General features: G+C 45.9%; 1 protein-coding gene and 1 non-coding gene across 3 annotated transcripts; both read left to right on the top strand.

The window, feature by feature from the left end:
- The first annotated feature begins 5,057 nt into the window (after window positions 1–5,057).
- On the top strand, window positions 5,058–161,837 carry GABRB3 (gamma-aminobutyric acid type A receptor subunit beta3). Of its 2 annotated transcripts, XR_008528126.1 has the most exons (10): window positions 5,058–5,166; window positions 5,295–5,386; window positions 5,603–5,670; window positions 125,828–126,048; window positions 136,737–136,819; window positions 139,943–140,080; window positions 147,876–148,028; window positions 154,601–154,845; window positions 159,694–160,746; window positions 161,142–161,837. XR_008528126.1 is itself a non-coding variant. In XM_054561983.1 (9 exons), exons 1-9 carry the CDS (start codon window positions 5,087–5,089, stop codon window positions 160,033–160,035), a joined length of 1,422 nt encoding a protein of 473 aa, XP_054417958.1. In that variant the 5' UTR covers window positions 5,058–5,086; the 3' UTR covers window positions 160,036–161,837. The 2 variants fall into 2 exon arrangements, 1 of the variants encoding a protein (XP_054417958.1); XM_054561983.1 differs by having other exon boundaries at window positions 159,694–161,837.
- A 58,279-nt stretch (window positions 161,838–220,116) lies between these two features.
- On the top strand, window positions 220,117–220,247 carry LOC129061309 (small nucleolar RNA SNORA33). The gene has a single exon (XR_008528140.1). It is a non-coding gene; the product is annotated as a small nucleolar RNA SNORA33 (small nucleolar RNA).
- Window positions 220,248–288,358: the final 68,111 nt, after the last annotated feature.

A 288,358-nucleotide genomic window follows, 5' to 3' on the forward strand; every position in this document is an offset into this window, starting at 1 on the left:
TGAAACATATGAACTGGCAGACTCCTGAATCTGAGCAAATTCCAAATAGGATAAATAAATCCATGGAAGTATACATAAAGAAATCCATGTAAAGATACATCATAATCAAATTTCAAACGTATCAAAACCATGTGGGGTTTTTTTTTTTTTCATATTTTTTAACCTGTGGTTTTAATTGATACTTTTTGTTGAGTTGCAGGCCTACTTTGAGGTTCAGCAATTACAACTGTATCAATTTCTTATTTTTATGTCCTTAAATATTTAAAAGATTCTTAATAGTACCTATGCCTCTCATTGCATCCCAATTATCTTAGTGGGAATTTGACGTCTTTTCCAACGTCCTGTTACACAAGCAGGCTAGGAAGACGATTCGTATGGAGAAATTAATGGTGCTTTTGAAAAGGATGATTTTTTTCTCTTTTCTTTTATTTATTTTGCTCTTCCATTACAGTTTTCATTCAATATTATTCTGTATTAGTTTCAGGTGTATAACATAGTGCTTAGAAAATCATATACTTTACACAGTGTTTCCCCTGCTATTTCTAGTACCCCCCTGACACCATATATAGTTATGATATTATTGACTATATTCCCTGTGCCGTACTTTACATTCCCATGACTATTTTGTAGCTACCAATCCATACTTCTCAATCTCTTTACCAATCCAGCCAACCTCCAAACCCCCTCCCTTCTGGTAACCGTCACTCTGCTCTGTGTCTATGAGTCTGTTTCAGTTGTATTTGTTCATTTCTGTCCTTTAGATTCTACATATAAGTGAAATCGTATGGTATTTGTCTTTCTCTGTCTGATTTTTTTCACTTAGCGTAATACCCTCTAGGTCCATCCACGCTGTCCCCAATGTAGGATTGCCTTCTTCTGGTGGCTGAGTAATATATCATTGTATATACGCACCACTTCTTCTTTATCCAATGCTCTATCAATGAGCACTTGGGTTGCTTCCATATCTTGGCTGTTGTAAATAATGCTGCCCCCTATGTGCATTAAAATTAGTGGATTGGATTTCTTCGGATATATTGCCAGCAGTGGGATTGCTGGTTCATAAGGCAGTTCCATTTTTAATTTTTGGGGGAAGCTCCACACTGTTTGCCACAGTGGCTACGCCAGCCTGTCCAACAACAGATGAATGGACAAATTGGGGGAGCGTTATACAACAGAACCTCACTCAGCACTAAAAAAGAAACAAGCAATCAATCTGCTGCAACAGGCATAGAATGTCAGAAACGTTATACTAAAGGAAAGAAGCCAGACATAAACGAAACTATAAAGCAGAATTCCACTTAGAGGCAATGTGAGAACAGGCGAGAAGTCTGTAATGACGGAACCGAGGTCCCTGCTTGTCTGCAACCGAGAATGGCAAGTAGGTGAAAGGGCTGACGGGGCACGTGACGAGCGATGAAATGTACACGGGTTTATACGTTTATCAAGACTCATCTAATTATACATTGAACATTTTACTTCATGTGTTACATGTCAACTTGGCTGTGATTCTTAAAGAGCTTTAAAACATAGTGTCAGAAGCTTTCATGCTGTGTAAAAAAATACGTTGATTCTCTATGAGTGCAACTGTGAACACAACACCGTTTGGCAGAAGGCATTGGTTTGGTCCAAATGGTCAGACATGGGCTGGTTAAAGCGATCACATGACATGCCTTGTCTACCTGGTTCCACCTACCAAAGGGTTCCTGACTATTATTCCAACCTGTTTTTTTAAAAAGACTTTATTTATTTTTAGAGATGAGGAAGGGAGGGAGAAAGAGAGGGAAACATCAATGTGTGGTTGCCTCTCGTGCGCCCCCTACTGGGGACGTGGCCTGCAACCCAGGCTTGTGCCCTGACTGGGAATCGAACCCATGACCCTTGGATTCACAGGCCAGCATTCAATCCACTGAGGCACACCAGCCAGGCCGATCAAACTAACCTGTTTAAAACCACTTTCCTATGAACAAAATGGCGTTCATCTCTGTTTTCTTCTGACATGAAAATTTACCCATTGTGGGACTCAGTGATTTTTTTTTTCCTTCAGTAGAAAATACACGTAGGTAAGAGCTGAGTTACTAATTTCCTGCTGATTCTGTTAATATAGTGGCATCATCTAGTCAAGGCATGGACTTAGTTTTGGCTTTCAGAATCCTGGCAAGAGAGTGGAAGGAGGGGGGTACTTGGGGTTCGGGGTTCATCAAAACCTCCAAGTTGGGGGTCCACGCAGGAGGGTGCTGAGGTGAGGTGAGGGGATACTGCACATCCAGCCTTTGTAGCTCACGTTGGGGCAAGCGAGGCAGCGACCACGATGGGCCTTCTGTCCCCTTATATCTTGCTTACACCTGTGTGCAAGCACCAGAGCGCTTCTCTTTGATTTTTGTCTTCCTGTTATAAGAAGATGGCATTTTTGGTGACACTTTGTATTGATTTGCCAGTCAGCTGATGACTTCACCTGGCTTTCCCAGAAAACATATCTCGAGGCAAAATTTAAATGCTACTGCATTACGAGGGTAGCGCCAGTGGAAACAGGAGTGTGGAGGAAGGCAAGAGAGGTTTGGAAGACGAGGACACCGGAGGTACAGCTGCATCTCAGGACATCGCTCAGGGGCAGTAACAGGAGAATCAAAACCAACCCCCACCTTCCATTCGTTAAACGCCCACGTCATAGGTGGCTAATCTCCCACAATTTCAGATTGCACGTATGTGGGTACCAAGCAGCTGCTGTAGCATCCCGGACCCCAGGGTCAACTGAGAGGCTTGAAGGTATGAGGGAGGGACAGGTAGCAGGGACACGTGGCGAGGGTGTGGGTTGCTCCCACGGAAAACCGATCAGCGCTTTCATGGAGCTGCGTGCTGAACCAGCCACCGGCATAACATCTAGAGCCACGACCTGGCCGGGTGTCTCAGTTGGGTAGAGCATCCTCCCATGCAGCCCAAAGCTGTGGGTTCGATCCCTGGTCAGGGCACATGCCTAGGCTGTGGGATTGCATGGGAGGAAACTGATGGATGTTTCTCTTTAACATCAATGTCTCCCCCTTCCCTCCCTCCCTCCAATAAAAAAGAAAGACATATTCTTGGGTGAGGATTTAAAAAAAAAATATATATATATATAAGGCCAAAAGCCTCAGGCTGGTTGAAGCCTAGATCTGAGGCGGTACACGGTTGGATAGTAATAGCATTTGCAATGTGGTTTTCCAAGTTCTATTCTCATCGTTCACTTCATACAGCTGTGACTCCCAGCAGAGTGGTTCCCTGAAAGAGGCACATACGAGTAGAAGAAATAGACAGAAACGTGAATTTTGGGGGGGAAAGTATGAGAACCCAGGTCTTGTTTTCCTGGTAATTCCACCGTGCACAACAGGGCACAGAATACAGAGTAGCTGTAAATAGACTTTTCCAGAAAACGATCAGAGAGCTATTTTTGTCTCTTAGCCTATCAACCTCTCAGTTCCTGCGGTCACATTTTCTGTTCCAAAAATCAAACTGATGATTCTAAAAGGCAGCGATATTTAAAATTAATGCCCCGAAACACGCCGGCTTGAGAATAAGGGGCTAGATTTAGACCTTTAGCCACACAAAGTCTGGACAATAGAAAAGAAGTCAATACAGGGAAGGAATTATCTATTATTAACCATTCATTAAGGACTGGAATGGACCAAGGAAGCCCATTGAGCACAAAGTGGACCCGATTTGTCGGTGGGGTTCGGTTGACCACACGCCCGGTTGTGTAACCATTTCCTTCACTAGGAAAAGTCTGAGGAACAAGGAAACTTTCCTGAGACTCAGTGACTAAAGAAAAATAGAACTCACGGCCACGGGGGAGGAGACACCCTTAGGTACACAGAGGTGGCTCCCAGGACGGAGTGGGCTGTGGTGGACATCGGCCTGTTTGTTGGCCAAGGAAGGGGACAGGAGTCTTCTAATGAGACCCAACGGACGGAGGCCGGTCCCCGAGAAAACGAGGTTCCGAGCCTTAAGGACCACGGACAGCTCCAGGCTGCCGCAGAGCGGACGCGTCCTGTTCCCGACGCTGGAAGGAGGCAGCCCCGGGTCTCCACGTCTGATCGGGACCCCAGCTAACCGATAACACAGTGCACATCCTCGGGACTTGCTTTGCCATTCATATAAATGTATATATGTGAGGCCGGGGGGGCGGCGGTGATCATAGGAAATGTTCGGTGTGATGGTGAGAGAAACCGATTTTTAAAATGGTGTTACAGTGCATAAATAATTAATCGGGCCGCCATGCTAGGGGCTGGATGATGGGTCAGGCGGGAAAGCCCGTGGGTGGGGGCAGGGGCGGGGATCCCCGCTTCGGCGCTGAATTCTCCGTGGCTGGGGGGGCGGGGAGCGCGGATGCCACCCAGGTTAGGTCGGAGGAGCAGCGCCATGTGCTCCGGGCTCCCGGTTCTCCTGCTGCCCATCTGGCTCTGCTGGACCCTGGGGACCTACGGCTCTGAGCCCCACAGGTGAGGCAGGGGCTTCCCCGGGGCCCCGCAGCCTCGTTCCGGACGCCGCAGCGCGCAGCGCCGCGGACAGAGGCACCCACTCTGCTGCACCTCTGGGCCGTCGCTGCGCCGCAGCTGGGCGGGGGTCGCCGTGCGCGGGTCGGGCCCGGGGAGGGGGTGGGGAAAGCGGATCGCGTTTCCCTCGCCGCGGCTGCCCGCGTCGCCTGGTCGCGGGGAGCCCGAGGAGCTGGCATCGCGGCCGACTCCGGGCCCTGCCGCGCGCCGCGCAGCCGCGGCTCCTCCGGCCGTTTCGGCTGGGCTCCAGGTCCCGCTCCGCAGCCCCTGGGGCAGGAGGGAGCGCCGAGGGCCCCGGCCACGCGCCGCGGCGACCGGAGCGCGGGGAGGGCCGGGCGCGCGGGGCAGCCGGCTCCGCCTCGGGCTCGCCCGGCCCCCTCCCCTCCCCCCGCTCCTGCGCCCGCGCTCCTCCCTCCCCGCGCCTCCCGCCTCCCTCCCCTCCCCCTCCGCCCTCCTCCGCTCGGGGCCAGCGCGGCGGCGGCGGCGGCAGCAGGAGCAGCCCCGGCTGCGGGTCGCGACGGCGGCGGGGCGCCCCCTCCCCCGTGCCGGGGCGCGGCGGAGGGATGTGGGGCTTTGCGGGAGGAAGGCTTTTCGGCTTCTTCTCGGCCCCGGTGCTGGTGGCGGTGGTGTGCTGCGCCCAGAGGTAGGGTGGCGGTGGGTTGCCGGGAAGCGGGCCGGGCGGCAGGCAGGGCGCGCGGGGGTGCGCGCGGGGCGCCGGCGCTCGAGCCGCCGCCTGACCTCTCTCTCCGCGCCCCTCTCCCCCTCCCCCAGCGTGAACGATCCCGGGAACATGTCCTTTGTGAAGGAGACGGTGGACAAGCTGTTGAAAGGCTATGACATTCGCCTGAGACCCGACTTCGGGGGTAAGTGGGGTGTGCGCGGTCGCTGCGGGAAGCGCGAACCCCGGCACTGGCGGCCTGGGTGGAGGAGGGAGGCGGGGTCCGCTTCCGCCGAGCTGCGGCGAGTGGGGTGGGGGGCCCTTCTCCTACGCCCCCCTCCTCGGAGAACCCCCGCATCCTCAGAGCCACCCGCACCCCGTGCCTGAGCCTGACTGACCACCGTGTCGTGCGCTTCCGCAGGTCCCCCGGTCTGCGTGGGTATGAACATTGACATCGCCAGCATAGACATGGTTTCCGAAGTCAACATGGTGAGTGCCCGCCCTCCCCAGGGCTGCCCACGAGCCCCTGCCCCGCTGTCTGGGCCCACGGCGTCCACGGTAGTGGGCCAGAGGCCTTCTCCGCCGGGCCGAGCTTCCCGGCCGCAGAGGGAGCGGCGCGCCGGGACGCCGGCCTCCTGCTCGCGCGGCTCCCTCCACCCGCCCGGCGCGCGGGGGGCGTCGTGGGCGTCGCGGCCCTGCGGAGGGCGCACCCTTCCTGCGGAAGGAAGGGGTCCTGGGCTGGCCTAGCGCTCGGCTGGCACCGCCGCCTGGGGTTGCCGGACCCACATGCGCGCTGTCACCCGTCCCCTGGCCGCCCGAGAGCGAGTGGCGAGTGCCGGCCGCATCCTTAGCAACAGGCGCTGGGGAACCGGGAGGCGGGCGAGCGGTGGGGGTGGGTCGGACTCTAGGTGAGAGGTCGCTCAGGTTCCTTTGTTGTCTTTTGGGAAGAGAGGCTGGGAGCTGGAGAGGACGAGGGTGGTGGTCTGTGCATTCCGGGGGGCCTCGGGTCCGTTTCCTGGGGCTCGGTGGCCTTGCGGACGCCGGGCATCTGGGCGCTAAGACCCGGAGCCCCGCTCCGCGGGGCGCAGCCGAGGTGCCGGCGGGCCGGCGGCTCTGAGAACCCACGGCCAAGGCCCGTGAACCTGCCTCTTGAGGGCTCTCAGTTGCGGATGAGGCTTGATGTTCTGAGCTGCGGAGAGCGGAGGGCCCCGTCCCAAGAGGAGAAGGGGGCGACAAGACTTGCGCTCAGCACAGCGGGGAACACGGTGAAAAGCGACCCCTTTCCCTTGGTTCATTGGACTGAAATACCCTGCGACTTGGAAACAGGTTTCATTTTCTGTTGAGTGGACACTGTAGAAATGGTTAAAAAAAAAAACAACAACCGAGCGTTTGGAAATCATACATGTTTGGACGAAATCATTTGGCAACTTTTCTTTCGAACGTATGTTGAGATGGTAGTGAGACCTGGTTTGAGACAGACGCGGCAGGCGTCGGGTTCGGTGGACCGCGGTCACGTGGGCGAAGGAACTTGTTTCCAATGCGAGGCCCCAGGTGCTCCCTGGGAGGTAGGCGATCCCGCTGCGCTGGAGAGGCATCTTGCATTTGAAACTGACGCTTCAGATCATTTTGAAGCAGGTCTTTTGTAGACAGCCTCTCGAGAAACAGTGCGATGAATCATAAAAATGCAGACATTTACAAATATGCTAAAACTAGTATTTAAATAATGTGTTTAGGAAGATAGATTTTAAAACATGTACGACTGTGGATTTTGTAGGAAGAAATCTGTAACCGCACCAAACGATTTTTTAATCAATTTTTCACTCTGAATCTAAGTATTTTTAATTTATAATGTGTGATTTTAAAAGACTGCCTTTCTTTCACTTAGGATATTTATATAAAAGGCATTATAATAATAAAAGTGTTAGAAAGAGACAGAAGGAATGTGAGTTTACATGCATTACATTAACATTAACATTATATATAGTTTAGTTTCTTGTAATTTTGTAAAGATAATTCTGTCCAAAAGGCATATTTTGTGATCTTAAAAAAAACAAGTTATAGATTTAAGATCTACTCTGTAATCTATGATTTTCTTAATGGGGGACTTCACTTTCTCTTAAAGAAGACAATTTTTTATGGAAACTAACTGAATATTTAGTGGGTTATTGTGTCAAAATTATTTTATTGAATGTCCAATGAGAGGAAATATACTGATGTGGTGCTTTAAGAACTCTATACAACATTGTGTTGTTTCAGACTATTGAACATTTCCTTTGACTTAATTTTTAAACTTAGTTACCTGCTGGTTCTGGCATCATGTATGGATACCCAGTAGCTTTGAAAGGTTCATCAATAGTTGTTTAATTCATGGATTATGATTTAGGTGGCTCAATTTTCTCTGGCCCTAATAGTAGACAAATTGAAGATACGAGCCATTAGGTTAAATAAGTTCTCATTTAGGTGCATGTTCCAAAGCCAATAATTATGCATAACACATATACGAGTGTACTACTCTATACACTTTTTTTTTTTTTGCATTCCCATGATGGTAATTTCTGTGGCTCTCGAAACATAAATGTATTGTAAACCAAAAAATGGAGACTGTTAGGGTTGGAGGTCAAAGGTCATTGGTCAGATGTGACTGTCATTTGACATACCTCCCACAATTGGATTGGCTGACGCCACAAGCTAGGAAAACTGGATTTTCCTTAACATATTTGCTCCTGATCATAGCTATGCTCTTTGACGTATTATGATAATTTTTATTATACTTTATAGGGAAAGACCAGAGAATATGTGAGCAAATGATTAGAGTCATCACTTCATCATCTTGAATAAAAACAATAAATTCTATTTATGAGCTCTCTTAATCACCTTTCTAGTCCCACAAAAAAAAAAAGAGCAAATGTTCTTAGGTTACGAAACTCAAGGAATGGTCTGGCTTTGAGGGCGTTGCAGCTATTAGAGGAGATATGTCAGGAAAAGTAGGATGTGGTGAGTCTCCTTAGAAGAGCAAAAGAAAGGACCTCCTGGAAGAGAGAAGGGGGGGGAGGGGCACAGGAAGGGATATTGACTGAGGTTACTCCTGACAGGAAAACCTTCGTGGAAGAAATTATACTTCAGCGGGGTGCATGGGAGGCGCAGGTGGAGGTGGCTGGTTTAGGATAGAGAAGAAAACAGCACAGATGTGGCTGAATGGGTAGGAAATAGTGAAGGGGGTTCAAAAGATGAAATTGAAGGATAGGACCAACCCCTGTTTCCCTAGAACCTTCTCTGCTACGCCAAGGATTGCAGATGCTAATTTTTAAGAACTAAGGAACCTGTACTTTTTTTTTTAACGTGACTGACAGGGTTAGAGATGTGGTGTAAGATGAGTATTTTGGCCAAAATGTGAGTTTAGGTAGAAGAGTAAGGATGCGGTGGGGAGGGGTTAGAAGAGATACATCTACGAAGAAATGAAGGATGAGGGATCGTGGAAGATCCTTCCTTGAAATTTGCTTTTCAGCTTTTCCTTCTATATATTTTCAAAAACCTATGTTTAGTGAAATAAATACGTATTCACTAATGTTTGAAATAAGCATGTCTATCTCAAGGTGGGACACGTATGTGCTGTTCAGGAGCTTTGTGACTCTAAGCAGGAATAATGGATATTGCTAATAGGAATATTGTCACTTTTTAAGCAATTGTAAAGCACAATATTTTAAAAAATATTCAATTTTTTTTAGAGAGAGGGGCAGGGAGGGAGCAAGAGAGGGAAAGAAACATCGATGAGCTGTCTGTGTGTGCCTCAACCAGGGACTGAATCTGCAACCCAGACATGTGCCCTGACCAGGAATCGAACCAGCAACCTTTCTCTTTGCGGGACAACACCCAACCCTTTGAACGTGTAAAGCACAGTCTTTATTTGCTGGTAGTACCTACAGGTAATGCTTCCAAAGAATGCCTCCAATTGCAAATGAACAAACAAATAAATACACTATGCATCTACATGTAGGTATCATCACACATTTTGGTGTTTTGTAGAAGTGATCTAAGAATGGATTTCAGTATTTCAATTTTAATATTTGCATTGTGCTTTGTTTCATGAATAATGGAGCTAGTCTGCATTTTTGTTTTTTCTAATCTTTCAAATTTTGTCATGATCCCCCCCTCTTTTTTTAACTAATTGATCTGGCAACAGTCAAAGACCTTTTTTTTTTTTTTAACAGAATTTCCCATGTTTTTCTGAGCCCTTGTTTTCAGATTTCAGATAATCTCTTCAAATTATGCATGGTGAAGTAATTATTGAGATCATGGAGATTTGTCCTACACATTTAAGTGAGATTTTATATGTGAAAAAATACTTTATGGAGAATATTTTATATGCACGTGTGATGATTCTGCTCTTAGTGTTGGTTCTGGTTTGAAATGCGGTGACTAGACTATATGGAGAGATGGGTAAATGGAGCAAGACTATTGAAAAGTAGAGGAAACGTAAAGAAATATTAAAAATATAAAGCAATGAAACTTTAATGTAAAAATGCTATCTTTACTGAGAAAGCATAAAGTAGTTCTACAGCTCTTTAAAATACATAACAAATAAACTGTATTTTAAGTAGTCTTAGGAGTTGTTTTTATTTGAATTATTAAAATAAGCCATTGATTTGTTAATTCAGAGCAGAAACTACACATACTTCATTTTTACTAAATTGTCTAAGGTATTGAGGGTAGAAAACTAGATTCAAACTCTGCTAATAGTAATATGAATTTCTATGAGTTGACTTCCAGCTTGTAATCACTTTATACTTAACTAGTCCATTCAAATTTATTCAACCTTAATGAAGATGCAACTACAGGATTTCTTTTTCTGATTTCATACATATACATCATAATTTTTTTCCTTTTCTTTTTTTACTTACGAGCTCCTTTTAGGCAACCTAAGGATATATTGCATATCTTTAGTTATTATGAAAGATCTATTCATCCATTATTCTGGCTCATGTATTCCTTTATTATTGGTTGCATTTTCTTCTTATAAAAGCCACTTCTTTTTTATGTCTATGCGTAAAATCAGCACGGTGCGCAAGGACGTAGTTGGAGCACATCTCAAATCCACAGCTTTGTAGCTGCATCGCTGCAAAAGTGTGTACAGTCTTCATGTACAAACCAGGCACACGCGCGCGCGCACACACACTCACACACACAAATGCTAGTACAATGGCTTCATCTTTTCAGAAGAGGGGAAAGGCGAAGGGCGATCCTGGCTAGAGGCAGCTGAGATCAGAGTTCTGGAGAAGTCAGCTTGTAGGCATTTTGGGATCAAACTTATGTTAATTAATTTCCTCCCCTCTCTCCGCCAGGGTTCCAAGGCCAGAGGTTGCTGGCCAATAGTGTCCAGCGCCTGGCGGGGTTCTCAGGGGGCGGAGCTGAACCTGGAGTCCGGGGAGTGACCCGAGAAATCCCCAGTGAGAAATCCCCAGTGGCCGTCGGGAGTGTCGGGTTCTGTTTATTTCCAAGACTATGGGAACGTCTCGCCTTAGACACATCACTTACACACAGAATGGATTCCAAAGTGACATCTACAGAAGAAACCGCTGCACAGACACCTCCCGCCCCTCCCCCCGCCCCGCCACAAACACACAGTCACACAAACGCGCGCCGGGAAGCTCTCCTCCAAGGGTTTCTTCCAGAGAGGCAGGGCCCCGCTCAGAGTTTGCATGTGAATCCCTGTTCTCACTTGAAAGGCTGGGGGATGACTCAGCAGAAAGCCAAGTGTGTTTCTCTGGCCCAGTTAGGGGCAGAAGACTCCTTAGGCGGGTAAGGCCCCTGATTGTCGTTGCATTTCGCAAGGGACCCTGGTTAGTGAGCACATTATTTTCAGGCGCAGTACGATGCATGCGTGCGTCAGTACTGGGGTGATGGTCAGGAAGCCTGTAATGAACCTCAAGAGATGGATGAGAACAACGTCCCCCATAATATGCACTGGACGAAGGGAGGTTCGTATTTAATGCTAGAAAGAGTCGTCTGCAGAGCACAAAGAGCGCGCTTGCTGTATTTCCCCTCCTGGCGTTGTGAAGCTCTTGTTGCTTCAAGATGGGTGTCACCTCTTGGTCCCGTCCTGGGCTCAGGGATCATCAGGTGTGTTGCCCGCAGAAATAAGTATTTGCTTTGAATTGATGGTGCCAATCTGCTAATACGACACATACCAACCTTCCCGATTTTTCCAAGTAAAGCGCTGTGAGTTCACCATTTCACACAATCCGATGTCTGTGTTTAGCTGCATTTCCTTCCACTGGTAGCTGAACCTTTCTGTCTGGTATTGGTTTTGTATTGAGTCTCCATCATTGCATTTCGAAGTCTACTGACCGTTTGGAATCTCTTATGCTATTTTGTGATGTGCATTGAGATGTTTGTAGCTCAGGAGCGTGATAGCCAAGGGCTTGATGCCGTTTTGCAGTTGACGAAGTGCGGCTGGTGTTTTACCATATTTGGTCACCAAACCTGCTGGCTAGCCTGGTGACTTCAGTGAGGCCCCTGTTGTCATCGTCTGTCTTTTTTTAGATGGGAAGGCCTCGGGATCAGCTCTGATGTACTGCGTGCAAGGCTGGACTTGGTCCTGTTTTTGTCCTTTCCTTCCTGCCTCTTTATGCTACAGAACAGCCACAACAAAAAATGTTCTCGTGGGGCGAGTGTGGGGGGGGCTCACAGGATTTTACCTTCTCATGTGACCCACAAGGCTGTCTCCAGGAGACCCGCTTATTTTACTTTCTTGAAACCTTAGTCTTCTCTTTTATATGCCTCACAGCGTTGAAGACGCTCAGAGTGAGCTCATTGGTTTGAAGTCTTTCTCCTTCATTTCTCTCCCCCGTAGGCTGTGAGCTCCAAGTGACTGAGGGCAGCCCTGGGACTTGGTAGGCGCCTGCTAGACATGCGTTAAGAGAAAATCTGCAAATGAAAGAGGAATGAATGGAAAAACGTAGGTTGTACACGAATAAATAGCTGTGTAGCTTTCCTGTGTAATTTTCAAAAAATTTTTAAAATATATTTACTGATTTTAGAGAGAGGAAGGGAGAGAGACATCGATGTGAGAGAGGAACATCGATCCAGTTGCCTCCCATACATGCCCCAACCACAGGCTCAAACCTGCAACCCAGGCGTGTGCCCTGACCGGAGATCGAACCCGCGACCTTTTGGTGCAGCACACGAATCTCCAACCAACTGAGCTACACCCACCAGGGCTCTAGCGTGAAATTTTGATAATCCAGAATTTGGGCTCATGACCAAGAAGAACCTTTACAGGCTACATTTGATTATACAGCTTTTACTATAGGGGACTCGATTTGAGCAGAGTGTAAATGATCGTATACAACGCAGTACCGTGTGCTGTCGAGCACTGCCGAGCTGTGACCCCGTCTCTGTGACCGCAGAGCTTTCAGGCTGATCTAGAAGCAGAGTGAGGCTGTGGGTAGTGCTGGGAACACCAGTCCCCGGTGCCTGTGTACTTCCAGTTCGAGTTTTGTGTCTGCTCGGAAAGCATCGGTGGGTTGGGCTTTCCTAGGTGACAGAGAAGCGAGATCGTTGTCACACAAGGATTCACCCGGCTGTGCCTCTCCTTATCGGTGGCCTCTCAGCGGTGCGGGGAACTGCGGCGCTTGGTTTTCATTCCTTTCTTTGCCCGCTGGCTTCCCAGCACAGCTCACCTCTGGGCTGCGCATGCCAGCTACTAAGAAACCTCTGTAGCTGCACCATTTGGAAAACTAGCACTAAGATAGATCTCATCCTTTGACAGTTGGCTCCGTACCATCCATTTAAGACTGAGAGGCAGCCTCCGTCTCTGTGGCTAGGCATGGAGGACTCCCTCATGCCTCGGTTACCAGGCGACCGCATCCAGAAATAGGAGCCATTAGTAAGCATCGACCCCTGCATCCCTCTTTGCATTTGCCATCGAACTTCAGCATCACGCAGAAGCATTTGTGTAATTAACAAAAACCTTAGCGTGCATGGAGCTAACCTTTCAGATGCCTAGGAATGCAGTTAATATAGGAGCAGGTCATAGCTCTTTAAAGTCTCTACCTTGGGCTTCTGCCTTCGATCTGAAAGCAAACACGGATTCTGCTGGTGACATAATGTTTCACCCAAATTCTGCAATGAAAGGTTTCCTTGAATGTAAAATATTTGCAAGTCCACATGCTATTGACTCATACTACTAAATGCATTTGTTTCCTTTTGAATTAGCTGTGAAGGATGACGAAACCTACCGGTTCAAAGCTATATCGCTCTGTTTTTGACACATAGGTATAAAATATTTGTTTCTCAGTTGAGCATCACATGACTGTTCTTTTCAAATTGCGTCTTTTCAGGAAGACTTTGCAATTAGTAACTTTAATGAGCAGAAGGGAGACGTTTTGGGGGGTTTGTTCACCATTACGTGTTCTGTGCATGTGTGTATAGATGTGTGAGACTCGATGCAAACCAAAAATTGTTTTAAGAGAAACAACAGTGTGACTCATTTATGGCGATACGACTGATTGTTTTCCCAATCATGCTGATTCTAAATAGCCATCAGAGAGCATATATCAGGCTGAAGAACACTAGAGAGTTCCCTGAGCACTGTGGCTGGCATGTAGGATTTGCCTGGTAACTATTTGTTAAATGCATTTGTGTGGCAAATGACCCTGTGTCAAAGCTGTACCTTTGATTTGTTTTATTGAAGAGATTCCCTCTCTTGGAAGTTTGTCAAGCACATAAAGTTAACCATAGCTTTACACGTGAGGAGTCCTATAAACTTATTACAGGAAAAAAAAGTGCAAATTATGGAAAATAGTGCTATTCCTCTGGCGTAGACCAGCGATTTTCAAATGGTGCGCCGCGAGAGTTTTTAAAACATGCCGTACCTGACTATTCAGTTAGGGACACTGACCTCTTTTCCCTTAGATTGTCAGATAAAAACAATGACAACAGCCAGCACAACAATAACCATCCGGTGTGAACGAATCAAAATTATACCAATTTTTTTTGTCCGATCAGCAACACATATCATATTGTCTGGTGTGCCACAGAATTTTAGTAATTAGCTTAGCTGTGCCCTGGGATGAAAAAGGTTGAAAATCCCTGGTCTAGACGAGTGATTCCAAAGACACAACCTGAGAACCCTTGTGTGGTGTTGGAGTCATTGCGGCGGCGGGCTCATGGAGTGTCCCCCAAGCAAAATTTCTTGCCAGGGGTCTGTTCTGTGCTTTGCCTTCCTAACGCAGCGTGCACGCTAGAGAAAGAGGTGGGGGTAACTGAGAGCTAGAGGTTGAATGTGCTCTGTTTTGTTTTGCCGTGAACCACTACAGACGGCTCATTAGCGCGGATGCGTTCGCATGAGAGCGCATGGGCGCTGTTGAATGAGTTTACGTTGCTCAGCCTTTGTTCCGGCCCCAGACACCAAAGTCTCCTGTGAGAACGTCATTTCTTCTGGTCCGGGCTACCGTAACAGTTGCCTACGAGAGCGCTGCTCCCTACAAAGTACTCGTGTGTCGCATCGTCAAAGTGTTTCTGCTCAGATAACATTGGAAATGATGTTAAAGACAGAACCGAGGTCTCTTTGCTGTGGGAATTGTCAGGCTCTTTAATGTGCTAATGATTTTGCAAATCTTCATGAAAAGGGTGAAGAACTCAATATTTAAAATGTACGTTTCACTGCAGATTTTTCCTCTTCGTGGGGGCTGGGGGCCTTTATTGTTACTTCATTGTGAAGTTTTCTGCAGAACGCAGTTTAGGACACGTGGGGCAAAGCCACTGAACCACAGTGACCTCCATGTGGCTGGTCCCTGTCATGGTGGTGGTAACTGAGAAGGTAGCCACATCGCTGAAGTCTCCTTTGGTCCCATCAGAAAAGGCACGACTTTGACAAAATATCTCCCAGAGCATAGGAGCATGGGTAATATTTTCTGTTATAATTAGAGCAATTAAAAAACTCAGATATTTTCTTCTACAATCATAATGCTCTCCGTTACACAGAGGGCAGGTCTGCGTGACCCCTGGTTTTCTTGCCAGTACTGCAAGAATACATGATACCAAGGCGGAAATGAGTGTGTTGAAGAGGAGGGAACGCAAAGGCTTCTGGGCCAACAAGAAGAAATTCATTCTGAGAATGAAATATGGCTTCTCGAGATGGTTGTGCTTGACCTGTGTTTCCAGATGGTAGTCTTAGAAGCCTGGAGATTCCTTCTCGAGGTTGTATCTGGGGAGCAGGCAGCGCCCCGATACTACATCGTGGTAGTGGAAGGGTTGACTTCTGCCTTGAATACGTTATAATGTGTACACAGGTATTTATTGGAATCTGCAGTATTTAGTCTGTACAATGAGCTTATACAGATACTATATATAATATATAACTTAATACATACTAGAATTTATGTTGTTCATATTTAGATGTAGACTAGGATTCTCTTTGGGTGAAAGTTTTTAGTGATCAATATATTTAACAGCCCCCCTGAGTAAGTCACCTCTAAAATTCCCCTCCTGGCTGATTCTGCAGTTCTGTGAAGAATTTATACATGTTCATAACGAGACCAGAGGGCAGATGCATTTGCTGGGATGAGCCATAAAGCACAGTGATACCATAAGAATCAGTATCAGTATTGTTCAAGTGGCCACACTGAGTGGGGTAGGTGTCTGTTCTTGGCTCAGGGCTTGTCGCAGGCTGGGGAAATGGGCCAGTAAATAAAAGAGAATCCAGAAACTTAAATGAATTCAGGGTCATTGGTTTCGTTTGTTTGCTTCTTTGTATTTGGCATTTCAAAACGTAGGAAGCCGGTCTGAAAAAGAAGGTCTTGTTTAGGAAATATTCTCTCTCTCTTTACATCCCTTTCTCCCATGCCATGGCTTGTTGACCATTAGTTTGTGATTGAAAGGCTACTCTTGAAGCTCGAGATTTTTAAAGATTGATTTTAGAGAGGGGAAGGCGGAGAGAGAGACAGAGAGAGACGTCAATTTCTTGTTTCACTTAGTCATGCCTTCGTTGTTTGATTCCTGTAGGTCCCTGACCAGGAGTCGAACCTGCAACCTTGGTGTATCAGGACAACGCTCCAACCAACTAAGCTACCCCACCAGGGCATGAAGCTTAAGATTTTGTATAATTGTAAACTGTTTGGAATTTTCATTATCTGGGTAATTTCCCCCATAACCCCGGCTGTTTTGCCTTTAGAGATTGAAGAGGGTCTACGCTGGGAGGGGCTGTTAAATACATTGATCACTAAAAGCTTTCATCCAAAGAGAATCTTATTCTACATCTAATTATGAATAACATAAATTACAGTGTGTATTAAATTATATATTGCATATAGCATCTGTAAATTATATATTACATATAGCTCATTGTATGTAATAAATATTGCAGATTATAATAAATATCTGTGTATATATTATCATATATTCAAGGCAGAAGTCAAGGCAGGATTTTCCTGTGCAGTGAAAAGAACTGGTTGTCAGAACGCTCGGGTCCCAGGGAGGACTTTCCCACGGACTTGGGAAAGTCGTACAGACTCCGTGGTCCTCAATTTGATCGTCTTTTTAACTAGCGTGTCTAATTGGATTCTCTAAGTTGCCATTCACCTCATGTTTCTGTATTTTTTAGAAACATAGGGGACTTACTATTTGTCTTAGACACTGTCACCCTTGTCGTTTGCTACTTCCTGTGCTTTAAGGGGTGGTCCACGTGCTGCTAGTCGGCCAGCCTACAGCCTTATTCAAAGCGTGGCCACAGTGAAACCCAGGAACTATTCTTTCAGGCTACAAATAAATAAATAAATAAATAAATAAATAAATAAATAAATAAAAATTTGTCGTATGCTCTGAGCCTTGGCTATTTTGTACATAATTAACTGGGATTGAAAATGTGAATCTGTGCCCTGGCTGGGTGGCTCAGTTGGTTGGAGTGTTGTCCCGTAGACCGAAATTTTGTGGGTTCAATCCCTAGTCATCGGGGCACATACCTAGGTCGTGGGTTCGATCCCCGGTCACGGCATATATGGGAGGCAACCTATCAGTGTTTCTCACATCGATGTTTCTCTCTCTTTCCCTTCCTCTCTTTCTAAAAGCAATGAAAATATTATTTTCCTCAGATGAGGAGAAATAATAAGTAAATAAGAGAATCTGCGTCTGTAGTGATTAATTGTCAGGTCTCAAACATAGCGGTATTCACTTATTTTGGTCTGAATTGAGATTAATAATTTATGAGTGAAAACTTTAGGCGTCCAGCCTTTTGGAATCTCTGGGCCACACTGCAAGAAGGAGAGTTGTCCTGGGCTGCACATTAAATACATTGCGACACATAGTCACAAAAACAAAATCTCATACTGTTTTAAGTAAATTGACGATCTTGGGTTGGGCTGCATTCACAGCTGCCATGGGCGGCAGGTTGGCAGCAGGTTGGACACCCTGTTCTAGTGGGTTGTGAAAATGCTTCTCCTGTATCCAAAGCTTAACTTTGCCATTGTCGCCTAAGAAAGGCGACTCAGTCCAGAAACGCCAGATAAGCACTTTTGGGTACCAAATTGGCCATATTCCGATTTTGTAAAAATTTGACATGAATTTAATTCAGGCACTGCTTTTGAATCTGCTGTGGTGTTTTAGTAACGTAATTTTGTTTGCGTTCATGATCCATCCCAAAAAGGGAGAGGGCGTAGGTTTAGTCAAAATCATCTGTCCCGTCGTCATGAAACAGTTTGGGACAATAAATCAGCACTCAATGAAGGTAATTGTCAGCCGAGACCCGAGAGATAGAATTTGCCTATTGTGGCATCTTTTTTAAAAAAAATGAAGTTTTCCCATGTTCTACCTCTTTCTTGATTCCTAGTCTCATCTCAAACACATTTCTTACATATAAAATCTGTGGCCACAAACCTGTGAAGATATAAGGCTGAAGACTCAGCCTTTTTCTTTGCACTAGAGATTGCAAACTGAGATTTGTGAAATTATTTAATGTTATTCTGAAAAAGGGAACATGTGAAAAGAATTAATTAGGGAACTACATATTTAGTATTATATAGATCAAAATGGATATTGTGCCTCAAACTTGCATGTAGTTAATGACCAGAAAAAATAATATTAGTGATTTTCGAGTGTTTATTCCTATTTTTTCCACCATATGTGAAATTCTGCTAATATTGGACTGCAGTATCCGGTGAGGGGAATTTGCAGCACTCTTTCAAAAAGAGCAAATGAGTTTTTTAAAAGATTTTATGTATTTTTAAAGAGGGGAAGGGAGGGAGAAAAAGAGGGAGAGAAACATCAGTGTGTGGTTGCCTCTCGCGCGCCCCCTACTGGGGACCTGGCCTGCAACCCAGGCATGTGCCCTGACTGGGAATTGAACTGGTGACCCTTTGGTTCGCAATCCACTGAGCTATACCAGCCAGGGCAGAGTAAATAATTTCTTAATTTAGCATTTAAAAGAAATAATTTATCTACAGAGGTAGCCCCACATATACGTTCTTTAGAGGGTTTTTTCCCCCCTCTCTCTCCTGGAGGCAAAGGGAGTGTGGTAGCTTCTAGCAAAGTTGAGAAACGAACGAGGGAGACACCGTGTTCCAAGTGTAAGGGAATTGGCACAAGAAGGCGTGGCGCCAACCCCGGGATCAGCGGAGCAGCATGGAATCTCAGTAAATGAACGCTGGCCCATTTACTGAGATCGCGGAGCAAAGGTCAAATGAGGGGTTAGGTATCCTACCTGAGATCAGCTGCCTACCTGAATGACATCTATCTCCCCTTATGTGACAAGAAATGAGCGTTTTTCCTTCCTGTTTCTCTCTCCCTTTGCCTTCCTGGGATTTGGAATCCCAAATTTGAATACCTCAAATGTCAGCTTGGCTTAGTCATTTCTGTCTTTTCACTGTGACTCTCATGCTTCCCAGACAATCAGCGAAAATCCTCTTTCCTTCTCCGGACATCCTTCAGAGGAAAGCAGAATGAACTCTGTCAAACGACGGCAGGCAGGAAAGCAAGCGTCTATTAATCGATATCCAGTTCCCTGATATGCCGACTTCTGCCCCAGACAGAACTTGATTATGCAATAACGTGCAAACAGAAACACTGGAATCTGCTCATGCTGCAGTATTAATAGCAACTGTCACTTAACCAGAGGACAGACTCACAAGTCGCACGTCAGGGAACCATTTTCTTTATTCTTTGATAATATTTTATTTATTTATTTTTAGAAAGAGGGTAAGGGAGGGAGAAAGAAAGGGAGCAAAACATTACTATACAAGAGAAACATCCCATGCCCCCAACCTGGGACCTGGCCGGCAATGCAGGCATGTGCCCTGACCGGGAATCGAACCGGCGACCTTTTACCTTAAGAAAACACAGTAGAATTCCGTCCCACTGGTCGCAGAGCCTGTTGAGAGGGTAGAGGGGTGCAGGGCCTGATTCGAGGGCCTCAGTGGCAAACGCCATCTGTGAGGGGTCAGAGGGAAGTGCTGTGTCCATGTTACGCTCGTGCCAACAGGCTAGTCCAAAATAGGCCCTAGGCATAGGTATTTTAAATTCCAGGTGTATCGACCACTCGTGGATACAGAGAACGGACTGACGGCTTCCAGAGGGGGCTGGGGGCTGGGTGAGGAGGGTGAAGGATTAAGCAAAGGAAAAAAAGACTCATGGATACAGATAACAGTATGGTAATGACGAGAGGGTAGGGGGGTGGGGGAGGGAGGAGGGGATGGGGCGACACATTGTCATAGAAGGAGACTTGACTTGGGGTGGTGAACACACAATGCACTATACAGATGAGGCATCATAGAATGGTACAGCTGACAGGTACATACCTTTATTAACCAATGTCACCCCAACAAGTTTAATGAAAACCTTTAAAAATTAAATGACCTTAGTTTGCCCTGTATAACGCACACTTTTCTGCCCAGATTTTTGAGGGGAAAATAAGAGTGCGCATTATACTTGGGTAGCGCCTGAAATACCTCGTATCCATTCTTGTGTCTCGTAATTATTTGTTCCATAAAATTGCTTGTACCGTAATATGTTCAAAAATAAACGCTCAATTCCTTTATCATACAGGAAAACAAGTTAAATATAAATAATTAAAAAATTAAGGCAAAAGCTCTGTTTCCTGAAAGCATGGGCCAAAAAACGTGGGTGCGCATTATACACGGCCACATCGGGTAAATTCCATTTAAATATAAATATAAAAAAATAAAATTCCAGGCTTATCAAAGCACCTTGCATTTGTAGGTCACTGTGGGAATGAGTTGGAATGAGGCCAAACCAAGAGTTTTTCCTTTTTTAATTCTCAGAATAACTATCCCCTAATCATTACTTTTGTATTTTCTTTCACGACTTGATTCTTTCGTTCAAGTGCTCTGTGTTGACTAGCGTATTTGCGGCTGTCTCTCTCATTGGAAATACATTAGATTCAAGAGGTGGCTTAGTTAGTTTGTAACTGTTGTCAAAATGCTGGCAGTTTGGGCTTCTCCGCGGTTTTTTTTAGCTTAACACATCTGTTCATATTTTGTCTACCTCGCTCCGACGTGGGACTCTGGCACGCCTTCAGGACCACATAGAGCAGCAGCAGAAACTCGGGCCGAGAGGGTGCTTGGGGAAGACATAGGGCACCGGTCACAGTCATGGTGGGGACAAAGGAAGGGGAGGAGCTGGCCGACCGCTGGGAGATGAGCTTGGAAATTACTGAGGTCCCGAAAAAGCAGTTTGGGAGGAAAAGGGAAAAGGAAGAAGAAGGTGTGGGGAACGTGTCAGGGAGCTAAGATCAAAACGATTAACAGTAAAGGGCAAAAAATACCTATCTATCAACACTTGCATCTAAAAAACTAAACCAACAAGCAGAACGGAGACAGAATCACAGATACGGAAAGCGCTTTGATGGTTGCCAGATGGGAGGGATTAAAGTAGCAAAAAAAAAAAAAGAAAAAGAAAAGGTCAAATTGTTACCCCCAAACCAGAGGAGTTTTGATTCTTTAAACACTTGATTTACTTGGATATTTTGCCATGTTTAATTAAAAAGGAGATGTGTGCCATCCTGGCCTGGTAGCTCAGTTGGTTGGAGCGTCGTCCAGATACTCCAAGGTTGTGGGTTCGATTCCCAGTCAGAGCACATACAAGAATCAACCAATGAATGTATCAGTAAAGTGAAACAGCAAACCAGTTTCTCTCTCTCTCTTCCCACTCCCCCTTCTCTAAAATCAATTTACATAAAAGGAGATGTATACCAGTTGGTGCTATGCAAAGCTATTAAAGGAGGGGGTGAACGTGGACCCGCTAGGGGTGTTAGATCTCCTTCAGTGGAGCTACCAGTCCCCTGGTCTCCATGAGGGTTTACACCCTCCAGGAAGCTGTGCTGGGATCCCAGGCATGTGCAGAGCTGCAGAACTTGCTAGGTGCTTGGATGCATGTTCTCTTCAGGTGCAATGGAGGGCGGAGAGCAGGAAGGAAAATGGTAGCAAGATTCAGAAACAGAAAGCAAGATTCTCCCTTACCCAGCTGGGGGCGCTGTGAACGACCAACACACCCATAGATTTGTATGTGTGACACCAGTGCCTTTAGGTTAGCTTCCCTGTGAGGAATGTTCTGGGCGGCCGTATTGGAGTCCCTTTCGCATCCTGCTTGTGTTTAGTCTTAATGCCCAGCCTTCAAAAAGTGCCCCAAGCAGGCCCACCCACTGGGAGAATATGGTTTCCCATGACAGAAGGTCTCCCGGTGAATCACTATATTATTTAACCTTCACGGTCCTGACCACACAGGACATTCTCTCTCCCGGAGGCCTGTGTTCTCACTTCCTGTCCCTCCTGGTGGTTGTTGAACTCTGGTTTTGTTTCCCTCCAAAGATTAAGAACGTGGGCTCAGTCCCCTGTGCTGGCAGAATGGAGGGACTCTACACCCACATCTTTTTTTCTTTAAAAAAAAATCCTCACCCGAGGATATTTTTATTGATTTGAGAGAGGGGGAGAGACAGAGAGAAACATTGATTGGTTGCCTTCCATCCCACACCCCGACCGGGGATTGAACCCACAGCCTAGGTATGTGCCATGACCTGGGGTCGAACCCGCAACTTTCCTGTGCGCAGGACTGTGTTCCAACCAACTGAGCCACCCAGCCAGGGCAGCCTGCTCGTCCTTCTCAGAGGAAGATGTGTCTCCTGTCTGAAGCTAGTCTTGCTCTCTGCACTCTGTATTCCGGAGTTTCCTGTCCCCACATTTACGGACTCCGTTGGGGTCTTTCCTTTAGCCTTCAAAGGGAAAAATAAAGTATATAAGAGAGAGACCGTAAGCTCTTCCCTTGACTGCGCTGCCCCTGGCGGTTGAGCTTTCTTTTGCCACCGTGATCTTCTATTTCTGGGCAGTATTTCTGGGAGGAGTATCCACCCGCAGCCCGTGGGCTTACACACGCCGGAGGGTGTCGGGAGTGTGTGCGCGCGCGAGCGTAAACTCCTGTGTCAGCGATCGCTCTCCTGCTGCCATTGTTGGCTCAGTTGCCCGAACTGTGCTTCTCCGCATTGCCACGCAATCCTGCAGATAATTTCCATCTCTTTCCTCTTCCTCCAGCGTCTAGTCATTCATCAACCCTTGCCCGGAAGACTCACTCCTTTTCCCCGCGAGCCTGGTCTGGAGCAGTCAGATGCGGCGATCGCGGATCTATCCTAAACCTGGGACTCTCCTGTACTCAGGGTTGGGGCCCCTCGTGGCTCCAGAGGGCCTGCTGGGTGGATGGGCAGCCCAGTGGGGCGGTGGGGTGAAGGAGGACAGGCTCACAGTGACGGGGACGCTGAGGTTCGGAGCCAGCTCCAGGATCCGGGGAGGGGCCGTGGTCCCCGTGCGCAGCCGCGCAGTGGGCCCGAGAGGAGCCAACGGGCAGGAAGCTTGGAGCCTCTCAGCAGGTGTACGAGCCATCAGCCGTTGATTAGGACCAGAGGCAAGATTTAGGGCTGTTCCTGAGGCAATGCAGGCAGGAAAGATGGGATATCCCTGGGGACGGCGTTGAGCATGCACATTGGGTCTGGAAGGAGGGAACCCACCGGAATCTAAGGCTGGGTTAAGGCCAAAGCTTGGACCTTGACGTGGCCCACCTGCCGATGTTCACCCAGCGCCAGGTTCTTCTAATTCCGACACAATGTTAACACTGATTTTCCTGTTCCTTTCCTATCGTTTCTTCCTCCCTTGGCCACGCTATGTTTCCCTTGACGTCCACATGTTCCGAGCCGTCAGCGACACATCGGTGCCTTACAAATGAGTGTGGCTGGCGATTCCATGCGGAGGGAGAGGTGGGGCAGAGACGGAGAAGGACCTGTTCCCCAAGGAAGCCTCCGTCGTCCAGAATGCAGTGTGGCTCACAGAGCCGTTAAGGAAGGACATTTACGAAAGGGACAAACGGTGGCTGGAACAGGGTGACTGCGGAGTCGGCAGGAGGCTCTCCGCTCTCGCCCAGGGCGGCACCTTCACCCTGGCAAAGCTCAGGGGGAAGGGGAGTCAGAAAGAAGAGAGGGAGAGAGGGTGCTGGGAAAGTGAGTCTTGGTCTGCTAGTTAAGTAACACCATGTGGCGCAATTTTAAAAAATATTTCAGAGCATGGTTTTTTTTTTTTCCTTTAAATCCTCACACGAGGATATGTTTGTTGATTTTAAAGAGAGAAGAAGGAAGGGGGGTCAGAAAGAGAGAGAGAGAGAGAAGGAGAGAGAAAGAGAGAGAGAGAGAGGCATTGATACGAGAGAGCAGTATCGATCTGTTGCGTCTCACATGTGGCCCGACCAGGGATCGAACCCACAACCTTTTGGTTTACGCCTGGACGACACTCCAACCAACTGAGCCACCTGGCCAAGGGAAAGCGTACCTTTTCTTTTAATATAGAAAACTGCATTCCTTGGGAGGGCCAGAGGGCTTATCTCAGTTAAATGTCTGTATTTAACATGTACTTTCCCTCTATGCCAAGCGCCCATTAGAAGTCAGTTACATAGTGTATCAGACAATTAGGGATGGAAATAAGGCTTACTGAGTGTGCTGTGAGAACCTAGCTCTTATTCAAAAAAAAAAAAAATATATAGCAATCTGAAATTAACTAGAAAAGGAACAAGCGATGATATAAAACCTAGAGAGGAGGAGGAGAGTTAGTGTTGTGGCTGCATTTTATCTGCTGGATGCTGAGTCAGCGATAGCCCAGGATGCCCCAGGAAAGGAGGGGGCGAGTTCGGTAGAACACTGATTGCTTTCCAAGGTGCCTTGAGAAATCGGGACACGGTGCCAATGTGGGGCCAAACGTCCGGTTCCCCATCGGGAGGAGGAGGGCGAGAGCTGGTAGGCTTGTGATCCTTTGTCTGAGGACCTTCTGTGTCTACACAGCTCGCTCTGAAGGATCCGGGCTGTTGTTATTCTTGGGCGGAGTCCAGGAGTCGGGAGCCGTTCACTTGGGAACAACGCGGCCTTCCATCTGCGAGGGTTCTGGACACGTTCCGGGCTTTTTCTGATTTGCATTTCCACAATGAAATTGTTGCCACGGTTGCCAATTGATATTTCAAAGGTTATTATTATATTTTAAATATTTGATTAATGCGATTGTAAAATGTGTTTTGTTAAGGAAGGAAAGGATGGAATCTCATGAATTCTGTAGAACTTTATCATCAAAAAGTTTTTTCCTCCCAATTTTCTAAAGTGAAAAATGCATAGGCTCAGATTTTGGAGACCTCTTATGAAAATGTATTATATGAATTTCAACATCAGTAGCTTATGAATCTTGCATGGTCTAGAAAGAGTTTCAAAATCTGGAGATTTCACCATTTACTAGATGCTAACTGCATTTTATAATACATAATTTTAGAGGGAAAAAGAGCCAAGTGCTGCATTGTTATGTGAGGAACTTAAAAAGAATAGATTTTATCCTAATAAAGACTGAAAATAAATAAGCTTTGGAAAATTTTTATAATTCATGATATTTCTGAGTTCCAATAAGTTATTAGCAAAAAACCCCAAATTTTTAAAAAAATGTATTGATCTTGAGAGAGAGACAGAGAAACATTGATTTGTTGTTCCACTTACTGATGCATTCATTGGCTAATTCTTGTAAGTGCCCTGCCTGGGGATCGAACCTGAAACCTTGATGTATGGGGTGACACTCCAACCAACTGACCTACCCAGCCAGCACTAAGAACATACTTTTCTTAGTTATTCAATCTAAACATTACTTTGGACCTCTTTGCCTTGTTAGCCTACCTTACAGGTGTTCATAGATTGTCCTATCTCCATCAAAAAAATTCTATTTTCAACTTAATAGAGACTATTTACTCTGCTATAGCTCCTTGTGTTAACTTTTCTCTTTATAGCCAACAACAGCTCATTTAAATCTAATGTAAATCCCATATTTTAATTCATCTTGATATCCCTGTCTCAGTGTGTTCAGCCCGCCTCTTATTGTTAAATTGCTAAGTCCCGTGGCAGCTAGCACTTCACTGGGTACAAAGCAAAGCGGTGCTTAAAAGAACACTGGCACAAAAAATCCTGAACAAAATATTTGTAAATCAAATCCAGCAACGTATGAAAGACATTGTATGCCACGACCGAGTGTCATTTATTCTAGGTGTGAAGGCCGGTCCAGCAATTGAAAATCAATTGGTATCTACCATATCAATAGGCTAAAGAAGAAAAAAAGTCATATGATGTATCAATAGACAGGGAAGGGACACTTGAAAAATACAAAACTCATTCGGTAAAGATTCTCAGCAAAGTAAGAACAGAGAATTTCCTCAGCCTATAAATAGAATCTACAAGAAGCTCGCAGCTGTCCTCATGCTTACCTGTGATGACCGAATACTTCTCCCCCTAAAATCAGGGATGAGGCACAAATGGCCATTCTTTTTGTTTAAATTCTTGATTTATTGAGGAAAGACAGAGGATTGGGGGAGAGAGAGAGGGAGAGAAACATTGATTTTTTTTGTTCCACCCCTTCATGCATTCATTGGTTGATTCTTGTATGTGCCCTGACTGGGGATCGAACCCACAACCTTGGCGTATCAGGATGGCATTCCCACCAACTGAGCTACCCAGCCAGGGAAAAGGTGTCCACTCTGACCTCTCTCATTCTAGCCAATTCCGTAAAGCAAGGAAGATAAAGACAAGGCATACAGATGGGAAGGGAAGAAATATAAATGTCCCTATTACCAGCTGACACCGTATCTATATAGAAAATCTCAAGGAATCTATGTAAAAAAATCCTAAAACTAATCAGTGAATTCAGCCTGGTTGCAAGATACAAGATGAAGACAAAAATAAATCAATCACATCATCTATACTAACAGCAAGCATATGGAAACTGAGATTAAAATAAAAATGTAATAACATTCACAATCCCTCCAAGGAAAGGATATACTGAGGTATAAACTTAATAAAACAAGCAAAGACCCTGTATAGTGAAAGTGACAAAATGCTGAAGAAAGAAATAAAAGACCTAAGTACATGGAGAAATCTACTTTTCATGAACCCAAAGACTTGCTGTAGTAAGACATCAACTCAAATTCATGTATAGGGTTTACACAATTCCCGTTAAAGTCCCTGCAAACTTCTCGTAGACATACACAAGCTTATTCTAGACCCTATATGAAGAGGCACAAGTACAGGAGAGCTAAAGTGATCTTCAAAGAGAAAGAAAGAGCCCTGACCTGTGTGGCTCAGTGGGTTGAGCTGCTGTTCCGCAAAGCAAAAGTCACCAGTTCAATTCCCGGTCAGGGCACATGCCTGGCTTGCAGGCTCAATTCCTGGTCAGGCTCATTTGAGAGGCAACTGATCAATGTTGCTCTCTCCCATCGATGTTTCTCTCCTTCCCTTTCTCCCTCCCTTCCCCTCTCTCTAAAAATAAATAAAATCTTTTAAAAAATTTAAAAAGGAGAGAGTAGAGTGAGCAGTCTATACCATTTTTATGTTTATTATACAACTAAGGTTATCACGTCAAGAGGGTGCTGGTGGTGTGGTGGATGGATCAGCGGATTAGAATAAGGAATCGAGAAATAGAGCAGCACAAAGATGCCCAACTAATTTTCAGCAAAGGTTCAGAATAATTCAGTGGAGGAAAGAAAGCCTTTTCGGCAATGGTGATGTAGCAAATAAACTTTCACCTAAACCCCAGACCTATTATACGGAAACTTAACATAAAATGCAAGACTTCAGAAGAGAACATAGGAGAACATCCTTAGGACCTGGATTGAGGGGGAGAGTTCTTAAACCCGATGTCAATAGCCTGATTCATAACAAGAAAAATTGATCAGTTGGACCTAACCCAGATTAAACTATTTGCTCTGCAAACAACCCTGTGAAAAAGACAAAAAGATGAGCTGTGTACTCAGAGGAAACGACGCAAACCTTGCAATTGACGAAGGACTTGCGTGGAGAATATAGGGGCTTCTCAAAATCCAACAGTGACAAAGTGAACAGTCCCTTTAGAAAATGGGCAGAAGATGCCCACCTTTCACTGATGGCAAATCACACGAAAAGATGTTCAGTGTCTGCACACCCAGGGAATGGCTATGATAACAAAGAAAAAAATAGGGACCACATGTAATGCTGGCTACGATGTGTGGAGAAACTGGATTACTTAGCATTGCTTGCAGGACTAAAAAGTGATGCAGCCACTCTGGAAAATAGGTTGACAGTTTATTATAAAGTCAAAAATGCAAACCCAGGATGGATACTCAGTTGGTCAGAGCATTGTTCCAATGCACCAAGGTTGCGGGTTCGATCCCCAGTCAAGGCACATACGAGAAGCAACCAATGAATGCATCAATAAGTGGGACAACACATTAGTGTTTCTCTGTCTCCCTGTCTGTCTGTCTGTCCCTCTCTCTCTCAAATCAATCAATCAATAAAGTTTTCAATAGGCAGTTACCGTGCAACCCAGAAACTGCACTCGTTGGCATTTATCCTAAAGGAATGAAAACCTACAGTCACAGAAGAAATTACCCACACGGTAAACAAACCAACCGTCCTGCAGAGGGTGACCAGCTAAACCAGCTGCGGTCCGTCGCGCCGTGTACTACTATGCAACTCCACAAAGGCCCGGGCTGGTGATCTGTGCAGCTGCTTGGGTGGATCGTAGGCAATCAGGCACTCGAAAAAGCCGACTCTCAAAGGTGGCGCACTGTATGGTGTCATTGCCATAACAGCTTTGAAGCAGTGGCATTGTAGAGAAAGGAGGCAGGTTCGCGGGTGAGGGTGGGTTAGAGACGGGAGAGGGACGGAGGGGGCGGGCCCTAAAGGGATAGCAGAGGGAGGCTTGTGACGGGACCCTCTGTAGCCTGACGGAGGTCACGTGAGTCTGTGCAGGTGATAAAATGCCCTAGAGCTGTAACCACCGCGCCCCTCCACCCACCCAACACGCGCGCACAGATCTGTCCGGGATCCTGGAGAAGTCTGAACGGGGGGCGGGGAGAGGGGGGCGTCTGTGAATTGCGCCAGCGTGGGTTTCCTGCCTTGCACCGCTGTTCTGTTGGATGAACGTCGCCCCTGGGAGAAGCTGGCGAAGGGCAGGTACGCCGGACCTCCCTGGACATGCCTGAAAACAATTTCCTGTAACTCTTACAATCATTTCAAAAATAAAGGTGGAAGAATTCTGAAGATTTCTGCATCGACATGCAAATATAAGTGCATGTATAAATACAGGGTGAAGCAGACGTAAGCTTACAGTTGTGATAGGAGAAGCAGAGTTCATTTTTGTTTTATTAACGATTGGATTATTTTCCATACAAACGAGTGTGAACTTACGTTTGCCCCACCCTGAATGCGTAATAAGGGAATGTTTGAATGGTCTTTTTCTTCATTTTTATTGTTGACGCTATTACAGATGTCCCCATTTTTCCCTACTTTGCCCCCCACCCCTCTTCCCTCTGGCCACCCCCACACCAATGCGGGTGTTCATGGGTTACACATTTATATTCTTTGGCTAATCCTTCACCTTCTTTCATCCGGTCCTCCCCCACACACACGTGACAGCTGTCAGTCTGTCCCATGTGTCCGTGCCTCTGTTTCTATTTCGTTTGTCAGTTTATTTTGTTCATCAGATTCCAGTGGGAATGAGATCATCTGGTATTTGTCTTTCTCTGACTATGGAGTAAAAGACAGTCTCTTCAATAAATAACGTTGGGGAAATTGACCAGGTACGTAAAAAAAAAAAAAAAAAAAGAGAGAGAGAGAAGACCACCCTCTTACGCCATACAAATGAATTTTTTGATCCTATAATTTCAGATTTGAAAATACGAGTTTCACAGTCAGGAGTCTGATTCTAGTTATTCAGATTTAACAAAAGTTCTTGTTGTTGTTGAGTAATGTTGAAAATAATTTCCACCGTAGCTGATGATTGTATGTATTTCAGCACAGAAGCCTCGTTTAGATTTTAAAAACGCTATAACTGAAAAGAAATGAGTATTGCAAAAATAGTTAAATGTCCATACAGCCTCTCTAATCTCCTAAGTGAAATAAATATCTGAGAATTTCCATGCTTGATCTCGGTATTAAATGCAATTACCAAGTGGCAGGGCCCTGATTTAACTTGAGTGGAGAACCGAATGTAGATTGTGCTATTTTTACTGCCTCATTCAGAAAACCTCGCCCTGCGTAGGATTCCCACCCTTCAGTTGTGTTGAGCTTCTGTGGTTGTTTTGGTGGGAGACCCGGTCGCGAGCGCGAGGGAGCAGGGAGGGGGTGGGGCGGACTCCAACGCACAGACGCACAGAACATTATTTTTGGTGGCAGGCGCCCTTCTTTTTGCCCAGCTTACTGATCAGCAAATGCCACCTTCCTTCATAGAGGGCAAGGCTGAGAAAGGTGGTGCCACGAAACCTGAAATGCGCTAGAGTGCACGGAAGTCGCTGCTGATTGGTGGATTTGCCTTCCTGCCTCAGGGGCGGTCCGACCAATCACAACGCTGAGTCGGTCACTGGTAGCAACGGTAGAAGCGGAGCCGGTACTGGGGGATCAGGGAGCAAATGAGCAGGAGGATCACCGGGATGTCGGAGGACGGCCTTTTCCTGTTAAGGTCGTCATGTTGCATTTTGCTCAGTGAGGAAGCAGACAAAACCCGCTGTGAGGTTCAGTTTTCCCACAGTTGTGGATCTCCTCTCTTGGCTTTAGCATCGATTGTCCAAATCTGTGAGCCTGGTTATACACTGGCGTCATCCTGAATTCGAAAACATGTATCGTAAGGCATAGCCATTGTGGAAGGCCTACAATCAATCATAAAGGATAACACAATGGAACTTGGACAGCCGTCTGCCAAGGAAGGAAACCGAGAGGGATTAATTTCTCCGCACCACGTGGCTTGTAGGGAACCAGGTTCGGCCACAACCTGAAGTCTTTTCTCTATAGCACCGAACGCCTTTTGGGGTGCGGAGCCTTGGGCTGTGAGGGTGAGGGGGGAAGCGCGGCGAGGGGACCCAAAAGGAAGAGTGTTTTCCATTCAACGTGTACCATTTCCACGAGGAAAATGAAGCCCAACGCCAACGTAATGAGGACGTGGAAAGATGTACTATTTAATACTGCGTCGATGTTAATGATGCCCCGATTAAGATGTAGTTAAGATAGAATCCCGATCATAGTCCAAGTTTTGGGCAAAAAACTTGAGAAACTGATAAAGTTCCCATGGCAGAATATATGAGCGAGGCTACCAATTGTGGTTTGGGAGAAAGAAAGGAATGATGGGAACTCTTCTGGCCAGGAATTTAAAAAGCAGTGTGAAACGAGAGCAGGTCAGCCACAGCAAGGATGTTGGGGTAATCAGTGGCCGTGAAGGTCAAGTTTAGTAGCAGATACAATTTCTTCCATGGCAGCGATTTTCAGCGGGTGTGCTCCAAGAACTTTTAAAACATGCTGTGCCTGCCTATTTAGTCGGGGGCATTGACCTCTTTTCCCTTAAATTGTCAGATAAAAACAATGACAACAGCCAAACACCACAATAGCTGTCGCGCGTGAATGAATCAACATTACGCCTATTTTTTGGTCCCATCAGCAAAAGTTATAGGATATTTTTTTGGTGTGCCGCAGAAGTTTAGTAATTAGTTTCCTCGAGCCGTGAGATGAGAGAGGTTGAAAAAATCAGTAATCTATGGGATTCAGGCAGTTCACAAAACTGGTTTTTCAAACCAGGAGCGAAAGGGATCATCTAGTTATGGTTTTGGGTGAAAACATTAGATACTCTGCTTTCTACTCCATGCCACATATAAAATATTTAATTTTATTTGCAATTACTGTTGACATTCCACATTATTTTGCATTAGCTTCAGGCGGTTAGGCAGTCATATGCTTTACAAAGTGTCCCCCGATATTTCCAGTGCCCACCGGGCACCACATCTAAAATATCTTCCAAAGGAAGGAGAGCTTGCACATTTCCAAAAGAACTCGGGGGGAAATATAGGAAGAGATTTCCACAGCATCTTGAGCGTAACTTACAACCCCAGAGCAGAAAAATGTTTTAGGTGGTTGTTGTTTGTTTTTTCCTTGCACACACCATGGCACATAACTCTGTCAAAAAAACAGAGTTGAAACAACAAATTAGGCGGAGCATGGCCTGCCCGGGTGGCTCAGTGGGTTGGAGTATTGTCCCGTCATACACCAAAAGGTTGCAGGTTTGATCCCCAGCTGGAGCACGTGCGTGGGTTATGGCTTTGGTCCCTAGGCGGGCACGTACGGGAAGCAACCAATCAATCTCTCTCTTTCTCTTTCCCCACCCTCCCTCTTTCTCTACAATCAGTAAGTATATCCTCAAGTGAGGATTTTAAAAATTGGGTGAAGGAGGGATGAACCCACTGGCAAACAGTAAATAGCCACTGTAGTAAAAGACTCCTAATCCGGGAGCTCAGAGAGGTAGGCCTTGTGGAGGACCCCGCAGACAAGCTATAAGAGAAACACGTATGGCAGGGAGGTGACAGAGAGATGGGCAATACGAGTAGAACCTGTGGATGACACGTTTAACCAGCATTGATAACGCCCCAGCGCAGCGTTCGGAGACCCGGCTTCCAGCAAAGCACATGGGTGCAATAGATAAGGGCCATTTTGGCACCGTGTAGTGCCTTTTGAAAAATTGCCTGTTTCAACTAACAGTGATCCGTGCACCTTATTTGTTGAATAAGCCTTATTTTTCCCATTGATTTCAAATATCAATTTAATCATATATTACATTGTTTGGCAGATATATACATTTGTTTCTAGATTGTGTTTCACTGATCTACTTGATTATTTTGCTGCTGGTGTCATGCTGTTTTAATTGCCAAGACTTTATAATGGATTTAAGTTTTTTACTATTTTATAATGGATCTTGCCATTTAAATAAATAAATAAACAAATAAAATCTGCATTTAAAAAAAAAAAGAAAGAAGGAAGGAACTCCTACCTTTTGTGGCATCATGGATAGAACTGGAGAATATTATGCTAAGTGAAATAAGCCAGTTGGTGCAAATACCGTATGATCTCACCAATAAGTGGAATCTATTCAACAAAATAAACTAATGAACAAAATAAACCACAGGTATGGAAACATGGAGCAGACTGAAAGTGACCAGAGGGGATGGGGAAGGAGGACAATGGTGGAAAGAAGGAGAAGGGACTAGACAAAGAACATGTATGAATGACCTATGGACATGGACGACAGAGCGGGAATTGACTGTGGGAGCGGGGGGCGGGATGGAATGGGCGGAGGAGGGTCAAGGAGGAAAAATTGAGACAACTGTAATAGAATAAACATGATTTAAAAGTAAAATTTAAAAAAAGTGCCTACTCTGAATCCAGAAATTGCATCCTGACACGTTTCGTCTGGAAACATTTGCATAATTGTCACACAAAGATAATCACATCCTTGTTTTAGGACTGCAAGCAACTGGTAAGTTCCTACAGGCCCAGGTAGGGGAAGCTGGGGAAATAAATTGGGTCCCTTCAGACAATTGGACCGTGGAAGCCCCTCAAAGAATGAGACGTGTAGATCCGCATGAGGCGATGCATAAATACGTGCACAGCAGGGTGCCCAGGATGAACATGAACTTGAAAAACATGCATGTACCTTGGACAGGGCTGAGAACGCTACTCACCAATGACGCCTTGTGTTTTACTGAGCTCTTTAGGAGGCTGTCTGGAAATTGGAATCATCCGGTACCTCCATTTTATATACCTTTTTGGTTTTATGGCTAAGATGAATTATTTTTCCTAAGTGGCAATTAGAAGCCCTGGACAGCAGGCTGTGCTTGGTCTTACATCTCATTATTTCATAATGGCACTTGTGCCCAGTGCAATGGTTATGATATTTAGTCTCTTCTTTTTCTGGTACGAATACGTGGAAAACAAGTATTCACATTGTGTTCCAGGCAGTTCAGTCCGTTTCACCCAAGGCTTGTGTATTTTCCATGTTGACCTTCACCTTGGTACTTCGAGGAAAAAGGGAAATAGAAAAAGAGCCAGAAATGACAATCAGGTAGTGCTTGCTGGGTGCCAGGCGCTGTGAGGGAAGATCTGTTGTCATCAGGCCATCAGCTTACAGGGGAAACTGAGGCTGTCCGTGGGTTTGATATTGGCTCTTTGTCTCTCCCACAATCCCTCCCTCCAGACCCCTCCCAGAATGCACCTGTGTGTGTTGGGGAGCCTGGGAAGACATTCTAAAGCTTATCATTCAACCTGGGGGCTTTGAGAGTAGCACCAGGCTTTGTGGGAAAGGTAGACTATGATGTAACAATAAGAATTACTGTTTTCAGCCCTGGCTGGATAGTTCAATTGGTTGGAGTGTTGTTCCAGGCATCAAAGGGTTGAGGGTTCGATCCCCAGTCAGGGCACATGCCTGGATTGTGGGTTTGATCCCTGGTTGGGGCTCATACAGGAGGCAGCCGATGGATGTTTCTCTATCACATCGATGTTTCTCTCTCTCTCTCTCTCTCCAATCAGTAAACATTTCCTCCGGTGAGGATTAAAAAAATTAGACCTCATGTTGGCCCGCAGGCTCTTGCACACTGCGTGGGCTTGTGTTCACACTGCGTCCCTTATATATCCCATAAGGAACCAATGTGGTCAAAAGGCCCTGTGTAAACTCCAAAGCAGAGCCCAGGAGCCAACAAAGCCTCAAAAGGCTTTAATTCAGCTCGAGAATTCAACAGGGATATTTTCTGGCAAGAGTGTGTGTACAATGAAAAATCATTCTCTCGCTGGTGGGAAGAAGTCTTTTGAAAACTGCAGTTGAAATGAAAGGCTCGCTGTAGTAAGCAGGGATCGTTTGTAGGTGTCTGGGTTGTTTTTTCTTTTTGCTATTTATTTTAACTTTGTTCTTGTTTGGTGATTTCCTTCATCATTTGATTTGTAGGTCGCATATCTCCTGCAAAATAATTTGATTTTTCAAACAGGTAGAATTGTGAAGTCTGTGTCGATTGCAAACATAACTTCTGGGTGAAAAGTAGATTCATTGATTAGGTAAAAAGACTCAAAAGAGAGGGATTATTTAATTAATATTAATGTTGCTGAAAATACTTGAGACTTTGCGGTAATTGCTAAAAGGCTTGCAGCAATCACGCCACGTGTTGAATCCACCTTTTATCCCCAATTGCCTGATAAGTTACTGGCCAGCTTCTTCCATGACGGCTGTGCACGCATGAAGTCACTTATTGATGGCGACCATTCTGCAAGGGCGGTTTTATTTTATTACCAATGCTTTCTTATCAATGAGGAAACTGAGGTGCAGTGGGGTTGAATCATCTTTGCTGTATCGTAGACCAGCACAAAGTAAATGCAGGACTTATGCTCACGCATTCTGAGCTCTGGATTCCTTTTTGCTTTTTAATCTTCACTCAGGGGGTGTTTATGGACTTGAGAAAGAGAGAGAAAGAGAAACATCTACGCGAGAAAGAAACATCAATCGGATGCTTTCTGTACATGCCCCGACAGGGGATCGAACTCGCAACCTTTTTGGTGCGCAGGACAGCGCTCCAACCAACTGAGCCACGGGCGAAGGCTGAGCTCTGCATTCTTCTTCCTTTCTGTACGATACTACTTCTCCTTAGTCACTCATTAGGACCTGTACAAAACCAGGAACATTTTCAAAACGGCCTTAAAAATGTAAAGAATGGGCAGCGGCTGAGCGTCCTGTTAACTGCAGTGTGATAAAGGGTGTCTCAGGCCCGCCCCTCCCCTGTGCCCTTTGGTGGTATCTGTCCAGGTGCTCCGAGCTCCCAGCTCAGGGTCCTTCTCTCTGCAATGGACCAAGCTTTGTGTCACAGAGCTGCGGTTCGCTGTGTCTGTGGACCAGGCAACTGTAGTTTTTGTTTTCTTTCTTTTGTTTTTTAAGGTTTTATTTATTTACTTTTAGAGAGAGTGGAAGGGAGGGACAACGGGAGGGAGAGAAACATCGATGTGTGAGAGAGGCATCGATCAGTTGTCTCTCACGCACCCCCACCCTGGGGACCTGGCCCTCAATCCAGGCGTGTGCCCTGACCGGGAATCGAACCAGCAACCTTTTGGTTTGTGGGATGACGCGCAACCGACTGAGCCACACGGGTAAGGGAGTGGCCTGGGGACGGGGCAACTGTAGTTCTCATCCTGGAAGCTCACGGTTCTAGACAGCCCTCCTCCCTGAATCAGCGGGCGTTAGCGTTCAGGAAATGTGACCTAACCCACAGGAGAACAGTCTATTTTCTCAGCTCAGACTGTCAAAGCCGGCCTTTGCTAAGCTTCTCAGGAATCCAATAGATTGGAAAGCCAGGCTTTTTGTCCTAAATTCTCTTTGTGGATCTTGACGCTCCTTCTATAACTATAGAGCGAGTAATGCTTTTTGCTTGATATGGTCAGGCCACGTGGTTGACGTATATTCTACACTGTTTAGTGTGATGGGCCTTGTTCTAGGTTTACATGCGCATCAGGAGCGACAGCCTACGGAGAAAGACAGACAACACACACCTGAGGCAAGCCAGACAGGTAGGGGTTACGGGACCAGCCAAGAGCAGGGGAGGTCTGCAGACATGCTGCGAGGTACCATACCTGTTCTCCTGCAAAGCGTCCAGATCAGGAGCCAAGGAGAGACTGAGGGACGATCCAAGACGCGAGAGGCTAAGGAACCATGACGACTAAACGCAATATGCGGTCCTGGTTTGTTGAAATCCTGCTCCAAAAAGGGGCGGGACTGGAACTGTAGATGGGATTTGAATAAGGTCTGCAAATGAGCTCATAATACAGTGCCTTCATCGGTTTCCTCGTTTTGATCCACTGACTGTGGTCTGATTGGATGTTAACATTTGAGGAAGCTGGGCGTGCAGTTTATGGGACATTTCGGTGCCGGCTTGGTGATGTTTTTATAAGCCTGAAATTATTTCAAAATGAAGACTTACAAAGTAAATACATTCGAAACGATTTGCACATAAGCATCCTTACTGGTTGCCGGCTGGGAGATGAAAGCTTAGCTCGCTTCCGCTCTGGAGGCGTCAACGTACCTGGACGTCTTGTCTTGTGCTGACGGTAGACGCACTTACAACTTTTTGAGCAAAGTACAGCGCCTGTTGCATCTGTGCACAAGCCACGGGAATCCCCACTTACCTGTGTCTCCTCCAGGAAATAGACTCCTTTTCCTAAGAAGCAGTTCACCCCACAGTATCTGCTGAATGTCTGTACCAGGCACAGAGCAAGGCACTATAAGGGACAGGGACAAATAAGTACAGGTGTCAGAGTCTTGAAGGAGGTTACGCGCTTTTTGGCAGGTCACAGGGAACCTCAGTGCAGTGTGGTCCGCGCCGCATGCGCAGGGTAGCCCAGCGGCGAGAAGCCCCTGAAACTACTAGATTCATTTTTCCTTGGGGAGAAGAGAAAGAGTTGCAGAACAAGCGACCTTTCGGGAAGACGGCAGAATGATCCCCGCCTACGTCAAGGAAACCAAACTTGAAGGCAGGGGCGTGTGGGAGAGTCACCAGGGCGGGACACGTGGACGGTGGCCACAGAGGGGATGGGACACCAAGAGAAAAGAAAACAGGGCATTTCCGGATCGGGAGAGGCCCCGCTGAGGAATCCTGGCGGCTACCAAGTCTGGTTCTGACGTTCTTATTGCAAAGGAATGTAGGGAGCTCAGTGGTTCGATACCAGTGGTTTGATCAGTTTCTTTTCTCTTTGCAAACAATTAGGGGAACCTTGGGAATCGCGGGCGCTGGGTTGCCGAATGGGCACATGGGGTCGGGGGGAGACTGTAGGCAGTGGTAATATCGTTCCCAAGGTTCACAGGAGCAGTGACAATGGCTGGCCAGGTTGGTGGCCACACCTGCCACCTGCGGTTCCCACCGATGCGTGTTCAGCATGTGCGCGGGTGATTCTATCTGCACGTGTGTGATCATCATTTGCTTAAACTAAACTTGAGGAGCTCGCTCTTTGCAATATGATAGCTGATCAAATGCCACAGTGTGGGATTTCTTAGCCTGAGAACAGCTGCCCTAATTGGGGGGGTTCTAAGCTAAGACGGTCCATACGTATCAGGGTGTAGAATTAGAAAAAAAGGCTCTAGGAAAGCAGACTACAACACTCAGGTGACTTCATCATAGGAAAGGGTAGCCGATGTGTGTAAGCTGCTTCAAAGCACACTCTTCTGCACTGTGACCTTGTAAAGATGCTAATGATGGTGTTAGTTTGACAAGCTTCTTCTGCAAATTGAGGAGAATTTTCCTTTGAGGAGAATTTTCCTGTGAGTTTTCTAATTGTGTGGCTTCCTACGCCTCCCCCCTTTTTAATGTGTTTATCCTGGGCCTCAGTGGAAGAGGACCTTTGTTTTTTGACTCCTCACCCAAGAATATGTTTATTGATTTTCAGAGAGGACCAAAGAGAAAGAGAGAGAAACATCAATAGGTTGCCTTCCATACTCATCCCGACCGGGGATCGAACCGGCAACCTAGGTGTATGCCCTGACCGGGAATTGAACCCTCAACCTTTTGGTGCACAGGACGATGCTCCAACCACCTGAGCCGCTGGGCCACAGCCAGAAGCCCTTTTCAATGATATTTCAAAGCATCTCTCAATCAAGTCTTAGGACTGAGAGCTTTTGTATTATTATTAAAACAGAGTCACTCTCCTGGGAGACTAACGGTGGAATTGAACACTGTGTAGCTGACCAGTCCTCAGGGGACAGCAGGGGGCACATTCTGCCACAGGCTGGTCATCAGCGCCCTTTGTAGCTGGGGAATCACATTTGAGTAAACAGAGAGTTAGAGACCCCGAACCCCATCACTTTTTTTCCCCACGTAGCCATCGTATTCCTGAACAAGTCACTTACCCTTGGGCCTCAGTTTCCCTATCTGTAAAAAGCAAAAAGATTGCCAAGGTGATACGTCCAGACACTGCCCACCTTGAAATGCTGTTAGCTACGAGGGCTGAACGTTCACGTCAGGTTCAGTGTAAAAGTATGTCTTAAAATTTTCTCCTTCACCCTGGATTGCATATAAGAAGTAGAGACAGGGAGCCAGTTTGAAGTTGGCCAGCTCGTCAGGGGGTTATTTTCCACCTGAGAGCTTGTTTTCCAATACCCTAAGGACCCCAAAGGGACAACCAACCAGAAGGACTTGGCCTCCATGAAATCTCCTAGTCCTGAGTTCTCTCATTCTGTTTCTTGTAAACAAATAATCCCAAGAGCGACCCAGAGATTTCAATGAAGAGGCTTGTCTCTCTCTGCTTCGTTGGCTAGTTTTGCATCCTCCGCAACCGACTGTCTTAGAACTGAGCCCAGGAACCTCAAGTTGTTCTAATGAGCCACTTGTGTTGATGGTTTCTTTCTAGATGGAGCAAACTGAGCAAAAGAAAGGAAATTAGATGAGGTAGGATATGGAAGAGTCATTGCGGGGGGTTGGTATGGACTCATTAAAAAAAGATTGCATCCAGCCCTGCCTGGGTGGCTCAGTTGTTTGGAGCACCATCCTGTAGACCAAAAGGTCGCGGGTTCAATTCCTGGTCAGGGCACATGCCCAGGTTACAGGTTCAATACCCCATCAGGCTGTGTACTAGAAGGCAAACTTTCTTTCTCTCCTCCCTGCCCCCTGCTCTCTCTCTCAAAGCAGTAAAAAGGTGTCCTCTGGCGAGGATTAAAAAAAAAAAAAAAGAAAGAGAGAGACTGCATTCCAGTTTGAGAAATGCAAAAGTCTCTTCCTAGAATTATTGCCGCTGGAGCCCCGGGCTTGGGGCCGGTGACCTGAGACCAGCGTAAGTGCCAGCTGAGCCACTTCCTTGCGTTCACGTGCACCTGCAGCGTTCCTAGATCTCCCAAGTCCTCCAAGGACACCCAGGCCGCAGGTGAAATCTACCAGTTGGGCCATTTTTCAGTGTCTCAGTGACTCACGAGGAGCTCTGAGCAATCGGACTGAGGAGGCCCGGGCAGGGGACCCGGGGACATTTGGGGATGGGCTCTCTTGTCCAATCTAAGCTTCCCTGGCCCTGCCTTCGAAGTCCCAGCAGCACCCCGGGCTTCACGTGGGAAGCCCACGTGTTGTCACGTGGCCTCGGAGTGTCCGGTGGGTACCCCTCGGTGGATGGAAGGTAAAGCAAAACCTCACAGGATAAAGTGTTTGCTCACATTTGAAATGTTGGTGTGTCCTCCCTTGCCCCCGGCATCTGGCCTGAATTCCATGTTTAGTTTAGTTTATTGTTATTTTTTAACCCTCACCCAAGGATATACTTATTGATTATAGGGGTGGGGGGGGGAGACGAAGGAATTGGGGGAAGAGAGAGAAATAGAGAGAGAGAGAGAGAGAGATCAATTGGTTCTAGACATGTGCCCTGAGCAGGGATCAAACCCGCCACCTTCTTGGTGTGCGGGACAATGCTCCAACCGACTAAGCCACGTGGTCAGGGCTGGGTGCTTTAGTTTGACTCAGTGATGAAACTGAAGTTCTTCAAATGCTCTCTGATTTAAAAAAGCAGCTCATGGACTCTTTGGAATATCAGCACAACCAGATTCAGTGAATTTACCCTTTTCATGCCGCGGTTTTGGGCTTTATCTTAGTCCTCAGCTTTCCCCCCTCCCGACATCTATTTCAATTTCCAGTCTGAGGAATCTTTCGTCCTTTTGAAATAACTGGGCAGTTCTCCAGGACTATGGACTTAGCTGTCTGTCTGTGTGTAAAGAAGTTTTAAAATGCCATAGTGTAAAAATTCATGAACCACAATTCTCAGTATTACTAAGAAAACATAGTTGCGGTTTAAGGAAAATCTGATACCTTTCGAGGGAGGAGGTGGGAGGAGATTAGGCAGTTGCCAATTAAAAAAAAATTTTTCTGCCCTGGCCGGGTGGCCAAGCTGATTGAAACACCATCCCGTGAACCAAAAGGTTGCGGGTTCGATTCCCGATCAGGGCTTATGCCTAGGTTGCAGGTTTGATCCCAGGTCCGGGTACCTATGAGAGGCAACCAATTGACATGTCTCTCTCCCTCTCTCTCAAATCAATAAACATATCCCCAGGTGACAATTTTTTTAAAAACCTTTCTTTCTGGGCCCTTAGTACTTTGAAATGCATGACCATATTTGTCCCCCATCTCGTCCCCCGTCTCAGTACCCTCACATTCATCCACATTCATTGACACCCCAAATTCTCCCTTGCACATCATCAAAGTATTGATCTGATAGTCAAGACATACATCATAAGAGATGGCAGCTGATACTGATGACAAATAATATTAGATCCTGATGATCAATCAGGTTTGGGGATCGCCAGCTTTGGTTATGGTGTGAACTACTGGTTGGTTTTATTTTTCACTGGGTCCCTTGTCATTCCGACTGTGCTCATTCTCTTGAACTGGTTTGTTAAGTGAATAAATGGGACTCACCTTCCTGAGAATACCTTGGTCCAGACCGGAACCCTGACGGAGTTTGTGACAGAAACGCAGTCAGCCAGCACAACAAGACGCAGAATAGGAATCGTGTTCAATTCTGGAGGCGGTTTAATACAGCATTTGAATGCAAGTCAATATTCGTTATTGAACATCAGCAGTCATTCAAGGTGGAATATTTTTAACTTCGCTCTTATACAACCGAGATGGCCAAATTGAGCATACTGACCTCTGAATAGCATTTGAATATTAACAATGTAATAATAATCACAATTGCTTGAGTCACCGTGCCGTGGATTGTCCCATAATGCTTTTATGTGCAAGTAGAAGCGTGAAATTGAAACAGAGCACATGCAGTTTGGGGAAGTGGGGCACCGTGGGTTCCCGGAAGAGTCAACATCTTTTGTGTGGCTGGACATAGTCCCTGTGCTCAGGACCGGTAAGAGAAATTACTTTATAAGTAGTTATTAGTTCACAATTTTTAAAAAAAGATTTTATTTATTTCTTTTTAGAAAGGAGGGTAAAGAGGGAGAAAGTGAGGGAGAGAAACATCCATGTGTGGTTGCCTCTTGCGCGCCCCCACCTGGGGACCTGGCCCACAACCCAGGCCTGTGCCCTGACTGGGAATCGAACCTGTGACCCTTTGGTCTGCAGGCCAGCGCTCAGTCCACTGAGCTACACCAGCCAGGGCAATTATTTCACAATTTGCTTAACATAATTACCAACGCTAAGTTATGGCCTCCCTGCTTCGGACTTGGCACTGAAGGGCTTGTTGTCGTCATGCGGCGTCTTCCGGAGACTCTCATTGCACCGAGTCTTCTTGCCTCCAACTCCGGGGACGTCTCATATCCCACACACGGCTGCAGGGACAATTCTCTGTCACCCTCTGATCTGCCGTCCTGTCCCCGGCTTGGCTTCTGAGACCCTGCCACCCTCAGAGTTGGCCTTGGAGGCAGAAGAGGTGGCTCCACGCGACGGTCCCTCCCGCCCCTTCCCCAGACCTGGCTGATGCCCCGTCTGTGTGTTAACCGGCCCGCATCTCTGACGTGGAGTCCTGCCTTCACCTGTGACAGTCAGGACTGTGGGAGCTGGCGGGCCCCTCCGCAGGCGCCCGCCACAGCCTGGCTCCCGGCTGTCCCCAGCAAGCGCCCGGCCACCCCTCGCCCTCTCGCCTGCAGGCTCGCCGTGTCTATATTTAACCAGCACCCTGCGTTTCATGCCCAACTGCTGGGTGGCTTTGCCCATTTTCGCATGTTGCTTTTTCAGGGAATGTGTTTTATCTCCCCGCCGAGACATGCGATGGCTGAGCTCCCTGTTCTTGTCTAAAAACGTCATGTTCTGCGCGAGTGCAGGCTCGCATTTGGCAAATGTTTATCGAACTTCTCTCGTGAACCAGGGACGGTCCTGGCTGACTCCACACACACGTGTTGTTGTTAGGAACAACAAGGATCGTAGCAATGACAATGGGCAGCTGTGCTCAGCTGTCTGGGCGACAAGACAGGGGTGTCCAGCCCGCGGGCTGCATGCAGCCCAGGGTGGCTGTGAATGCAGCTCAACACCAAATCATACATTTACTTAAAACATTATGAGATTTTTTTTTTTTTAACATGTCACAATGTATTTAATGCGTGGCCCAAGATGACGCTGCTTCTTCCAGTGTGGCCCAGAGACGCCAAAAGGTTGGGCACTCCGCTTAGGACTATGCACAGGGACTGGGGCTCAGAGGGGTCCCATGTATCATCCAAGGTCCTACATCTGGATATTCTGCCCATCTCCTTGACCTGGTCCCACGAGTTTGAATGCAGGGACAGAACATTCTCGCTGCCGCCACTCTTCGCCTTGCTGGTGTGTGTTAAGGTGTCCGTCTGGGTCGGAGTGGTTCCTATCAGCATGTTCCCGCCCGCCCCTCACAGCAAGCTGGCCTCGGGGTGGCACTTTGGACCTTGACCTCGTGTGGACACTGGGACTTCGGTGCCACGGTTCTCTCCCTTTGGTCTCCTTGTTGAGGTTTTTTTATTTTTCTTTTTTGAGGTACCGCCTACCTGCGGTCAGAAGACACAGTGGACACATCAACTAGGTGGGCCCACTCTGTCTGTGTGTCACCATTTCTAAAAGAGCCAGCTGGGATGGGGCACGCTTCTCGGGGGTGACAGTCACAGAGAACAATCCATTTTCCTCTTTGTTCAGGTTAAAATTCTAGAAGAACATGAACGTCTCGGGGACACTAGTCCTAAAAGGCCTTTCTGGGACTTTCCAATATGGTCACGCGTTGTCTCGATTCCGAGGGTCATTGGTTCTCCCTCCCCCCGCGGAACCCCGATCAGTGGCTCCGCCCCCTTCCGACGCTGAAATCCTTCATAGTCAAGTTGCATAAGACCATCCACTTGCCCACAGTCTTCCTGCTCAAATTGCCTGAAGTCGCCAAACCTGCCTCAGACTAGCCCTTGTGTGGCATTTGACCCTTTCGCCCGTGGCCGTGAGCCCTGGTGACATCTGCAGTGGAGAAATGTGTCCTTGTCCAGGTGGCTGTGTCTGAAACATCCAAACCCCCCGTTCTCTGTAGCGAGTGCATCCTGGGGAATGGAACCCCATGCCCGCCCTTTCCATCCCTGAAGTCAAGCCCAGGTTCACCCTCGGTCTCTGTGTCCCGTCCCGTCCCCCCGCCTACCCAGCCTGTGCCTAGAATTAGTCATTGTCCCCCAGGACTCAGTATCCTAGATACTTAATTCTCCACCTGCTTTCCGTCCTAAATGCCGCTGTGTTAATTTAACATCAATCCATTGCTCACCTGGATTCCTGTAGCCATTTTCCAATTGGTTTCCTTGCTTCAGATCTTCCCATCATCCTCTCTGCTGACAATAGGATAGTCCTTTAATGCAAATCTTATACTTTCTCACGAACTCTCTGCTAGAATCCTACCAGTCCCTCTCCTCCAATAGGAGCCTCGTCCTGATGTTCAGGGCACACAGCTGCTCCATGGAACATCCCTGGCTTTTATGGATGCTTTTATCTATGATCCCATAGCGACTTGTACATTTCTGTTAAAATATGTAGCCTGTGTGCACCATCAAGCATCTCTACGCTTCTTTCTCCTTGGCAGTAGGAGGGCCCCTTGTGTAGAAACCACTTTTTCTTCTTCCTTGGAATTTTTATCTGGTAGCACATTGGGCGGGAGACCGCTTCTCCAATACGAGTTCTCATTCTCATCTGAACTTGACCCCAGGCTCACTAAGGGCAGAGGAGGTGGTGGGAGGCGATGAATCCCTTTTATTTTCATGTAGAGACCTGTAGATACAAGTTTAGTAAACACTGCCCTAAGGGATCTTTGAGGAAGAATGAATGAATGAATGAATGAATGAACACAAACCCTGTGGACGATCCCACCTCACTCATTCCTCCTACTTTCCGGTCCCTTTGTGCTTGACACTTAGCTCTCCTTTCTTAGTGCATTCCCTTGTGTTCTCTGCTTGTTTTCATCTGGATTTTTTTTTTAAAAAATATTTTATTTATTTATTTTTAGACAGAGAGGAGAGAAGAGGAAGAGACGGAGAGAAGCATCCATGTGTGGTTGCCTCTTGCTCGCCCCCTACTGGGGAACTGGCCTGTAACCCAGGCATGTGCCCTGACTGGGAATCGAACCGGTGACCCTTTGGTTCTCAGGCTGGCGCTCAATCCACTGAGCCACACCAGTCAGGGCTGGGGTTTTTTTGTTTTTGTTTTTTTTTTAAATTAGCACAGCTATCACCAGGAAAGGGAGTGAACCATCTTCCTCCTCCCTGGGTTAGTGCAGAGTACAGGTTAAATGAATGCTTAGGGAAGGAAGGGACATTCTAACAAACCATACCGTGCCGTAAAAAGAAGAGGAACTGGGGGAAAAAAGCCCTTGATGAATGTTACCTGGCTTCTGGAAAATAACAGCCGAAGATGGATCTCCATGGAACTTTGTCTAGGCTTTATAACACTTCTGTGTAAGGACCTCTTTTGTAGGAAGATCTAATGAATGAGATTTGTTATGTTGCAGTTGCTTCTTCCTACACGGGGGCGGGGGTGGCGCGCAGGGGCAAGCGGGGCTCATTTTTGGAGCTGAGAGCCCAAAGCCGGTGGCAGGTGGGCGGAGCCTGCGTGAGGGCCGAAGCACTTTTTGGTGAAAATCCACCAATGGCGAGTACGGTGACGTATTTTTTATTTTGTTTTGTTTTGCTGAATATCTTTTTTTGTGCTGGGGAAACCAAGTGCTTTTTCTCTCTCCCTCTTTTTTGAAGGTGTTCTTTTTCCTTTTCGTTGAATTTGTTGGGGCGATGCTAGTTAACGGTTATTCAGGTGCGCAATTCCACAACACGTTGTCTGTACACAATATTATGTGTTCACCACTCCGAGTCAAGTCTCCTTCGATCACCATTTATTCCCCCTCCCATCTACCCACTTCGCTCCGCAAACGCCACACTGTTGTCCTTGTCCAAGAGTTTTTCTCTTAAACTGCACAGATTTAAATTACGTCGCATGATGAGCTCTGACTTGTACGCACATGTGCAAACAGCACCACCATCAAGTGAACGCGTCCATCACTCTCCAATGTTACCCCGGTTTCCTTGGTAACCCCTTCCTCCCACGCCTCTATCCCGGAGTGTTCGGTCTGCACTGATCAAACTTTCTAGAATCTGGATGCATACGTTCACTTCCTGTGTGCTCTTGCTTATCTGGATCTTAGCACTCAGCACAGTGTTTGAGATTTATCCACGTTCGAGTGTGTCTCAATACTTCCTGTTGTTTTATCCGTGAATCATGTGCCATTATGTGGATATGCCAAGCTTGCCGGCCCAGTCACCTGTTGAGATCCACTTGGGCCCTTTCCAGGTGTGGCTGTTAAATAAAAAAGCCTCCGGTGACCTTCTGTGCACAAGTTTTTGTGTGGATGCATGCTTTTCTTTCTCCTGGGCAAATGTCTAGGAGCGGGTTGGCTGCTGGAATCTATGGCAGTTGTCTGTTTGAGCTCTTCTGCAATACCAAAATGTTGTCTGCGGTTGTAGTACCATTTTATGTTCCTATCAGCACTGTGTTCGAGTTCTTCCATATCCCTGGCGACATTTGATGGCAGTCATTTTAGCATTAGCCCGTCTAACAGATGCACTGTGGTTCTGAGTCCTTAATGACAAATGATGTTGAACATCTGTTGATTTGATACTTGTCAGACACATACCTTCTTGGCGAAGAATCTATGCAAGCCTTTGCTCATTCTCTTCTTGGGCTATTCATTTTGCTGTTGAGTTTTGGGACTTCCCTGTGTATTTTTGGATACAAGTTCTTTGTCAGATATATCCTTTGCAAATATTTTCTCCCAGTCTGTATTTTCTCCTGTTGTATCGTTTTAATGGTAGAACAATATCTTTCAAAAATTTTTCGAAAAGTTCTTTTCCTTTGGTGAAGTTCAGTCCATACTTTTTTTCTTTTATGGGATGTTGAATCTAAGACGTCTTTGCCTAATCTAAGGCCACAAAGTTTTCCCCTACGTTTACTTCTAGAACTCTATCATTTGAGGTTTCCTTCTAGGTCTATGATTTCACTGAATTTGTGTATACTGTACAAGGTATGGACTCAAGTTCTTTTTTTTTTTGCATTTGGAATTTTTTGCCTATGATATATATATTTCTAGCACCATTTATTGACAAGTTTCTTCTCCACTGAATTACTGATTTCTATCAAGATCAGTTGTTTATATATACATGTTTGAGTCTCTTTCTTAACGTTCTTCTATTTTGCTGCTCTGTTGGTCTGTCTTTATGCCCATATCATATTACCACAATTACTGTAGCTTTACAATAATTCTTCAAAGAAAGTTGTGTTAGTCCTATGAGTTTGTCCTTTTTAAAAAAAGTCTTGATTATCCTAGGTCATTTGCATTTCTGTGTGAATATTTGCAAATTTCTACAAAAATGCTGAGATTTTGATCGAAATTTCTTTGAATATACAGATCACTCGGGGAGAATTGACATCTTATCAATCCTGAGTTTTCCAACGCGCAGATTTGGTCTGTCTATCTGTCTACCATGTATGTTGGTCTTTTAAAATCTTTCAGCAATGTTTGGTAGTTTCCATTGTCTTTTACATCTTTTGTCAGATTCATCTGTTTCTTATTTTGGGACGCTAATATTTATGGAGATTTTTAAACTGCAATTTCCAATCGATTGGGGCTAGTATATAGAAATAAAAGTGGGTTTGTGTATTGCTCTTGTATTTTGCAGTCTTGTTCAACTCATTTCTTAGTTCTAGTAGATATTTTTTAGATCCTATTGGATCTTCTGCATAGACAACCATGTCATCTGAGAGTAAAGACAGTGTCTAAAGTCAGTGTTAGCTTGTCCTGCATCCCTGTTTTGTTTTGTTTTTTTATTTCTGGGGTATGTGTGTGTGTGGACACGCCTTTTTACAGTGACTGGAATCACTCATTCAGTGTTGAGTAGAAATGCTAAGAACAGTATCCATGTCTTGTTCCTGATTTTATTTCTACTTATTTATTTTTAAATATTTTATTTATTTCTTTTTAGACAGAGGGGAAGGGAGGGAGAAGGAGAGGGAGAGGAACATCAATGTGGGGTTGCCTCTCACATGCCCCCTACTGGGGACCTGTACCGCAAACCAGGCATGTGCCCTGACTGGGAATCGAACCAGCGACTATTTGGTTTGCAGGCCAGCACTCAGTTCACTGAGCCACACCAGCCAGGGCTTATTCCTGATTTTAGGAGGAAAGCAGTCTTTTTACCTTTAATGATGATACTCACAGGAGGTGTCCACAGATGCTCTTTATCCAATTGTAAAAGCTCTCTTCCATTCTGAGTTTGTGGAAATTTACCAACGATGAATGAACGTTGAATTTCGTAGAAAATGTTCCTCCTATATCTGTTGGGTTGATAATCTTGTTTTCTTTCATTAATGTGTTAAATTGCATTGGTTAATATTTTAATAAAAAAATAAACTTACCTTGGATGAATGGGATAAACCCAACTTGGTCAAGATGTATTAATCTTTTCATATGCACTTGGATTTGAAAAAATTTGTTACAGAATGTATTACAATGTTTGCATGAAGGTTCAACATGGATATTGATCTGTAGCTTTCTTTTCTTGTCATTTCTCTGTCAGATTTAGGTACCAGGGTAGTTTTTACCTCATAGATTAAACTGGGAAGTGTTCTGTACTTGTTGGTTTTCTTGAAGAGTTTGTATAGAATTGATATGAATCCTTATATGTTTGGTAGAACTCAAAATGGAAGCCACCTTTGTGGGAAGGTTTTTAACTAAAAATGTAATTTTCTTAATAGTTATAGGGTTATTCATGACATTTATTGTTTCTTCAGTGAGCCACAGTAGTCGGTGTCTTTGAAGAATTCGGTCATTTCCTCAAAGTTGTAGAATATATCGGCATAAAGCTATTTACATTTTCCTTTTAACATGTCTAGAGCCTAAAATGATGTTACTTTTCTTGTTCCTGATATTTATAACCTTTTTCCTCTTTTGTCTTATTAGTCTGCTAATGGCTTCTCACCCTTTAAGAACCAGCTTTTGATTTCATTGATTTTTCCACATTGCTTTTGTTTTCTACTTCACTGATTTCTACCTTCTCCTTACTTGGAATTTCATTTGATCTTTTCCTTCCTAGTTTTATAAGGTGGAAGGTCATTGATTTGAAAATCTCTTTTCTAAAAAAAAAAAAAAAAAAAGAGGGAAAAGAAGAATAATTGATAACACTGTGTTTAATTTTGGGGAGCTTCTGTCGCCTCATCCCCAAATTCTCTTTTCTCCTGCGTTGTTGAGTCTGTAGTGATTCCCACCTGTATTTTTTTCATTTCAGTTATTGTGATTTTCATTTCTAGAAGTTCAGTCTCTTTTCGAGGCTGCGTGTCTCCAGTTAACTTTCCAGCGTATACAACAGGGTTGTAATAAGTTACGTGTCTTTGCCTGCTAATCCTAACACTTGTGTAAGTTCTGGATCTTCCCCCTTTTGATGCAGTGACATATTTCCTCATTATGTTGTGTTGCCCTGCTCCTTCATGTCCCCGGTGGTTAACTGTTTAAATGCCAGACATTGTGAGTTTTAGCTTGAGGGATGCTCGATATTTTGTTCGCTTGTTTGTATTGACTAAATATTCTTGTGCTTAGTTCTGGGACCCAGTGAAGTTCCTTGGAAACAATTTTATCCTTTTGGGTCTTGGTTTTAATATTGATTAGGCGGGACTGGAGCACTGCTTGGTTTAGGTTTAATAATTAATTGCTGGATAATTTCCATTTTTTAATTTTTTTATTTATTGATTTGAGAGTGACAAAGGGTAGAAGAGATAGAAAGAAAAGAGAAAAACATTGATTCGTTATTTCACTTATTTATGCATTCATCGGTTGATTCTTACATGTGCTGTGAGTGGGGATTGAACCCACAACCTCGGTGTATCAGGATGATGCTCTAATCGACTGAACTACTTGGCCAAGGCCAGATTATCTCCATTTTTGTGACAAGACCTTATGAGAACTTCACCTCATGCCCAATAAATCTTTTTCTTGTGGGAATAGCCCTGGAAATTTCTTCTTTGACCCTGACAGATACTCCTTTGAATATATATATTTCTGAATCTCAATTGGCTTTTGAATATGGTTTTTCTTTTTCTACTCTTTTGCTCCATTAGCTAAATGTAAACTCAAAGACATTACACTATATAAAGAATGACATTTTTCCTTAGCCTTATTAAAATGTTGGGTTATTTAACGTAAATTTAGCAATTATTTTACCGCGATAGAGATTCAGCACAGCTCACTCCAAAATAAATGTTGTGATTTGGTTGTGGTTGTTGACTCAAATTTACCATATCAGCTTTCTTTTCCACACTCCTCAAAATGAACATTTTAACAGATGAAGTTTCTGACAACTGAGTGTAGGAAGAATAAATACGCATCTGCGGAACGCAGGCTAAGTGGGGGCCTTGGGCGATGTAGCAGAAAGGCAGTGATGAGCTTTAAAGAGGGAGAACAAGCCCCACAGGCACCTTGTCCTCCCAGAGGGCCTCTGCTCACCTTTCTTTTTCTTTTTTTTTTTTTAAAAAGACCTTATTTATTTATTTTTAGAGAGAGGGGAAAAGGGAGAGAGAGGGAGAGAAACATTAATGTGTGGTTGCCTCTTGCGCGCCCCCTACTGGGGACCTGGCCCACAACCCCAGGCATGTGCCCTGACTGGGAATCGAACCGGTGACCCTTTAGTTCTCAGGCTGATGCTCACACCAGCTGAGCCACACCAGCTGGGGCCAATTCACCTTTCTCTTCCCATCTCCCTGCATTCTACTCTGTTTCACCTCATCTCTCTTGAATATGTATTCGTTCATTTTTCTCCATTCTAGTTTTATCTTTTTAGGCAAGACTGTCTTATCCTTTTTCTTCTTGTGGGTCCCTTGTCACTGTGCTTTTATATTCAGAGAACAGTCCGCTATAAATATGTTATAACCAATTCCCAGAGTGTGGTCACATTGAATTCTCAGAGATTTCACTCGGGATTGCAAAACAAATGGAAGAATACAAAACAGAGAATAAGTACCGTATTGTGCCATGTATAATGTGCACTTTTTTGCCCACATTTTTGAGGGAAAAATTAGGATGCACATTATACGTGGGTAAAATGATTACACACCGCCGGGGCCGGGGGTGTTTAATAATCCCGTGTATAATGCGCACCAAAATGTGGTTTTTCTTTTTCTACTCTTTTGCTCCATTAGCTAAATGTAAACTCAAAGACATTACACTATATAAAGAATGACATTTTTCCTTAGCTTTATTAAAATGTTGGGTTATTTAACGTAAATTTAGCAATTATTTTACCGCGATAGAGATTCAGCACAGCTCACTCCAAAATAAATGTTGATTTGGTTGTGGTTGTTGACTCAAATTTACCATATCAGCTTTCTTTTCCACACTCCTCAAAATGAACATTTTAACAGATGAAGTTTCTGACAACTGAGTGTTTTCTTATTCTCTGTTTTGTATTCTTCCACTTGTTTTGCAATCCCGAGTGAAATCTCTGAGAATTTACTTTTGGTGCGCATTATACACGGGAAAACCCGGAACTTCTTTCTGCAAGAAACAAGCCAAAATATTTCCCACTCTTACCTTCGTGAAGCATATGGGTGGATACACTCGTCTTTTCTCCGTATTTCAGACTCCCCGAGGCAAGTAGGCTAATGACATTATTCACGCCAATCCATCTGCCACCTTGCCCTTCTGCGGTGCCATCCGCTGACATTTCTTTGGCAGCCTGCTTTTCAGCTGCCTTTTTTGCAGATTGTACGGGGGCTGCGTCATCTCCTGGGTGCAGCTGATGGGCGGAGCGCTCAGGTGAGGAGGGATGACTGGAAATGCCACATCCCGTCCACGTCTTTTGCTACACCTGTCATTCGATGGGAACGGGAAAGCATTTGATGGCCCCTCCCTTGACCAAGACCCCAAACCTGCCTGGAGAAACACTGAGGAGCTTATATTTAGGACTAATTCCCTTAAGCCAGGTTTCGCATGATTGATTTATCAAGTCAGTGACTTGAAAAGCGTGTGCATCCGGGAGCGAATCCAGCATCTTTGCGACCCAAGGGAACAGATTTGGATTTCCTCTACCGTCTTTGGAACTCTGGGGGCGGGCCAAGGGGACGCGGAGGGCCCCCCAGGTACCCGTGGGTGCAGGCTGGCACGTGCGCGCTCTGTTTTCTGTTTGGTCTGGTCCCACTGCCCTGCAGGAGTGAAGAAGTGCGTGGGAGAGCATGCTAGACAGCTGGGTTCAAGGGGAAGTGCAGAGGGCGACAGGCTGCTTCCTGCCCGGAAGGGAGACTTAACTTGGTCCTCTGGTCACCAAACACATCTTGCTGTATAGATTTACATACTCAGGCAGAAGTCCAGTGGTGGGTTTTGGGTTTTTTTTTAAAAAAAGATTCTATTTATTTATTTTAGACAGAGGGGAAGGGGAAGGGAGGAAGAAAGACAGGGCGAGAAGCATAAATGTGTGGTTGCCTCTCGCGCGCCCCCTGCTGGGGACCTGGCCTGCAACCCAGGCATGTGCTTTGACAGGGAATCAAACTGGGGACCCTTTGGTTCGCAGGCCAGCGCTCAATCCACTGAGCCACACCAGCCAGAGCGATTTTTTTAAAAGCATAAATAAGGAATGTTTATTTTTAAGAATTTCAAAGGAAAAATACGTTATTTTAATAATAATAATAAATGCTTACACTTTTAGAATAGACTATTATTTTTCCTATTTAAGGAGGATAATGTGTTTTTGCAGAAGGAGCACTTTCCCCAAATGGTGGTTAAAAACTAATTGAAATTTCAGAGTGCTACTTCCCATGCAGAGCCAAATGCAGGGTCCGGCACAAATAACGCCCCTTTTTATTACAAAATCACAAGCATGCCATTCTGTAACTTAACAATAGCACACTCAAGGACATTTTAGGTGAAATGTTTATATTAAAACTATAAGTTATTACACCCCTCTTATTGCCCTACCAAAGAAAGAAAGAAAAGTTCCCTTGTGGATTCAGTTAATTGCTGATCCAGGGTCACCGTGAGAGTATATACACGTGCGTTCCTTCCCAAGTTCATTGTGACTCAGTAAATGGGGTCATATCAGGCGTGATAGACAGAGCAGTGTACCAATGACTACATCACATACTTTATCAACATGATTGTGCCTTGGAAAGTAGTTTGGGGAGTGAGGGAGGGAGGAAAGTTTCGTATGGTAAGAGACCTCAAATGCTATAAAATTTCCACATCAGAGAGAACTGGTATTAGCTTAAACACTATTGCATTTTGTTTCTGTGCGTTGTTTTGTGGTTCCTCTCGTAGAATTTACTTCTTACTTTCTTATGTAAGCCTGCCATGAAAGCAAAGACTACTGAGAGCTTTCTTTTTAATCCTTACCCAAGGATATGTTTATTAATATGAGAGAGAAAGAGAGAGAGAGAGAGAAAGAAAGATCAATTGGTTGCTTCCCATACACACCCCACCCAGGGATCGAACCCACAACCCTTTGGTGCATTGGATGGTGTGCCAAACCTACTGAGCCACCCAGCCAGGGCAACTATTGAGAGTTTTTATCAGGACCATAAACAGACAAATTGCCTTTCAGTGCCTGAAGATGGGTCCCTTGGATTTGCTGTCTCTTTGTCAAACTTGTTTCCAGTTCCTGTTAGATTTCAGGAAGAATGTTGAGGAAGTTTCACTGCTGTACACTAAGCTATAACCCCCAATTTTATTCACACTGTTATTTTGAACAAGTCATCCATTAGCTCAATGAAGAATAACAAATAAGATTTTATTTTATCATCACTTATTCTTTCTCTAATTCTTTCATCCTTTCTTTATGTAGATCTGAGCTTCTGACCTATATCAACTTTCTCCTCTCTTTCACTTTTGAACACTAATTTCACTGGACAGAGAATTCTAGGTTAGTGATTTTCTTCTTTCAACAGTTTAGATATTTTGCTGTTCTTTAGTCTTGTTTTCATGGTATCTGAAGATAAGTCTGATATATTTCTTATCCATGTTTCTCTATCCCTAAGATGTTTTTCTCTTAAAAAAAAAATCATCTTCTCTTTGTCTTTGGTTTCCTGCAGTTTGAATGTGACGTGTCTAAGTGACATTTTTACTTTTGCTATTTATTCTGCTTGGTGCTGTCTGAGCTTCTTGTATCTGTGGTTTTGGTGCCTGTCATAAATTTTGGAAAATTCTCAGCCATTATGACTGTAAATATTTCTTATATTTTTTTTCTTTCTTCTGGCATTCCCACATTGTGCGTGTTATAATTATCTCACAGTTCTTGGATATTCTATTCTATTCTTTTTTTTTCATCCTTTTTTCTCTTGGCTTTTTTGAGGGGGTGTTTCTATTAACATTTCTGTGAGCTCATTATTTTCCCAGCTTTGTCCAGTCTACTGAGAAGCCCATCAAAGATATGCTTCTTCTCTGTTACTGTGTATGCAGTTTCTAGAATTTCCTCTTTATTCTCAGGGTTTCCCTCTCTCTGCCTACATTTAATCATCTGTTCTTTCATATTGTCCACTTTCCCCATTAGAGCACTCAGCGTATGAATCATAGTTATTTTAATTTTCTGTTTAATAACTTCAAACGCTCTGCTCTAGCTGAGTCTGGTTCTAAGGCTTGTTCTGTCTCTTCACGCGATGCCTTTTGCTTTTAGCATATCTCATAATTTTTTCTTGATAGCCAAGCGTGATGTATTGGGTAGAGAAACTAAGGTAAATTGCCCTGTAGTGTGTGCTTTTATTTATATCTGTTTAGGAATTAAGCAGTGTCTACTGTGTGATGGAGCTGTAGCTTTCTGAGGCTATAATTTTCTCTAATGTCCTTGTTCTGGTTGCGCTATTGCTTTTGGGTTTCCCTAGAGACTCCTTCTTAAGTAGAGTCTGAGCCTTTGAGTGAGTTGTAAGCCCTTGTTATTATACAAGAGTCCTTTTGGTGGTGAGGCATCAGGGACAAGAAGCATCCCAGAGTCCTATGCTCAAGTGCCAGTCTTGTAGTGAGCCTGTGCCCTTGAATGTGACCCTCACAAGTGCTTCTCAGCTGTTTTGCCCCCTTAAGTGAGACGGGAAAGCTGGAGGGTAGCCCGTGCCCTGGTTCCAGCAATGAGTTTATGACCCAGTGTCCAGCTTCCGGGCACTTTCTCCTCCCAGCGAGCTGTGATTCCTGTGTCTCTCTGTCTGCCTGTCTCTTCAGCTACCAAGGCAGCAGTTTGCTCTGTGACCTCAATTCTTGGATGGAGGTAAAAAGAGCTGTCGAATGTCAGCGCAATCAGCTTTTGTCTCATTATGAGAACAGGAGTGGTGACTTTCTAGCTATTTCATATCACAGTGGAAACCAGAAGATCCCAGCAGGGTTTAGGGTCTCCTCCTTTCGGGGGGCAAAGCACACACCCTAGGAACATGGCTCCTGTGGAGACCGCCCCTTCCCACACCAACAAGGGTCCCAGAACTGCCTGTATATTCAGCACAATCCAAATAGCAGAAATGCACTTCCATTTCCTCTTGTGCGTTTCCTGTTCTGATTTCAGTTTCGGGAGACAATGCCTGGAACGCTAGACCCGCTTGCGGTTCTAGGCTTGGCTCTTCAACTTCAGCTGAGTGAATTGAGCCAACGCAATATTTAACCTGAGCCTTCAGTTTCTTTCAATTAGAAAACAGCTACTGACGTTCTGAGAGGTTCTGCTGATTTTTGTGAGGGTCAAATAAAACATTGCACTGGCACTCTGTGAAATGAGACTCATGGACCAGAAGCTTCTCTGTGCTGGTTTATTGGGGCCAGACTGGACAAGCATGATGGCTTTGGCTTCTGCGCATTTGAAATGCATGTGCGTTTGGGGATAAGCGAGGCCTTCGTGGGTGGTCCTGGTCTTCTCGAATCTCCCATTTGTAGAGCCTATGCTCCCTCGATTTCTCCTGTGACCTAATCGTTCTTATAAAATTTAGGATCTAAATTTTAGGAGCAAAATCCTTTGCTCCATAGGGAAGGTTTTAACCAATAAAAAGAAGTGAACTTTTTCTCAAAATTGGAAATGATAGAACTGATTTTAATTGAATTTATTGGGGTGACATTAGTTGATAAAATTATATAGGTTTCTGGGGTACGATTCTATAACACACCATCTGCATACTGTATTGTGTGTGCAGATGATGTGTGTGTGTGTGTATTGGGTGTGAGGCCACCCCAAGTCAAGTCTCCTTCCATCACCATTTATCCCTCTTTACCCTCTTCTACCTCCCCCGCCCCCTTCCCTCTGGTCATCACCATATCAATGTCCGTAGCTATGAGGGGTTTTATCCACCCCCCCCCCCGCCTTAATCCCTGCACCTTTGTAACCCATTAGAAAAGTTAAGTAAAATGAGATCCCTTTCTTTGGTCAGGCGTAGCACCTGAGTGTACATGCATACACATGCTACCATTATCAAAGCTGTGCAACAATATGGGAAGAGATCTTCAAGTTTCTTTCTCTGCCCTCATTGAAAAAGCTGTCGTCGCCCTGGCTGGTGTGGTTCAGTGGATTGAGCATTGGCCTGCGAACCAAACGGTCACCGGTTCGATTCCCAGTCAAGGCACATGCCTGGGTTTTGGGTGAGGTTCCCAATAGGGGGCACTTGAGAGGCAACCACACATTGCTGTTTCCCTCTCTTTCTCCCTCCCTTCCTCTCTCTGTAAAAATAAATAAGATCTTTTGAAAATTTTTTTTAAAACTTAGCTAATGTCATTATTACACGTAAACCTGTGGACTAAAGTACATGGATGTCCTTCTCAACTCTGGCCCAGTAACTGTCAGCCATGTACAGCGCAGAACATAAGCCTGCAACTGCATCAAGGTCAAAGGCAGGAAATTAATAACCATGACTCTGTGCTGCCTTATTCCAAGCGAGCCAAAAGCATGGCAGCTGTTACACCTGAAAGGATTTTTGTTCTCACCATCACGTGACCCTTTGTGCCAGCCCATTGCCTCAGCAAGTGAACTGGACACCTGTGCATCTCTCTGGGACGAGCCCATGAGCTTCTTGGGATGCACAGTGACCTGGCCAAAGGCCCACATGAGCCATGGGGGACAGTCAGGGGTCCCCTTCCCCCTCCTCCCATCGCACCCTCCTTGGCCAAATGGCGATATCTTGTCCTACACTAAAAATGGAATTTAAAGAAATGGAAATAAATCAGACAGTCTATACTTCAATATACTTAATGAGTGTGCTTTATTTTATGACATGCTTATTAATTTTTTCATGAAAAAATGCTTGCTCAGACACTGAATACACTTACATTTTATTTCCTTGTGGCAGACTTGTCATAGGAACAGAGAACCCTTAGAACTTCACAGCCTCAGAGAATAGAAATTCCTGGTGGCACTAGTCAGCAAGAAAAGGTGTTTAATTACCCACTACAGCCTCCTCCCCACCCTCCATCCACTCAGCTTCTTCCTTCTCTTCAATGTTGACATGTATGTCGTTGGATACTCTTTGGCATAGATGACAATAACCCAGAAAGGGGATTGTCTCAGAGCACATTAATATTCTGCAGGAAATGAATTCATGTTTGGAAGGCAGAGGAGATACTTGGGATTTGAGGCCATTGATAGCGAGTCGGCCTGAGAGGAAGTTGTTCGAGCAGAGGTTGAAGGTTGGAACAGAATGATCTCTCGGATCATTCCCAACTCCGATCTTTGACAGTTATGGTCTCTTTAACCCAATTTGCCATGGGCTAATTTGCCATGAAGTGCAAGGGGGAATGAGTAAATTATGATTGTAGCCCCTTGGACAATGCGTAATCCTCCGCAGAGAAGTGAGATTAATCTTCATAATTCCTTTGTCCTAGAGTTCAGTCATTAATCCACCCATGATTAGATTAGATTCTTCCTCCTCTCCCCAAAGAACCAAGGGTTATTCACTTCTGATCGAGGTTCCCATTTAGTGAGGCTCCTGAAGGGCCAGGGGGTCGCCTTGCTAGGGATTCAGCTACAGGAATTCTAATCCTTTTCACTTTCTTTTTTTAAAAAAAAAAGATTTTATTTATTTATTTTTTAGATAGGTTGGAAAGGAGGGAGAAGAGAGGGAGAGAAACATTGATCCATTGCCTCTCACATGCCCCCAACTGGGGATGGAGCCCACAACCCAGGCATGTGCCCTGACTGGGAATCGAACCTGCGACCCTTTGCTTCGCAGGTAGGCGCTCAGTCCACTGAGCCACATCCGCGGGGCTAATCCCTTTCACTTTCTATTGTCCTGGCTGCTTTCTTCCTTCTCCCCTGTCTGCCCTCTTCACGTGTTCTTTCCTCCCCTATTAGGAATATATATAACTAAATCATGCCTTGCTATGCATTCCCATAAAAACTCATTAGAAAAAGTATTAGAAAAAGGAGAAAGTAAGGGAAAATGAATGAATGAAAGAGGAACGCAAAGGCTGCGTGAGAAAATAGAGAAGAGGGCAAAGCAGGAAGAGCAACGCGAGAGCCTCAGGGTCTCGGCACCTGCCGAGAAGGTGTTGTTATCTAGCGAGTGATAGAAATTCTAGAGAAAGAAGGACAGCGGGAATAGACTGGAACGAAGACGCAAAGATGCTTGAAGAGAAGGAAGGAGAGAGTAGGGGCTGGAAGGGGGCTGGAAGGTGCTGGAGTCTGAGACCGTCTTTAGAACCAACGCGATTGGCCGGAACTCTGGCGCTGTTGTGGCGTGATCGCGGGCTTGGTGGTTAGAGCTTCGAATAATCTCTCACATCGGAGATCAAAGTGCCCGTCCCTTTTCCATGCCCTGGGCTTGTCTCCCAGGCAAGTTTGCCACCCGCTTGACACTGTGTCCCTACCTTTGTGCTGACACCAGCAAGCCAGTGCCAAACCAGAGGCCGATTTGTACTTGGCTCAAGACCTTCCTGTTTCTTAAGAACCTGTCTCTTTCTTATTTGCCTGGAATGAGGACAATTTGCTTTACTTCCAATTCATCATCCCGAGGTCTTTGCACCTGCTTTTGTGCAAGAATTTTGCTTGACTCATTTTCCACCAGAATGTTGCAAGAACAAATATGAGTGGAAATCTCTGTGTACTTTTTTAGATAAAGAGGGTTCTAGGAGTATAATTCTTGCTTTAGAAGTTGCCTAAGGAAATGCGGCACAAATAAACCTGAAACTGAAGAAGCAGCTGAAGTTTTATTACAGGTTTGTGCGTTAAAGCCTTATCAAGCATTTAGCTAGATGCTAAGTTACTGAGACTTTGTTCGCGATATCTAGACACTTTAACTCACCTGACTATGTAAACTTTTTTACAGTTCTCTGAGTATTAAAATGCTCATCATCCGTGGCTCATTTTACAAGTCCTCACAATTTTTTGGCTTCTTGGAAGTGACTCCTCACTCCCTGAACAAACACAGTGCACGTGACCCACTGCAGATTTTAATGATATGGCTAATAATGTGGCCGATCAATGACAGACACTCCAAAGGACACCCCTGTCATACCTTGTGGCACTCACGATCTATTGATTCCTTTAGAAGAGCCGTCCACATCTCTGATGGCCTCATGGCTCTCCCCAAATATACACAACAGGAAAACAAACATCCGCAATAGAACCAGGGTTGGCATGGGGTCCCGGAGGCTCAGTCCACAATAGGTTGTCTGTTTATGACCTCACATCAGACAGATGTGCTTCCTGGTGTTCAGAGTGGGCGGGGCTGCGTTGCGTTCCTAGAGCTACTGATAGGGTGAGCACGGAGGGCGTTTCTGGCTGTCATTCATTCCACCCGCCCAGTTCCCTGCGTGGCTGATGTTTGCCCTGTGCCCAACACAAGAGTTTGTCTCAACCGAGATTTTCAAGGGAAAAAAGTGGACTGGATACGTTTGTCTTTTAATTTTTTTATTCTTAGATAAAACAAAAGGGAGGGAGAAAGAGAGGGAGAGAAACATCGATGTGAGAGAAAAACATCAATCTGTTGCCTCTCGCATGCGACCCTACCTGAGGACTGAACCCACAACACGGGCATGTGCCCTGACCGGGAATCGAACCCATGACCTGTATGTCGCTGTGTGGGAAGATGCCCAACCCCAGGAGCCACACGGATCAGGGCTGGCATACATTTCTCTTTGCCTTTAAACTCTGCCTTGTGTCTGTTTGAGTTACTGATCCTTAATTTTGAGTTTTTCACTCGAATTACCAGCCTTGTGGTCATTATGTAATGGAGAAAATTTCACTTCCAGTTTTAGTGTCTTTTATTTTTTGACTAAAACAGATATGTCATAACGTCAGTTTGTCTTCCTCAGTAGCAGATTGTGCGTTGGACACATAGGGGGTGTTCTGTGAAGATGGGAAGCTTCAGCGACTTGTAGCTGACTCAAAGTGAAAATAATATGTGTTTATTCCAGGTAATTATTTGCTTTGAAGCAGGGCTCCTTTCTAAATCCACATTCTCTAATGATGTGAAAAGATCATCGATCATGGAAATACTCATTAAAACTCTCAGTCAGCAGGCGTAATTAAACAGGACCCGACGTCCTACAGGGCAGCTGAAGCTGATCTGGATGAAAAACGCCAGACTCACTCTTGCCTGTTGGGCGTCTATCAAATAAATAAAAAAACAAACACATCAGGATGTGATGGTTGTAGATATTTTATGATATATAATTTTTGATTATTCTCAGAAATGACTGAGTAGGAGGAAAGGAGGGAAGCAGGCAACAAGCAGATTCCAAGGTGTGTCTTGTCTCACCCACTTGAGACAAGACACACTTTGTTTTTGTTTTGTTCCTTTTCAACCCCAAGAGAGTAGCTTCTATTAGCAGTTTGTTATTTGGATGAATGAATTGATTTAATAAAGCGCTGTGCCATTTGAAAGTCTTCACTGAATTCCACATGCCACGTACACATGCGTAATCTTGTTCTTTAAAGGGCGGCGTATATCCTTTTCTTGTGAAATGCTCTCCAAATAAACGATGAAAGTTCATCTGAAAGAGAAAGCTAGACCTGTGAGTGTATCATCTAGACCCATCTGAGAAGCAAGTGGTGAGTCAGCCCATGGCGAGATGAAGGAGAAAGAGGAATTCGATGACGTGGTGACCGGGAGGGGACAAGCTCCGCTCCCCACAGACGGGCTTCCTCTCCTGGCGCTCCGCTGGGTGAGGGATGTGCTGTAGGACCACCAGCTTTTGTGGTCCCGCCGCCCGCCTGGGGCGCAGCCGCGTGGAGAGTCGCCTGGGCCTCGAACAAGCGCCCCTTCCGCTGAGGTCGTCAGTTTCACCTCGGCACTTGCGCAGATGCAGCTACTATACCGATGAAAGCCCGTCCACTTCGTGGAGACAGTTGACACTCTAGGCAGAGCTGTTATCAAACCTGTTCTTTCTAAAGGAGACGTGCGCGTTTGTGATTCACAAGGAATGGCCGCCTGGGGTCCAGCGCATCCCTGCGTTTGTGAGCGCGCCAGTGATGCGGAGTGCGCGCACCCCACCGCTTCTCCTGGGGCGGGCTGACGTGTTCTCCCAGCTCTATGAGAATCCTAGGCTCCCTGGGATGCTTTCATGAACGCTTCAGCTACTATCAAATCAATTGTGAAAGCCAGCCTGTGACCATCTAAATGTTTGGGGCTGTCCTCTATTTTTTATTTAATCCTCACCAAAGGACATGCGTATTGATTTTAGAGAAAGGGGAAGGGAGGGAGAGAGCGAGGGAGAGAAACATCCATCATTTGCCTCTCTCAGGCGCTCCCACTGGGGACCGAACCCACAACCTAGGCACTTGTCCTGACCCGGAATCGAACCTGAGACTTTCTGGTTTAGGGGATGACGCTCCAGCTGAGCCACACCAGCCAGGGCCGGTCATCTCTTCTTGACGTCTAATCGAAACTGTGTGTTTTTTAAGGTCTTAGATCTATCAATACAACTCTTCTGCTGAGGGCGCTGAAATATTCTCAACAACAGGATGACAGTGAAGGACCCCGAAAACTACAATGACATCTCACCCTTGCTTGATATCAAAAACCCTCTCCTATATTTTATCTTGTTCTTTTTTAAAAAATAGCCAATGATCTCTCTCTTGGCGGCATTCGTATTTCAGGAACAGGAGAAACACCGTGCGTGCTGAGAAACGGTGGATGCAGTCCAATAGCCCCGCCCACAGTCATACGTCTGTGCGTCCCTCCCAGCAAGGACCTTGACAAGTTACAAGTCTATTCCTGCCACCTCCAGCTTCCTTTAATAATTTATTTTGGATAAGTAAGGCTACGTTATTGCGTAACATTGTTGAAACTATTCTCAAACCTGTTCATTTTTTCGAGTTACCTCTTGAGATGAGTTCACCTGTTCATTATGTAATACTGCCCATCCTTTTTTTTTAATAGATTATATTTTGGAAATTCATAGACAGGGCCACGCGTAGCCAAGTGCTTTCAGAAATATGGAGAACAAAAGGAAATTCACTTTTCCCTTACCAATTACGCTTTTGTGGACTGGGATCATAACTCGCTGTCTTCCACCAGTCTGGTTACGAGTTATTCATCATCTGCTCCTTCATCACCCACCTCATCTCACGGAGAACTAGTCCATTTCTCGGCCTCTCGATGTTAACTGTTCATTCGTCTGCCCCAGAAGCAGACGCTGAGATGAGCACGCACGTGAACGTGGTTCTATTTCAGAAGGGCCGTGAACGCTGGCAGAGACGTGAGGCAGAGTGACACAGGCCAGGGAGACAGCCAGACAGCCTCATTGTCATCCACTTCCCACTGAGTCACAGGAGTTTAATTTAAGTCCCTGGGAAATGGTGGGGGAAAGGTACAGAGCACACCCATCAGCATCAGCGCGCCCGAGGGAAGTGGGAGAGGCACAGTTTGCAGGTGAGGCACCCATGGGTGGCTGCGGCCAGGTAGATGGGGGAATAAATACATCCTTGCATAGGAAACACTTTGAATAAGCACAGCGTAGCCAAACCCTTCCTATCTGCTAGCTGTTGGGGTTATTCACTATGAAAGTAGAGGGCGGTTATTTCTAAGGGCAGTCTCTGTATATTGAATGCCAACTCTAGGCTAACCGTCCGTCCGATCCTAGGATGACATCGTGGGTCACACCTGGTCCCGGGTCTCACCAAGCCCACAGGTGGGTGCAGAGACAAGCACGTGAAGACGCCAGGGGGCGGAGGACTTGGACACAAACAGGAAGGAGTGTGACATTCTGTTGGAATGAGGGATGGGGGTCCCTTAGCCTCAAGGTGCAGAAGAAGGCTGAGCAAACTACAGGATAAGCGAGGACGTAGGGGAACGGTGCGAGTTGAAATGCCAACCAAGCTTTGTCACAGTCAGAGCCGTGGGTTGGAAGACAGAAGTAAAGGGCGTGCGACCTGTGCCGTCATCTGGGACCCTGTGCTCTGAAGGGGTCCTCACTTGCTCTTTTAATGCTCTTTTCTTACTGTCTTGACTTTTTTTAAAATCATTTTTAACCAGGGCATCTCCCATTTAAATTCTCACGAAGCCTTATGAGTTGTGCAGCTGGTCCTGCAAAAGAGTGTTACGTTCGGGACAGATTATGAAAGGTCTTACGAGCCCTGTTGTGATGGTAACTTTGGTGTCACCTTGATTGGGTAATGAGGTACCTGGATATTTGGTCCAACAGTGGTCTGGATGTGTCTGAGACAATGGCTTTGGTTAAGATTAACATGGAATCTGGCCCTGGGCGGGTAGCGCATTGGGTTAGCGCATCCTCCCATATACCAAAAGGCCCCAGGTTTGATCCTCGGTCAGGGCACATGCCCAGGTTGTGGGTTCGATCCCTGGTCAGGGCACATGCGAGAGGCAACCAGTCAATGTTTCTCTCTCACATCGATGCTTCTGCCTTTCTCTCTCAGAGCAATGAAAAAGTGTCCTCAGGTGAGGAGTAAAGGAAACGTTGAATCAGAGCAAAGCAGATTGTCCTTTCTCAAGTGGGTGGCGGCCCCCATTTAATCATTGGTGGTCCTGAATAGAGAAAAAGCTGATCCTTTATGGGTAAGATGGGATTCCCTTTGCTTGCAAGCTGGCCCTTCGAGGGTCTGGATCCCATCGACTGGGTTGCTAACTGTATAACTGCATGAGCCAAGGCTCTGCAATCAATTTCTGTCTCTCTCTCTCTCCCTCTGTCTCTATCTCTGTCTCCCTCCCTTTCCCTTGTCTCTTTCTCTCCTGTGGGTTCTGGAAAGAAACAGACTAATACACCTGCAAAAGTGTGTGTGGCTTTCCGTAGGAAATGTGGGCCTATTTCAGGTTTTTTTTAAATACAGGAAAATGTCATGTGCCCCAGATAAAAAACCCAGAGCCCAGGGAGGACAGATGAAACCATCTGTAGCTGGCATGCCACTGCGTCTGTAGGCTGGTGCCGTGGTCCAGAAGGGAACTGCGAGGGTGGGCGTTTAAGCCACGTGGCAAGAAAGGGAAGGAAAGCAGGAGGTCAGCCATTGCATGCAGAGACTTAGGGAAATGAGGTCGGCGGAGAAAGGGGGCACTTGTAGGCAGCTCTGCCAAGGAAAGGCAGGATCCCAAGGTCCTTGTGCTTTTGTCTGGAGAAGTCCCTGTTTTTGTTCTCGTCACCCGCACCGCCTCCAGCCGTCTTTTCCTGCGCCTCTCCCGCGGCGGGGCCCCACGTGGTGTCTTTGGTGCCATTTTCCATCCTAGTGGATGGATCGAGTCTTGCGTGTCTGTTCCCGACGGTGGAAGACATTGGAGTCATCAGAAGGCACCCAGAGATTGTTTCCGGCTCCCTTTCCTGGGCTGTAAAATGCAAGCATGGGGCTACTCACTCAGTCATAACCGCATTAACTTAAATGTGCATCCACCTAAGGGTCTGCTGCGCCAGTTTTCCCCTAAACCTCGCTCTCAAAGCTCTGCCGTGGCTCTCCCCACTCGCTGGGCGTTTGATGTCCATGATACGTCAGGAGCATCTGTAAATCTGGAGATGGGTGTGCGCCTCCTTTTTCTAGGTCCGTTATGGAAACGTCAGCCACAGTCTCCATTCTCTCTAAAAAGTTCTCCCCATGTGTGTCTCCATTCAGAGGCAGCATGGTCTAAGCCCTTCTTTTCTTTTCCATCAGCCAATTCACTCCTCCTGAGCGCGTCATTCTGTGCACTTTGCCAGTGGCTTCCATTTGCTTCCTCAGGGGCACTTGGTGGGCAAAGCTGAAAGATCTGTGTTCAACTATAAATACACAACGTGGGCTGGGCTTCCTCCTTCGTTCAGACCTCAGGAGGCGGGGATGGCGCCGTGTCTCCTCGCGTTGATTGGTCGGCTTAGGTTTGCACTCCTATGACAACCATTTTCCCGTAGAAAGGTCAACAGAGTGTCGTCTATCTCTTTCATTTTTTCGTTCTGCAAACACTGCGTTTACTGTATATTAGGCACTAGGATAGGGCCCAGCTCTCACCGAGGAACCGCTGGGCATGTCTCTCTTTTTCCACTCCACCCACCAACGAGAACTTTACTACCAGGAAACCCAGTGATCAGGGCACTCTGAAAGTCCAGAGGATCACTTCATCCCCCCCACCCCCGCCCCTTATTGATTCCAGAGAGAGGCGAAGGGAGGGAGAAAGAGAGGGAGAGAAACACCAGGGACCAAACCCACAGCCCAGGCACATGCCCTGACAGGGAATCGAACCAGCGACCTTTTGCTCGCAAACTTTTGCTTTGCAGGACGAAGCCCAACCCACAGAACTGCACCAGCCAGGATTTAATCTTGAATCCAAATGGACGCGCAGATGTATCTAGAATAGCAATTTTCAGCCTTTTTCATCTCATGGCTGAAGTGCTGCACCACACCAAAAACTAGAGCTTTTGCCAACCGGACTGAAAAAAAAAAAAAAAAAAGATTGGTATAATTTGGACGCATTCACACCGGACAGCTATTGTTGAGTTGGCTGCTGTTATTTTTTTATTTGACAGTCTAAGGGAAAAGAGGGTAGTGCCCCTGACTAAATAGGTTATTGCATGCTTTCAAAAATCTTGGGACGCGCCGGTTGAAAATCGCTGATCTAGAGGAAATTCTAGCTCACACACGCCATACGTACTTTTGTTGCAATTCCAGTTGGCATTTGGTATTATTTTGTACTCGTTGCAGGTATACAAAGCCTAGTGGTTAGCCCCGCATTTCAGAGGGCGTCATAGTGGGTCCTTAGAAACCTCTTTGTGCAAACTGGCCGCGTTGATGGCCAGTGGCCACGTGGACGCAGCGGTATTTCTTCCAGCGGCCGCGCTGCACTGGGAGGGGCCTCTGGAAGCGAAAGCAGAGGTCTGGACCCCGGGCACCTTTCCTGAATTTGTCCCTGCTGCCTGGAGGGGGGAGGGGACCATGCTCATAGGCTGACCAAGCCGTTCAGGTCACGGTGGCTGCCACCACCAGGGCTGGAGACGGGCCTCCCGAGTCCTCGCGGGCAAGGCGTCCGCCAGGGGGCTGCCAGGCACATCCGCAAGGCGGCGATTGTCCTGAACCGAAGGCGCTGCCCCCTTGCGGACAAACGCGTCAGCGCTTGTCTTCAGGCTTCTCCAGGCATCGGGGTCGCGTTCCCGGTTTGGTACAAATCCATCATTTTGTCACACACACTAAAAAACAGGGACGTGGGCTGCCCCGAGGTGCCCGTCATTAAGCGCAAAGCTGGGCCCCGGAACTCAGGGCCGCTTGCAGCTTCCGGCGCGCAGGGGCCGAGGAGCGAGTTTCCTGGAACCTGGGTCGATGCTGCTTTGTTTTGGGAGGTGGTGGGAGGCGACACGCAGCCCCAGGTCACGTGCTGGGTTAGGTCAGTCCTGATTTCCTCACGGGCCTGGCCCATGTTTCATCCGGCTTCATTGTAAGACCTGACCTGGCCCTGGCTGGGTGGCCCAGCTACTTGGAGAGTTGCCTGTACACCCAAAGGTTGTGGGTTCGATTCCCAGTCAGGGCAAATACCTAGGCTGCAGGTTCAATCCCCAGTCAAGGCGCGTACAAGAGGTAACCGATCAATGTTTTCCTCTCATAATGATGTTTCTCTCTCTCTTTTCCCGTCTTTCTAAAAGCAGTAAACATATCCTCAGGCAATGATTTAAAAAAAGAATAAAAGACTTGATCTGCTTTCTGCCAGCAAATAATGGGGAAGTATGGAAATCTGCCTCGGCATTTTTCTTCCAAATAACAGGAAAAAAGTCCGGCTTCCCAGCAGCAGCATGGAAATGCTCATCCCAGGGTTCCACACAAATCTTACTGAGAACGTTGTGTATATGACGTGAAAGCAGGCTTTTCTTTGCTACACAGGACTCATTACAGCAAATAAGAGACATAGAAGCCAGGGATGAGATACTAGCGTCATATGGTATCCAGAGAAACCAAAGGGTGAAATTTTGAGCCTAAGATTTACCAAGCCTCCTCAAGAAAAGCGCAGGACAGAAAGTGTCCAGGGAAAACCAGAACCAGGAAGCAAGTGATGTTGATGTCATTTCCGCAAATGCTGCGATGATTTTATAATAAACATTCTTCACTTCGCTGGGAATATGTTTCCCAATTTGAAAGGCCCGGGGCTGCCTGACACTTTGAGAACCAACATATCGTTCTGGTTTCTTTTGTTTCACCTGGAACGTTACCTGTGTCCTGACGTCTGAAAACAAACATGGATCGCAATCCATGCTTGGGGCAGGGTCGAGACAAAAGCGCTGACTTTGCACGTGCTTAGCAGGACGCAGAAGAAATAGAAATAACACTGCTGGTCAGGTGTCGTAACTTGGCTCTAAGAACACGCTCACATTGCCCATATGGGGAATCCGGGTATCAGTTGAGGTATTATTTATGTTCCTAATGATCTGATTTTGTGGGGACATAGGCATTGAGAAACATATTGATTTTTCTCCGAGAAGAAGGAAATGGAAGGTGTATATATCAACCTTTCATGTTAGTTTATTTAGGGTGCGTATATCTTAAAAGTTTAAATTCTGGGCCAGCTGGGGAATAGACCCAGGATCGTTAGATTAAGGAAAGGCTAATGTTAGAAATGGCAGTGGTTGGCTGGTTGGTTTATTTCGATAGTCTCCAAAAGATTTAAGGCAGTTACAAATATATGTAATGAACAAAGGTTGTCAAAAGGCACTTGAGCCCTGGCTGGTGTAGCGCAGTGGATTGAGCGCCAGACTGCGAGGCAAAGGGTCGCTGGTTCGATCCCCAGTCAGAGCCCATGCCTGGGTTGCAGACCAGGTCCCCAGTAGGGGGCGCGCGAGAGGCAACCACACATTCATGTTTCACCCCCTCTCTCTAAAAATAAATAAATAGGGTATTTAAAAAAAAAAGACACTTGAGTCCCTGGTCACCTGACTGAGTAGTTGGTTGGAGTATTGTCTCATACAGCATAAGGTTGCAGGTTTGATCCCCAGTCAGTGCGCATACAGGAGGCAACCGATCAATGTTTCTCTCTCACATGGATGTTTCTTGTTCTTCAAAATCAATAAACATATCCTTGGGTGAGGATTTAAAAATAGACTTGAAATCAGTTCTAAAGGTAAGACAAGTAATAGGAAGCCGCAGGGAAGGTTCATTTTTAAAAATGCAGACATTCGAGGTCGTTAAATTGTGAGAGGAAGACACACTTTGGCTCTGCGCTTTCTAGCATGCGGTGCAGAGAAGACCTGCTGTTATTCAATACGAGCGGGATTTCCAGGGACCTGGGCTGAGGACACGCCCCCACGGGGACCTCACCCTGCGTTACCCGCACGGCGCTGCCTCTCGGCTGCTAGAGCAGTGAACTGACCGTTGTGGCGCTGTTGATGGTGATGATCATTGTGACCACTTCCGGGCTGTTTCCCGTGTCCAACTCCAGGGAAAATTTGAGTCAGTAACTGACAAAGGTCAGCCGGCCGGAAGTGGCTTGTTCCCGACTCGGAGCACCGAGGCCTTGCTTCCAAGCGCGTGCTGTGAGCGGGGGAGGGGCGCATTGGAGATGTTTCTGTCTCAAGCAGGAAGCGTCCTCTGGGCCGGGAGACGCGTTGAGCAGTGAGGAGGGTAAGTGGACCAGGGCCGGTCACGTGACAGGGTTGCTGGCACGCGGGAAGGCGACCCTTGCCCGGGGGTCTGCATGGGGACAGCCCCGAGCGGATGGTTCGTCCCAGGGGAGGGCGCACTTCCATCGGGGTGTTAGGAAGGCAGTGTGAAGGACAAAGTGCCAAAAACCGTGTCTTGGGGCTTTCTCCAGAGACACAGAACCAAACGGATGTGTGTATATATCGAGAGATTTATTTCAAGGAATTGGCTCACAGGACTGTGGAGGTGGCAAGTTGAAATCTTAATGGTGGGCCCCCGGCTGGGCATCCAAGGCGGGAGTGTTATCCCAGGTCAAGTCCAAGGGCCGTCTGGAGGCAGGACGCCTTCTGCTTTGGGGGTCATCCACCTTTTCACTTATGACCACCTTCAACTGATTGGGTGTGGCCCACCCACACTCTGGAGATCAATCTGCTTTCCTAAAAGTCTATGATTGAACTGTTAACACATTCATTCATTCATTCACTCATTTATAAAGATTGTATTTACTTTTAGAGGGGAAAGGAGGGAGAAAGAGTGGGAGAGAAACATCAATATGTGGTTGCCTCTCACACGCCCCCTTCTGGGGACCTGGCCTGCATCCCCAGCATGTGTTCTGACTGGGAATCAAACCGGTGACTTTTTGGTTCGCAGGCTGGCACTCACTCCGCTGAGCCACGCCAGCCAGGGCTGTTCAACACATTTTAAAAAATACTTTCACAGTAACATCAAGACAGGTGTTTGACCAAACATTTGGGCATCATAGCCAAGCCCATTTGACATGAAATTAAGCATCATGCCACGTTATGAAAGGAATGGAGAGAACAGGCTAAGAAAGGTAACTGAACAATAAAAACGACCTGGACCCATGGACTCGTTTCTCCACATGTGTTTGAGGGGTGTTTTAGGGAGTGAGGAGTTTGATTTGTGCTCCGGGGCTCTGGAGTGAAGAACTGTGCCCAGCCGTGTAGGGAAGAACGAGCTGCCCTGGGCACTGGGCTGGGCTGGGCTGCTTCCCTCAGCTCCAGAAGCTTCTGGAAGCAACAAGATTGGCTCTGGGCTTTTGTGGAAGGAACTGTTTGTGGCTCTGTGTGGCCCTGGATCCAGTTCTACTGTTTGAGGACATTTAGCTTAAGATTTTGTCATCATCTAAAAATCAGCTCTGGCCAGCATGGCTCAGTTGGTCGGGTGTTGTCCTGCAAACCAAGAGGTCACAGGTTCGATTCCCACTCAGGGCACATGCCTGGGTTGTGGGTTCAGTCCCCAGTCAGGGTGCATGCAAGAGGCAACAGTTGATGTTTCTCTCCCTCATTCTCTCCCTCCCTCCCCCTCTCTCTAGAATCCATAAAAGAAATTCAGCGATGTCTTTCCCAAACAAACTTGAGCAATTGTACTAAATATGCCAATAAAATAAATCTGCCCAACCTGAATTTAAAAAGGTGAGGTGGGATGAGATGGGGCGACAAGCTTAGCCAGGACAGAGGGAAGTTCTGACATGCAGGTGTGAATTTGCAAGAGCAGGCGGGTACGATTCTCACTGTTTTATTCTGCACATTCAGAGAGGGTATTTTAGAAATGTGGCGTCAGCCGGTCCCTAGCCTAATGAGGTCAGAAAACAAGGTCCCAGTGGCCAGCACAGCCACTCTGCTCGGTGAGTGAGTGGCTTAGAAGTAGTTCCCAGAAGGTAGGAGAACATTCCTATGTAAGAGAGCTCATAGTTTTATCCTTTTGATTTAAAACGTGGGAGAAGACCAGTAATCCACACCCCTTGTTCTGTAAGATTAGGCCAGTGTTGGTTTCGCTGCCAAGGGTACAGAAGGTGCTGGCCTGGTAGGGGTGAATACTGGCAGCCTGAGGCCTCTGGATGTGCCTCCTGGTGTCCTGCGGACGCCTGTACCCAAAGTGGCATCGCGCTGGAGCGCCCGACTCACCTCTAGGTTTCCAACTCCATTCATCGGAACTCACACTAGCGTCTCATGGGTTTCCACTGACGGACCCTTTTTAATGACTGGGCTCCTGTGGTTTTGGATTTGCACTTGGCTCTTGGCGAGCCCGAGTTGTGTCCCTCAACGGCCACTGTGCTTCCAGCAGCCCCAAGGGCACGCCCGGGTGTTCCTTCAGGGCCTGCGTGAGTGGGTGATTTGAGGGTCATAGCCGCCTCAGGGTGAATATGGTTCATTGACATTTCCCTTAGCGTCTGTCAGTCTCTGTCTGTTTTACTCTCTGTGTCTGTGTCTCTGTATCTCTCTCTCTCTCTCTCTCTCTCTCTCTGTCTCCCTCTGATTCCGTGTGTCTGTCTCTGTCTCCCTGTCCCTGCCTCTCTCAAATAAAACAAGTGTCCAGAGACACAGAGAAGAGCAACTTGGCTGGTGCTGGATGCCACCAAGATCTCTCCACTCCACCATCAGGTTAGCAACACCCTGAGTGCTTAACGCTGGAAAAAAATAACATTCCCAGGAGCCCAAAGGAGGTACCAGACTGTGAACCAATTAATTTAAAAGAAGAAATTGTCAGCAGACTCTGAACAGAAGCCCACGTGGCCAGCTCCTCGCCTCCCCGTGAACAGCCTTCCAAAAAGGCAGCTCGTAATGAGAACATCGCTTCGGTTGGTGAAGCGAGGAACCCAAAGGGACTGAGTTGGGTCTCAGGAAACTGTCTGAAGGGAGTTTGAGGCATAGTCCTGTTCTAGAAAGACAATGCACAGGTCTGCCCTCACCTTTATTTTGGGCTCTCTAGTTTTTTTCTGTAGCTACACTGGCGCCACTATAATCAAATCGCTGCGTGGCTGGCGCAGCCCAGCCATGCACGAAGCGACCTTCTAGGGCTTACCTGGGACATGAATTGCTGTCCTAGCCACTTGCAGGTGGCAGTTCAGCCACACAGATGCTTTTCCTAGCTGCCCTTCTCTGTGCTGGTACCAGGGTAAGATTTGCGGGGGAGGGGGGCGCCCCTCTCCCTAATTGACACATTCTTCTGAGACCCTCATGGTAACCCTCACACACAGACAAGAAAGGAAGATAAACCATCAATTGTTAAAGCGCTTTGCACGAGGCAACTTCAAAGGAACTAAGCAAGGATTTAGAGCAAAGAGCCAGCTCAGAAAGATATCATCTTCCGTATTAATGTGCTGTGGCCATTTTGGTTCATTTCCCCAGAAGTTGTTTTCTTTTTCTTTCCTTCTTCAGGATCCCGGGAAACTTGGGGGTGTTTTGACCTCAAGGTTGAGCCTCGGAATAAGTGGTATCTGCGATGATTTGGGGAGCAAGTCTCTCTCCTTGAGCGGGGGCTGGGTCAGAAGGAGGCCCGAGCTCTTAGGTTTCTGTTCTGGGGTGTTTTCTCTAGTCCCCAAAACCCACTTTAGGAAAGGCTCTGACTGTCATTTATTAAGAAGTCAGCCTCGGCTGGTGTGGCTCAGTGGACTGAGTGCCAGGGGCAAACCCAAGGGTCACCGGTTCGATTCCCAGTCAGGGCACATGCCTGGGTTGCGGGCCAGGTCCCCAGTAGGGGGCGCGCGAGAGGCAACCACACATTGCTGTTTCTATCCCTCTCTTCCTCCCTCCCTAAAAATAAATAAAGTACTTTTTAAAAAAGGATACCAGTGAATGAGAAGACTTAAGAGTTAATTAGTTGTTATCAGGGACCATCACTTCATAAGGTATATAAATTCTAATCACTATGTTGTACAACTGAAACTAATGTAATATTGTTATGTTGACTCTAATTGAAAACATATATATAAAAGTAATGAAAAATTATAAAAATATACCTTAGTACCACTGGGGGAAAAGCCCAAAAACAAAAACATCAGTTGTCAATGAGTGAGCAGTATTTGTATTACCCTTTCTATTTGCATTTAAATAGTGTTTGACATCAGCTGATGGAACGGGGTTCTAATGGAGGAACTGGGGTATTTTCCAACTAGGAAGGGGATTGAGGGGCAAAGGGGCCTTTTTGTTCCTGAAGTCACAGAGCTGTTTCCTATCCAGCCCTTTGAAGGAAAGGATTGCACTTATAGGTGTTTTAGGTGAGGCTGGGAAAAACGTAGTCTAGTGGTCAGAGAGGTAGCTCAGGTTAATAAAATAAGGTCTATTCTTTGTGCGTGCAGGGCGGCCCTATAACCTACAGTGAAGGGGCCCATTCTTAACCAAAACAAACAAATAAAATGTATCTTTAACCCAAGTCACCGTGTAAATTAAGAACAACTTCTAAGAAAGAAAACTACCGAGAAGAAATACGTTGATATAGTGTATTTGGTATGTCTGTATGTGGAAATATACAGGAAAAATATTGATATACAGTATTTGGTATATACTGTATTGATATATTGTATTTGGTGCTGCATGTGGAAGTCTTGGTCATTTAGTTCATCTTGAAATTATTATGACTTGATTATTACTACTCATGCCCACGTCTGATAGCGGGGTAGGAAGATGCAATGTCGTCGATGGTGTTAATGAGCTTTATTTATTTGAAATTTGTCAGGAACGGTCAGCCATGGAGAATGAGGGAGGGCATGCCTAAGACATGGAAACCTAAGATACCAAGAGAGCATAGTCCTCCATGTCTAAGTTCTTCTATGTTTATTTTAATAGTAGCTTAAGGCCCATTTCTGGTGGTGAATTTGACGCTTGCGAAGGAATGGCATGCGCATGCGCGCGCACGTACGCGAGCTGAGAGAGCTTGTCTGTCCACATAGTTGTTTTTGTGCCACCAGGTTCTGATCGGGTGCAAGTCGCCTCTGCCACCTCCAAGCAGGTGGCTGTGCAGGGAGCCCGTCCTCCCTGAAGACGACAGACAGACGAAGGCCATGCGGCTGACCTCGGGCTTGCCAGAGTCAGACACGAGAGGGGAACAGTCAAACCAGGGGTGTCTTTGGGAATTGAGTTAGTGTCACTCACTGTCCGGTGCTGGCCACAAAGGCAGCTAAAGGGCCGTTCAAACAGACCAGTGGGGTGCAGCCGCCACTGGCCCACCCGATGCTTTGAAAGACGGGCTCAGTGTTTACCTGGGCCAAACCGCGAGGTCTAACGGTATCTCGGTGGGTGGTGTAATTAATTGTTTCGATCTTTTAAAGATGTTCTTCATACTCTCTTGGACCACTTGGGCCCCTCTTAACACACACAGGCACATGGGTGCACACAGGTACACACAGCTACACACAAGTACACAGGCCCACCCAGGCTCACATAGGCACACAGGCGGTTACACAGTCTCATACATGTGCACACAGGCTCACACAGATGCACACACAGGCTCGCAGGCTCACACGGGGTATACACAGATCCACACAGCAACTTCCAGACCACACAGTGACAACGGTATACACAGATCCACACAGGCACACGCATGTGCACACATGGGCTCACACAGGTGCACACATGGGCTCACAGACTCACACAGGTGCACACACAGGCTCACACACAAGCTCACACAGGAGCACACACGGGCTCACCCAGACACAGGCGGAGGGGGTGCAGAATCTTCTGGTCACGCAACTGTCTTCTGACTGCATTGGGGCACCTTGGAAGGGGGCACCGGGTTAGAGCGAAAATGAACAAAATGGTACAGCTTCTTTGGACCCCACGCTCCACTCTTGACTGGGGCCAGGCACCAAAGCACACCCCAAGCTTTGGTTTCATAAGCTGCAAAGGATCTTTCACATTTGTTGTTGTTCAGAAAATTGGAAAAGCGAAATCCGGTGCCGTGAAAAATCAACTTCATAACCTCAGCTGGACCCAGGGCCCCGAGCATAATTGAATATTCAGCGCCTCATTAGAAGACCCAGGGCCTCCTGAGAGTTCTAGAACCTCAGGAAGGCTCGCTCCCTTGTTAAGGTGGGATCCTGCTGACCTCCCCACCCCTGCAAGCAGGAGGCAGACGCCAGACTCCAGACGCCTGGAGTGCGCTCGGGGTTAACGCCTCAGAGCATCTGGGTTCCACTTAGTTTATCACGCCCTTGACCTAAGACACAACAGTGCCCGGTCCGGGGTGGGAGCGGAGGGGGGAGGCCTAGCCACCTCCCCTTTCTGCAGAGCGCCGTCACGCGGGTCCCACAAGGCTTTCCGCTTTGAAGCTGCTCATCTTCTGGTGAAATCCTTGCCTGTCATTTTGCAGCTTCTCGCCGGTTCTAACGCCACTATTTTAGCTCTTCACTTGCGCACACGGTCGTTCGTCGGTGCCAAGTTGCCTCCCGGAGTAGCCTGCCACGTCACTCTGTCCCTCTGCAGGACACGGGCCTCCTTCGTGACACTTAGTCTGTTTAGGAGGCCGTTTGTTCTGGATTTTAGCATCACAAAAGCAGAACCTCGTTCCCTTCCACTCTGCCCTGCCCCTCCCCCACGTCTAAAGCCCCGTCTCTGGAACCTCTGCGCCGAGGGGCGAAGGAACGGACACAGGAACGGAGCCGCTGCTGGAACTGCATTTGGGTTTTGCTGCCAGATAAGCTGTTCCATAGATTAACTGTTACGGAGACGCGTGTTGAAGAGAGGACACGCATAAAACGACCGTAAGGCGGGCGATAAAAATAGTACAAGAAATCGGCTCTGATGTGGCGTCTTCCCTGAAAGGGCCATTAGTTAGCTTGTCACTGTCTCCTGTCCCAGAGTTTGTAACACTGTGGCACTTCCCCGGAGTTACTCACGCCTGCGGGGCTGGCGCGGGACTGTGCGAGTCCCGCCTTCCCCTCCCACCAGGGACGCGCGGTGCTTCCGGGGGGTCAGGGTCCCGGGCGTCCTGCGCGGGGCTTGGCTCCGCCTTTTTTAAGACTGGAAGACTATTCCCTCCCCGGGCCTTTGAGACGATATGGCGGCCCCTGGGTTCCATTCGGGTGGCATCGGGGTTTGAGGCCACTGTTACATCCTGCTTCTCCCAGTCCCTTGGGGGATGCGGCAAAATTTTCAGTGAGCAGGCGACACTGTAAGTAACAGAGAAAAACAAGGTCTCAGCGTCCCCCCGTGTTGTCGCAAATGGCGGTAGTTCCATTGTCTATATGCACCACATCTTTTTTTAACTTACTGATTTTTAGAGGGGGAGGGAGACAGTGATTTGTCTTTCCATTTATTTATGGGTTCACGGGTCCATTTCTGTATGTGCCGCGACCAGGGATTGAACCCACAACCTTGGCGTATCCAGGCGAAGCTCTAACCAACTGAGCTACCTGGCCAAGGCCACGCACCCCATCTTCTTTATCCCAATATCTATCGAAGGGCACTTGGTTGTTTCCATTTGTTGGCCACTGTGAATGACGCTGCAATGAACACAGAGGTACATATAGTGAGGAAAGGGGTGAAGGACATTAAAGGCAAATGGGGTCAAATATAGGGCGACGGAAGATTTGACTGTGGGTGGTAGACACACAATGCACTATACAGATTATGTAGCATAGCATTGTACACTTGAACCCTGTGTAATCTTATTCACTAATGAAACCGCGACTAATTTAATTTTTAAACATTTTTAAAAAATAAAAAAGACCCCACTTCCTTAAGAGAAAATGGGAAAAGAATGAGTGGACCGAAGTGTGGACTTCGTCTATTCACTCTTTCCGTCACTGGGAAGAAGCTTGTCACCGATTTCCCTGCATCCACCCTATAAAGAAGAAAAAAAAGTTACAATTTTTTTTTTTTTTTTGGCCAATGTTACAGATGTTGGGTTTCAAAAGTCACTTGACTAGAAAAGCCCCGATTTTGTGTCTCCAAATGAGTGGGAATCGGTCTCCGGGAAGACACCGAAAGAAGACAGTTTGCAGCTCAGCTCTGACATACTCCGGTTTTTGCTCAAAATGCAAAATTCTGCCATTTTCGTGTAGTTGTAGACATGTAAACATGAGAAGCATTTATAATTTTTTTTTTTTGGAAGACAGCGTAAGGCACCATGAAACAATTACTCAGTGAATCCTAAGAGAACCTACTTTTTCTTTCATCTTCTTTTTTCCTCCAGCGTTGTTCGCTCTTTTTTAAAATCTCTCTTTATCATTCCTCTACCCGATGAGGTATTTTGCCACCGACGTTTGTGAATATCACATCCTCACCCCCGGGGCTCTTTCCCATTGTGAAAACTCTGCTTGTGTAAAATGAAGAGTTACACCAAGAAAAAAATCAAATCTTGCTGAACAGCCTGTAAAGTCCGATGCACCCAAAGGGCAGGCGGGAGGAGAAGCAAACTATGGAAAAGGAGAGAAAATAGTAGTTACAGCGGTACGCAGGGTAATTATTCCTTTTGCCTGCAGTGAAAACATGTGTTGATCGCCTCAAAGTGAATCAACAGATTTTCTGATGTGAGAATGAAAACTAACTTTTGCCCTATGGGAAAAGATCAGGTGCTTCCAGAAAGTGACTAGGAAAAAAATAAGAGTGTCTGGCTCACGATCGTCTCAGAATCATCTGAAACCACCCTGTCCCTGTGGTTTCGGGGAACGGAGGAAAGAATCAAACAGTTCCTTCCAAAACCCCATTTCCTCATTTTCATAGCAAAAGTCCGCTGAAAACATGTCAACCGTAAAATTGACGGAGCGCAATAAAGCCGTTCTGAGCGTCAAACCAACCCACAGCGATCAAATCAGAAATGTATGACTCCTGAATACAGTGCTTCCGTAAAGTCCCCCAGCAGTTGGGAAAGCACGTGACTCTATTTCAAACTCGGTTGGTGTCTTGAGGAATAAATTTAAAGCGCTCCAAAACCAGCACAAAAGGACGCAGCCGTCCTTGAGAGCTGCTGTGATCCTCGGTGTTGGGTCAGCGGCAGAGTAGCTGGACTGTGGTCCCTGATTCAGCATCACTCCACCTTCCCTCTTGATGTGACACTTTTTCTTAAGAGCCCCATTTGAAAATGAATTTGCATTTTGCTCTGGATTTGTGAGATGCTTGTGTAGCCTCACACATTCTATTTCAAACCACAGAGTGATGCATTTTTTTCCTAATTTATTTTTATTACAGAAAAATGTTAAGATTCTCAAGAACCTGAAAGGAAGGCGATCAATTTTTTGGCAGTTTGGTCCGGGGACATTTTTGGAACTAAAGGCCCTTATTTCTGTTCTTGATGGGCATGATGTTGGAGAATTTTTTTTTGTCTTTTTTTTTTTTGTATGTTGTGCCATTTTTTTACCCTTCAGTGTGTGGCTACAGCCTCATCACTCAGCAGGCAAATATCTCATAGAATAACTGCCTGATTCAGGAGCTTAGTGACAAATGAATGGTCTTTGGAGGAAAAAGTAAAGGTGTGAGAGAGAAAGGGAGACCATGTGGCCATGTGGCCACAAAAGGCCATGAGAACAGAATTCTTAAAGCGATACTGTGTAAACATATATTCATTTCATCACGTTTCTCAAAGCCCTGGCTGAGTGGCTCAGTTGGTTGGAGTGTCGCTCAGTAAACCAGAACTGCTGCAGGTTCGATCCCCGGTTGGGGTGCATATGGGAGGCAGCCCATGGACATTTTTCGCTCTCTCTACTTCTTCCTTCCTCTCTCTCTAAAATCAATAAGCATATTCTTGGATGAGAATAAAAAAAAATTAGGGAAACAATGATCATTGTTGACAGATTTTTCCAAATACCGTATTTTGCCATGTACGATGGGCACTTCTTTTTGCCTAAATTTTTGAGGAAAAATAAGAATGTGCGTTATACATGGGTATAATGATTACAAACCGTGGGTATAATAATCCCGTGTCTAATGTGCACAAAACCTGGGGTGCGCATTATACGCGGCGAAATGTGGCGGTCGCCCTGTTGCTTTCACACCAAAAGCATCCACGGTCTAACACACGGTGTGCACTGGGGACAGGGACAGCGCGCCTTCTTATCCTGCTAAGGACATTTTCAAAGGAAGTGGGTGATGCTCCCTCCCTGAGAAAGGGGGAGCTGAAGGCCCCCATCTGGAAGCGGATGTCCGCTTGGCCATGGCAGGATGGGTTCCGCGTTCCTCTTCCCAGTGTCTTCCTGTTACGGCGACCGCGGCTGCCTCAATCTCTTCCTGGACCCTCGGACGCACAAACGCTTCCCTCCTGCAGGCGAGGGTCCCGGAGGTGCCTCCCCGGCGAGGCTGACTCCAGTCCAACAGATGTGGGTGATCTTAGAGGCCACAAGGGGACACCGATTGCTTTCCTAGGTTACTGCTTCCTGGTCCTGCCTTTAACGGGGAATAAAGATTAATGGTACAAATAAGAACCGTCAAGCTCTGCGGGGCTGGCAGTTCATCTCGCTTCCTTCCACATTGGCCTGTTGCTTCGGAGCCGCCTCCTGCAGCCCAGCAAATGGCCCGTGACGAGCCGGCGTGGGTCCCCTGCCTCCCCCAACTCCGGGAGCCTGAGGACTCCAGCCCCGCATACATGGGTCGCCCAAGGTGCTCCTAGTGAGGGCAAATACATTACCTCTGACAAATGACTTTTCAGAAGGCGTCGCAGTAAAAATACTCGGTCCTGGCTTCCCAGCTGCCACGTAACAGAAATTAACTACTCAGTTGGTACCTTACAAATTGTTTGACCATAAGTAATACGGTACTTGGGTGAAGTGGAGAAGTCACGCTTTTATCTGAACTATTCATTTTCTGCCGGAATCTAAAAATAGCGTCACACTTGCATGGATTATTGAGGAGTTTTGCCGAGGCCATTTTTTTTCCAAGGCTATTGTCCTTATAAATAAGTGCGCTTTCTCCTAGACGGTGGCTTCAGGCTGAAAAGTCACTGTGCGTCTGCGCACGTGTGCACTCTTGGTAAAGAACAGTCTAAGGTCAGAGACTTTCAGCTTTGAATGATCTGAAATAGAGGAAGGTTGTATACAGGTAAACCTGCTTGTCTCGGGGGTTTACCCTGTGTGCATTGGTGTGTCACGTTAACATACAATACACACCTTTTATTGTATCATCCATCGAGATTAGTCATGTGCATGTTCTTTACAGTGTCCAGCTTTCTAATTTATCGTAATGCCAGCCAATGAAGGGGCTCATCAGCACTTTCAAAATAAAAGCCCCACCCCTGGGGGCAGTCAGATGAGTTTTTATTATGTCCTCTTTGGAGATTAGGAAACCCTGGCCCAGAAAGGCTAAAGGAGGAGCCGGAAGTCCCCAGCCCGTCCATCACGGCTGTTGACATGAGCGTCAGACCTGCCCTGTGACCTAACACCAGCCCCCCCAACACCTGTTTCCTGCTCTTGCTTTGTCCTGTGTGGGAAACAGAAGGTCACTTTCACTGGAATGTCAGTTAGTACTACTACTACCTGAACGATCCTTTCGGTGTTCAAATCCTAGTTCTTTAACTTTATGTAATTTGCCTTTTAGGAGCACTTTGACTTGCCTATACCTCCTTAATCATTTTGCATTGACTTCAAAAGAGCAAGCTCGGCTATATTTATATCAGATAAAGTGGACAAAAGAACAAAAGAAAGAGGAACATCACATAGCAATTAAAAGAGATGTAGCAATATGAAATGTGCAAGCTCCAAAAAACATGGCACACATGAAGCCACAGCTAATAGAGCTGCAAGGAGAAATAAACGTGCAATTATTTGGGGAAGCTTTACCACCACACTCCCAGCAATTTGTAGAACTGCTAGACAGAAAATCATGTAATGTTCCTAAAAGTAACAAAATCACCACGTTATCTCCAAATTGGAGAGCACACCATGGTTGCCAGGAGGTTGGTGATGCTATAAAGAGGCCGAGAGGGATGGTAAAGCAAATCTACGTACGTATAGAGTTTCTCAGAACCCCCTCCTGCCTCCACCCCTGCCCCCCTCCAATGATTACATGTAAAGCTGGTGAAATAAGCACCAGGTCAGTTTCCTGGTTTTGACATTGCACTTGAATGATGTTAAGATGATAACATTGGGGAGAAGTGGGAGTAGGGTGTATGGAGCCCCTTGTACTTTATCCCCGCAACTTCCTATGTGAATCTATGACTATTTCCAAAGAACTTTAATACAAATCAGTGAAGGCGAGCAGCCCCATAGGAGGCTGGGGGGGTGTGGGGGTCGCATCTTTACCTGTGTGATGCCTGTAGCATCATCACATAAATGCACCCCTCCTCTCGACCTGATTTGGATGGGGGTTGGAACGTGTCTGCCCCTAACGGGCCCCCATCCATGCTGTGGGCCGGAAGAGGGAGCCATTCCCTTTTCCTTTGGTGGATGTTTTCTTTAGCCGTGCAGAAGCTTTTTAGTTTGATATAGTCTCATTTGTTTATTCTTTCCTTTATAGCCCTCGCCCTAGGGGACGTATCGATGAAAATACTGCTGCATGGGATATCTGAAATGTTCCTGCCTATGTTTTCCTCTAGGACTTTTATGATGTTAATGACTTATATTTAAGCCTTTTCTCTATCTTGAGATTCTCCTGCTGTGTGGTGTAAGTTGGTGGGCGAGCTTCTTCTTTTTTTTTTTTTTTTTTTTGCACATTCTTGTCCAGATCTCCCAACACCGTTTATTGAAGAGGCTATTTTTACTCCATTTATTTACCCCGCCCCCTTTGTCAAATATTAACTGACCATATGGACACAGGTTTATTTCTGGGCTCTCTACTATGTTCCATGGGTCTCGGCGTCTGTTCTTAGGCCAGAACCAGAAAGGAGGGGAAGGGGCAAGCAAAGCACCATGAATGGAGGGCTCATGGGCACGGACAATAGGAACTGACTGACAATGGAAATTGGGGGTCAGGGGAGGGGAGAACAATGGGAAAAAAGGCAGGACAACTGCAATGGACTAACAATAAATTTTTCACCAACGAAAGTGGGGGCCCTGTGATGGCAAAAGGAAAGCCACCCCCGTGGGGACCAGGGCACCGTGGAGACACAGGGCACCGGCGATCTGAAGGCAGACGCTCCCCTGGGTCAGCAGACAGGCGCTGAGGCAACGTTGCTGCGCGTAGCTGTTAGGCCTAATTGTGAGGTTTTACTCAAAGCATCAGCGGCTAAAAATAGAGCCATTAATTTCCTGATGCAGGTGTCACATCTGAGGACATGCTCCTGGCTGTGCAAGGGGCGGCGTGACCCAGTGCGGAAGACGTGTGGCTGGACACGTCTGTGATGGAAGGGACAATGGCGGGACGTCGTACTAGGATAAAAGTCCCCCGTGTGCCCCGAGTTAGACAGTTAGCCATGTTCATGTGATGAGCTGGCTATCTTTTCGAGCTGTCTTTGCAAGCAAAGAATCTTAGAATATCAAAGTATTAGTGCTTTTCTGTGGTGATAGAAATGCCTGGTTTCTTTTTTGTGAAATACGGATGAAGATTTAAGGACATAAACGAATCCCTTGGGGAGATACACATCGGGCACATAGGCACACACACCTTTGAACGGGCTGCGTGAGTTCTAAAGCCACCACCCGATGGATCTGTTTTGACACCAGGTTCAAGCGAAACCCAATGGCGTTGGGACGCCATGTAGGCTATTGATTTAAAATATCCATCTTGTCGTAGCAGAAACGTGGCCTGGCGATACATATTAGTCAAATGGATCATCTGGGCTGAATTTACATTTACTCGATGTCTGTCACGGATTTTTCAAGGACGTAGTGGCAGTTAGCGCTACACGTTAGGTGTACCGATTATATTAAGAGCTTAACACAGAAGTAGCCAACACGTTCCCAGGCAGTTATGGGCAGAAGAAGGTGGAGGGTGCATTTTCAGGATGCACCGCGCAGGAGGGCCCCAGCTCCCTGTCCGCCCTGCCTGCTGAGTGGTGTCTTTTCCTTTGGTGTTCGCTCTCCCTGCACGCGTGTCCCTCCCCACGCCTGGCGCACGGAAGCTTTTCCTCTGTTCTTCTCTGCCTTCTTGGTGAGCAGAGACGTGCTGTCTCTCCTGGCATCACCCGTGGACCTTGCGATGTGCCTGACCCAGAATAAGTGCTCCGCACACGTTTGCTGAATAACCGGCGGGCAGGGCACTTGCAAGGGATGCTCGCGTAGACGTCTCCTGCATCCAGGCGCTCAGAATGTAAAGCAAGCCTTAATTTGGCTTGGACCTTTTAGGTACCATTTTATTGTGTGCTTTTCTTGAAAAGGATTTACAAGCAGCCCTGGCCAGTGTGGCTCATTGGTTGGAGCGTCATCCCATAACCAAAAAGGTCAGGGCACACACCTAGGCTGCAGGTTCGATCCTCAGTTGGGGCGCCTACAGAAGGCAACCCATCGATGTTTCTCTCTCTTCCTCCCTCTCTCTCTCTCTCATATCAATATTTCTCTCTCTCTCCCTTCCTCTCTCTAAAATCAATAAAAAACATATTCTCGTGTGAGGATTTAAAAAAGTCAAGTTTAAAGATGACCATTTTGCCATTATGATAGCTTCATTTTTCAAATAAAATGAACCGTAAGCAGTCTATGATTTGAAACAGGTCACAGAAGACCCATCGTGTAATCTACGGGGGCTCCTCCTAGACCACCTCCTCCCAAATCTCAGGCTTTGGAAAGTACAATCATTCCCTGTACCCCAATTTTAGAGCAAAACACAGTGGGCTCCGTATTCCTGTGGCTAAATGGGAAAGTGAACACACAGGCTACAGTAAAAGTAGGTTTGCAGTTGTGAGTATGCGAAACAGTTTATTCTCGTATTATTATTTATTAATCATCGTATTATTTTCCCACACAAACAACTGTAAACTACTTTTGCCCCACTCTGCATATTCCAGGAGCAGAAACGGAAATGCTTGTAGGAACCATTTGATTCATTTAGTTAGTCTCCCCTGCGACCTATTGTTCAAGTGTGTATCGTGTGACTTTCGCTGGTATTGGATTCTTGGGTGGAGTGTTCCATTTCATTTGGCAACACGGCAGTCCTGGGGCTTACTGAGATCAGAACGGCCAGTTTCCACCCAAATGCCGATTATCGTGCGGAGAGGAAGTCTTAGCAGCGTGGGTCACAGGTGCGTGAGAACCTGCACAGGTAGCATCATGCAAGGCAAAGAATATGATGAGACAGACATGTCCTAGGGTTGTAAGTTAATAGAGCTTTTTGAAACTAGGACATCTATGAACCAGACACAATACCTTCTGTCCCTCATGTTTGCTGTGAAAATTTAGTGAGATTCTCCCATATAAGTGATTAACACAGCATCTGGGACATACCATATTCCCATGAACATTCCCTTTTCTGGTTGTTAGCTCCTTATCTTCATTTTCTGGGATTTTATTGACACTTGAATACATGGGTACCCAGCTTGCTACCTACTTACTATCCATCCCTAGATTTGCCCATATAGGTCTTTTGTTTCTAAATTAGGGCAGGTGATTGACCACCAGTTTTCTCTGAAATCTGAAAATTTGTGATGGAAGAGAGGCCATTCATAAACTCAAAAAAAAGAGGAATGTTTGGCTCAGTAAGGCACTAAATATATGTCTCTTCAGACAAGGGAAAAGGTCAACCTCAAAGGAAGTTCGAGCTGCTTGTCTTAAGCCCACCCCGTCTGCCGCAAACTCATTCTTGGTTTGAGTTAAGGGAGAAGAATTAGATTCTTCAAGTGAAAGAGCCTGGGAATATACAAATGACTATAAATTCTCCAAAGAGGGGCTTGTGTTTCTCTTCTATCTAAATGCCAAAGAGAGAGAGGGTGTTTCTACTTTGAGACTAGAGCTCTTGAGGAACAACATTGTTGCTGATATTTGCTAGGACCCAGATCCCAAGGATTTCAAAACCCAAACAAGAACTTTCATAAAAATCCTGTGCTCTAGTATATTCAGAGTAAAATTAAGAAAGGTTAGCCATGTGTAGGGTACTTAAAGAAAAATCTTAAGATTTCAGCAAACAAAAACTGTGCCTCTGAGGTTTTCTGAGGGACGTGATTTTATGAGTCACTTAATTCTTCTTGATAGCATTTGCTACTTAAGTTTTGGAAAAATAAACTGAGTTTTTGCTTTTTGTACTAGAAGTCCCGACACAGTTCTTTTGAAGCTGGATGCAGTATGGGAGATGGACAGAGAGCTCCCTTGTTTGTTTGTTTTTTTAATTTATTTTCATTTTTAATGTATTGATTTTAGAAAGAGGAAAGGAGGGAAATATCAATTTGTAGTTTCGCTATTTATGCATTCATTAGTTGATTCGTGTATGTGCCCTGACCAAGGCTTGAACCTGCAACCTTGGCGTATCGGGATGATACTCTAACCAGCTGAGCTACCAGCCAGTTTTGCAGATGAAGAAGCTGGAGCACATGCAGGTGAGTCACTTCCTGCTGGCAGAGCAAAACAAGTGAGCTGAGGGCTGTCCCTCACCCCCACGACGTTGCCTCACAGAAGACACAAGCTTCCATAGACTGCTGTATTTGATGACTGTTAAAACATGCATATCAACACTCACAAGGAGACATAAGGAAGACACCACAAATGGAAAATGGACTTGCCAAAATACCACAGTCAGAAGTTCAATAACTGTAATAGACAGAGTGCTGTAATAAGAATAATCCCAAATCCGAAGAGAAACCTAGGCCAAGGGCACATTTCCCCTTCTCACAGAAGAGAAACGTAAGTGGTGCAACTTACGTATAATTGACAACCCCAAAAAAGTGCCAATGAAAACAGTAAGGTCCTGTCTTTTTGGTCTGTCTAAGTAACCAACTAAAAATGAGGGCGAGGCCAGGTTCTGCAGCAGGGATGCAGCAGGTGGCTCGGCACCGACACCTGGAGGGTTTCCCCACATCAGCTTAATGTGCATTGTCTGCCAGTGTGCATCCTACAAAACAGTCGACAGCCTGGAAATCGATCTTTGTGTCCATGAAGCTACTCATCACTGTATCACTTACAACACTAAAAAAAAGAGGGCAAGTTAACTAAATTGTAATACATCCATAGGATAAATTATGGATATAATAAAGACATCTCCCAAGAATTCTGAATGTGGAATGATGTTCCGAATGCAATAAAACACACAACACACAATTCAATATAATCATGGTGCCAATTATATTAAATTGACCCACATGTACTATATACAGACGTAAGGTTGTTCACCCAAATATTAAAAGTAGTTATCTCAAAATGGCATGGGTTCTATTTTCTTTATTTTTTCCCAAATATTCTACATTGAACAGGAATTCTTTTTATAAGTTAAGAGGAAGGAAAACATGTATTTTTAAATAATGTACCAAGTGAGATTAAAATTAAACATATTTATTAGACTATCTTGATTTGCCACAAATTAAAAATTTTTGGAGTCATGAAACCCCCTATGATCACAGGAAGAGGCTGTCGCATGCCTCATAATGTTATCATTGCCTGGTGTTCTCTGCATTCAGGGCTTGTTGTTTTAACGTTTAAGCAGTTTCTTAGTCCCAGTAAACATTACAGTCATAATCTGATTGAGTATTTTTCTTTAAAAAACTTGGATTTAAATTTGTTATTTTTCAATTACAGTTGATATACAATATTATATTTGTTTCAGGCATCCAACACAGTGATCAGACATTATGTAACTTACTAAGTGATCATCCCAATAAATCTCCTACCCATCTGACATCATCTATAGTCATTAGAATATTGTTGACTATATGTCTTACGAGTATTTTTCCAAGCTGCTTCCCAATTTTTCCACGAGCCTTGAACAGTGGAAGTTATCTAAATATTTAGATAGTACAGTTCATTCCTTCTCAGCATCTGCATTCTTCCTGTTTTTACAAAAAACAGCTAGTGACTAAAAGCTAGTGAAGCTCGTTGAGTGTACCAAGAGCCCTCCACGGGTAGTTTCATTTAGTTCTCTTGCTCTTCTGCTTCGAAGATGAGGGAAGAAAGGCATGAGGCTCATCCCTCAGGCTGTCTGCCTCCCTTTTATGCCCTAAACCCGCGATTTTCAACCACTGTGCGGCAAGAATTGTTAAAACATAAAAATATAAGATGTCTTTTGCTGTGCTGCAGAATTTGAGTAATTAGTCTATGTGTGCCATGAGCAAGGTTGAAAATTGCTACCGTACGCCATTCATTACAAATTTCTACATCATGGGCCCAAAGTAAATGGACGTAAATAAATATGTGGTCACTGTGGAAAGAGTAGATTCACCCTCCATTTAGGGTCCAACTCTCCAGTCAAGGAACTGGCAAAGCTGCAGGGCTTGATTTTTCAACCTGCAGATTGGAGACAATGATGAGTTTTCATCTAAGCGAATGGTCACCGGCCTGTTGACTGTTCCCAGAAAAGGCTTGTGACTTCTATTTATATTTTCATACACACCGTTATAATTTAATGATTCCATCAGATATACATTTATATTTTAACAGAATTATGGGGAATTCTGTTTTTTATGGCATCCCATATTTAAGATTCTGGTGACTTTCTTTTGAATGTATGTGTCACTTCCTTTGTCCCAGCAACGGCAGCAGACACCGTATACAGGAGTCATGTGCACTTGCCACTGTCTCCCTCCCTCAGTATTAACGAATGGGCTCTAATTGCTGATGTTCCTGCAAACCAAAGCTAATCTTAGATGGTAAAAAGAATAAAAGCATTTATTTGAGCAAAAAAGAGCAGCCGCCTGGGAGACACAGAGTCAGGTAGCCACCTAAATGGCGCTCCATAGAGACAAAGTGGTGGCCGTCTTTATAGAGAAAGCGCCCAGGCTCCCAATTCTATGCAAAGGAGGTTTCCAAATTAACACAGTTCTGATTGGTCTGAATTGGACAGTTCTGATTGGTTGATATTATGTATTCCTATTGGTTGTTATAGGGCAGTTCTGATTGGTTGGTTTAGATGCAGATGAGGCTAGAAGTGCGCCGTTCCGATTGGATAGGGCAAGTCCTGGCTCATTGGTCAAAACAACACCAGGCGCTCCTTTGTACGGTCAGCCCAGTCCACGCGAAAGCAGTGCAGGGGGCTGGTGGCCTCGTCTGTGGCTTTTCCCTGAAAAGCAGTGTGTGTGCGTGTGTGTGTGCGCGTGCGCGCGCGCGCATATGTGTGTGGCTGTCAGCAACGGCTGCTGGGCTCTGCTTGTGAATTTGGGCCCAGCGGACCGCAAGGAGTCCATTCCGGCAGATACATTTTACCCTGGCGTTCACATTTCGCATTTTTTCAGCAAAAATCACCAATAAGGGGGGTTTTTACACAAGATTTGCACAGTTGTGAATCTGTTTAAATGCTTGTCGCAAGTCAGTGCACCCTCTGATTTCTATCGACAAGTAGCTGAATGCAGAGGGGGGATCCTAACACTGATAAGAAAGGGATTATTTCCATTTGCTTCTGAAGACAGAGGGGATCCTCTGGCAATTCGCCCCTTCCCTCACATCACACAAAAGGATCAATAAAATTACATGAAGCACAAAGTCTTATTTGCTATATACACTTTAATTAAATGGCCTGATTAAAGAAAATATGTTCACATGATGCCCATGGGTGGAGGCGAAGCGGGGGCGTGGGGGTAGGCAGTTACCCATAGAACTTCTCCCGGTTTCCAACTCCTGAGTCCATATTTTTATTTTATTGTCTTTCATTTTTGTGGCTGCAGCTTCCTCAGCAAATGACCTAAGCATAGCCATCCACCTCCCCCGAGAACCGACTTACATGCGTAGATGGAGTTGATGGTCGTCGCGGGGAGAATGTACTTGACCCTTCTCCCTTGCAGGTTAATTGCCTGACCTGGCGCTCCTGTGAAATCCACTCCTTTGCGACGGGATCCACGCTGCTGAGTCATTTAAAATGCACGGTGTCTTAGCAGCGGGACAGCGAAGCGCACGGAGCAGGAAACGCTTGCTCAGGTCCCGGTGGGACTGGAGAAGTCTCTCTAGGGCCGGGAGCCTGGAGAGGGAAAGAGAAAGGCAGGGACTAAGGGAGGGGCCTCTGGTGGGCGGGGCCTTGGCCTTTGTGGGCGGGGCCTTGGCCGTGGACCTGTGAGCCTGATAAGCTGATTGGCCTAGGGGGTGGGGGGAATTTGGAGGGTGGGGAAGCAGAGGAAACGTTAATATCCTTTCCCAGGAGGCGGGCTTGCTTGGGGTCACGATCTACATTGAGGGAGAACCAGGTTAACAGGTGCCTCTCGGAAGGAATGCTGAGGCCCGCAAAAGACACTAAAAATGGCTCCAGAGAACAGCCTGTGTGAGGATCAAGTGACAGTTTTCACACTTGGAGCTGATTTATCAGATACACATTCGGCTTGTCGCGAGGCCTGCGCCACTCCGCTGGGATTTCGAGGCTCCTTTGCTGGGTATCGGGTTTTAAGCAGCTTTGCCAGACTTGGCTGACAGATTGCTGCGCGCTCAGCACGGTCCCAGAAGCAAGGCTTGCTCAGAATGCCGGTCCCCTGCGAGGCAGCTGGCAGTGTGGAAGGGGCCGGGGCTGGAGCCGGAACTGCGGCCCACACAGAAGGGCTCGCCTGGGCCTTGCTTCTCCAGCCTGCAAAATGAGTGTTGTGCAAGATACCAAGACTAAGTGTAGTCCTAATGCTGTGGATGCTGTTACTGGGGAACAAGGGAATCATTTCAAATATTCCAATTTTTGTTGCATGAAGAGTTGTTTGGAAAACACCAGTGTTCACTATGCACAACAAAGGAAAACGGTTCTCCTGCTGTTTGGTTTTTGGTTTTGTTTTCGTTTTCTTTTAGCTTCTGCAAAGTCTTTTAAGGATTTGGATGTTTTCGGTGCCAGTACTGGGGAAAGATCAGTCAGCATATTTTAGAGCAAGTTTGCTAAGTTATACTTGCCTGGAGGATGTTAGTTTTGTTGTTTTTATCCTCACCCGAGGACATTTTTTTTCTTCATTGCTTTTAGAGAGAGAGAAAGTGGGAGAGGGCGAGAGAGAGAGAGAGAAAGAGAGAGAGGTCAGTTGGTTACCTCCTATACAAGCCCCAAATTGAGATCAAATCCGCAGCCCAGGCATGTGCCCTGTCCGGGAATCGAACCTTAAACCTTTTGGTCTACAGGACAACACTCCAACCAACTGAGCCACCCAGCCAGGGTGATAATGTTAGTTCTTAAGTGGAATAATCATTATTTGATTTTTACCTGAATGTTCTAATCAGGCACACTGAAGAGGATTCCTTTTTGAGAACTCTGATTCTCAAAGGATTTCAATGACTCAGTAATTTTCCTGTAAATTGCTGAAGCAAAGAAATCTTTTTGTTCTGAAGGTCTTCATCCTGGATAAATATAAAATGCTTAGTATTAAATAGTTACTCTGTTCAATCAAACTTTGAGAAGGTATATTATCGTCTGCGGCCATACTACCCTGAATGCGCCCAATCTCGTCTGATCTCGGAAGCCAAGCAGGGTCACGCCTGGTCAGTAGCTGGATGGGAAAAGGTGTATTATTGCCTCCCATTTTGAAATAAATCAAATCATTATCCTTTGGTGATGTTGGTGGCAAAACGGCACCTGGCGTTAGACTGATGGAGTCAGATCAGACCTTGATTCAGCAACCCTCGTTCTTGAGTTCTGACTAAGAATTCAGATGGATGCCAAGTAGTCTGGATACATGAGCTCTTCAGGGGGGTAATCAGAGTGTTATCCAGATGTCTTATGTATATCCAGGCATTGAAGCAGGGCTGGAAAGTTCAAAAGTTTAGAACAAGAATAGAATCACTTCCTTATGTCTCAATCTACTTAGTGATTTAGCAGCTTGACTGTAGTCTTCACTGTCTTCCTCATATCTTTGGCTGGGGCTCTGTCAATTTGACTGAAAATGACAGATTAGCACACACACAAAAAGAACAAAAACTAAATAGAAATGCATTAACCCATGTGCCCAGCATACCCACAGAGCGATGAGTAACTCAAAGGGGTGGTTGGAACTCAGGCTTATATATCATCCTAACAAAAGAATAATAAACTTGCAAAGAAGTGACAAGGTAAGGGAAAGAGCTTCTACAGGTGCCAAGCTGGGGTAGATAAGGGTTAGTTAGTAAGGTTTGTTTGTGTAGATTCTTGGTATTGTCACATCTCTTGGGATAAGATGGTTAGGAATGTAGGAATGTAGGTATGTAGGGGTGCCGGGGGGGTGAGCACCTTCACAAGGAGATTTATGTTCTCCTTTCAGTTAAATAGCGGAAGGTCAGAGAGTTCTTCCTGGGTCTGTTTTCCCCTAGTTGCCTTCAGCTCAAAATAATTCTTATGCCAGAGTGGCACATTTGGGGACAGCCAACCCCAAACCCTTTCCCTAGCCAAGTATGTGGCAGCGTAAGGGCTGGGCTGCATGCAGATCCAGGGAGGGCCGTGAGATTGGGCCAAAGGGCATGAGTTCAGGTGGACAGAGCCCTGGGAGGTGTCCCTGAACAGAAGACTTTGTCCACCTGGCACGGACACAACCAAACATTAGACACCAAGAACTGCAGTGGAGAAAGACCGGCTATTTTATTACACATGGCGCCACCCAGGAGGATGGGAAACTAATACTCAAAAGTGCAAACTTTCCAGTCCAGGGCTCTGGTGAGTTTTTAAGGCGCTGGAGGAACAAGGATGCAGAAGTGATGGGGGCGGGGGGGGTGACGAATTTTAACTAGAGGATGTGAGAGCTTGGCCATTTATGGGAAAGCAGGTTAACACGGAATCTTTCTGGACAAGGGACCCTCTGCTTCTGAAAGGTTCTGGTGCTCAAGTTCTGGTTCTGTCCTGGTCCTTTGGATCCTTGGGGATGGGGGTGAGGCTTTGGTTCCAGGTGCAGCTGGAGGTCAAAGTTCTCTCCTCTGCACACATCTCAGCTGCAGGAGAGGTGGTTTTGGTCTGTTGTCTCTGAAAAGCGGCTCAGCATCTTGTCACGCAAGACAGAACCATGTGAAGCTGGTTCTATGGTTACAGTTACAGAAGACTGGAATTTTCACCCAGGCCATTGGCTCCCTCCCCAGGTCCCCTCAGAAATGTTGTTCGTGACGTGCCATGGGTGCCTTTGGTGATTCTGCCTTCCCCGTGGCCGCACTTGAGGATGAAATCCCTGCACCGAGTGCACAGGCCGCCACACCGACAGCTCTCAGCAGGCGCTGAGAACTCAGCTTCTACCGGATTTTGTGTCTTTGGGGATTGCCCTCCGTTCTGCCTTTTCTTCAGTTGCTTCCCAGCGGCTTTCCTTCCTCACATGGAAATTCCCCTGTGGCTCGTGCCCTGTACTTTCTGGCCTCAAGTCCAGGCCCATGAGGGTTGCCCATGGTCCCCAGCGCCCTGCTGGCCCCTGTCTGTTCCTCCAGGAATCCCGTCTCACTCAGCGAAGTCCAGGATCCCCACTGAGGCTTTGAAAGCTATATGCCTGATTGACCCTGGCCTTTTGCGCCTCGTACCCTCCTGCTCCTCCAGCGCCATTGACTCGTCTTAATTGATCTAAGGCAGCTGAGCACACTCCCAGCTCCGCCCCTTCACCTGGCCCCTCCCCCAGCACGGCCCCTTCTGGCACCAGCCCGAGCGCGGGCTCATCATCACAGCGTTCCGCCTGTGCTTAATTCTCTCCTTAGCAGAGTTTGCGTTTCCTGCATCAAGAATAGCACATTTTGGCCCTGGCCGGTGTAGCTCAGTCGGTTGGAGCGTCATCGCGTATACCCAAAGGTCACAGGTTCGATTCCCAGTCAGGGTACATACATAGGTTGTGGGTTCAATCCCCAGCCAGGGCACGTATGGGAGGCAACAGACTGATGTTTCTCTCCCCCCACCCCTCCACCCCCTGCTTTCCTCTGTCTCTAGAATCAATGAGTATAACCTTGGGCGAGGATTTAAAAAACAGCATCTTCATCATTATTCTCCACTCTATCTTCTTTGTTTTTTTTTAAAGTACTTGGCACATCTTGTTGTTTTTCCTCTGTCGTTAACTGGGTGCCACAGAAGAGGGCCTCCACGGATCTGGTCTGCCGAGCGCGTCCTACCCCAACGCCTGGCCGAAGGGAGAGCTCAGCCAGCTGGCAGTTAAATGCGCTACCGTTTCCTCCGCGTCGTGTGTCCCCACTCTGCTTACACCTTCTTCCTCGCTCATTTCTGTCTGGATCTCCTGGACGTGAGCAACTAGCCCCTTTTTGCCCTTTTTGCTGTCTTCTCCCTGACACTCCGCCTGCACACGAGGTTACTCAGGTGGCCTGCGGACACGCATTTGGTGCGGCGTTTTTTATGTCTTTTCAAGTTCACCACGGACCACCCTCCCGTCCTCGTGTCTGCGGCTGCCAAGCTCCCGAGCACCTTTCTATGACTATTCTACGGACGGAACCAACGCCCCGCAGTCCGATTCCTTCCACCCCGTTCCCGTGAGCAGCGCCCTCAGGAGCCTGCGAACGGCTTGCACGCGCCGCTGCCCCGGGATCCCCGCTCCGTGGCAGCATCGCGCCGCTGTGTCTCCATGGGAACGCTTTGGCAGGGCTGCTTCCTGTAGTCACTCACCAGGCAACGGGCCAAGCCCAGCCTGGAAGCCGGGAATCCAAGGGGCTTTTGATTGACAGTTATTGTCCCCCAGGAGCTCCTAGTCCAACTGAGGAGGCCCCAGGAGGGAGGGGCCGTCTGAGATCGGGCCCGGAGGAGGCTGTCAGAGGGGGCAGAAGCGACTGGCTGCCCCCAGAGATGAGGGGAGTTGAGGGGCTCAGCCTGTCTTAAGGGGGTGGATAGAGGGGGTGTGCTCAGGGGCCTCCGCGCATCATGTCAAAATACAGTTTTAACCCTGCCCAGTGTGGCTCAGTGGGTTGGAGCATCATCAGGTAAACCGGAAGTTCGCGAGTTTGATCCCCGGTCAAGGCACATGCCTGGGTTGTGGGTTCGATCCCCGGTTGGAGTGCATAGGATAGATGTTTCTTTGTCTCTCTCTCTCTGCCCCCACCCCCCACCCCTCTGCCTCCTTTCTTTTTCCCTCTCTCAGCATATTCTTGGGTGAGGATTTTTTTAAAATTTTTTTAAAGGAAAAAAATACATTTTCGAGACCCCTTCACACACAGGTCCTGGGCTCGTGGGTTTAGGTCTGGCCACAGGCGTGGTACTTTTTCATGGAAGAGGACACCTTGGACATGCCAGAGACATGCGACTGGCCAGTGACAGCGAACACCTGTCCCTGGGGTCCATGTCAACACTTCATTCACGAAAGAATATCCCGAGTCACTTTAGGAGGACCCGCGTGCAGTAGGCTGCTCCCCCACCGACGACTGAACTAAACTCACCCGATTGTGCTCAAAGCTAAGATGCTTTTACAGTGTTGAGTCAGAGAGTGCACCCTGCTTTTTCAGATGAGGAGCAGGGACGTATATGGAATATATCTAGAGATAAAGGCAGCCTGGAGGAGAAGCAGTTAAAGGCTTTCGTTCAGATGGGCTAGATCCTTTCCAAAGACTGGCTGTACTCTCCTGGGTATATAAACTCAACACAGAGTGGGAAGCAAAATCTTTACAGCCGCACCGAGTAAGCTGTCCTCCAGGGTGAAGGCCCTGTGCTCTGTGTGTGATCTGCTCTGTCTGTCCCTGACACCAGGTCAGGGCCAAAGGTCTCTCTGGGATGTCATGGTATTTAACTGCTGAGCTCCTATCATTGAATGTTTACTTTTTTATGTTTTATTGAATCAATGGGGGTGACATTGGTCAATAAAATTCTAAAGGCATCAGGTCTGTTCTCTACCCCAAGTCTTATATTGACATTTTTTTAAATTTATTGATGAGAGAGAGAGAGAGAGAGAGAGAGAGAGAGAGAGAGAAGCATCAACTTGTCATTCCTCCATTGATGCCTTTCATTTGTTGCTTGATTCTTGGATGTGCCCTGACCGGGGATTGAACCCACAACTTGGGCGTATTGGGACAACGCTCTAACCAATGTTTTGGTTACCTGGCCAGGGCCTAAAACATTTTTTAGAAAATTGCATAAAGTCATCAAATGTGAAGTTTTGAAAATAGGGCTTTCATTAGTCACTAAAAATTTAAATGAAAGAATGAAAGCATTCAGTTCTTTTCATCGTTCTTTTGTCCTATTGATACACACACACACACACACACACACACACACACAATCTGTTTTGTATGCCTTCTATCTTGCATCCCAATGTATAGATACACAGTATTTCATACACGCATTGTGATGCATCCGATGGGAGAAAGCAGTTTATCTGCCCTTCGCAGCTGCTTACGTTAATGTTGACTCTTGCGATTCTGGTCCAAACACAAATATGCATTTCTTCCCCATTTGCTATATAAACTATCAAATTCATGAAAGTGACATTTCACCCCCCAAGTAGGACCATCACCCTCTTCTAAATGTCACCAGGCGATGCTGGACTGGCGAGGGAACGAGGCAGGACACAGTGCTCCCGGTTCTCCCGTCGCTGCAGCTCCACATCAGCCACCTGTAACCATCTCAGGGCCGGAAGGAGCAGAGCCGACAGATTTGGCGGCGGCAGAAATGAGCCCTGACGAGCGGAGGGTGTCGGGCTTTATTTTGGGGGGAGGGATTTGAGTGTATTTGTGAGTAGAGGAAGGAAGCCAGCAGAGAGAAGTGAAAGCTACGCAAGGACACGGAAGAAGGTCAAGTGCAGGGTGCAGTGGTGTTCTCGCCTCTGCTTCCTCCTTTTCAGCTGCTCCCCTTCCCCACTTGAACTTCACTTTCATACTGACTGTGAAAGTGGATAGTTAGTGGACTACCCAGTATTTTCCATTTTCCTTCCCTATGTTTTGTTTGCTCTTCTTCCGTCTTTCTCTCCTGCCTGTCAAATATGCACCATCCTTCAGGCTTCATCCTAAATCCCACCTGTGGAAGATTCCAGACGCCTCTTCACGTGCGATCTCTTCTTAACGCCCTTCCTCCCTTAGCCCGTGACTCTCTCTCTCTCTCTCTCTCTCTGAGCACGGTCCCCTTTCTTTCTGTGTCGTCGTGTGTCCCCACACAAGGGCGGCTTGATGATGGGGCCACTAACTTGATGTTCCCTGCGGGATCCAGCTTTGGTTCTGTGCCCCACTCTGGAGCATTTGGAAACCCCGGTGCCCGCCTTGGTCCTGTCCTTTCCCAGCTTTTCAAAAGTCATTAAACTTTTTTTTTTCATCTTCATGACTTATTCGTAACTGGAAGCCTCAAACTTCTGACCCCCTTCACCCATTTCACCCACCTTACGCCTCTGGCGACCACCAATCTGTTCTCTGCATTTCTGAGCCCGTTTGTTTGTTTGTTTTGGTTTGGACGCCGCCTGTAAGTGAGATTATACAGTATTTGTCTTTCTCTGCCTGATTTATTTCACTTAACGCAATACCGTCAAGGTCCATTCTTGTTTTCTGTCTGAAAAACATCGCGCTGTATCCGTTCATCCATTGACGGGCACTTAGGTTGTTTCCGCGTCTTGGCTGTTGTGAACGATGCTGCAGCGAACACGGGGGAGGATGTGTCTTTTTGAATTAGCGTTTCCATTGTCTTCGGTTAAATATCCGCAGCCTGTTGGAGCTTGATTTCCACCCCCTCTGCGGAGCATTCAGAGCCTCCCATGCCTACATTGTTTTTGTCTTTTCCTGACCTCGCTAAACTCTTTAAAAAAAAAAAACAATGAATTGCTCCACCCTTCAAGGCGCCGATCCTAGTCTGTCTTAAATATTGCAGATGTTTACGACTGTTGCTTCACAAACGTGTGAAGGTCAGTAAATGGCAGCTCTCAATACAAGCTTAGTTAATGAACATCTTCCAGGATCATTTTACTCATCGGTGTGTGTCTGTTGTCCCCGAAAGGAGAGTAGTAAGCCACCTCACATGTCCTTTCAAGAATCCACTATAATGCTTGATTCGTAGACACCTAGCAAATCTTAGAGTCAGGGTCTTTGTGTAGTCTTAATGATACTGATATTGAAAAAGCAAATAGTGTGTTAGGTGATTTTCTATGAAACAGTGATCTTGTATTTAAGAGCAGCAGGGACATACATTTGAAGAGGTAGAGGTCTATATATTTCTGTTCAAATAGGAGATTTCAGAAGAAAGCTAAGAAAACAGCCCTGGCTGGGTGGCTCAGTGATTTGGAGAATTGTCCTGTGCACCACAAGGTTGTGGGCTCAATTGCAGGTCAGGGCACATACCTAAGTTGTGGGTTTAATCCCCATTAAGGGCACAAATGGGAGGCAACGGATTAATATTTCTCTCTCACATCAATGTTTATCTATCTATCTAAAATCGATAAAAACATATCCTTGGGTGAGGGAAAAGCTAAGAGAACAGCTGTCCTTTGTGACTTAACACAGCCTCACGGATTCACGGAGCTCCTGTGTGTTCCCCATTGCTAAGCAGAACAATAAGGATTCCATCTGGAACTTTTATTTATAAAGGGGACATGCTTTGGAACAACCAGTGCTTGGTTAAACAGACATGACCTTCTTTCCTGATTTTTTTTCCCAATTGGAAAGGCTTAGATAGGTTGCGTCTCTATATTGCAGCTGTTGGCTTTGTTCATTCAGCCTTGTGTTGTAAGTAGCAGAACGCTTGACTTTAAATTCAATATTTTTATACATCAGCAGACCCTTTAATTTCCTGTTTCCTCTTAGTAGCATCTGCCTATCTATTTAGACCAAAAAACAATGCCTCTTCCAAAACACAGCCTCGCAGAAAATTTTTAAATATGCACGGAGGCATTTTCATTTATAATGAGTAGATAAACAAGGTTATATGAAAAGTCTCTTAATATTGTACATACCTTGTGACTCCAGGACCTTATTCTCTTACCTATAGAAGAAGAGGGGCCTATTTGTTAGTATCACAAGAAACGAAATGACCTGCTGTAATTTCTCTGAATCAGAAAAATGTGTTAGTCTTTCGTAAGATGGTTACGGACACGTGGTTGTCACTGTGTCTATTTATGTGGCGTGGGCGTGGGATGTGGTAGACCAGACAGCCCTCTCGTGACTCCTCCCTCCCTCCTCATGATGCTTAGTTCTCCCCTTTCCTCCAAACAGGGTAATTTCCATACCTAAAGACATAGGGCTTTACTGTAACAAAGTGTCTTTTTGTCATTTATCTACAATACATGAGGGAGGGGGGATCCGAAGAACCCCAGAATTTATTTATAAAAAGCTGTGTATTTATTCTTACATGTTTAAACTTCGAAGTCCTCTCCATTGGATGCAATGCACCTACTGAAACTTTCTTCCACTGCTCAAAACAGGTTTTGAACTCATCAATTTTGATGCCTGTTAGTGCTTCCGCCTTTTTTTGTTTCCCTTCTTCCACAGGCAAAATGTTTCCCATTGAGGACTTTTTTCTTCCGGGGAAACAAAACAAAACAAAACAAAAAAAGTCATTTGGGGTGAGATCGGGTGAGTAGCGAGGGTGGGGCATGGGGGTCATGCTGTTTCGGGTCAAAAACTGCTCAACACTCAGTGCAGGGAGGGCAGGGGCGCTCATAAATCACCCATCATGCAATGGGCAAACATGTTGAAAGAGTCTTCAAAAAAAAAACTCTGAAGCCGAACGCAGCCTCTCACCACAACACCAGCTGGTCCGCTGTTACAGATGGGTTCCTAGAACACTCGCCCAGTGGGGGAAGCCTGTCCTACAAGGGCCTGCGCCCCAGAGGATGATTCTATTTTGTTTTGAGTTCCTCTTCCCATACTTGAGAGAGAAGACTGATGCACCGCGTGGTAACTTGGGGTGAGTAGGAATGATTAAAGAGGGAGTGCTCTGGTGGAAAATTTGGGAGTATTAGAAACCAGTCAGAGGACAGAGGAGAAATATGAGACGGTGCCCAGGTACTTGTATTTTGTGCATAGTGGTCACGTGACTCAGAGAGGACACTGATGTTGACCGCAGGCTGGGCAGGAGCCCGAAGGCCGCCCTCTCAGGACTGAGAAATAGGGCGACACACTTGCTCTAACCGAGCGAGGGCTCATGGGTAAACATGTGACTAACCTCCCCCACGGGCTGATGATGAGAATCAGATCAGACGGAAAACATACACGTGTGTGGAGGAAACACAGAATCTGCTAAAAACAGAGCATCATTTAGCATCCGTCTGGTTCTAGACAACGTGGAGTAACAAGCATAGGATTTATCATTCCACCCGGAAAAAACCCAATGTGTGTGTGTGTGTGTGTGTGCGCGCGCGCGCGCGCGCGCTCCTTCACCCCCCCCCCCCAATAAAATATATGAGACAATAGCTTTCAAGACTCTGGAATTCAGACAACAAAAGACTGTGATCACAGAGAGATGAGATCAAACGAGTGAGCCCAGCAGTTGCGCCACTCACTGACCCACTCACTGACCGGAGAGGGTTTCCAGAGTAGGGTGGGGGAGGGGAGCCCAGAGCGGGGCCGGAGTCGCCCCAAGCAGAGTCTGGGGAGAACAAAGCAACTTGAGTTCACAAGCCCGTGCCAGTGAGGGGAGAGCTGTAAGAGAGAACCCTGAGATCTTCAGGGGGCTCCCCTCAAACAGGCAACCAAGTATGCAGCTCAGTGGTGCATGCCTGTGAGGAGATGCCTGAGGCTGGGGGAGGAGACACCCAACGGGGGCCTCCCAGCTCACTCAGGGCTGGCACCTGCCTGTTCCCTCCAGGGAGACCGGAAACCTTACGACATTCGGCGCATCGGGAACACAGCCGTGTGCTTGACAAGAGTTTTACTTCAGTGACGGGGAACAATTACCCAGAGTCTGAACCAGCTCCGGTCCCACCTAACCTTCAAAGCAAGATCCGCAGGGATCAAACTGCTTTCAAGTCACTAAACAGCCTCCCAAAACAAAGCTCAGGAATGTTTACAGGGAAGCAAAAAAATTGCTTAGCGTTCAGCGAGGGAGGGCCCTGTTTTTGCCTGGCTCCCCCCCTCAGCAAGGCCCTGGGAGGTAGAAGGAAGAAGCTGGGTTGCTTAGGGACCATCGGTGAGACACTCGCTGTGTCTGCTTACCTAGGGGACCGACACTCTATACATAGGACACTTCAAATATAGTTACATAAACAGGTGGAAAGGGGAAGGGTGGAGAAAGAAACACCATGCAAACCTTAATAAGAGGGCAGGCTTGGCCGTGCTAATACCGTGTAGCGGAACAGTCCAACTTGGCGGTGTCTTTGGACCACACGGGAAGAAGAGTCGTCTTGGGCCACGCTTTACATAGACAAACACTAACGCAAACTGATGACCATACAAGGCTTTTGAGTAACTTCACAGTTTTGTTTTGGGCCGCATTCCTAGCCATCCTGGGCCGTGGGGTGAACACCCCCGACTTTAATCTAAAGTCTGCTTTAGCTATTGCTGCAATTTTGTGCATGACGATCTGCCTCAAGCGCAGCGGCTCAAAACCCCAATCATTTTTCCACTTCGCCTGTCCGCACGTTGGCTGGGGGTGGGCCAGTCTGCACAGCACTCAGGGGGGCTTGACTGAGGGGCCGTAGTATGTTCCGTCCCTGGGGCAAGGGCATCTGCTGCAGCCTATGAAGAGGGGAGGGCTCTCGAGCAAACCCAAGCACGCATGCGCGCAAGTCCCTGCTTATGCCACGCCCCAAAGTCACGCAGGCTGGAGCGGGCCCCGGCCAAGGCTGCCGTCCGCTGGCAGGTGAGCGCCCCTGGTTCAAGTCTTGGCAGAGTCACGTGACAAAGGGTAGGGCTGCAGCGAGGGGTGAGAAATCGGGAACGACAGCGCAATCTACGAAAGGGTACCGTTTTCCTTCACATTTGAGACAGGCTTTAATGAGGTTTGCCACTGGGGACATCCAAATAGGTACAGGTGTTTCAAGTTTCCCAGGGACAGGTGAGGAAGTGCCGGGTGCGCTAACCCTGAGCTGGTGCTGGAGGGGCGAGGAGAGCTGTCATTTGTAAGAGAGTTCCCGAGAGTTCTTTCGGATGATGCATTGAGTCCATTTGCATTGGCATCGATCTCGTTCCCAAACTGACTTCTTAAATATCACTTTGGGCAGTAAGGGAAAAGATATTGTGCGGAAGAGAGGAAATGGAGAAGAGAAAGTGGCGGCAAGGACAGAAGAAACGCACAGACACACACGCGTTGCGTGAAGATGTAAGGAAATGTTTAGCCATGCTAAATCGGCGGTGCAGATATTACTTTGGGATTCAGAGGTCAATAAAGCACCCCTCTGTTCCCCCGCGGAACCCATTGAGAAAGAGATAGAGTCACCTGAGTGGAAATTAACATATCAGGTTTGTTGCTGGCGAGGTCTGGAGTGGAGAGCGCGTCTTCGGGAAGCCGGCGTGCGCCGTGGTTTCCTCGCAGAGCCTCCTCTGTCACAGCAGCAGAAGGAAGCTGGCCGCACAGGAGCGAGGGCAGGGGCCACGCCCAGAGGGCCCATGCCAGCTCTGCTCCAATCTGCAGGGGAGTCACCCCAGGTCCCACAGAGAAGGGCGACAGCCTAGCCTCAGTCTCTCTGCCTGGGACGGACACGCTCCGCCTAGCATCGGGGCAACGAGTCTGGCGCAGAAACAAATGAAAAATTGGAGACTCAGCTTAAACCTGAATGGGCCTTAAGAGGAATAAGAAATGATCTGGGTTTGATCACCAATAGGGGTGATTTCAGGAAATCCTGTTATAGCGCTAGTATTTCTTCAAAATAAATGTGAATGTGAACATGCATATGACAAGAATCTATTACTTAGGCTTGAAATGTAAGTCAAGGCCTTCATATACTTTATGTTGACCCAGGAGAATGCATGGCCCCGCTCCCTGCTAGTCTTGAGCTGGGGATTCCAGCATCCCTGCCTCAGTTCCCCATTCTCTCCCCCCTCATCCTTCCCTCCGTCTTCAGGTGGGGCCCCCGCGGACCCCTCCACAGCTTTCAGAGCGCTTGCCCCTATTTAGGTCTTGAAGGCCCCTCATAGTCCACACCTTCTAACTGCCTGACTTGAAGCCAGTTCATTAACCCCAGCGTCTGCTTCCCTGCCTGAGAGTTGCCGTGACAACCACGCAGAGACTTGGAAAGGGGCTGAGGGGACAGGTATCTCCGAAGTGTGCCGTCTTGCTGTCGTGACTCCAGGTTCACCGTTAACCTCCCAAGTCTACCATTGTTTTCCAAGTTCACCCTCATATGCTGAACAAAGCCCCCGAAACCTGCCGACCGGCTCCACCGCCACTGTACGGTCGCGGCCTCTGTTGCAGCCTCCAAGTGGCACAGCATTTTGTTTTGGTTTCGTGCCCAATTATCTCTAAATGTAGAATTGGACTGTTTTATCTGGCTAATAAACTACCCCCCTTGTAGAAAACTTGGGAATTATAAAACGTTATTAAAAACCCATAATTCCGCCCCCCCAGAGAAAGCTACATACTCCAATATTTCCACATTTTCGTGGAGTCAAAACCACTCCGTCTCTCTCCTTTCCTTTCTGTCTGTCTATCCACTTACCCAACCGATTCATCCTGTCATTTACCTATCAGGTTGTCTATTTACCTAAAGTCCCTCCCCATTCTGTCTATTTATCTGCTATCTATCTATCATCGATCTTTCTATCATCTCTATCTTCCTATCTATCTATCTGTCTACCTATCTACCATCTGTCACCTCTATCTTTCTAGTTACCTATCTATTCCTATATCTATCATCTCTATCTTCCTATCTACCCACCTACCTGCCTATCTATCTGTCCATCCATCCATCCATCCATCCACTTATCCGTCCATCATCTAATGTCATATACACTCACAACTTGCATCTTCCTTCCTTCTACGGACTCAGCAGATTTTCCTTTATCCTCATCGGCTCACTCTCCCCAGAGCATCTATAGCAGAACCTGACTTGTCTCTTTAACTACCTCCATCCAGGCGCCTCATCCTACTAGGCAGCCACCGAGGAGATACCAAGAGAGCAGCCAGCAGCTCCGCTGCCTCCCTGCGCAGCAGGACCTAGGGCCCTGCTCTTTGCCCTCTGCTCTGCTCAGCGTCCGTCGCTGATCTCTGCTCCCCTCCTCCAGGGATCAGCTCCCTGCGTCGCCCTCTCCTGACGTCACCAGCCCCGTCCTTCTCTGGGTGCCCCGCCATCATCTGTGCTCTGAAAGCTCCCCTCTGCTCCCCACCCACTAGCCACGATCCTTCCCTTCCTTGCCAGAGAGGAGCCAGGGTCTCTCTCCCTCCTCAACCTGCCACGTGCCCTTGAACTTCTGCCTAATAGCCCTGCAGAGACTGTTTCCACTAAGGTCACCCATATCCTCTGGGCTTTCCACATCCATGGGGTCTTTCCAGACCCGTTGCCTAACAGCTCCTGACCATCTGCAAATTCCACTCCCTCGTTTCCCTGCTGCTTTCTTGCTGTGCTTCCTGAGTATTTTTTTTAAATTTTGTATTTATTGATTGCGAGAGAAAGAATCAATTTGTTGTTTCGTTTATTCATGCATTCATTGGTTGACTTTTGTATGTGCCCTGACCAGGGATCGAACCTGCAACTTTGGTGTATCAGGATGATGCGCCAACACACTGAACCACTCAGCCGGGGCCCTGCACTTCTCTTTACAAAAAATGAGTATCTTTTCTTATTTATTCTTGACAAGCAAATTTACACAAACATGATCCATACACAAAAACAGACTGAAATGGATTCCAGACCAAAAAAAAAAAAAAAAAAAAAAGAGCTAAAGATATAAAACATTTAGAGAAAACAAACAGGACTCAGTCTTTCTGAACTTGGGTTTAGTAAAGATATCTTAGACATACATAATAGTCCAAGGGGTTAAACTAAAACATTGATAATTTGGACTTTATAAAAATTTAAAACTTCAGCTCTTTGAAATACTGTTAAAACCATGAAAAATGATCTATGATCAGGTAGAAAATATTTGTAAAGCATAACTGACATAGGACTTATAGCTAAACTACCTAAAGAACTCTTATGACTTCATAAGAAAAACAGCTAAAAAAATTGGCAAAGATTCTGAACAGACCTTTCTGTAGAAGTTATATAAATGGCCAATAAGTAAAACTCTGTAACCCGTAGGGAAATGCAAATTAAACCACAATGAGATATCATTTTGTACCTACTAAAATAGCCATAATTAAAAAGAAAAAAAATAAAAGAGAAAGGCAATAGCAAGGGTTTGCAAGGATATAGAGAAAGTGGAACCCTCATACGTTGCTGGGGTGACGATAAACTCATGTAATTAATTTGAAAACATTTTGTCAGTTTCTTGTGTGAGTTACCATGTGACCCAGCAATTCCACTCCAAGAGAAATGACATTTGTCCACTAAACACGATGTTCATAACAGCACTATTCATAAAAATAGCCCAGAAGTGGAAATAACCCACGTGTTCCCTACCGGGTAAATGCATGAACAAATTAGCTTATCTATACAATAAACATTTGGCATTAGAAATAAATGAAGTCTTGATAAATGCTATAACATAGCTGTGCCTCCAATATATCACTAAGCGAAAGAAGCTAGGCACACAACACTACATTGTATGGTTCCATTTATATGAAATGTTCAGATTAGACAAATCTGTAGAGACAGAAAGAAGAATAGAGGTTGCTTAGGTGATAGAATGTGAATAGACAATCACTACCAATGGATGCATTTTGGGGGATGGTGGATGTGTTCTATAATCACGGTGAACTATTTAATTCTACCCTTAAAGCAAATTTTTGGCATGTAAATTATGTCTCACTGAAACCATTACAATAGATCTCATTATTTGGTAGGGTAATAGTGAAATGTAGAAACAAATTTTAAATATATTATTAATTATTCAGTCCTATGAAGTTGGTTGAACCTCTGTAAACAGGTAACACGTAATTATCTTTGGGTATACATACTCATTTGCACATGCGCACGTGCGTGTGCGCACACGCCCTGGGACCGAGTAACTTAGCAAAAGGCTGTGCACAGGAACAGGAAGAAGGATGGCTTTTGATTGGAGAAATCAGAGGTGTTTTTAATGCCCTCTTTGTAGCTCAGTTTCTAATTGTACTACAAATCCATGGATTAAAATTGTCTTAAGAGACTCCATCACATGCTGATGAGGCAAAATTGATTTCTTTGGCCTGTCTCCCACAGAGGACTCCCTCTCTGGAAAACGCTGCTATTTTATCACTCAAATCTCCCCCGAACACATTCACTTCTTCATTTTTTTTGGTGGCTGGGGGCAGCCATTTTGTTTCTTTAAAAATGTATTTAAAAGGGTCAAGGAATATTTACTTTTTCCCCCAGTATAGCATCGTGTAAGTTTAAGGTGCACAACGTGATGATTGGATACATGTATATGGGGAAATACGCACCACAAAAGGTAACGCCCTCTTTGTTGTTTTTATAGTGAGAACATTAAAGCTCTACTCTCGTAGCCACTTCCAAGTATACAATACAGCATTGGTCATTGTTATTAGTTATAGTCACCATGCTGTGCATTTGATCCCTTGAACTTACATGTCTTATAAATGGGAATCTACCCCGTGACCAACATCTCCCCGTTTCCCCCACCCCCAGGCCTGGCGACGCCCCCATCCTTGCTCTGTGTCTATGAGTTGGAAGTTTTCAGATTCCACATATAAGTGAGGACATACAGTATTTATCTTTCTCTGTCATGACTTCCTGCACCTAGCGTAATGCTCTCAAGATTCATCTGTGTTGTCACAAACAGAAGGCTTTCCTTCTTTTTGGGGGCTGAGTCATATGTCAATGTCTGTATGTATCATTTCTTGACCCATTTGTCTTTTGGTGGACTCTTAGGCTGTTTCTGCGTCTTAACTATTGTAAGGGACGCTTCAGTGACCACGGGGGTAGAGATATGTCTTTGAGATGGTGACCCCATCTTCTTTGGATATATCCCACATGATTGGAGCATATGAGTCTATGAGTATATGATTCTATGTTTATTTTTTGAGGACCCTCCATACCGGTTCCCATAGTGGCTGCACCAGTCTGCGTTCCCACCAACAGTGCACGAGGGTTCCCCTTCCTCCACATCCTCAGCAGCAGCAGCAGCAGCATTATTCACTTGATAATAGGCATTCTAACGACATTCGCAGCTTTCTGTCATTGCCACCACCACGGCTGTGCGTGGACGGGCTGTGTGTTAGCTGTTTGCCAGGCTGCGACTGCGGAGAACCACGGACCAGCGACTCACACGACAGAGATGTGCTGTCTCTTCATCCTGGGGGCTGGAAGTCCAAGGTCGGTGCCGGCAGGGCTGGTGCTTTCAGAGGCTGTGAGGGAGAGTCCGTGTCCTAGTTTCTGGGGGTTTCCGTCCATCTTTGTGTTCCCCGGTTTGCGGTAGCGTCACCTGACCTCTGCCCGCGCATGCGCAGCTGTTCTCCTGGGGACGGGGGACTCTTGTCCCGAGTTCCCCTTTTCATAAGCACACGAGGGTGTCGCACTTCCTTTTGAATTCCCTCCCCCGTGTATGGCAATGGCACAGGGTGCGCCATCGGTAATGTTTGTCAGATCAAAACGTGAAAAAGTAACCGAGGCCTGAGAGCGTCTGTGCGTTGGAGTCCAGTCTGAGGTCACCCACGGGGCTTCTCCTAGAAAGACCCTGTTGGTGAAACTGCGCAAAACACATACACAGACATGGCACACAACCTGTGACATACATATGCAACATACCAAACACATAACATAGCATACATGCAACAAACTACACACAACACAAAACACATGCACATAACACGGCACCGACATAAACACATAAAACACATTCAACACACCCGACATACAACAGAGTACACACAACATAAAAAACACCCAGCACACACAACACAACACAACACAACACACATAAAACACATTCAACACACCCAACATACAACAGTACACATGACACAAAACATACCCAACACCCAGCACACACAACATACACAATGCGCATAGCACAGAAAGCAAACCCAACACACGCAGCACACAAAACATGCATCAACACACAACGCAACACCCAAGCAGCAACACAACATAAAATACATGCGACAACACAATACACACAACACACGCAGCCAACGTTCAAGCCAGGAATGTGCACTGGGTCGCATTCATTGGTTGCATTCCAATCATCCACCGCATCCATGTTCAGAGGGAACTCCGAAGACAACGGCTTTGCCTTCAGTTCGTCTCCTCTAACGCAGAGCGGGTGCATGGGACGCGGTGAAGCAAGGAGACAGCAATGGCTCGGTAAACAGCCTCACGTGCCGGTGACGTGTTAGAGAGCCATGAAATCAGAGGAATGTTGCTGGCCTCCAAGGACAAGAGTCTTATTCGGGGGCGGACCTCCCCGAGTCCCCAGTTGGAGGAGACGGTCCCAGAATGCTCCTCAGCGGGCTTGTCGCCTGAGGGTTCTTTGCAGAAAGACAGGATCGCGTGGGAACGGCTGGTGAGGTGGTAAAAAGGGAGGAGGGTCCACCTTGGAGGGGAGCAAAGCGATTCGGAAGGAGTCAGACTGGTCGCCTTGGCGCAAAGTGGCGTGGACCAGGGAGAACGCGTACATGCTGGAGAAGAGCAGGTTTTGGGCCCAGGCAGTGATAAGCTCGGATCAGGTTACTTGCAGGCGCAGCACGAATAATTAGTGAAAATTATTTATTCACCCTGGCGGGACCCCGCTTAGAAACTCGGGAATGCAGGGCCCCGCCGGGACCAGGGGCGCGCGGGGGGACACCTCAGGCCACTTTGTCCTGCCCCAGAGCCAACCGCACAGCGAGGTGGGGCGGACCAGCAAGGACCAGAGGCCATTCCAACGAGTGGGTCACAGAGCAGCCGCAGGCAGGGGGAGGGAGGGCTGGGGTGCCCGGGGGCGAGCTGACGTGGGCACCCGCGGGGGTGGGTGTGGGGGGCGGGGAAGACAACAAAGAAAAGGACGGATCTTCGAAAGATTTTGGTGGGAGAAAAGACGGGGCTGGGACCGAGAGTCTAAATAAGAACGTCACACGTCCTGTGCACTGAATCAGTAAAAAAACATTACTTTTATGAGCTTGGTGAAGCAAATGTGGGAAGTCAATGAAGAGAAAAATGACGAGTGAATAAATACAATGACTGAATGACTAAGCCGGTGAATAAGGGAATTGCTTTAAGAAGAGCGCCCTATGCCGAACTGACAAACTTTCTTGCAAGTGACCCGCCATATTTAAAAATAACATATTTGTGCTGCTCTCTCTTATTGCTTTGGGGGGGGGGTGTCTATGTGGGCGTACATGTATGTAGATTATATGTAAAGGTCAATAGATATAAATACAGGATAGCAACTAGACTATTTCTCATGTGCAGACAATAATTCTGTGTTCCTTATGGTTCTCAGTCGTTCACAGGTTTTCTTGAGAAACACACAGGTTGGCTTTGGCCGCTGTTCTGCAGATTGATAATTTTCAGCCAGTTAGACACGCTTTCTTCCCAGGAATTCGGAATTGTATATGTGTGTGTAGACATCTTTACATTTACAATTGTATACGTGTGTGCATTGGTGAGGGTGTGTGGGTGTGTGTATTCTCTGTTCTGCTTTTGGACTAATCGAGTAGTCATTTTATTTTATTTATTTTCATTAAATTATAAAATTAAAATTCTTGAGAATTTGTATAAGAGTTTATTTGAGCCCCGAGGATAACGGTGGGGGAGGAGAGCTCAAATGCTAACCCCGTCCTTTTATTCTTAATTTTTAAAATCCTCACTGAGGACATGTTTGTTGATTTTAAAGAGAGGGGAAGGGAGAGAGAGAGACAGAGAGAAACATCGATATGAGAGAGAAACATCGATCAGTTGCCTCCCATACATGCCCAATGGGGGATCGAACCTACAACCTGGGTACGTGCCCCGACTGGGAATCGAACTCACGACCTTTTGGTGTACGGGATGATGCTTCAACCGACTGGGACACCCGGCCAGGGCCCCGTCCTTTATTCGTGAAGCTGCCTCGTTCCTGCAGGACACTCTGCAGCTGTGAATGCACCAGCTGGCAGCTGTCCTCGCTCAGCCAGGGAAGCCGAGTGGCACGTGGCAGTGGTCCAGCCACGGACTGGGTAGGCTGGCGTGACTGGGAAACTGCTGCCTGCTCCCTGAAGGTCAAGTGCGGCTCCCGGGATGCGCTGCTGAGACCGACCGGCTGAACAGGGGGGCAAATATAATTCTGGGAACCTTAATTCTGACCGTGGGTTTGTATTTCACAGGATGGGCTGAGCCTTTACTCCAGGGTCCTTGTCCCCCGGTGTGATCTTGAACCTCTGCCATGCCAGTCCATCCCCTTCTACCATGCTGTCCCTGTCACCTTGAGAAGTGGGGTCCATGGAGCGACTGTCGAGCCTGCACTGCAGACCCTGCCACTCCAATCAGGCCCGGGACCAAGGTCCCGATGTTCTTTCTCTGGCTTCTGTCCTGCTCGGGAAAGCAGCTAGATCATCACAGGTCCCATCCATAGTGGCACATTAGATCGCGGGAACCGGGGCTGAGACCGAAGTCTCAGGGCTTCATGGACGTCTCTCCCTCCCTGCACTGTCCCATTTAACCTTGAACCAGGAGCCTCTGTAGCATATGGGCTTGAACTGGCATCCAGAGCTCAGCCGGCAGCAGCCGCGAGCATCGTAGCTCTCGTGACATCACATCCTATACATTTTACGTGACAACGGTTTCAAAGGTGCACATAAAGCAAGTGAATCATGACTGATTAAATTACCAGCTGCTAATTATACTGCCAGCCATAAATTATAAGCTCTAATTCTGATTAACACAGCAGCTAATGAATTGACAACCTTGGATCTGTTACCCCCAAGGCTAGCAACTCATGGGAAGGAAAAAAAAAAAAAAGATGTATCTATAAGCCGCGCGATCAGGGCACAGCGGCTGCGTCCTAGGTCCTAGCCGAGTGGCTCCTGAGAAAGCCTGCGAACAAACGGAAAGCAGAGAGGAACCTTAGAATTATTGTCCACACTCTAAAGTAGCTGCCCTCACGTACGGCAGGCTCGTACTTCAGGATCTACCACTTCTCACAAGATCAAGGAAACGTGCAGTGTTCTCGAGCGTCGCTTTGCTACCCAGCGCCCTGATGAACTGAGGCTCTTCTGTTCCTTCGAATCAACATCCGGTTGCTCCTGGAAAGTTTGTTTTCAGTGGCTGGTCCACAGCTGTAGTGAAAACTCTTTGGGACTCCTCTGAATATGAATAGGGTCAGATTCTGTGTTGAAGTTTAGCGGGACCGTGTCCGCCCTTTAGAATAACTGAGTAGTTATTCGGTCTTATTTATTTTCGTTGTTGACACTATTGCAGATGTCCCCACCCACTCCTACCGGTTTCCTGCTTCCTCTCTGCCCACCCACCCCCCCCCCCCTCTCCCGCCGCGGCCATCAGCGCAGTATTATCTGCATCTATGGGTCATGCATATATGCTCTTACGTACCAGCTTCCAAAGCAAAACAGGGACACTTTAATAATCAAAACCACCCAGTCACGAGTCCTGTGGGCAATATAGACGTTTCTCCTTTGTGAATTCTAAATCTTCCACGTACGATGCACTGAAAAGGAATAACCAGAAACATCTGTTTAGATTTACCAGAGGCAGATATTAGGTGAATTACAACAAGCGTAGCCATCACCCAACAACTTGAAGGAACTGAAACATAGGAGAATGATTATCATGAGAATGCTGGATTTCTATATAAATACACGATATGAACGCACCACTATATGAATATGCTGTGGGATTTGAAGAGATTCTTTAGGAAATAAGTAGCAAGCAAAGTTAATGTGTGCTGAATAAGTATCCTGAAATATTCATCTCTTTTTTAAAGACACTTTTAAAGGAGTATTTTGAAGATTTTATTTACTTTCAACGAGAGGGAAAGGGAGGGAAACATTGATGTGTGGTTTCCTCTTGAGCGCCCCCTACTGGAGACCTGGCCCACAACCCAGGCATGAGCCCTGGCTGGGCATCGAACCCGCGACCCTTTGGTTTGCAGGCCAGCACTCAATCCACTGAACCTCACCAGCCAGGGCTGAAATACTCATTTCTTAATTTACTCAACAGCCCATCAGTGTGGTGTTTGAGGGAGCAGTGCATGTTGGGTGCATGGTCACAGATATTTATAGCATCAGGATCGGGACCGGGGTGGGACATCTTGCTGCTCAGAGGCAGTCCTCAGACACCTGGGCCGCAGCCCCCTCTGACACCTGTGGTTCTAGAGACCCCTGTCTTGGCACCATCATACGAGCTGTGCACGTGGAGCTGATGGTTTGCAGAGACAGCTTGGAGCGGTTTGCAGCAAGAATGTATTGGCACATGCTAGGAACTCAGAAGCCAGTGGGAAGGTTGTGTTCTTGCAAAGCGCCGAGCACATAGACTTCCTTTCCGAGAAGCGCAGGGTGGAGCTGTCCATATGCCTGTGGTTCGGTCCACACGTGCCAGCTTTCTAAATGTAGCCTGCTGACGTTAGGAAATAGAGTTCCTGATTTTAATGAAGTTAGAATGTTCGGTCTAATTTTAAGTCAAGATCGTGATCAAAGTATGAACCTGTGGTGTCAAGACTAATTACACAGGAAAAATCAGAATGGCTAACGGAGCTTTTAAAAATTACCATGGCTGGGCCCTGGCCCGGTGGCTCAGTTGGTTGGAGCGTTGTCTCGTACACCGGAAGGTCGCGGGTTCGATCCCTGCTCAAGGTGCGTGCGGAAGGCAACTGGCTGATGTTTCTCTCTCACATCTGCCGAGAATTTGTATCTCACGCCTGCTGTGATCTGCATTTGGGGACTGACTCTATGCATAGAAACTGTCACTTGACGTGTCACGCAAGGCTGTCGATGGATCCATAACAACAGGTGAAAGTACACACAGGACTTTTGTGAAGGGACATGCAGGCCAACCAGGCTGCACGGAGCTTCTGCTCGCTTGTTCAGCAAACGTTCCTGACGCTTACGCTTCTCTGTGTGTCGGACACGGGAACATCAGCGACAACAGACGGAAGTTCCTGTGCAGCTCAGCCTAGCGGGGAAAGGAAACAAACGTAATAAATAAACACGGGAAGTCAGCATGTCATCTAAAATATGATCAGGGTTGACAAGGTAGAAGGGTACAGGGGGAGAAGGGAGGTTGCTATTGTCAGAAAGCCTTCTGGAAGAGGTGAATTTGAATAAAGATGTGAGTAAGGTGAGGAAGTCAGCCAGGAGGTTATTTAGGGAAAGAGAGTTCTAATCTGAAGGAGCAGCTGACGCAAAGAGCCGAAGGCGGAAAAGCACGTCTGTGTCGTTTGAGGAAAAACAGAAGAGGGTGTCGTTGCTGCGGAGGAGGCAGCAAAGGGCGTGATAGCAGCAGACGAGGTCAGAGAAGCGGTAAATGGGCCAGAGCCGCCGGGGCTTTATCTTTAGGGAACTGAGGAGCCACTACTGTGTGGTTGTGAATAGGAGCTAATGTCTCCCTGGGGCCAGAAGGGTCCAGTGAGGAGGCTGCTGCAGCTCAGAGGGAGAGACGCCCGCGTGCTGTGTGACCAAGGTGGCAGCCACAGCAGTGACGACGAGGGGCCGAGTGCCAGTCTCTTTTTAAGGCAGAGTCAACAGCGTTTCACGTGGGCGGACGTAGACTGTGGGAGAAGAGGCGAGCGTAGGGTTGTGGGAGATTCTGACGTCAGTGACTAAGGATGGAAGACCGTCCAGTGAATCAGGGAGGCTAGGAATGGGCATGTTTGCAGGGTAAGCGGTTGAATTTGGGCAGGTTGAGCTGATTTTGGAGTTTGATTTTTATAAACTGGGTGGGAGATAACATGTGAGAATTCTAAGCAAAGAGATCGGGGTGTCCAACCCGCGGCGTGCGGGCCACGTGAGGCCCGGGGTGGCTGTGGATGCAGCCCAGCTTAAGCGATTATGAGATTTTTTGTTTGTTTGTTTGCATTCATGTTTATGTATTTTATGTGTGGCCCGAGACAACTCTCCCTCTCCCAGTGTGGCCCAGAGACGCCAAAAGGTTGGATACCCCTGAAAGATGGACTGTAAAGCCGGGAAGCTAGACGAGGTCCCCAAGGAAATGAGTGTAGGTAGAGGCAAAAAGAGACAAAGATTTGGTTGAGTAAGAGAGTAGACCTGGCATAGAATGAGGAGCTCTGGGATGTTCTACCATGAGGAAGAAAAAACGAGCTGAGGGAACAGCAAAGAAGATGGGCCAGTGGATCGGAGGAAAAGCAAGACAGTGTGTCAAGAAGAGTGATGGGTCATCCTGACCGGTGTGGCTCAGTGGGTTGGGCGTCATCCCACAAAACAAAAGGTCGCATGTTCAATTCCCAGTCAGAGCACACGCCTGGGCTGCGGGTTCAGCGTCCGGTCAGGGCACCATGCGAGAGGCAACCAACCAAAGTATCTCTCTCACATCGATGCTTTTCTCCCTCTCTTTCTCCCTCCCTTCCCCCTCTCTAAAAATAAATAAGTAAATCTTTTAAAAAATAACAAAAAGACAGTGATAGGTCTGGGATTTTCCCCCCTAGTTTTGCGGATGCCGGAAGAAGACACGAGTCTCATGGGTCAGAGACAAAGGACCGCTTACTGCACATAGCTAAGGCCAGCTACCTCATTCACGGGGCCCGGCGCAAAATGAACGGAGAGAGTTCTTTGTTCAAAAGCAGGAATGAACCATAGTTCCTTTGCCCTCTGAAGGTCGGCACTGTGCTTCTCTCTCCTCGGGCACTGCGCTTGGTAGAGTATGTGCACCTCTGCACCACGGCTTCTTTCTGGAAGCCTGGGCTTTGATTACAATATCCCAGAATGCAGCACCGCTTCGTGCACCTCCTTGCAAAGAGGTCCCCCCGAATGCTGCCGCTGAAATTAATAACAGTTCAGAAAAAAAACCCCAGCAAGCCCATATTTTGCAGTCCTATGATGTGTAGCGTTGTCACTATTGTGATTTGTATAATAGCCACCACCTAACCATTTCTGGGGAGAAGCCAGAAATAGACCTGATCTCAGAAATGAATGGCGCTGCTGTCCAAAAATAGCACATCTTCTTGGAAACGGAAAGTACTTTAAACCGTGCGGCAGCACTAATCCACGTGATTTGTCTTTGAGAAGAGGAAATCTGTTGTTAAACCCCGATACAGAAGCACACATATAAAATCAAAGGCCTTCGGAATTCTTAATGTATAAGCGTATAGGAGGGGCTCTTGGTTTAAAATGGAAATAGTTGCCCTTTCTTTTATGATAAATAAATGCCCTTTTTTTTCCTTTTTGCCTTGTCGGCTCTCTTGAAGGCATTCAGAGAGAAGTGATTTAAAGTGGTACTCAGCTGAGCAAATCTAATAATGCAGGCTGTATAAACCATGCAATCCAAGAGCCAAGCATCACTAGTTAAGGATGTAGAGTTATAGTTTTTAAAAATATTTGTTTTACTTATATTTAGAGAGAGGGGAAGGGAGGGAGAGAAACATCGATAGGAGAGAGAAACATTGATTGGTGGTCTTTTGTCCTGACCAGAGACCGAACGTAACCTAGGCATGTGCGCCGCCCGGGAATCGAACCGGAGACCTTTTGCTTTGTGGGATGACTCCCAACCCACTGAGCCATACCAGCTTGGGCCAAGATGTAGAATTCTTAACCTCATGGTCATCTGTAGGCACTGTGCTCAGGCCAGGGAGCGGCACAGAGGCCTGATAAACACCACACAGAACGCTAACACATCACTCACAGTTCTCCATGTGTCGTGTTCCCCAAGTTGTTTGACTGTCTTTCCAATCCAGAGGTACTGAAGGTGGCTTGCGCGGGCAATACGGCCATCTCTCACAGTTCTTGGAGCACCTTTGGATGGGTGACATATTAGAGAGTCGTCGTGTTCCCTGTTGTAAACCTATTCTTCAATGACAGTTGGTGGAACCTATCAGTATACAAATTTCCTGAACAGTCTGGTGTCTCAAGTGAGTATTATTCAGATAAATACTCATTTAAAATAAAGCAGCCCTGGCTGGTGTGGCTCAGTTGGTTGGAGCGTTGGCCTAGCCTATGAAAAGGTTGCAGGTTCGATTCCCGGTCAGAGCGCATACCATGGTTGCAGCTTCAGTCACTGGTTGGAGCATGTACAGGAGGCAACCTGTTGATGTTCCTCTCTCTCTCTCTTCCTTCTTGTCTGTCTAGAATCAATAAACATATCCTCAGATGAGGATTAAAAATAAAATAAAAGGAGAATATGCTATGAGTCTCTGGTTTACAAGCACATTCCAAACGTTCCCCTGTACAGTGTTTGTGTTGAGCTGGAACATCTGTTATATAGACCGTGAGATATCTCATCATCTAGTAGGTTCTTCTATATAACGCATTATGTACCTAAGGTCTGGTGCCAGGCTCCTCCTCCTCTAGGTTGGGAGGTGTCCTTCTGGGGGTGCATTTGGGGATTCCAGGGGCTCACCTCTAAACCCTCGCCCCACTGCCGACTCACAATCCAGTTTTCCATATGGAAGGTGCTTGGGAAATAGCGTCCACAGAACCCAGTGGTTCAGTGTGTGCTGGATGTGCAATGAACAAGAAGAAAGAGTTTGATACCAACCACTCTTTGGTGGTTCAGAACACGGTGGGAAGAGAATGAGTTGCCGTATTTTGCTGTGTATGATGCGCACATTTTGCCCAAATTTTTGAAGGGAAAATAAGGATGCGCGTTATACACGGGCATCCTAACCCTGTGTATAATGCGCACCGAGTGTGGGCGCGCATTATACACAGCGAAATACGGTAGTTTTACACATGAGGTTTGCACGTGGGTGGAAAGCTCAGAAGGCAGCTGGACGCATCCATGGGAAGCTGAGGAAAGTACATCGACCTGAGACTCTGCTTGAGGATCAAAGACGCAGGCTGGAGTCGGGGTTGAGAAAGGAGGGAGCTCTTCTCTTGGGGATCCTTGCTGTCCAGTTTGGGAGAATCAGGAACCTTTTCTAAACTGGCTAGAGCAGGGCCACCAGTTAGAGTTAAAGGGGGTCCCCCCGGGGTGGGGGGCAGGACCCCAGGCACAGATGTTCTTTACACACACAGGTAAACTGACTCCAAACGGGGCTTTTCCTCATTGTTCAACGAAAGCAGTGGGCGGGAGGCAAGCCCTACCGGTCCTGGAGGTCAGAGGAGCCTCACAGCAGGGTGTTCAGGTCTGGGTTCTGTCTGTTAGTGCCACAGCCGTTTTACAAACGTGTGTACTTTCAGAATGTTTCCCAGCAGAACACAGTGTTTTGTGAAAGATCTAGTGATCTGATACATTGCGCGCGGCGCGGGGAGTTCCGTGCTGAAGTATCAGGCGCAGTCTTTTTTCACCCGCGTTGCAGGATAACAGAGCACATTTTCTTTTTCTGTTTTTAATATGCTCATTGATTTTGGAGAGGGAGGAATGGGGGGAGAAAGAGAGAGAAATATCAATGTGAGAGAGAAACGGTTGATCAGCTGCCTCCAATATGCACCCCGGCCGGGGATCGAACCCACAACCTATGTGTGTGCCCTGACTGGGATTTGAACCCGCAACCTTCTGGTGCACAGGACGACGCTCCAACCAACTGAGCCACCCGGCCAGGCCGAGGGTCGCATTTTCCTTTGTAGTTCAGCATGTACTTGGTGTGAGCCAGCGAGCTGGGGTCCACCTGATAAACACGACCCTTTCTCACCTGGTGCTGAAGAACAGGCTTCTTTCAGGCGTGACTGGTCCCACTCTGGGGGAGGGAAGAGAATGTAGAATCTCCCAAATGCCTAGCATGACTCGAACGCTGTGTTCTGCATTGCTAGCTCAGTGAATTTCTAGAGCACCTTTATAAAGTGAGCGTTGGTCGTTTTACTTTTGCGGAAGAGGTCGCCCAGGCTCAGGGACTAGGTAATTTTCTCAGGTAGGGCTTGGGGGGGCAAGCAAGCCCACCTGCAGCCTCCAAAGCGCCCTCCTCCCTGCTCCCTGTACACCAGCCCCTGATGGACGGTTCATTTAGTGCTGGGCATCGTTCTACATCCTGCCAGTTCTCCTTGGCTTAAGTGGAATTCTCAATTTCCTCTCCTACTGTATTTTTTTAGGTCCTTCGAATGTAGGTCAGTACAATTATTTTGCTTTTCTAACTGAGCAGGCTCCAGACAAAAAAAATATCTGTGCTATCTTTTTAAGCCTGTAAATAGAAACATCATTCCTAATTGAATCGATCACAACAGACATTGGTTCATAGGATCGCATAGGTTTTAAACGTCCATTCCTGTGATACGTGATCTGTGTCTTGCATTGCGTGTCCGCCATCCAACGTCGCCCATGTCAGTTGGTCAGGTGGCTTGAAAGGACTGGGGAGCTTGTGACTGTTACCACGAACCTTCCAGATCTCAGGCAGAGGGCACTGGGCGTCCTCTGAATACGTTTAGTATTTGGGTGAGTGAACAACAATAGTCATTGGGAGCCTTGGAGCAGCGTGGTAATTGCAAGACCAGAAAATCTCAGTGACCTTCCTCCCCTTTCACGGCCTAGATGCCGCCCCTCCCCCCACCTGCCTGCTCTTAGTAGGTAGCTGTCCCTTAAACAGGAGCTCCTTCTGCATTATCGTGTACTTATTGACTCTTCAGGGTGTCCCCTCCAACGGGCTAACGTTAAACAAAAACCTTCACAGCCGAAAGCTTTTCGGAAAGAAAGCGCTTATTGGGCCGTGTGCAAAGCAGATAAAAGACCAGGTCCCGCAGCGTGTGGCCTGAGTCAGCAGCAGCAGAGCGAGGCAGAAAAGGCAAATGTCCAGCGCCCTGGAGTTGGCGGCCTTTTTTATACATCATGTTTTGGGGGAAGAAAGATGTAAGTTGTTTTGAAAGGATTGACTTTGGCTACAGATAAAGGGGTCAGTTCTGGGACAGGTGCACAGTCTGAAAGGAAGAAATACGTACGACTTTTGATTGATGGGTTACGGGCAACGGACTTGAAAGTTCACATACACAGGCAGGATACGGTGGTGTCTGGTGGTCACCTACTTTTTCTTTAATATTTTTTACTGATTGATTAGAGAAAGAGAGAGAGAGAAGAAGAAAAAGAGAGACAGACAGAATGATTTATTGTTACGCTAATTTATATACATTCATTCATTGGTTGATTCTTGCATGTGCCCTGACCAGGGATCAAACTTGCAACCTTGGCGTATCGAGACAGGGCTCTAGCCAACTGAGCTGCCTGGCCAGGGCCTCCTCTACTTCTTAGACGGCCACCTGGAAGTTGATTCAAAGCTCTAACATATATTCAGGAAGGCGAGCAGTCTCTCGTCAGCTGCCCCACAGCTATTACTTAGTCAATTTCTCTTGCCTTTGTCTCTTCCTTTCCCCAGCTGTAATTTAATTTAGAACATCTCCAAGTTTTTTCTTGTTCCCTAAGTACTTCCAAACACACGGGGCAGGCAGTCTTCCCAGACAGAGTAAATGGGCTAAGGACAGAGAAATGGTTTGTCCACCTACGCCCCGCCAACAGGAGGCTGACTTGGGATTTGGACATGTCTGATTCCAAAAGCGCCTTCTCTTGTCATTTTATTTTTCAATTACAGCGTGCACCCTAATGTTCGTTGCAGCATTATTTATTGTACAATAGCCAAGATAACAACCCAAGTGCCCATTAATAGAGAAGAGGATAATGAAGATGTAGTGCATACATACAATGCAATATTACTCAGCCATAAATAGAAAAAAAGCTTACATTTGCGACAGCAAATGAACGGACCTAGAGGGTATGAAACTAAAAGAAGTAAGCCAGATGAGACAAATACCAGATGATCTCGCTGACATGTGGAATCTAAAGAATCAAATAGACGAACAAACAAAATTGAAACGGACTCATAGATACAGAGAACAGAGAGATGGTTTGTCAGAGAAGACGAGGCTGGGAGACTGCGTGAAAGAGCCAATATGCCTTCTCTTGATCACTTTAATTTTCTTTTCTTGGTTCGATTTTCTGTGGACCCTACCAGAATGTGAATTACTCAAAGGTACAAGTGATGCAGTTCCTAGCACGCAGCAGTGGCTTTGACCTATGGTAGGTAGATACTCCAAGGTTACTGAAAGCAAGAGGAGGAAGGATTCACAAAGAAATGCTCTTGTTTTTCCACTTGCTGTATGGGTTCAACGAAGGAGGACCCAATACCTCAAAGTCAGCCATGGGAGGAGAGATGAATGCATGAAGCCATTCAAAGGAAAGGGTTAGAGTTTTCTAAACATATTGTGTTCGTAGAAGTGCCAAGAGTCCCCCAGCCTAATCTTTGTTGCAGAAATGCCCGCCGAGCAAACCTCCAGCACTTAGGACTTACGTAAGCTGCTCAGAACAATTTTCCAACTCCCTGACCTGAGAGCAATGTACCTGTGAGACTTTGGATCATAAACTTGCTGAAGCAGGTGCAAAATGCAGGTGACTTCCCCAGCTGCAGTGAAATATTTAACTTTGGTTTGGAGATTGCCTTTCTTCCTCGCCGTTGGTAATCTTTTCCTTCATTTCCTGGGCGGAAGAAATCTAGTCAATTACTTAATTGCAGAATAATGAGCAATATTTTCACTTTCAGAAACGTATCCTCGCCGCTTTAATGAGGTAAATGCCGGGAGATTTGCACAAGCAGGAAGAAACTTTGTTAACAGTCTCCCTCTTTACTGCAGTTTATTTGAGCTGCTTGAATTACACATCTGAAGAGGGAGGGGCGGAGGGTGTCTTTGGTTAATTTGTTATTTGTTGTCACTGCTGCCGTTTGTATGTACTGAGGAATGACTCACGTTCAGGGATGTCAACGGGGGCTTCTCCTGGGACTGTGAGTCCCAGCCAATCCTTTCCTGGTCCCGGGGCTTCTCCCTGCTGCTACCTAAGCCCACTGGCTTCACACCAGAGCACCCTGGGCTGGCCTGGTGGCCCGCCCAGAACCTCGTTGCTGCTGAAAATCAGGCTCTTTCAACGGGATCGCGAGGAAAGCATTTCACTGACCCATGCCCGGGAGATAGCGGTGTAGCAAGATGAAAACAGACACTGTCCCTTGGGTTCCCAATGTCCCATCTCCCTGCATCCCACCATAGGAAAAATCCAACCGTGTCTTTACCGAGGCCAAAGCAAAACCAGCGTCCAGAGCTTCTGCTGCACAGGAGAGCTCAGTCCCATGGCACATGCTGCGGGACCTGGTAGCTGCTAGACCCGCGTGGTCCTGTGCTCCCCGGTGAGAGAGCGTACGAATAAACAGAGCTGAGTGTGTGTCACCAAGCGAGACAGAGAGCGTCTTTGTTTCTCTGGAATCATACTAGCTTGGGTTTGGGATGGACCGGGTACTTTTGCAAAATGATCAATCAGCTTCGGTGGGCTTGATGGGCCCACCCCCTCGTTAGACTGACAGGCCTTACGGTCAAGCACCGCCCCCTGCGCCCCCAACAATCCGTTATGGGAGGAGGAGGGAGGAGTGTTAATCCCTTGGAAGCAGCAACGCGGTGACCTCCTGGGGTGCGAAGCTGCAGTGTCCTGGTGAAGCCAGCCGGCTCCTGCTCCCCAGCGTGTTCAGCTCAACGGCTAATTCCCTTTGCTCCTTTATTAATAACCAGTTAACTACCCGCAGTGACACTCTGGCTTCTGCCTTTCTCATGAAATGGAATTTTGGAAGCTGGGATAAAACCTGACAGCCTTGCGTCGTAATTTTTCAGTAAAGAACATTGTGCAAATTCTAAACCCTTGCTTGTGCCTTCCAAGCTGCCAGAAATTCCCCGCCTGTCTGCGCGCTCGCTTTGTGACCGCGATGTGAATTGTGGAGAGACACGCACCTCGGGCGACTTCGGTGTTTCATGCTGATTGATTTCACACACACACACACTTAGAGCGAGCGTGGGAGGGGGCATGATTTTATTACATTATCAAAGGGTTTTAGATCCCTAAAAAGAAGCCCAGAGCAATACATGGTCCTTTAATGAAATGATTTTGTTTGCTCAATTCTTTTTCAGAGATTCTCTGATTTGAATACAATTCTCACGGCAGGATGCATTGATGCTGATCCGAAGTTCATCGTAAGCCTTTTATAACAGAGAGAGGGAGAGGGAGACATAAGACATATTAGCTCAGCTAATGACCCTGACAAACTACCGAAGTTCAAACCAACTATAACTAAGTAACTTGCATTTATTCATCACACCCCTGGGTCTCGGCGGACTGGGGAATTCCGGGTGTGGCCACACTTGGGTGTTCCTCCTCGCTGCCTGACCTCTGTCTGCTCCCTGAGTCCCATGTCCCAGGGCTGCAGGAACGTGTCACAGGATAAAGCAGAGGACCGGGAGGTTTTCCTTGTACGAACAACTGCGTCACACCCAGAAGGACTAGGTAAAGCAGAGACCTGGAGGGTCTCACCCAGTGTCCTGGGCGCCCCCTGCCACACACACATGCCTCAGGCAGCGTGTGACCCGAGGCGGAACAGCACTAAGTGTCCACCACCGGACACGTGGCTGAGGTGACCCAGGAACCCACCAGGACTTGGGGGAGGGCAGGTGCTGGGCGCATGAGCGGCAGAGGTGGTACAGGGGTGCGGGCAGCTCAGGAGCCTGGGGGGACAGGGAATCAGTGCCTTCCTTTCCTTAGGGCCTCCCCAGATCTGGTGCCAGCCGCCACTCGGGGCTGGATCTGCACCTGAGCGGAAGCTGATGTTCTCAGTGCGCCCAGGGCTGCTGAGCCGCCGGCTCACACGAGGAAAGTGAGTCAGGCTTTGCACACCCACGGGATGTCAATTAATTAATTTGCAGGAGGGGCAGTTTACCAAGGCTGCCCGGCCCGCCGATCTCTACCCCCAGCCAACGTGCAGACTTCTACAATCAGGTCGCGGCAAGCGATGAGCCCAGAGCTCTGTGCCACGAAGGTCCCCAGCCAGGCAGGAAGAAAGCAGGCAGTGTGAGGACAGGGACATCCTCCCTTCAGCCTGTGGGGCCCCCAGGGAACAGGAGGCTCTGTGTCCCCTGCACACAAGCCTGTCACCAAAGCCCCATTAGAGCTGCTACTCTGTACACTCCAATCTCTGGTTCCTCCTCCTTCCGCCAACATGCTCTGTGTAGACGGACCGATATGGCTGCCTCGGCCACCGCCAAGGGACGGCCTGGCTCTTCCTACTGTGTGCCCACCAGGCCGGCCGCCCTCCAGGGCGCGCTCAGGCCTGTCTTTGCAAGCCAGTCCCAGCCACGTCCCTCTCGTTCTGTTGCGCAGAACCATTTGGCTCCGTATCCCCGAGAGCATCGATTTTGGGAGCCGCGTCCTAGGGGGAGGCAGCGCTGGGTTTAAGTCCCGTCTCCCCACTTACTCGTGTTTAGCCGGGCATTGGGGGAGGGCGGGGAAGGCGAACCACGTGCGCTCTCTCAACTGTTTTTTCTTCGTTGAGCGGGGATCGTAATGATCATCTGAACAATGCCCTCTTTGTATTTAAATGACATGGTCCTGGCTTGAGGCTGGGTACGTGCTGGAGTAGAGAATGTGTGAACTGCCCCGGCGGTCCCCGCGCGTGGCGCGCACGCACACCACTGCACATCCCCAGAGTCAGCAGCGTGGCTTCCCGAGCAGTTAAATCATCCATCAGCTGCCTCCCAGGTGCGCAGGAAGGCAGAACAAAGAAGTAGGACGGTGGCTAGTGTCCCCGCTGATGCACCGATGTCTTCGCCGTGGGAACCACGGCAGAGACCGCAGGTGGCATCGAAATCCTCCCTGCTTTCTCCGTTTCCTGGGCCGCGTCCCGCCCCAAACCCACTCAGGTCAGCTCAGCAAGCCCCCAAGCCCGGACAGGTGAGGCGGCTGGCGGGGACAGCTGCTCAGTCCAAAAATAAGACCCCACCGGAGCTTTCAGACTGTGAGAGACAACGGGGTTCCCAGGGCACACCGCCGGGGTCCCTCCGTTCTCATGGCAGCCCACGTGGACAGCAGTGGGAAGGGGGATGGGAGAAGCTGCGAGACTTCAGGACCCCTAAAAGCAACCGAAGGAGCAGGCGACACCCCTCGGTTTCACGGAGGACGTGGCTTGGAGGGTCGCGTTCAAATCCAACCTCCTTTACCGACTGCCACGCGTTCATTTCCACCATTCTGGCACCTCAGGGCGGCATGACTGGGTTAAAATGCATTGCCTTCTTGGGGATCTACGGCCACCCGAGGTCTGTGAGCGGCTCCGGGCTCCCGGTCCGGCACCGCGTTCCTCCTGTTCTCCCTCGTCACCGCCAGGGGGCCCCCTCCTCTTCACTCGGGCCTCTGCTCGCCACGGTCCTGCCAGTGGACTCCCCACCGCAGCCAAGCTGGTCTTCCTCGTCCTCGGCTCTGGGGGCACAAGACGAGGTTCTGTGATCATTTGAATCAAGGCCAACAGAGCAGGAGACACTGTCACTGAAAAGATAGGCTGTTACCCGCAGAGCCCAAGAGAAGGGGATGCGCCATAGCCCCGGGCGCCACGCAGGGACGCCCTGGGGGCCGAGCCTGCGGGAGACAGTGACCTTGACCGGCGTTTCCAAGGGAGGGAGCGGGCGAGGCTGGGCGAGGCGGTCAGGGCGATAGCGCTGGGGCCTAGACTGTGCCTGGTGGCCTGGTGGCCTGGACACGGGGTGACTTCCTGGCCTGGAGTGTGAGAACCCAGTAAAGAAGCCGGTTGTGGGTAAGACCTGGCGATGAGTCCGTTTGCAATTGAAAAGCACAACCGAGCTGCCCTGGGGGGAGGGCGGGCGGTCCTTCCAGAGTCCGCGGGGGCGCAGATGCTGGGACGGCAGGGAACAAAATGAAAGACGCGGGCAGTACACTTGGGGATGGACTCGCGGCTCAGAAGCCTTCGCTGGCGGCCGTCAACGGTGGAGCTGGCGTTCAAGCTTGTTCCCTTCTGGTCAGCGCCATGGGGTCCAGGGGGCCCTGCCTCTCTGTCGCTTTTCCCTCATGCCCCCTAAGTTTTGACGACACTGCTGGCTCAGGGTTCCCTGTCAACAGAGTGAGAGCGGCATTGTCATGTGACTGTTTGTGTTCCTACCTGGTGTCTGGCTAAGCGAGGCCTATCTTCAGCGCCATCTGCTCTGTGGGAACCTTGGGGGCGGGGGGAGGGGTTGGGGTCACGCAGGTCATAACAGGCACAGGTAAGTGGGGGAAAGTCCCCTGTCTTTTGTCATGCGCTGGAACCCCTCTAAAGACTGCCAGCCCACTCGAATTGTCTCGCTTCCCCCTTTTTCAGATTTTTATGAGCCTTAGAGCGGAAAACGTATTTTGTTCCTAGTTGTGGGGAACGTATTGGTTTTGTAGCCACCTTGCCTCTGAGCACCTGGAAACGGCCAGGTATGCTCTCTGTCACATCCCAACATTCTTTTTTCTTTTTCTTTATTTATTAATTCACTTTCTGTTGTATTTTCCCACCTATACGCTCTTCCGCCTCCACCTGCCTCCCACGCCCGCACGCCATTATCACACTGTTGTCCGGGTCCGTGAGTCTATTTGCGTTTTTGCTCCATCCCTCCGCCCCCCAAGCCTCCCCCGTAGCTGCCCTCCTCCTCTCTATCTGTGGGTCTGTCTCTAGTTTGCTTGTTAGTTCAGTCTGTTCGTTGGGTTCCGCATATGAGTGAGATCACATGGTACTTGTCTTTCTCTGACTGGCTTGTTTCCCTCTCCCAACACTCCTGGGACCGGGAATGAATGGCCATCGATGGGCGGGCGAGCACCGAGATATTCGGTGGGATGTTGGAAGACCTGCGTCCGGGGTGGGTTCTCGGCCCCTCGCAGGCCACAGAGCGAGGGCGTTCGCAGACATACGTGGTGTACAAGCGCGCGAGGTCAGGAGCTCCCGCGTGCAACCGCCACGCAGGTACACGTCAATTCTCTTATTCCTCCTTTCTTACACGAAAGGGAACTCTATGTATGCATGTGTTCTTTTGAACTTTGCTTTTTTTTTCACTTAACAATATGGAAAGCCGCCCCAACGAGATCACGAAGATCATAGTCCTTTGTCACAGCTGCATAGTGCTCCATGGTGTGGGTAGGCAACAGTTTTGTCAATCAGTGTATTTATGGGCGTTTCTGTACCTTCCTATCATTGTGATATGGTTGTGTCAGGAGAACTTTCTTGAAAAGTGGAATCACTGAGTCAAAGGTAAATGTATACACAGTTTTATTCTGCAGGGTCCGGCGGAAGTAAGGCCTGCTTGAGTGTGGTTGGTAGGCTAATAATATGGGTGTAATAATTCATCATTTTAATTTGAACACTTCACCTAAAATGTCCTATGGCGTGCTTGAGTGTGCTGTTGTTATGCTTCGGAGTTACATCCTTGTGATTTGTGATAAGAGGTTTTGTAATAAAAAAAGGGCGTTATTTGTATGGGCACAAATAATTCTGTAAGGTAACATTTTGAGAATTTTTGCAGCAATGTTCTTAAGTACTATTGGAATTAAGTAACATCCTTCACTAATGTAGTTATAAATTACTTTGTGCTACCTTTACCGGGCTTAAATATTAATGTTATACTTGCTTCTTAAAAGACATTTAGAAGCCCTGGCTGGGTAGCTCAGTGGGTTGGGGCATCATCCTGATACTCCAAGGTTGCGGGTTCGATCCCCAGTCGGGGCACATACAAGAATCAACCAATGAGTACGTGGATGGGTGGAACAACGAATTGATGTTTCTCTCTCTCTCTCTCTATCCCTCCCCCCACCCCTCACACACACTCTCTCTCTCCCAAATCAATAAATGAATTTTTAAAAAAAACATTCGGAAGCTTAAAAAACAAAAAGGAGTTTTCATGTGATTTTTCCTCCCCTGATTGGAGAATTTAGCCACTCACTTTTGAATTTTCGCTTTGGATCTTTCCACACGAGTCTTAAAGTCTTTCGCTTTAAGATGTCCCATGAATATTACCAGATTTTCAGACTTGATTATTCTAGGCTTACACAGTCACTTCCAAAAGGAGTAAAAATTAAAAAACCAGAATGCCCATGCTCAGCCTCTGATTTTCTTTTTCCCCACTTTCTTATCACACCAACTACTTCGGAAAAAACCTAGGAAATAAAAGTCTGGTCACCTGCTCAGATACATGCTGACATCATAGCAAACCTGCAGCAGCTGAAAGGAGACCCGTGTCCCTGTCCCACACCCAGATTCAGCCTCAGGCTCCCATCGTCCCAGAGGGACATGTCCTGTCTCGCTTTGGCGCCGTGGCCCAGAGAGCGGACAGACAAGTGGCCTTGGCGATCTGGAAGAATGAGAAGATGTGAGGGGTGAGGGGTAGAGACCTCCCACAGGTCACGTGTCTGCAGTGCACGTTTGGCGGGGGGCGGCCTGGTATTTGCAGCCCACGTGGAAGGCAAGGACACATGCGCAACAGAGACAGTTGGTATGTCAAGCTCCTGTGTCCTGGTGGCAGGAGACAGGGACCCAGGGGATCCCTTGGGGGAGGACTCAAGTCCAGGTTTCTGCCAACAACCTGATATTACAATGACTTTTGGTGGGGAGGGAGCTTTATTTCTGTGTGTGCATTTTTTTTTAATATCTTCTTCCCCCAGGAGCATGCCCACTGATGTTAGAGAAAGGAAGGGAGGGAGAGAGAGAAACATCAATCGGTTGCCTCCGGCAGGCACTCCAACCAGGGCCAGAACCACACGCAGGTGTATGCCATGACCAGGTCTCGAACCCGCGACCCCTCAGTCTATGAAACAACGCCCAACCCACTGAGCCACTCCGGCCAGGGCCCTGTGTGGTGTTTTTTCAATGCCAATTTGACCGAGCACAAACTAATTTCTTTTCTTTCTTTGCCCCCTAGGATTACACCTTAACCATGTATTTTCAACAATACTGGAGAGATAAAAGGCTCGCCTACTCTGGGATCCCCCTCAACCTCACGCTCGACAATCGCGTGGCCGACCAGCTATGGGTGCCCGACACGTATTTCCTAAACGACAAAAAGTCGTTCGTGCACGGCGTGACGGTGAAAAACCGCATGATCCGGCTTCACCCCGATGGGACGGTGTTGTATGGCCTCAGGTCAGTCTGCCTCTCGGGGCTGCGGCGCCCTGACCTTGAACTTCTACCTTGAGCTGGTCGCAGTGTCTGAGGCCGCGTCCTCAGATGCATGAGCAGACGTCCGTAAAACACTCTGAGCTCAACAGAAAAAGGAATTTTACAGGGTCTGGGGCTTCGCTGTTGCTATTAATAGCCACAAGCGAGGGGACAGCCGACTTGGGCTTAGTTGAGCTAATTGGGTCTCCATATCCGCGAACCCTGATCCCCTCGGGATGGATTTCCCGTGTTACAGCCGCAAAGGCCTGTAATTAATATAATCCTGACACCGCGGAAGCTTTCGCTAACGTGGTCCCAAAGCCGTGTGCAGAGTAGGAAAACAAAACAAAACAAAATGTGTCGTTATGCTGGTGTGGGATATAATCTCCGCGGAGTTTCACAAGGTGAGGCCGCCAGGGTTTACAGGAAGGACTAGCCGCGAGGCTCCCGGATGAGAGCGCTTTCTCTCCAGGTCTCCCTCCTGGTGAAATTGCCCGCATCCGATACCGGACGGCTGCCTGGGGCCCGCGGAGGCCCGGGGCTGCCCTGGTTACCGTGGAAACCGCCAGCCATTCCCAGGATGCTCCCACTATGGGGGTATTCATTGCTGGGAATATAGCCACCCTCCCTGCCCCGATGCTAGATGGTGCCCTTAAATCACTGCTGTTTCTTGCCTTGACTTTGCACTGGTTTTCGTCGTGTTTTGTCTTAGAGTCATTTTGTCTATGTGTCCTTGTTGATCTCCTGGCCTGAAAGTGTTCTTGAGGTCTTCAAGGGCTGGCCCACAGATTTAAATTTTATCTCAAAACGTTGAGGGTCTGTAGCCCTTTAACTATGGCTCCAGCGGGTCTAAGTAGAATCTTGATAAATATCATGGTGTCTCGGTACTCGCCGTTAATTCGTCCCGGAACTCAGTGCCGAAACCGACGAGTACTGAGGAGGGCTGAAATATTTTTCTCTCATCAAAATGCAACAACGGCAGTGTGTGACGAGTTCTGAAGCCGATGAGTACCGAGGTATGGCTGTATATGTTTAAATCCACACGACTTTCAGTGCTTCAACATGAGCCAAGGGAATTCTCGAACATCACCTTGCGTGGAAAATATTAGCAGCTTTCTCAAAACAGCAATATGCAGACCAGAAGGGAAAATTTTAGCAGCACTCTACGAGTTTTCTGAACTGTGAGAAGAATAAATGTGGCACATGTCAACCAAACCCTGGTGTCACTGGGAAAAGAATCTAGATCGATGTTTCCTGGGGCTGTTTGCAGCATTTTTGTATTTTTCGCCAGAAGTGAGAGATGCCGACAAAACATCAGTTGTACAGAAGATTCTCCAGAAGCCACGTGAGCATAACATGAGCGTAAAATCACGTCTTTCATTTACCTGCCTCCACGCTCAAAAAACTGAAGAGGAGTGCATGCACACACACGTGTGCGTGTGTGTGTGTGTGTGTGTGTTTAGTAGGAAAGCAAATATCAACAAAAAATTAGGCTAGGCTTCCTTGGCTTTTGAACAAAACTTTCTCTTTGGGATCTCCGCAGTTTTATTTTGGTATTCTTTATTTTCTTACCAGAAGCAGAATATGTTAGTATGTTTCTCTTAAAATCAAGGCGTTTTAACCCCGTTTGACTCGTGTCTTAGCCTATTCAGGCTGCTCTAACAAAATGCGCAGGTGGGGCGGATTATAAACAACAGGTGTCTATTCTCAGAGTTATACAAGGTGAACATTCACGGTCAAGGTGCCAGCAGGTTTGGTGTCAGGTGAGGACCAGCTTCCTTGTTCATTGCAGGCACCTGCATGCCATGCTCACCTGGTGGAAGGGACAAGGAGTTCTGGCGATTCTCTATTATAAGGGCACTAATCCTATTTCTGAGGGCCCCATCCTCGTGACCCAAGTCCCTACCTCCTAATACCACCACTTTTGGGGACTAGGATTTCCACTTATGAATTCTGGGGTATGTAAACATTCACATCATGAAGGACAGAATGCTATCATATGAATGACAGAACTGCGTTAAATTTCCAAACTCCATTGGAAAGTGTTGGGGATTTGTCACCTTAAAACAGGCAAGAAAAAGAAAAACCAACAGACTAAAACCATATCTTCACCTAATAGTCTGTCTGTACACTTGTATATAAAATTTAGATAATATAATATTTTATATAAAAGTTAGTAATATAATAATAAGCTATGGGAAATTTTCAATAACAGACTTTGTACAATAACCTAAAAAAAAATCTCTCTAGTCAAATTTACATCCATTATACATGTCAGACAGTCTCTTAAATCAGTAAATGGAGTCCTAAATAAGTTGCTGTTTTTATTCACATGTCACCTCAATACTCTCCTTTGATTTATTTAGAACCTCATATTTTTGAAAGAAGGCTTCAGATCTCTGTGGACCTGCACAAGCTGTCAAAAGAAAACTTCTAAACGCCAGACCACCACATTCCACACATGCTCGGCAGCTGCTCTGCCAGCTGCTTCCCTTCAAAATTGGCTCCTCCAGGAACCTCTGCCGTTTGATTCAAAAAACACACAGAGCTATCAAGAGGAATTTGAATTTGAAGTAATTTGAATTTTTGGACCAAAAGTAGTATGTCAAAATATTGATAATTTTTTGATCCTCACCCGAGGAGGTGTATTTTTTAACTGATTTTAGAAAGGAAGGGCCAGGGCGGGGAGACAAACGTTGATATAAATTGGTTTCCACCCATGTGTATACTGACTGGGGATTGAACCTGCAACTTATGTATGTCTTATCTATGCTCAAAGAGCTGAGGGAAAACTTGGACAAAGAGCTAAGAGAAATTTGGAAAGTATGTCAACAGCAAAATAAAATAAGCAAAGAGATAGAAATTATAAAAGAGAACCAAATTAATTCTGAAGCTGAAAATACAATTGAAGAATTTACTAGAGCAGTTTATCAGCATGCAGAGGAAAAAAATAAACAAATTTAAATGTAGGACAATTTAAAGTTATCGAGTCTGAGGAAAAGGAAGAATAAAGATTGAAGAAAATTGAGTGGAGCCAAAGGGACCTATGAGAAACCAAGTGCACCAAAATATGTATAATGGGAGTCCCAAGAGATAAGGATCAGAAAGGAGAAAAGAGAATATTTGAAGAAATAATCATGGAAAGCTTCTCAAAGTTATGCAAAACATGAAGCTACAAATCCAGGACGTGTAGTGAACTCCAAGTGGGATAAAATAAAAGAGACCCACACTAAGACACATGTCATCAAACTATGAACAGCCACACACACAGAATTTTGAAATCATCAAGAGTAAAGCAACTCATCACTTATAAGGGAGCCTCCACAAAGATCGTCAGCCACTTTTTCATCAGAAACCTTGGAGGTCGGAGGAATAGAGGCCAACAACTGTCGAGAGAATTGTATATCTGGCAAAACTGCCTTCAAAAATGAGGAGGAATTAGTCAATTCCAGATAAACAAAATCTGAGGAACTTTATTACGACTAGACCTGTCCCACAAGAACAGATAAAGGAAACCCCTCAGGTTGAAATGAAAGGGTGCTAGACAGTACCATGAGGGTGTGTGAAACTACAAAGATCTCCAGTAAAGGTATGCAAAACCACTATTATTCTAACTTTTGTGTGTAAATCCCCCTTTTTTCAATGCTCTACATGATTTAAAAGACAAGCGCATAAGAGTAACTAGAAATCTAGGTTGTTAGGTAGGCAATTTATAAAATGCAATTTAACGTCAATAACGGGTTCTGCAATATTCTGCAAAGCAAAATAAGTAGAGATATATAGATTTTACATATAGTTAAAGTAAAGCTGGTATCCATGCAAATTAGATTCTTCTAATTTTAGGATGTTATATATAATCTCTGTGGTAACCAAAAAGAAAATAAACAAAGGAAATGTGAAGGAAAACAAAAGAAGTTACTACAAATATATCAACTAAATAAAAAAGAAAACAAAGATGGAATACATAAAGGAACCAAAAGCTGTAGGCCATACAAAAAAAAATCAAGTAACAAAATGGTAGAAGCAAGCCATTTAAACTTTCTTTAACCTTAATTACATTAAATGTAAATAGACTAAACTCCTCATACAAGAGCTAGAGATTGGCAGGATGGATACAAATGAAGCAGGATCCATCTGCTATCTGCAAGAGACTCACTTTATATTTAAAGACATAAACTTAACATGAAAGGATGGAAAAATGTATTCCATATAAATAGTAATCAAAAGAGAGCTGAAGTAGCTGTATTAATATGAGATGAAATAGCCTTTAAGTCAAATAGACTGTCTTGTTTTTACAAGAATCGAGAATACCATATATATTGATGAGTCAATTCAGCAAGAAGACATGACAACTATAGACATATATGTACCACACATGAGAACTCCAAAATATATGAAGCATTCACAGAACTGAAAAGAGAAATAGTTCTACAATAACAACAAAATTTATGAGATGGTGGGAAATACTACTTAGAGGAAAATGTATACTTGTAGGCACATACATTAAAAAGAAGAATTCAACTTTACACTGTAAGAAACTTACAAAATTTTTAAAAAAGTATAAATTAAACCAAAAGCTAGTGGAAGGAATTAAATAATAGACTAGAGATAAATAAAATAGAAAGTACCTAAAATTATATGGAAAGACCAATGAAACCAAAATTTGGTTCTTTGAAAGATTTACTAAATGGACAAAACTTCAGTTAGATTGACTCAAAAAAGAGAGAAGACCCAGATAACTAAAATCAGACATGAAAAGGGGAGCATTACTACCAATGTACAGAAATAAAATTATTTATAAAACTATTTATATGAGAAAACTATGTAAAGTTTTATGCCGGCAAACTGGGTACCCTAGATGAACTGGACAAATTCCTAGAAGCACACAACCTACCAAAATGAATCCCAAAGACACAGAAAGTCTGAATAGACCAATAACTAGTGTGGTGATTGACTTAGTAATCAAAAACCTCCCACTCCAAAATCCTTGAATCAAATGGCTTCACTGGTGAATTCTACCGAACATGTAAAGAAGAATGAACCCCCGTTAATGCAAAATGAAGCTCTTCCCAAAAAAACTGAAGAGGAAAAGAAGCTTCCTTCCTCATTTCAAGGCCGGCATCACCCTGATGTCAAAGTTAGACAAAGACGCTACCAGAAAGAAAAACCACAGACCAATATCCTTTATCAGTATTAATGCAGAAATTGTAAACAAAATACTAGCAAACTGAAGTCAGCAATACGTACCATGACCAAGGGGGATTTATTCCTAGAACACATGGATGACTCAAACATAGGAAAATGAGCTTAACAAAATGAAAGGGGGAAAAAAAAAACCCCGCATGGTCATGTCAGTTGATGCAGAAATAGCATTTGACAAAATTCAACACCCTTCTATGATAAAAATGTGTGAAGAACCAGGACTAGAAGGGAACTTGCTTGTGTGGTAAGAGCTGTGTATGAAAATCTCACAGTTAAATTCATACTCATTTGTGAAACATGGAATTCTTTTTCCCTCAGATACAAGCCAGGGACGCCTGTTCATGCCATATTTGTTCTAACGAAAAAGGAAGGAGTAAAATTGTCTGTGCACAGATGATATGATCTTACGAGGGAAACCCAAAGATTCCATGGAATCACCACCTCCCAAACAACCCTGCTAGATAAAAAAAAAAAAACCAACAAAATTGCAGATTTCAACATCAACATATAAAAATCCGTTGCATTTCTGTATGCTAACAATTAAAAATCCCAAAAGGAAGTTAAGAAAGTAATTTTATTTACAGTAGGATCTAAAGGGATGAAATACTTAGAAATAAATTCAACGATGGAGGCAAAAGACTCGTAGACTGAAAACTATAAAGTGTTGCTGAAAGAATTTTAAGAAGTGAATTCTTTCTTTCCATGAATGAATGGAAAGAAATCTTGTTCATTTATTGCAAGACTCTATTGTTAAGATGACAATACCACCCAAAGGGATCTACAGATTCAATGCAGGCCCTATCAAAATCCCACTCACTTTTTTTGTCAAATGGAAAACCCCATTCTACAATTTATGTGGAATCATAGGGGACTCTAGATATCCAGAACAATCTTGAAAAAGAAGAACAAAGTTGGTCTCACATTTTCTGATTTTAAAACTTACTACAAAGCCGTAGTAATTAAAACAGTTTCATACTGAGCTAAGAACAGACACATAGGCCAGCGGAACAGGATAGTGAATGCCAATACTAAACTCTTACATATATGTGAGCATGTGATTTTTAACAGGAGGCCAAAACTGTTCAATGAATAAAGGAGAGTCTTTTCAACAAATAGTGCCAGAAAAACTGGACATCCACTTGCAAAAGAATAAAGTCGGATGCTTACCTTATACCATACATGCAAAGTGAGCTCAAAATAGATCGAAAATGTAACTGCAGGGGAGTTAAAATTGATAAAGATACAAGATACTGGGCGAGAGCTTAGTGACATTGGCTTTGGCAATGACTCCTTGGATAGGACATGAAAATCATACGCAACGAAAGAAAACAGAGGTAAATTGAACTACATCAAAATTAAAAATATCTGTGCATCAAAGGACACCGTTAACAGAGTGAAAAGTCAACCTACGAAACAGGAGGAACTATTTGGAAATCCGGTATCTGATAGGGGTCGTTAATGTCTGGATTACATAAAGAACTATAAATCAACAACAACAGAAACAGAAATGATCATTTCAAAATAGACAAAGGGCTTCAACAGACCAATTTCTCCAAAGAAGATGGACAAATGGCCAATAAGCGTGTGGAAAGATGCGTAACACGATTAGCCATTCAGGGAATGCAAATCGAAACTACAGTGTGATACCGCTGCACCCCCATTTGGATGGTTATTATACAAAAGATGGAAAACAACAAGGGCTGGCAAAGTTCTGCAGTAATTCGAAGCCTCGTGCATTGCTGGTGGTTATGTAAAGCCACTCAGCAGTATGGAAGGCAGCATGACTTTTTCTCAAAATGTCAAACACGATTATCATACGATCCAGCAATCCCAGTCCTGGGTACTTACCAAAAGAAACAAAAGCAGTTTGGCTGCTTGCACACCAATATTCACAGCAGCATTATCCACAATAGCTCAAAGGTGGAAGCAACCCAATTGTCCATCAGCACCTGAATGGATGAACAAAATGTGGTCTGTACCTACAGTGGAATATTACTCAGTTGTAAAAAGGTATGGAATTCTGATACATGACACAACATGGATGAACTTTGAAAACATGGTGAGTTTTCAAAATAGCCATGCACAAAATAGATTAGAGCGGCATCCCGATATGTCAAGGTTGAGGGTTCGATCCCCGATCAGGGCATGTACAAGAATCAACCAATGAATGCATCAATAAATGGAACAACAAACCAACTCTCTCTCTCTCTCTCTCTCTCTCTCTCTCTCTCTCTCTCTCTCTCTCCAAAATCAATAAATTAACAACAACAGTGACTATTCACGGTAGCATAGATCGCATCTGACTTCATGGCCCAGTCAGGTGACCCAGCCGCTCATTTTGTGCATAGCCAAGCCATGCACAAAAATACAAATAGTATGTCACTCCGCTTATGTGGGGACCTAGAAAGAGTAAATTCACAGAGAAAGAAAGAATAGAAGTTACCAGATCCTGGGCGGGGAGGAAGAACGGGGAATTACTGTTTAGCGGGTACCGAGTTTCTGTCAGGGATGATGAAAAAGTAACGGATATGGATGGTACTGATGGTTGCACAGCAGCATGAAGGTACTCAGTGCCAATTAAAAATGGAAAGAATGAGCCCTGACTGGTGTGGCTCAGTGGATTGAGTGCCAGCCTGCAAACCAAAGGGTTGCCGGTTCAATTCCCAGTCAGGGCACATGCCTGGGTTACGGGCCAGGCGTCCAGTAGGGGGCGTGCGAGAGGCAACCATAGATCACGTTTCTGTCCCTCTCTCCCACCGTTCCCCTCTTTCTAGAAATAAATAAATAAATCTTTTAAAAATGGTAAGAATGGTAAATATTGTGTTAAGCATATTGTACCCCAGTTTTTTAAAAAAAAATATTGTTTTGTGTTTAATTCTAATTTGTTGACTTGTATGCTGTTTGCTTTTGCTTTTTGTCTAATAAAGCCGTTTCATGCCCATTTTCTGTCCTCTGCCATCACCTCCTCTCTGTTTGTCTTCTTCCTCTGCCTCAGGAAGCTTTCACGCGGTTTTCAGACTCCATTCCACCCTTAGAATTGTCCCCAGACCAGCGGCAGCAACGTCACCTGAGAAATTGAGAATCACAGACATTCCGCAGCTCTTCTGCTGAGAATCCGCATTTTAACAGGATCTCTCAGTGACGTGGGTGCCCATCCACGTCATGAAATGATTTTCAGCTGTGTCGATTCCCCCGTCTGCCTGCAGCACAAGATTCCCATGAGCACTTGGGGCTGAGTGCCTTGCATCCTTTTCTTGGTTTTACAGTGTCTGACCATCTGTGATCCTCTCGGGCTGTTCTTTCCTTCTGTCTCTGCTCTTGTTTGAAAAAAGGGCATATTGCATTCGTGCCTTATGACAACCACACCTGTACCTTCCAAATTTTTCAACGTTCATTTTCTGTGCTTCCATTCTTTTCATGGAATGCTTCTTCCTGGATGCAGAATCTTTCTCCTCAGGCAGGGTGGGTCCTTGGAGACAAAGTGAGTTTCTAGTGAGACAGTGTATATAGGGGTGACCTTGGCTGCCTTTAGGTTACTGTCATGTTAGAAGTTTCAGCCCCCTGGCTATAATTGCTATTCATTTGGGGTAGACGCTCCCTTCTGGCTGCTGGGTTACCTGACTGGGCCATGAAGTCAGATGCGATCTATACTACTGTGAATAGTCACTGTTGTTGTTAATTTATTGATTTTGGAGAGAGAGAGAGAGACAGGCTGATTTGTTGTTCCATGTATTGATGCATTCATTGGTTGATTCTTGTACATGCCCTGACCGGGGATCGAACCCTCAACCTTGACATATCGGGACACCGCTCTAACCAACTGCGCTACCCGGCCAGGGCCCTGTGCATAGTGTTGAATGACAGCTTCCACTCTTGACTTTTATGCCGTGTGGATATCTGCCTATGGTCGTCAAGGTGATGGATTGAGGAGGTGGTTGGTATGCATTTGATGGTTTGTCTTCAACCACTTTCAAACAAAGAGTTGTAAAGCCAAGGCAGGAATGGGAGGAGGTGGCAGAGAGAGAGGAGCTGGGAGGTTGGGGTAGAGGGCAGGGCCATTCCATTTGGCTCGTTGCTCTTTTTCTTGCCTTTTCCAGGGGAAATTACTGTGGTGATAAAGACGCTCTGTGATCCGTATGTTGGTCACAGGAGCCGTACATGGCTGCTAAGAACTTGAAATGTGACTAGTGCATTGGAGACACTGAATTTTTAATGTTCTTCCACTTTAATTCACTTAAACTTTAAATATAGTCACATGTGGCTCATGGCTACCGTTTTAGATATATATTATATATGTAAAGGACCTCTGTACGTATAACACATTTCTCTATTTGCTCTCCTTTCAAAATAAAAAAAAGCCTGCTCCCTGAGTCGGCTTTTAGAGTTGAACATATTTCCTACTTTAAGGAAGAAGAGGGATCAAAGAGATAGAGTGTAAAATTCAGGCTGCCTAAGTCTGATTACCGCATCCACCTTCCAATCCATTCGTAAATGTGACCAATCTATCTGCTCTTTCCAAGCCTTGGATTGCTCATCTTCAAAATGGGAATAATAATAATAATAATTAATAACAATAATAATAGTAATACCTCTGTGCTGTGGCTCTTGTGGGATTAAGTATATGAGTATTCAAGTGCCAAGCACCAAGCTGGGCACAAAGCAAGCTCTCGCTCCCTGTTAGGTCTTGTACAGATGTGAGTGCATTTGTCTTGAGGTGATACGTCCTCAGGTGGACGCCCTGCTGGTGAAGAAGGAGTAGGAAATCAACTTGACATGACTAAGGGTATTACCTTTCTCTGTGCGGTTGACGTAACCATGGCGTACCGGAGGCTTAAACAACCTTGACCGTCATGTAAATTCTTTCCCTGGCTGCCGCTGACCCCAGGGGAAATGAACCCACTCAATTTTGATTCCCAATCAAATAAAAAGCCAAATATCCTCTTTGAAAAGAGAGGCGATGTCATGATGCAAAGCTCTGGAGTATTATGATCCAGCCCAACCACCAAGTATAATAAAACAGGATGAAGCAGAAGCTTGGCTCAGAGTTCAAGGGGCAGCCAGTGGCTACGTGGCTACTGGAACCTGTCACAGGAAAGCCAAAGAATTCAGCTCTAATCTGATAAGCGCTGTTTCCAATGCGTGAGGTTTCTTTGTCCTGTAAAGGTCAGAGAGCCACTAGACCAGGAAGCAGAACAAAGACTGAAGATAAGAACTTCCCTTTCTCTGCCTTGATTGTCTCAAAGTCAACAAGACTCCATGGATAATTGTATAGGATTTAAACTTTCTGTGTGGCTTTTCTTGGCAAAGCTGGCCTACGCCGAAACCTTACTCAGTGTCTGTCATTATGTGGAATCAGGTGCACTTAGGAGAAGAGGTCCACATTGGGGCTGCTCATTGGTCACGCGGAAGCAGATTTCTTGCTGCTTTTCTCATCCCGTCTTTGCTGTCTGTCTCCTCGCCTTGTGTTTCAGAATCACCACAACCGCAGCGTGCATGATGGACCTGAGAAGGTACCCCTTGGACGAGCAGAACTGCACCCTGGAAATCGAAAGCTGTGCGTATCTCTGTCTTTTCTTCATCCACTTTATGTTTTAGGCCGTCTAGTCATTATCTGCCATTTTTGCCAACGCTTATATCATTTTCTTGACGTAGTTTTCAACTATCTTAAAGACAAAAGGTTTAATCTTCCACTCTGCAATAAAAGAGGTCCCCATGATGCCCTCGCTCATGGGGCTCAGTTGGTTAGAGCATCGTCCTGCGCACCAAAAGGTTGGGGGTTCGATTCCAAGTCAGGGCACATACCTAGGTCGCGAGTTCAACTCCTGGGTAGGGCGCATACAGACGGTAGCCAATCAATGTTTCTCTCTCACATCAATGTTTCTCTCTCTCCCCCTCCCTCCCTCTCTCTCTCCCTCGCTCTCTCTTTCTCTCCCCCTCCCTTTCTCTCTGTCTCCCTGTCTCTCTCTCTTCCCCTCCCTCCTTCCCTTCCTCTCTTTCTCAAATCAATAAACAGAAAAAAAAAAAGTTCTCCATTCTAATCTGATTAAGAGAGTCTGATTGCTTTGCTGAAACATAGGAAAACAAATGCCACCCATCTCGCACCACTCTGCGGGGAGAGAGCAAACACTGAGACGATTTTGTCACAATATGCTTCATCACGCACGAGTGCCTGTTGGAGCAGTTGAAGTAAAACTCATTTTCCACAGGGAACGCAGCTTTACAAGCACGCTCCTCTGCGCCTTGGCCATATTCTTCCATTTGAAGAATATTCAGATGCCTGGTTGGTACTCCGGTGCTGAGCACTCCTGTGTGAGGGGCCGGTGCTGCATCTGTATAATCTCACCGGCTCATGTGCCACCTGCTACCTGAGCTCCATCTCCGGGCGTATCTGGATGGCAGTACTGTTGTTACTAATCCCAGCCAATCACGGGCTGGTTTATAACTCGTCTCCATTGGATTTCGGCTTCTCAGTATTTATATTGGGTTTTTGTTGTTGTTGTTGTTGTTTTGTTTTTGGGGTTGTTTGGGTTTTTTTTTTTGTTCTTTTGGTTTTTTGGTTTTTTGGTGGATGGCAAATGACTGACGTTCCAATGTCTCTTGGTGCATTTGTGATGAGGCATGAGCATCTTTGAGAAGTTGTCTGAGTGACAGACCAGCGCTCAGACTCCCTGCGGAGCCGGCCCCGCTCTGCCCCTGGCTTCCATGTTACGTCTGTGTTATGTTTTCTGAGAACGGTGCTTTCCGCAACGTGAGATCGGGGCCCGTGATCCATGAGGGCACATCTGGGGGAATTCAGTGTGGAGGACAGGGGCTCACGGGAAACACAGTCATCGCCCAGTCATTGAAAGATGACCCTGGGAAGTTAAATTGGATTCTGTGTGGCTCGCAGGTAACAACCCCCATTGAGCTGGCGAGTTTGGGGTCCAGATAAGGAGGCAGCTGCCATTCCAACTGTGAGCAGACCATGAGTGAGCTGAAAGGAGTAGTAGATTCTGTGACTGCAGTGTTTGAACCGAGATGGCAGATGGGCAGGAAGGTCTACTGTAAAAGAGACTGATTTCCTCACCATGTGTGAGCCATGTGTCTCGGAAGAGTCCGTGCTTAAAGCACTCAAGTGGATGAAGGAATTCTCCCAATTTTCTGATGATGTGACTACATACATGTGCGATAGGTTTTATGTAAGTTAACATGCAGACGCGGGGAAGAGGGACCAGGAGATCTCGAAGACTGTCCTGTGGATGCTTGTGCTGGTCCGCGTCCCAGAAGCCAGGGGGCCGGGCTGGGTGAACAACGGAGAGGAACTGGACGCACATAGGGGCCCATCCTGTAGATTCTTGAGGCCCTTGTCAGGTGCTTGGACTTTTTGCAAATTACACTGGAGAAGATTTGAAGGTTTTACGCAGCGGAGGGGTCTGGTACTGTGTATGTTTTATTAAGTAGTGCATGCCCTCAAGGTGAGAATGGACTATAAGGAAGTCGGAAGGAAGGTCAGAGACAAAGGTATGACCACCGTGATCGGGAGAAGAGCAGATAGGACTCAGGGATGGCATGAGTTGTGGGTAGCGGCCAGCCACCGCATGGCTTGGGTCTAGGTGTCACCTGTCAAATACTGCGTGTCTGCTTTTAGCTCAGTATGGTATGGTCCAATCAGGAAGTCCTTTATCATGGCAGGGCATTTTTCTGCAGGCGTGCATTGTAATCAGACTTACTGATAAAATTGACCTCATCCTCTAGAAGACTCCTGGGTGCGACATCAGACTTCACCATCCTATTTACTGATTTTCCAGAAGCACCAACCGGAAGCGCTGTGCCAGGAGCCGGGTGTGGCGCTAGCTCATGGCCACTGCACATGAGACCTTTGTGCCAATCTCCAAGCGCCAAGGGTGCCCCTACAAAAAGCATTTCTAAGGACGGCCACCTCGTGGAACCATCCAGAAATGCCGAGAACACTACTTTTGCTTGGAGAGTTTCTGATGTTGCCCAGCATCGATGGGTTAAAATCACCCTCAGTGTTTTAACTTTTCAGTAGCTTTTGAGAAGAGTTGCCTTTCCAGAATTCTTCATACTTGTGTTCTCATCTTTTCTTACAACCATCTTACTCAGGGTTAATATATGTTTTCAGTTCGTTTCTCTGCAGCGTCCAAGCCAGCTCTACAGTTACGCTGTGTGAACAGAATTCTGGTCAGAGCACTCAGCCTGCCTCCCTAGTTTTTGTACTTCCAACACCAGCCTATTCTAATTTTTTTTAATCTTTACCCAAGAGTATGTTTTATTTATTTTAGAAAGAGGGGAAGGAAGAGAGAGAAACGCTGATGTGAGAAACCTCAGTCAATTGATTCCCGTATGTGCCCCGACAGGGGATCGAACCTGCCACCTAGGTATGTGCCCCGACTGGGAATCGAACCTGTGACCTTTTGGTATAGAGGTCAAAGCTCCAACCAACTGAGCCATCTGGCCAGGGCAACACCAGCCTGGTCTAAATCAACACAAAGATAACACTGGAATATTTGAAAGTTAGTTCTTTGAAGACCCTTCTCAAAAATTAGCACATCAAGCAAATCTAGCAAAATAGAGGCAAGCCCCTCCTTCTGTCTCCCTGGAGACAGTGTCTGGAACCTGGTGCATAGACAAGCTGATGCTTCATTTCTGCCCCACCCCTGCTTCTCTCTCCTGGCAGATGGCTACACCACAGACGACATTGAATTTTACTGGCGTGGCGGCGACAAGGCTGTCACCGGCGTGGAGAGGATCGAGCTGCCTCAGTTCTCCATTGTGGAGCATCGCCTGGTCTCGAGGAATGTCGTCTTCGCCACAGGTGAGTCCTGCGTCCACTCCCACGCCCTGGGGACACTGGCCACCTGGACTATGGGGGTCTCCTTATGAGACACCCTGCAAGAGGTTCCTGGTGCTGGGTCATCCAAAACAGTGCCATCATCAATATTCATATTGGCAGGTGCCCCTTTTTTCTGTCTCCAAAGAGGCCTGGTGAGTTTTGATGGGTAGAAGGTCTCTCGACTATGAGATGCTTGCTGGTGCCGGTTGTTGAGAAGTTAAAAGATCGAGGGGGAACTCAATCAACCCACGTTTGGTAGCCTAAGCACCTCTCATTCTGGGCAGATGGAAGGGCTTGGCCTTGGAGGCAGGAAGGAAAGAAGGGGCAAGATGAGGACCAGAGGAGGTGGGTGCTGTCCTCCCACAAATCAAAGACCTTCTTTCTGGGCTAGAAGTCAGCCTTGGTGGTCCAGGAACTTGAACTTGGTCCACCCTCGGTTAGACTCTTTAGTCACGGTCACCTGCTGCTACTATGATCGGGTTAAGGCTGCCCTGGTCTGGGTTTCATTCTCATCTTTGTTTCAGCCATCCAAACACTGAGAAGCTATGCGCTCTCCTTTTCTGTTCTTGCCAAGGTTTTATTAAACCCCAGCCACATGTATTTCACAATGTCCTGCCTTCCCTGTATTCTTACTCGATGCTGTGTGTTGTAACAGAGATAAACGGAAGTGCCAAACCGTAAGGTATTATAAGGACTCTGGGTTCATATGCTCAGGGGCAGCGGCGTTGGCACCACCTGTCATTACAGCTTAAACAACAACCAGTGGGGATGGGGAATTAGCCCCAATTCCTGAAGCATAATTTTTAAAACGTACTCCATGGTAAAACTCTTAGTTTACACAATCTTGTACACAGAAGACTTCATAGAGGAAGAAAAAGGAGAAGAAGAGGGAATCTGCATCGATCGAGAGTGTATTTTGGTCCAGAGAGTGTATTTGATACTTGATGTAAAATACAAGTAGCCAGTACTCTGTTTTTCTTTGTAAAAGATTTATTGAGATATAATTTACATACCCTACAATTTATCCATTTAAAGTGTGCAATTCAGTGTTCTCAGACTGTTCACAGAGTGGTGTAATCATGACCGTCATCAATTTCAGAATGTTTTTCAACGCTCCCAAAAGAAACCCTGTACCTATTAGCAGTCACTGTATATTTCCCCCAACCTGCCTCCCCTACCCCTGGACAACTACTAACCTAATTCTATTTCTATGGATTTGCCTATTCTGTGGATTTCATATCAATGGAACCAGGCAAGAGGTGGCCCTTTATGCCTGGCTTCTTTCACTTAGCATGATATTTTCAAGGGCCATCCATGTTGCAGCCTTGTAGCAATACTTCGTTCTTTTTCATTGCTGCATAATATTCCATTGTATACATATATCCTATTTTGTTTAACCATTCATGGGTTGATGAACAGGGGGTCTATTTCCAGCTTTTGGCTATTAGGAATAAGGCTGCTATGAACATCCATGTACAAGTTTTTCTGTGGATATATATTTTCATTTCTCTTAGGCACGTACTTAGGAATGGAATTGCTCAATCTTATGGTGTGACGATGTTTAACCTTTTGAGGAACTGCCAAACTGTTTTCTAGCCATTTGACATTCTCACAAGCAGCGCCTGAGGGTTCTACTCTCTCCGCATCCTCACCAACACTTGTTATTGTCCATCTTTTTTTTAATCCTCACCAGAGGACATTTTTTCATTGCTTTTAGAGAGAGAAGAAAGGAGAGGGAGGGAGAGAGGGGAAAGAGAGAGAGAGAGAGAGAGAGAGAGAGAGAGAAATCGATGTAAGAGAGAAATATCAACTTGGTTGACTTAGTTGCCTTCCATACGCACCCTGACTGGGGACAGAACCCGCAACCTGCGTATGCTCCCTGGCCGGAAATTAAACCCACAGCCTTTCAGTCTATAGGATGACACTCCAACCAAGGCTATTGTCTGTTTGATTGTGATCACCCTGGTGTATATGAAGTGGTATCTCACTGTGGTTGTGATAGGCGTTCCCCTACTGTGTAATGATATCGACGCATCTTTTCATGGGCTTATTGGATACTTGTCTTATCTTCATTGGAAATGTCTATTCAGATCCTTCGCCCATTTGTGAATTGGACTGTCTGTGTTTTTTAAACCTTCTCTATATATTCTACATACAATTCCCTTATCAGATGTATGACTTGCAAATATTTTCTCCCATCCTGCGGGTTGTCTTTTCATCTTTTTGCTGTGGTTTCCTTTGATGAGGTGTCATTGATCTATTTTTTTCCCCACGTGTGATATTCTTGTCCTGATTTTACATGTGAGGACATTTCTGAAAGAATATCCCAACTAAATCATGGGGGTGGGCTTGGATCGGTCCGACCCCCCTGCTGTTTGCTCCAGAGTCACATGATACAACCTGCAGATTTTACTGTGAGGACCAGAAAAAGAAGCATCACCTGGTTCAGACAGTCCATGAAAAAATTTCCGATGTTCCAGCCCTGTTTTTCCTTTTTCCCTCTTTGCTATTGTGTATATCTCTTTTTCTTCATGGATTTTTTTGAATGTGTAATAGCTAAGATGACCGTTAATGAGATTGAGAAAGTAACTCTATTTTGAATTTTGGGTTGCATTATGAAGTAAAAAAGTAGATTGTGGTCCTGGCTGGTTGCCTCGGGTGGTTGGAGCATCATCCCATATGCCAAAAGGTTGCAGGTTCGATCCCCGGTCAGGGCACATACCTAAGTTGTGGTTTTGATCCCTGGTCGTCACATGTATGAGAGGCAACCGATCGATGTTTTTCTCTCACATCAATGTTTCTCTCTCTCTCTCCCTTCTCTCTTTAAAACCAATGAACATATCCTCAAGTGGGGATTTGTTTAAAAAGGTGGATCATAAATGAATGAGGCAGCATGATAAAGACCCCAGAGCAGCGCTGAGAGCTCACGGAGCTTCTTAGGCGTTGCCAGGAGAGCCACCCACATAGTGGCCTTCAAGAGAGAGGCACACGCAGATATAGGTCAGCTCTGCAGTTGCAAAAATATCAGCTTATTACTTTATAGGTACATCTCAGTGGCTCTTACCATTCCGCAAAGGTGACACCGTACTCTATGCGTGCATCTTTATGAGTTCTTCAACAACGCTAATGCCTTAGAGAGCAATATTAATTTAGGCTGGATTACGGACCCAGAGCCTTGTTTCTGGCCATCACTTCTAGTGCATCTGGGGAGAAAGCGCTGGAATCAGCATCTTCAGTCGCAAACGCTGCCGAGGAAGCCCTGAGTTGGAATGATGCCCTTGTGCTTAGGGACTATCCCCTGTCTGTTAGCTCAGCATCTGCTTTGGCACGCAGGCTGTGGGCTTCTGTGCCTTTCTGCTGTCATTTTAAAGCTTCCGTTGCTATTTTAAAGGGTGTGTCTTGGGACAGCTGACTCACCATTTTTCGACTCTAAATGATTAGCCACTAGCTGGGAGCATTGGGGAGTTCCCCCCCGCAGACACAGCAGACATGATGGGATTCTTCTAACAAAGCAACAACAAGGCTTTTCTATGCTCGTTAAGATGCACATCAGCCCTGGCTGGTGTGGCTCAGTGGATTGAGCGCTAGACTGCAAACCAAGGGGTCGCTGGTTCGATTCCCAGTCAGGGCACATGCCTGGGTTGCAGACCACGTTCCCAGTAGGAGGGCACGCGAGAGGCAACCACACATTAATGTTTCTCTCCCTCCCTTTCCTTCTCTAAAAATAAATAAAATCTGCCACATCAGTCTCATGCTCTGGAATATTTCTGTATGTCCAGTGTAGCCCTTCTTCTCTTGGCTTTACCAAGGCCAGTTCTGCAGGAGTCTGTCTCAGACCCACATTGGGAGCGACTTGAGAGCGTAGACTCTCTCTTCTCCATCTTCGTTGTCTGCTCACCATTCCCCTACTTCGCCTTACAAGGCCAGGATGGGGAGCAGGGCGTGGTGAATGCCTAAAATTTTGTTGAAGAGAAGTTGATTTCAACAAACAGTGGATTTACTAAACAAATACATAAGAAAATGGTATCTTTTCTTAATGCTAAATTCTGCGTTAAGGAGTATCTTGGCAAAATCTGAAAGACTAAGGCATTTTTGAAGCCAGATTAGCGTTCCCTTTCTCAAGGACTCCAGTGAAGCTTCCCAGTGTTTGACGGCGCAGTCTTGTGCTGTCCCCCACGTCACAGGGGACAGGGGTTCCCAACTGAGTGCCAGTCGTACTGCATTACATGTCTCTGTTGGGAACGGCTTCCCTGAAGGAGATGTCCTTTGGAAAACGTGAAGAGTTGACTTGGAAAATGGAAAGTTGGGGACTATAATAGATTGTGTTATCATACAAGAATATCGGCTGTATTTCCCTGGGAAAGGACTAGGCTTTTCCACACCGAGGACATAAAGATTAACCTAAGACTTGCCTGAGACAATGACGTGCGAGAGGAAGGGTGTGTGGCCTTTCTATGTCTCTGTCCATCAGTGTCCCAAATAGCAGAAACTGAGTGATATGGAGCACACGAAAGAAAAACCATCTTTGCTGTCATCTGCTGAGATGTTGATGGCCTCTGGTCACTGCGGCATAACCAACCTATCACGACAGATACGGACACAACGCCAAGCATGGTGGCCAGGGTGAGGCAGCTGAAGCAGGAGCCACAGATGACAAGTGACAAGGAAGGCGTGCCATGGCCATGAAATCGCAAACTGCTGTCCGCAAATTGCATGAAATACGCAAATTGCAGTATTGAAGCTACTTCCATGCAGACATTGAAGTTGCTGTGGGATTTCAAACTGAAATTCAGTATTGAATGTTTTGAGTCATGTGAATAAACCAGATTCTTTAGTTTTCATCCAATCAGCATGCAGATATATTTGAGAAAACCGATGATGGTTTTGACATGTAGCTAGACATTACGGTGTATGAAAAAGCTATTACTTTATCAACCCTACCGTGCGGACTGACTTACCAAGAAAGGCCTGACCCTGGTAAATAGTAATAATTGTAATTTCAATGAGGGGAAAAAATAGCTCAAGAAGAGAATCACTTACATTTGGAAGGAAGAAGAAGGAAGGACCACGGGAGATGTGGTGTTCAACCAAAGCCTTGGACGATGGTTGGGGAAGACATTTCTTAAGGAAGGGAGGTGAGGTGTGAGTCAGCAGCAGGAGACAGGGACAATGACTTTGAGGCAGTAGGGACACTCTTTGACGCGAAAATGTGCTGAAGGCAGACGCCGTGATGGAATATAAAATTGGAGTTAATTTAGGGAAACATTTTGGAGAAAATGAAATTCTTAAATGCGTGTTTGACCTTTATGGCAAGCATTGGGCCAGAATATTTTGTACTTGGGATGGCAGAATATTTTGTACTTGGGAACGTGTGGGTGGGGCAGAGGGCCAGGGCATCTGGAGGTGGCCACGCCCACACTGAGGCTCAGACTTGGGGGTCTGGAGGTGGCCACGCCCACAGTAAGGCTCTGCCCAGCTCAATGGCACAGCCTGTCAGTCACCTACATATGCGTGGGATATAAACCATAGAGCATGTCAGGTCTCTGTCGAGGCTTTATTCCATGGATGGTGTTGGAGAAATTGCGGAGCTGACTATAGAACAAAAATCAATGTGCGTGTTCACTTCATAGCAAACACTGAGATATTTGCCAACTTTCAAAATAGGTTGTTGGTGGTTAGATCTCTACTGTGAAATCAATAAGCAAATTATGAAAGGAAACTTGAAAAATTTTTAAAAAACGGAATAACAGATTAACTGCATAGAAACATTTACACATTTATGTATCTTCCACCCAAACTACTACAAGTTCTGAAACAAACAACTGGGAAATTTTTTACGCAGAATATAAACAAGGGCTAGTATTGAAAGAACTTAAGGGAATAAGGGAAAAACAGCAAGAGAAGAGAAAAATGAGTAAATAATGTAATCAGATCATGTGTGAGATTAAATACAGAGGAAAAACAAACATTTAGGAAGTATTCAATCAAAGTATTCATTCAATGAAAGGACAGATTTTTCTCCCATGGAAATTGCCAAGTTATTTTTAAGAAATATATGTAATATTTTCAAGTTTATCGGGTGAGATAGGCCCTTCTATGACATGTACACACTGTACACAAATGTGATTATTTCACAAAATAATTTGTCATTATAGGTAAAGAGCCTTGAACATTGGCTTAGTAATTCCATTTTTAGTATATTCGTCCTAAGGAAATAAGTCTAAATATAGAAAAAGCAGTCTACTCAAAGATATTCTTAAGAGTATTATGTAAAATCTTGCAAAAATGGAAATAACCTAAAGTTACATTGAGATAAATGTATTTACAAACAAAACACGTGTATGTATTGACATGTATATAATGTATATACATGTATGTATACAGTTGGAGAATCTTGCATTACAATATGTTTACAAGTAATTTGTAGTAAGTATGAAACATGTATGTTATGACAGCATGATGTAGGCGTTTGATCAGAGCCATGTAAGGAGACTACACACACATGCAGGTTCACATACACAGGTTTGTATACACAGACTCACACACACGCACGCACACAGGCCAGAAGAAACTTCCGAAATGATCAGCCCTGAAATGCTGGGTCTCTGTAGTGATTTCATGTTCCCCTTATGTCATTCTGGCTGAAAACGTAGTTGATGCTCAAGTGGGAACATGGAGCTAAAAGTTTTCTTCTGCACAGAAGTCGTTGTCACCTGAGTGAATCAGACAGCCAAAGAAAAGAACAGAAAGACACAGAAAGGGCCATGGGGTCAAGTTGGGGACATGTGGCGGGGCAAGAGAACAGGGGCCTGCCAGGCTTGGGTAGAAGGTAGGCACTGAAGGCAAAGTCTCCTGAGCCTAGGGCACAGCGGTGTCAGGAAGAGAGCTCCATCCATCAGGGAGCACGGGAGGGAACGGCTGGGAAGTTGATTTGAGAGACCCATTGGGTTTCCACTGGTTGACCTTCCATCAGCTCCATTAGAACCCTGAGGAGCTGAGAGGCTTGGAACGGGTGGCGTGGCCTATTGAAGCAGACAGGAAGAGAGGCAAGCTGAACTTGCCTTGCTCCAAGGAAAACAAATCCAACCAGAAAGGACGACGCAATAGTCAACATGGCATCATCTGGGGGCTTGCTTCTCATGCCGCAGTGGCGGTGCTCATTGGGTTCCCTGGGACACACAGGTCGCATTAGCAGTGGAGCTCGCGTACAAGGAAGCAGACGAGGCACGTCTCCGAGGTGGCCCTCCACACCCATTCTGTGGTTGGAGCAAAGCAAGTCAGCATAGCCGCTGCCTTCTGGGAAGTTAGACCTGCTTCTGTGCACCCCTCCAGAGTTTAGGGTGCCCCTGAGCGACCCCCATCAGTCCGGGGCCAGTGCCCCAACATCTGTGCACAGTCACAACATCTGTGCGCCCCATCACAGACAGGGGACCACTTGTAAAAGCCTTTTGCTCAATAAAGCCTTGAACCAGCCTCCCCCATCCATACGGCAAAGAACAGGATACCCATTCATTGAAAAATGACTATTTGCCGTTATTTATGTTTGACGCTAAACACTTCCAAAGTTTGGCAGGGTTAGTTCTCAGCTGAGTGTCCTGCTGTAGTAGATTATCATCATCATTATAGACTGAGGAACGTCCCCCACGCAGCTCTGAATGGCTGGGGGCCACCCCTCAGTTCCTGGGCTTCTCAAAGGCGTGCGGTTGACCCCTGAAGGACAGACACAAACTCGTGTCTGTCACACATCCCGAGCAGTAACCCCCGTCTGTTTCCGCAGGTGCCTACCCGCGGCTCTCTCTGAGCTTCCGGTTGAAGAGGAACATCGGATACTTCATTCTGCAGACATACATGCCCTCGATACTCATCACCATCCTCTCGTGGGTGTCCTTCTGGATCAATTACGATGCATCTGCGGCTAGAGTTGCCCTTGGTACGTGCTGTGCGAAAGTGATCCCTAAAACAGACAGTAACCGTGTCATTACCCTGGGGAGTTCAGAGGCCACAGTTCAACGACGGTGTCTTGCCATCACGACACCAGCCTTGCCCGCAGCGTCACTTTCTATCTGGGGGCACTCAATTTCACGCACGATTGCTTTGATGTGCTGTTAATTTAATTATCGGGCTCCAATGTGAATTTTCATGCCCACGCCAGGGAAAAATACACTCGCTGAATATTTGCATAATAAAACTGTTTCTGACACTTGGTTTAAAGCAAGGATTAACATCGCCTGTTCAGAATTATTCTGTGGCCCAGAAAGGAGACATGGTTAATTAGGCATTCTTCTTCTTTTTTAAGGCAGAAACATAGTCAAATATTATAACGTGTAATTGGAATTACACAATTTAATGAGCATTAACATATGTGATTAGATTCTGGGGGATCCCCAGCGGTGGTGACCTTTTCTGGCCACTGATTGATTATTTGACAATTAGCAGCTGATGTACAATAAATAGTCTAAGTTCCCATATTATTCCTCATATATATTGATGATTGAGGGAAGGCTTGTATTGTCAGAAAGATTATTCTCTACTCAGCTCATTATTATGAAAATGCATGGACAAAGTAAACATTCAAATACATTTTAGGTAAGTTCAGAGCTGAAGAGCAATTATTCCATTCCATCCTTTCTATTTTTTTTGGGGGGAAGGGGGTATTAATTTAATTTCTGAAAGTAGAATCATCGAGACTCCTTTTTAGAATCGATTGAAATGAATTAACACATTTGCTGGTAAATTAGCTTACAGAGAAGTATGAGAATTCAGGATTTCAGTTTTCCCTCTTTCTTCCTTTGGCTGTTTCCCATCTTTTCCCAGGACTTTAAGTTGGGTAAGCATTTTTTCCAGGAGATTGTGTGTACATGTGTGCACGTGAGTGTGCTGCTTTGGATGCACAGGTACGTGACTCGCACAGTCAGAGGCAAGATTAGATATTTGCCCTGATCGGGTAGCTCAGTTGGGTAGAGCATTGTCCCGATACGCCAAGGTTGTGGGTTCGATCCCCCGTCAGGGCACATACAAGAAACAACCAATGCATGTATCAATAAGTGGAACAGCAAATAGATGTTTCTCTCTCCTCTTTCTCTCTAAAATTAATTTTAAAAGATGAGCTATTTTTCTCATGAAATACATACAACGATGACCTAACACACTCAGGTAGCTATTTCTAAAGGTGTTCGTTGAATGTAAAAATCACTTTGCTAGATGATTGGATAAAGAAGATGCGGTATACATATACAATGGAACGCTACTCAACCATAAGAAAAGGTGAAGTCCTGCCGTTCATGAAGCCCCAACATGAACGGACGATGGGAATAACATGCCGAGTGAAATAAGTCAGAAAAATTAAGAACCATATGATTTCACTCACATGTGGGATAGAAAACTGAAAGCAACAAATGAACAAACAAGAAAAACACACCAACAAAAACTCATAGACGCAGACAACAGTATGATGGTGGTTACCAGGGGGAAGGCGGGTAGTTAGGGGTCAAGGGCGTTAAATATCTGCTGCCGGAAGGAGACTTGACTTTGGTGGGTAGGCGCCCAATGCAATATACAGATGATGTATCGTAGGAATGTACTTGAACCCTGTATGAGCTTATTAACTAATGTCATCCCAATAAATTTAATTAAGAAAAAAACCCTTGGAGAAAAAAATATCAAAAAACTGAACATGGTGTACTTAATTGCTATAGACGGGGGGGTCCGGCACAAATAACGCCCCTTTTTTTTGTGCCATTAAAAATCGTGCAATCCAAAACCATAAGCACCTAATCCTGTCATATAACAATATCACACTCAAGCACACCATAGGGCGTTTTGGGCGAAATGTTCAAATTGCCGTCCATCTTATACAAGACATTCACGTGTCCCACCAACTGCGCTGGACGGCCTTCCTTCTGCCGGACCCTGTATTTCTAAAGGGCGCAGTACTAAATTCATCTTTGTTCAGCTCTCTTCTCTTCTTCTCACCTGGAAGGGTCAGAGCGGAAGTGAATTTGCAGGGGCAGATCCAGAGTTTGTAGAGCTGTTCGCGTAGGTGATTTCAGGGGCATCTCTTTAAGAAAAGGAATTTAAAAAAAAAAAATACAGAAATAGAAACTTGCGGGACTCTCCCCCAGGCCGGAGGAAGCCTTTGACCTGAAGCTGGAGCTTCGGGAGCTTCCCAGCGAATTGGCCTCAGACATTTGTTTGTTGTTGAGATAATGAGAAATACGAGCACTGGAGACCCATAATTATCTGCAGCCGTAGGAGTGAGGTGCTCTAAAAACGCACGCCTTATCCAATATAAAAATTTTATAGCTCCTATAGAATTTTCTCTTTCTATTTTCTCAATAGAAAAATTCTATAGCTCCTTAATGATCAAACAGCGCCTTCCACGATCATTAAATAGTCTCTCTGAAGTGGGTTGTAGTAAGTCCAAGCTCATTACAGCACATGCAAGTGGATTTCTTCTTTTTAATTGCACTTATTGGGGTGACATTGGTTAATACAATTATATAGGTTTCAGGGGTACGGTTCTACCATACGTCATCTGTATAGTGCATTGTGTGTTCACCGCCCCAAGTCACACCCTCTTCCACACCATTTTCCCCCATTTACCCTCTTCTGCTCCCTTTCCCTCTGGTTATCACCACACTGTTGTCTGTCTATGAATTTTATTGGTTTTTATTTTTTTTTGTTTAATCCCTTCCGCTTTCGCACCCAACCCTCCAGCCCCGCCCCCTCTGACAGCCGTCCATCTGTTTTCTGTATCTATGAGTCTGTCTCTCTTTGGTGTGTTCTTTCGTTTTGTTCTACATATGAGTGAAATCATTATGGTATTTGTATTTCTTTGACTGGTTTATTTCACGGAGCATAAAAATGTCTGGGTTCATCCATGCTGTCGCAAAGGGTAAGATTTCTTTCTCTCTTATGGCCAAGGAGTATTCTGTGTCACTTTTTCTTTTTTAATCCTCACCTGAGGATATGTTTATTGATTTTAGAAGAAAGAGGAGAGAGAGAGAGAGAGAGAGAAATCGATGTGAGAGAAGTATCGATCGGTTGCCGCTGGTACATACCCTGACTGGGAACCAAACCTGCAACCCAGGCATGTGCCCAGATCGGGGATGGAACTTGTGACCTTTCAGTGCACAGGATGACGCTCCAACCAACTGAGCCACACCAGCCAGGACATACTCTGTACCTTTTTAAGAGAATGTGGTCATGCTTTGGAAGGCTTCACTTGGAGAAGTTCCTCCCACCACGCTGGCTCCAGATGTCTCATCGATTGCTACACCTCGTACATTTTTTATTGATTGATTTTTAGAGAGAAACATCAGTTTGTTGTTCCCCTTATTGATGCACTCATTGGTCAGTTCTTGGATGTGCCTTGACCGGGTATTGAACCCGCAACCTTGGCATATTGGGAGGATGCTCTAACCGACTGAGCTACCTGGCCATGGCTCTGCGCCTTATTTAAAAATGAGGTCTTCATCGTTCAGGTCTACATGGGCGGGTGCTCAGCAGAGGCCCCATGGAGCCACCGCTCTGGCTCAGGGCGCGGCCAAAGCCGAATTGTCTGCGGTTGCTTTCTCCTGCAAAGGAGCATGGATTCCCGCCCAGCTGAGCTGCACAACTGCTCTGTGCGCTTCTGATGCTTCTGCTGCCCGGAGTGCGGCCCGAGACCCGCTGATCCGGCAGCGTCAGAAGCCACCAGCCCGCAAAGTCGGCAGTTGTAATCAAGTGATTTTCCTCAAAACCCCGATATCTACTCGCCAGTGAAGGACAGTGTCGGTCCTTCTAAAGGCGAAATAGATCCTACGCCACATGATGACTTTGATCACAGAGAAGACACCTGAGACGGCGTCTGAGGAAACGGTGTCAATTACGCACGTAGTTGTATATCAGAGCCATCTTTGTAAATGCAGTTTTTCAAGTACAATATTTCATCAGCATAACCATAGCAGCAGGGGCTGCCACGCAGCCATATGGGGCGTGGGGGTCTCCCACGGCGAGGCTACCCAGAAACCAGAGGCTGTGAGGGCATTTATTTTCCTGTAAGGATGATAATCAATGTGATTAACAATGCTAACCTATCTTGGAGCGTCTCTGGGCCACACTGGAAGAAGACGAGTTGTCTTGGGCCACTCATTAAATACACAGGCACTAACAAAAATTGAGGAGCAAAAGAAGGTTTTAAGTAAACTTGTGATTTTGTGTTGGGCTGCATTTGTAGCCATCCTGGGCCACCTGTGGCCCATGGGCTACAACGATCACTCTGGACCGATCCAGTCTCACGGAGGTCACACCGCTGGGAAGTGGCAGCGCTGGGCTTTGGGACTGGCCGCGGGGTCCTGTGCTCCAGCCTGTGACCCACTGTTGTCCACAACGACCACCCACGGCGTCCTGATAGGAGGGAAGGGGACAGAAGAGTTAATGAATGCATCACCTCTTCAGCTACCAGATCATGTGCTCCCCAAACTGGAAAGACTGGGGCGCTCACCGCAACATCTCCGTGTCGCGGGCTCCTGGAGCATGCGTCCTCACCCAAGAGTTCCTGTGACGTATGCTGCCTGTCCCCATCCCTGGATTTGTCCTGCCCATTCCCTGGCAGGGACATCCAGGGACGCCTGTGTAATGCATGTCTACTCAAAATAGTCACCTGGAGCGCCAAGCAGCCCCTCAGGCAAAGCATTTCGCCATCCCCAATCCAGTTGGAAGCAAAAAGCAATAGTAGCAGCAACAGTGAATATGTTCGACTAATGGCAAGACCACCGAAGTTTGCAGCGCCTGCCCGCCGTTTCATTTATTTGTGACTCTGATGATCCCATTGCCGTTTCCAGATTTCAAAAGTCCCCGGGGGCCCATAACGTTGTGTTTCAGGAGAATCTGAATCTATTTGGACATCGTTGATCTCTGCTCGTGGTGGGCAGCTTTACAGAAAAGCAGTCCCTGAGTCCTCGGGGTCTTCCCTGCAGGTCAGAGCCGGGCGGAGAGGGAGCATGTGAGAGAGACGAGGTCGGCTGCGCTCCACTCCCCAGGACGAGCTCTGTGGCCTGCAGGTTTTTTCTGCGGGGCACCGAGCATGAGCACGCGCGCCTCCACAGAGGCATCAAAGCGAGATGGCTAACAAAGCCAAACCTTCCGCAGAGTCAGACAGGACTCAGCGGTCAGCGAAGGGCCACCGGCCCAGCCACGTGCAGAGGCGAGCTGGGCTCTGCCCGGCTCCTGGGAGCGCTGGCCCCTGCACCTGCACTCCACCCTGGCCTCGGCAACATCATGGTTTTCAGGTTGCGTGGCAGGAGGACCATCGGTCTTAAATAGCAATAAGGAGGCAGGATTTCTCTCCGTTGGGGCCTGGAAGACGCCGGAATGATCTCATCGGTGGCCCCAGGTGTGCGCATAGAAAAGAGCAGACCCTTTTGGCCCGGGCCACGGAGTCGCGTGGCCTTGCTTCCTGGGGACTTGTTCATATTCGGAGAGTCCGTTCTCCAGGAGAACATGGCAGCGGAGCAGCTTACCTTCCTACCCAGAAGTGCAGGATCCCGGCCTTCCCTGCGTATGAGATCGCACATCAGGCCAACAAGCTCCTGTCCAGTTACTCCCCGACATGTCCCCCGCTCCACGTGGCTTCAGATTATCCAATATGGACTCTTTGCATGGCAAGAACCATGCCCGTGGCTACAGGAGAATTGCAACATGTGGCCTTTACACGTAATTTTTAGAGACTAAACTTAGTTCTCTTGCAGGAGCAATGAGATCTTGCTCACGCTACTATGTAAAGAATTCAGCATAACACATTGAAGGCGCCGGGGCTGGCCAGCTGCCCCAGAGGATGATGGGAATTGATAGTCTGATTCAAATGATTAGCTGTTGAGTTCTGCAGGCCTGTCCTGAGCAGCTTGCGTACACTCCACCTCAGGGCAGGGGGACAGCTCTGGGTGGTCTTCTGTCCTCAGGGGCTTCGCTCAGCTAGGCCACCTGGTTGAGCTCACTGGACCAGGTCCTTAGCATCATATACCCTGTTATCTCTTCCCCTTGCCTCATAAGCATGGTAGTAAGAATCGTTTTGTTTCTCCCTGAACACTGCTCATCTCCTTGTTCCCTCCGGTCCTAGACGCCTTCTTAGGCCCTCAGATTCTTCATAGATGCACTCTTCTTTCCAGAAGTTTCCCACTCAAACACTGAGTGTTTTATGTGTGTTTTCGTTTCTTCCAACGTCCGCCAACGTCTTTGCCTCCCGACGCCCCTCTCCCTCAGTCTCAGATCTGTTCTGTCTGCGGCCCCCCAGAGGCAGCGTGGTGCCTGGCAGGGAGGACAGGTATCAGTGTCCCGATGCGACACATGGCCTGTTGTCCAGCGACACACCGTGTGCTCTATTGCATTTTGATCGCCCGATAATATGCAACCCTTTTTTTTTTCTAACTGCTTCATGCTGTTGGAGAAAATACGAAGGGAAAGTGAACGGGGAGGGATTGAGGGGCGGAGCTTCGGTCGCTCACTCCTGTGTTTTGATTGCAGGGATCACCACCGTTCTGACCATGACGACCATCAACACGCACCTGCGCGAGACGTTGCCCAAAATCCCCTACGTCAAAGCCATCGACATGTACCTCATGGGCTGCTTCGTCTTCGTGTTCCTGGCCCTCCTGGAGTACGCCTTTGTCAACTACATTTTCTTTGGAAGAGGCCCGCAGAGGCAGAAGAAGCTTGCGGAGAAGACAGCCAAGGCCAAGAACGACCGTTCAAAGAGCGAAAGCAACCGGGTAGGCCCTCTACCATTTGACCATCCACCAGTTCCATTCACAGACCTCACCTTGACCCCAGTGCTCGTCCATCACCGCGGTCACTGGCATGACTTTGAGGAGGTGTCATGTGGGCATGTTGCTCATAACCTGAAAGGTTGCCTCTGGCAAGTCCCTGAATTTTTAAAAATAATTTGTTAAATCTTCACCTGAAGATATGTTTATTGATGAGAGAGAGAGACGTCTATGTGAGAGAGAAACATCCATCAATTGCTTCCCATTCACTCCCTAACCAGGGGTCGAACTCTCAACCTGAGCATGTGCCCTGACCAGGAATCGAACCCTCAACCTAATGGTGGAAGGAACGATGCTCCAACCAACTGAGCCACCCAGCCAGGGCAAGTCACTGAGTTCTATATAGAACCAAAATCATTGCAGAAGCTTCCCCATTTCCTGTGAAAAGAATAGGCCATGTAGTTGCTGGAATGAATGAAATTCTTAGGTGTTAATGTGACAAATCTGATGACCCAGCATGGTGCTTTTTGGGGGGCAGTATGGGAAGACCCCTCTTTTGTCCCTGCCCTCTCCCACCCCCAGCTGGCTCAGCTTCCTGGTTTAAGGTCCTTAGTGCAAGGCAGGAGCAGTCTGCCGCCCTGGGGTTGTCATGGTTTGGTCCCTGCCCCGCCACCTACTGGGTGTCAGCCAGGGTCAGGCAGACCGGAACAGCAGCGGCCAAGGACGGTGCGCTGCTTTCAGATATCACTCGGCCACCCTCTCCAAAGGAGGCATAAATTAGGCCCACCCCTCTGCCCCACTTCAGCAAGCTCTTACATTCTTCCAATGATAATGCAACTTTGCCATTCGGTGACATTTCAGTTTATTTTTTAATAAAAGCAATATATTGTTGCAATTATATACAATATTTTAGTGAAAGCACATTATCATTTCTGTATCATTTATGTCTTGGTCTTTCCATCCCTTACCTCCCAACAAGTCCTCAGAAATATATTTCCAGGCCTGGCCAGTGTGGCTCACTTGGTTGGAGAATCATCCTGTAACCAAAGGGTTGTGGGTTCAGTTCCTGGCCAGGGCACACACCTAGGTTGCAGGTTTGATCCCTGGTCTGGGTTCATGGGCAGCAACCAATGGATGCTTCGCTCTCGCTTTGATGTTTCTCTCCCTCCCCCTCTCTCTAAAAAGAAACAAAATCTTTTTTAAAAAAGAAAGAAACTAGGCTTCATCACACCATTATTGTTTCTGCTACACAAACACACAATGCTATTTTCCCAAATTTCATCATAACTTAAACAAATTACCAGTTTGTTTCCTTTCTTCTAAACGAGACAGTTTAGGACGGTCAAATTGTGCTACAGAAATACCTTTTGGGGTGTGAAGCATACAATTTTAAACAAAAACCCAAAATCTCCCATATCCACAGAGAAAATTAACAGACTATAGAAATAATATATTATAAATCAGATCCAGCAAAAAATTTCAGTTCACCCATGATCCATTTTTTATTGTTTTTCTGAAAATGTGTTTCTGTTTTCCGAGCTGTTTTGTTAAAGCTTTTACATGTTCATTTTTTTTTTCCTGTAATTGTGCATCAGCTGTGAAGGTTTGCAGTCAACATGCAAATGCATGTTTGTTTGTTTATTTACAAATGTATATTTACTGGTTTTATTTATTTATTTTTTGCAAGAGAAAATAACCAAAGTTAACACATATGTATGTATGGAAACTCGCATATGTAAGGGAGTCAGAGACCCCACATGCAGGAGAGGTTCAGAGACAGAAATGATGATCTGAGTGTATAAGACATCCTGAACTAAGATGACATCATACACCTTGAGCTAAGATGATGTCATGCACCTTGAGCTAAGATGATGTCATGCACCTTGAGCTAAGATGGCGTCATGCACCTTGAGCTAAGACGGCGTCATGCACCTTCAGCTAAGACGGCGTCATGCACCTTCAGCTAAGATGACGTCATGCACCTTCAGCTAAGATGGCGTCATGCACCTTCAGCTAAGATGACGTCATGCACCTTCAGCTAAGATGACATTGTGCACCTTGGGGGCTTCAAAGAGCCTTCACAGAACGATAAGAACAGACTTGAATAAACAGAAGTTAGCTCTGCCCTATAGATGGGTCCTCTCTGACAATCTCCCATTATTGGCAAGGCCCCTAATTCAAGTTTCTCTTGGGGCACAACTTTCTCTTGACCCTGTGGCTCACGTTGCTTTTAGCTCAAAACAATCTGCACCCCGCAGAGGCACATTCCAGAAACGTAAACGCTCATGTGATGCTGTTAAAGGTCAATGCACAAAACTGTGGCTGACTACCAGACCTAAGAATTTAGTGATAATTTTAATGTAGAAATGAGCCACCCCCCCCCAAAAAAAAATAAAGTCCATATCACATGATGGTAATGAATGAAAGGAAAATGAGAAAATAAATCACACATTTGATGCAAAACCAAATTAGCACCGTGGACTGGCCGACATCCTTGCGGGCTCTTCATAACTATCGTCACTCATTCATTTTCAGTGTGATCTCTGAGGACCGTTTGCCCACAATGCTTTGGGGAACCCCCTTATGTTACAGTTGAGAGCCCTGAGTCTGGGCAGCTGCACTTCCCTGGCCTGGGAGACACTTAGATGACAGCAGGGACTTGAGCTCTCACTATCTTTCCTAAGACTGTGTTTCCCCATGAGGGATGTCAGCTCTCAGAGGCTCTGCCGACCTCCAAAGAGGGATCTATGCCAGTAGCAACCGCCTCTGGGGCCCTGACCTTGTTTCTCCTTATACCCACTGGTTATACAGTATTTTAACTTGGGGGTTGATTCGGGAATGTTCGAAATGGCCACATAGTCCCTTACCTGCTCCTCAGACCAGCGGCGTCGTGTGCACCTTGACCTCCATTTATTTTTGCTTAACCTCTATTTGTTCCTAGTTGTTTCTATACCCAAGAGCTAGCCCGGCTGCAGATGCAGTCGCCGGCCTTGCAGTGTTTCACAAAGTGACCATCAAGAGGCAGGAAGTCATTTTCTTGCAAACTTGACATTATTCCTCTTACTAAAAAGCTAGGTGCCACTCCCTAAATGACAACTACCTTCTCATTTCTTCTAACACTAGAATGTTTTACTCCCATAGAATCTTGGAGATAAGTAGACAATGAGACATCTACTGTGTTTTTAGGAAAAAAACGAAAATCCCTCTGTGATAGATTTTGCATGGGATGTTTTTTGAGTTTAAATATTTATACCTGTCATGGTTATGGAGCAGGAAGAAAACCTATGTTGAAATCAATGATTCTAATTGCCTCCTTAAATTAAATGTCCACGGGGACGTGTGTCTATGAACGTGGGGTATCTGCCACCAATTCAGTTCCACCGATGGAGTGATGTTCACTTTCTTCATGGAAAGTGAGAAAACTCCCTCTTTTTCAAGCCAGGGGAAACTGAGTCATTAGATTCATCGAAGGTCATCTCAATAAACGTGTCACAAAATACTCCCCTCTATTCCTTTAAGGAAAGACATATCTTTATTTGGGTTTTTGTTGTACAAAGTTATTTATCATAATCACCCAGACTTTGATAAAAGCTTTTCATATGGCCTTTTTGATAGCTGGCAAGGATGATGTTGTAGGTGTGTTTTTTAAAATGTGTTTAAAGGACAATATGCCGGTTTTTAATTCTTTTTTAAACCCCCACCCAAGAATGTGTTTATTGATTTTAGACAGAGAGGAAGCAGGGGGTGGGGAGAGAGAAACATCAATCAGTTGCCTCCCATACCCACCCTGACTGGGAATCGAACCCACAACGTTTTGGTGTACAGACAACAGTCCAAACAACCAAGCCACCCGGCCAGGGTGCAACATGCAGATTTTTAGAAATGCATTTGCTGATTATTTGAAGCTGTCTCCTGCTAGACGACATGAAGGTGCGGACCTTCACTTGCTCCTGCGCATCCCCTCACCTAGCCTAGGGCGCAGCACGGAGCCCGTGAGCAGGAGCATTAGCGTGAGCAATCCAGAGAAGGAAGGATCCAGAACCTTCAAGTGTATGTCTTCAGTGAGGCATCCCACTTTCCTACATGGGCTTTTCAAATCACAGTTTTGTTGTGTCTAAAACATTACCTAGAATGTAGAGAAGAGTCGTGTTTTAAGCTAATTTTGGGGGGAAGGGGTTACCTTCAGGAAAATAGTCTCATTCTCCCAAGTTTGTAATTAATGTGGAATACATCACTTGTTGAAAAGAATAAATGTCGACATTACTACTTTAAAAAACATCTTCCACCTTGGTGGGTGTAGACCTGGTGGGTCTGAATCCACCCCACCTAGGGGTCCTGCCCTTTCAGGAGGCTTCGCTAGTTTCTGCTCTGAAATGTGGGTATTTGTATACCATCAGAAAAGGGGACAAATTGCCCAAAACAAACAAACGTAAAAAAACTGAGAGGGTCCTTTCTCTTCAGCCTACAGCTGTGAAAAATGGTTGTAACACCAGAGTTAATCTCTTGAAAGGCATTTGTACTTCCGTCTCTTCAGTAAGGACCCAAATCCATAAAGAGAAATTTGCATTTGAAAAAGGCTCCCCCCCACCCCATTTTGTCTAATCTACGTGAGAATGTTGAAATCAGGGAGATAAAGTCTCCAAAGCACAGTTAAACCTCCCAAGCGGCATTTCCCACGAAAATAAGAGGGCCAGGTTTGACAGGCGCGGGGAGCCTCAGAATCCCTGTTGCTGCGTGTCTGTCCCGGGTGCGCGCAGGCAAAGCCGGCGTGTACGCAGGCAAAGCCGGCGCGTACGCAGGCAAAGCCGGCTGTCCGCAGGCAGGCCGCTCACGGGCTTGTTTTCTACCCGCTAGGTGGATGCTCACGGGAACATCCTGCTGACATCCCTGGAGGTTCACAACGAAATGAACGAGGTGGCGGGCGGCGTGGGCGAGACCAGGAATTCAGCAATATCCTTTGACAACTCAGGAATCCAGTACAGGAAACAGAGCATGCCTCGGGAGGGGCACGGGCGGCACTTCGGGGACAGGAGCCTCCCGCACAAGAAGACCCACCTGCGGAGGAGGTCTTCGCAGCTCAAAATCAAAATCCCCGACCTGACCGACGTGAACGCCATAGACCGGTGGTCCAGGATCGTGTTCCCGTTCACTTTCTCCCTTTTCAACCTAGTTTACTGGCTGTACTATGTCAACTGAGTGACTGTACTTGATTTTTCAAAGACTTCATTTAACACCGAGTGGAATATTACTTTGCCTGTCCAGTTTTTATACCTGTACACACAAACAGACACACACACGCGTGCGCGCACACATATATACATACGCAATTGTATATATATGTGAACTTTCTCAGCATATATATAAAATACACGTGTATATGAGGATGTATGTGTATATGTTTTTCCATGCAGGTGTAAGGGAAACAGATACACATACATACATTTTGCAGCCATGGACAAATTTACCAGAGAACGCGTACTTAAAGAAAGTCATCATTCTTTTTTGTTTTGTTTTTTTCTTTTCTAATTGAAAGGGACAAGCATTGTCTAAATATTATGCCTTGAGAATGAGGGCGTGAAACATAATCTCATCCCAAACTGTGTCCTTTCTTGTCACAAGTTAGCTGTTTTAGTTGAACAATCCGAAAGACTCCCTTAGTCTTCAGAAACTCATCCAGTGCTGTTGGTAGTTTCAAATGAATCACCCACTTCATAGCCTCTCTTTCAGTTTACTAAGCGAAGGTTTTTCGGCTTTCTTGGCGATGGGGTTTCTTTCATTGGACGTGTTTTTCTGCGCTGGTTCTGTGGGGGAGGCGATCCCGCTCACCTCCTGTCTTAAACGTAGCTAGAGCCCACGTTGACATCGGAACACCCATCTTGGGAAAACCGCTCGGGACGGCTTCTCCTTGTAAGTAGTCTACTGTACAGTGTATTTTTGTGTTAAGTCGGAGTGGATCGGCTTGCCTGTCCTGTGGGAACTCAGTGGCAATGTTCAGTTGACATTCCTATCACTGAAAATGTGCTCCGCGTCTCCTATACGGATTCCCAGGCCTGGTATTTTCACGGGAAGCATAGACGTCTCAGGTTATTTGTTCCTCTGAGGTCAAACCATCTAGAACGACCTTCCCCCTTGTCTTTCCATTACCAATCGCTCTTTATAAATAACATTGTATGTTACTATAAAATATATTTGCATAATATGCATATGTATGTATATTTACCAGATTTTGGGTTTTATGCTCGCTCTCATGGCAGCATGCAATGTTCTACTTTTCTGTGATGTGACTCCTTTCTGTCATCTAGAATTCCGATTGAAGCTAAGACACTTCTGTTCAATGTCAGAAACCAAGAAACATCCTCATGCCTTCATTTCCGAACCTGACATGTGTCATACGCACATCCAACCCCTCCTGCTCCGACTAGGACACTGAGGGAGGGTGACCGGTCCTCACACGCATCATCCACTGACCCATGACCGTTCTCTTGAGGCAAAGGACAACGACCCGGCCACACACACTTTGCTTTCCTTCTGATCCACAGCCTCATCGGTATTTGGACTTTTTAAAGCTCGTTGAAACATGACAAGGTGCACCGGTTTCATAGACGCAAACTTAACTTACTATTTAGATGAGCTCTTTCTAAAGAAACAAAAAAGAGATGATATATTTTTTGTAAACAATCTTTCTACCACAGGCATCCATAAACTGAAATGACTACGGTTGTGCAAGCAGGTGTCACAGTGAAGTTAAGCATTTGGAGAGGAAAAAAAAAAAAAGCAAAATATTCCAAAAAGAACTATGAAATTAAGCCCCAGCTACCAGTTATGCTTTACCCTCTGTCCTGTCCAGTGACTAGAGCGTCACCCAGTTCCCTAGGAGCTGGGGCCCGTGTTCCCCGCAAGGACAGAGGGACCACCTTTCCGAGGATGGGCGTGGGGCGGGCTCTCCCCATGAGCTGACCATCACCAGGTTTCCTCTGGTGGCCATAACAACCTTTAACGTGTGGGAGTCTGTAACAGCTCCAAGCGCACCGTTAGATGAAGGATAGTCCGCAAAGTCTCACGCTAGAAGCCAGGACCGATTTTCATAAAACCCTTTCCCCGCCTTCATTCCAACCTTCCCTCAATGCCTGCCCCCTGCCCCCCGCCCCCCAATCCCGCCGTCTGGTTTTGTTTTGATCTGGAGACTAGCCAGTGATTTCTTGGTCTTTGGCTTTTCTCGGACAATTATTTTGCCCCCCACGGGTAACATTGGGGGATCTCAAAAGTTCAACAGATTGGGAAAAACCTTGTAAGTGGCCTTATTGTTAACGCGTTAAAGAAACAAAGACATTTGTGAAGATTATCCCTTCCAATACTTCAGGTCTCTTTTTCCGTCTCCAGTAATTCAAGGAGTGAGCTCCACGTGCAAAGGAGGAACCCCCAAAATGCAAAGGAACGTGGACAAAATGCAGTCATTGGTCGATTTCAGTGTACACTTTATACTATCCAGAACTGGGACATGAATCCTTTCTGGCAGGAAAGTGATTCAAAACACTTCTGATGCAGAGTCGAGGGACCCAAATAGCAAAGAAAGACACCCCACGGGGCTTGGAGAGCCACAGGATCTACTCCCCCAAGTTTTCTGGATATCAATTTGCATGGTATAGTTATAATAGCTTTTCAGCTTTTTATATGCTTTTGCCACCAGGACTGGGACACACCACTTTGTAGACACCGCGATGAAGTTAACATAATAGCTATACTATAAATAGTGTTTGTAACTACACACACATACACACACACATACATAACATATATTCTGTACAAAAAAAAAAAAAACAACCTTTTTAAGATCCTTGGGTATGTGTTTGCTTTACTCCATTGAAGAAGAAAGTCACTTTTCTTCTAAGAAAATTCTTTTCTAGCTTCTCCATTTTTTAAACGTTGTGAGGAATCCTGAGAAGCAGAACCCTGACTGTTTGGGTGGGAGAGAGTTGCGTTTGGTTCTCTGTTGTCACCCAGATCTCTCGTTACGATGCGGTAGTTCCTGGAACCAGTGAGTGGGCCGGACCGATAGCTTCTGAACCCGGACCTTTGACATGACTGTCGCCGGGGGCGGGGGGCGGGGGGTGAGGGGTGGGGAAAAAGGGAGGCATTGCCCCAGCCCAGAGCTCTCAAGTAAGGAGAGACAAATAGAATTTTGCACAGAATGTTCTTTCTCTCTCAACAACGGAACGTAATAAAAAGTTAATTTCCTAAGCTAGTCCCAGCTTTCCAAAATGCTTCCAAGGGCCTCCGAATGTCCAGGAGAATCTCGTTATGAGGACTTGTTAGGACCCACGTTCAGCTGCACATGAGATCATTTAAGAGCCCGACTCCATACATCCCCAGAGACAACGACAGATCAGATCGGGTCATCTATAAAACACAGTGTCGCTCTTGTTCAGGGATCCCGGAGTGTAGAGAGGACTCACTGCCTTTCCCATGAGACCTTCATTTCCCTCTGAGTGTGAGATGAGCTCGAAAAGAGGTCATGAGCATATTCCTGTCGGGTTTGACGATTACAAGTAAACTTGCAGTATCATGGGTTTTTAACTACAGCGCCCAGAACTTTCAACACGTTCAGTCATTCATATTGCAGGCGCCCCTCCTCTGTCCAGCTCTGGGGTTAGTATGTTCCCCATGGGGGTGTGGGACTGGTTTCTAAGGAGTTGGACACTTGACAGCTGCAGGTGTTCGTTGTCAGCCTCTGGGACACGAACCCATTGGGGTTTGTCTCACAATGGCGTATTCGAAGAAAGAGAATAGACTCCACTTTGAATCTCCTGGCTTGAAAGGATAAACTACCCCATAATTCTTACTTCAACCCTGCCCCTGAAAACCAGTCCCTGTTACGTAAGCCAAATGGACCAGTTGCACGGACCCTGGCTGTCCTCGCGGGGACCGATGGGTCAGAGTGGCAAAGAGCTGCCCAGGTGGCTGCATTTTCCCAGGTCACTAGCTAGTGTGCCTTGGATTGATTACCTCTTCTCTACCGCAGTGAAAGATGCCCTGTTTTCCCAAAACACTCCATTCCCCACGACGAGGTAGAAAGCGACCCCCCCCCCAAGACTGGCTCCCACACCAAGCCTCTCCCTAAGGCCAGCCCCGTTCATTGGCACATTCCGTCTTCCTTGTCCTCTATCTCTACTTCACAAGTCAGTGTGTTCAAGGTAAGTACAGGATTATTCTAGAAGGAACAGGCGATGGCTGTCATGGTCGATGCCCATGTTGACCTCATCTCATTGTAAAGATAAAACCCAATTTTGCTTAAGCACATTGATGTAATTTTTGGGTATTATTTGACATGAAAAAAAAAACAGCAAAATGGAGTGATAGATACAATATGAAACTTGTTGATGAATGAATTCAAATTTATTAAAAAAAGGACTAAGTGACTTAAATGTGAAGACTGGTTTGTTTGTTTTTTTTCTTCTTCCTGGGCTATCTATTGTTGAAATGGCATTTTTAATTCCAGATTTTAATCCCAGACCCTTTTAGTTGCACGGCCTAGTTAGGTTCTGCTGAAAGGGGAAAGAAAGAAGTTCAAATCTGACCGTGTGGGTGAAACCAGTTGAACCCTGACTTTCTTAAAAAAGAAATCATTTATTCTGAACTCCAGAGGATAACTGGACACACAGAAACCCAGCTTGTTGCAGTCTTTTAAATTAAGTGTTTTAAGATAGATATTTTTCTATTAAAGGCCAAGGAACCAACCGGCTAACAGCCTGTGCAACAGGCAGTATTGGTCCTCGCTGCCTTGTTCTTTAGGACTAACAAGCCACTTCCCCTGTTTCTTCTCCAGTGAGAATGTAGTCAGTGATATGGACAGATGGATGGATGGATGGATGGATTCAGATAGTCAGACACCTCCCACCAGGCAGATCTTTATTTGTGGGCACCCAAGGAAGCTGCTGACTCACCAGTAAACACTCTAAATGGAGGGCTCCCCACTGGTTGTCAGTCTTACAAAATGTTTCCAGCCAATGAGTTGTCAATGGTTTACCTCCAAATTAACCCTCTCTTAAGCAAAATCACACACATTCTTTGGATAGTTACAGATCCTGCATTCATTCTTTCTCCTTTGGGAGTTCGCATATTTTTTTTTGCCTGTCCCTGGTCAACTGGCCTTTGCCAAGCCTGGCCGGTCACCATGGGGAATCTCACCTACCTCACTAGGCTAACACAATACTCCCTCAAAGGACAAGTTCAAATCGCCAACAACTGCAGGAGAAGAAATGTTCAAACTTTGGGTTTTTGAAAGCTTGTTTCAAAAGCATCCTGTTTTTCATTGGCTGAGAAGCCTCACTGAGCGTAGGGTCCCATTACTGTGTCTCCGAGAGCGTCGTCACTCCCGTCCCCATGTCGCCACGGCACACACAGACACCGAGGGGCATTTTACGACTCGTCTTCCGCCTTTTCCCAGCGTCTAAAGAAGAGGGATCATCAACCCTCCTTTGAAGGGAGAAAGCTTATCCTTCAGAGAAGCTTAACTCTGGAATCTGATAACATTATTACAGTTGGATGTTTACCCCTTGATGGGACTACACCAGCAGTGGTTGCTGATTGAGGCCCTACTGGCACGAGAGGGTCCCACATTCTATGCCCCCACTTTTTATATAAATAGGTTTCATTTAGAATCTTCAAGCAAGCGGTGCAGAGGGGACGGTCTTAGTAAGACAATGCGACTCACCGAAAGGACTGAGTTTAAAGCACGTCTGGTATGGATATGAGTACCGATGCTGGTGTGCGTGTGTGTGTGTGTGCGCGCGCGCGCATGCACACGCGCATCTTGAAACCAAATGGGAAATTCAGTGGCCCTGGTAGCCAGGAGATTGTAAGAAAATACCTTCCCAACTGAAATCTCCCTTTTTTTTTTTTTTTTAGACAAAGGGGAAGGGAGGGAGAAAGGGAGAAAGAAACATCAATATGTGGTTGTCTCTTGCGCGCCCCCTACTGGGGACCTGGCCCTCCACCCAGGCATGTGCCCTGACTGGGAATCGAACCAGCAACCCTTTGTTTCTCAGTCCAGTGCTCAGTCCACTGAGCCACACCAGCCAGGGTGTAACTGTACTTTTTAATTATCAAGATTAAAAACACATTTTGTTTGCAATCATCGATTATATTTTAGTATTTAATATCATGTTTATAGATTGATTCTAATTCACGAACAACCCACGTTATTGGTCTATGCTATGTAACTACAGTTCTAGTAGTTAGCATTTAGTAAATACTACACATTTAAATGTGTAAAGGCAAGGCTTAGAAGAAGGAAAACAGCAGAAATGCTGCAGTTAAGCATTTTTCTGCCTAGAAAGTAAGATTGATCAGCGGGGGAAAAAATGTTTCTGCACAGTTAAGGTTGAGAACTTTTACATTTTTTTTTTGTAGTTTCTTTAGGATTTTCTTTTTTTTTTCTTTTTATTGAATTTATTGGAGTGATACTGGTTAAAAAAACTGTACATGTTTTTAGATGGGTGTATGATCCTTTTTTTTCCTAAAGATTTTATTTATTTTTAGAGAGAGGGAAAGAGAGGGAGAAAAAGAGGGAAACATCAATGTGTGGTTGCCTCTTGTGTGCCCCCTACTGGGGAACCTAGCCCACAACCCAAGCTTGTGCCCTGATGGGGACTCGAACCCAGGACCTTTTAGTTCATAGGCTGGTGCTCAATCCACTAAGCCACACCAGCCAGAGCTCAGGTGTACAATTCTGTAATATATCATCTGTACATTGTATTGTGTGTTCATCACCCCAAGTCAAATCACCATCCATCACCATTTATCCGCCCTTCACCCTCTTCTGCCTCCCCTCAGCAACAATCCCCACACTCTTGTCTGTGTCCAGGAGTTTTTTTCTCTTTTATTAAGTTTTGCTCAATTCCTCCGCCCTCCCTGCCCAGCCCCCCCCCACCCTGAAAGCACTCAACCTGCTCTCTACGTGTGAGTCTATCTCTATATCGCGTGTTCGTTCATTCTGTTCATTTGCTCTCCCATATGAGTGAAATCACATGAGAACCTTCACATTCAGCACTGTGAGCACACTTAGCCTTCAGGATATTACTTATAAATTAATTCTAAAAGTTGAAAACCAACAGACAACTGTCGTTTTATTAAGAGCAGAGGTATCATTCAAAGCAGAGCTATGCAGTATTCTCGGATTCCTCTCCCAAGTCCAGGATCTCGGCTTGGGCTTTTTGAAAACGAACATTCGTAAGTTCCAGCTCAAATGAATTACCCTTCCTTCAGCCGATGCTGTTCCCCACAACCTGTGGGCTTGCATCGTCTTTCCCAGTTTTCATTATTCCCATCACCCACAGATGCCTATACTGGGATTTCTGATTTGCCTGCTTTTTTCTTAATGAGGAAGGAACAGTACGGCTTCTTGACCTCACAGCCAAGATGGTCCACCACCCTAGTCATTAAACTTATTGTTTATAGTCATTTTCATTTTTCTTCTGGAAAATATCCCTCTTGGCAGTGACTGACCTTTGTGCAATTAGAACTGCTTGCCTTTTGCATCTGCTGCAAACCACTCACCCTGTGATTTCTTTCCACTGGATTCTTGGATGAGTTCCACCAATTCTTTATTTTTATTATTATTTTTTTATCCTCGCTGGAGGACTGCTTATTGCTTTAGAGACAGGGAAAGGGGAGAGGGAGAGACAGACAGACAGAAAGACGGAAACAGTGGTATGAAAGAGAAACATTGACCGGTTGCCTCACAAATGCACGCCCCGACTGGGACTTGAACCTGCAACCCTTCATTTTATGGGCCAACGCTCTAAACAAGTGAGCCATGCCAGCCAGGGTAGTCCACCAATTTTTTTAATGGCCCTTGTCTCCCCTTTGCCTCTTTTTATTCCTCATTTTGCCGAAGTCCATCCTCAGTTAATGCCCCAAGAAGGGCGTATGAGATAGAACATTTCTGAGGTTTTGGACATATGAATTTTTTCATTGGTCCTTTTGTTTAACCGATAGTATTGATGTGGATTGAAAGTAATTTCCCTAAAACTTTGAAATCATTGTACTATTGTACAATAACAAGTTTGATGTCAACTGATTCTTATTTATTATTGGGACTCACCCCCAACTCTTTGATTGCTCCCAACCACCTCTGGATTATTAGACCTTTTATAATATCTGTAGAATTTAATAAAGGCGTATTTAGTGTGAATCTGTATATTGGATTGGATCCTGGGTGAAACTCTCAGCGTAAATACCTATGTCTCTTAGCTCTGAACACTTTTCTTATATTATTTTTTCTTAAATCTCCTCTGCCTTTTTTCTTGTGTGACTACTAGTCATATTTTGCACTTAATGGTTTGATCCTTGATACATCACCTTTCTCTCCTATTCTGTTCTATTTTTGTCTGTAGCTAATGTTCTGAGAGATTAATTTCTTCATTTAACAATTCGATTTCATTTTCTAAATAGCTTATGTGAAGTATAAACGACATACAAGAATGGCGCATATTTAAAATGTGTTTTGACATGTGAAACCATCAACACAATCAACACAGTGTATTCATCCCCCCAAAAGTTTAGCTGTGAGATTTGCAGTATCTCCATCCCATTCACAGAAACATGCCCGTTCCCAAGCCACAAGTCATGTGCTGTCAACGACTAATGCTGTCACGGGGGATCCAACCTTTTGGTGTCTCCAGGCCCCACTGGAAGAAGAAGAGTTGTCTTGGGCCACACATTAAATACACTGTGACACATAATCACAAAAAAAAAAAAAAATCTGGTGTGTTTTAAGCAAATTTACGATTTTGTGTTGGGCCACATTCACAGGCATCCTGAGCTATATTTTGTCAGCATTTGGCCTCGACCAATGTGTGCTCTAGTTATAACCTGATTAGCTTCAAGTCAATGAGTAATAAGACCAACACCAGCCCTGGCTGGTGTGGCTCAGTGGATTGAGCACCGGCCTACGAACCAAAGGGTCGCCTGTTTGATTCCCAGTCAGGACACATGCCTGGGTTGTGGGCTAGATCCCCAGTAGGGGGCGTGCGAGAGGCAACCACACATCGATGTTTCTCTTCCTCTCTTTCTCCGTCCCTTCCCCCTCTCCAAAAATAAATAAAATCTTTTTCTAAAAGAGCTCATGTAGATCAATTAAAAGTTCGAGAAAGATCTTTTTATATCCTTTCTCTGGTATCATGAAACAGAAATACATACTAGGGAAAGTAGCTCATCAGCGACATTTGGGAATCAAATCTCTTTATTCTATCACAAAATCTAAGAATCAAAGCAAGTAAGTATTGCTGCAGTTAGGAAAGTGACTTAATCTGAAGTCCTTATTTTGGGCCTGATTTTGAATATTCACACAGTCAATGGTAAGTGGAGAGAATCTAGCAGTCAGAAGTGTTTATTTTAACTTCAATCCCAGTTCACATTATAAGGTCGATATTGCCATCACTTTTGTCAACTGAGGTAAAATAACCCACAAAGAATCATTTAATAACCAGAAGAGGTATTGATATTTAATGTGTATCCTTTCTAGTAACATGCTAAACTAAGTAAAACAATACATTTGTGCCCTCACACATAAACTTTAAAATAATTATCATGATAGAAGTAAGCATAAACATTGTAAATGATGGATTATAATCATCAAGTTCTTGGAAATAGAAAGAACTCACTCATAGGACTTATTTGCAAGTGTAGGGAGAAAGAAGTGAAATCATTCATGGCTATAAAAGGAATAAGAACAGATTTCTCTAGCTTTTCTTTAGCTGTGCGAAGGTTACTAGAATTATGTCAGAACCTTTGACGAACCTATGGACACCCAGATTCAAAATCACTTTCTGGCTACGTAACGTTGGAGAAGTTAAGTGGCTTCTCTGGATTCAGCTGTCTCTGGGACACCATTGTGACAATCTTCATCTCATGATGACAGATCATTGAATTGGGGACTAGCCTTTCCCATCCCTCGCTTCCTCTTCTATGCACTATGCCAAGATCATCAGTACATTATCACGAGGCAATAAAAAAATCTAGAAAGCCCAGTGACATGGGACACAAACATTTATTTTTCCCTTGATTGGCTCCCAAGTGATGGGAGATGCAGGAAACGAGGGGGCTCTCAGCTGGCCGTGGCCCTAAGCTGCTGTCCCCACCTGACACAGCTCTTGTCCCAGGTCTCCTCATGGGCTCCAGGAAGCCGTGGAGCTGGGCAGACTGGGTTGTAATGGGAGCCGAGCTTCCTTCCTCTTCTGCTCCCTGGCTGGGGAGCTTCGCCAGGACCTTGCCTGCTGCCCGCTACCTCACGTGGCGCTCACTGGGGCCGGGGACTGATGAGCACATTCGGATGAAGGACCCTTAATGTCTCCACCATCCGCTCTTGTGGATCACAGCCAGGTATGTGAGTTTCAGATCACCTCTAGAGAGCGTGCTTTGGAATATTGACTGCAATCCTCCCTAATTAAGTCCCTTGTTGGCATGAGCAACATTGGGTTTACATGCATCCAGCAGAGGCACAAAAAGCCAGAGCAATGCCCCTCCCGCCCCATCAATGCCACCGAGGAAGACCGTGCCAGGACGGCTCTGTCCTGCTTGAGGATGGTTTTCCTTGGTCCAGCTGGTCTCCAGGGATGAGCAGAACCAGCCCCTGCTGGGTTCTGAGTGCATGTAAAAGAGAAAATACTCTTATCAATGACAGCCATTCTGCCAGGTGGGAGGTGCTACCTCATTGTGCTTTTAATGTGCATCTCTCTGATGATTAGTGACGTTGAACATCTTTTCATATGTCTAGTGGCCGTCTATATGTCTACTTTGGAAAAGTATATATTCAGGTCCTCTGCCCAGTTATTAATTAGAGTGTTTGTTTGGCTTCTGGTATTGAGTTGTATGAGTAATTGTAAACAGTTGGGTTTTTTTAATTTTTTAAAAAAGAGCCCTGTCTGGTGTGGCTCAGTGGGTTGGAGCATCATCCCCAAAACTGAAAGGTCTCAGGTTCAATTCTCGGTCAGGGCGCATGTCTGGATTGTACGTTCTGTCCCCGGTTGAGGTGAATGTGAGAGGCAAACAAGCGATGTTCCTCTGTCAAACATCAATATTTCTCTCTCTCCTTTCCCCTCTCTCTAACAACAACAAAAAAGAACTTAAGGGAAAAAAAAATATATTCACTGATCTTAGCAATCTGGAAATTGGGGGGGAGGCAGACATGAACACAATGAGGATATAGAAAGAAGTATCTCACAGGCTCAGTGGGGAACACGAGCTGTCTATTTTGGGTCACAGAATCAGAGCTGGGACAGAGGAGCTGGTACCTGAACTTGGCCTTGAGACAGGGGTCCAAGTTTGAACGCCATGCTGAATCGCGTTGCAATGTGACAGAGGGAGGGAAGATCAGTTCAAGTTAGTTTCCTGGATGGCAATATAATTCTTCCCCAACAAGAGGACAGTTACAAAAACCTTGCCCCATGTGGCTTCCCTCTGTCACATAACATGCTCCGAGGCTCCTGCTTTCATACTTTGATGTTAAAGAAATCAAAATAACTTAATTGTATTCATACCGTTATTATTTCAGGTGCTTCATGCTGTTAATGACGGGTTCACTGCATTCCCTGCCAAATCCCATCAGCCTCCATGTAAATTGTTATTATGTTTAAATTATTCTGATCCCTGGGGTGCAGCGTAGACATTTGCTACTTTGGTTGTCCTGTGAATCTCTGGAAAACACATAACAGGAGGTGCCATGTGTTGAATGTCTACATACATTATCTCATTAAACATATACACTAATAATTCTAGTTACAGTCGTTTTCAAATCTCTAAATCCCATCGCCAGGGAGAAAAAAATCTTAAAAACTTGACTGTTTCTTTAATACAACCTTTAATTTTTTTGAGCAACAAAGGATTTCCTTTAATTTCCTTTAATGGAGCCAACAATTTTATTGAGGTTTGTAGCATCTATAAATATATCACTAAGAACCAATGGTTTTCTTACCATTCATTGACCATCATACCAGGTTCCTTACATGTCTGCTTCATGTTTTCGATGAGGAATAAATAACAGTTTTCTTTAAAATGTTTCTATGATTAATGAAAATGATCGAAGAGTAAATGAACATAAGGAGTAAACCGGTTCACGAGGCATAGAGGCATCGTCTAGATACAATTTGGGGAGTTAGAGCAGCCTTTCGGATTGGTGATAGAATTTAAGGGTTACTCCCCCCCCCCCCCCCCCCCCCCCCGTACCTGCCCAGGGCAAGGCGTTTGTTTAATGCAGATTTGAACAACAGAGAAGTGAAGCTCCGCCCCTTCTCTCCGTCCCTCCCCCCGCCCCGCCCCCCGCCCCCCCCTCCCCCGGCAACGGAGGTGGCCTGAGGCCTGTTGTATGGAGTCTGTGCATCAGATGAATCGCAGGTAGATGTTTTCCTTTGACTGTTTCCGATCCGTGTCTCATTCGCATCTCCAAACGTGTAAATGCAAGGGGATAGCGGAGCACACCAGCGAGGCCGGCATCCTAAGGAAATGGGTCTGCAATCTGTTACCTCTGACTGATTGATGTCCCCTGATTCTTAACTGCTGTTGACGACTAGATCATGGATGAATTACTTCACGTGCTTCCTCAGGACAAATGTTAACATTGGGATCTTCAGTGACAAAAAATGAAATCTTTTAAACCAGCCCTGGGCAGGTGGCTCAGTTGGTTGGAGCAAAGTCCTGTACACCAAAAGGTTGCGGGTTCGGTTCCCGGTCAGGGCACACACCTGGGTTTGCGGTTTGGTCTCTGTGTGAGAGGCTTGATGCTTCTCTCTCACACTGATGTTTCTCTCTCTCTCTAAAATCAGTAAAACATATCCTCTAGTGAGGGTTTTTAAAAAAGAAGAAAGAAAGAGAGAGAGAGAGAAAGAAATCCTTTAAACCAGGAAACAAAGATCAAACAATGCAATCTAATAATGCTGACTAGGACGAGTTGGAGGCGGGATTTCCTCCAGCTTTAAGATTCTAAAAATGTTGCTGCTTTGTCATTGCAATGTGATACCTGGATTGTATTTTAGTTTTTTGCACCTGGTTATCTAGTGTAGCTGCTTCTTTTCCAGCAGAAACTCAGTGGATCGGTTCTGCATGGATATGAAAGTGTAGTAGCTTCTGTTTGGCAGTGAGCAGTAAGGACTCTAACCTGAAAATAAAAGGCTAAAGCGCGAGGCAACGCGCCCTTATGTGTGATACACAGAACAGCTCTTTAAAAAGCAGAGATTCAGACAGAAAGCCAGTTCTCTGATTAGGGCAGAAAGGTGATGGGTATTTATGAGAAGGGAAAGGAAATAATTGCATCAATTATACCAATGGACTAAAAATGTAAAACATTGCTTAGAATTAGCATCACTACATTACTTTATCTGCCACAATGGAAATGCCTTCCTTTTATTGATATAATTTGTTTATTTTCCAGTTGCCTGAATTCCAGAATTAGCTGCCATGAATCCAAAGAAGAGCCACAAAACAAAATGAAAGAAAATCTCAACATCGGGATTATTTCCCTTTCGAGCTATTCCTGACCAGCCCTGGCCAGGTAGCTCAATTGGTTAGAGTGCCATACTGATGGGCCAAGGTTGTGGGTTCGATTCCTGGTCAGGGCATATAAAAGAATTAACCAAAGAATGAATACATAGGTGGACCAGCAAATCGATGTTTCTCTCTCTCTGATTAATAAATAATAAAATTTTAAAACAAGATATTCTTGAGCTTGCCCAGGCTGGGTGCCGCCAGAAGCAGAGCCTGAGACAAGGATTCAGGTTGGATTCACACACAGGGCGCCTGCGGGTTGGGGGCGGGGCGGGGGAGGTTTTCGGGGGATCGCGTGCGCGCCCGCGCGCGCGTACTCGGGGAGGCAGCTCCTGGCCCAGCTCCGAGGGGACGAATTCCTCTTTAGAGGAGGGCAGTTCTTTGGGGCATAGACGACTGGGAGGGGTAGTTGCCCCGTGTGCTCCCCCGCCCCCAACGGGCCTTCCAGAGGTGGCTCAGGCCGCCCCCTGGCGGCAGGAAGCGGCGGTTGTCCGGAGGATCTGTGCCCAGTGGCGGCTGTACTTGGCATTGACCTTGGAAGACGGTGCAATGTCAGTACCGGCAAGTTAGACGCCCTCCCAGACGTGACCTCCGGCCGACCTGCGACCTTGAGACCATGACATTCTAGTCACCCTGTCACCCTGGCCTGGCGGTGGCACCCCCAAACAGAGCTAGCACTACACCCTCATCTAAGCAGACGCACCAGCCACCCTTGCCTCGGCTGTTTCCTGGATGAGAACGACTCAATAGAAACACTTCCAAAACTGTGCTTTCCAAATTTCACAAAAATTTTAACTACCATATTTTTGCCGTGTATGATGCGCACCCACGTTTCTGGCCCCAACTGTCAAGGGAGAAAAGAAAAAAGTCTGTCGTTTTAATTTCTTAATTCAATTAATTAATTAATTAATTATTTATTTATATTTAACAACCAAGCTGCTTATCCTATTCCAGGGTATTATTTGGCATACGGATGTCGTTATCACTTTCTATGGTGACACTTTGACGCAGAAGCCTAAATAAAAGAATTAAAAATATTTCTATAGATACAGAATTAGCATGACCCATGTATAACGCGCATCCTTCTTTTTCCCTCAACAATGTGGGCGAAGAAGGGCGCATGACAGCCTCTCGCTCCCCTGGCAACGCAGGTGCGCGCAGGTGATGTCTCCTGACGGCCGACCGGCCCCAGCTGCGGGCCGCCTGCCGAGGCCTAAGCAGGCGGCGCTGCTTTAAATCCTGGGAGCCTCCTCCTTGGGGCAACCAACGTGGGCGTCCCCAGTGGTGGGGGACCGCGGACCAGGAGGGCATTTCTGGGCGGCGCGCGCATCGCAGCGACAAGGACGAAGCGCAAGGTAAGCTGGAAGGTCTCCGCAATGCGGGCCTGGACAGGCTTAGCGTTTGCCGGGGCGACCTCAGGCCCGCTCGCTGATCTTCTCTCGTTAGTGCGGACTTGGGTGTCTTTCTCTGCTTGTCATGGGAGAGCCGCCGACGGAAGCCCCCCGGTCCTTGAATTGGCCAGGAACAGCTTGGGGGGGGGGCGGTGCGCGCGCGCGTGTCCCTCGTTCTGAGGTCAAGCAGGCGCCAACTCTACAGGTCGGTGTCCAAGGTCAGGTTGCGTTTAACATCTGGGGAAATGGGCGATCAAAACAGAGGGCGAGCAGCGCAGGGCGCGCCCTCTGGGTGCCCAGCAACAGGAGGACAAGGGAGAGGGCTTTCCAAAGGGGCTAACGTGGGTGCTGACGTGGGAGTCTCCCTCCGTCCCTGGACACCCCGCAGCAGGGTCAAAAGAGCCAAGACGCAGATACTAGGGGACGCCGCCTCGCCCAGAGCTTCCCCGCCTGCCTTCCACCCGCCACGATTTGCTCGCAAACCCCAAGTCCGACCCAGAGCTGGATCTCAGTGGCTGCTCGCTGGGGGCCCCCGCCTCCCTCTCACCTTCCGGGAGAGCCGACGGGGCCTCAGAGGCAAATCCCCACTCAGGGGCGGAGCTCAAAGGCAATTTTACAAATAGCCACTGTGGATTCTTCTAGAAGCCGGCTGCTGTGCCTCAGACCCTCCTAGGCCTTTTGATTGTTTTCTCCAATCCTGAAAGCAATTCTAGGCGAGGAGCAGTCTTAGCTCCATTTGACAAATGAGAAACCTGCCGCCACTTTGCCAAAGGGTCATAGTAAGTCCGAGAGCTGAGAGAACACGTGTGCTGCGGGGTCAGAGGTGATGAATTTACTGATGGCCGATCTGTGCTACGCAGTGAGAAAGTTAAAGAAGATGAGGACCCGAGCCAACGTAGGGAACAGAGGAAAACGTGTTTGCGTGTTGTTTCTGGATGTATTGCCAAGAGCTGAAAGGGTTGTTACCTGATGTTTACCTTCTTTTTAAAAAATTTTTTTTCAATGAATTTATTTTCCGATTAGAGTTGACAGACAATATTATGTTCGTTTCACACATACAGCATCGTGATTAGGCGTTTGTATAACTTATAAAGTGATCCCCCTGAATAAGCCTAGTACCCAGCTGACACCTTACAGTTACTACGCTATTATTGGCTATATTCCCTATGCTTGGCTTTACATCCCCCTGACTATTTTGTAATTACGAATTGTATTTCTTAATTCCCTTCACCTTTTTCATCCATCCCTCAAACCCATTCCCACCTGGCAACCATCGATTGTTCTCCATATCTATGAATGTGTTTTATTTGCTTGTTCCATTCTACATGCCTCAGTGGAATTGACTTGAGAGAGAGAAAGAGAGAGAAACATTGATTTGTTCTTCCCCTTATTTACACATCCATTGGTTGAGTCTTGTATGTGTCCTAACTGGGGATCGAACCTACAACCTTGGCATATTAGGACGATGCTCCAACCAACTGAGCTAACAGGCCAGGGCCTGTCGTGGTTTGACCAACTGCGGTGGTCAAACATGCAGAAAGCCAACTGCCTGTTTGAGAAATCAATGATTATAACATTTTCAGACACAACTAAAAATTGCAATCTGCACTCTGGCCGGGTAGCTCAGTTGGTTAGAGCGCCACCCCGATATGCCAAGTTTGCAGGTCCACGCCTCTCTCCCCCTCCCTCTCCCTCCCTCCATCTCTCCCTTCTTCTCTCTCTCAAATCAATAAAATAAAAATTTTAAAAAAGAATACAAACTGCGTATTATACCCAAGTTATTTTAACATGGCTATATTTATTTTTATTTGTGATCAACTTCAGGAATTTTTTTTCTACTTTGGAGAGACAGTGAAGACCAAGATAGTCAATAATTAAGACAATCAGAGGAAAATTCATTAGTCATCCTACATATAGGAAAACGATGAAAGCCAGGTTTCTGATCAAATGGTTCCGTCTACAATGAAATTTGCAAAGGATGTAGACCTCTAGTCAGCCCAGAATATCACGAGGCACACAGGGGCAAGAATGAGCGTTGAAAACATGCCTGCCATCTTCTCCCCACTTCTGTAAGAGCCCGGCCTGTTTCCTTGCACGCCCTCCCTATAATCAGTATCTTAATCTATTTTCACTATTTCACTTTGCAACCTAATTTCTCACTGCTTCTTCATGGAGGATACACTCACCTTTGTGAAAGAAAGGCCTTGAGTGAGAAACCAAGGAAGGTGTCTTCGTAATTCTCACCCAAGCTGAGAAGGTAGGCAGCTTGATTAAGCTGCGGTCAAGTCTGGTGAGCGCACTGTGACTGAACCTTCGAGAAGTCTCCACCGCAGGCAGGCAGCTACTTTTAGAAAAACAGCCTCGAGGTCCATAAAGTGTAGGTGGCGTTGGGGAACTGCTGACGCAAGTGACAGATTACAAAAAACTTTCTCAGGCCCTTTCCGATAGGCGTGGCCCAGTCGGTTGGGGATCTTTCCGCAAAGTGAAAGGTCACGGGTTTGATTCCCAGTCGACGCACGTGCCACGGTTGCGAGTTTGGCCCCCACTTGGGACACGTGTGAGAGGCAACAAATCGATTTTTCTTTTTCACATCAATATTCCTCTCCCACTCTTTCTCCCTCCCTCCCCCCGCTAAAAATAAATAAATAAAATCTTTAAAAAAAAAAAACAGAAAAACTTTCTCAGGTGTAGATATTTTCAGAAAGTCCATCTGAAATGCTGTTGTCAACAGTCTTTTTTCCCCCACAAGATTATGAGCAAAGACAAATGTACATATTAGATCAAATTAGACCCAAAGCACAGAGTTGGTTCTCTGCTTCACTTGAGCTTAGCAGCTGGATCCTCGCTGAACATCTGTCACGTCTCGTTACCGCCGATTCCAAGAGGCGTCTCTAATTCACTGTCTATTTTCACACAAGAACAAGAGGTAACATGGCTAATTGGAGCGAGTTAGAAACATACGTGAAACACTCAGCCAAGAATACTTCCCTGCAAAGCCTGGTTTCTTGCTCCCACAGTGAAAATAGCACCTCGTAAATCTCTCTCACTTGAGCTTCTACTTTGGCAGGTCTTGGTTTTCCTATTACCTTTTTCATTTCAAAACATCCGAGTGCAGTTTAGCACATTTGAAAGAAAATGCATATCCCCCAACACTTCCCCTTCCTCCCTTCTGCCTCCAAAAAGGCTAAATTGAAGCAATTTGGGCCATGTCGAGGAAATGGAACTTGAGAGCCTAGAGAGTTCCCACACATTAGTCTCACTAGAAAATTTCATCACGTCCCTAAATAAGATTTAAGTGCCCGGGTCCAGAAAAATCTCCACATATTGAAGCCTATTTCAGAATGTCCTCAGGGATGACTGTTTCATCCTTCTCCAGCAGATACGGGTAATTCCACAGCTGCTCCTGTGGGAAGGAAATAGGCAGGTCGTGTGCCTATTTCCTTCCCACAGGAGAGGGAAGATGAGGGACGTGAGCAGCCAGGAGCGTGGGAAGATTGGTCTCCATTACGCAAGACAGGCAGGTGGTTTTCTCATCTGCGTGCTTCCTTTCAGCCTATGGACACTTACAAGAGCTGGCTTATTTTGTGTGTCCCAGCCTATCCATAAATGATACTAATAGCTAGAAATATGTGGGGATCACCTGGACCCACGTTCCCTTTTTGGAACCAATGTTGTGGCTGGATCAGCCATCGTCGTTCTTATTCTGATTGCATTAACTGTCAGGAAGCTTGGAAAGAGGAGAGGTTTCTTCCTTACAGATCCTGGAAGGTACATAGCAAGCACATCTGGGTCCATGTAGTACAGTCAAGGGTAGAGAGCGAGAGCGAACATGGGCCTAGGGTTCTAACTAGGATGGGATACATCCTAGTAGGAGGGGACTAGGGTTCTGCAGGTTCACTATTTATTGGTGAAATGAAAACATCAGGGCAGGAACCGAAGCGCCTGCAGGAAAGAAAAATAAAGAGGCCAAAATGTCAGTTATCTAAGTCAACTGAACATCTCCAAACCAAGGAGCTTGGGAAGGGGCAGCGCGGTTCTTCGTCTAGTCCGGCAACGTGTTGGTGAGGGATGTCTTGGTAATCAAAGCTCAGGTCAGAGACGTATGAATGATCCACGGGCAGGGACAACAGGGTCGGGATTAACTGTGGGAGTGGGGGTGGGAGCAGCTGGGGACAGCACCAGGGGGAAATTGGGACAAATGTAATAGGACAACAATTTTTAAAAGACTGTCAAGTCTTACGAGACCTGTCCATAAAGTATCCAGCCATGTACTGTCACTCGGGGGAAGACATTTATTGAAGAAGATACAAGACACAAGAAACACGGTACGCAGGACAGTGGTGCCTCGGACCCCTTCCAAGTAGGCACCTTGGGGCCTCACGCAGTTCTCCCAGTCGCCATCAGCTGTCCTGTCGTATTTTCCTGAATCTCACCGACGGTCTGAAATGTCTTCCCTTTCAAAGGTGATTTTAGTTTTGGGAAAATCCAGAAGTCACAGGACACCATATCTGGGCTGTAAGGGGGCTGAGTCACCTGGCTGCTTTGTTGTTTCCCCAAAAAGCTCTGCATGAGACATGACGCATATGCAGGCACGTTGTCGTGATGAAGCTGCCAATCACCAGTTGCCCATAGCGGCAGCCTTCTAAGTCCTCTGAATAATTTCCACGGAGGAATGTTCAAGCTTAATGCAAAATCTGATGCAGATTTGTTGCTCTACTCACTCAGTCATTTTGAATGCAATGGCCACACAGTACACATGTTCGCTCAACAGTGTCTACCGCCCCCACTGACCAGTACAGTTAAGTCCTCATTGTTCACGCATGCGCATTCCAGTCCACTCTCCTTGGCTGCCGGGTTCCATGGATGTCACACAGACTGTTCTTGTTATATTAACAATGGCTGGACTTTTTTCCAAACAGACCTCGTAGACTACCTGGGTACAAAGAAAACACATTTTGCCCATATCATCCACCAACACTGACACATGTGAAAAAAGAAATTAAGGGAAACAAGTTGATATGGACTGAAGGTTCCCTCCCTACTCAAGTCATATATTGAGATCAGATCCCCAAAGTGATGTTTGGTATTTCGAGGGGGGGGCCTTTGGAGGCGATTAGGTCATAAGGGTGGAGTCCCCATGAATGGGGTTAGTGCCCTTATAAGAAGAGACTCCAGGGAGTTCTCTTGCCTCTTCCATAATGTGAGGTTATAAAGAGAAGTCAGCTGTCAGCAAAGTAGAAGAAAGTTCTCGCCTGCACCCAAACCGCCGGCACCCTGGTCTCAAACTCCCAACCTCCAGGACTGTGAGGAATGAAGGTCTGTTGCCTAAGCCCGCCCCTCCCCCCGCCTGCCCGGTCTTCTGTATCTCGTTATAGCAGCTTGAACTAAGAGATGAGTCCAGTGAGAACTTTACTCTCAGGAGAGAACATATTATGCTATTCTTCAAACTTTCTTTTGGAACCTGAACTTCTAGTTTATACCTCCATCAGGGCAGGAAGAGAAAAATATACCACATTATGAAGAGAGTTGCCAGGAAAAAGTCACCTCTTGATCAGGATCATTTCTATGGAAAGATGACTAATTTGAAAATAATAGACGGTATAAGCCATGGGGTAAAGCAAAGTTCTCTCCTTCAGCCTGCCCCTCTTCTTGACCCCTCGACTAGCGCAAAGGTGTCCCCGTGCCACCGGGTCCTCCGCAGGTCCCATCGATCTTTAGTTGCTCTTCCCTCTGAACTTCTCCAGATCGGAGCCTAGGTTGGCCAACAAGAGACAGATTTTTAAAGGCTGAGGTCTCTTGTACAATTCCTTCTTGCAGCCTTTAAAATGCAGGCTTGGGCCCTGGCTGGTGAGGCCTCATTGGTTTGGAGCATCATCCCATAACCAAAAGGTTGCAGGTTCAATCCCCAGTCAGGGCATATTCCTAGATTGTGGGTTTGATCCCTGGCCCAGTCGTGTACCGGAGGTGACCAATCAATGCTTCTCTCTCACATCAATGTTTCTCTCTCTCTCTTCCTCTCCCTCTCAAAGCAATGAAAAAAACTGTCCTCAAGTGTAGAAAGAAAAACAAAAATCTAGTCTTGGAAGGTAATGGAAAACAAATCTTCCTTGTTGATTTTGGGATAAAGCGATGGGATGTTCTGCATAATTGAAGGAAGAAAAATCTTTCTGCCTTTTCTCAGGAGCCTGAAGATACTGTGCCTTTGTTCAACGCAAAGTTCTAATATGGCCCAAGAAAATTCTAAAGCCACCTAAGACATTCCTCTGTATGAAAAACCTAAATTAGTGCCTAAATTAGACACTAAACCATGTGCCCAAAAATTTTTGTAATTCATTTCTTGACATATCTTTATATGAAGGAGCTATTTACCCACTGGTGTGTTATTGTGTGTGTTCAATTCAGGAATGGTTATACTTTGAGTCTTCTCTCTCTGGTAAGAAAAACTCTACCCCTAATGTTTCCTAACGCTGAGCCTGGGGCAGGAAAAACGGGTGATATCTAGGGCCCTTTCCAAGCCATCTGCAAGTGTCAGGGTTACTGCTGAAAACAAAACCACTACAAAGACTTTATTCAGGAAATGGTAAAAGTAGACACTTACGAAACAGACAGAATGGCTGAAGATCTCCAAGACTCCCTGAATAACACAAATGTCACAGAGAAGTTACCACCTCTGAGGCCACTCCAAATCACCCTTACAACTGCACACCAAGTATCACTGAGATGCCTGACTGTGGCTGCCCCCCCACCGACCCTTCACTCAGGAAATCAGGGAGAGCCCACTGGAAGGCAGCACCTGCAGAGAGCCTCTTATCACCAGGAACTTTTGCCAGCAGGACAGCGGCTCAATCTTCACTGCAGCCTCTCTTTCACATCTTGTACAGTTAATCCAATTGGAGAGACTAATTGACCCTCTGAATCCTAGCTGCAAGGGAGTCTAGGAAACAGCGGTTTAATTTTCCAACGTCTTCAAACAGAGATCAAGGTGAAGTGAAAACTGGATTATTAATCATTTATTCCTCTTCCTGCTTGAGCAATGAAGAAGCAGAATCAGAAAGAAGGGCAAGTGTGAGATGCTCACAAGCAAATCCCACAACTCAAGGTGGGCAGGGAGGTTGTTAAAGGGCATTTATAACAACAAAGCCAAAAGGAAGTCCTTGGGCCCCTTGACCCAACACTGTTCAGAGGCCAGCCTATGGCCTGAGTTCAGCCCTGTTTCAGAGAGGCACAGAGCTGGGACCATGACAGGGACACCGCCAAGGTTCAACGTGTCACCCAGAGAGCTTCAGTGATGCCTCCCATGCCGCGCTGGGATCCCGACCCAGTATGAAGTAGGACAGAGAGATGACAGATGAGAGATTACAGAGGAAAAGTTCTGCCTGGGGCTGAATTGCTGTTGGGCTCAAAGACTGGTTGAGTGAGAAGTAACCACATTTGCTCGTAAACACAGGCTGCAGGGAGGCTGGCATCTATTTCAAATAACTGAAAGGCAATGTTTTTCTTTCATATTTATCTAAACGTACATGGTTGGCTTCATATTTGACATTAAATTGTTTTCTCAGAGCAAGTCTGTCGTTTCTGATAACTAAATATTTGATTTCATATGGCATATTTTAATTGACGGGCGACAGGAGAGAGTTTATTCTGTGACAAGGGTTACCCAAAAGCAGAGATGATGCGTGAGTCATGAAACTGAGACTTTTAACAGCTTTGACTAATAAGCTACTGCTTTTCAACTCCTCCTCAAGATGAGTGGTACCGTTCTCAAAAGAGAAATAAATACTCAGGGACTGATTTTCTGAAGAGCCTAATTAGGTAGGAGCCTTGACATTTCTGTCCAGTTGTGTTATGATGAGGACATAGTTGGATCTTGGTTTCTCCCTGGAAGCCAGAAAATTGCCTAGACGGCCAGCAGGTGCATAGGAGCAACTGCGAGCCCGCGCGGGATGGGGACCCTGAGGTCCCGGGTGACTCGTGGCAGCGGTGACCAAGTGTAACAGGCTCCTTTTTGGGTGTTTGCTTCAGAGGGCACAGCCGCGCTCGAGAGAAAGACGCGACTGTGCCTGGCAGCCTTGTTCGGTCGTAGGAAGGTCCCCACTGCGGGTGACCCATGACCTCGTGAGCGTCTGCTTGTCCCTCGGTCCCACGTTACATGGATATGCTTCCTCCGCAGTCGACGCTCTCCCTGCTCTGGTGACAACGTGAGGACTTGAGAAAACGGGGCCCAGACAGCAAATGGCTTTGACTCCAACTTCATCCCCATCTGCAAAGGAAGAGCGCAGTGCCCGGCGCCTGCTCAGGGTCCAGCGTCTGGACAGGTTGCAAGAAAGTCGGCCAACAATTGCCTACCTCTTCACACGTGACATTTTCTATGTTTCCCCTCAAAATCCCTCCTTTTCTGCGCATTCCTTACCCCTCTGGTTCCCTCAGCTTTTAACCACTCCCTCACCCGATACCCTATTTTTATATTTCCTTTCTGGACCCAGATGGTTTACACTGGTTGCCTAGCAACTGCCCATCGCTCCGCCCCCGCCCCTTAGGCTTGGGGACTTCCTCACCTCAGGGCACTTTGCAGGGCGTGGAACCTGTCCCACACGTGTTGCAGAGGCTGGGTGTGCCTGGTGGTCCCCGTCAGCATTCTCGGACAACGCTTTAGAATCGGGGCGTCCAACCCGCGCGGCCCAGGATGGCTGTGAATGCGGCCCAACACACAATCGTCAATTTACTTAAAACACTTGGAGATTTTTTTTTTTGTCATTATGTGTCCCAATGTATTTAATATATGGCCCATGACAGCTCTTTTTCTTCCAGGGTGGCCCAGAGATGCCAAAAGGTTGGACGCCTTTGCTAGACTGACGCTTAGAGAGAAAAATAGCGAATAGATCCTCGGCATTGAACTCCCATGAGCTAAGTGACATTTCCCAAAAGGGGAGTGTAGCTCAGTGTGTGGCATTTAGCCTGTGCGGTGTTGCATATCATGACTGAAAAATAATGAAGGACTCCCATCCTGGGACTGGCTGACTCAGCGACCCCTCTTTTGTCCTGCCGGAAGGTAAAGCCCTTTTGCTTTGGGATAGGTCGCTGTTACTAGAGAGACTCATTGTTCTGCTCCAGTTTTAATGTTGTCATTGTTTTAGTCAAAATTTTTCTTCTGACAATTGCCCAGGAAGCTGTGGAAACCATACTGAGAAACCCATTGAATTGCTTTGTCTATTTTCCCCAAGGGTAACATTTTGCAAAATTACACTCTAGTGTCACAAGCAGGATATCGACAATGAGTTAACCCACCCGTCTTATTCAATCTCCTCGCTTTTACTCACATGTGTATGTATTAAGTTCGACACAATGTTACTACCTGTGTAGGTTGCTGTATTCACTGCAAGAGTAAAGATACCGAGTAGTTCTAATGCCACAAAAACCCCGTGTTGCCCTTTTATAATTATACCCTCCAGGCTCAGCAATGACTCATCTGTCCTCCATTTCTAACTTTTTTTGCAGCTTCAAAAAGTATAGTGTGTAACCTTTAAGGATTAGTGGTTTTATTGATTTTAGAAAGGGGAAGGGAGAGAGAAAGAGCAAGCAAGAAACATGATGTGAGAGAGAAACATCGATCAGTTGCCTCTGGCACACGCCCCAACCGGGGATCAAACCCCCAACCTTTTGGCGAACAGGATGATGCTCCAACCGACTGAGCCACCTGGCCAGGGTAGATTAGTGTTTTGGTTTTTTCACTCAGCTTTATTCCCAGGAGACTTATCAAAGCTGTTGCGTGTATCATGGCTTGTTTCTTGAGGCCTCCCTGATTGCATGTATAACAGTTTGTTCATCCATTTACTCGTTGAAGGACATGTTGACAATTGTAAATAAAGCTACTGACATTCATGTATCGGTTTTTGCATGAGCATCATTTATTTTTTTTAAATTTCACTGAGATAAATATCCAGGAGCGCAATGGCTGGTTCATGCGGTGATTGCATGTGTCATTTAATAAGAGAGTGACATAGCGTCACCCGGGTGGCTGTGTGACTTTCCTTCCCCACCAGCCAGGCTTGCACGATCAAGGTCCCCAACCTTGGCAGTGTTTGGTCAGCATTTCTCGCCCAGCCGTTCTGATGTGCACGCGGTCATATCTTGCTGTGCTTTTAATTTGTATTTTGCTGATGGTTAATGATGCTCAAAATCTTTTCATCCTCTTATTTGCCATCTGTATACGGTCTTCGGTGAAAAAAAATCTCTGCACATCTTGTGGCCATTCCTAATTAGGCTGTTTGTTTCACTTCTGGATTTTAAGAGGCTTTTAGATGCTTTCGATCATAGGCCGCTGTTGGATATGTGGGGAGCAAATATTTTAGCTCATCCTCTTCTCGTGGGCTTTCGCACGGCAAAGTCTTCTGTGTTAATGAGATCCCATTAACTTACTTTTCCTTTTATAGAGAGTGCTTTTAGGTAAAGTCTGAGAACTCTGCTAGTTCTCTCTCCCAGAGATTTTATTCTATTTTTTTCCTAAAAGTTTGATGGTTTTGCATTTTAAAATTAAGTGCATGGTCATTTTGAATTCATTTCTGCATAGCATTAATTTATTTATACATATTTTTGCGTATAGATGTCCAATGGATTCGATGCTGCTGGTTGAAAGGCTAACCTTCCTTCACTGAATTGCTTTTGCAATTTGTCAAAAGTTTCATACAAAAACCTGCTTGTGGGGGTCTACTTCAGGGTCCTCTGTGTTGTGCCTCCCCCTTCACACTGTCTAGCTAGTCATGACACTGTGACCACACAGTGACCTCACACATCACGAGGATCTTCCTCTTGCATTGTTGTTCTCTATCAAATTGTATTAGCTCTTCTAGGGTCTGTTTCTTTCCATATACATTTTAGAATAAGCTTGCTCACATCTACAAAGCACCTGGATGATTCGAGAGGCATTATGTGAGGCCAATAGGTTGATTTGGTGACAACTGACACAGAGTACACTGACTTTTCAGTCCATGGGGACAGTGTGTCTCTGTATTTCTTTAACGCTCCTTTGATATCTTTCATCAGCATTTTGTCATTTTCATCGTACAGATCTTGCACATTCTTTGTTTACCATATACCTAGGCATGTAATTTAATTTGGAATGATTGTAAATGATATTGTGCTTTTAATGTTGCCATATGTTTGTTGTCAAGTATATAGGTATGCGATTGATTTTGGGGTGTTGATCTTGTATTTGTGATATGCTGCATACACTTCTCAGTTCTAGGTTTTAAAAAAAATTTTTTTGGTTAGATTCCTTGAGATTCTCTATGTAAACAATTGTGTCACCTAAAATAGGAACATCTCGTTTCTTTCTTTGCAACCTGTAAGCCTTTGCAAGCCTTTTATTTCTTTTTCGTGCTTTATTGCACTGGCTAGAACCCCCAGCATGGTGCTGAATGAGGTAAGAGCAGAACTCCCTGCCTTGTTCCCATGTGAGTGGGAAGGTACTCAGACTTTCAGCACTCAGTGCAATGTTTGCTGTAGGTTTTGGTAGATGTCTTCTAGCAAGCTGAGGCAAGTCCTTTTTATTTTAGTTTGCTGGTGCTCAACGTAAGTGATACTCATTGCGCGTTTGTTATTTTCTTTTTTCCCTCTCTCCTTGCTGGTGTTACACAAATATAATACAAGTACTACACTTTGTGCTGAAGCACTGATTGTATATTTGTACTTTGTAAGCTTTTCTGTACACATGCCATGTGCTAAGAAAACATTTTTATATACCCGCTATCTCCTAGAATTAAATGTAAAAAACAAACATGAAAATAAATTCTGAAAGTTACCAGAGAGGAAACAGAGATAACGTACAAAATAGCCAGATTTAGATGAACATAGTTTCATATTAACAAGAGTGAGCCTAAGAAGATAATACAGCAATACTTCTAAGGTGCTAAAAGAAAGGTCCTTTTAAATTAGAATTCTATTTTCAGTTAACTGCATTCAAATGTAAGAGCAAAATGATGACTTAGAGCAGTGATTTTTAACTGGTATGCCGCAAAATTTTTTTTAACATACAATACCTGACTATTTAGTCAGCGATGCCGACCTCTTTTCCCTTTGATTGTCCAATAAAAAAAAATTACCACAGCCAACATAACAATAGCCGTCTGCTGTGAATGAATCAAAATTATACCTATTTTTTGTCAGATCAGCAAAACATATAATGTACTTTGTGGTGCACCGTAGAATTTTAGTAATTAGTCTTTGTGCCCTGAGATGAAAAAAGGTTGAAAATTGCTGACTTAGATCATCAAAAACTGAGAGTTTTCCCTCTGACGGACTCTCTCTGCAAATATGAGCCAATATTATATTTCAGCAACGAAGGGAAAAAAAAACAAGAGGAAGAAATAGGATACAAAAAATAATGAATGGAGTTATTGGTGAAAGGTACTTTTACCTAAATGAACTGTTTTTCAGTTTTGTGATAGAAATCGGGTCATAAAATGCAGATAATAACATAGGAGGAAAGGAGTGGGAATAGAAATCTGATATCATGCTGAGACTTTTGTCTTATTTGAGAGGATGCAAACATCGATTAGTTGTTCACTTTGTTCAAGCATGTGTGTTAATAATTTTAAAGCAACATCAAAAATGTAATAGACTGTGTAGCTTCCAATTAGCAGTTCAAAATGAACAGAACCTTAGGGGGAAAAAAAAAATAGGCAGCGAATCAAAGTGCAACCATTTAATGCTAAAACGTCCTTTTTGGTGTCTATTTCTACTTCTTTCAAAGGACCCAATTATAGAAAAACGGTGTCTGTCTGGAGACTGCAGCCTAAACAAGAGTTTTCATTCTTTTCAACGCCATAGCAAACTTCTTATTCGGGATGGGATTAGTGTTTCTTGAAATCACTCTCAAAGGCTTACAAAGGAATGGCTGGCCTATGGTTCCGCTCACGAGAGAAAGTTCAGAGTCGCAGAAGCTCTGTTCAAACCACTGGACTTTGCATTTCAGCACAGAGGAGAGATGCTCTATGGCTTCAGTGCTGGAGTCCAGGTGGGTGGAAGCTCTTCCCATCTCGCCCGGGGAGGCGGAGTGATGACCAACACCCTGAACCCGCTGCCATCTCCCGCTGCGCCCATGCAAATACCCACATCAGCAACTTCTGGAAAAAAAGTTTGAATATATTCTTGAGGCAGGAGATAGTCAGGAAGCAGGAAACTCCAGAGGTGCCCCAGGGCTAAGATAAAGAACACGGATAAAGGGCGGAGACCCTGTTCTGAGACTGGTAGTTTCTGCATCTGGAAAAGCATGGAATCCTAGTGGATCAGGAACGCACCTGCGCAGAAGATGCTACCTGACCCCTGCTTCATTATAATAGCATTATAATAAATAGGCATTGCGGGACCCCCTTCCCAGTAGCCAATCAAGGAAATCATGGGAGACCCACCATAAGGAATAAAAGCCCTCGAGCTTCCGAGTTCGGCGCTGCAGCTGCGGCTGCTGTGAGACCCCGCTCTGCTCAGAGTTGGCTGCCCCCATGTTCTGCGCGGCTTAATAAATTTCCTTCTTCTCGCTTTCTGCTATAAACTCTGTGTATTCGGTTCAATTTTTTGTCCGCAATCACCAAGAACCTGGTTACCTGTGCCTACCTGGGACACTCTCTGTGGGCAAAAATAAAAGATCAAAGAGCATCAGGGCACAGGGACTCCACAAGGAGATAGATTTTTCTTGATAAACATAAGACAAATGGATCAAACTTCAATGGCCAACACAAAAAAATAGGTTAAATATATTTATGTAAGAGAGCTACTTAATAGGAAGAGGTGGATATATATTTTTGACTGGAAAATATTTTTATAGTATAACAAATGATCATGATTAAGGTTATAAAGCAAGACACATAGTCTACTTTTTTTATATCAAGTATCCATCAGGCATATATCCTGCAACCCACACCTTGTAGGTTCACAAGTTCCTTGGATTAGGTAGGCCGTGAGTCCTCCCCTTCCCTTTTTTTTTTTTTAGTCCTTACCCAAAGATGTTTATTGATTTTAGAAAGAATAAGGAGGAAAGACAGAGAGAGAGGGAGGCATTGATCAGTTGGCTCCCATACTCACCTCAACCAGGTATCGAACCCATAACCTAGGCATGTGCCCTGACTGGGAATTGAACCCACAACCTTTTGGTGGATGGGATGATGCGCCAATCAGCTGAGCCACCTGGCCAGGGCTGTAGAGTCTATTTTTTAAAAATGTGCACTTTAACAAAAGTATGTATGTATAAATAAGTAAACAAATAAATAAGATATATTTCCATATCTATATGCAGAGAAGGGACAGGGAGTATTGTTACCGAATAATGGGGCGGGGTCGGGCGGGGGTGTCAGATGCTATTATGGTAACAACGCCCCCCTCTTCCCCCGTGGTCCCTCGGTTGTAGGTCCTTTGCCCACCGCCCTTGAAATTATGGCTCTCAATGGCAGAGTTTGGAGAAAAGGAAAGGAACTATTTATTCCAAAGTTATACAGGTTTTGATTAATGGCTACATGTCACCCTTAAATCTCCAAATCCCTTTAAAACACCCACCTTTAAACACAACCCACCAACACACACAGCCCTGCCTTCCCCCGCTTTGCCCAGTCAGGCCAGGCAGGGGCACCGTCCTTCAGGAGAAAAGGAACAGAGTCCGGGGCCGGCTGCGCAGGCCTCTCTCGGTTCCCAGCACCATCCGCCGCGTTCCCGCGATCTCCAGCTCTTAATCCAAAACCACGTGGCACCTTCTCCTGGCCCGCCAGCAAGAGTCCTCTCTCCCCTTTCCTTCCCGCGTGATCTTCCCACTGTTCCCCAGAGTCTGTGTCCCTTTGTCCCTCCCTCAGGTCCCAGTCTCCTCTCTCTGTTACATTCTGTGTTAAAAGTTTTTCTGACCTTCCCAGTTACCCTTGTTGAGATGCAAAATAGCCGCCTTTGCATGTGAGGTCCGAAGCTATCCTGTTATTGACATGCAAAATGACTGTCTTTGGCTCTGCTCCAGGTCTCCCATCCCCCATGGCGGCCCATCCTGGGCTGGGGAGAATGTCTCCTATTTTTCTTGGACACCTAAAGTTCTGGACCCCGTTACAGATCCCCTTTGGGGGGCCCTGGCTGTGCCCCATTACAGTATGAAGCGTGACCATAAGAGCAAACATATGGTAGTGCAGTTCGGTGCTGACATTTTGTTTTTTTACATTTGCTTTTAATTTTTTCTAATTTTCTAATCCAATTAAAATAGCCTGGCTCTGTATGAAAACCAGAGGCAGGAGGGGAATCGCAGCGAGAACAGGGACATGGTGGCAGCTACCTAAGGAAAATCTCGCCGCAAACTTCCAAAACAACCCCACACAAGCCAACACAGAAAAACCCAACGCCACCCGCTCCACAGATTAACATGAGACATCAATAAAACCGCACAGATACCTACGTCGTTAAGCCAAACTGGAAGGAGGAGGGAGCATAACAAATACCATGAGAAATGTCGAAGTACTTGTAAACAAAGAAACAAACAAATCACCAAATACTGCAATCAGGACAAGCGAGAGGGCTCCGAGTAAACTCCGTGGAAGAGAAAAGAAACAAAGGAATATAAAGTGGAGCAAAGTCGACCCCCCAGAAAGGGGCGTCCTAGTATTTCAGAGAACTGGTTTCAGGGAAGAGATTTAAACGTGCCAGGCGCAGGAGGTGACAGGTTTCAAGAAAGAGATTTAAACATGTGTGGCTTCTGGGGCTGGAAAGTTGTAGCCATGCTGAAAAGAGAGAGGAGCCCTTTGGGGACTGGCTGAAGAGGAAAAGAAGCAAAAAGAGGAAATGTAAGATTCTAGAAGACAAAAGGAGAGCCAAACTTCAAAGGTCTTTGCAAGGACCACCGCTTCCGATGAGGGCCAGGGCTAACTCAGCAAACCTGAGGTGCCCGGTTCCTGTGTTCCCAGCAGCGGCCCCTGGGCCGCTCCAGGGAGGTAAGCTTTGAGCCGCAGTAATATTCTGCCTGGTAAGAGTGTTCGTGTTCCCTGGCCCGTGTGGCTCAATTGGTTGGAGCACCATCCTGGAAACTGAAAGGTTGCAGGTTCGATCCCTGGCCAGGGCACATGCCTAGGTTGTGGGTTTGGTCCCCAGCGGGGGCGCATAAAGAGAGGCACCCGATGGGTATTTCTTTCTGACATCAGTGTTTCTCTCCCTCGCTTTCCCTCTCTCTAAAATCAACAGCCATGTCCTCCTGTGAGTATTTTAAAAAAAAAATGGAGTGCTTTTGTGTGCCTACAGCCTTGGGCCAGGCATGCTGCAAGACTTAGGTCAGATAGTTTGTGCTAACAAATGTGATTACCGCTTGGTTTTGTCCAAAAGAGACGAGTCTGGGTAGCAAAGGAAAGTAATGCCGTTGCTGAATGCCTACTTCAGTGACTGACCCCTAATAAAAACTCTGGACATCAAGGGTCAGATGAGGGTCCCTGGAGGGTTTTGCCTCTATCGTCACCCATTGTCACCGGCAGAATTAACTGCAGAAGATGCCTCTACTGGAAAGGATACCTGGGAGCTTGTACTTTGTTTCTTCTGGACATTTCCTCATGCATCTTTTTTCTTTGTCAATTCTATTTATTGATTTGAGAGAGAGAGAGAGAGAGAGAGAGAGAGAGAGAGAGAGAGAGAAAGAAACATCCATTTGTTGTTCCACTTATTGATGCATTCATTGGTTGATTCTTGCTTGTGCCCTGACCAGGGATCGAACCCACAACCTTGGCAAATTGGGAAGACACTCTAACCAACTGAGCTACCCAGCCGGGATTTGTGAATTTTAAACTATCATTTTTCTGTAATAAACTGTATTCAGGCCTAGAATAGCTTTTCTCAGTTTTATGAGTCCTACGGGATCTACAACCCATTCACCAAAAACCATTTATGAAATAAAGTGCACTTTGCTATATGACAGAAAAGAATGCTTTAGGAGTAGAGTCATGTGATTCACCCTAAAACACCAATGGTGTCCACAATGAATAAGAAACGCAATCTTCATCTATTTAAAGCTACGACAAAAAGAAAAGAGAACAGGATAATCAACATATATTAATTAAAAACAATTCCTCATCCAAGAAGCAACAAAAAATCAGAAAAATTTTCTAACACAACACTCTAAACTGAATCAGAGATTCCCCCCTCCAAAATCAAAACCAAACAAACAAAACAAAACTTGATTCAGAAACTTGGCACAAATATTAAGAGCAGCAAGGGACAAAAAAAGAAGGGAAAAATGGAAAGGTTTTTGAATTTTAAAAATATTCATAAAACATCACAAAATCAAAGTAGAATGAAGACTAGCTTTCCATTGCCCAAGGGTGAATAAATTTGAATAAAAATATAGTTAAGTGGCATTGAAAAATTCAAGAAAATATCCAAGAGAAAGAAAGTTTCATTTTTAAGAAAGGAGAGTCAGAAGGATTAGAGAGGAAAGAGTTGAAATGGAAAGTAGGCACAGAAGATACAATGGTCTTATAATTGGAATCTCTGAATTTGAAACACAGGAAAAGGTAACAGAGCCAATATTCAAAGCTACGATCCAAGACAAGTTTTAGGAATAAAAAGATAAAGAAACGGGAAACAACATACTGGAAAAACCTACAACATACATAGAAAGTCTTCCCCAGAATAACTCTAAGACATATCTTAGGGAAACTTTCAGAATTTAAAGATCAAGGAAAAAAATAAATAAACCTCTCGGGGCCTGCAGGTGGGGGGAAAAAAAAAAGATGAAATAATATACAAAGGCAAAGAACATGAATTTGCATCAGCCATTCCAAAAGCAACATAAAACGCAACACATGGGAAGGAGTCTCAAGACAAATAGAATGTGAACAAAAGATTCACATTCAGCCAAGCTAACTTTTAAAACAAGTTTACATAAAAATAGGTTTAAAGAAGTAACAACTCAGAGGATACGGCACTCAGGGGCTTTTCTGGAACACATGAGCTTGATCCAACCAAGGGAGGACTGGGAAAACCTTGTCTAAAGGAAGGATAGCTATGCCCTGACCAGCGTCGCTGGTTTGATTCCCAGTCAGGGCACAGGCCTGGGTTGCAGGCTCGGTCCCAGGTTGGGGTGCGTGGGAGAGATAAACGATAGATATTTGTCTTTCACATCGTTGTTTCTCTCCCTCTCTTTCTCCCTCCCTTCCCCTGCCTCTAAAAAACAAATAGATAAAATATTTTAAAAAAATAAAAAATAAAGGACCGGTAACAATGGGATACTTAAATGGGGCTTCCTACTGGTGCTTCAGACCAGAGCCTGGTAGGAGCTGGTAAATATCGTTTTTCCCTGCGTGACAGTCGTCAGAGGAGAGAAAGGAATTTGTGAAGCCTTCCCTGTGTGGGATTGGACTAGGCTTAGTCATGGGTCATGATGAAGCCTCATTATTGGAGGAACAGGTGAATGCGGAAGACAGAAAAAAGGCCCAGGCAAACTAACCCAGCTGTGGAGCTGGTTCCAGAAGGCCACCACCCACGGGACATGTTGTCACCAAAGTGGCTGGGCAGACAGGCTGAATCCCAGTCCGTGTTATGCAACAGGCAGCTAAAACGTGGAGAGACAGAAGGAGCAGGTTCAGACAACAATTCTACAATACATCATCTGTAGACTGCATTGCGTCCGCCAGCCAAAGTCAAGTCTCCTTCTGTCACCACATATTTGACCCCCTTTACCCTTTGCTACCTCCTAACCTCTTCCCTCTGTTTCAGTTTTATATCCCACATGTGGGTGCAACCGTATGGTTCTTGACTTTTTCGGTCTGACTTATTTTGCTCCGCGTGATATTCTCAAGGTCCATGCATGTTGGGCATTGCATGTCTGAGCTGAAATTGAAATCAACTGAGCTACCAGCCAGGGCCTCATCAAGCTTCTTGAGCAGGTTTTCTCAAGCTTTTCAGCTGCTTTGCCCTCATTGGGGCGGCGTCACCCTCTTAGGATGATTGGCAGTGGTCCTAGTCCCTCAAGACTCAGCTGTTGACTGTCTCCTTTGCCAACAGCTTCAGTGGCATTGGGTTAAGAGTCCTGCTTCTGTGCTCATGGATCACATAGGCAATGTTCTTATTCGTGCCCTCAGTAGGCTTTGAGCATGTTGAACGTAGGGCCCATATAGTACATGCTCAGTAAATATTTGCAGGATGAATGGATGAATGAATGAACGAATGGATGAACGAATGGATGAATGAATGAACAAACGGATGGACGGATGAATGAATGAATGAACAGATGGATGGATGAATGAATGAATGAATGAATGGATGAACGGATGGATGGATGAATGAATGAATGAATGGATGAACGGATGGATGGATGAATGAATGAATGAATGAATGAATGAATGGATGAATGAATGGATGAACAAGCGGATGGACAGATGAATGAGTGAATGGATGGATGAATGAATGAATGGATGGATGGATGGATGAATGAAAGAAAATGTGTCCCTGAAATCTCTCTTGCTTTCCGACTGAACATCCCACGAGGGCAGCCCTGAGGTGAGACTGTGATGACAACATGTGTGCATGTCGCCACCACTGGCTCCCTTGGGCACAGGGCGGCCACCTTGGGTGCGATCACAGCCTCGCAGGTCCCGGTGTTGCTTCAGGCGGCGTGCTGACGGAAGAGTGATCGGATTAGTCTGCTTTTCCTAACTCTGGGACCACAGTCATGTCCCTGCTCAGCTTTGCGTCACATCTATGAATGTCATCAAACAGTGATAACATTTCAACAGCCTTTCTTTCGATCTGGACGATATAACAGGATATGTCCACGGAGCACTAACCCCGCCCCTTTAAGTGAAACATGGGAAATGTCCCTGGCATGTAGACAAAGGGGAAGTACTTTGATCTGCACATGCTCAGTGCTGCCTGGGGTCCTGTTAACTAACAGTAGGCAGACCGCCAGGTTCTATGTCCAATAATAGTCGTTGTCTTAATACTGCAAGGATGTTTGTCAGGAAAAAATACTTGATACCCCAATATGGGTTGTCTTTGCATAATAATAATTAGGTAGAAAGTTGTATGATAGAGGCCGATCAAAGGGAGGTGGGAGGGTATGCTCAGGCCGCCGTAAGGGGTACACCAGGTGTTCCGAGAAAGCGGTACCAGGAAATACCATTTGTTTGGGTAACACGCAGACAGGACCAGTTTATGAGACTCTACGTAGAAAGCCTGGGTGTGGAATTTTGTTACGCTCTGGGGAAGCCACTTAGCATACGGGTATTTTACAATACCTTTGACCTATATTTGTAGGCAGCATTTTTTTTATTAGTCACTTGGAAAGCAGAGATTTGGAATGCCACGACGCTTTCCTTGCTGGCCTTCCCATTCACTGGCTCTGAGGCCTTGGGCAAAGGCATTTAAACACTTCTGCACCTCAGTTACTTGTAAAATGGAGATAATAAATACCCAGCCTGCAAGGTGATTGTGAGGACGAGGTAGGGGTAACAATGTAATGTTCTTAGCAGCTAATACATCTTAACTGTTTACCACTATCACCATCATCATCATCATCATCATCATCATTAATTTTACAATGCAACCCTCCCAACAAGTCGAGAACCTGCCTTGGTCCTCCTCTCTGTGTTGGGAGCGGACTCCCAAGTCATGGACTGGCGTGTCTTACTTCCTCCCTCTTTGATGCATGCTGGCAATTTTCTTTGTTTTGTGGGTGAATTAGATCGATTGCTCTTTGCAGTACCTTTTGACAAGATTGCATTTCAAAGCATGCAAGTCGAGGGATACCTATGGAAGGTTCTGCTTCACAAACTGGCCGATTATTGGGCAGCTAACCCCTTGGAAAGACCAAATTTTAGTTGAGAGTCCCATCCAGCTCCAGAGTTCCTGCATCCCTGATATTCCTGTGGTTACAGTAAAAGGCAGGTCGGTGGATTTTTTCATTAGGGGAAAAAAAATGTTTTCTATACACACATAGACAATAAAAGCAAGAATAAGTGCTGTAAATTCCCAGAAATACACTTTGTGACATCTTACCTTTTTTAAAAAATAAAATCATATTAGGGGCTCTGAGAGATGAACAAAAATCCTTGTATAAGCAAAACATAGCTCTAAATCAAACTTGATTTACAGTTGATAATAGGAACCAATAAACGGACCAGGAAAAGAGACGCGCTGAGGAAGCGGTTCAGTTTTTTATTTACTTTTTTGTCCCAACGTATCTCATTGGATGGTGTTATTTTCAGGGCGACGCTGTTCCCCGCAGCGGAACTGAGATGAACCCACTCAGAAGCCTCACCAGGCACGGCTGAAAACGCCTTGATTTTGCAGGGGTGTCCAACCTTTTGGCGTCTCTGCGCTGCACTGGAAGAAGAAGAGGTGTCTTGGGCCACGCATTGCATACACTGCGACACGTAACCACAAAAAAGTCTCATCACGTTTTAAGTAAATGTACGATTGTGTGTTGGGCCGCATGCACAGCCATTCCGGGCCACACGGGGCCCGCGGCCGCGGGTTGGACCCCCTGCAAGTTGACCCAACCCCCCCCCCTCGCCCCGGCCCCCCCCCCGCTATCCACAACCTTAACTTCTCCGTGGACGGCAGTTACGTGCCAGAGAAGGCCCAGGGTCGCGTCTTCTTCCACACACTAACGGGAGACACGACATGGCCACAGAGATGCTCATGAAAAACGTTCAAGGTCTTCAAGTGTTAAAATTTAATCTCTGGATCCATCATTGAGTTGAAGCCAAGAGCAATAGCTCCTGGGTGGGTATTAGAAATGCCTAGGGAGCTTTGAGGACGTCTGCCTGGCTGCTTCTCCCCCCTCCCACCAGATATTCTGAGGCAGTGAGGTCCCAGGCATTGGATGTTTAATAAAAGCCTCGCCCCCGCCGGAGATCGTATTGTAGGATCAGTAGGTCCCCCAAGATGATCAACGCTGCAGACTGGAAGAGGCTTTAAAGGCACTTTCTTAATTCCTACATGTTGGCCCTGAATATGAACATTTATCATAGTCACACACCATGGCGAGGACCAGAGGGGAAGGGGAGGAACCTAGAAGAGGGTAAGAAGGGGATAAACGGTAATGGAAGGAGACTTGACTTGGGCTGGTGAACTCAACACAATCTACAGATGATGCGTTACAGACTTTTACCCCTGAAACCTATATCATCTTATTAACTAGCATCACCCCCAATAAATTCAATATAGGAGGAAAATAACACCCAGAGCCGCACCTCCCCTGAGGCAGCCTTGTCTCAGCCCCCACGGACCTCTCAGCCATGAGCCACCGGCCTGCGAGCCCCAAGTGCCGACCTGGGGTGGGTGGGATAATAGGGGAATTTTGCGTCCTTTTTTCCTACATCAGAGCATGTGAACTTGGCTGGACGGTTTACCTTTCAGGGCCTCGGGGGTTCTCATCTGAAAAACGAGCGGGCAGGTAGGTTACCTCCGGGGTTCCTTCCAGGACGTGACCTCCGGTGGGAGTCTGTTGATCATAGAAACAGCGCAGGTCCCATGTAACCAGGCGGTGACTCAGCAGAGGCAGACGCCGCGGGGTCTTACGCTCAGGAATGGCCAGCAGGTGCCTCATGGTGTCCCAAGAACCCTTCTGCAGTCACGTGCTTTCCTGAGCACAAGAAAAAACACACACACACACACACACAAATGCTATGGGTTATGCCACAGAATAGGTCCACCTTGTTAGAATGACTTAGGCAGATGAACTCACAAGAAGTGGGGGAGTCGCTGCGTGCACCTGCTTCATGGCCTTTTCAGTTTGTTTGGCTACGTCTAGACAGAGCCTTAGGGCGACACTGACCTGCTCGTCTAAGGTCCGACAGAAAAGAGGCACTGAACGCCAGCAAAGGACTGGGCGATATACTGAAGGCTATCATCGAAATGCTCTTAGTGCATTTACAAGCAAAACGAAACACTCAAGGCCAAATACACTCTGAGTCCAGCTGTCTTTTGTTTGGGTTCTGACTTTCCTGCTCACTGTCACCTTGGTAAGCTGTTCAGTTTATGGAGACACCGATTTGTCAGCAGAAAAGCATGAATGGCCACATGCCTTAAGAAGCTCCATGGGGATCAGAAATGGTGTCTGTGAACCACACATACGAGAGCTCCTCACTGAGGGTTATTAGCACTTGGTGGTCACGTGAACATAGACGATGTTGCATGTCTCTTCTCCGCTCTCTGGACCCTTTATGTGATCCTCAGAAAGTGGTTAGTCTCTTCAAGTTCCTCACGTTCAATAAAGGTACATTGTCCCTGCCCATGTAACTCAGTGGGTTGGAACATCATCCTGAACAATGAACGACTGTGGGCTCAATTCCCAGTCAGGGCATGTTCCTGGTTGCGAGTTCGATCCCTGGTCAGGGATTGTACATGAGGCAACCAACTGATGTTTCTCACATTGACATTTCTCTCTCTCTCTCTAAAATTCTCTCTAAAATCAATCAACATATCCTCAGGTAAGGATCAAAAAATGAAAATCAAAAAGGTACATCATAGGGTATATTCCTCAGGATTGATATGAAATGCATTTGGCAGTGAGTCCTGGCAAATAATCAGTGCTCAGTAAGTAATTGCTATCAATTAGAATCTCTCCACGTTTTTCCCTACACCTATTACATGCGACAGTGTTATATTTAGTAGGATCTCTTTCAGCAGACCCGCGTCATTCTCCAAATAATTTTTGTGCCATTCGATGCTTGAAATAAACCTAAAGCTAGAAAGCTCTCTGCTGTTGGAGGTCGGGTTGGATACCAAATGCCTTTTCCCATCACGCTGATATTTTGGTACTCGGTGGGGAGAACACGGTACATGTGTCGCTCTATAGAGAAGCAGCAAACTGACATTTGCTTTTATTTCTACCAGGCAGGCAGTCGCGGTAGGTCTCATTTGCCACGCACAGGACCAGCTATCAGAGACAAACACAAGACGAAGCCAAGTGTATGAAAAAAGAGATTCAGATAAAAAGTTGATGGTCCAAGGTCTTTCTGAGATGGAAGAACTCTTAGATGGGTTGGTTTTTCCCCTCCCGTATTTCTACCGGGAGCTTTTCCTCAGAGATTAAAAGGGAGTGAGCTTGCAAGAGGGTTTGTGGGTTGTTTTTTTTTTTTTTTTTTTTTCCCATTTTCTGGGCTAATTTTATACTATTTCTCTAGTATTCAGCCGGTAGTTCCTCCTCTCCTGGTCTTCACACCGTTCTGACTGCGTGTTTTTCTCACTTCTGTGTTGGGAGCCAGTGCCTGGGAGGCTGAGATTCTCGCCTCCTCATTTCTGGTCCAAGCTGCGCTGTCTCACCTTTTCCCTGCCTGCCTCAGACGCGTCGCTTCCATCTGCTTGGGATCTTGGCTCTCTTTTAAAAAAATCTGCTCAGGACACATACAAGAATCAACCAATGAGCGCAACAGTAACTGGAACAACAAATGGATGTGTCTCCCTCCCTCCTTCCCTCCCTTTTTAAAAAAGCAATTTTTTAAAAAATTGACAAATCAATGCATTTTCTTGTTTAGAGCAGTTTTGGGTTTACAGACAAAGTGAGTAGATTCTGTACAGATTTCCTATATCCCCACGTTCCTAGGACAAATCCCTCTCTTATTATTATTATTATCATTATTATTATCATGATTATTATTTAAACAGATTTATTGAGATATAATTGGTATACAAAAAAGACATGTATTTACTATACGCAGTTTGATGACTTTTCACGTATGCATATACCTGTGAGACCATCACCACAATCCGTCATAATCACATCTAGAAGTTTCCTCCCATCCCTTTGCTTTTTGTTTCTATGGTAAGAACACTGAACATGAGAGTGACCCTGTCACAAATGTTTATGTGCACAATATAATATTGTCCACTACAGGTGCTACGTTGGACAACTGATGTCTAGAACTTCTTCCCATGGCAAACTTGGCTTTCTTAAAAAAAGATTTTATTTATTTTTTAGAGAGAAGAGAAAGGAGGGATAAAGAAAGGAGAGAAACATCAAAGTGTGGTTGCCTCTCACGTGCCCCCAACTGGGGACCTGGCCCACAACCCAGGCATGTGCCCTGACTGGGAATCGAACTGGCAACACTTTGGTTCGCAGGCCGGCACTCGGTCCACTGAGCCACGCCAGCGAGGGCTGTACCGTTCTCTTCAACAAAATCTCAGTCAACTGTTTTAGATATCGACAAACGAATTCTAAAATGTATGAGAAATGTCAAAGAAATTAGAGTAGCCCAAATACATCCGAACAAGAACAAAGACCCAGTGTTTATGAAGAAAGATCAATACAGGTCAATGAGGCAGAAGACAAATCCAGGAACCCACTCACACAAATAGAGTCAACTAATTTTTTTTAAATTTATTGAGTTTAGAGAAAGAGAAAGGGAGAAACATCGATTTGTTTTCCTACTTATTTATACATTCATTGATTGATTCTTATATGTGCCCTGACCGGGGATTGAACTCATCGCCTTGGCATATGGGGATGATGCTCTAACCAACTGAGCTACCCGGCCAGGGCAAGTCAACTAATTTTTGACCACGGGGCAATAGTAATTCCATGAAAAAAGGGAAGTGCTGTCAATCAATGGCACTAGAACATCTGACACATGCAGAAAAATGGACTGACACCTCACATTTTATGCAAATGGGTCATAGACCTAAATATAAAATTTTTAATTAGAAAACTTTCAAAAGGAAACTTAGGATAAAATCTGATGGGATAACAAAAGCATAATCCAGTACAAAATCCGAGAAACTGGAATACATGAAAATTTAAATCTTAGCTCTGGAAAATAACATTGGTTAAAAAAAATGAAAAAACAAGCCATAAACTGAGAAAATATTTTTAAAGTCACCTAAATGATAAAGAATTTGAGCCTAGAATCTACCATAAACTTTTAAAACTCCACAAGAAGAAAATAAAATGCCCTGGTTAGTGTGGCTTAGTGAATTGAGTGCAGCCTGAGGACCAAAGGGTCAGCAGTTCGATTCCCAGTCAGGGCACATGCCTGGACTGTGGGCCAAGTCCCCAGCAGGGGGTGCGCAAGAGACAGGCACACATTGATCTTTCTCTTTCACCCTCTCTTCCTCTCTCTAAAAATAAATAAAAATAAATAAAATGTTTTTTAAAAAAAGAAACAAAGACAGTACAAACACTGGAAATGGTCAGGGTAGCAGGAAACCTCATTCATCACTGGTGGAAATGTACAACGATGCCACCACTTTGGAGAACAGCTTGTTATAAATTAACCACATGCTTATCATGTTATCTAACTCCCACTCCTAGGTGCTTACTCAAGTGAATTGCAAAATATCTCTCTCTCTCTCTCTCTCTCTCTCTCACACACACACACACACACACACACACACACACCATGCCTGCAAATGTTTATGATAGCATTTTTCATCATAGTTCCAAACTGTCAACAGACAAGATGTGTCTTCATCTCTAATGGATAAACAAATTGAAACAGGTCCACAAAAAGAAATGATACTCAGCAGGAAATAAGAATGGACTTGTGATTCACTCAAGACCTTAGATCGACAATGTTTAACAGGTGCGCAGCAAGAATTTTTAAAACATGCAGTGCCTGGCTATTTAGTCAGGGGCACTGGCCTCTTTTCCCTTAGATTGTCAAATAAAAAAATTACAACGGCCAACACAACCATAGCCGTCTGGTGTGAATACCTTGTCTTGAATCATAAATATATAGGTCACATAATAGAGTTGCATCTTATTGGTCACGTTGCATAATAAGGTTGCATCTGATTGGTTAACTCTTGGTACCAGAAATCCTCAAATACAAGTATAGGCACCTGATTTTTTTTCAAAGTCACTTTGGGGCAAAAAGGGTAGGTAATTACTATTATTAATTTTTTGTAAATCCATCAAAATTACACCTATTTTTGTCAGGCTGGCAAAAAAATTAGTAACTTCTTGGTGTGCTGCAGAATTTTCGTAATTAGCTTCCGTGTGTCCTGAGATGAACAAGGTTGAAAATCGCTGCCATTCACGAATCTTAAAAGCAACAAGCGCAGTGAAACAAGCCCGGCTCCAAAGGCACCCTGCCCTGTCCCCCACGCCGAGGTCCATTCGGAATCAGTGTCACGTGGCGGGGAGGGGTCCATTCCGAATCAGTGTCACGTGGCGGGGAGGAATCTGCATTTTCTGACCAGTCCCGGGTGCTGCTGCTGCTCCCAGCTTCCCACCACGTGTGAGCAGCTGTGTTGGAACGCGTCCCCACCCCAAAGCTGTTGGCCCCCGGTCGCCACAGGCGGATCTATAAGGAGGCGAACCAGATTGCTCACAAAGGGGAAGATACATTGCCTATGGGAGTAGGGGGTGTAACTGCCAAAATTGAAACAGGTGAAATGCCTTTCTTTACAACATCTTTTATCTTCGGTGTCCTGATCTGTCTCTCTGAATTGGCAGGGGCGTGGGGGAAAATGTTTGCATCGGTTTTATATTCTCAGGGCTTAGGACAATTAGAGTTGGATAGCAGGAACCAAATGCATGCGATAGCGTCTGTGAATGGGCTCCCAATTTTCTTTTCTAGTTCCGTAACCTTGGAAACTTACCAAACTTCCATCTCAGTGTATGCAACGGTAAAATGTGAGCGCTAATAGTAACCAACAACCTACCTGACCCTTCCTTCGCAAGTGCTCAGTATGTGGGAGTTGTTTCTCTTGACTTGGATGCTGCAGAATAATATCAATTGTGGTTTTGTTCGGGACATGCCTGATTGCTTTGGAGAGGAGAACATGTCTTTTGCTCTGTTGCTAGGGAAATACAAATTTCACCAACGGATTGAATTTTCGTTTTTCGTGTTTCGGGGGCTTAGGGACTGACGTTCTCGACTTCCATGTTGCGAGAAGCAATTGAAGAATTTTGTTTTTCTCCTGACAAAGTGTCCACTTTTGAAATGTGCCACAAACACAGCATTTTCTAAAAAGCTCATCCTCCTTTTTATTGTGGCAATTAAAATCTTCTCCAATAAGAGCAAAAGATAACAGCAGTATTTCGTTAACCTTATGTTAACGAAAAGATGGTCAATTTATCTCCACTGGAAGTTACACTGGCTTAAAATACAGTTTATAGCTGTAATCTTTACTTATCCAAATATAAGCGCAAAGTGAAAAGCATTTGATTACACTAGAAAAATCAATCAAGTCATTATTTGATTAGAAATAGCAAAACATCCCAAATATACAGCTGATTGCCAAGAAAATGACTTGTAAGTAGTTACATTTAATTCTGTAGCTATTACTGGAGATTTTGTTGCTGTGATTCAAACCACGCCACCCTTGCATGATACAAAATGATAACCACTAGCCGTACCTGACTATTTAAATTAAAATTATTTTTTGGATTTATTGCCATTTTATTGTTCATATTTTTAAAAAACATTTTAAAATCTTTTTTATTTTTCTTTTTTAAAGATTTTATTTATTTACCTTTAGAGAGAGGGGAAGAGAGAGAAGCATCAATGTGTGGCTTCCTCTCGCGCGCCCCCTACTGGGGACCTGGCCTGCAACCCAGGCATGTGCCCTGACTGGGAATCCAACCAGGGACCTTTGGTTCACAGGCCGGTGCTCAGTCCACTGAGCCACACCAGCCGGGGCTATTCATATTTTTTATCTGTTTTTCCTTCTTCTTCTTAAAGAAGGCCCTTTAACAATTCCTATAATACTGGTTTGTTTTGGTTTAATGGTGACGAACTCCTTTAGCTTTTCCTTGTCTGGGTAGCTATTCACCTGTCCTTTGATTTTAAATGACAGCTTTGCTAGGTAGAGTAATCTCGGTAGTAGGTCCTTGTTTTTCATCCTTTTGAGTATTTCTTGCTGCTCCCTTCCGTCCTGCAAAGTTTCTGTTGGGAAATCAGCTGACAGCCTTACGGGAGCTCCTAAATTAGAATGAGTCAAACTTAAATATAAAATCTACTCCCCTCTCCTCACACAAGTCACATTTCCAGGGTTCAGTATTCACACATGACAAGTGGCTACTGTATTTACTCTGTTGGACATGCCATGTATGCAACAGCGTCATCACTATCGAAAGTTTGGTTGGAGAGCTTATTGCTGTCAGTTGGAAACATGGAATTTTATCTCTGTGCTTTTTTGAGAACTGTTCGGAGTGCTTAGCGCTTTTCCCATAATGCTCCCCCTCTTGATAAATGACACAGTTGAACTGAAGTGTCCTCGTGGGGCCTGCGAGTGGCTCCAAATGCGCAGAAAGCTGGTCACCAGGGACCAGCTTGGGCTCCCTGTAGGCCCACAGATGGGATTCAATTAAAAATAACTTTGCACCTGCTTATTTGCTGAACACAACCAAGGGCGGGAAATGGGTTTCTGCGCCGCTCCCACAGGCCACTCACCCAATCACCCTCTCCCTGCAGTGCACCCTACGCATTTGGTCGGCTTTCCCTAAAAAGTTATGGGTGACAAATTGGACCATATGGTTGAAATGCTGAATCTATGAATTATACAGGATGCTTGTTCAAGTCAGTTTCTTTCTCAAGAAATTAAAACAAGCCCTGGCCCAGTTCAGTTGGTTCGAGCATCATCCTGATATGTCAAGGTTGAGAGTTTGATCCCCGGCCAGGGCACATAGAAGCTTCTAGAAACTGGAAAAGGCAAAACGTGGATGGTCCCCTAGAACCTCCAGAAGGATGATAGACTGGCTGATATCTTCATTTCAGGGCTATTTACCTGCAGAACTGTAGGATAATAGATTCATGTCGTTTCAAGCCACTAATTCTGTGCTAAGTTGCTACAGCAACCAGAGAGAGCTAATATGAGACCAGAAATGTTTGACTTGGCTACATAGCAATATTACAAATAATAATAATAATAATCTATAAACAAGCTTATTCCTTATGCCTGCTCACCACATAGTAAAATGATTATACAAGTCATTAAATATTTAGCATGTGAAACTTGTAAAAGTTTTGTTTTAAAATTGTAATGCTAAACTTGGCATGAATAAGACACAAGGCTTCTTGATCCAGCAGAACTGCACCTGGGGATGGATCAAGAGGCAGGAGATCTGGGTTCTAATCCCATTGCTGCACCTTCATGTAACCCAGGACACACTTCTGAGCCTCCTAGCTCTAAGTTCTTTTTTTTCTTTTGAAAGATTTTATTTATTTATTTTTAGAGGAAAAGAGAGGGAAAAAGAAGGAGAGAAACATCAATGTGTGGTTCCCTCTTGCGCATCCCCTACTGGGGGCCTGGCCTGCAACCCAGGCACGTGCCCTGACTGGGAATCGAACCCGCGACCCTTTGGTTCACAGGCCAACTCTCAGTGCACTGAGCCACACCAGCCAGGGCTAGCTCTAACAGTTCTTGACAAAAATGGAATCTTTAATCCTTTCTGAGTATAGAATAAAAAACAAACAAAACTCAGTTTCAGATGCCTGTGGTTCTTACTAAGAGGCGGCTTACCAAATACCAAATTATTTGGTTTCTTTAAATACCAAATTATAATTACGGCCCCTGGGAAAAACAAAGGTCAATGCACAACAATGAAACCAGAGGGTGTGTGGTCAAAACCAGTGTGGGAGGCAGAGGGGACCCGGGAGAGGGGTCCCTGTGCCGCACTAGTGCTGGACCTCAAACCTGCTCTCAACATCCAGGCAGGACAGAGACAGAGCCACAGACAGAACTTAGTAGCGATTGTCAGACAGGAGGCGGCTGGTGAGCTGGGTGGAAGGGTTTGAAGGGGTTAAGAAGTACACTCGCAGTTACCAAATAGTCACAGGGATGTACAGTACAGCACAAGGAAATACAGTCAATAATATTGTAATAAGTATGTATGTTACCAGGTAGGTATGCGATTTATTGGGATGATCCCTTAGTGGGTTATATAATGTCTAATGCTTAGCGTGCACACTGGACACTAATATAATATTGTATGGCCATTGTAATTGAAAAATAAAAAATGATAAAATATTTTTTTAATCTGCCAAAGAGAATTAAAAATATATACATTTTTTCCTACGGTGGGGGGGAAGGGAGGAAGGAATGAGAAAGGATTTACAGTGGACCCTTAAGCAACGCAGGGGTTAGGGATGCTGATACTCTGCACAGTAGGAAATTCTCGCGTAACTTTCGGCTCCCCCAGCATTGAACTACTGATAGCCTACTGGTGACCAGAAGCCATAAACAGTTGATTAATCCATATCTGTATGTTATATGTATTATATACAGTATTCTTACAATAAAGCAAGGGAAAAGAAAGATGTTACTAAGAAAATTATAAGGGAGAAAAAATACATTTACTGTATTTATTGGAAAAAAATCCGTGTATAAGTGGACCCAGCGAGTTCCAGCTCGCGTTGTTCCACGGTGAGCTATGTCCTTACCTCCCCCCAGGGCCAAAGAAGCGTGATCTGATTCAGTGCATTCTGGAGAGAAATGGCCACACAGAGACAAAGGTGCCCACCCAGCGTCACCTTTCAGCGTCACCGCTCTCAGCGCGACACCAGTCCCCTGCGCCCATATGCCCCCTGCCAGCAGACCTTGACCCCTGGGCATGACCCTGAGCGCCCCCTTTTCGTCACCTCCCTGGCCACGTTAACGGCTGCAAAGACCCAAATCAGTCGTATTCACACCGTCCCCGAAGGCTTCCAGAGGGAAGGCGGGGCACGCTTACGCCCTCTCCTCTTTGGCTGGGAGCTGGGAGGGAGTTGAGCGCAGACGCATGCGCGCCGTATTTGTCTCAGAGACAGCGCAGGGCGGGCCAAGGGACAGGGAGCCACCCCCTGCTTCCAGTGACTGCCTATGACTCTGTCTTTCCCTCCGCTGTAGGTAATACATCTGCACTTTGGCAGGCTGAATTGTGTCCTCACCACTTGTCCCCAGAAGAGCGGTGGCTGTTACTGAACCACAGCACCAGTGGACGCAAAGTGCGACATGGTTACAAATATGGGTCTCCTCCCACTTGGTTCTGGCTTTCCTTGTCTGCAGTGGCAACACTTTCTAACGTCACCTGGCAGTCACCTCTGAGTGCAGGTGCCTTCAGGCTGACTTTTACACTAACCAGAAGGTTCCCAGATGGGTATACGGCAATGTTGTCTTATTGAAGCCACCAGCTTTCACGTACAAAAGCATCCTCAAGGGGCAGCCAACTTCTAAAAGTCCATTGACCTCAGACTCAAAGACCCAGCTAAGAACATGTGTTATTTGCTTTGCTGGATACATTTCTGTGCACTTACTTTTTACTAGAGACAAGGCAAGTATAGCGATTTATCTGGAATGGGAGTCAGGTATTGCCAACTTCCTTGGTACAAATAGTATAATAATCCATTCCCATATCTAATAGAAGCTCACTTCATTACACCTTTTATAGAAGATTGGGAATCCAGCATGCACTTATTTTTTGTTCCCAATCCATCACCTTTCCAGGTCATCGTCAATGAAAATATACGGAGTTCGAATTGGAGATAATTGCTAATATTTCACAGAAAATGTTAATGCTGTATGCGTGGAAAAATTTCCACCCTAGGAGTTTCTAATTCAAGAAATAAATTTACACCCTGGCTGGTGTGGCTCAGCAGATTGAGCACCGGCCTGTGAACCAAAGGGTCACAGGTTCGATTCCCAGTCAGGGCACATGCTTGGGTTGCAGGCCAGGTCCCCAGTAGGGGGCGCGCAAGAGGCAGCCACACGCTGATGTTTCTCGCCTTCTCTTCCTCCCTCCCTTCCCCTCTGCCTAAAAATAAATAAATAAAATCTTTTTAAAAAATAAAAATAAAATGTTAAAGAAAGAAGTAAATTTGCAACCGAGGGCAAGCCGTCAGACATAGTTCCGTGTTCTAAGGCTATCCCATATCTTGTCTTGTTACCAGAAATACAAAGACAGAAGCGTAGGATTTTAAGTGTGCTCTTGTGAGGAACCTTGTCACGAAAGATAAAGGTCATCATCACTTGATGGAAGAGCCACCTCCTGGGACCGATCCTGACTTAGCTTTCGGGATGCTTAGTGTCTCCATGTTTGGAAAATCTTCAAACGCACTCCCACCGTGGAACGATAGGTTAAGTCGCTCAAAGGACTACGGCGTTGGACTTGATTTCAGGATTGTATAGACACGCTTGCAGAAGTTCAGAGGGAGTCTGGGCCACTTTGAACTTCTTCGCCATCCGTATGCCCAGGCTACTCCCTGCGACTGGGCCCCCGTGGGAGCCTGTCCCTCTGTCGCTCTCCCCTCCCCAGCGACGCGCCCCGCTGGACCGGCAGTGCGCAAGCTTAAGGGTGTCTTGTTTGCCTCAACACTTCTGCCGTCCCAGGGACATTCAGTGGCTCTACCAGGAGGCAGATGTACTGGACAGAGCCTCACACGCACCGCAGCTGGGCTGCACACGGCTCAACGGAGCAGGAAGGTGCGTTTTGTCTATTCCAATAAACAGTCACACAGTGGGCGGGGCTAGGCAGGCGGGGGAAAGGCTAGGGACAGAAAGCCCGGGCAGTAGAGCAGCCTGGTCCTTCAAATATGACTTTACTCATTACCTGGTTTGTTTCAACTTTATTTTTTATTGTTGACACTATTACAAATGTCCCCGTTTCCCCCCACCCCCACCCAGCCCCCGCCCCCTTCCCTCTGGCCTTCACCGCACCGTTGTCTGCGTCCGTGGGTCACGCACGTATGTTCTCTGGCTAATCCTTCACTTTCTTTTATCCAGTCTCCACCACGGCCTCCCCTCTGACAGCTCTCAGTCTGTTCCAGGTCTTTTCATTTTTAGGGACTGTTTTTGATTTGAAAGAAGACGCTCTGAGAATGGGGTACAGCCAGAGGCAGGTAAATACCACTCCTCCACGAGCCGGAGTGGGGACCGGGGGCACCAGCGGCTCACCTTCCAGGTAGACTCCCGGACCTCCCACAGAGCTGCCTTTGTAATTCATGATTTTTCAACAGCTCCTGCGTTGAAAAAGCTGGAGGTTGAAAGCAGGTTGCAGGTTTTCTTTGAGCCCTTCCGCTCAGTCCACTCAGCGCGGGGTAGCGGGGGTAGCGGGGGTGAGTGAGTCCTTCCCACTCACCGCGATGCAGACAGACGCACAGGTCACAGTCGCCTCAGTGACTCGCTAGATCTCAGCAAATGGGAACGGTCAGTTATACGAGAAAACTTAGGAGGAGGCCAGAGTTTCTTATCTAGGACCTCGCTTTGCTATTGACTAAGTGACAACGAAACATCCACCACCAGTCTCTGTGTTTGTAGTGACCCGTCTTCGCAGAGCTGTTTTGAGAAACTGAGCAAATACAAAATGCCTTTCAATCAGGCGTGTTCCCGGAAGCTGAAGGAGCCGAAAAGAAAACGGACGTTATGACATCTTTGGGCCACAATTTATTAGGCAGTGGCATGTACTGGGTTGGCCAAAAATCCAACCCAGTATGGTTTTTTGCATAAAATAAAAGACACGTTTTTCATTTTCACCAATAACTTGAGTGATTTGGATATTTTGAGTATGTCGGCTAGCTCCCGTGTGGTAGAACGTTGATTGTTCTCAATTAACGTTTTGATTTGATTGCTATCAACTTCAACTGGTCTACCCGACCATGGAGCATTGTCCAGTGAGAAATCTCCAGCATGAAACTTTGCAAACCCCTTCTGACACGTTCGATCAGTCACAGCACCTTCTCCATACATTGCACAGATCTTTTTGATCTTGCATTTTTATCCTTCTTGAAATAATGAAGCATAATATGCCACAAATGTTACACATTTCTTCCACCTTCCATATTAAAATGGCTGCACGAAAATTCACCAGTTTTGATAAGTTTTTCTCAATGCACACAGATAGGACAGCTATCTCAATACAATCTAACTAAATTGTTTCGAACGAAGTTCAAGACAAGGAAGCGCAGCTACAGCCATTGGATGGGAAAAAAACGAAGGAACTATTTGGCCCACCAACACTTCACCTCCGCCTGGGGAAGACAATGCAATCCTTGGAAGACCAGCTCTCCGGAGTAAGAACCAGAGAGGAGAGCAAGCAAGGGTTTCGAGTCTTGGTTGCAACAGCCCTGGGAAACAGAACCAATGCGGCAACCCTGAAATGCTAAAACTTGGCTCAGATGCCTGTTCCTGAACCATCTGGGCTTCCTCAGTGTTCTCTCCAACAGCAGACGCGCTCCTTATGTTTGCCTGCGGCTCCAAGTCTGTTGGAGTGCCTACACAATTCTCCATTTCCTCTTGGACAAGAACGGGGTGGGGACGCTCTTGTCACCGAGGCTGAGGAAATTGACTAGGAAGGCACAGAGGGCTGAGTTTGCCAAGCTGGGTCCAGCCGATTCTGTTTTTATACACTTAGAAATAATATGGCAAGGAGGCCTTGAAACATGATTCACGCCCAGCGAATGTTGGAAGGTTTAAAACCTGTGCTAATGAGTTGTTATAGAGTGAAGCGGCCCCTTCTGTTAACAATGTGAGATAGTTTCAGTTTCTCTAGCCCACTCTACCAAATACAGACTCAAGTGGATTTAATAGCCCAGTGAACTGACAAGCACAGAAAAATAAGCGATTCTCTAACATCACATTTAATAGCCAAGGTTATTTATAGATTTAAAGTTACTATATGATGTGGGAATAACAATATGAATCCTGGCAACATAAATGAGAAAGGTATTTAGTTAAAGATCGGGAAGAAATTTCGGGGGAGTACTATATATTTATTTAGTATTTAAAAATTTTTTTCACCCTGGCTGGTGTAGCTCAGTGGATTGAGCACCGGCCTGTGAACCAGAGGGTCACCAGTTCAATTCCCAGTCAGGGCATTTGCCTGGGTGGTGGACCAGGTCCCCAGTAGAGGGCGCACAAGAGGCAACCACACATGGATGTTTCTCTCCCTCTCTTTCTCCTTCCCTTCCCCTCTCTAAAATAAATAAAATCTTAAAAAAAATTTTTTTTCAATTACAGTTTACATTCTACATAATTTTGTATTACCTTGTGTGATTCCTTTCATTCAGCTTGATGTATAATTTAGTCTGTGAACCGTGGGGAGAAAAGTTTTATGATATGTTCTTAAAATAAATGGCCAATGTGTTTATTAATTCATCAAGTTATAATCATAGATTATGTCATGATCTTCTCTGTTTTTTTTGTTGGCATTCGAATGGATATATTGTTGAACAGAGGAAGAGATGACAGAACACAATTCTTTTGTAAACATTCTTCTCGGACCCTAAGAATCGATCAGCTTCATGTGCCCATGTACAGGATCTGGCACAAATAATGCCCTTTTTTATTACAAAATTGTTATTACAAAATCATAAGCATGTAATTCTATAACATAACAACATCACACACAAGCACACCATAGGACATTTTAGGTGAAAGGTTCAGGTTAAAACTATACATTATTACACCCATGTTATTACCCTACCAACCACACTCAAACAGGCGTTACTTGTGCCGGACCCTGTATGTACTCGGTCAAAGACAATGCGGAGAATTACAAGCAGTGAGCATTTTTATAAGTAGAGCTATAGCATCACGAGCCTTGGAAATAGGCACAAAATGGGCATTATGTCTAGAAAAACAGCCAACTGAAAGAGTAGAAAATTAAGTAAGGAACTCATTCCACTCAACAAAGAGACAGCCATATTTATACAAGCTGTTCCTTTTTGCGCTGCAGTCTGGCTAAGCTGAAGGAGTTTACCATTTGATCACAGAATTAATTCATTTCTGTTTTAAGAATAATCATACTTGACTAACTAGTCCTCTTATTATTTTAAAAAAAAAAAAAAAAAAGGTCATGTTAAAAACTAAAGGGCACAGTCGTGGAAACCAGAGGCGTGCAAGAGCAGGGAGCGCAGGTCTCGTGCCCTGGGGCTGTTACAATGGAAAACAGACATTTATTAGCTTCTCACAGGCCCGGTGTCCGCGAAGTCCAAGGTCAGGATGTTGCCAGATTCAGTGTGTGGTAAAAAAAAGCCACTTTCACAGATGGCTGTCCTCTGGCTGGGCCTCTCAGGGCAAAATAAGCAAGGGAGCCCTCCAGGGTCCCTTTGACCAGGGGACAGACCCCATTCATGAAGGCCCTGGCTTGGCGACCTAATTCCCCGCAAAAGCCTCACCTCTCATTAACATGGCTCTGGGAGTGAGGGCTGAACATGTGAATTTCCGGTGGACACAGTGGTCCGCCATTGCAGGGCCTGTACCCCGCTGTGCTCTTGTCTAAGTGCCAGGTCCTCCGGGGGTGACTCAGCAGCCCCGAGGGACGGCAAAGGATTCACCCTGGCGTGTCTGGGGTTCAGCGCCACCCCTACTCTGTTCCCAAGCAAAGCCTGCGAAGTGTCCGCTTGGAGAGGAACACTGATAGGGACTGTGAGATTTTGCCTAAATGAAAAGGCAGGCCACAGTTACTTCAGCCTCCCATCGTGTGCCCCGTCCCCTCATTGGGTGACCCCAGTATTCAGTACCTGAGCCTTCAACGTGGCTTAAGTTCTCCCTTTCCCGGAAATAGGGGGCACCTATTATCAGCCATTTATATTTATTGTTTGATTACCTCATTAGAATTTAGATTGGATGAGAGTCCATTAGAGTAAATACAAGTTTTCTGAAAAGGCATTTAAATTTAAATTTCTCTTTCACTGTGGATAATGGATTCTGTCATCTTTGGTTAAAGGAGTTTCAAGTATTTGTAAGAAGGGGAAGAAATAAGTGAGAGAACAAGAAAATGTTTACCTGCTTGTCCAAGTAAGACTGAGAGCAAATCTTTAAAAGATAATAGAACCCTGGCCAGGTAGCTCACTGGTGAGAGCATCGTCCATACACCAAGGTTGCGGGTTCGATCCCCAGTCAGGGCACATACAAGGATCAACCAATGAATGCATCAATAATGTGGAATAACAAATCAGTGTTTCTCTCTCTCTCTCTCTCTCTCTCTCTCTCTCTGTCATATCAATCAATAAATTAAATTTTTTTAAAAATAGAAAATTCTGGTATTTTCTTTTTTTTTTTTTGTCCTCAAAAAAATGCTCTCCAAATGGGGGCGAGCCAGAGATGGGTCCCTGGATATGCCACTAGGAGCTCCATGGAGGAAAGATGTTCAGGAAGCAGGAATGCCCAAACATGTCAGTAGCTTTCAAGATCCATTCCTACCTTTCTTTTTCTCCAAGATTTCAAAATGCTATGCTTTCTGATATATTTAATGCTGTTGTTCATATTAGGTCTTGAAATTCATCCATCCATTTAGTGGGTATTAACTGAGCATCCACCGTAAGCCAGAGAGTGTGTTCTGGGTGTCTGAGAAATATCAGGGAATGTACCAGGAAAAAATTTCTGCATGGCGGAGTTTACATTCTAGCATGAAAGAGGCAAACAATGAAAGCAACGCAGTGATGAGAAAATGCCAGAATCTACTAGAAGAAAAGGGAAGAGTTAAGAAAAAAATGTAGCAGTGCGATGCAAAAGAATGGAGTGATCGATTGCTTTTCGAGTCCCAAAAGCTGTAAGAGCCAGAATTAGAACAGAACCTTCCAAGCCTGGTCCAGTGTTCTTTCTTCTGCATCTGGTGCCAAGAAACCGAACTCCACTCCTGCTAGGATTGGCCAGTAGGTTTGGTGTAGACCTGAGATTTTCAACCAGCGTGCCGCAAGAATTTTTAAAACATGCAACACCTGGCTATTTAGGCCGGGGCACTGACCTCTTTTTCCCTTAGATTGCCAAATAAAAACATCACAACAGCCAAGACAATAACAGCCATCCAGTGTGAATGAATCAAAATCACACCTATTCTTTGTCAGATATGAAAAAAAAAAAAAAAGTACCGTATTTTGCTGTGTATGATGCACACCCACGTTCTTGGCCCAAACTTTTCAGGGGAAAAAGAAATCTTTCAATTTTTTAATTCAATCTTTATTTATTTATATTGAGAAACAGAACCGGTTATCGTATTCCAGGGTATTATTTTGCAAACAGCGTTACGGGCTTTCTAGAGTTATACTTTTAATGCATAAACCTAAATCAAAGAACTAGAAACATTTATGTAGATACGGAGTTAGCACTGCCCATGTATAATGCGCGTCCTTATTTTCCCCTGAAAAATGTGGGTCAAAAGTGCGCATTATACACAGCATAATATATAATGCATTTTCTCACTGGCTGCAGAATTTTAGGAATGAGTCTGTGTGCGCGGTCAGATACAGACGGTTGAAGACGGCTGGCCTGGGTGAATTGTATCAAAGTTTTCCCACCCTCAGGGAACTTGGGTATAAAGTCAACACACTCACCTCTAAATTGTAAGTACCTTCCTACTGCGCTGGCTTGGGGCGCCTCTGTTCTCTGAGTGCTTCTAAAATGTCTATGGACACACGAATACGTTTAAAATGTTACCTAAAATTTCCGGGCAGTGAGCGTGGAAGGGGCCACTCAAGAGCCCGGTTGAACTTGACCCCGAAGTTCAAGGGGCTGAGAGGAAGCTCTGGAGATGTTGAAATCCAGGCCCCTCCCCCCCATCCAACTCCCACCCCCAAACCCGCCCACAATTGCGGCATCTGGCTGTGGGGCAAATTACTTGCAACTCTCCGCCCGCCAAATTTCTCATCTGATAAGAGTAGTAAGAATAATAAAGGGGAATTCACTGAAGTTTGAACTATGAGAACGGAGGCTGCATTTTAGGTCTTGTTATCTGTTTCCTGCACGAAGTCGGGACGCGGTCGGTGTCTCAGCAAAAGGCAAAGGCGAGGGCCAACGAGTGACCGAGGGCTGATCACGTGGTATTGCAGAAGGGCTTTGAAAGAAGTTGAGATGCATGTGACGCCACTGGGCGCTAGACAGATGCCCAGCTGAGGGGAATGAAGTCACCTACCAAGAGCTCAGGAAGCAAGGACAGGCTGGTGGGGAAGCCCGGGGGGGGGGGGGTGGGAAATGGAGGGGCGGCATCTGAGCATCCGTAAGTGTTGAACACGTGTGGCCAGTCTCACAGTTCTGATCCAGATAAGACGCCAGAGAGCGACTTTGGAAGCCACGGAAACATGGGATAGAAAAGAGGTGAAAAAAATAATGAATCCATGAGTCCTAAAGGTACATTAGGTGATTTGATTCTGCTTCCTTCCACACTTTACAGGGCGGGGGGGGGGGGAGTCTTTCTCTATTCTGCATACGTAATAATAGGAAATAAGATTAGGAAATCACTTCTAAAGTGGAATGTTTATCAGTAAGGTGAGGAGTGAATAGAATGCATTTAGGTAATACATAAACTGAATAATCACTCTTAAAACCTCAGAAAGGGGACTACCTATCAGTAAGTAAGAATTCCACATTGCTCTGGCGAAAGATCATTATTTCATTCTCTGTGTATTTCTACACCTGAAGAAAAACTTTGGAGGAATAGAAACCTGCATTTCCATTCAAGCTCTATCATTTATTGCTTGATAATTTTCATCTTGTAAAAATAAATCTCCCGGGGTTCCTGCTATCCTTATCTCTAATATGGGATGTGAATCCCAATTGCTTTCAGGGTACAAATACAAACCCTATGAAAAAGCCCAGCAATGTTCCTGCCTGATGTTAAAGTCGTGGTGTGAAGATTGATTTTGCTTTCTACCATAAATATCAAAGCTGAATTTATATTTTCAGTCCTAGCCCGAATATCAAAAAAGTGAAGACTTTCTGGACTTTTCTAATTGGTTCAGGCTTACTTTCTATGGACTTAGCACATTTACCAATGTCTTCGTTATAGTGTATAAGTTAAATTATAATTATTCACGTGCCTGTATAGAAGGCGGGGTACATAAATGTAAGCTATGGAAGCTAACTATTGGTGATTAAGCAGAAAAAAGAAAGGAGTTTATTTATAGAATATTGCTCTTTCTTGAAGCTCTACTAAAAAGAATGAAATAATTTTTAAAAGATTTTATTTACTTACTTCTAGAGAAAGGGGAGGGGAAGGAGAAAGAGAGGGTGAGCAACATTGATGTGTGAACGGCTGCCTCTCGCGCGCCCCCTACTGGGGACCTGGCCCACAACCCAGGCATGTGCCCCGGCTGGGAATCTAACCCATGACCCTTTGGTTCACAGGATGGCTCTCAACCCACTAAGCCACATCAGACAGGGCAGAATTAAATAATTGTTGAATGAATAATTTCACAAATCCAAAGGAGTAAAAGAGAAGTTATCAATAAAATTTTGAAAGCCAGGGGCATTAAAAGAATGATCATTGAGTTATAAGACCCCAGAAATGTAAATTATAAGCCAGCATAGAGAGATTCAGTAAAACCCTCAGACATGCGGGCATATAATTTATTAGTCGTGACAGATTACCAAAATAATAAAATACACATGCTTCTGAAGGTCAAATGGATGGAATAATTTCAGGGCTTAGTCTAAGTCATTTAAGATAACATTATGACCATTGATTTTATTTTCATTGCAAATCCGTCATCAAAAAGAGTTCTGTGCTCGCTGTATACATAAACCCAACACCTCCTCAGCATTTTCACTGCAAGTTAGCCTTAAATAATGTACAGAACAAAACATATTAAAGTTGCAGTTGGATTTAATTATTTACTCTAACATTTTTGGCATGGCTATTACTCATTCCCCAGTGAGTTGCTATAGGAAAAACAATTTATAAGGCAATAAAAGAAAGTACTAGTAAGGGAAATTTCCAGTGTTCTCTTGCTGCAGTTGCCAAACTGTGCAGAACAGAACTGAACTTGTTATCTTTGAGAGATAATGAGAAGTATCTGCAAGCAATGTGAACGCATGGCGCTTTCAACCGCCATTTTCATTAGCAGGTGCTCCCCTCGTCAACGATGGTTCAATGGCCATTAATAGCCTGGCAGTCGTGTCTGATGGTATTCTCCTTCCCCAGCTTTTCCCCTTTGCTAGTTTCTTTCTGCCTTTGTGTTCTCCATGTAATGATTGCCTAGTGAGCTATCTAGTTTGGGGATCCAGTGCCATAGTAATTTGGAAGAAATAAATAGGCATCGGGAAAATACCCCCCTTTGAAGCAGGGATTACAATTTGGTTTGATCGTTCATTGAGAAGAACTTGGTCAGATTTAGAATAGCACGTGCTAACTCCACACAAGTGACTTTTTGACCTCGTTACTTCTTTCTATATAATGTGCCCTTTCAAGTAAACTTTATAGGGCAGTAGAGATCGGTCACCCTTGAATATCTCTAACCAATAAATTAGTCCATTCTCATAATAGACTTTGAGATGAATCTGTTACAGGTGCCAAGTCTCATCATTCAATCTATCTTGTCCTTTTTACCTGGTCCTTGTATCTGATACTCTCCCTGAGTGGGCTTTGGACTCCTGGCTAAAGCTGTGTGGAATGCATCATGCCTATTCTAGGTGACACAAAAGAGGTTGTTTAAAGTGGAATAAAACACAGAGCTAGAACCCATTAAAGGAAAACAGGGTTTACTATTAGCTGAGTACTTTAAACTTGAGTATTTACATATGTGACTGTGACAAAAATGTATTTTTCCTTCAAAAAGTATATACGTGTACTGTGTGCCTACTATACCATAAGCTGGGCAGAACCATAACAATGAATAACGCTGACGCAATCCCCCGGTCTCATAGTCGAATACACAATCCCTATTCATTGATGAATTCTATGAAAGGAGAAATAAAGAGTATGTATACGATGACGTTAACGAAGGGCATCTAACTCAAAGTTGGGGGACATCGGTCAAGGTATGCTTCCCAGACACTAAGAATAATGGATGTTAATTTATGAATTTAATTTACCAAGGGAAAGTCAGGAGGCATATGATGGCAGTGACATGTTCCAGGTGGAGATAACAAGCTGGAAAAAGTCTGTGTACTAACATAGGGACCACTTTAGGAGGAAATTCAGCATTGATGAAGGGTAGGATACAAGGGTTGAAAGACAACAGATACAGACTGTATCCTAAAAACAATGAAAAGATAGCCATGGGTTTTTGGGAAGGAAATCATGTGACATGTTCATGCTTTGGTAAGATGTCTCTAGAGATAATGTTATCTTCGACGGCCAAGAAGCATCGGCGAGTCCCCCGCCCCTGGCACCAAGGCGACACAGGGGGAGGGTCTTACACTGAACGCACCAAAAGCTAGAAAGACAATTGAGCAGGAAAAAACCCTCCCTTCCCCTATCCTCATGGGAACAGTGCGCTCGAGCAGAAAGGGGGATGGTCTTTGAGACGGGAGTCCACCACTCTCCCCGGTCGTGGCACCTGAATAAACCTCTTTCCTTTTGCACCAGCACCTGTCTTACACATTGGGCTTTCGTTGCAACAGGCAGCCAAACCTGTGTTTTGGTTACAATAATGTGGACTATGAATGGGAAAGGAACAAAACTTGGTATAATGCAGGTTATGATCTCTAAGAAGTAACGTTGTCAAGATGTGGTGAGTGTCTGGGTAGGAGGAAGAGAAATGATGTGCAAGTTTTCGGCTTGGGCACATGAGTTGGCAGTAACATCGTCAACTTAGATAGAAACCGCAGGTAGATGAGCAGTAAGAGAAGTTCTGAGCTTGACGTTGAGGAGTCTGCAAGACATACACACGATGGAATCCAGTGCATAGTCTAAAGCCCATGACGACAACTGGGTCGAAAATGAAGATATCCGGGTGGTACACAGATGGTAATGTACCTCTGGAATAAACAAAAATATGTGTACAGTCAGAAGAAAAAAAGGGTTTGAAACAGATCCTGGTGGAGACACCAAAATATAGAAAAAGCCAGAGGAGCAGATATACACAAAGGAGGCTGGACATGTGTGGCCAGAAGTCAAGAGAACTATCTAGAAAACAGGGGTAGCGACCTGGAAGTCAAAGGACGAGACAGGATCCGGCACAAATAACGCCCCTTGTTATTATAAAATCTTTTATTACAAAATCATAAGCATGTCATTCTGTAACCTAACACTGTCACGCTCAGGCACACCGTAGGACATTTTAGGGGAAATGTGCAAATGAAAACTATAAATTATTGCCCCCATAGTACGCCCCTACCAACCACACTCAGGCAGGCGTTACTCCTGCCGGACCCCAGTCTTTAAATTTTTAAAGAGAGAGCAGTCAGCAATGTCAAACGTTATAAAAAGGACAAGAAAGATAACACATGGGAAGGGACAATGTTAATAATCCCTCTATACATGTATGGTTATTCAGCCAGTGTTTTTTTTTTTTCATTTCCTTACACAACCACCATCTCCATTGTCTCTTTCTATTCCACTTGTCCCCTCAACACCCACCCTATAAAACAGCAGGACCGTTGTCCTGTCTGCAGACCCCCGGAAGCATCCTTCACTCCATAACGTTTCCCTCAAAGTCAACACATTTACCTAAAACACTCTTCCCCAGTCTCAACCTCCCATTTTTATACGTCAGAAAATTCACTTTTGAGTTTCTGGCTGAGGAACAAAATGAGCATAGGCCAGTATAAAAGATTTCACTGGAGTTTAAACGTGGTTGGCAGTTCAAAGGATTTGGGGCATAATTATATTCGTCCATCTTAACAATTTCTGAGGTAGTCAGCGCGATCAAGAAGATAGCTCCAAGTAGGGAAAACATTTTTTTAATCTTCACCTGAAGGTATGTTTTTATTGATTTCAGAGAGAGAGGAAAGGGGAGAGAGAGAGCAAATCATTGATATGAGAGAGAGAAACATCCATCAATTACTTCTCACGCACACTCCTGACTGGGAATCGAACCTGCAGCCTTTTGGTGTAAAGGACAACGCTCCAAACTACTGAGCCAGAAACATTTTGTTAAGCCAACATATTTTAGTATTCTGATACAACCCTAATTTTGACACAATTACATTTTAGGGTCTGTCCTCTGATATGTCACCTTTCTGAAACGCTGTACAAAACCTACATGTGTAACCCATGATAGTATTTTCAATAATTTTAACATTTTATGATCAACATAAGTCTTTCTGTATAACATAAAATCCCATGAGTATATTGAGGAGAAAAATAAAGATTGCATTTCAATAGTTTCCCCTTGGTTCTAGTGAATGAGAGTCTTGGGCAAAGATGTGTTATGAAAAAAATATTTGTATATTAACAAGAAACGGAGACTATAACACTAGAATCCACTTTGTGATACAGAATTCCCATGTAAGGCAAAGCTATATATATGAAATATATTGGAGGCTAATTTAAAATTTTAGAACAGTGTTTTATTCATGAAACAAAATATTCTCATGTATTTTTCTTATTAAGGTGTCCAGTTATATTTGCACATCTAGCTACATGCCAGACATTTATAATTTGATGATAGGACAGTTAGCGCAAACAGCAGAAAAGTTCTTTGCCGGTAAAAGTCACTTGCCAAAATGTAGGATTGAGTTTCCTAGTGAACGTGAATTAAATGCCCCAGCAAAGCATCTGTGATGCAGGTAAGGAAAGATTGAACAGATTTATTGCCAATGTAAATAAAATCAATCCCCTTTGACTGCTTTTACCTGAGTGTGTTTCTGTAGAAATTTAGAGGAAGCTGCAATAGCAAAGCCATGTTACCAGCCTTAAAAACATTGAAGTCATTAAGATCCCTTAAAATGGGTATAAGGAAAGAAATCCCCCTTGAGCCTCGGCGGGCGTCTTTTCTGTAAACTTTATTAAATATCTGAGCCTTATCTGACTCTGATAGGAATATGGACTGGAGATGTAGATGATAGAACGGGTATTGAAGTTTTGCCCTTAAAAATGTTGAGATGCCGTCCCGGCCAGGAGGCTCAGTTGATTGGAGCATCATGTCGTACACCAAAGAACTGTGAGTTTGATCCCCGGTGAGGGCGGGTACAAGAGGCAACTGATCAATGTTTCTCTCTCACGTCAATGTCTCTCTCTCTCTCTTTCTCTCTCAGTCTCTCTCTCTCCCTCCCTCCTTCTATCCAATCAATAAAATATCCTCAGGTAAGAATTTGTTTTTTAAAACTTGAGACACCCTTTCAGGAAGCCAAGACAGCCCTTCCCCAAAGACCTAGCTTATTCAGAAGAGTAAGAACTAAGTGAAGGCGGCATGAAACGTAGGGCCCTTCCAGAGAATTCTCATTACTCCTGTAAGGCCCAAAGAAATGATTATCATAGGACACACCCATTTCCATAACACTCGAATTTGATGATTAATGTAATTGGCATAACGTGGTTTTAAAAAGCTGTTGACGCCACTGGGACCCTTCTCGGTCTGCTCCTTCCCATTTTGCATCTCCTTTATGGGAGACCAGAACAGGACCTCCGTAGAAGTAGCAGGAACATGGAAGATACCTCAGAAACGATTCAGCTGTGTGTCTTCAGGAGACTATTATGCCTGGATATTTATTGAACACGTTTAACATTTTCCACTGACTTTTTCTATGATTGCAGTTGTCAGAAATTCACTGCGATCCCTTTTATTGTATTCTTCTTTCAGAAAGAGTCATTGGAAATGTTTTCAATCAAAACCAAGTAGGATGTCTGCCTGCCTGCCTGCCTGCCTTCCTTCCTTCCTTCCTTCCCTTTTGTCTAGTCTTGTTTTTAAAACCCAGCACAAATTAAATACAGGTTAATAAATAGCATGCAAGTAGTACTGGTTAGCATAAAACGAGTGTTTTGATTTGCCTAATATTCAATTATTCATCACAGGGTCTCTTGAAAAACAATGAGCGGGGGCTCTCTTTCTTCTTTCCCATATGCCGAGTACCCTGCTGTTGTCATGGATACCGCTTGCTGTGCTCACGGAGACCTGGACTCCCAGTTGTTTACAGAGAGAATGAGAGGCTGAAGCTCGATGTTACACAACACGGTGCTCTGTGTGTGTGAAAGCTCAGAGGGCAAACCTGAGAGGGGAGATCTGGGTCCCCGCCGGGTGTACTCTGAGAAGATGCAAAAGGCCACCATCCGTCCGTTGACTTTTCCCTGCATTTTTGGGCAAAAAGGGAGGAGAGGGAGGGAGGCCTATGTAGAGACTGATTGGGTGAAACAGGTCCATAGACCTAAACGCATCTGTTGCCGGAGGAAATGGGGCTCTTCCACGGTGTTGCAGGGAATGAGTTTCAGGGACACACACGGAGGAGGCTATGAGGGGCGGTGGCAAGATTTACTGGAGCGAGAACAAAGCACTGCCCGCAGGCACACCATGGCCGATGTCTCTTTCATGACCAGGTGGCTCAGCTCCATTGGTGGAAGGGGTCCAGCCTCTGGGGCCACAGGCCCCACCAAGCCCAGGAGGAGGGCCAGGACCCAGCGCTGCGGTGCCTTTAGCCTGGCACCTGAGACTCCATTGTCCAGCACAGTCTCTGTTTCCATCTGGCCAGCAACAGGCCCACATGGCTCGGCCCACATGGCTGGTGAAGGGACAGGGCGCGCTAAACGCCTCTGGTCTTTGTTAGGCTTTGAGTATATTTCCTTGAGCCTGGGCAAGAGCAGGCTTTCTTTCAAACTATCCGATCTCTTTCCTGGATCTTCCAGGAGCTGTGCTGGGGCCTCCTCTGTCCAATCCCTTTCCCCAAGTTTGTCTCCATCTTTTATGGTGGCCATTGTAGCTTCCATCGTGTATGTCTCAGCCCCGGAATTTCCCCCTCACTGCTATCCCTCCCCCCATTAATCTGGGGGTACAGCTGGTGGTTCCTGGGGAGGTTGGAAAGCCATCTTTCCTGCCTATGTGGGGATTAACATCCCTTTGGCTGTGAAGCGGCCACTCCCTAGCTAATCAGGCTTAATGTCTGATTCCATTTGCTCCCTTCCTTCGTTAATAACTGACGAACTACCATAGCAGATCCACGTAAGCAGGAAATCACAGAATAACCTGAGAATGTAAATACATACAGTCTATGAAACTCAGCCCTATTCACTTGACCAAACACGGTGTAAACCCCAACCACCTCGAGTTCCAAGACCTGGTTTTATCCATTTTAGAGCTTCCCAAATTACCTAGTAAAATACAGCACCCAGGAGGAAACCTGTAATAGTTTGTTAAATTAAATGTGTGCCTTTTTGCCAGCTTCTTTCATTCCTTTCACCAAACAATAAATGTCCATTGTACCAAGTGACTATAGGAGAGAATGATTTTCCAAAATAGCTCGCCAGCGGTGCTCTGGTCTCCACCAACAAAGTGGGCATTAGCGGCGGCACAGGTATGAACTAGTCTCGGCCCTCCTGTGGAACCAGAGTCTGAGCTCCATCCAGGGCTGGAAGGAAGGATGAGTGAGGGGGATTGGAACCGAGAGAGCAAGGGGACAAGGACTTAGAGCAATAGCTGCTGAAGATGCTTCCAAGTATTTTACCAACTGCTTCGGACATGCTGTCGCAGATGAGCTGAGGACCGATACCCACAGGGAACGAGGCAAGACCTCCCTACATTGCTTTGACATCATGAACATTAATGTTTACAGTAAGAAACGTGGCCCGGATACTACCCTATTTATAACAGGTCTCCTTGAAAGTTTGTTTCTGCGGGTTGCTGGGTGCCCAGGACGATTCCAGGGACTGAGGAAGCAGCAGTGAACGAAGCACCTTGAGGTTCCTCTGTCGTGGATGAGGTCACAGAGGAAATGGCCAGCACGAAGTCTAAGGAGGGACTTGAACCAGCAGGCAGGAACAGATGCGAAGCGTTTGCTTCCCCGGGACAGGCGCAGCTAAACATGACTGGGTGTCTAGGAAGGAGAGTAAACCAAACATTTTTCATTGCATTTATTGGGCTACCATTGGTTATAACATTGTGTAAGTTTCAGTGTCCAGTTCTACTACACATCGTCTGTATATTGCGTTGGGTGCCCACCGCCCAAAGTCAAGTCTCCTCTCGTCACCATAACCTTTGGCCTCCTTTACCCTCCTCATCCTCCCCACCCCGCTTCCCTCTGGCCACCACCATACTGTTCTCTGTGTCTATGAGCTTTCGTTCACTTGTTTTTCTTGCTTGTTCATTTATGGCTTTAAGTTTCACATTCCACATATGAGTGAAATCATATGGTTCTTAATTTTTCTGTCTGACTCGTTTCACTTAGCGTGATATTCTCAAGGCCCATCCATGTTGTCACAAATGGCAGGATTTCATCTTTTCTTGGGGCTGAGTAGTGTTCCATTGTATGTATTTGCCACATCTGCTTTATCCAGTCCTCGATCCAAAGCCTCTTAGGTTGTTCCCACGTCTTGGACACCAGGAAGAATGTTGCAATGAACATAGGGGTGGAGCTTCTCTCTTTCTTTTTTTAAGATTTTATTTCTTTAACCATAGAGGAGAAGGAAGGGAGAAAGAAAGGGAGAGAAATGTCAGTGCGTGGTTGCCTCTCGTGTGTCCCGCTGGGTTGTGGGCCAGGTCCCACAACCCAGCCATGTGCCCTGACTGAGAATCGAACCTGTGACCCTTTGGTTCTCAAGCTGGTGCTCAATCCACTGAGCCACACCAGCCAGGGCCGGAGCTTCTCTTTTAGCCCCGCCCCCGCCTACAGTTTCACTGGTGCTGGACCCGCCCTGAGCCAGTGGTTCCGGTCCTTGCCCTGCAGCTAAATACTTTGGTCCCTTAGGGGAGATGGTTCTGGGCAGAGCCCGTTCCTCTTTCACCTGCAATGAGATCCCCGGGAGCCCTTGGGTGGCTGCCATTATCCCACCCCCAGCCACTGTCACCTCTGAGCTTTCTTGAGACACCCCTGTTTTCCCCTGTGGGCAGCTGCTTTTCCTGGAAGAAAAGCCTCAGAAGGCGCTAACCCTCTGGTGTGCACCGAGCGGGCTTCGCATATTCTCACCAGCTCACACTCAGCCTCAGAGGTTTGTTCAAAATGCTTTGTTTACTCCGCTGGGGGTTAGGGGCGTCTGTCCGAGCTCAGCAAACACACAAGACCGGTTCCGCCTTGCTGGTTCCTGTCTCGCTTCGGATCTTGGGCTAATTATTTCCTCTGTGACGTCATCTTTCGAATAGATTCCAAAAAATTATTAATTTGAGGTTTTTCACGCTTTCTTGGGTTACGCGGGAGGAGCAACAATGCTATCTCCTGCTCTCTACCTCTCCAAACTGAAATCAGAAAACTCTAGGTCCTTTGAAACATCAGACGGGCAATTCAGGTTATACTGAAGACAGCTTATTAAGTCTAACATTTCTTAATATTACCTGATCCTCAGAGACCAAATATATATTAGTGCAGGGCATACTCATTTTTCCCATCTATCTTATGCTGAATGTTAAATTTTTTAAAATATTCACTTATGTGTTGAAACATACAGCCTACTTAGTATAATCAGAAATATTGCCAGGCAGTGATCAAAGGTTTCAGTTACATTTTCCAAATATATTCATCACGGCCCAGTCTAAATGCACCGCTCTTGAGTGACTGCGTGCAAACATTGAAGTCGTCTTTTTCCTCCTAGTCCTGCGGTAGATGTTGAGCTAACAGAAAAGCATGTGACTGTTTAAGAATTATGTTTTTAATTAGGAGGGAGCAAGGCTGCAAAGGATTCATGAGTCCAGCGTGCATGCTTATCAGGTTTAATCAAAATTTCCCAACTGCACCGGGTCTTATTACAGAATTAGATCGAAACTCTCCTGAGAAAATATTTTTATTGCAAGGTGGCAAATATCATTTTTTGTTCTATTTCTTCTGCAGGGCGATCCGGGCATAGTAAATAATTCAATAATGATCTATTTTATAAAGTGTTATATACCCGCATCCCAGCCGTAGTCTCTCTGGCTTGTTCTGAGTGGTGAAGATCAGTCTTTTTGCTACACACACACACACACACACACGCACGCACGCACGCACGCACGCACACACACGGTCACTTCCTAAATAAATGAGATGTTTCCGAGTTACTTCTTTTTTTAAAGAAAAGAAAGATTTTATTTATTTATTTTTAGAGAAAGAGAGGGAAACATCAGTGTGTGGTTGCCTCTTGTGCGCCCCCTATAGGGGACCTGGTCCACAGCCTAGGCATGTGCCTTGACTGGGAATCGAACCAGTGACCTTTTGGTTTGCAGGCTGGCACTCAGTCTACCGAGCGACACCAGCCAGGGCTGTTCTGAGTTATTTCTCATCTTCCTGTGAGGTGCAAATCTTGGGTTGTTGTTCTTTGACCCCAGTCCCTTGTCCCACGTTGGGCAGACCTCCCCAAGATGTGCCTATAGGGCTCCTATATGTTGCCCAGGGCAGGTCTCCACTGGATGCATGAGCTATGTCACATTGTAACTGGTCCTTGAGGTGTGTAATTGGTCCTTCCGGTGAAAACAGGGGAACGTATATGCCCTGAAAATCTTTGCTTTGATGATTCGTGTATCTGGGTTGTGCATGTAACGTGGGCATAGGTTTCCTAAGTGTAAGATGTGATCATAGCTGTCCCCCAGTGAAAGGAAATGCCACCCCCCTCAACTCAGGGACGGTCCTGTGACTCTGAATGTCCTGCTGCCATGATTCTAGATGCCCCTTCATGGTTACTGTCTCTCTGCCCAAGTTACCTGAACTGGGATTTCTGGCAAGCTTTGCGGACTATGAACACGAGAGAGGATAATCTTTGTCTTCGCAGCTGGGTCTACCTTTGCACTTGCTCATTGCTTCTGCCTTGTGACTACCCTTTATGGCAACAGCCTAATGTCACTGTTGAGTTCTTGAATTCAGTTTAGGGGTTGGTGACATTGGTTAATAAAATTATATAGGTTTCAGGTGTACAATGCTATATTTGTTTAGAGTGTCGCGTGTTTGCCGCCCCAAGTCAAGTCTCTGGCCATTTATTCCCCTTTCCCATCTGCTCACCACCCCACTGTTGTCTGTGAGTCTTTCTTTTTTTCCTTTTCTTAATCCCCTCACGCTCCTCGCCCAGCCCCCAACCCTCTCCCCTCTGGCAGCCATCCATCTGGACCTACGAGTCTGTTTCTATCTTGTCTGCCAGTTTATTTTGCCCCTTAGATGCCACCTGTGAGTGAAATCCTAACGGCGCTTGTCTTCCTCCAACCAGCTTATTTCACTTTGATTTTCAGCCGTAATTCTAAGCCTGCCTGTCTCCCTCAGTGCATTTTCCACTCAGCAGCCAGCGTAATTGGTCTCCTTAGGACCTAAGTGTGCGCGCCAACCTCTGCAGGATTTCTCCCGCTCTCTCCTAGCGGGGTGGCCTGGAGTGAATCACTCCAACTTCTTCTCTGTGGCTCCGCGCTCTCCTCTGCAAAACGGGGCTGAGCGGTTCTGCTTTAGGTCACTGTTAAGAGAAGGGAATGCAAGCCACTTAGGACAGGCCTGGCATGTGGCAAGCTCCCAGGAAGCAGGGGTCCTGCTGCTCCCATCCCCGCTCTGACAACTGATGTCCTCGGCTTGAGTCCCTCCGCAATTGCCTCTTGTACCCACCTGAAGGCCACCTGCTGGGTGACGCTGGGAGGTTCCCTGACACTTGCCTCTACTCCCAAGTCCTGCCTGCCTCCCAGCCACTGGGGCGCGCCTTCAGCCTCTACCCTTCTGCCTTCACGCCCAACAGTAAGTGACTGTCCCTCTATCCCTGCCCCTGTGTCTGCCCTCCAAATGGGGGCCTCGGTCGCCGCTCTGCCTTTTGGCTGCTCCTGGAGGGTCCATACAACGATGCTGAATGGAGGAAATGTGGACGGGGTTGAGGGGGGCGGGGAAGGGGCGGGGGGGGGGAGGGGCATGGGGGGCTGCTGCTCCTCAGCACGTCGCTGTTTCTTTCTCTCTCTCCCTCTCTCTCTAAAAAAGCAATGGAGGAAAGAAAAAAAAAAAAGGACAGAAAAATCTGTGTTTACAGGGAGGTGGAAAATTTTCGTTTTTCAAGTGGCGAGATGAAACACTCTATACAGATACGCTGCTATTTTTTGGCAATGCCTAATGTAACTAAGCAAGTACAGTATTCACTACACTTTCAGAAATGAAAACGAAATTGTGCTGATTTGACGCAAAGCAAGCTTTTCTTTTCCTGACAAAGCTATTCCTCAGGACACTACAAAAATGTTTGCCCTACCATATTGTCCAGTGATTGTTTGGTTTTTAAAAGGGACGATAAGTATTTATTAAAACCTCCTATAAGCAGAGCATGGAATTTGCAGATTCAAGTGTTGAAAAGAATCCTAACTACAAAGTGAGCAGTAATTTTGATCCAAGGGCATCGAAGCTTCTGTTCAGGATGAATTTACGCTCCTGGTCTGTGGCGTCCCGTGGGTAACGGCGGAAAAACTCAAGTTTATCCGATGAGTCAGGAAAGGTCAAAGTCCTAGGGAAGGTTAGGTGCTCCGCTCCGCGGCTGGATAGAGCCAGAGCCTCGATATCTTGCACAAGAGCGCCCCCTGGAAAAGAGAGATCCTAGACGGCCTCGCAAAATAACTGTTAAGAGTGAGACAGCCTGGTATCTCTAAGGCTGTCTGTCCATTGTGTTGGCTTTCCTGAGTTTAAATGTATTCTGTGGAAACGCAGACTCATTATACGAGCCACGGAGTGAGAAGCAGGAATAACATACAAGGTCAGGAGTTTGCACCTGAACCCTGGGTAGGTGGCTCAGTTGGTTGGAGTATTTGTCCCATTGACCAAGAGGTTTGGGGTTTGATCCCTGGTCAGGGCGCATACCTAGGTTGTGGGTTCGATCCCCAGGTGCAAATGAAATGAGAGAAACAATCGATGTTTCTCTCTCTTTCTCCCCCTGTCTCCCTTTCTCATTAAAGATATTCTCAAGAGAAGATTAAAACAAAAAGAGAGAGTTTGTGCCTGAGTGGGAAGTGAGGCTTCTCTGGTTTGCGCCCTTGTTTCTCCTTCTGTCTTCTCATCAGGCAGCTCCCAGAAAAAAAAGAATACTTCTCACTCTGTAAGAATAGGAAACACAGGCTTCTTGTTTGTAAAATCACAGTACACCTTCAGGAAAGCGAAACTACTTGAGAGGGAGCCACTAAACATGGCTCCTGACATAATAAAGCATAGATATCAGGCCGCTTCCCTGGTTCCCGACACAAAGCCCCTACCAGGGGCGTCCAACCCGCGGCCTGACACAAAATCATCAATTTACTTAAGACGTTATGAGGTATTTTTGTGATTACATGTCGCAATGTATTTAATGTGTGGCCCAGGACGACCCTTCTTCTTCGGGGGTGGCGCAGAGACGCCCAGAGGTTGGACACACTTGTGAGTGAAACCCTTGTAATCTGTGTGACCATGGGGCCTCACAAAGAGCCGTTGCCCTTGGAATGTTCTGGGTGACAGGAGTGTCTTTAGTTCTAACGTGTGTGAAGCCCTGGAAGGCTTCGGGATGGGGGTTGGTCACCAGAGAGAGCCACGAGGAGAAGCTCATAGAGTACATCCTCCACCTCCGTTCTTTGGAAAGAGGATGGGAAGAGATTGACTCACCACAGGCCATTCCTACGTGGTGAAGGCTCCATAAAGGTCCCTAAACTACAGCGCGTAGGGGGCGCTGGGGTCGGGGAACACACCCATGTGCTGGGAGGGGCGCGCGCGCCCCAACTCCAGGGGGGACAGAAGACGTGATAAGGACCCTCCAGGACATCACTCTGTGTGTCTCTTCCTCTGACTGTTCATCCCTGCCCTTTATAATATCCGTTATCATAAAAAAAAAAAAAAAGTAAACATAAGGAAATGCCTCCCTGAGTTTTGTGAGCTGTGATTGGTTGGAATGGGACAGAGGCCCGGCCCTGGGCGCAGCTGCCTGGGGCCAGCGCTCGCGTGTGGGTTCCCGGCTTCGTGGGAGGGTACGTTTATTAAAGCCGGGGACAGTGAAGCCAGGAGGGGCTTAGCACGGGAGAAGCCCCAGGGGAGCCCAGGCTGGGCGGCCTTTGCCCACTGGGAAATCAGAGAAGAGGGGGCCTTGGGGACAGGTTCAGGGGGTCAGTCTGGGACGAGCTGCCGCTGCCCGCTGCCTTAGAGTTTAGGAGCCGCGCGCCTGTGGGAGATGAAGTCGGGGGGCGGGGCAGAGAAGGGGAGGGAATGGGGGCTGCTCCCCAGAGCGGGGGGTGGTGCTGGGTCCTTTGTCTGGAGGTTTTTCTCTCTCTCTCTTGCAGGTGGGAACCTTAGGGGAGGTCTCAGAGGATATTCTTCAGTCTCCAAGTGGGTCCCTCAGGGTCCTGGGCCTCGCTGATTGGTCAGTGACAGAGCAGGTGTTTTGTCATTGCAGTTGGTTCTGCGGCTTTTCTGGGCCTGGAGCTGAAGTACAACTGATACCTAGATGTCATCTCCAAGGAGGTGACCTTCGGTATCTGGCTGTAAATTGCTCAGTCAGTTTGTTCAGCTACCTGCCTCAGTTTCCCTATTCCACTTGCCAAGGTATTTTCCCAGCTTGTCACTGTCCTATCTCATTACAACCAATGATCAAACCTAGGAAGGGGCTGGTGGAAATCTTCCATGTGGAGCCAGTGGATTAAATTCACGACAGCACCTTGAGCTTTGCGACTGGCACCTGAAGACGGACTGAGTCTCGTGAGGCTGAGCCCTCGACCTGCGGAGTTGGCACTAACTCCAAGGACTTAGGGTCACAACGGAATTGTAGGACCCCTGGCTGGTGACTGGAGGGTTGGTGGGTTGGCTGGCGTGGGGAACCGCACACGCATTTGGTGTCAGAAGTATGGCGAGTGAAGGAAACGAGTTTTTTCCCACAACGGCAATGAAGCAAGCAAAGGCGAAATGCTGTGATTCCCAAAGGCATGGCTGGAGCTCGAGAATAGCGCGCTAAGTGAAATAAGTCAGAAAAAGTTAGGAATCATCCGGTTTCACTCATAAGCGTGGGACAGAACTGAAAGCAGCAAATGAACAAGGAAGAAAAACAATCAAAAACTCGTAGACACAGACAACAGTATGGTGGTTAGCAGAGGGCAGGAAGGTGGGGGTAGTAAAAGGTAAATATGGTCAATACAGTGATGGGAGATTTGACTGTGAATAGTGGGCACACAATGCAATACACAGACCATGGAATCATAGAGTTTTACATTTGAAACATATATAAGTTTATTAACCAATGTCACCCCGATAAACTTAATTTTTAGAAAAAGTCATGGGGAAAAAAAAATAAGCAATGAAGCCTAACAGTAGGGCTATCCTGACATCCCACAACCTCGGATTTTCTTCTGATTTAGGAACGATACGTGACCATCTTTCCAGAAATAACCTTCTTTCTGAAAGGAGCAATAGCCACATTGCTGGAGCAAGGCGAACATTACCAGAGGCTTAATTTCTGGAACGTCTCTCACAGTTGTTGGTATCACCTCTGGAAATAGATGCCCGTGTTTAACTCGGCTGTTCCCATATGGCTCCTGACTCGCTGCTGTGTAGTAACAGTCCAGGTGGTAGCTGGGTAGGGAGGGATCTCCAGCCCAATCAAGTGATGTCTCTGTCAGCCCTCCTGACAAATCCTGCGACCCCTGGGGACTTCACATTTGCTGATTTGTTCCTAGATACAGCAACTTTGTGTCCAGATTACATGACTAAGTATTTTGTTTTGTTTTTAATTTAACCTTCCCGGGGAAAATACAACATGACAGCCTAAAATCTTAAAGAAAATACTACAGTTTTTACTGACGCTCAGTTGCAAAGCAGGTTTATAATATTCATTCATCTCGGTTCACAATTCTTCATTGTATACTTTGAGCAACCGAGGCAAGAGGTCACTGAAGTCTTATACTTACAATCCCTGCCAGGTTAAAAGCAAAAAACAAAAAACGTACATTATGAGGTGTTTGCAAAGTTTAGTCATTGATATAAAGAGCAAGTTGATATACAGGGTTTGGCCAAAGTAATACCTGCTGGAGTGTGGTTGGTAAAGTCATAATATGGGTGTACTAAATTTATAGTTTTAATTTGAACATTTCACCTAAAATGCCATGTGGCGTGCTTGAGTATATTATTGTTATGTTGCATAGTTACATGCTTATGATTTTGTAATAAAAGATTTTGTAATAAAAAGGGGCGTTATGTGTGCCAGACCCTGTATTACCTGGCTGTAAAAATAGTGCTGCTTTTGTGGGTTTATGTGGATGTACACGTTACAGCTTCAATTTGTAAAACAGGGTCTTACAAAGTGGCCATCAAGATGCTCAGACCTTAGACAATTTGAGGCAATTTAGGTCAAGACACATAGTGATCTCTTTACTCTTCTCAAAGGAAAGATCTTGAACCCTACTGTTCTGTTCTTCAGCAGATATTCTATTTCCTACCTTCCCAAATATGTGATTTTACCCTCCAACATCTATTTGTTCTGTTTAATGAAATTGTCTCTTAATCTCTCTGTGGGAGAATGGAGGCAGGGAAGGGAAGGCCGTAGCCACGTCTGCAGGGTCGCGGTCACCTGGCTCTGCCCAGGGCACAGCTGGCATTTCCCAACCTCATCACCAGAGTGACTATATTTTTTTCTAACAAATGAGTGACTGCGTGCCTTCCTTTTATGTCTCTGTCACTGTGAGCCCTTTGAGCATAGCATCACGGATTGTCACCCTTGAATGCCTAGCTCCCATCCCTGCGTGCGGAGCAGAGCAAGTACATCCATGGGTTTGCTAAGGGGCTGGACGTATTTTTTTAAATAAAAAAATAATAATAATATTGAGTTTTCTTGACTATGAGAGGATACCAAGGGTTAAAAGTTTTCAAATGTATAGACTCAGATGATTTCCACAGAAGTATAAGGTTAACGTTAAACTGCCAACTTTCCGTCTTTGTCTGTATGAAGATGTTTTTTAAAAAATTCACAAACCATTTCATTTGCTGCTGGTGTAATATATATAGTGTTTATCCTCACCAGAGGACATTTTTTGTTGCTTTTAGAGAGAGAGGAAGGGAGCAAAAAACAGAGAGAGAGGAATATCAATGTGAGAAAAAAACCATCAATGGGTTGCCTCCTCTGTGCACCTTGACTGGGAATCGAACCCACAACCTTTCAGTTTATGGGACGTTGCGCCAACCAACTGAGCCACACCCACACTGGCCAGGGCATTGCTGATACAATATTTACACACAGACACACACACCCAGAAAATAGGTTTACAATTTTGGAAAGCACTATGTATTTTTCTTATGTTTTTAAATTAATGCTTGAATGCTGTAGATCTACGAAAATGTTTGTATTTGTTTTCTGTTGTTGCCATAAGAAATTACCATAAATGTAGTGTCTTCCCGCAATACCAATCTATTGTCTTATGGGTCTGTGAAGTGAGAAGTTCAACATGGTCTCACTGGGCTAAAATCGAGGTCTCAAAGTCAAGGCAAGGAGGCGGATTCCCCCTGGGGCCGCCCGCATTCCTTGGCTCCTGGCCCCTTCCTGGACTACAAAGCCGGCAACACAGCGTCTTTGTGACTCTTCTGTGTCGCATCTCCCTAATGAGCGGGAGGGGAAATTCTCTGCCTTCAAGAACTCTTGTGATTAAATGGGGAGCCAGGGATAGTCTCCCCATCCTAAGGCCTTTAACTTCATCGCAGCTGCCGGGCTCCTGTGCCCTGGAAGATAACACAGTCTCAGGTCCCATGCGTTAGGACGGGATGTCTTGGCGGAGCGCCTGATTGTACCAACCCCAATTTTCCTACTCCCGGGTCCTGTGGTTTGCAAGGCCTGTAGTACATAGCTGTCCCCAGCAGAGCCCACGATTGATGGGTATGGTCCAAAGAGTGGGGGAAGGGAAAGCTGAAAAACAGGAAACCCTGATGGCTGGTCCCCTTTGAGAAATCCTCTGATGGTTCAGGGGTCACCGCCTGGCTGCTGGCCCACGACACAGGGGTAGGGTTTCTGCGGGGTTCTTTGAAATCCATATTTGGGCCACCAAGTCCACAGATTGACAGAGCGTTTGTGGCAAAACCAGAAATGAGGTTTGGATCATCGTTCCTTGTTGGTGTGTCCGAGGACAGCGCCACCCGAGACAGCGGCATAGGGACGCCAGCACATTTGTGCAGCATTGGGGGATTTGCCATTGTCATACTAAGAGACAGGCTCCGGGTCCTGGGTTTGGTGCCCAGTCCGGCGCACACAAGAGGTGACCGATCGACGTTTCCCTCCCTCTCTTTCTCCCTCCCTGCCCCTCTCTCTAGAATCAATAAAAGAAAAAAAATTTTTTTTAAGAGAGAGAGCGCGAGCGAGACAGCCTCTGGGACTGAAATTCAACCTTTGTGTTCGTTCTTCCTTGATTTAAAGCTCTTTGCTTCCTTTTGGAACATTGTCTTCCCTTCGCTTATGATTATCCAGCAGAGACAATTTACTTAATTTCCTTAATCATAAAAGCATGCCTTCCAGATTTTAATAACTTTTAGAAAGCAGATGTGCCACATGAAAATATGTCACTTGACACGTATATTACACTGAAATGCAGTGCTGCGCATTTTGAGAGACACGCTCTATGCAAACCATAACACGTCACCTTTCATTGCAATAATTGCACTGTTTTTCTCTTACGTCTTATTATTCCATCTATTCAGTAAAAAGGTACTGAATGTACCGTGTAAGATGCTGAGGGTTTCTATTTAATTGCAGCTTTGCAAACATTCGGTTGCATATTCATAACCACAGGCGATGCGGTGCCAAGTGCCAAAACAATTACTCAGTGAGTTCTCTGCGTGACACTTCAGGAGAATTGACAAAAGTGCTGAGGCCCTGTTCTATTTTAAGATCTTTGGCTGCCAATTGGTCAAGCTGCACAACGGAACGCTGCACAGTTCGAGAAAGGCCTACAGAGAGGGAGACAAAGCCCGTGTGATTACTAAGAAGCCAACATTAATGCAGAGCGGGGCGCACGCTGTATTTCTTAAATATGACCCCACTAATTGAAATCACTCTAGTTCTAGAACAAAGGCTCCATTTCTGTTGAAAAGGTTAGTGTTTGTACTTCTTTTTTGTTCTTGATTTTTTTAAAAATTTTTCAGTGATGGTTGACCGTTGGTATTTTGTGTGTTCGTTTCAGGTGTACAGCATGGTAGTTAGACAGTCAGGTACTTTACAGAGCGATCCCCCCAATATTTCTAGGACCCACCTGGCCCCGTACACAGTTGTTACAGTATTATGGACTGTATTTCTTATGCTGTAATTTTTATCCTCATAATAATCCTTTATCTGCCAATCCATACTTCCCAAACGGTTCCCCTTTCTCACCTAGACCACCCCAAGAGCAATCTGCCTGTTCTCCATATCTGCGAGTCTGTGTCTGTTTTATTTATTCATTTACGTTGTTTTTAAGATCCCACGCATCACTGACATCATACAATGTTTGTACTTTTTTCTTGATAGTTAATACAGAACCCCTCAAGATCTTATCTGTTAAATAATGTGGAAAAAAACAGAAGTCCGTCATGTTCCGATGTTATTCGGATCACAAATGATGGGCAAAAAGAGAGATTCATCCCCTTTTCACAAAGGAAGAAATGGAGACAGATGGGTCTAAATGTCTTATTCAAGAAATCTCGCGCTGTCACGTAGTTCCCTGTCATTTTTCCGGGATGCTCTGTCGCAGCTCACAGAAATGTATTCTTTATAAACCATCCTGTTGCTATGTGAGGGAAGTTCTCACATGAAAATCATTGGCAAATAGAAATCCAGTACGCGACCATTTAACCAGTCTCTTCTTTGTCTGTCTGTCCAAACCGTATCTAAGTGAACAAAAGAAATCGCTTGACGCCGACAAGATTTTTTTTAAAACACAAGCTTATCCTTAGAGTCAGGGCTACTATCTCCGTAACAAGCTAACAAAAACCAGACGCATCTCTCATTCTGTGGGTCGTCTCTTTCCTTTCTTTACTATTCCTTTGATGCACAAAATTTTCAACTTTGATGAAATCCTGTTTTTTTTTTTTGGGGGGGGGGCTTTTTTGTCCCTTGTGCTTTGCTGTATATTTTAGAATCCATTTGCCAGGTTCAAGGTTATAAAGATTTACCCCTGTTTTCTTTTAAGAGCTTTATACTTTTAGATCTTACATTTTGGTCATTAACCCCTTTTTTTTTGGTAATTTTCGAGAGGATGTGGGGGAAAGGTCCAACCTTATCCTTTGCATATTATTACCCAGTCTTCCTGGCGCCATTTGCTGAAAGCTATTCTTTCCCCTTTGAGTCAGCTGACCATAGATGCAGGAAGGTGATAGCATTTTAAATAAAGAGAAATAACCCAAGCATTTGGGAAGCTAGCGAGTTTTGCTCTGCGATTTATTTCAAATTCAGACTAAAGACTCAGTTGGATTCACAACTAATCAGCAGTCAGTTGGAACATATCTTATTTGTTACCATATTTTATGCTATTTTTGTGCCAGACCCTTGAGTAATTCTGATAAACTGCGTTATTTGCCTGGAATGGCTGCTTGTGGAAGTTTGCTAAAATTAGAATTGAGTGGTAGGTACTGAATCTGGCTGGACACTTTTCTCACGGGATGCCATTGAGCCATACCTACACTGGCAATTGAGCACTGATCGATGGGTCTACACTTCCAATCCAACAAGCCAACGGAACTAATTCTGAAGTTGGAGATAGTTATATTGGGTATCTGCATTGTTTTCAGCTGAAAAAAAAAAAGAGGTACTCTGAATTAATTTTGAATTAAACAAGACTTCATGAAGCCTACTTCTCATTCATATGAATGTGATTGGGGTCATCTGTCCTGAACTAATGCAGACAGTGGAGTCCTTGACTTCTTCCAGATCTCTGCTCCACCATCCTCAGTGCTCCAAAAGGGTAAGCTACGCTCCAACCATCACATTTGCATTCCAGGCAAGTGGGAAGATGAGACACAGGGGAATAAAGTGGGCACAGGGTGATTGCCAGATGCCATTAAAGAGTTCTCTTGGAAGCTGCCCTATGACCTTTCCTCATACATCTCAATCACTAAAATTTAATCACAGAGCCACCTATTGGAGATACCACACAGCAAGGGAGCCTGGGAAATGTAGTTTTAACTGGTTCCTTTCCAGAGATGGGTTTTATTACAAAGGCTATCGGGATAGGCAACTACGGTGACATGCTAGATGCAGGCCAATGACAAAGGGCAACGCCTGCTTCAGGCGGTGATTTTAAAACAATAATGTGATTGACTATAAATGTGTCTGTTTTTATTACCATAAACCAGTACATCTAAAAAAATGCCAGTAGTCAAATATTTCTCTCTGAAAATGTCTTTTGGACATATAGTATCTAAATAAAGGTTTCTTAAGCTTGGCATTGGATATTTTGAGTTGGGTGATTCTTTCTTATTGGGAGAGGTCAGGTATCCTGCACATTGTAAGATGTCTAGTTTTAGCCACCTACTCTTTGTTATTAAAGCCACTCCCAGGCTATTGTGACAACCAAAAATAAGACGTTGCCAAAACTTCCTTGAGGGGAGAAGTCATATCCTGTTGAGAACCACTGGTCGAGACATTTGCTACAGCTGCTGCTGAGGTGTAATATAAAATATTCAAGTGAGCACGTGTGAATGATTTCTCTTTAAGATCATTGTATTTGACGTGGAAGTAAATTCAGAGAATTTTCCATGATGCCGTCAGCCCAAACGTGTGGCTTCAGCTCTGCGCCCCCCTTTGGAAATAAGTTTGGATGATTCAGAATTATTTGAACTCGCTTTGTGTCCAAACACCGTGGACTGCACACTCCCGCTTTGAAAGAGTAGATGCAAAACAAGCAATAAAAGCGCAGCAAACGTCAGAAGGAAAAACAGAATTTGAGTCGCTTCCATTCGCTCATTCTCCATATGGCCACCTAGAGATTTTGTGTTTGGAACAAACAAATTTCACTTAAGTGCCAAGTTTAGATCATGGGAGAAATATTTTACTGAGTGATAATAAATTTAAAATTGAACTTTATTCTTGTCCTTTTTATCTATTATTAAGCTCTGATGTTATTTATTACAGTCACACATTAAATAATATTTTCCTTTTGTTCAAAAGATATTAGTGTAACTAATATGCACTTTTACATTTTTTTTGTTTCTTTGCTGATAAGATTATCTCTATGAGATTCCATTTAGAACAATTCACTGCCTTCATTTCCGTTCTGGCCCTTATTCTTAGGTAGTTTGTTTCATTATTATTTTTTTTTAATTTTTAAAAAGGTTTTATTTATTTATTTTTAGACAGAGGAGAAGGGAGGGAGAAAGGGAGAGAGACATCAATGTGTGGTTGCCTCTTGAGCACCCCCTACCGAGGAACCGGCCTGCAACCCAGGCATGTGCCCTGACTGGGAATCGAACTGGCAACCCTCTCGTTCACAGGCTGGCACTCAATCCACTGAGCTACATCAGCCAGGGCTGTTTTATTGTTATTACTGAAAAATGATTTTGTCATGAAGAGTTGGGGCTTGAAAGAAAATGGCCTTTTCCCGATTTACCTCTATCAGCTTTGCTGCTGAGCAGCCAGCATGCTCTGCCATCTTTGGTTCTAAACAAATTCCACAAAGGACAGAAAAGTCACCATCTTAAAAACGAGAGGCCTGGGTGGAATTATCCACCCAAAATTAGGCTCACTGGGGACTGTCCAGTGCAGGGGAAAACGGACACATAGAATTCGCCCAGCCAAGTGACAAAACAAATAACCAAACAGTCCACAGAAAGAGGGAATCGATATTTACAGGTGCTACAACAGATTATCTAAAATGTCTACTTTTTAACAATTAGAAATATGAAGCATGCAAAGAAACAGAAAAGGGAAAAGAGTGGTCCAGAGAGAGGAAGAAATAGCCAGTTCTAGAAATTACCTTTGAGACGGTATCTGTGTGGGACCGGATAACAAAGACTTAAAAGTAGTTATTGCAAATATTTTGACAGACTGAAAGTAAAGTATGTTTAAAGAATTAAAGAAAGGTATAATGATAGGAATGTGTTAAATAGAGAATGTCAGTGAAGAGGTAGGGACTGGTTTGGGAAAGCAGAAGACACTTGAGAGACAAAGAGGAGGTTGTCTCTTGGATGCTTATTGGTTAATAAATATGGAAGCGCCTTGGCTGGTATGGCTCAGTGAGTGGGTCGAGCGCCAGCCTGTGAACGAAAGGGTTGCCAGTTCGATTCCCAGTCAGGGCACCTGTCTGGGTTGCAGGCCAGGTCCCCAGCAGGGGGTGCATGAGATGCAACTACACATTGACGTTTCCCTCCCTCTCTTTCTCCCTCCCTTCCCCTCTCTAAAAATACATAGACATCTTTTTAAAAAAATAAAATATGGAAGCAAGTGCAGATGGAAAAAAAGTTTGAGAGACTCAGAAGAGAAGAAAGGAAACACTTATTAGAGAAACTTTCCTCACCTATATAACAGAAGACAGTAATTTTAAAATCAGAAAACCAGTGGACCACCTAACCTTCTCCTTTGCTGTAAGATTACTTCCTATCGTTAGTCTGTGAAAATACATCATAAATAATCATAAATAAGAAAAAGAGTCCAGAACTGATCTAAAGCCACTGAAGTAGTACAGAGAAAATGGGAATTAAAAACTTTCCAGGGGATGATCTGAACAAAATAAACAACAGCAAAACCAGCCATGAGACAGAAGGAACCTCTAACAACACACTTCAAAAAGAATTAAGTAGAGCTCAAAAATTAATTCTTGATGTGAAAAAGAAGGCCAAATAAAGATACAAAAAATTTTTAAAGAAATTGACAAGTAACAGAAAATATATATAAACATATTTTAACTAGAAGTCCAAAGTACATGATTAATATTGTAGATATTATAGATACAAACTTTGCACTCAAAAGAACAGAGAATGCAAGTCTTCATTTGAAATGAACACGGGGCATTAATTAAAATTAACTGTCTAGCCCTGGCTAGTGTGGCTCAGTGGATTGAGCATGGGGCTATAAACCAAGGGGTCGCTGGTTCAATTCCCAGTCTAGCGCACCTGCCTGGGTTGCAGGCCAGGTTCCCAGTAGAGGGCGTGTGAGAGGCAACCACACTCTGTTGTTTCTCTCCCTCTCTTCAACCCTTCTGCTCTCTGAAAATAAAGTCTTTAAAAAACATCAACTGTCTACTGTTAGCTATAAAAAAAACCTCAGGAGGTTCCATAAAGTAGAAATTATGGGAAAAAATTCTTACCACAGTGCAATGACAGTAGAAATAAATATTAAGATTTCCACATGGATAGTTAAAATATCTTTATTAAACAGCTCTTAGGTAAAAAAAATTGATAATAAAATGTACACACAGGAACTGATGGGATAATACATTAAAAGCAATGATAACTTTAGAAATGTCTCAAATATTAATTAGGAAAAAAATGAAAATAAATGAATGCAATCACAACTACATAAGTTAAATGCAAGGAAGGAGAACTATGCACCACATGGGAAGGAATTTGCCAACATCTTTCAGATTTCATATCCACTCAGCTTCCTATTCACTTTCCTCACTTTTGAGAATGTCGCTTCAAGATTCATACCAACAAATACAAAACAACATATTTCCATGGTCATTCACTACTGCATTGAGATTTAAAAGAAAATAACCTAAGAGTCCAACAATAGGATTGAATAAACAGTGGCAACAAACTGACTCAATAAACCATGACATAAAATTTTTTAAAAACTCTGACACAGATTTGAAGTGCTCTTCAGAATATATTCAGTACAAAAAGCAAGGTAACAGCGTACAGGGTGTACCGTTTTGCATTTAGAAGAGAACATTTTGTGTACCATTTTGGCAAGACAAGCATGTTATATAATATTTTTTTTGTTCACATAAGATTGAGGCTTGTTGAAGTGGAGGTTTTCCTATTTGTTCTCTCTCTTTTTAATTTATTGGTTTTGGAGAAAGAGAGAGAAACATCTACTTGTTCCACTACCAATGCATTCATTGGTTGGCTCTTGTATCTGCCCTGACCGGGGATCGAACCTGCCACCTCTGTATATCGGGACAACGCTCTAATCAACTGAGCTACCCAGCCAGGGCATTTTGTTTTGTTTTTGTTTTGCCCTGGTGCCTGGGTCCTCTTAGAAGCTTGCAGTAGACAGGCACAGGGGACTTCCTCTCTCCCACTTTCTCCTCTTACAGAAATTTCACATAAACTTTTTTTTGGGGGGCGGGGGCAGTCTCTAATTAACTTTAACAATAGAATGGTGCTCCACACCTTATACCTTGTCCTCCAAGCATCTTCACTGAGTTCCTTGCGGGTTTACCGCTCCCAAGCACTGAATGAAGAAACTTGCATCTTCCTCGGTTGCCTGGCAACACCTCCCAGTGATTACGTTTATTGCACCCCTCTGAATTACCTATCCCTGCTCTAATTAACGCTTCAAACAAACATTCCAGGAACTCTGGAGAAATATGCCAATCTTTCCACTCGGCCTGCGGAGGAATTCCCCCTCCTGCCCTTGAAGATGCGTCAGGATGGGTCGATGTATTATTACACGTTCTACGTGCACGCATTGGGCCCCAGGACTCCGGAAGAAATGTTAAGTCTTCCCCTTGTTTCCAGTCTCCAACGTTTCCTTTTCTCTGCTTTTGCAAATGATTAGCTCTAACTCAAAGTTAATGCGGCAGAAACCTGATACCCTGTCTGTGCCAAGACATTGCTCTGCTCTCGGTCTGCATCTTCGTACAAACTGTTGTGAAGTGAAACTATATTCAGCCCATTGATGGCTGATTTTCATACCTTTTCACAACCTAGTGCACTGAAGGCACGTGTGCACCTTTTTTTCCCCCTCAATGATATATTTGCTTCACCTATGAAAACCTAAAATCGCCTGGGAAATGAGCGGAGCATTTGAGCATGTTTAGGAATGCGGTAATCTCTCCCCAAGAGATTAATCTGCAAGGAAGAAATCAACAATAACAACAGCCCTGGTTCATTGGAGAAAACTGGGGAAAAGGTCGGCGGGGCGTTAAGAAAGCATATTGTGCAAAAGGAGAACTGGTAAATACGTGAGAAATGAATGAAAATGATTACTTATCATGAGTAGAGAGGTGGGTAGGGGTGGATGTGAGACCTACCTTTTTATGTCGTCACGAGCTCCGTATTTATTTTCAAATGGTTCAAAAAAAAATCATCGAGATGTATAGATGAGAGACGACTGATAGTAGATGATATAAAAATAGAGTATCGATAAGAAACAGAGGAAAGATGGGTGAATAATAAACAGATCGAGGTGGTGTCTGAGTCCAGTGTGGCAAAATTCTTTAGGCTAAGTTCATATTTGACATAAGGGAGGTGGAAAGAGTGTGAATGCAGAGCAGAATTTCCTTCAGTCTCGAGTTCTGTAAATCGCTTAATTGCTGTGCTGTAGGAGGCCCCGGGGACACGGGGACTGGCTTGACCAGTGGTCCAGTGGTCCCCAATTCTGGCTGCTCATTCGAATCTCCTGAGATGCTTCACAATCAGCAGTTGTGCCCAAAGTCCAATTCCAGACCAAGGGAGCGGAGTGTCTGGTGTAGGGCTTGGAGTCGGGTTCTCCAAGTTGTTACAGCGAGCAGCGTATTCAGACACAATAGCATTTCACCCCGACTGGCGTGGCTCAGGGGGTTGGGCATCGCCCCGCAAAGCAAAAGATCGCCGGTTCGATTCCCATCAAGGCACATGCCTGGGTTGCATGTTTGGTCTGCTATCAGGGGTCGTACAAGAGGCAACCAATCGATGTTTCTCTCTCACATCAATGTTTCTCTCCCTCTCTTTCTCCCTCCCTTGTCCTCTCTCTAAAAAGAAATAAGTAAAAGCTTTAAAAATTATAGTAAAATGTCTTTACCTTTTATTAATGTGATACTTTCATTAATTATACTAGTAGACTATACAACTTTCATCTAGAGGCATTCTGGGTAATTTTAAATTTATTTTTACTTACAAATTATAGTGACTTTAAAGTTAATGAAATGTATTATTTGAGTTTGAGAAGCCATGTTGGGTAATGATTGAATTGGAGCTTTTTGGTTCGGTCCATGGTTGCACTAAACATATTTGTGTCTCTTGTAGCCAATTAGACATAATATGTATAGGGGTAAATATAAATTATACGTTATCTAACTATTTTTTATTAAACCTCAGACTCATTGTCTCAAAAAAAAAGGTACTTGGACAGTAATATCTATATGCCTTTTTAAGTCCAAAGTGATTTCCCTCATGACCTCATAATTTGAAAAGAAAATTTGAATCATATATTTTTCATCCGTTCCATTCATATCTGAATGTCTCAGAGCAAAGCTGCTATAGAAATGCATATAAAAGAGAATAATATCGAAGTCGTCATTTCAAAAGTTATCCATAATTTAAGAAGGCCTGGCGCCATTTTGAAACCATGTTTCAGACGTTATTTTTAGGAATCATATTTCCACCTTAGCTTACATGCATGTCTATGTTGATGCATTCGTTCTAGTTCACATGTGCATATATGTACATGCAAGCATCACAGGTGTGTTTATCTCTGACACAGCCAATGATTCGTGTTACAATTTAGTTTACATGTCAAGCATGGGGAGTTTTGACGTCCTGGGGTTTATTCTTGGGACTCAGTTCATATAGACCCAAAGTCTGCGTGTTCGATTTTCTCAAATGTTTCATTATTTAGCCCACGTTCAGCATCGTCACCGCCTGGCTCACCTCTGCATGCCATGCAGTGTTGTGACTTCGTCACTGGTCTCTGTCCCTGTTTGAAAGCTGGGGGCAAGTTGTCTGTGGGTATCCTCTTTATCATCACCAATTTAAAATGATGATTTAAAATTTAAAATGATGATTTAAAATTTAAAACTGTGACTTAGATGAACACATTAGGACCCAGGAGCAGAGTTCTACCCGTAGCAAAGCTAGAGAGACAAACTGGCCTAAGTTGGCTTCTGTTCCCTAAAGTAAGCCACTGGCCCGGAGGGATCCAGGGTTGGTGTGAACATCTGGATGCAGGGCATGACCCTCTGTCCAGATGTACGTCTCTTGCAGTGACTCCTGGGTAAAAATGCTCAGCCCCCTCTGACAGCAAGGCCCTGAGTTACAGCCTCAGAAGATCACCCTTCGAAAAAACACTTCCCATCCCCCTCAGTGACAATGTGAGAGGTTCGAGGGGCGGTCCCACCTCATGCTAGTCACTCTGAAAGCACAGACCGCACAGTTGAAAGGGGACAGTGCGGGGAAGGGCTGAGCAAGGTGCCACATAGAGTCTGGGGGCTTCTGTGAGGACAATACGTACATTGTCAATCCTTTCTACACCCACTACTTTGAACGAGAGTCATGGAACAAAAGGCGAAGTCCCCTGCGAACTCAGTATGTTCATTTTATCCACATGAATTTTCCTCTGGTATCTACCCTCTTATTCCAAATTCACATAACGTTTTATCTTTGCAAGTTCTCTGATCCCTCCATAATGATGTCATTACAAACGGCATAATGCCTGTGGATGCACTTTGGATTAAGAGGATAACAATGCCTGGAAGGTGAACAATAGGAACCGCGATTGCAAGGCTATTTCCAGCACAATTAAAGCCTATTTTGCTTTTTCTTTCACTTTATTATACCAGTCGTCTTTCCTCAGAATGTAGCCTTATTCAGAATAGGACCTTTGCAGGATCTCGAGGTGAAATCACCCTAAATTCAGACTGGACCCTAAATCCAATGACCAGTATCTTTGTAAGGAAAAGGAGAGGAGACTTGAACATACACAAAGGACGGTGGATTAATGAGGCCCCAGCGGGTCCAGTTAGAGCCTGTGGGGAAGCCGAGGGCCGAATGTTATGGCCTCTGTCTTTCAACCCAAGACCCTATTCTGCTTTCTACAGCTGTCCCCTGCTCGGCGACGATGTCGCAACTATTGAGCCAGGCACATGGCACAAATACTCTGTAAGCAATGGCCAGTCCACATGGGGGCAGCTAGGAACAACCGGCGCCGGACCTGCCGCTCACATGCCAGGTTTCCTGATTTCTAGTGTTTGAAGACATTTTCTAATCGTTTTTTAGGATGGGGGGTTACCCTCTGAACTTGGCTTCCTCACTTGGAAGTAAGCGGGGTTGCTCTGCCCGGTGCAAGGACTGTTCCCCTTTTGGCCTCTAGGGGGAGCCCAAGGCTCTTCACTGTCCCAGTTGCCACCACCTTAAGAATTGGAATCAAAGAACAATGGTGTCCTGTTCCAGGAGGTGGGACCCTGCTGTAGCCTCCTTATCTGAGGTTGCACCTTTCGGAAAAAGTGAAAAACACAGACTCCGCCCACCCTCTCCACGTCCCGCAACCCAAGGAGGCCCCTGCTCTTTGGGCACTTCCTGCCTCGTGCAGCTCCCGAGGTCCGCCTTCCCAGCGCGAGGGGAGGCACGCTCCCTCTCCTCTCAGTCCGGGGATCTTCCTTTTGCAGCTACCTGGGAGGTGTCCTCTCGGGTCGGGTCGCCAGGTAAATACAAGATGCGCAGTGAAATTTGACCTTGAAATCCATAGCAGGGATTACTGCGTGTGCGTTCCAAACGTTGCCCGGGGCGCGCCGTCTCTAGGGCCTGCAGAGCAGGGCGTGTCCGCACGTTTCTCGCCTCCCACCCTCCAGTCCTGCCATGGGGCGGGACCCAGAGCCGGTCTGAGGGCCCTGCCTGTGTGGCCCAGTCTGCGCTTGCGCTCCTGGAGCGTCGTACCTTGGAAAATGCACTCTCTGAGCTCTCGTTGCCAGCAGCCCATGGAATTCCAGACCGCCAATCCCAGAACCCAAGAGGCGGCCCCAAGGTCAACACACAAAACAGACCCAAGATATGTCCCCACTTGCTGAAACCTACTCTAGAGGGACTGAGAATGGGTTTTTCTTTTCTTTATTTTTCCCTTAAATCCGTAAGGCTTAAGGTAACCATGAAAAACGCACTTATATTTTACATCCCCATGTCCCGACCAAAAGCACGCCCCGCCCAAACTGCTCCCAGCAAGCGGTGACATTCTACTGCGGCAGTCAGAGTTCTATCTTTGAATGCCATGGCAATCGCTCGCCCCCCCCTTGCAGGCTGTCACGTCTGGCGTGGAACCTGAGAATTAAAAATAGCGCCTGGGCAGGCTCCGGCCCCGCAGAGACTGCACACACGTTCCAGTTGCGCGGTTAATGATCCCACGTGGGGCATATTTCAGTGCGGAAGAGAGGCAAGTGGTAACAGGCATTAAAAACAACAATGAAACACTGAATAAATTAAAATAAACTCTCCTAACAGAACGTCAGTAGTGTTCAGGGATGCAGATAAGAAATTGGAGATTTATTCGCTTAGGATGCAGCGGGGCTGCATCGATTCAGCTCGCCTTGGCTTGCTCTGAGCTGATACGAACCAGAAGCAGGATCTCGAGTTGGCCCTGAGCTGTGAGGATGCAGAGGGACCAACATCGGGGACCAGAACAGAGGGAAGAAGCTCGGCTTCCTCCACTCAATGTCCTGCTCCAACCACGGGATGCGGGTGGCACAGAGAAAGACCATCAGTTAACATAGCATTTGTTGAATTAATCTGTTGGCTTCCCATTCCAGAATTAGGATGATACGTGCCTGTGAACATTCTCCCCAGTGCTGATGACAAACTCTAAAAAAACAGCTGAAGTTGATGTGTTTCCTTATGGCAGCTTCCTCCTATCCGTTGACCTCAGGCATGCTGATTGTAATATAATAATATGCCTCCAATACAGAATCTGCTCAGAGGCATTGCTGGTCTTTACAATACTTTGCATAATCCTCATGAGCTTCAGAATCGAGGTATGTCTGCTTTGTCGTGACATTTTTACCCCTACCCTGAGCTAACTGTGCAAATAGAAAGTGATTTAGAAAGAGTGAAGTCTGGTCTTTAGCAGGTCTATTTCTGATACTGCGCACATAGCATCACTTGAGGTGTAGCCGCTGATTAAATACCATCTTGGAAGTAATTTAGTCTAGCAAGGCTGCAAGAAAGTGGCAGGTGAAAAATAGTGTGAGCGAAGAGTAAAATAACACATCTAGAATGAGAACATGAAATGCTTAAGCTCTTTTTCAAAGATTGAGCTCTGAATTTTCAGCTGGGATCCAGGAAGCGGACCTCAGATTCACTACAGGGCATTTAGCAAGGGTGTTCCTTAAATGTGCCACTGGTTCTACCAGAAAGGAAAGCCAAATGTTCTGATGAACCAGGATGCGCTGGAAATGATCCAGGAAGCGTTATCTCCCCCAGGAGCAAAATCACGGGGTATCTTACACCCTGCTGTGCAGTTGCATGAATTTCTAGTTGCTGGAAAACAAGAAAGTCTGGTCAGAACCAGGATCAGCCCAAATAAGGAGACCGAAACCGTCGCTGTTGAAGAAGACACTTGGTAGGAGCAAGATACTGAATCTCTTGGGGCCTGAGTGATAGACAGTAAGAAGCGATAAGGCTGAATTTGTAAAGGCAAAAATCAGCTTCAACCATGCGTTGGAACTCGGTGTGTGTGCTCAGGGAAGGTGAACAGCCGTCTGCAAAACAAGAGCAAACCGATCTTATTCAGTAAGTGGCAATGTTGGAAAACCTAAATAAGTTCTAAAAGTCTTTAGATAAATCCACTTTTTTTCTATTTTGAGTTTACTGAGAACAAATAATATTTGCGAGAATATTCTTAATATTTTGAGAGGAACAACGTTTCCACCAGGTCTTCACTCTAAGAGCAGTGAACACGCTCCGTGCCCAGATACTGCGCTCTGTAGCATCGTGGCATTTTCCAATGAAAGAAACCAGGGCTCGTTGGAGAGGTGGCCAGTCATATAAGAGCTCTTGGTGGTCAATGCTGGAAGAATGTGAGCAAAAAATAAATAACATTGTAATGTATTATAATGCAGAGCATAAAGATTCACGAGTCAGTGTTGAGGTACCATATTTTGCTGTGTTTAATGCGCACTTCTTTGCACAAATTTTTGAGGGAAAAATAAGAATGTGTGTTATACAAGAGTAGTACTAATTCTGCATCTATTAAATGTTTTTAATTCTTTTATATAAGTTTATGCATTAAAAACATAACTCTAGAAAGCAATAATGGTATCTGAGGCAAAATAATACCCTGGGATATGATAATCGGTTTTATTTCTAAATATAAATAAATAAATAATTGAATTAAAAAATTAAAACAAATGATTTTTTTTCCCTGAAAGTTTGGGCCAAAACATGTGGGTGCGCAGTATACACGGGAGCGCATTATACATGGCAAAATACTGTTAATATATGACTGAAAACATAACCACTAAGAGAAAAGAGACAAAATTCCATGCAAAATAATCCCAAATAATATCTGTGACTATTCTGCCCTCAAAGAGCTGAAACAGCGCCCCCTAGCCCTCAACAGTGGGCTTTCTTCTAAAGAGCCCAGAGTGAGAAGAAAGGACTGAAAGTTCACAGCGCAGGGAGGGGGGTGGCGCTGGCCAGCATGACCTCAGCCACACGATCAAGGTCAAAATCAGCATTTGGTTAGTCAGGTAGACAGTGGGTGCCTTTGATTTGATGGGATGATGATGGCACTTGACCTCTACGGTCTTCCTCCCAAAAACCCATAAACTCAGTGTAACCATGAGGAAAATGTCGGACAGACCCAGACTGAGAGATAGTCTACAAACACGTGAGCCGTGCTCCTCAAAACTGTCACAGTCCTCAAAATCAAGGTGGTCTGGGAAGACAGGGGTGGCTCAGTGTCCTGGGGAGGACCCTGGGACAGAAAAAGAACAAAAGGTAGAAACTAAAGAAATGTGAAGGAAGTAGAGACTTCAGTTAATTTTTTAAAAGGCTTTGTAGTACCATAAGATCCAGGCATCTTGGATGGGTATTCTCCAAAACTTTTTTTTTAAGAGAGAAAGAGAGAGATCAGTTTGTTCCACTTATCAATGCATCCACTGGTTGATTCTTATATGCGCCCTGACCCAGGATCGAACCCACAACCTTGGCATATTGGGACAAAGCTCTAACCAACTGAGCTATCCAGCCAGGGCCTCAAATGGTTTTTAAGTGAGAGAAATACAGGTAAAAGTATACGGGCAGAGTGGGGAGGCCATAATGACCTGACTCACTTGACAATCCAGGGCCTCTGGGTCCCAAGGATCCTTCTGGAGGCAAAATTAAACGAAGCAAGTGTTTGCTGTTACCACAGCAGGTGAATCAGCACCTTGGTCTCACAGCCAGAAGCAAGTGGAAATATTCTTTATTTCTCCACCCAGCAATCACATCTCATAAGGAAGCGAAGCACAGACAGGGGCAGAGGGGACGCACCGCTAGCGGGTATGGGGAGGAGATGAAGTGATCGGAGTGAGCTGAGAGATTGGAGGGCTCTCGGGAGGTAGGAATGGCAGGCGCGCTATGCATTGGGAGGTGAGGAGCAGGAAGGCACGTGGGTCTGTGAATTAGATTCGAGAGTTCAGCACTCAGACCACGACTATTCCTTGGTTATACAAGTCTGGCGATGAGAGAAAAGAAAGTTAGGTGTGGGAGTCCTTCACGTGCAGACGTATGCAGAAGAGACGTGTCAAAGAAGCCAGTCACGGGAGAGGGTATAAATGGCAGAGACCTAAAAATAAAAGCCTAAGGAGACTTCGTACTGAAGAAGCAAGCAGCTAGAGCTGAGCCCTCCACTGACTGCTGTCTGTCCAGGTGATGGTTTAACAGCAGCTCCAGGGGAAAGGAGAATAAAGGGCCTGCGTGCTGGCGACTGCCAATTTCCGTGGTGTAAATACTCCCACCATAGCCAATGCCAAACACCGCTGTGACATCAGTGGGCTAGCAAAATTACTGAAAATGGAACCATCGAACCTTGAGAGGCAGAGCTAGCGTGTGCTGGCCTCACAGAGCCTGAGGAAGGGAGAGAAATCAAGAGAGAGCGTTCTGGTGGGAGGCGGGAGAGGAGACGGTATTCCCTAGAGCTGTGGAGAAGTTGTCACCTAGAAACCACACAGTGACAGCTGAAACTGGAGCATTGGACCCGCCGGCTGGTTAGCACTGCTTCTGTGCAGTGCCAGAGCTGCCACCTCAGAGCCAGCAGTTGGGAGGTGACAAGCGGAAAGAGCGACATTCAGTTAGGAGGCTCTTGGCGGGGCATCAGACACCCTGCCTCACTCTTCAGACTGCTACTATGAAAGGCCACCGGGAGAGACACCCTGCCCCTTCTGCCTTGAGGGTATTTGCAGCTTTTAGGAACTTGCCACCTTCCTTCCCATGAAGCCTGCCAAGGAGCGTAAAACAAAAACAAAACAACCGAAGGCATCCAGCGCAGCAGCAAGTTAAACCACGGCAACTTCATTGACGCATTGTGACCTCAGACAGCACCCTCACCTCCTCACATGGGCAAGAGATGTCACAGAACAGAAAGGGTCCCCCCCCACCCCGGCCAGCGCTGGCAGAGCCAGACACTGAGCTCTGAATCCCAGTGGAGAAAAATAGGCTATTTTTTTCCATAGGCCATCACCCAGAGGATGAGAAGCTAATGCTCAGAATCCAGAACTCCCTGATTCAAGGTTTGGGTGAGTTTTTAAGGGGCTGGAGGGACAAGAATACAAAAGTGCTGATGGGCGAGTTTTAACCAGGGAAACTGGGAGCTTGGCCATTTATGGTAAAGGGGGTCGACACCACATCTCCCTGGACAAGGGACCCTCTGCTTCGCACTGAAAGGTTCCGGTGCTCCAGTTCCGGGTCTGTCCTGGTCTTTTGGTTCCCTGAGGGGACGGGGGTAAGGGGGAGACTTTGGTTCCAGGTGCGGCTGGAGGTCAAAGTTCTCTCCTCTGCATACACCTCAGCTGCAGGATGTGTGGTTTGGATCTGTCGTCTCTGAAAAGCAGCCCAGCATCTTTTCACGCAAGACAGGGCCTCTTGGAGCTGGTGATTGTAGGAGGACAGGCCCTGGGGAACCTCACCTGGAGTGGCCTTCTGCAGGGGACAAGTTGTTCTCACTGGCATAGTGGGGTCAACAAGTCTACTTTGACCCGCCCGAGGACAGAGAGACCAGAAGGAACAGAGCGAGGGAATCTCCCCTCAAGTCACACAAATAGCAAAAGGCTACACTGAGGCTCCGTTCTAGTACTTTTGACCCATGTCCAGGGTCCTTGCACTTGACTCCCATCAAAATTACACAAATAAAATGAGGCAATGGAAGGCAGACTTATTTGTGGTTAATATTTTTAAAATACACAGTCATGTTATCACTTCTTAAAAATCCTCACCTGAGGACATGCTTATTAATTTTAGAGAAAGGAGAAAGGAGGGAGGAAGAGGGAAAGACACATTGATTGGTTGTCTCTCTTTTGCACCACGACGTGGGATCGAACCTGCAAATTTCTGGGTTACGGGACAACGTTCCAACCAACTGAGCCACTAGCCACATTGTCTTCATATGACGCGTTTAATAGTTAAAACAGCTGAAGTTTGCTCAGTCCCTGCCATGTACACCTCATAAAATAAGATGCTGGTCTAGTTCCTTGCACTGTTTCTTTAAACTTTTACAAGCCTGCAGAGTGGGTGTTAGTATTACCCCAAATTTAAAGGTGAATCGCAGTTAAAAGAGGGAAGGCCACATCTTGCTCAAGGTGGTTCTGTGGGCAGCGTGGGCCTGTGATATACTCCTGGGCGGGGTTATGTCCCCCTAGCTGGTGGGATCATCCCTTCCCCAGCCCAAGAACCAGGGTGGGGACATAGAGCCTCGGCCGCTGACCAGGCAGGCAGAGGTGAGCTGGACAAGCTAGCGGACTTTTCCACGCACAGCAACATTCTCATCTCGTGGGAGGGAACACAGAGCCGTGTAAAAATGGGCAGATAAGCTTTGACATTAGCAGAGAGCAAGACGATTTTCTTCAGTGATTATTTTTCTTCCACTCAGATGTGTTTTCACATCTGGGAATTGAGGTTAATTGGGAAAGTCCTTTCCTTGGATGGCAGCTGAGCTATTTTCGAATTAGGGACATTCACAGGGTCTCGCTTATTTCCAGCTGGTAGGGCCTCCTGGTGCACGAAGCGTCACGGGTGTGGGCTTTGTGGGAGGTTTTCAGCAGCAGACTCAGAAAAGCCATAGCAACCGAGCTCACACCAGTGCGCAGTGGGACGCGATCGTATGGGAAGCTCCGCCTGCCCCTGCTTGGGGGAGGTGGGAGAACACAGCACCCTCGTCGAGAGTCTATTAGTTATCAATCGCTGCGTAACAAATGAACACAAACATGGCAGCTTCCAACAATGCCCACGCACCCCCTGAAAATTCTGTAGGGCGAGTTCCAGCCGGTTCATCTGGGTTCTCTGCTCTGGGCGTCGCAGACCTCAATCGGGTGTGTCTGGTCCAGACTCCTATCCGGAGGCGGCAGAGCATCTGCTTCTGAGCTCATCCAAGTTGGTGCCAACACTTAATTCCTTACGGCTGTAGGACTGAGGTCCCCGTTTCCTGTCGGTTGCAAGCCAGGGGCTACTCTCTGCTGTTCACGTGGGCAAGGGCATGTGACTCCTCCTCATGCCTGGAAGCCGACTTCCTCTTCTGCCCCAGCTCAAGAAAACACTCCACTTTCATTTTTCTTTTCTTTTAAATTCTCACCTGAGGACATGTTTATTGATTTTAGAGAGAGGAAGGGAATGAGAGACATGAACTTCAATGTGAGAGAGCAATATCTATCGGTTGCCTCCCATCCACGCCCTGACTGGGGGGGATCAGGTAGCCCTCCCTTGCTCACTGGGGACGATCCCAATGCAAGACACTTGTCCACGCTTCCGCCAGCAGCCGAAGCCGGCAACCAGCAAAGGGCAAAGGGCAAGGGGCGGGGCCCCCTGCCTTCAAACACTCTCCAGGTGGGCGTTGAATTTAGGGGGCAATGCAAGCCCATGAAGCAACTGTTTTCCTCCCCTTTTTCATTTTTAATGACTGGTCTTTTCAGCTCCATGTTGGACTGATTGAGGATTTGAATAAAGGCGTGACACAGAGGTTGTGGGAAGGAGAAGGCTGGCCTGCACCAGCTGCCGATGGAGGGGGGTGGACCAGGAAGGGGATCTGCCTTCTTGGTGTGTCACCTGGCCACACGGGGCCTCTTACCTGCCTGAGGAGCTACAAATGGTGGAAACTGACTTTTCTCCCATAGGCTTTTCTGAGAGATTCCCATGCCTGGGGACCTCTTTAGTGGCAATTTCTATGACAGGCACAGCACTGCATTCCCCAGGGGGCCGCCCGTCTCCATGCCTGCCATCAACCCTCCAGCGGTCCCCAGGGTGGCTTCTGCCTGTGTCTGGTCCTCACAGGTGAAGAGAGAGGGCCCACGTCTTGCCTCTGCCGCCAGAGCAATTAGCAGGACTCCCAGGGGACATGAGAGCCAAGTGGAGGTGCCTCCCAGCCCCGAACATGCAGGCAAGCCTCAGGAGGCCTGTCCCCAGCTTTGCGACAGAAAGCGCACAGCCAAAGACAGGTCCTGGTGAGCGGTCAGAGGAGGAGACGCGCCACGCGCACCCCAGGGGGTCGCCCGGCCAGCCCACTCCGCTCCTGCTCCCCATGCGCGCCCGTGAGTTATTCTCCAGGGAGGAGAGTGCAAAGCTCGTAAGGAGATCTTTCTGTCGTCAATTCTGCAGGCGGTCTGACACCTCACTAGGCGGTCACACTCCGGCTGTATCCCCGCGCTTCCGTTTCAGCACCGTGCGATGCGCACTTTTGCGGAGCTGACTCCGCAAAGGGGTCTCTGAGGCTGCCGGTTGGACCGCAGCGTAGAAAGTGTCCAAAGGGTCTAACAGGCTCACAAGCTGGGCCTCGGCGAGGGCAGAACCTGCTCCCAACGGGACAAGACGAGGAAGGAAGGAGGCAGACAGCAGTCCCCGCCTGTGGGGTCCGAGTTGAAAGGAGGATGTAAGTCTGGACAGGTGGGGAGGCGCAATCCCACCTGTGAGGGCGAGGAATGGGCGAGGCTGTGCTGGGGGCTGTGGCTGGGACACGCGCTCCTGCAGCGGGCCCGGCCGTGTGCCTGGCTGCAAACCTCGAGAACTCCCTGCGGTTACCGCGGGGAGTGAGTTAGTTATTAATAAGAAAGGACGCAAAGGGAATTAGACACGGAGCTGAATACACTGGGGAGCGTAAGCCTGCTTGCCTGGCCGGGAAGCTATAGCATTTTACAGGCTCAGTTGCACACCCCTGGGGACTGCATCGGAGCAGCACAGGGAAGCACTGTCACCCTCCAGTACCGGAGCGTTGGGGGTGACAGGGGACGTGCTGGACCACAGAGGCCTGTCAGTCTAACTAGAGGGTGGACCTATCATAAGCCCGCCAAAGCTTGACACATTGATTGGTTATTCTGACAACACTCCTGGCCCTGGCTGGTGTGGCTCCGTGGATTGAATATCAGCCTATAAACCCAAAGGTCACTGGTTCGATTCCCAGTCAGGGCACAGGCCTGGGTTGCAGACCAGGTCCCCTGTTGGGGGCGCGCGAGAGGCAACAGGCAATCGAGGTTTCTCTCCCTCTCTTCCTCCCTCTCTTCCTCCTCTCTAAAAATGAATAAATAAAATCTTTAAGAAAAGAAAAAATTCCTGGATATAACCCCTGAGGAACAAAGAAGCATGAGCTCTCTCTCTCTCTTCTCTCTCTCTCTGACCCGCACTCACCCCATATGCTCACGCGTTCTCTCTCTCACCTGGGAACACATGTGACCACGTGGTTCTCGCAGCCGTGTGCACCCGCAGCAGACTGCATGGGCTCCAAAGAGCTAAGCTTCAATATGAAGCAGAATCTCTGGACAGTGGCTCTATTTCTGGGCCTGATTTTCCACGGTGAGATGGAGGGAGATGCGACATGGGAAACCCAGGGGCAGATTTCCACCCGAGTAAACCTTGTCATGCCACAATCTCCCACGCGTGCGTCGGTGAAATGCTTTTCTCACAATCCCGTGGAAGAGCCGGATTTCCACCGGCAACACGGCCTGCCCTAGAATGAACGTCCGGTAGCGGGTAGCCGCCCTCCACCCCGGCTGACCAGTGGAATCTCCTGGGCAGCTTTTAAAAATGCTATCAACCCATTTTCCCGCACCTTTGGATTCTTGCTGGCGAGAATGCATCTCTTGGCTTCAGCCTTTCCAGCTCCCCCGGTGACTGCATCCAGTGTCCCAGAGGGGAGAAGCCCCAGGCCTGTGGAAGAAGGAGCTGGCCCGTGGCAGCCTGGGAAGGCAGTGGGCTAGGCTTCTTTAGATAAAGCTTCGGCCCAGGGCTGTAATTTGCATGCAGCAGGGGGATCATGCTGACAAATTTGGGGAAGGGAAATTATACGATCGGGGCCGCGTTTCAGGAAGACGAGTCTGGCTGTTTTGTACAAGATGAGTTGGCTGGAAATCAGAGAGCGGCGAGGAAGCTATTGCAAAAGGAGACGTGTAATGAAGACATCAAAAGCGAGATAAGGGCCGGGGGAAATTCCAAAACCTAAAAATATTTCAGCTCTCAACTGCAGGTGTTGCCGCCGGAGCCACCCAGCGCGAAGAAGGGGCAGCCAGCTTGTAATTACTGCGCGCAAGTTCCATTGTCCTGGGAGATGGGGGGAAGGGGGATGCTGCTAATTAGTGCTTCCTGGAGGGCAGAAGCAGCTGGTGTTTTCCTTCCTAATGCCAGTAATGACGTCCTGTTTTAACATAATAAAAGGATTCACGGAGGAGATGGGAGGCTGAGGTGACCACGGGTCCCTCCCAGGTGCTTGGGAGGCTGCTTAGGCGCTCGGGCTGCTTCTAAGTGTATGACAAAGTCGGATGATTGTGGCTCCTTAGGAAGGTCAGAAAGGTCTCCATTAGCTTTAATCCTTGGAATTCTTGATTTTTTTAATCCTCCCCAGAGAATGTGTTTATTGATTGGAGAGAGAGGGAAACATCGATGTGAATGAGAAATTCGATCAGTTGCCTCCTACACATGCGCCGACTGGAGCTCGAACCCACAATCTAGGTATGTGCCCCGGCTGCGGATCGAACCTGCAACCCTTTCGTGCACAGAACAGTGTTCCAACCAACTGAGCCACCTAGCCAGGGCAATTCTTGGAATTCTTTTTTATTTATTTTTTTTTAATTTTTAGATGGAGGAGAAGGAAGGGAGAAAGAGAGGGAGGGAAACATCAATGTGTGGTTGCCTCTCACGTGCCCCCTACTTCAGACCTGGCCTGCAACCCAGGCATATGCTCTGACTGGGAATCGAACCAGCGACTCTGTGCTTCGCAGGCCGGCACTCAATCCACTGAGCCACACCAGCCAGGGTGGAATTCTTAATATTGCTGTTTAAGAAGCATAGAGACACCTTTGCCTGGTTACAACGCTATGACACATCAGTCAACATTAACTCCTCCCACCCGTTTACGCGAGACAGGAAGGCTGGAGAGCTTCTCCCCGGTCAGATAAGGCTCCAGGTTTTCTTTTTCTCCTGGAGAGTAAGCCTTTGTTAGGATGGGGAGGCTGCTGAGATCTTGCTTGATTATTCAGGATAAGAGGGGGCTGGCATTCCCGCAGGAAAAGCACTTGAATGTGGGACCTCTGGCGTTTCCCACTGCGGGGCTGTTTCATACTCTGCAATGGTTCATTTTATGTGTCCACTGGCTGATCAAACACCCATCTCGCTGTTGTCGCGAAGGTTTACGCAAGATCAACGTTTAAATCGGCAGACTTTGGATAAAGCAGATTCTTCTTCGCAATGTCGGTGGGCCCCGTTTAATCAGTTGAAGACCTTTAAAGATGAAGATTGATCCCCCCTGAGCAAGAAGCCATGCTGCCTCCAGACAGCCTTCGACTCAAACCACAGTGCTTAGCTTGTAAGCAGATTATGCACCATGAACATTGCTCTCTATTAATGAAAGCCTTTTGATGTTGTCCTGGCCGGGTGGCTCAGTTGGTTGGAGCATCATCCCGTACACCAAAAAGTTGTGGGTTTGCTCTCCAGTCAGGGCGTGTATAGGAGGCAACAGATCAATGTTTCTCACATCAGTGTTTCTCTATCTTCCTTCCTCTCTCTCTCTCAAATCACTAAACATATCCTCAGGGGAGGATTTTTAAAAATTGCAGCATATTTTGACACGGCCATGTTGTTAAGTCCAAAGCGCTTGTGAAGCGATAAAGCAGAAGATACTGTCAGAAGACATTCATGGGGACAAAGCCTGACAGGCCACCTAGTAGCCGAATGTCCTCGAACAAGGGACTTAACTGCTCTGTTCTCCTATTTGGGGGAATATATAAGAAATGAAACAAATGCAATGCATAGTATTTAGCACTGTGCAACTAACACATAACGGTATCTCCACTTGCGATAGCCAGTATTAGCTTACTAAGGAACATAGCATGTTCTCCTAAGGGACATAACATGTACCTGTAGCTGCCTCTAGTTCTTCAAAACGACAAGCACCCTACTTATGCAAGGGCCAAGGAATCAAGGGAAGTGACCATCCAGCTGCGGTGGCAGTGGGGGTGAGGTCTGGCCCACAGCACACAAGTTATTTTTCCGCCAATCCGCAAACAAGAAACCCCCGGCAGGTAACCGAAATCAAAACCCATAGTAGCTTGGTACAAAGAGCCCTTTTATAAGAAATTATTAAGGCACCATCCAGCCGGGGCGGTTTGTGTGGGGACATGTGGTCAGTTACAGGGCATAGCCCCTGCGGCTACGTTGGTGGCTGGGGGCCCCATGGCCAAGAAATGAAGGCTCTACCAGCCCCTCCACGTCTACCGCTGGCTTCTTATTGCCTCCTAACCCCACTCAAGGCTGGAGTTACTGATTTTGGCACGTCCCCGTCTCAGATTGAGGATACTCTCCTTTAGCCCCCACCCGAGCGGCTCAGTGGGTTGGGCGTCGTCCTGCAAAGTGAAAGGTCGCGGTTCGGATTCCCAGTCAGGGCACATGCCTGGGTTGCGGGTTCGCGCCCCACCTCAGGGCGCCTACGAGACGCAATGATCGCTGTTTCTCTCTCACATCGAGGGTTCACTCCCTCTCTGTCTCCCTTCCTTCCCCTCTGTCTAAAAATACATTTAAAAATCTTTAATTAAAAGAATAAATAATCCTCCTTGGTCACGTGGTCCCTGTCACTGCCCGCCCAGGATGCATCCCACACAGCTGCCCCGCCCCCATGAACCCCGCTGTGCCCAGGCCACCAGCGCACGGGGCCCTCTCTGCTGGCAGCTCTCGCTGCTAGAGATTCATGCCCGCGACTGTCAAAGCGCTGGGGCCTGCATCGCATCATCTTGGGTCCACCGGCCACGTCTCTGCGAAGGGCTGAGGTCGCCTCCAAATGCCGAGCTTTGGGGCTGCCACCGTCTTGCCCAGGGTTTCCATGTCTCAGAGAAGCCTTCCTGTCTTCCTCTGACCGACCTCTGCAGACAGTGCTGGTGTGGCTCCGCCCCGTTACATTTTGACTATTTGACCCCGAGCCCGGAGCGAGCGCTCACACCGCAGCGTGATCACGGGCGTGAGACCAGCGCCTTGACCCCGAGCGCGCACTGCGTCCCCCGCGGGCGCCTGCTTTCTCCTTTATTTTAAGGAGGTGGCTGTTTACTCAACAGAGAAATATTGACATTTCAATTACAATATACCTTTTAGGCTGAAAACTGTAATTGTAGGCTTTAGCAACAACCAGCATTTTCTTGGGGAGCTTTTAAACAGCGGGCCCACCTGTGAGCTTAGAAGGCCTCTTTGTGGAAATGGCTAAAAGATATGAAAAGGGAAGGATTTCAATGGCTGTTCGCCATCCTTCCCAATGACAGAAATCATAACTCACACTTATTTTTCCCTCCTAAACACTTACCAATTCTACCATATTTACTGTGCTGTAGAATTTGCCAATGGTAGGAGGATGAATTTTTTTTAAAAAATACACAAGTGTATCTAAAGATCAATTATTTTTTTTCCAGGAAGAACAACACATCAATATCGTGTAACGCTGCCAAGCGCACCAAGCTGGCTTCACCTCCAGATAACCGCCATTTCCAAATATTTCTGACAAGAAATCCACTCAACGTGAACTTTGGTTTCGCTGTGCTTCCCAGGGTTGCTTGAAAGACTGGACTTAGGAGAAGCTTGGAAAGGAGTTTCTGTGGAAAATACGTTATTTCCTGAGGGATTTTTGTTTAAATGTTAACAGAAATTGATACAATGCTTCCGGATCCCCCTGGGGGGGGCCGAGACTAGGAATCTGCAAGGAGGGAATTTGCATCTGTGGGCAACTTGGGAGAGCTGGTTTGACTTTCTCGAAGAGCTACAACCTGAAGCAAGCAGTGCATCATCTGATGCGAACAGCCGTGTCCTTGTTGGCTGCCCGGGAATGCCTCCTTCTCGCTCCAGAGAAGGGCCTTGGAAAACGCCACTTCAGGAGAACTTTCCAGTAATTGTGTCAAGTGGAACACGGGGCTCTCTCCTCCCAGGTGAGCCAGGCTTGTGCCTATAGGTCGGCAAAGGGGCTGCGACGGAGGTGCTCTGGGGCGGTGGCTTTGTTTTGTCATCTGCTGTGACAATCTGGTAACAAAGGGCAAGAGTCTCCCTGAGGAAGGTTCATAGGAGGAGTTGAGGGATTTGGGAGAGATGCATCCAACGCTGCAAAGAGATTCAGCTTATGAATGCAGAACCTGACTTGGTGCAGGGCTCTCTGCAATCCCGTGACAGGGTGCTCTGTATTGGTTTGACCGATTAGCAATCGTAGACTAGACCTCTGTTTCGTCTTTGGAAACCCAGAACACCAATGCCGTTTGAATCTCTTTCTAGTCCCTCATAAATATGAAGACGTTGCATTTTCTTACTAAGAAGGTTTCCAACAGGCAGGCAGGGCGCAGAATGGGGGAAGAATAATCGATGGAGGAAACCACACAGAGGAAAGTTAAAGTGAGACAGAATGAGGCACTCAGCTTCAGGGAAGAGTCTCCAGAGCACTAGTATATGACAGCTTTTCCTTCAAAGAACAAGGCAACCTCGGTTACTCCCAATTCTCACCGTAGACTTGGTTAAACATAGTCACAGCGGCGGAGGAAGCAGGTAAGTTTACTCCAGTTACGAGAGACGTACATGACCCCACAAGTGCTACATATTCCCAGCAGCCACCGGGAAGCTATTTTGTACACCTGGAACTGTAGCCACTGAATCATTATCATTGATGATGATGATGATGATGATGATGATGAAGAAGAATGAGGATAGCACCCTGATGCTTAGGAAATCCTCCTGAAAATATGCTTTTCTCACACACAAAAAAATTGCCACACTTCTAGGTTATATTGTGGAGGCCCATATTAGTGAATGCAGTTGTCATAGTAAACGCGTTCTCTGAAATAGAGTTTTTCCATAGCCTAAGAGATATCGTACCCTGTTCTGCTTCTTTATACTGTGCATGTCCATGGGGGCATTATTTTCCAGAGAAGAAAAATCTTGGGCCTTCCAGGGCAATCTGTGTTTCTCACTGACATTCTCTGATCTTCTCTGTGACACTGTCACATTCTCTACATGTGACACATGCAAAGGGCAAGACAAATGTTTATCGATCCAAGGCTGAATATTGGGTGGAGGTGTTCTTTTCCTTGACAAGCTTTGCTTTTGAAGCTGTTAACGATTATCTTACAGTTTAAAAGTATCTCCCTTTAGGCAGCGTTTGTTCTAAGTTACCCTTCACCAGGGAAGCCCCCAGAGCCACAGGAAGTTGATTGTAAACATCTGTGGTACCCAAGTCACCCAGTCCACGGAGCAGTCAATAGAGCCAATGATCCAGCTTATGAAAAGAAAACTACGGATCATTTTCTGTGGCTTAAAAAGAAGTGCGTAGCCGTGGCTGGGTAGCTCAGTTGGTTCGAGTGTCATCCCGGATATGCCAAGGTTGCAGGTTCGATTCCCGGTCAGGGCACATGCAAGAATCAGCTTATGAATGCAGAAATCAGTGGAAGCACAAATCTATCATCCATAAAAAAATAAAACAAAGACTGCTCACATTTTATGTCTCTTCCCTCCTTGCTCCATCTTCAAAGCTCAAAGTGTGGCATTTCTCTGACCCTTCTTCCTCCATCATTTCTCCCTCTGACTAGCAGGGAAGATCCTCTTCTTCTATATTGATCAGTGTCCTCCCAAATGAGCCTCAACCAGGGATGGAACCCTCAACCTAGACATGCGCCCTGAATGGGAATCGAACCCGCAACCTTTCTGGTGTACGGGACGATGCTCCAACCAACTGAGCCACCTGGCCAGGGCTTTAATGTCATTTTATTCTTAAAGACATGGGAGACAATTCATTCATTGTGTGAGGCAGTAATTTATTTTAATTACTCTAACAACGGCATATATTGTCTACTTAGTCATGGAAGAGCCACTTCCCTCCCAAAGCGCTGTGATACTCTGACAAATGGTACAGCGGGCTGGCCAGGGTCCCTCCCAGCTATGCCTGGGGCTAGGACATGAGTAGATGGCCTGTGACAGGCAAAGAGCTTTTGGTTAGAATTCTCACCAACCGCTGTCTCTTTAAGTCTTCTCAGGACAGAGCACACAGAAGTTAAGTTGGGAAGATCAGTTTATTACTAAGGCAATGGCTGTGCTTAAAACATCTTCTCGAACAATTGTGTTCAAGAGAAAAAATAAAGGTTTTCTATGCTTCAGCTGAAAAGGAAGAGAACAGAATTTACTTTAGAACAGGTTATTGATTAATGGTGCTAATCCACAATATGCAATTTGGAAATCCCCAAAGCTGTGAAAACATGCAGCTGTGTTAAATTTGGCACCAAAACTCATGGTCCAGCAAAATCCGATCTGAACTAATGGAAATGTATTTTTAGACTTGATTGATTCCACTTTTGGGTGCTTCTATATTTCACTGTGGAAATATTAACATGTTTGATTGCATGGTGTTCTCTTAGACGCTGCTAGGTGCTGTATACGTGGTAATATGCGCTGTATTGCTTTTTTACATTAAACATTTTTCTAATTCCCAAACATATCAGGCTGTAAGGGTTTTGTATAAAGTACTGTAAATTTAGAGTTGGTAACAATACTTTATATGACAAAATGTACTTATCTGCAAGATTACATTTAGCTGCTATCCACATGCTACCAAAAGAGATACTCAATATAGGGAAGAATCCATACAAAAGTAAAAATAGTTGCATGCTATTTTTAGAACTTAGCACTGCCCAGCTACGCTTTCTCATTTTCAGAATTTAGTTACAAATGACTTTAATAAGCCGCAGGAGAAATTCTCTTAGTTCAGTTGAAGGGCATGAATATATTCATTTAATATGCGTTGAGTATAAGCTCCCCTGCAAAGCCCTGTTCTGGGTGTTGCTGGAAAAAACTAAACTGTTGTCTATATAGTTAAAATAGTAAAAAAAATTACCTTCCTTGAAATTTTTGACATAAATCTTAAAACTGTAACTCTTCCACATATTTCTGAATCGATTTCATTCTCCTTGCCTCAGTTTGCCTTTATCATTAAGCATGTGAATAAAGCTCATTCAGGTTTGAGTACTTTTTTAAAAATTTATTTTAGAGATAAAAAGGAAGCGGGGTGGGGAGAGAGAGAGAAAGAGAGACACATCATTTTGTTGTTTTGCATTCATTGGTTGATTGTTGCATATGCCTTAACCTGGGAATCGAACCCACAACTGTCAGGACAACGCTCTAAACAACATTCTAACCAACTGAACTACCCACCCAGGGCCAGGTTTTAATATTCTTACTCATGTTATTACTGTTACTGTTAAGCTTATCTTTCCTTCTATTTCCAGATGCTTTTGTTATAGTTGCGTAAAAGCTTCAAAAACTTCTTTAGAAGTTTACATTACAAATGTCTTTTGAACTGGAAACTTATTGCCCCAAAGTTTATCTGAATTTCTTTGATGTAACATCAGACTGAATTTGTAAAGAGAAGCAGTAGACTTCTCTTTATAAATGTTGCTTCTGGTTGGATCAAGAGTTCAGTGAAAATAAGAGTTTTCTCATGGGACGTAGAAAAGATTTCTTCTAGGTGAGATTGGAAAACCATGTGAAATCAAAAAGAGCCTTGGGGTCTGGGCCGCTCAGCGACTTGCGGGAGAATTCACTCAGCTCAAAACCTAAGTCATGGCTTTAGGAAGCAACGTCCAGTAACTAATTTTTGGGAAACGTGGAGACGTGTGTTTATCAGGGATATTTGTTTTATTTAACAGTTCAAGTACAAATAAATTTTTGTCATTTCAAAAGCTGTATCATGCCTATAGGTAGTCACAAAACAGAGAACGGGATGCAAGGTCCTGCCACCCAGAGGGGACACCGGCTACGCCCGGGGGAGGAGTCCGGAGTATTTTCTTTGCCCACATACACCTACCATTACAGGTTTACCAAAATGCGGTCCTACTGTAGGTGGTATTGTTAAGAGAAGAATGAATATCTATTTATGTCAAAATGTGTATTCTATGCAGTATCGAATTTCTTTCATTGTCTGAAAAATATCTTCTAAAGCTGTTTTCTTCCCCAATCAGGAGCCAAGTCCATGCCTATCAATGAATTCGGTGGTGAAGACTCTTATGTCTCTTCTACGTTGTACCATAGACATCCTACCTTCTCTTATCTTCCTTTTTATTTTTATTCTCACCCAAGGAGAATATTTTCTTTTTTATATTGCTTTTAGAGAGAGAAGGAGGGAGAGAGAGAGAAAGAGAGAGAAACATTGATGTGAGAAAGAAACATCAATTGGCTCCCTCTTTGACGTGCCCTGAGCAAGGACCAAACCCGCAACCATTAGTTTTATAGGACAACGCTCCAACCCATTGAGCCACACCATCCAGGGCCTACCTTCTTTCTTTATTCATGACACAAACTTACCAAAAAAATTTTTTACAAGCTAAGTATCCTGGGAAAAATATTCAGCCTTGTGGATTTGTCTGGTAACATCCTTGTAGTCTTCCTCCATTTTCTCCTCCAGCTCCTGGAATGTCTACATACCGGCAGCTAAATCTAGAAACTTGATCATGATCTGCCAGCGTTATTTTGTTAGGTTGAGCACCACATTCAGAGGCAGGACATCTGGTCGACCAATGGTTAGTGATGAGAAATGGACCACTGAATTGGATGATGATAATAGGATAATATGACCTTCCTGGGAGAAGTTTCAGTTTCTCCCCCTTGCTCCTTAAAACTAGTCTATGTGGGATTATGTTAGCAACATGAATATGTGGTGTCGTGATGATGATTTTTCTAATTCTATCATTTCTTTCATTCCTATCATTATTTTTTAATCGATTTTATAGAGAGAGGAAAGGAGAGAGAGAGAGAGAGAGAGAGAGAGAAAGAGAGAGATCAATGTGTTGTTCCTCTTACCGATGCATTTATTGGTTGACTCTTGTATGTGCTCTGACCCAGGATCAAACCTGCAAACTTTCGGTTATGGGACGATGCTCCAACCAACTGGCCGGAGCCACCTGGGTCCTTTTGATGGGACTTTATTAGCCTTTGCATGCTTTCTTGTTTAACAGCATGAGATATTCCCCCTTGTCCCTTCCTGTGTCCCTTGTACCACCAATTTTTCAAGGAGCCAGTGATTTTCGCATCAATAATTGTAGGAGATTAGTTAGACTTCCTTGAGATTTGATCAGATGGCAATTTTAATGCTAAATCAATAGACAGTTACAAGCTATCCCTGTCAATTTCAACTGATTAAAGAGACCTCAAGTTTAAAAGGCTAAACTACTATTATAACAAATAGTACATCATTTAGAGGAATCTCTTCATATTTACTCATGGAAAATTCAGGACAAAAAAAAAATCAATCAAATGACTGTTTAGGATTTCTTTTCTAATTATAAAAATTTGCATAAGTCAATATTAAGCATGAAGCCAGATCTGATTTAGGCTCAGACGTTGACATCCTTTCCCTGAGGAGTGGAATGTGGACTCCCACAAGTAAGTTGCGAGCCCATCTGTCGCTAACAGCATTCCTATCCCATCTCAATGGATTTCATGAGAGTCCACTGGGTGCTGGTACAGCCAGCTGGAGGCGGGACAGACAGGAAGAAGTACTCTCTGCGAGAAGGAATCAGCCGTCAGGAGTGAGTTAGCTGAATAATCCCTCCTGCTCCTGTCCTGGCAGCAGAGCCCATGCGATATTTGGGACATACTTTAAAAAATGTGCTGTTTATCTGAAATTCAAATGTAAGGAGGCATCCTGTATCTGGTGTGGGAAGCCTGTTCTCAAAGCCAGTCCTTCCTGGGGGGGCGGGGCATGGGCGTGAGGGACGTCACTTCCTCGGTAGCTGCCCCTCATCTTACCTGACAGGAGTTGCCTCCCCGCTACCATTACCTGTCTGCTGCTTTGGGCTTCAGGATCTTAGATTGAGTCGAGGTCTTATGATATTGGTCTCCATACGCTATTTTTCTTCTCACCTTGAGCTGATCACCCAGTTTTGTACCCTGTGTCCCCAAATGTCTGACCAAACACAACCGAATCCTACTCCCGTTCCTGTGCCCAGATAACCCAGTTCTTCGTGTCTGTCACTGCTGTTCAGGCTTTGGCCTCTCCCCTCCACCAACAGACGCTCATTCTAAAGCCAGACCTTCAATACAGCTGCTTAAATGACCTTTATACATAAAACGGATTCTAACGTGGCATCAGGGAAGGGCTTTATTTGACGTGAGGTTTATTCCAGGAATGGTAACAGAGTGTGTCTCACTCTCCCTTGTGACAAATGATGCTCACCGTGGACTGTGTTGTAAAGGGGTTTGTAAGAAGCAGCAGGTTAGCATCTCTCAGTTCCAAGATAAATGAGCTCTACAGGTGCTGGCTTCTGTGCTACTAACATTTGGATTGAACCATCTTAGTCCCAGACATATATTATCGTCACTCAGGAAGTTTATACGGGTGTATTTTGTTTCTGTTTTTAATATCATTGCCTCATCTCCACCTCCGGAGAATCAGATGCATTTGGTCTTGGGTTTGACCCGGAAGACTGTATATTTCTAAGTTTCGCATATCATTGCAACATGCATCGCAGTGAGGAAGCAACAACTTAAAATGAAACACAAAATGATCATAGTATCACAGCTAATTCTTTTTTTAATGTTTATCAATTTTTAGAGAAAGAGAGAGAAACATCCATTAGCCACCCCCATACATGCCCCGACCAGGGACTGAACCCACAACCTAAGTATGTGCCGTGACCGGGAATCAAACCCCAACTTTTTGATGTACAAAAAGGTGCTCCAATCAACTGAGCCACACTGGCCGGGGCTCACAGCTAATTCTTACTAGGTTTACTGCTGGCCCACTGAGAGTGGAAGAAATTAATTCTGGGTGTGAAGGGAAGTTCTTGGTAGGGAATTCTTAGTTGATGCAAGAGCAAGCAAAGGACTATCAGTGAAGGAACATATAGCATGTTCTGGAAATGAAGGGTGAGTTGGTAGGTTGTAAGGTAACCCCAGTAAGACAGACATATGCTTTGAGCATGAGATTCTTACTGTGGCTTACCAAGCTTCTTCAGACAGTTTATGGAGTCAACACTGAAGTGTTAAATACTATGAAATATACCTAGAATACATATTGTCCTTTAAGCTCGAAAGAGACACTAAAATGCCAAGGTTCTCTGTCAGCTAAAATCAAGAATGAGCCCTGGCTGGTGTGGCTCAGTGGTTTGAGTGCCAGCCCATGAACCAAAACATCACAGGTTCAATTCCCAGTCAGGGCACATGCCTGGATTGCGGGCCAGGTCCCCAGCAGGGGGTGCGCGAGAGGCAAGCACACATGGATGTTCCTCTTCCTCTCTTTCTCCCTCCCTTCCCCTTTCTCTAAAAGCAAATGAATAAAGTATTAAAAAATAATTTACTAAAATCATACCAGAGGACACCTGGATCCGAATATTGGCAAGCACTGAGGAGCCGGTACCGATGGATGCGGATGAATCACGGAAGGATGAGAAAGAGAACACGAGCTTGCAAGTAGGACTGGTTCCAGCTGGATATTGTGCTCACGTTGGACGACACATCCACGTCCAGCTTTCTGGGTAACGCAGCTTGGGCATGGCCTTGCCTCCACGCAGCCGTGCGCCCGTGTGCGTGGAGACGCAGCCCACTGTCTCCTTCGCAGCCACGCCCCCTGAAATATCGTCTCCTCGTTCTCCCAGGCCTGCCGCACCCCCAGCTGCAGGAGAACGCAGCGCATTTCTCTCTGCTTATTTTAGAGATAGCTAAGAATATAATGATAGGAATTACTATAATCACTTGTTCATGAATAATAAAGAGAGGAACATGAATCCTGAGATTTCTCCCCAGAGGCAAATGACTTAGAGTAAATGTTGACCTCACTTGTCCATACATCACGGTCATCTTCATCCTTAAAAGATTTTCAGTAAAAAGCCTGGCCGCGTGACTCAGTTGGTTAGAGCATCCGTCTGTGCACCAAAAGGTTGAAGGTTCGAGTCTCAGCCAGGGCCCATGCCTTGGTGGCGGGTTCAGTCCCCAGTCCGCACGTGTATGGGAGGCAAACGATCAATGTTTCTTTCTTCACATTATTGTTTCTCTTTCTCCTTCCTTTCCCCTCCGTCTAAAAATCAATGGGCTTGCCCTCTGGGGAGGACATACATACATAAATATATAAATAAATAAACAAACAAATAAGCAAATAAGCAAATAAGTAAATAAAATTTAAAAGTGAAAAAAAATTAAAAACATAAATCCACCCCATGAAACCGGAGCACATTTTCCATAATCTGTAACTGTGACAAATGGAACTTATGACAATAAGAATTCACGCATAGCTGAAATTTTCCTTCATGTCCACTTTGTTGGGTAAATGCGTGATCGGCATTTCCCGAGAAAAACAAAATCGCTCACGAAAGTAGGGGTGGAACAGATGAGAGTTGACCTGAACCTTCCTTCCCTTGCATTATACATGAGCCATTTGCCAAATTGCCAGCGAACTGTCCGGAGGTCCTTTTTTAATATACGGATGAACTCAGGCAGCCGCGCCGCGGGCGGTAAAAGGGGGAGTTCACCTTGCATTCGCCGTGACTCATCACAATAAATTTAAAACGTTGCCCGAAATAGCTCTCCTCTTTTTGGAAGTGACATACATGCGTTGGTTCAAGCATTTGCATGTCCGAGTGTCTGGATGGAGGGCATTCTGCTCACCCGGAAAGGTCTCTCTAGAGGGAAGGAGACTCAACAAGGACCCGAGGCAAAGCTGGAAGCTGGGGACATCGTGAGGAGGCAGCCACTGGACAGGGGTCCGCGCCTGGGGACCCTGTAAAGATGGAGTCAGGTTATGAGTCATTGGTATTCATGGGCATATTCTTTAAGTTTGTTTTCAACCACAGATCTTCCTTCTTAAACCTTTATAGTAGAGGACCCTGGCTGGGCGGCCCAGTTGGTTGGAGTGTCCTCCCATACATCCAAAAGGTGCAGGTTCGATTCCTGGTCAGGGCATATACCTAGGTCGTAGGTTTGATCCCTGGTCAAGGCACATATAGGAGGCAAATGACCGGTGTTTCTCTCTCTCTCTCTCTCACCCCCTCCCCCAGCAATTAAACATATCCTCAGGGGAGGATTATAAACAAATCTTTACAGTAAAGGGATTTATGTAAAGTGATCGCTATATATTAAAATATATTTTATATCTACCTCAATCATTCAGCTACTAATGTTGAGTCATAGATGAAATAAAAGATATAAGTTTTAAAGTAAGAATCTTGGCACTATCACTTTATTATGGTATACGCGTCTGTCTGGAACTTTCTAGAACCCAGGCTTATGTATTTATGATGTGGGAATAATCCCCACATCATGGGGTTGTGTTAAGGGGCAAGCGAAATGACACGTGTACGTTTGTGTTGCAGCGTGTGCCCATCTGTGTGACGTAACACGCGAAAGAGTAAGTGCCACACCCTCTTCGAGAGCTCAGAGTCTCGTGGGGCAGTTATACGTGACACAGCATTCACAGCATATGGCCTGCGTGTCCAGTCACCTCGATCTGTAGGAAAATGAGAGCTACAATGGAGGAATTTTCCATCTCAGAGACATTAATGTCATTTTCAACTATCCATTTTGTTTCTGTCTTTAACTGAAAGATCGCCTGTAAGAAAGGCTTTGTGATTTCGTAGAAATTCAGGTCCCCTGGCTCCTTTTACCTTCGCAGGGCGAGGCTGTGATCTTTGGTTATTGGAGTTTTTGCTCAGCACCCTGTTGAAAATCCACACAAGTCACATACACAATCATCAGTTGCATGGCGAACGCAATGAGTAACTCAACCCAAAATTAAAACTTCGGGGGATGCAATACCAAACGAATGTCTCAGAGCACTAAGCCCTACCACGAAGAAGTAAATGTCTGACTGTGACATTTTATATTTTAAGCCAGACTCCTAGGGATTGGGTCCATGGGTTGTCAAGTCATTTGGAAAGCGTGATGTCTGAGTAATGTATTAGTCAGGATGGGACGGCATGCTCAAAACCCAAACGGCTCACGGCTGGTAGGCTGTTTTGTCATCCATGGGAGGCCTCAGTCCATTTCATTGATGTCACTTGGACGCTCTGGCTAGCAGAGGTCAGGCTAACAGGGACTCCACGGATGTGCCACGGTTGGGGAGACGACGTGGAAAATGGGTCACCGGTTCTTGCCTACGTCCGTTTGGAAGGAATACATCTCTTCAGCTCACATTTCATTAATTAAAGCAAGCCAGAGGCCATCTGTACCGTCAAGGAGGGGTGGGGGGGAGCCTGCGAGGGGGGAGAATCAGCGATGAAGGGCACCTGCTAACGTCTACCCTAGTGTTTATTCTCCTTTAAAAAAAAAAAAGATTTTATTTATTTTTTTGAGAGAGAAGAAGGCAGGGAGAAAGAGAGGGAGAGATATGCATCCATGTGTGGCTGCCTCTCGCGCGCCCCCTGCTGGGGACCTGCCCTGCAACCCAGACATGGGCCCTACACTGGGAATTGAACCCATATGTGCACGGGTGAGGTCCAGAAAATGAGGCACAAGTTTTTACAGGAGAGAGCTGTCTGCGTGGAGTTGCATGGAAAATGCCTAAGCAATGAGGTATGGCAACCCCGGCAAAGTGTCACCAACTGGGGAAGCTCATCTTGGTGTCCAGGGTTCTTTCTGGAGGGCCAGTCCTGCAGGCAAATGGAAGGCAGACCTCAGCTCCTTAGTCTTCGGCACCCGTGTAAGTCAAACCAGCACAATGTGCCCGGCGCCTTTAAGGAGAAGCCAACTCTCAGCCAAAAGACCTGTTGCCCCAACACGACGACAATCAAGGGACAGCTTGACGTTCCCCAGGGTGGGAGATGACCTTCAGCCCTGCTAGCGTGTAAGCTCGGGCTGCCTTTAACTTATATGACGTTAAATTTTCCTCTGTGAAACCTCTTTAGGAAACCATCTTTCCACCACATTTCACTTCTAACCTTCTTCGATGATCCACTTTCAGAACATAGCATGTTGCAAGCTGGGAACATCCTAACCACCTGGAAGAGTCTGCATGTCAGAGATACGCCACCAACACAGGTTGCCCTGGCGGCCTGGGGCCACTTACATTTGTGTCAAGTGAAATGAACAGTCCCAGGATGCATTGCAGGTGTTCATTGTGGCTGCAGCCTCCACATTCGCTGTGCCAACAGACGTGGCTGTCACTGAAGGTGGCCCAGGTGCCAGGGCCATTTCACACAGGCGACACATTCTCCTTGGGATGTGAAGGAAAAGGTTTTTTCCATGAACTATGTGTTGTGGAATGATGTAGCTAAAATGTGTATGAAAGTTACCACATGGAACAAATCCAGTTTTGCCTGAACATTCTCCACCTTTCCTGAATCTCTTAGTGTCTTTGTTAGAAAGTCCTCCCACCCCCTGGAAATACGAAGGGCCCAGTGAGTGCAGATGATCTGCTGTAAGGAGAAAACCTTAAACTTACAATAGCAAGTACATCGGTTTGGTTAAAATATATCCTAACACACACAGGCGTACACTCACAATATTAAGCAAGATTCACGGTCCCCAATGTTGTCTGTAAATTTTGTTTAAATGGTAACAACATTTCATTGAAAGGTTTGCTTTGATGTGAGAGGGAAACATCGATCAGTTGCCTCCCATATGCCCCAAATGGGAACTGAACTCGCTACCTAGGTATGTGCCCTGACCGGGAATCGAACTCACCGACTTTCGGTCTATCCAACAAGGCTCCAACCAATTGAGCCTCTCGGCCAGGGCTTTAGCAATCAAATTTAATTGAATAATTGTATATAAATTCCCAAACAAGTATACTTGCAATGAAATTATCAAGATTAATTTCAATAATTAGTTGTGGCTATTTCTGTTCTCTCAAGGACTCTTTTGCTCTAGTGACAACATAAAATGTTCACGTCAAGACGGTGATTTTGCGTTGCCAGCACCCAGGATAAGCCCAGAGTTAGGAACTAGCTCCAAATGCAGTAGACGCTCATGCAGACTATCCGTCTGTGCCTCACTGTAAAGGGGGAAGTCTAACATTTCTGAGCTAAGGCATCAAATGCAAGAACACACTGCATCCATGATAACAGACCGGAAGACCGCATTGGCTGTTACTCCACATCTGCCCCAGGTACCACCGCTCCCCTGCAGTATAATGGATTCTCAATAACTTCCTTATTTGCGGGGGTAGGTGATCAGTGGTTCCCCAACTTCCATGGCCTCATGAACCAAGTGGGAGTTTGTCAAAATGCAGATTCCCAAGCTCTGATTTCAGAGATTCTGATTCATGGGGTTGAGTTAGACCTACGAGTCTGCATTTTGAAAAAACCCCCATGTTAATGGCTGTACATATTTCATGAACCATGCTTTGAAAAGCATGAACAAGTCCTGAGCAGTGTGGCTCAGTGGGTTGGGCGTTGTCCCACAAAGTGAAAGGTCACTGGTTCGATTCCTAGTCACAGCACATGCCTGGGATGGGGGTTCAGCCCCCATTTAGGGACGCGTGTGAGAGGCAGCCAATCGACGTTTCTCTCCCTCTCTTTCTCCCTCCCTTCCTCTCTCTCTAAGAATAAATAAATATTTTTTAAAAGCATGAACCAAAGTTTCTTTTTGTTTCATAGATTCTCTAATCTACATTTTTAAATATTTTATACAACGGATAAAAGCGTGAGTTAGGGAATCAGTCTTGAGTTAATCTATGGTGTTATTTAGTCTTATTAACATGGGACCAATGACTTACTGTGTGTAATATTGAGTTCATGTGCCCTTGGTATTGTCGTAATGGTTCTTGGCATTGCCACTGGTCTTCTGTAGCCGTTATCAATCTGAAAATACACACTCAGTTTCTATTGTGATTGTACGGGGGCGGCTGTGTATCACCCTGTGGGTTTATAGCCTAGTCATCACTATGGTCATAGAGTTATTTTCATTCTTTCTATAGTTCTAGAATTGTTTCTCTTTTCTGTTTTACTCTCTTCCCTCATTTTATTCCGCTTCCTTCTTTCCTCCCTCCCTCCCTTCCTTCCTGGTAGTTCTAATTCTGATACTTGTTTTTAAGACTATCATTTCCCCCCATATTCCCCGAATATCATAAAATTACATATCTAATATTTGTTACATTCAAATCAGAAATGTTATTTCTGAAATTTTCAAGCATCCATACTAACTTTGAGTTCATTGAAGCAGGATCAATTCGCGCTTATTGACACAACTTTTTAATGATTTGTTCAGATTGGTATTCCCTGTCTTCTGCTCTTGACAAAGACCTTTCTGGTAATCCTTGAAAAGAAAGCCATCCTAAGGACTCACCTGGAGTTCCCAAGCACTGTATCTTTGTCGCTGCACAGAACACACACTGATGTATTTTTTTTTAAATCAATGTGTGGTTGCATCTCGGGCGCCCCCTGCTGGGGACCTGGCCTGAAACCCTGCCAATGCCCTACCCTGGGAATCAAACCTGAAACCCTTTGGTTTGCAGGCCAGCACTCAATCCACTGAGCCACACCAGCCAGGGCATACTGATGTATTTTTAAGCACTATATTCACAGAGGTAGTTTTTATTCAAGTTACATCCTATGAAGTTGGTCTCTTCAGCCTGTGTTGGAAAAACGTTTTCCCTTGATTTTTGCTTTGGTCCAATAGTTAATTTTTTTAAAAAATTTGTATATGGGTTGATACACCAGAATATTGAGTAATGCAACCCATCGAAAAGTGTAAACTCCACTCCAGATAATTGATTCACCAGAGGAAATGAACACTGGGCATCAGATGCAGGATTTCCCATGCCACGCACCGTGGAATCATGGGGCCTTTGCTCAGCCTGAACTCAACTCCTGCAACCAACTCCTGGACTCATGAAACAGGCGAATTTCAGTGCCTTCTGTGACAACTAGCCCAAACAGGACCCTTTCTCTGTGGTCGTCCTCCATCCTCCTTCCTCAGACTCTCCTCGTGATACTCTGCTCTCCTCCAGAGCAAATCCACTCTCCCCTACTCTGAGCTCCTCCAGCGCTCAGAACACACTTCTGGGTATCCACTGCCCTTTCTATTGCAGTCATGTTTGTTTCTCCAATTAGAAGGTGACCTTTTGGAGAGAAGAGAGAAGCCACTCTATGTCCTTGGTCACTGGAGGTACTCTGATTGAGTCCTGGATGGGATTAACTCTCAGGCAGGGAGACAGCCGGGCACCTCAGCCTCAGCAGCAGCTGCATCCTGGTCTTATCTTTCCAAGAACCGCAAGGCGATTTTGCAGCAAGTGATATTAACAGGTGGCCCTCTTGTGGATGAACGTGAGAGGAATCAATTCTTACTGTTGTGGACGCGCAGGGAGCCTTGCCTGCCAGCGTCTCTGCAACTGCCCACCCTGGTGTTTCCGTACAGCGCCCTTCTGAGAATGCTGAGGTGTCACCCCGTGAGGCTGGTGTCTGTGAACTGGCGGGTGTCTGGACTTGCAAATCAATGGGATGCTGGGGCCAGAAGGACATTTTTCTGTGCTTGCTTGGGTGATGACTAACAACTTCAGTCTGTTAGTTTAATGCATCAAATCCCTCATGTTCTTAAAGCTAGCCCCAATGAGAGGGTTTTGTAATCATCCAAGGTCAAATGGAAGTATCTACGAAATGTAAATGGAGAACGCAATTCTCCAACCAAACTGTCCCTAACATTCAGCCTAAACAAATGCTCTACCTTGGGCACATTCCGTCCTCTTTCAGATTATTTATAACACAATTCAGGACACAGAAATGCTAGGTCTTTTTCTCACCTTTAAGTCTTCTCTCTCCCCTTTTTGTAATATCTCATTTTTTTAGGCCAAGGGGGAAAAAAATGTTGGCGAAATTAAATTTTAATTTAGGGATTATGGGCATGGCTCAGTGCGAACAGGAAAATAACTGTGCGTGTTGGGCAGTAAGATGAAGCTGAGGCCTGTCACGTGGGTGATTGTCTCCTAGGAGACCCAAGCGTAAATTATCACCATGGAGACCATGGAGCCCGCTTCACCCTCAAAGCTTGAAGCCTTTCGAATGGACCATCAGCTGGGTTTTGTTGGGGGCAGGAAAGCCTATAAATAAGTGACCAAGCCTTACAATGAGCACAGTTGTGTGCCCGGGGTGAGAGGTAGCGAGCAGACTCCTGGACCCGCCCCCCTGGCAAGAAATCTCACAAGCTGTGCTCTTGAAATGCCTCCTGCCCCTGCCAACAATGGGGACAGTCACAGAAATGCAACAGCCCCCAGGAGAGATCACAGGTAACAGACCTTCCAGGCGAGACACTTCTCCGCTGTCCCAAACCAGACAGTCCTTCTCCTGCCTGCCTCAGAATAAGCTACATAATCCATGCAATAAAATAAATGTTCCTTTTAACTGAAAAACGGATGGCAGGTTTTACAAGCCTAGCGTTCAAGGTCTCCATTTCGAAAGGGGTTTGTGACTGTAGAAAGCATTTTGTTCAGACGGATTAGATGCCCTTGGCTTCAAACAGCCACATTCCACCTGCCTGGTTGACTAGAATTTTTCTCCGCTAAATACAGCCATGGTTCATTGTTCTCCCGTGTTATCTTCTTATTTTTCAATTTAACATGGTTCATCTCGTCTAACTTTTCACTGGTTAGAGAGGCCTTTAAATGTGGAAGCCGCCGTGTCAGTTACTGTTAATCTAATTTTTTCTATCTGCCTTGGAACAATGTTTGTCTCAACCAGCTCTTGTACTATTTACTTTCTGATGCCTGAAATTGCCCTTGTTTTAATTAGAAACATCGTGCCTTTAGTTGCTCAAAGCATCCTTCCATCTCACTGAGTCCACTGGTGTTCATGGGTAACCCCAATAGTTATGTACCACAATATGCATACATGTATATGTGCACATGCATATACACGTGTGCATGTATGCATATATGCATGTGTATGTATATGCATGTGCATCTACGTATATGTATAAACATGCATGTGTGTATGTACATGCATGTATGTGTGTGCACATATACACATGCATATACATAACCACAATATACGTACGAGTATGCCTGCTCTGAGAAGCATTCCTACCCCGCCCCCAACCAATGGACATGAACAGTAGAACATTCGGATGAGAAAATATACCCATTAGACGGGGAAGGCTATAGGGATGTCAGCAGATGTCAGAAATGGAACACAATTTTAAAAAATGTACACTTCTGGGTTCCAGGCACTCACTAAGGCATGAGAGACCCGGTCAGCTGATGAGCTGGCGCAGCTCGCTGTGCAGAAGGACAATCTCCCCGCCTCAGGGACAGGACTTGGTCACCACGTGCGTTCCATGTCACAGCAGGCATGGAGGAAAAGACAGGGAGCGACCCTGTCTTTTGAAATCGCCCGCTTCGCCTTTGCTCTGAATTGGCCTTCCCAGCGGTATAGGCTGGGGCAAAAGTAGGTTTACAGCTCTGGGTACGCGAAACACAGCGTTAATTGTTTACTCACTATCGTAGTATTTTCCATACGAACAACTATGAACCCATTTTGGCTGCACGTGTGCAAGGCGGCAAACAACGGATGGGAAGCCAAGCTTTCCTCACAAAGGAGAAAAATCTGATCTCGCTGGTCGTTTAACTCTCCCACTTCCCCGTTCCGCAAAGTGGGTCGTTCCTCCTGGGTTCACCATTAAACTTAAGCGCCACCACGGCATTGCCAACCCCACCCCCAGACGGCAGAGCCCACATGCAAGACTTCGCCCTACGGCTACTTAGCATTTGCTTCAGAGAATAACCTGCCTCCCAGCTCAGAGGTACCCTCTCAGAACATCACCAGGAAAGATGATGGGAAACGCGAGGGTGAAAACGTTGCATCCAATGGATTTCACAATAAAATCAAAAAGGTTCAGAAGGTACCACTTTATGCAACGAGTGAGTACTAAATAATAACGTCTAATTCACATGTGTTCATCAGCTAATCAAGAATACCCACATCACTTGCAAAAGGGACGTGTAGAAGTCACCTCCTTATTATTTTATATCCTGGGCTCCGGCGTATAAATTGTATCTCGTTTATAGCCAAGGGTGTTACTGTCTGCTTTCCATAGTGACATCGCTCTTACCGCCATAGTGACTAACGCTCTTTAATGACAGCAAGACGCAGGGACACCAACATGAAGTCATAAAAGTAAAAAGGATCAGGCATGATTAGGTTGAATGAACACCGAAGTAAAATATGCCAGAAAGCATTATTGATTTTATTGCTATAGCTGCAGAGACACGTCAAACTCATGTTTAGTCGCCTACAAATACTGCCCATGTGATACCATCAAGATGTCATTTGTGTTACTGCTTTGAAGTGCAACTTTCCAAACTGATAACTGTTTTTAACTGCTTTCTCAAGTGAAGTAATCACAATTTAGGGATAGATCCTTCATGTGGTCATCATTTCTTTTTCACACAGAGACTTCAAATGAAGTCTAACGTAATTCGAACATTGTTATATAATCAGATTTATCTCTGTGGCACTGCTAGCGTTTGGGAGCAATTTTTTTTTTATTATTATCCTCACCAGAGGACATTTTTTCATTGCTTTTTTGAAAGAGAGAGGCATCAATGTGAGAGAGAATATACGATGGTTTGCCTTCTCATACACCTCCTGATGGGGAATCAAACCTGTGACCTTTCAGTTTACGGGATGACGCTCCAACCAGCGGAGCCCCCCAGCCAGGGCGGGAGCCATTTTTAAATAAGGGCAGAAAAAAATGAAAATGAAAGTGACTTTCAACTGAGTTCATAACACAACCACGTAAAAGGAGCCAACATGAGGCTGCTTTAAAGGACCAAAATAAGGAAGAACAACACAGAAGGAGAGGATGGTGGGAGAAGAGAGAAAGATAGAGTTCCAGAAGCCGTTGATGAGAGCCAGCTCAGGGGTCGCCCCACTGACGACCTGCGACGTGACAAATACAGGCAGCTGACAGGCGCCTGCATTTCGTGAATATGATGGCGCGCGGAAGGATGAGGCAGACAGACAAGTGTCTCCTAACGTTGACCATTGTCAAAGAATTGCCAGAGACCAAACTCATCAGCATGTCTCCATATCCACTTTTTTAACTGAATTTATTGGGGTGACGCTGGTTATTCAAATTACATACGTTTCAGGTGTACAATTCTGTGATACAGCCTCTGTACACTGCATTGCGTGTTCACTACCCCCAAATCACGTCGCCTTCCATCAACAATTTCCCTCCCTTCACCCTCTTCTACCTCCCCCTTCCCTCTGGAAATCACCATACTGTTGTCTGTTCATGAGTTTTCTTTTCTTTTCTCTTTTTCTTTTTTCTTTTCTTTTTTTTTTGTTTTTGCTTAATCCCTTCTTCGCCTTTTACACCCAGCCACCCACCCCTCCCCTCTGACAGCTTCGAGTGTGTTTCTATTTCGTTTATTTTGTCCATCAGATTTCACCTATAAATGAAATCATATGGTATTTGTCTGTGTCTGACTGGCTATTTCACTAGCATAATGTTCTTTGGGTCCATGCAGTTGCAAAGGGTAAGATTTCCTTCTTTTTTATGGCCGAGTAATATTCCATTGAGTAAATGTACCACAGCCTTTATTTTTTAACTCCAGGGGTGATGGTAAAAGTCTCCACTTTGAAATATAAAGAACAAAGGGCTACCTTACCTAATTCTCCGCCCCTCTGCCGCCATCACCCGGGTTTCTACCTACTTAACTGGAGCAACTATTAGTTACTGAGCATTTAAAATATTCCGGCTTCGTGAGCATTGTCTTGTTTCATCTTTCAAAGGAGGTGGCACTTCCTGTTTTCAGATGAGGAAAACGAAGGTCCCAGGTCTGTCTGGAGTTTGGCCTCTAAGCCCCATGCCTTGCAAACACACACCTCAGCTCTCCAGGTTCCGATGAAATAATATGGCACCGGAAAGGGTGAGGAAACCCCATTACTTACCATGGCCTTGTAATGTAATTAAATGTCTCTACCCTATTTTCACCTCTAAAGAGGAAATAATAAAATCAAGTGGGTTGAACCCTGGGTGGTGTGGCTCAGTGGATTGAGCGCCTGCCTGCAAACCAAACGGTCATGGGTTCGAATCCCAGTCAGGACACGTGCCTGGGTTGCAGGCCAGATCCCCAGTAGGGGGCGCACAAGAGGCAAGCACACATTGATGTTTCTCTCCCTCTTTTTCTCCCTCCCTTCCCTTCTCTCTAGAAAATAAATAAAATTTAAAAATCTTTTTTTTTAAGGCCTCATTTTTTGAAAATCTAGCCGGGGTGAGTAAATTGCAGCGAGGCTTAGAACAATGCTCTTCGTGAGAACGCCTGGCCCAATGTCCCCAACAAGGTTTCTTTCTCCTGGTGGAAGCATCGTCTCCACTCCGCCTCAGCAACGGCTTTGTGGTCACTGAACCCGCCCAAGCCCAGGTGACAGCCCCGAAAATCCCTTCTCCAGCGACAGCAGATGCTCATCCAACACATCCCCAAATCCACGCGCTCCGCGCTCATGACCACAGCCTCCCACCCAGCAGAACTGTGTCCTGTGCCCCTTCCCCAGCTCCGAGGGCGTCACCCCAGCACCCCAAGACAGGTGCTTCTGAAACTTTTCCTCTTTGTCACGGCCCCTGTCTCAAACTAAACTGCTGAAGTCCTTCTTAAAGTGCAGGTGCTGGCTGCGTAGTTCAGTGGGTTAGAGTGCCGCCCAGATACGCCAAGGTTGTGGGTTCGATCCCCGGTCAGGGCTCCTACAAGAAGCAACCAATGAATGCATCAATAACTGGAACAACAAATCAAACTCCTTCTCCAAAAATTAATAATAATAATTTAAAAAAGTTATTTTTAAAAATGCAGACCTCAGACTTCTCAGAAAGGCGATCAGTTGGGATGCGTGAAATGGCAAAACGCAGGTAGCTGAACGCGTGCACACCCACCGGCAACTGACACTGTAGACTCACTATAGTCCTGGGGGCCGGGGGGAGGGGGGCGGGGGGTGAGAGGGTGGGCTCCCATTTTCCCCTTCACAGCCTTCAGACCAGGAAAAGCTACGACTGTCCCCGTTTTACAAGTAAAGAAACTGAGGTTCGCAGCCGCGAAGTAACTTGTCCAACGCCAGGCGGTCGCTAAGCGGAAGCCCAGATTCGAACGCGGGCCTCCCCACTCACCCGAGGCTGCACTTCGAGACGAGGCCTGTAATTAGAACGCAATTGAACGGGAGGGGCGGTTCCTTGGAGGAGTTACTGTAATGAGTAGGTAAGAGTGATTCCTAATGAGCGTTTCAACCATCTCCAAGTAAATGAACGCTTCCCTGTTCCGAGGAGGCTTGAAAAGTGAGCTTGGCGAAGTGGGGCTCGCTGCTCCGCCTCCCCGTAAAAATCACCGCAACACCCCCTAATTCTGCACCGCACCCTGAGTCATCCCGCGCCCTGTGGAGGTGAAATTAATTAGATCTGACGACGCACATTGCTTTAAACCAGAAGAATAAAAAACATTAATCACTGCCTTTTTTTCCCTATACTATCAATTTAATTAATTGGGCGCTGGGTTCCTAATGACTGTTAAGCGTCCTGACGCTCCGCCTTCCACGGGGAAGCTCCACGGGGGCGGGACCCCTCCTGTTACGTCTGTTTACACCGACGGGCGTCCGGCCCGCACCCTGGTGTGGGCTCCCCCTGAGGAGGCCACGGATCATTGCATCGGCAACCACCTACCCAAGCGACCAACCCACCACACCCTCCAAAAGTTTACTTATTCTGCCTCCACAGCAATTTTTTTTTTAATCTGAAAACCAGGAATGATAAGAGTTCCTCCTTCTTGTAGTTGATCAGAACGTGAAAGGAGTTAACACTGGGCTATAGTAGAGCCTACCTGTCTTTGCGTTACTGGGAATCCTACAGAGATCGTTCAATAGATGCTTTAAGTTGGGGAGCTGCTAGGGGCCGCGTGTTCCCCCCAAATCCTTACGTTGAAACCCTCATTCCCAACGCATCGCTGTGTGAGCTTGTCTCCTCTCTGTGCCAAGTGAGTTTACAAAAAAAAGACGCCGCTTGCAAACCAGGAAGCAGCTCCACCAGACACCAGCTCTGCCTGCAACTTGACCTTGGACTCCAGCCTCCAGAACCGTGTCTTTGTGGTTTAAGCCCCCAGCCTATGGAATATTTGGTACAGCAACCCATGCTGACCAAGACAGGCGTAAAGGGTCAGAAAGCAGGAAGTGAGAGAAGGAGGAACATGGAACAACAGGCACGTGGAAACCAGTTCTTTTGGAAAAGAGTTTAATTTCACCCAGAAAGCTCTATTCTGCAGAACTCAAATGGCTTGCTTTGCTGGGTATCCTAAAAGGACCCTTTTTCTAACACATTATCAGGGAAAAGCAGGTTTCTTGAGGCTGTGCCAAGAGGCAGCTCTCCGCGAGGCTGGCTGGGCAGCCGCTGGAAAATTCTTGAAAACAAGCTGGTGCTGACCTCCAGCGCCACCCAGGATTGTTAGCGGACGTCCCCCCGCCCCCGGGGCACCGAGGCTGTGTGATCTGAGCAGCAACAACAGTAAAGAGACACCCCATGTCCTGCATACAATGCGAGCGATCAGGGGACCGGAATGGCTATTAATTAAAAGCATATCCAATACTGCAGTTGAAAGAGGTCAGTCATCGCGCGTGATGCAGCCTTGATGAGGGTGGAGAGCGGAAATTAAAAAATAAAAAGTGGAGGTAAACGAGTTTGTATAACACTTGGGCAAGGCATTGTGGGATTCTGCACAGGTGTATCTCGGGGAACCGCTGGGGAGCAAGTAAAGGAACGTCATCGAAGCTGATCACGTCGGGAGCTGTGGATCCCAGGGCTTAAGGGCCGTTTGACGCTTTTTGTTCAAGTCACAAACAGCTTGTAGAGGGTACAATGCCCTTTAAACCCAGGGCAGCAAGAATTGCTCCTTTTGCTGAAGTTGCGAGTCCTGACAGTCTCCTCGGTCTTTGCGCAGTCCCGGCAGGTGACATTTGGACGTTGAAGTCCAAACGTACAAGGCTTATATACAACAAATAGGTGGTGGCAATGGAAGCTGGGCCACCAGTGGGGACGTGGTGGGCGCACAGCACCCTCCTGTGGCTTCTCCTGCAGGGGGTAAGGCGTAAGGTTTGTAGACAGACAGATGGACGCAGAATCCCCATGCCAGCTCCCCCTACCTAAGGGAACGTGGGTGGGTTCTTTATTTTCTGGAGTCTCAATTCCTTCTCTGTGGACTGAATGCAATAACAATACATTAAATGAGATGATATAGACAAAGCTTTCCGTGTGTCGTTAGTGTATAATAAATGGAGACTATGTTGGTGATTTATTTGCATTTCCTAGCGACGTCACATGTCTCTGGTGGCTGTTATATTTTGTTCTGCTTCAGGATAGAAACCCTGAATTCCATCTGACGTGGCCACATTTCCTAGCTTCTAGAAGGTTCCAGGCAGCACCCAAAGTGTAAGCATTTTGAAGATCCTTGGGAAAACAGGGCCCTTATCTACCTTGGTGGCTGATTGTTCTACCCTGGAAAGGGCTGAGTAAACACTTTCTGTAGCGGGGAGGTGGAGCCCACCTTTGTAACAGCCCCTCTCCCTGAACTGTCATTGTTCTCAAACTTTGCGTTCAATTACAGTGAAATGAATAAAGGGATACAATACTTTTTCCTGAATTGGGTGGAGATCTGTTATACAAATGATCCCCTAGCTTCCTGTTTGTGCCCCTGGTATCTTTCTCATTTAGATGTTTTTGCTCATAACTGGTTTTTCATTGGCACTGCCAAAGATTCCCCTGGCTCTTTCATTTAAAAATGAACTTTAAGCAGCCTCTTCCCAAATCTACCATTAAGGGACATTGTACCAGAATTAAAGAGGCAAGCTATTTGTTTTGTCCTGTTCTGTTTTGTTTTTTTTAATCCTCACTCGAGGAACTTTTCTCATTGCTTTTAGTGAAAGAGGAAGGGAGGGAGGGAGGGAGACAAGCATTCATGTGAGAGAGAAACATTGATCTCTTGCATCTTGTTGGTGCCCCAACCAGGGATCAAACCTGCAACGTAAGTATGTGCCCTGACTGGGAATCGAACCCGCGACTTTATGGTCTGAGATTTGACGCTCCAGCTGATGGAGTCACACTGGTCAGGGCTGTTTGTTCTGCTTTGTCACAAGACACTGAACCCACTTAACAGACACAGGAGTGATAACAGAGCATCCGGATATAGAAGGAAAAATGTCATCCAACGGGCCGGCCTGTTCTATTTAACTTTTCATTTTGAAATAATCGATTCACAGGAAGTTGCAAAAACAGCACAGAGAGGTCCTACGTATACTTCACCCGTTTCCCCCAGTAATTATGTTTTGTAACAAGGAGTACAATGGGCAAAACTGGGGGCAGGGACACCTAGTTCCCGCTGAGCAGGTGGGGCCACATTCCGCGCTAGTTGCTGAGACTGGGAGGGCGGGGCTGTGGGGTTGGAGGGAGTTTTTGTCTAGAAATCTGCTCACTAAGTTTCCACTTTCCTGACCCTTTGACCAGGGTGGGCAGACTTTTCTCATCTGTATTCACTGGAGTTTCTGGGTTACTGACTCCTCCAAAATGCAGGCCCGCATAGAGGAGGCAAAAAGAAAAGGAAAGGAACCAAGGGAGGTGACATTCCACGACCCTGAGGTCCCCAGCTGGCTGCCTTGTCCTCTCCCTCTTTTCAGTTTTATTTTTTTTTTAAGAGATTTAATTTATTTATTTTTAGAGAGAGGGAAAAGAAGAGAGAAAAAGAGGGAGAGAAACATCAATGTGTGAGAGAGTCGATGAGGATCGAACCCACGCCCAGGCACGTGCCCTGACTGGGAATTGAACTGGCGATCTTTTGGTTTGCAGGTTGATGCCCAGCCCACTGAGCCACACCAGCCAGGACTTCAGTCTTATTTATTGTGTATATTATACCCAGGGATGGGTTGTAACTGTTATTAGCAGGCACACAGGGACAAGTTTGTCTACTCTATCCTATCCTGAAAACAGACATCTTCTAGATGTTTCATTTCTCCAAAAAGGTAAACGTCTTCTTTCAGTGTTATACGCATCCCATCGAATTGAGCCTAAAACCGAATAAAGCTGTTTTCTTTTTTTTTTTTTTTAAAAGCACTTTTGAAATAGCAAGGCAGTAGCTATTGTAGCAAATAACACCCTTATTATTTTAAATGAAGACAAAAGGGTGCCAAGGCCACGGCTGGTAAAACGCAAGGTCCACAGCATGTGCCTTGACATGTCACCCTGCTCTAGCTCTATGTAACTGAATATAATAAGTGACAAGGGATACCCTCTCAGTGGGACCAGAGAAACCTAAGCCTAGCAAGACCTGATGCAATGAGAAGTTCCCAGCTAGGCTCGGTGTTGTCATGGCAACAGCAGAAGGCAGGGGGAATATTTGCTGATGCCTTGTATCTTTTTTCAAAAAATTATATTTATTTATTTTTAGAGACGGGGAGAGTGGGAGAAAGAGCGGGAGAGAAACATCAGTGTGTGGTTGCATCTCGCCTGCCCCCTACTGGGGACCTGGCCTGCAACCCAGGCATGAGCCCTGACTGGGAATTGAACCAGCTACCTTTGGGTTCATAGGCCGGCGCTCAATCCACTGAGCCTCACCAGCCAGGGCAGATGCTTTGAATCTTTTACAAAACCATTACAGCCTGCTGCTCATTCTTCTCCTGCTTTCTACCGCCTTGAGTCCCTGCACAGAACCCACAAGTATGACTAGGACAACTGTCCCATACGAGCTTATCTTGTGAATCTTTTCTACCAAGTAGCGGTGATCCCTACAAGCACCTTTGAAGTAAGTAAATCTCTTCAGTTTTTAGAGCGATTAAAAATAATCAATTCTTCAATGCGATGATTGATTCACAGGAAGTTCAGTGAATGCCCACGCTATTAGAGGAAGGGAGGCTGGGAAACAAGATATTTACAAGGTGCCAGGAAGTCACCGCAGAGAGTACTTGCTAATGCCAAAGGGCCGTGTACCTTCATGATGGAGGATGCTAGCCCCCACCTGGGACAACGAGCTGTCCTGGGCCTCCTGATGAGACAGAGTGGGAAGCACACAGCATCACCATGAAGCATTCTTGCCAAAAGTTTACCTTGAATCTACAAACGTCATGTTGACCTGGCTGGTGTGGCTCAGTGGACTGAGCGCCGTTCTACGAATGAAAGGGTCGCTGGTTCAATTCTCAGCCAGGGCACATGCCTGAGTTGCAGGCCAGGTCTCCAGTAGGGGGCGCGCGAGAGGCAGCCACACATTGACGTTTCTCTCCCTCTGCTTCTCCCTCACTTCCCCTATAAAAAAAAAAACAAATAAAATCCGAAGGAAAAAACAAGTCACGTCAAATACAAAGAGAAGACTGAGTAGGAGCGGCACTTGGGGGCTGGGTAAAAAAGGTGCAGGGACTAAGAAGTACTAATTGGCAGTTGCAAAATAGTCACAAGGATGTAAAGTACAGCAAGGGGAATGTAGCCAATAATATTGTAATAACTGTATACAGTGCCAGGTGGGTACGAGACTTATTGGGTGGATCGCTTTGTAAGGTATATAAATATCTAATCACTATGGTGCGCAGCCGACACTAATATAACATTGAATGTCAACTGTAATTAAAAATAAAAACTTAAAAAAGAATAAGAGAAATAAAATTTAAAAATTATCTAAACCTAACTTTCAGTTCACAGAAAACGAGGGATAAAGAAACATGTTAAATATGCCGAGATGCAAAAGAATTTACAAATCCAGAATATTGGACACTGTATAAGATAACTAGTCCAGACTTTTCAAAAATAAAAATGATAGGAAAAAAACATGGACAATTCTACATTAAGAGAGATAGAGGCTCATAAAAATCTGATGTAATGAGTAATTTTGAATTGAGCTGATTTGGGGAAGAAATACACTATAAGACATTTTGGGGATAATGAGGAAAATGCATTATTGTCCAGAAATGAGATAATGTTCAGGAATTGTCATTTATTTCCTGAGCTATGATAATGGTATTGTAATCAGGCAGACAAATGTTCTTCTTCTTAGGAGATATGTGCTAAAATAATTAGAGTCGGAGAGATACCATTCTTACACGCAAATGGTTGCCGTTTACAAATGTCAAAGATATAACAATCATTAAATCTGTTGGGAGCAAGGATTCAGCAAATACAACCCTTGGACTAGTTCATATCAACTGCCTATTTCTATTCATAACCTAAGAATGGATTTCACCTTTTCCAAAGGTTGAAAAAAATGTAAAGAAGAATAATATTTTCTGACGTGTGAAAGTTCTATGAAATTCCAATTTCAATGGCCATAAATAAAATTTTATTGGCACGCAGCCGTGCTCACTCATTTACATATTGTCTGTGGCTGCTTTTGTACTACGAGAGCAGAGCTGGGTAGCTGAGATAGAGGCTGCAGAACTCACAAAGCTTGAAATATTTAATACCAGGCTTTTACAGAAAAAAAAAGTGTGCCAACACTTAATTTGGAATATCTGCTGAAGCATATCTTTATTGCATAATTACTTCAACTTTTCTGCACATATGCAATTTTTCATAATAAAAAAATCAGCTTCACCATCAACATGTAAAGTTATCAAGAGGACTTTTTTTTTTTTAACTAATGCATTAAAAATAGAGAAATTGGCCCTGGATGGTGTGGCTCAGTGGATGGAGCACCAGCCTGAGAACCACAGGATCACCAGGTTCAAATCCCAGTCCGGGCACTTGCCTGAGCTGTGGGCCAGGTCCCCAGTAGGGGGCGCGTGAGAAGCAACCGCACATTGATATTTCTCTCCCTCTTTCTCCCTCCCTTCTCCTTTCTCTCTTAAAAAAAAAAAAAAAAGGACCATAGACCTGATTTGGGGTTAGGCAAAGATTTCTTAGGTTATAATATCAAAAACATAAACCATTGAAAATAAATTAATAGTTCAGGGAACATCAAAATTTAAAAAATTCTGCTCAACAACACACACTGGTAAGGAAATAAAAATACAAACCATTGACTGGGAGATGCTATTTACAAAACACATATGACAAAAAAATTCTATGTGGAATATATAAGGAACTGCCAGAACGCAGTGAGAAAGCCAACAACAACCCAATGAAAAATGAGCAAGGGATCTGAACAGACACTGTACCAAAAAATATATCTATATCTATATATAGACATATATAAATTCTGTGTTAAGTACATGCAAAAATGTGCAATACCGTTAATCATAAGGGAAATGCAAATTAAATCACATTGAAATACCCCTACTACATACCCAGTAAAAATGGCATAAATATATATGTGCATACATACATAAATACATACATAAACTAGTTTGAGGAGAGGAGAGAAATTTGTGCAATATTTGTTTTGGAGAACAACTTCATGAAAGCTATTAAAACTGTAATGAATGCAGTCTTAGATGTAATAATTCCGCTACTGAGAATTAATGCAGTTCCATACATCTAAGCAAAGATGTTCGAGAAAGCCTGCTTAACACAGATCTATGCATCCGTGTTTTATACCCAGTACACTTTGAAAAGCGTCCAGAAATGATTAACTGCAGATCTAGCTAAAGATCCAGGAGTAGGGCTGGAAAACAAAAACAAAAACATTGCCTTTTGCATTTATCCTCTCGTCGAATGTGTGATTTCTTTCGAGTGCGTGCCGTATGTTTGTGTTGCTCCTATAATTAAAGACCTAAACAACTGCGGTGGATGCACGTTAAAGTGCAGCGAGCGGGGCTGAATGACGTGGCAAAGGCGAGGATTCTACATTCCGCGCTGAGCCGCGCTTCCCAGCGCCCTGTCCAGCCGGTGGCGCCCTACCCTCTGGCCTTGGCTCCCGGCCACGTGCAACGCGCCGCCTACAATGCAACGCAGCGCCTAAAATAGGGTCTCCGTCCTACCGGTGTAATTGGATCTCCTAAACCTATGTTTTTTCTGCAAGTGTGTCGCTGTGACAGCCCCCTCCCCCGTGCGCTGAAGCTGGCTTCTCCCCAGTGAGCATTAGGGTCGTACTCGATGGCCCACGCGTTTTTCAGCTGCTTATAACTTTTTGAAGAGAAAAACAAAACCCACTGCGTCTTCTCTGTCCTGTGTTTGTTTGGATCGCCTGCCTGGTGACATGTCCTCAGGCGAGAGAAGAATGTCATGCGGTCTCTCCTCCAGATCCTACGGTGTCTAGACATCACCCCTGTCCCGGGCCTCAGCGACTGTCACCTGGACTATGGCAAGAGACTTAAAAACACATGGACTCAGGCAGCAGAGTGGGGACAGCCATAGGGAAAGGGGGCTACGGGGTTAGGAGGAAGTGGGCGAAGGAGGGGGGATGGGGCTAGAAGGAGGCTTTGCTTGGGGCCACGGGTGCACAATACAACACGCAGATGACGTTTAATTCAGTTGTATACTTGAAGCTTATACCCCAATAAATTCAACTGAAAAGAGAAAAATCTCGTCTCCAAATCTCCAATACTCCACCAGGTGCCTCACACCGGTCATCCATATGGCAGCCAAAGGGAGCTTGCAAAAGCATCATTACAGCCATGGGATTGCTCGCCGTCTTTCCCAGACAGAGTTTAGCGCCTAAGAGCGACTCCTACCTCCTCTCTCGTTTGTCACACAAGCCGCTGACACCTGCCCCCGGCTGGGGAAGTCCCCAGCCACAGCCCGCCTTAAGGCAAGGAGCAGTCCCTGTCCTCTCTCCTTCCGCTCTGCCGCCCCCATTCCAGTTCCGGTCCCTTTCTGGACTTGTCTGAGCTCAGAGGCCCCTCCTAAGGGGCTATTGATCACTTTGTGCGTTTGCCGATCGTGCACTAATCAAGGTCCCCCCGCATCGTCCAACCAGAGGCCTGACTGTGGTTGGTCTTCCTGTCTGCTGTGCGGAGCCCGCCCCCCGCCCCCCGCCCCCGCCGCCGCAGCAAAGTCAATACTCTAAACGCGCTTAATAGAGTAAGGGGACCACCCCGGATGCTGGAGAAAACTCTTGCTTCTGTGGATTGTCGAGTTGCCTAGAAATCATCATGACGATGGTCATCGGTATCAGATTTCAATCAACAGAAACACAGGTAGCCACGGATCAACTGATGTTTATCACACACATTTTCACATGTTAGAGCAAGAAGCAAACGTCGACAAGCTGGACTTGGGACCGAGGTGTTTCCTTTTTGGGAAGATGATCCAGTGGGTATGTCGGCAGTCGACGTAATGGATCTGCTTTGCGGGGCGGTTGCGGTAAAAACGATTCTGGGCTTTCCTTGCCTTCCGGTGTGACTTCTGCTTTTACCTTGCACCCTTTGTTCGTTCCTTTTTCATCGAATTTATTGGGGTGACATTGGTTAAGAAAACTACATAGATTTCAGGGGTACAATTCTGTAACTCTTCATCTATATATTGAATGGTGCATTCAAGACCCCAAGTCCCTCACCACTACCCCCCTATAACTTCCCCCACCTCCTCCCATCCCACACCTCCCCCACCCCCCACCTTCCCCCACCCCCCACCTCCCCCCACCCCACTCTAGAGAGCTGTCGGCCGGCTCTCCATCTATGAGCCTGTCTCTATTTTGCTTGTTAGTTCATTTTGTTCGTGAGATTCCACGT

This window comes from Pteronotus mesoamericanus, unplaced genomic scaffold (genome assembly GCF_021234165.1).
Source record: "Pteronotus mesoamericanus isolate MK-2021 breed Mesoamerican mustached bat unplaced genomic scaffold, CSHL_Meso_final scaffold_582, whole genome shotgun sequence".
Taxonomy (NCBI): domain Eukaryota; kingdom Metazoa; phylum Chordata; class Mammalia; order Chiroptera; family Mormoopidae; genus Pteronotus; species Pteronotus mesoamericanus.

Bases quoted from the DNA above. Each gene is read 5' to 3' on its own strand.
- GABRB3 (XM_054561983.1), top strand. From the start codon at position 5,087: ATGTGGGGCTTTGCGGGAGGAAGGCTTTTCGGCTTCTTCTCGGCCCCG. The intron at 5,387-5,602 runs GTAAGTGGGGTG...GCGCTTCCGCAG, and splicing joins CCTGAGACCCGACTTCGGGG to GTCCCCCGGTCTGCGTGGGT. The intron at 126,049-136,736 runs GTCAGTCTGCCT...CTTGTGTTTCAG, and splicing joins ACGGTGTTGTATGGCCTCAG to AATCACCACAACCGCAGCGT.